This window comes from Cetorhinus maximus, chromosome 6 (genome assembly GCF_964194155.1).
Source record: "Cetorhinus maximus chromosome 6, sCetMax3.hap1.1, whole genome shotgun sequence".
NCBI classification, from domain to species: Eukaryota; Metazoa; Chordata; class Chondrichthyes; order Lamniformes; family Cetorhinidae; genus Cetorhinus; species Cetorhinus maximus.
Genome location: NC_135884.1, coordinates 2,501 through 265,184, shown reverse-complemented (window position 1 = coordinate 265,184; position 262,684 = coordinate 2,501). Strand labels below are relative to the sequence as shown.

The 262,684-nt window shown below is 44.8% G+C and overlaps 3 protein-coding genes and 1 non-coding gene across 9 annotated transcripts; 2 read left to right on the top strand and 2 right to left on the bottom strand.

Moving 5' to 3' along the window:
- The first annotated feature begins 6 nt into the window (after nucleotides 1-6).
- rft1 (RFT1 homolog) lies at nucleotides 7-67,141 on the top strand. The gene is made up of 12 exons (XM_078543060.1): nucleotides 7-84; nucleotides 9,187-9,303; nucleotides 15,299-15,488; nucleotides 18,328-18,429; nucleotides 28,654-28,788; nucleotides 34,454-34,532; nucleotides 38,832-38,882; nucleotides 39,702-39,832; nucleotides 43,114-43,258; nucleotides 60,919-61,024; nucleotides 61,837-62,086; nucleotides 66,843-67,141. Exons 2-12 carry the CDS (start codon nucleotides 9,191-9,193, stop codon nucleotides 66,999-67,001), a joined length of 1,461 nt encoding a protein of 486 aa, XP_078399186.1. The 5' UTR covers nucleotides 7-84; nucleotides 9,187-9,190; the 3' UTR covers nucleotides 67,002-67,141.
- Nucleotides 67,142-74,279: 7,138 nt separating this feature from the next.
- On the top strand, nucleotides 74,280-74,382 carry LOC144682365 (U6 spliceosomal RNA). Its single transcript, XR_013577013.1, has one exon. It is a non-coding gene; the product is annotated as a U6 spliceosomal RNA (small nuclear RNA).
- Nucleotides 74,383-74,594: 212 nt separating this feature from the next.
- Nucleotides 74,595-79,492, bottom strand: mustn1b (musculoskeletal, embryonic nuclear protein 1b). Its single transcript, XM_078543073.1, has 3 exons — nucleotides 79,356-79,492; nucleotides 79,139-79,262; nucleotides 74,595-74,983 (listed from the first exon to the last, which is right to left on the bottom strand). The coding sequence occupies exons 1-3, from the start codon at nucleotides 79,362-79,364 to the stop codon at nucleotides 74,874-74,876; spliced, it is 243 nt and encodes an 80-aa protein (XP_078399199.1). The 5' UTR covers nucleotides 79,365-79,492; the 3' UTR covers nucleotides 74,595-74,873.
- Nucleotides 79,493-93,346: 13,854 nt separating this feature from the next.
- Nucleotides 93,347-240,809, bottom strand: stimate (STIM activating enhance). Of its 6 annotated transcripts, none has more exons than XM_078543068.1 (9): nucleotides 240,546-240,809; nucleotides 220,747-220,795; nucleotides 212,534-212,629; nucleotides 211,132-211,253; nucleotides 184,550-184,662; nucleotides 164,250-164,327; nucleotides 152,403-152,552; nucleotides 108,943-109,223; nucleotides 93,347-93,529 (listed from the first exon to the last, which is right to left on the bottom strand). In XM_078543068.1, exons 1-8 carry the CDS (start codon nucleotides 240,748-240,750, stop codon nucleotides 109,107-109,109), a joined length of 930 nt encoding a protein of 309 aa, XP_078399194.1. In that variant the 5' UTR covers nucleotides 240,751-240,809; the 3' UTR covers nucleotides 93,347-93,529; nucleotides 108,943-109,106. The 6 variants fall into 6 exon arrangements, with proteins under 6 accessions (XP_078399194.1, XP_078399193.1, XP_078399195.1 ...); XM_078543069.1 differs by lacking the exon at nucleotides 93,347-93,529 and adding an exon at nucleotides 100,025-101,524; XM_078543067.1 differs by lacking the exon at nucleotides 108,943-109,223.
- Nucleotides 240,810-262,684: the final 21,875 nt, after the last annotated feature.

Here is a 262,684-nt window from a genome sequence, read left to right as displayed (position 1 = left end):
GCTGTTTCGGTTGCTGACCTTTCTTTTGAATGCATACACCCTTCGCTATGTATCAAAAGAGATCATTGGTGTTGTCAATGTGAGGTAAGAGCTAGGCATTTCATTCTGATTCCACTTTAATTTCTCTTGAACCTCACCACCACCTTCTCAAGGGCGATTAGGGATGGGCAATAAATGCTGGGCCCAGCCAGCGAAGCCCACATCCCATGAAAGAATAATTAACAAAACCTTGTTTTTCTAGGATGTAAAATTCTGTTGATTGACACAAACACAAATGAGTTTATTAGCAGAAAGTTGTGAGAAAGGACTATTAGGTCAGTGCTCACCCTATCCCACTACGTCCTAACTCCATGTACCATCCTCCCCAGTCCCAATAAATGATGAGGACTCCAGGATAACAAATGTTATATCCCAGTTTCAAAAACAGGAGAGGGACAAATCCAGCAACTATCGACCAGTTCTTAAATACAATTGACTTGGGCCAGAATCGTCCCAGATTTGCACAAAGTGCAGTAGCTGTTGGTGAAAAGGACGTTTTACCCACTGGCAATGGTGGGTTTTTGAGCCCTGTCCTGGTGCATCCTTAATAATGCGTTCCCGGGAAGCATGCCAGATCACTGGTGGGGTGGCCTCAGATTCGCCAGCCCTGCCATCACCGTGGGCTTTCAGTCATCCGGGCACCATATTTAAAACAAAAACAGAAATACCTGGAAAAACTCAGCAGGTCTGGCAGCATCGGCGGAGAAGAGCAAAGTTGACGTTTCAAGTCCTCATGACCCTTCAACAGAACTAAGTAAAAATAGGAAAGGGATGAAATATAAACTGGTTTAAGGGGGGTTGGGGGGCGGTGGGGGGGTGGTTGGGGGGGCGGTGGGGAGTTTGGGGGGGGGTGGGTGGGGGGGGAGGTGGGTGGGGGGGGAGGGGGGAGGGTGTGGGGGGTGGGGGGGGTTGGGGGGGGTGGGGGGGGGGTGGGGGGGTTGGGGGGGTGGGGGGGGGGTGGGGGGGTTGGGGGGGTGGGGGGGGTGGGGGGGGGGGTGGGAGGGGGGGGTGGGTGGGGGGGGGAGGGGGGGGGGTGGGTGGGGGGGGAGGGGGGAGGGTGTGGGGGGGTGGGGGGGGGGGTGGGGGGGGGTGGGTGGGAGGGTGGGGGGGGGCGGTGGGGGGGGGGTGGGGGGGGGTGGGTGGGTGGGGGGGTGGGTGGGAGGGTGGGGGGGGCGGTGGAGGGTGGGGGGGGGCGGTGGGAGGGTGGGGGAGTGGTGGGGGGGTGGGGGGGGGGAGGGGTGGGGGGGGCGGGGCGGTGGTGGGCGGGGTGGGGGGGCAGTGTTGTTGGGACAAGCAAACAGTGATAGGAGGAGACAACCAAAAGATGTCACAGACAAAAGAACAAAGAGGTGTTGAAGGTGGTGATATTATCTAAAAGAATGTGCTAATTAAGATTGGAGAGCAGGACAAGCAAGGTAGCTCTAGTGGGGGTGGGGTGAAATAAACCATGGGTGGAACATTTAAAAATAATGGAAATAGGTGGGAAAAGAAGAATCTATATAAATTATTGGAAAAAACAAAAAGAAGGGGGAAGAAACGGAAAGGGGGTGGGGATGGAGGAGAGAGTTCAAGATCTAAAATTGTTGAACTCAATATTCAGTCCGGAAGGCTGTAAAGTGCCTAGTCGGAAGATGAGGTGCTGTTCCTCCAGTTTGCATTGAGCTTCACTGGAACAATGCAGCAAGCCAAGGACAGACATGTGGGCAAGAGAGCAGGGTGGAGTGTTAAAATGGCAAGCGACAGGGAGGTCTGGGTAATGCTTGCGGACAGACCAAAGATGTTCTGCAAAGCAGTCACCCAGTCTGCGTTTGGTCTCTCCAATGTAGAGGAGACCGCATTGGGAGCAACGAATGCAGTAGACTAAGTTGGGGGAAGTGCAAGTGAAATGCTGCTTCACTTGAAAGGAGTGTTTGGGCCCTTGGACGGTGAGGAGAGAGGAAGTGAAGGGGCAGGTGTTGCATATTCTTCGTTCGCATGGGGAGGTGCCGTAGGAGGGGGTTGAGGAGTAGGGGGTGATGGAGGAGTGGACCAGGGTGTCTCGGAGGGAACGATCCCTACGGAATGCCGCCAGGGAAGATGTGTTTGGTGGTGGCATCATGCTGGAGTTGGCGGAAATGGCGGAGGATGATCCTTTGAATGCGGAGGCTGGTGGGGTGATAAGTGAGGACAAGGGGGAACCCTTATCATGTTTCTGGGAGGGAGGAGAAGGCGTGAGGGCGGATGAGCGGGAGATGGGCCGGACCACGGTTGAGGGCCCTGTCAACGACCGTGGGTGGAAAACCTCGGTTAAGGAAGAAGGAGGACATGTCAGAGGAACTGTTTTTGAAGGTAGCATCATCAGAACAGATGCGACGGAGGCGAAGGAACTAAGAGAATGGGATGGAGTCCTTACAGGAAGCGCGGTGTGAGGAGCTGTAGTCGAGGTAGCTGTGGGAGTCGGTAGGCTTGTAATGGATATTGGTGGACAGTCTATCACCAGAAATTGAGACAGAGGTCAAGGAAGGGAAGGGAAGTGTCAACTTCGGTGCTGCTTCATGCTCTCGTCGGGACCTGGAAAAATTTATTAATTTTGCTTCCGATCTCCACCCCTCCATCATTTTCACATGGTCCATCTCTGACACTTCCCTTCCCTTCCTTGACCTCTCTGTCTCAATTTCTGGTGATAGACTGTCCACCAATATCCATTACAAGCCTACCGACTCCCACAGCTACCTCGACTACAGCTCCTCACACCCCGCTTCCTGTAAGGACTCCATCCCATTCTCTCAGTTCCTTCGCCTCCGTCGCATCTGTTCTGATGTTGCTACCTTCAAAAACAGTTCCTCTGACATGTCCTCCTTCTTCCTTAACCGAGGTTTTCCACCCACGATGGTTGACAGGGCCCTCAACCGTGTCCGGCCCATATCCCGTGCATCCACCTTCACGCCTTCTCCTCCCTCCCAGAACCATGATAGGGTCCCCTTTGTCCTCACTTATCACCCCACCAGCCTCCGCATTCAAAGGATCATCCTCCGCCAACTCCAGCATGATGCTACCACCAAACACATCTTCCCTTCAACCCCCTGGCGGCATTCCGTAGGGATCGTTCCCTCCGTGACACCGTGGTCCACTCCTCCATCACCCCCTACTCCTCAACCCCCACCTATGGCACCTCCCCATGCAAACGCAGAATATGCAACACCTGCCCCTTCACTTCCTCTCTCCTCACCGTCCAAGGGCCCAAACACTCCTTTCAAGTGAAGCACTTGCACTCCCCCCAACTTAGTCTACTGCATTCGTTGCTCCCAATGCAGTTTCCTCTACATTGGGGAGACCAAACACAGACTAGGTGACCGCTTAAACCAGCTTATATTTCACCCCTTTCCTATTTTTACTTAGTTCTGTTGAAGGGTCATGAGGACTCGAAACGTCAACTTTGCTCTTCTTCGCCGATGCTGCCAGGCCTGCTGATTTTTTCCAGGTATTTCTGTTTTTGTTTTGGATTTCCAGCATCTGCAGTTTTTTGTTTTTATCACAATATTTAAAGGCCACCCCTGCACCGAGCTAGTACTCTCAAAGGGAGGTGATGGTGTAGTGGTATTGTCGTTGGACTGGTAACCCAGGGTAATGCTCTGGGGACCCGGTTCGAATCCCACCACAGCAGATGGTGGAATTTGAATTCAATAAAAATCTGGAATTAAAAGTCCAATAATGACCATGAAACCATTGTCGATTGTTGTAAAAACCCATCTGGTTCACTAATGTCCTTTAGGGAAGATAATCTGCCGTCCTTACCTGGTCTGGCTGCATGTGACTCCAGACCCACAGCTTTGTGGTTGACTCTAAAATGCCCTAGCAAGCCACTCAGAAGTATCAAAACAGTACAAAGTCTCAAAAAAGGAATGAAACCGGACAGACCGCCCGGCATTGACCTAAGCACCAGAAACGGCAACAGGAAACTCAGCCCTGTCTACCCTGCAAAGTCCTCCTTACTGACATCTGGGGGCTAGTGCCAAAATTGGGAGAGCTGTCTCACAGACTAGTCAAGCAACAGCCTGACATAGTCATCCTCATGGAATCATATCTTACAGATAATGTCCCAGGCTCCACCATCACCATCCCTGGGAATGTCCTGTGCCACCGGCAGGACAGACCCAGCAGAGGTGGCGGCACAGTGGTATACAGTCAGGAGGGAGCTGCCCTGGGAGTCCTCAACATCAACTCCTGACCCCATGAAGTCTCATGGCATCAGGTCAACATGGGCAAGAAAACCTCCTGCTGATTACCACGTACCGTTCCCCCCTCAGCTGATGAATCAGTGCTCCTTCATGTTGAACACCACTTGGAGGAAACACTGAGGGTGGCAAAGGCGCAGAATGTACTCTGGGTGGAGGACTTCAATGTCCATCACCAAGAGTGGCTCAGTAACACCACTACTGACTGAGCTGACCGAGTCCTAAAGGACATAGCTGCTAGACTGGGTCTGCGGCAGGTGGTGAGGGAACCAACAAGAGGGAAAAACATACTTGACTCATCCTCACCAATCTGCCTGCCACAGATGCGTCTGTCCATGACAGTATCGGTAGGAGTGACCACCGCACAGTCGTTGTGGAGACAAAGTCCCTTCACATTGAGGATACCCTCCATCGTGTTGTGTGGCACTACCACCATGCTAAATGGGATAGACTTCGAACATATCTAGTAACTCAAGACTGGGCATCTATGAGGTGCTGTGGGCCATCAGCAGCAGCAGAAATGTACTCGAACACAATCTGTAACCTCATGGCCTGGCATATCCCCCACTCAACCATTACCATCAAGCCAGGGGATCAGCCCTGGATCAATGAAGAGTGCAGGAGGGCATGCCAGGAGCAGCATCAGGGATGTCTAAAAATGAGGTGTCAATCTGGTGAAGCTACAACACAGGACTACTTGCGTGTTAAACAGCATAAGCAGCAAGTGATAGACAGAGCTAAGTGACCCCAGAACCAACAGATCAGATCTAAGCTCTGCAGTCCTGCCACAAACAGCCGTGAATGGTGGTGGACAATTAAACAACTAAGTGGAGGAGGCTCCACAAATATCCCCATCCTCAATGATGGGGGAGCCCAGCACATCAGTGCAAAAGATAAGGCTGAAGCATTTGCTACAATCTTCAGCCAGAAGTGCCGAGTGGATGATCCATCTTGGCCTCCTCCGGAGGTCCCCAGCATCACAAGTAAGGCAGATGAACCGAGGGTGTTGATTAACAGATGGGAATATGATATTGTTGCAGTCACAGAGACATGGTTGAGGGAAGGTCTGGCAGCTCAATATTCTAGGGCATAGAATCTTCAGGCGTATCCGGGGGTGGGGGGCATTGCATTATTGATCCAGAAGTCAATAACTTGAGGGATGTTATCTTAGGTTCCTCAAATGAGGCCATATGGGTAGAACTTAAAAACAAAAAGGGGGCAATCACTTTGCTGGGAGTGTACTATAGGCCTCCAAACAGTCAGGGGATGTTAGAGGAGCAGATATGTAGGCAAATCTCAGTGAAGTGTAAAAATAATAGGGTAATAATAGTAGGGGATTTCAACTTCCCCAATCTTAACTGGGATAGTCTTAGTGTGAAAGGCTTAAAGGGGGCAGAATTCTTAAAGTGCATCCAGGAGAGCTTTGTGAGCTGGTATGTAGAATGTCCTACAAGAGAAGGGGCGGCACTGGACCTAATCTTAGGGAATGAAGCCAGGCCAGTGGTAGAAGTGTCAGTGGGGGAGCATTTCGGGGATAGTGACCATAACTCTAAGATTTAAGGTAGTTATGGAAAAGGACAAAGATGGACCGGAAATAAATGTCCTGAATTGGGGGAAGACCGATTTCAATATGATAAGACAGGATCTGGCCAAAGTGGACTGGGGGCAGCTACTTGTAGGAAAGTCAACATCAGACTAGTGGGAGTCATTTAAAAAGGAAATAGTGAGTGTTCAGGACCAACATGTTCCCGTGAAGGTGAAGGGTGAGATCAACAAGTCCAGGGAACCCTGGGTGTCAAGTGATATAGAGGATTGGATAAAGGAAAAAAAGGAGGCTTATGGCGGATACAGAGGGCTGAAAACAGCAGAAGCCCTAGAGGAGTACAGAAAGCGTAGGGGGATACTTAAAAAAGTAATTAGGAGAGCAAAGAAGGGGCACGAAGAAACACTGGCGGGCAAGATAAAGGAAAATCCTAAGGCATTTTATAAGTATATTAGGGGCAAGAGGATAACCAGGGAAAGAGTAGGGCCCATTAGGGACCAAAGTGGCAATCTGTGAGGAGCCGGAGGACGTAGGTGAGGTTTTAAATGATTACTTCTCATCTGTGTTCACTATGGAGAAGGATGATGTAGGTGTAGAAATCAGGGAGGGGGACTGTGATATACTTATCATTGAAAGGGAGGAGGTATTAGCGGTTTTATTGGGCTTAAAAGTGGATAAATCCCCAGGTCCAAATGAAATGTATCCCAGGCTGCTACATGAGGCAAGGGAGGAGATTGCAGGGACTCTGACACTAATTTTCAAATCCTCTTTGGCCACAGGAGAGGTGCCAGAGGACTGGAGGACAGCAAATGTGGTACCATTATTCAAGAAATTAGTAGGGATAAACCAGGTAATTACAGGCCAATGAGTCTAACATCAGTGGTAGGGAAACTATTGGAAAAAATTCTGAGGGACAGAATTAATCTCCATTTGGAGAGGCAGGGATTAATCAGGGATAGTCAGCATGGCTTTGTCAGGGGGAGATCATGTCTAACAAATTGATTGCATTTTTTGAGGCAGTGACTAGTTGTGTAGGTGAAGGTAGCGCAGTTGATGTAGTCTACGTGGACTTCAGTGAGGCTTTTGACAAGGCTGGAGTATAAAAGCAAGGAAGTCTTGTTAAACTGTACAGGGCATACAGTTTTCGTCCCCTTATTTAAGGAGGGATACACAGTAGTGGAGGCAGTCTAAAAAAGGTTCACTAGGTCGTGTCAATGTCTTGTCAATTACATTGTTAGGTTTGTTATTGTCAGTTACATTGTTAAAGGAAACAGGTAATGGGTATTTGAACACATATAAATAGGGGATAGCTGGGACACTGGGTGTGGGTGAGGAGTGTTCACACTGGACAAAGCCAATAAACTGTCTCAGTATGGAAAGCCTCTGTGTCTTAGTGTTGACTTCATCAACTGGTTTGAGTCCTGGTAAACAAATTGATTCCTGGGGTGAAAGTGTTGTCTTATGAGGCAGGTTGGGCCTATACTTTAGAAGAATGAGTAGTGATCCTGTTGAAACGTATAAGATTCTGAGAGGGCTTGATAGGTTAGATAGGATATTTTCCTTGGTTGGTGAGTCTAGGACCAGAGGACACAGTCTCAGAATAAGTGGCAGGCCATTTAGGACTGAGATGAGGAGCAATTTCTTCACTCAAGAGAGTAGTAAATCTTTGGAATTCTCTACCCCAGGGTCCTGTGGAAGCTCCATCATGTTCAAGACTGAAATCAATAGATTTATGGATACTAATGACATCAAGGTATATGGGGACAGTGCAGGAAAATGGTGTTGAGGTAGATGATCAGCCATGAACTAGTTGAATGGCAGAGCAGGCTCAATGGGCCGCATGTTCCTCCTTTTTTCCGATGATCGATGCTGAGAGGATGTTTCCCTTGGGTGAATCTAGAACTAGGGGGCGCGGGTTCAAAGTAAAGGTCTCCGATTTAAAACAGAGGAGAAATTTCTTCTCTGAAGGTTGTTAGTCTTCTGAATTCTCTTTCTTTCTTAGTCTTTCCTGGGGATTTGGGTGCCACTGGCTGGGCCAGTAATTATTGCCCATCCTTAATTGCCCTTGAGTAGGTGGTGGTGAGCCACCTATTGAATTGCTACAGTCCATTTAGAGCAGTGGAGGCTGGATCACTGAATGCATTCAAGGCTGAGTTAGGCAGATTTTTTATTGACAAAAGTTATGGGGGACAGGCAGCAAAATGGAGTTAAGGCCATAATCAGTTCAGTCATGATATTGTTGACTGGTGGCGCAGTGTCGAGGGGCCAAGTGGCCTACACCTGCTCCTGCTCCTACTTCTTATGTCATTATGGACTTGTGAGAAAAATTGGAGCTCATGGGATTAAAGGTGCAATGTCTGCAAAGAACAGGGCCCTGTGTATTAATATATGTAGCTTCTAGCACGTGCCACATTTCAAGCCTGACTGATAATCTTGAGTTGGTTGTCAGCGTAATTCTTAGCACATCCAGGATTGTTTAGCAAATGGGATCTTTGCAGATAGTAAGAACATTTACACACACTGCGCCTTTTTTAGCTAAACAAAATAGGCGACAGCCATTCTCTGATTCATTCCCCAGGGCAATGCCATGACCAATCAGAGTCAACTTGCCTGGTTTGAATTCAAACAAAGCTTGGCAGTTAACTGCCAGTCATCAGTTAACTGGTGCATTCTCAATGGCAACACCTCTACTAATCAGAATTACCTGGAAAAACTCAGCAGCATCGGCGGAGAAGAAAAGAGTTGACATTTCGAGTCCTCATGACCCTTCAGCTGAAGGCAGAGTTCTGCTGAAGGGTCATGAGGACTCGAAACGTCAACTCATTTCTTCTCCGCCGATGCTGCCAGACCTGCTGAGTTTTTCCAGGTAGTTCTGTTCTTGTATTGGATTTCCAGCATCCGCAGTAGTTTTTTGTTTTTACCTCTACTAATCAGTCCACTTGCCAACTAATCAGCACTCTCTTCTCATAAAGTATAAATTATTGTTCCATTTATGTTTGGTATTCTTGCAAATTGCAAGAAAAAAACTTCAACAACATGTCTTTTCAGCAACAAACAAAAAAGCACTATCTGAAAGTAGATTCATGTTAACTTTCAAAAGGGAATCGGGCAAATTTTTGAAGGGAACAAATAATTATAGGGCTGTGTGGCAAAATACAGTGAAACAGGGTTAATTGAGTAAGTCTTTCAAAGAGCTGGCACAGGCATGATGAGCTGAATGGTCTTCTTCCGTGTTGCATCATTCAATGATTCTATGAGTCCAGGTACCATTCTCTCCAATCCTGATAGAATAAAATTCAAGGTGTATGCATGTTGTACTTTTCCAGAACTTTACATTTGGCTGTAAGTCAACCTTGTAATTGGGTAACTGCTGCTGGTCTCTCCATCCAGGCTCATGCTGCTGTATTCTACGGTTGTTTTCCTCTCACGAGAAGCTTTTCGGAAAGCCTGCTTGAATGTTGGTGCAGAACAGAAATGGGCCCAGTTTATAAACCTGCTCTGGTTGACGTGAGTATCCAGCGGGTCTCAGTGATACCGGGGTGTGTCCTTTACTGTTAGTGATCAATTATCCCCTCAACATACATACATACGAATTAGGAGCAGGAGTAGGCTCTTTGAGCCTGCTCCACCATTCAATGAGATCATGCCTGATCTGATTGTAACCTCAACTTCACATTCCTGCCTATTCCCGATAATCTTTGACCCCCTTGCTTACCACTACCTCTGCTTTGAAATATTCAAAGACTCTGCCTCCATTGCCTTTTGAGAAATAGAGTTCCAAAGACAACCCCCCGATAGAAAAAATGTCTCCTCTTTATTCTAAATGGGCATCCACTTATTTTTAAACAGTGATCCCTGGTACTAGATTCTCCCACAAGAGGTAACACCCTCTCCACATCCACCTTGTCAAGACCCCTCAGGATCTTAAATGTTTTGATCAAGTCACTTTGATCTCTTCTAAACTCTAGGGGATACAAGCCTAGCCTGTCCAACCTTTCCTCATAAGACAACCCACCCATTCCAGGTATTAGCCTGGTAAACCTTCTCATCTTTCCTTAAGTAAATCCTTAAACAATACTGTACTGTACAGTTCTCCAGATATGATCTCAACAATGTCCTGTATACCTGAAGCGTAACCTCCCTACTTTTGTATTCAGTTCCCCTTGCAATAAATAGCATTCTATTAGCTTGCCTAATTACTTACTGTACCTGCATACTAGCCTTTTATGATTCATGCACTAGGACCCGTAGATCCCTCTGCAGACCCACAGCAACATGGTTGACTCTTAAATGCCCTCTGAACAAGGGCATTTAGGGATGGGCAATTAATGCTGGCCTAGCCAGCGATGCCCACATCCCATGAACGAATTTTTAAAAAACTGATCTCTGTAATCTCTCACCATTTAGATAATCTTCTTTTTATTTTTCCTGCCAAAATGGACAACTTCACACTTTTCTGCATTATACAGCATTTGCCAGGTCTTTGCCCACTCACTTATCTTATCTATATTCCTTTGTAGCCTCCTTATGTCCTCTTCACATCTTACTATCCTACCTATCTTTGTGTCATCAGCATCTGTGGAGAGAGAAAAACAGAGTTAATGTTTTGAGTTCCTATGACCCTTCTTCAGAGCTGAAGAGAAGTGGGAATGTGATGAAATCTATACTTTTTAAGGGGGGTGGGGCAGGTCGAACTGGATAGGAGATAAAAGGGGATAAAACTGGGGATAAATGAATAAAAATATAACAAGTGGGTAAAAAATAAAAATGAATGTAGAAGAAAGGGAATAAAAATGAATGAATATTGGTGGACAGTCTATCACCAGAAATTGAGACAGAGAGGTCAAGGAAGGGAAGGAAAGTGTCAGAGATGGACCATGTGAAGGTGATGGAGGGGTGGAAATTGGAAGCAAAATTGATACATTTTTTGAGGTCCGGATGAGAGCATGAAGCGGCATGGAAACAGTCATTGATGTACTGGAGAAAGAGTTGTGGGAGAGGGCCTGAGTAGGACTGGAACAAGGAATGTTCCACATACCCCATAAAGTGACCGGCATAGCTGGGACCCATGTGGGTACCCATAGCCACACCTTTTATTTGGAGGAAGTGAGACAAGTTTAGGGAGAAATTGTTCAGTGAAAGAACAAGTTCAGCCAGGTGGAGGAGAGTGATGGTGGATGGTGATTATTTGGACCTTTGTTCAAGGAAGAAGCGGAGAGCCCTCAGATCATCGTGGTGGGGGATAGAGGTGTAGAGGGATTGGACGTCCATGGTGAAGAGGAGGTGGTTGGGGCCAGGGAACTGGAAAATGTTGATATGACATAGGGCATCAGAGGAATCGTGGATGGACATGGGAAGAGACTGGACAAGGGGAGAGAGAACGGAGTCAAGATAGAAAGAAATGAGTTGCATGGGGCAGGAACAGGCTGACACAATTGGTCTACCGGGACAATCCTGTTTGTGAAGTTTGGGAAGGATGTAGAAGTGGGCTGTCTGGAGATTGGAGACTATGAGGTTGGAAGCTGTGGAGGGAAGATCTCCAGAGGAGATGAGGCCGGTTACAGTCCCGGAAACAATGGTTTGATGTTCGGTGGTGGGGTCATGGTCCGGGGGAGGTAGGAAGAAGTGTCCCGAAAAATCACCATCCACCATCACTCTCCTCCGTCTGGCTGAACATGTTCTCTCAGTGAACAATTTCTCCCTAAACTTGTCTAACTTCCTCCAAATAAAAGATGTGGCTATGGGTACCCACATGGGTCCCAGTTATCCCTGTCGTTTTATGGGATATGTGGAACATTCCTTGTTCCAGTCCTGCTCAGGCCCCCTCCCACAACTCTGTTTTCGGTACATTGATGACTGTTTTGGTGCTGCTTCATGCTCTCGTCTGGATCTGGCAAAAATTTATCAATTTTGCTTCCAATTTCCACCCTCTATCGCCTTCACATGGTCCATCTCCGACACTTCCCTTCCCTTCCTTGACCTCTTTGTCTCCATTTCTGGTGATAGACTGTCCACCAATATTCATTACAAGCCCACCGACTCCCACAGTTACCTCGACTGCAGCTCCTCACACCCCGTTTCCTGTAAGGACTCCATCCCATTCTCTCAGTTCCTTCGCCTCCGTCGCATCTGTTCGATGATGCCACTTTCCAAAACGGCGCTTCTGGCATGTCTTCCTTCCTTAACCGAGGTTTCCCCCCACTGCGGTTGACAGGGCCCTCAGCCATGTCCGACCCATCTCTCGCGCCTCTGCCCTCACAACTTCCACTCCCTCCCAAAACCATAATAGGGTCTCCCTTGTCTTCACTTTTCACCCCACCAGCCTCCGCATTCAATGGATCATCCTCCGCCATTTCCACCAACTCCAGCATGATGCCACCACCAAACACATCTTCCCTTCACCCCCCCCGGTGGCATTCCGCAGGGATCGTTCCCTCTGGGACACCCTGGTCCACTCCTCCATCACCCCCAACACCTCATCTCCCTCCCATGGCACCTTCCCATACAATCGCAGAAGGTGCAACACCTGCCCCTTTACCTCCTCCCTCCTCACTGACCAAGGCCCCAAACACTCCTTTCAGGTGAAGCTGTGCTTCACTTGCACCTGCTTCAATTTGGCCTACTGCATCCACTGCTCCCAATGTGGTCTCCTCTACATCGGGGACACCAAACGCAGACTGGATGACCACTTGCAGTGCACCTCCGGTCTGTCCGCAAGCATGACCCAGACCTTCCTGTCGCTTGCCATTTCAACACTCCACCCTGCTCTCATGCCCACATGTCCGTCCTTGGCCTGCTGCAATGTTCCAGTGAAGCTCAACGCAAACTGGAGGAACAGCACCTCATCTTCCGACTAGGCACTTTACAGCCTTCCGGACTGAATATTGAGTTCAGCAACTTCAGACCATGAACTCTCTCCTCCATCCTCACCCCTTTTTATCTCCTTTCTTCTACATTCATTTTTATTTTTTGTCCACTTGTTTTATTCTTATTTTTATTCATTTATCCCCAGTTTTATCCCCTTATCCTATTTTCTACCCTTTCTCCCCCCCACCACTGCTGCCGCCGCCACCGCCCCTCTCCCTACTGGGTCACCTGCCACTTGTTCCATGTGGTTCTTTCACACAATGCTACCCTTGTTCTGCTATAATCACATTCTGCTTCCTTACCTTTACGCTACCATTAGCACCTTTTTTAGCACTAATCATGACCATTAACAATCCCTTTGTCCTTTCATTCACGACATCTTTGTCAATCCCTCCTTTGCCCCCACCTATCGCTGGCCTTCTATCCAGCTCCACCTGCCCCATCCTCCTTAAACAGTATAAATTCCATCACATTTCCACTTCTCTTCAGCTCCAAAAGAAGGGTCATACGGACACAAAACTTTAATTTGTTCTTCTCTCTCCGCAGATGCTGTCAGGCCTGCTGAGTTTTGCCAGCTGTTGCAGACAGTGTTGTTGGGTGTTTAATGTTCATTCAAAACCTATGTCAGTGGTGAAAAGAAATCTGTTCCTTCCATCACCTGCTGCAAATACACAAAACCCACTTGTTGTGAGTTCAAACTTTGCAGGTGTAAGGCAAGTTAAAAGATGGCACGGGTTGGGGGAAGGATGAATGTAAAAAGCAGGGGTGAGGGTGAAGATGAGTGGATAGGGCGAGGGTTGACTGTTTGGGATGGGAAGAGGGTGTGTGGGTAGAGGATGGTGGTTGGGTGTCTGTGTCATAGAGCCATAGGGTAATGTGGGGAGAGGGGGATATGGGAATGAGGAAGTGTGAGGATGAGAGTGGGAATGAGGGTATAGGGGAGCTGTCTGCTGTAACTCTATAATTCTCTATTTCTGTGCCAGGCTTTAGCAGGTTCCACTTGCTGTTGAAATCAGGCTCCACATTTGCTTTGGCACTGAAACACTGCAATTCACTGGGACTGAAACCTTGTACTGTAACTCATTCTGTGTAGAGTTAGAACAGCAAGATATCAGAAATCCAAAACTCTGCTGTGTTCAGAGACTTTATACTCCAGAAAGTGTTGAGTATGACCTCTGACCATAGTTGCCCTGCCATTGCCCCAATTACTTGCCCCAGTGTTGCATAGTTCAGTGTGTATGTGTTGCAGTAATGGCCAATAAAACCAAATTAAGACCAAACAACAAGACCAATAAAATGCCAAATGCTAAGCAATTTTTGTCTACTGGACACATTGCATAAGGAATGCGAAGAGTTCTCAAGTTAATTTGGAGTGTAAAATTAAAGCACATGGGATTGGGGGTAGTGTATTGAGATGGATAGAAAACTGGTTGGCAGACAGGAAACAAAGAGTTGGAATAATCGGGTCTTTTTCCGAATGACAGACCGTGACTAGTGGGGCACCGCAGGGATCGGTGCTGGGACCCCAGTTATTCACAATATATATTAATGATTTAGATGAAGGAATTAAACATAATATTTCCAAATTTGCGGATGACACAAAGCTGGGTGGGAGGGTGAACTGTGAGGAGGATGCAGAGATGCTTCAGTTTGATTTGGACAAGCTGAGTGAGTGGGCAAATGCATGGCAGATACAGTATAATGTGGATAAATGTGAGGTTATCCATTTTGGTAGCAAAAACAGGAAGGCAGGTTATTATCTGAATGGCTATAAATTGAGAGAGGGGAATGTACAATAAGACCTGGGTGTCCTTGTACACCAGCCGCTGAAGGTAAGCATGCTGGTGCAGCGGGCGGTAAAGAAGGCAAGTGGTATGTTGGTCTTCATAGCCAGAGGATTCGAGTACAGGAACAGGAATGTCTCGCTGCAATTGTACAGGGCCTTGATGAGACCACACCTGGAATATTGTGTGCAGTTTTGGTCTCCTTATCTGAGGAAGGATGTACTTGCTATAGAGGGAGTGCAGCGAAGGTTTACCAGACTGATTCCTGGGATGGCGGGACTGACATATGAGGAGAGATTGAGTCGATTAGGATTATATTCGCTGGAGTTCAGAAGAATGAGGGGGGATCTCATAGAAACCTATAAAATTCTAACAGGACTAGACAGGGTAGATGCAGGAAGGATGTTCCCGATGGTGGGGGAGCCAGAACCAGGGGTCACAGTCTGAGGATACGGGGTAGACCATTTAGGACTGAGATGAGGAGAAACTTCTTCACCCAGCGAGTGGTGAGCCTGTGGAATTCGTTACCACAGAAAGAGTTGAGACCAAAACATTGTATGCTTTCAAGATGGAGCTCTTGGGGTGAAAGGGATCAAAGGGTATGGGGAGATAGCAGGAACAGACTATGAGTTGGATGGTCAGCCATGATCATCATGAATGGCGGAACAAGCTCGAAGGGCCGAATGGCCTACTCCTGCTCCTAGTTTCTATGTTTCTATTTCACAACCTGAAATCATACAACACCTCAGACTGGGGTGGGAATGAGTATCAGTGTTCTAACCCACTGCACCACCCAGTCCCAATGCATTTGTAGTTTATAGTAATGATTCTTTGCAAGCTCTTTATTTCAGTGTTCCTTTGGGGGTGCTCTGGACCTCGCTTTTGGGCTGGATCTGGCTTCAGTTGGTGACGGTTCCAGACCCAGCTCTTATACCTCATTATGAGGTTGGAGTGGTGGCATTTGGTCTCTCTGCTGTAGTGGAACTCCTCTCGGAGCCACTGTGGATCCTGGCGCAGGTGCATATGTTGGTGAGGCTAAAGGTGAGTGATGTGTAAAAGGCGACTGACTTGTTGATCTTAAAACCTTTTGTTTGCATCACTCTTTTTCCCAGGATTCTCCTGAAGTTGCTGACATTTATCGGGGTCTAGATCCTGAGGCACTGACATCTTCACTGCTCTGCCCATATGGTTGCTGGTCTTGTGTGATGCTAGACAATGAACATTGGCAGCCTATTCTACCCTGGGTGGCATCACAGCTAAGCCTAATCCTGCCTGACAGAATATCCACACCTAAAGGGGTTATTAGACAGTGATCAGGAGCAGGAAGCTTTGCTGATCTTCCCTCTCTCTGACCCAGGGATCACTGGACAGCGATAAAGAGCCAGAAACCGTGGCTGATTTATTCACTTTGCTAATGTAATGGTCCTGAGACAAACTTGAGAACACTTCCACAACTGCACAGACCTTAGATGGTCTATGAGAACCATTGGCCAGTTGATCAGGAAATCATTGACTCACCATCTTTGGAGTTGGTTCTATTCCCCTTTGCATCAAATGCATTTCATTTGCATTCTCTAGTTTTTGATTGCTTCAGTTACCTCCCCAGGAGGCAGACCGACCGTACGGTAAATCGGGAGGTATTCCTGGGAATATTTCCCTTGTGTTGTATTATCAAACCCTAGTTGTGTTAAGATTGATCTCCAGTCTGGGTTGGTTGGGGAGGTGGGGTGGTGGTGAGTTCTTTGACTTCTGGTCTGGATTGGGGGTGGCGGGTGGGAGCGGGGGTGGGGTTAGTTCCCTGACCTCGGATCTGAGTTGGGTAGGGCGTCAGTTCCCTGAGCTCACCAACTTTTACAAGTATGCAAAAAGAAAGAGTAGCCAAAGTAAATTTTAGTCCCTTAGTAGCAAAGACAGAAGAAATTATCATGGGGAATGAGGAAATGGCACAGACATTGAACAAAAGGCAGGATTTTCCAGCCCCACCTGCTGCCGGGATTGTCCAGTCCCACCGGAGGTCAATGGACTTTTGGATGGTCGCCGAATCTACCCCGCTGGTCACGCCTCCACGGGGCCAGAAAATCCCGGCCAAATATTTTTATGTTTTCACAGTGGAAGACACAAGTTACATATCAGGAATAAAGATTAAACTAAGGGCTAATAAGAGTAAGGAAATTAGGGTAATTAACATCAGCAGAGAAAAAATACTGGAGAAATTCAAGTGACTAAAATCTAACATATCCTTGGATCTAAAGGCCTATCCCCTAGTGTTCTAAAAGAGATAGCTGCAGAGATAGTGGATGCGCAGGCTCTGATTTTCCAAAATTTCCTAGGTTCTGGAATGTTCCCAGCAGTTTAGAATTTAGCAAATGTAACACCGCTATTCAACAAAGGAGGGAGAGAGAAAACATGTAAATACAGGTCAGTTAGCCTGACATCAGTAATTGGGAAAGTGCTGGAATCTATTATTAAGGAAGCCTTAACAATGCACTTAGAAAAGCGTAGTACGATTAGGGACAGGGGTCAGTCTCAGTGCTCTGTGGTTCCTCGGGTCTGGGACAGGGGTCAGTCTGAGTGGTTTGTGGTTCCGCGGGTCTGGGACAGGGGTCAGTCTGAGTGGTTTGTGGTTCCGCGGGTCTGGGACAGGGGTCAGTCTGAGTGGTTTGTGGTTCCGCAGGTCTGGGACAGGGTTCAGTCTCGGTGGTTTGTGGTTCCGCGGGTCTGGGACAGGGGTCAGTCTGAGTGGTTTGTGGTTCCGCGGGTCTGGGACAGGGGTCAGTCTGAGTGGTTTGTGGTTCCGCGGGTCTGGGACAGGGGTCAGTCTGAGTGGTTTGTGGTTCCGCGGGTCTGGGACAGGGGTCAGTCTCAGTGGTTTGTGGTTCCGCGGGTCTGGGACAGGGGTCAGTCTGAGTGGTTTGTGGTTCCGCGGGTCTGGGACAGGGGTCAGTCTCAGTGGTTTGTGGTTCCGCGGGTCTGGGACAGGGGTCAGTCTGAGTGGTTTGTGGTTCCGCGGATTTGGGACAGGGGTCGGTCTCAGTGGTTTGTGGTTCCGCGGGTCTGGGACAGGGGTCAGTCTGAGTGGTTTGTGGTTCCGCGGGTCTGGGACAGGGGTCAGTCTCAGTGGTTTGTGGTTCCGCGGGTCTGGGACAGGGGTCAATCTGAGTGGTTTGTGGTTCCGCGGGTCTGGGACAGGGGTCAGTCTCAGTGGTTTGTGGTTCCGCGGGTCTGGGACAGGGGTCAGTCTGAGTGGTTTGTGGTTCCGCGGATTTGGGACAGGGGTCGGTCTCAGTGGTTTGTGGTTCCGCGGGTCTGGGACAGGGGTCAGTCTGAGTGGTTTGTGGTTCCGCGGGTCTGGGACAGGGGTCAGTCTCAGTGGTTTGTGGTTCCGCGGGTCTGGGACAGGGGTCAGTCTGAGTGGTTTGTGGTTCCGTGGGTCTGGGACAGGGGTCAGTCTGAGTGGTTTGTGGCTCCGCGGGTCTGGGACAGGGGTCAGTCTGAGTGGTTTGTGGTTCCGCGGGTCTGGGACAGGGGTCAGTCTGAGTGGTTTGTAGTTCCACGGGTCTGGGATAGGGGTCAGTCTGAGTGGTTTGTGGTTCCGCGGGTCTGGGACAGGGGTCAGTCTGAGTGGTTTGTGGTTCCGTGGGTCAGGGACAGAGGTCAGTCTCAGTGGTTTGTGGTTCCGTGGGTCAGGGACAGGGGTCAGTCTCAGTGGTTTGTGGTTCCGCGGGTCTGGGATAGGGGTCAGTCTGAGTGGTTTGTGGTTCCGCGGGTCTGGGATAGGGGTCAGTCTGAGTGGTTTGTGGTTCCGCGGGTCTGGGATAGGGGTCAATCTCAGTGGTTTCTTGGGTTTCATGCCTCGTCTGCACTTTTGTTTACATTGCAGGTGATTGCTGAAAGTCTGGCCATGGTTGCAAAGTGTGTGCTGACTGTTGTGTGCGTCACAATCGTACCACACTGGGGTCTCTACATATTCTCTCTGGCCCAGGTGGGTTGCCTTTATTTTGACTGACTTGATATCCTGAGCCCTGAGTTCAAAATTTATTAAAGGATAGCTGTCTACCCAAGACAAGTTTGTCGATCACATTTGGACAGACTGTCGCTTTTTCATGAGAGAATGATAATCATACCCAGTCTCGCCCTCCCCAGTGTTAAAGGGTTTGTCACTCTGGCGATGTTTTGATGAACAGAAACCCATGAGTGTGGTATTGCTGCAGGCTATGACCCATAATTAATCCCACTCCCCCCTGCTCTTTCCCAAAGCCCAGCGAATGTTCCAATTTCCTTTTGCAAGTTCCCATTGACTCTGCTTCCACCGTTTTTTCAGGCAACGTGTTCCAGATCACAACAACTTGCTGTGTAAAAAAAAAATCTCCTCATGTCACCTGGTTCTTTTGCCGAATCACCTTTAATCTATGTCCCTCTGATTCTTGACCCTTCCGCCACTGGAAACAGTTTCTCCTTATTTTCTCAATCAATACTCTTTAAGATTTTAAAGATTATCAAATCTCCCTTTAACTCTAAAATAAAGGCAAAATACTGTGGATGCTGGAAATCTGAAATGAAAACATAAAATGCTGGAAAAACTCAGCAGGTCTGACAGCATCTGTGAAGAAAGATACAGAGATAACTTTCCGGGTCCATATGACTCTTCTTCAGGTCTAAAGGGAGGTAGAGATGTGGTGAGATATATACTGATTAAGGGGGGTGGGACAGGTGAAGCTGGATAGAAGGCCAGTGATAGGTGGAGGCAAAGGAGAGATGGCAAAAGATGTCATAAACAAAAGGTCAAAGAGTTGTTAATGATGGTTGTACTGGCTAAAGGAGGTGCTAATGGTGACATTAAGGAAGCAAGATATGATAATGACCGGACCAGGGTAAGCATTCTGGAAAGTGACAGATGACCCTAATGAGGGTGGGGTGGGGGGAGAAACATCGAAAATAGGCTAAAAGCTGGGGATAAAACAATGAATGAAAATGGAAATAAATGTAAAAGCTAATAATAATGAAAATAAGTGGGAAAAGAAAAAAAATTAATGAAAATTTAAAAAAGATTAAAATAAAATAAAAATGAATATGGAGAAAAGGGGGATGAAAAAGGCGAATTTGTGGCCTGAAGTTGTTGAACTCAATTTTCAGTCCGGAAGGCTGTAATGTGCCTAGTCGGAAGATGAGGTGCTGTTCCTCCAGTTTGCATTGAGCTTCACTGGAACATTGCAGCAGGCCAAAGACGGACATGTGGGCATGAGAGCAGGGTGGAGTGTTGAAATGGCAAGAGACAGGAAGGTCTGGGTCATGCTCGCGGACAGACTGAAGGTGTTCCGAATAGCGGTCACCCAGTGTGCGTTTGGTCTCTCCAATGTAGAGGCGACTGCATTGGGAGCAGTGACTGCAGGAGACCAAATTGAGGGAAGTGCAAGTGAAATGCTGCTTCTCTTGAAAGGAGTGTTTGGGCCCGTGGATGGTGAGGAGAGGGGAAGTAAAGGGACAGGTGTTGCACCTTCTGCGGTTGTATGGGAAGATTCCTTCCTCTCCCTCCCAGAACCATGATAGGGTCCCCCTTGTCCTCACTTTTCACCCCACCAGCCTCCGCATTCAAAGGATCATCCTCTGCCATTTCCGCCAACTCCAGCATGATGCCACCGCCAAACACATCTTCCCTTCACCGCCTCCTCTGTGTGTTTTTCCGGGCTGGGTGTATTTGGGTGTTTTTCCGGGCTGGGTGTTTTTCCGGGCCGAGTGTACGTCAGTGTTTTTCCGGGCCGGGTGTGTTTGGGTGTTTTTCCGGGTCGGGTGTATTTCAGTGTTTTCCCGGGCCGGGTGTGTTTGGGTGTTTTTCCGGGCCGGGTGTATTTGGGTGTTTTTCCGGGCCGGGTGTATTTGGGTGTTTTTCCGGGCCGGGTGTATTTGGGTGTTTTTCCGGGCCGGGTGTATTCGGGTGTTTTTCCGAGCCGGGTGTGTTTGGGTGTTTTTCCGGGCCGGGTGTATTTCAGTGTTTTTCCGGGCCGGGTGTGTTCGGGTGTTTTTCCGGGCCGGGTGTATTCGGGTGTTTTTCCGGTCCGGGTGTATTCGGGTGTTTTTCCGGGTCGGGTGTATTTCAGTGTTTTTCCGGGTCGGGTGTATTTCGGTGTTTTTCCGGGCCGGGTGTATTCGGGTGTTTTTCCGGGCCAGGTGTATTTCAGTGTTTTTCCGGGCCGGGTGTATTCGGGTGTTTTTCCGGGTCGGGTGTATTCGGGTGTTTTTCCGGGCCGGGTGTATTCGGGTGTTTTTCCGGGCCGGGTGTATTTCAGTGTTTTTCCGGGCCGGGTGTGTTTGGGTGTTTTTCCGGGCCGGGTGTATTCGGGTGTTTTTCCGGGCCGGGTGTATTCGGGTGTTTTTCCGGGCCGGGTGTATTTCAGTGTTTTCCCGGGCCGGGTGTGTTTGGGTGTTTTCCCGGGCCGGGTGTGTTTGGGTGTTTTTCCGGGCCGGGTGTATTTGGATGTTTTTCCGGGCCGGGTGTATTTGGATGTTTTTCCGGGCCGGGTGTATTTGGATGTTTTTCCGGGCCGGGTGTATTTGGATGTTTATCCAGGCTGGGTGTATTTGGGTGTTTTTCCGGGCCGGGTGTATTTGGGTGTTTTTCCGGGCCGGGTGTGTTTGGGTGTTTTTCCGGGCCGGGTGTGTTTGGGTGTTTTTCTGGGCCGGGTGTATTTCGATGTTTTTCCGGGCCGGGTGTATTCAGGTGTTTTTCTGGGTCGGGTGTATTTCGGTGTTTTTCCGGGCCGGGCGTATTCGGGTGTTTTTCCGGGTCGGGTGTATTTCGGTGTTTTTCCGGGCCGCGTGTTTGCGGGTGTTTTTCCGGGCCGGGTGAGTTTGGGTGTTTTTCCGGGCCGGGTGTATTTGGATGTTTATCCACGATGGGTGTGTTTGGATGTTTTTCCGGGCCGGGTGTATTTGGGTGTTTTTCCGGGTCGGGTGTACCTTTACAAAATACATGTGGTGTAGGTACACCCACAGTGCTGTTACGAAGGGAGTTCCAGGGTTTTGACCCAGTGACTGTGAAGGAATGGCGATATATTTCTAAGTCAGGATTGTAATTCACTTGGAGGGGAACTTCCAGGTGGCTGTGTTCCCATCAGTCTGCTGCCCTTGTCCTTCTAGATGGTAGTGGTCGTAGGTTTGGAAGGTGCTATCTAAGGAGCCTTGGTGAATTCCTGCAGTGCACCTTGTAGATGGTACACACTGCTGCTACTGTGCTTTGGTGGTGGAGGGAGTGAATGGCTACAAATTACTACTATCATAACTTTTTAACAAATTCCCAAATTAATCTTCATTAAGGCACCAATAGACTTTAAGCAGACACCAGGCAAAGCATTTTCACCTTACAAATTCAAAATGACGTTCCTTTGAGTTAGGTTCCTTTGCAGACAGTTGTAGGCTTACAGCTGCTTTGATGTTACATGCCTCTGCTTTGCACACACACACACACCCCTCAGGTTATACCCAGCACTTCTCTTTGAATGCAAATTCTCATTGTATCACCAGGCCCTTTGAACTCCACCTCTTCTAACAATAAAACCCCTTTCATAGTACCAAATTTATTAGTAATATAAACATATTGCTTGGTGTCTCCTAGCTAGGTGCAAGATTTCACTCCCCTTCCTGAATGCTCTATTCAACAAAATGCCAATGTACTCTTGACCTCTGTGTTTATATCTCAAAGCTATGACACATCAAAGCACCCAGACTAGCTGGCTTTAATCCAATTAACACACACAGACTAAACCTCTATTTAAAAAAAATTACAATAATATTATATACATTAATAGCTTCATGACATCTCTCTTCCTATCGAAAAATGAACCGTCATAATTATAAAAGACAGCTTCAGTTTTAATAACCCATCTCACACTATCTCCTATACTTATTGCACTATTACCTTACCAGATGCATGTATCAACTTAATATATATACTCAAGTCCTTGGTATCAAGAGAAATCACTCCAGTTCAATGTCCAGGGTTTTAAAAATGTCCAATTTTCCTTTAAGCTTCAAACTCTTGATAACGCATCTGCGAACAGATTTTCTCTTCTGGCAATATGTATAATCCATAGATTAAACGGTTGTAATAATAGACTTCATCTGAAAAGTCTCGTATTTTTGTCCAGAAACTTTAAAGGATTATGGTCTGTACAAACAATTGTTTCTGATGACTGTGTGACCGCATCGCTTTTCCAAATCACTTTGACACTTGCTTGCAAGGTACCTCAATATTTTATTTAAATTTTAAAGCACTCCCTCATTATCCAATTTGATTAGAAGAAAATCAATTTCAGAACCCTGCACTTCTACCTTTATCTCATCATCCACCATCACTAACACCTCTTTCTGTTCCTTTTCCCTGTCAAAGTACTTTTTAAGCATACTTACATGGCACACCCTCTGCTTCTTTCTTCGATCTTGAATATTTATTAAATAATTTACTTCACTCAACTTCTTTTTAATCCTGTGAGGCCTACGAAATCTTGCATTTAATGAATCACCTAGTACTGGTAACAAAACTAGTACTTTCACTCCAGAAACAAAACTGTGAGTTTTAGCTTTCTTATCTGCCTTTGCTTTCATCACTTGCTGTGATGTCTTTAAATGTTCCCTAGCCAACTCACATGGTCTGTTCAATCTTTACCTGAAATTCGATATGTAATCCAGAAGAATAGTTTCTGAATTTTGACCCACCAATTTCTCATGAATCAATTTCAGTGGTCCCCTTACCTCATGACCATAAACTAGCTCAAACGAGCTAAAACCAGTTGATTGCATTAGGACCATCTCTAATAGCAAATAACAAAAATGGAATTTGACTCCTGATCTCATTGAATTTCCTAGGTAAACCTCCACAATCTTCTTTATTGTAATATTTCTTAAAGGTATCACTTCAGAAAACCTGGTAGACACATCCATTACTGTCAGTAAATACTGATTTCCACTTTTAGCCTTAGGGAGGGGTCAAACACAACCAATCATGACCCTGGCAAAAAGTTCTTCAAATGCTGGTATTGGGATTAAAGGCGCCGGCTTAATCGTTGCTTGCGATTTTCATGTTATTTGACATATATGACAGGTTCTACAGAATTTGACTACATCCCTAACAATCCTGGCCAAATAAAACCTCTGTATCTTTTCCTGTGTTTTCCTAATTCCTAAATGTACCCCCATTGGAATTTCATGAGCAATCCTCAGAAGCTCATTTCTATACCCTAATGGGATAACAATCTGATGCACCTCCCTCTAGCTTTCATTTGCTGAGATATGATCCGACCTCCACTTTTTCATTAAAATATCTCCCTGAAGGTAATAACATACTGGAATACATTTTGCTTCTGTTTCTGAATAAGCTTTCTGACAGAGATGTTTTAATTACAAATCATTTTTCTGTAACTCCACTAACAGAATCACAGAATATCTCAGTTCAGAAGAGGCCCATCGAGTCTGCACCGACATGTGAGAAACACTTGACCTACCTAGCTAATCCCATTTACCAGCACTTGGCCTCATAGCCTTGAATGTTATGATGTGCCAAGTGCTCATCCAGGTACTTTTTAAAAGGATGTGAGGCAACCCGCCTCCACCACCCTCCCAGACAGCGCATTCCAGACCGTCACCGCCCTCTAGGTAGAAAAAGTTTTCCCCCCACATCCCCCCCCACTAAACCTCCTGTCCTCACCTTGAACTCCCCCTCGCGACTGACCCATAAGACATAGGAGCAGAAATTAGGCCATTCGGCCCATCGAGTCTGCTCCGCCATTCAATCATGGCTGATAAGTTTCTCAACCCCATTCTCCAGCCTTCTCCCCATAACCTTTGATCCCCTTACCAATCAAGAACCTACCTACCTCGGTCTTAAATACACTCAATGACCTGGCCTCCACAGCCCTCTGTGGCAATGAATTCCATAGATTCACCACTCTCTGGCTAAAGAAGTTTCTCCTCATCAAAGTCTTACCTTTACTCTGAGGCTGTGCCCTCGGGTCTAGTCTCTCCTACTAATGGAAACATCTTCTCCACGTCCACTCTATCCAGGCCTTTCAGTATTCTGTAAGTTTCAATCAGATCCCCTCTCATCCTTCTAAACTCCATCGAGTATAGACCCAGATTCCTCAAACGTTGCTCATATGTTAAGCCTTTCATTCCTGGGATCGTTCTTGTGAACCTCCTCTGGACCCTCTCCAGGGCCAGCACATCCTTCCTGAGATACGGGCCTCAAAATTGCTCACGATATTCTAAATAACCTCCTTGAGTTAAACACTTCAGCTGAAATGTCCTGTATCCGTTCCTCCTGAACAATGTTATCAAACACAGTGTCAGCTAATTGGATTTTGACACCTTCTTCTTGACTTTGAACTGCCTGCCTTTCTCGTTTTTCTTGTTCTTTCCTATGAACCATTGATCTCATTACAACACAATCAGGAAACAATCCAGGATGTTCCTACTGTAACACTTCTGTTAAAACACTTCTACAGGCTGCTCAACTACCATGGGCATCACCCAAATTTTCGATCCAGCTACATCATTACACAGAATAAATTGAACCCCTGAATTGGGCATTTTTTCCACCACTTCAATTATAACTTCACCTGGCTTCTATTTGCTCTTTAAATTTACCTTCCACAATGGAATAGATTTAGCACCTCCATGAACCCCACTTATTATTACCTGCTCCTGCAACACTCCCTTTGAACAACAAATATCACTATCCCACAACATTAAGGATTGACTAGTCTCTGTGTCTCTTAATATTTTAACATCTTTACCTACTCCACCTGGTACACATGGAAAGACTTTCCCTTCACACACAAAATCTTTAAACATTTCTGCAACCTGCTCCTCAGAATTCTCTTGAGTAAACTATGAACACATTCCCACTTCTTCACCCATCACTGATTCTCCCTGTTTCACCTGTACACAAACCACAGGTTTCTCCTGTGCCTGAACCTCAGAACCCACAGTACTTTTACTTCCAGAGCTTTTCTGTACCCCAATAATTTGAACAGATGTTTCCTGCAATCTCCAACACACTGACTTCGTGTGCCCCACTTGAAAACACCTCAATTTTCGAATGTAATTTCTACCTTCAACACCTTCCTTTTTATTCTGAGAAAAAACTTCCTGGCAACTTCCAACTACTCTTTGCCTTCCCTGCCTGCCTGCCTTCCTTTCACCTTCCCACTTTTTATCCTTTTCCAATTTGAAAGGGTGATGAAAAAAAAGGTTTAGCTCTATGAACTAACTCAATCATCAGTTATCTCTGTGGCTTGTCTTACAGAATCAACCCTCTGTTCCTCTACATGAGTTGTCACTACCAAAGGGACTGAATCTTTAAATTCTTCCAAGAGAATGACTTCCCTTAGAGCTGCATATGTTGTCTCTATTTTTAACGCCCGTATCCACCAGTAAAAATTACTTTGTTTTACTCTTTCAAGCTCAATATAAGTTTGCCCAGGCCGTTTTCTCACATTCCTAAATTTCTGCCTGTATGCTTCAGGAACCAACTCATATGCACTCAAAATAGCCTTTTTCACCACATCATAATTCACCAACATTTCTTCTGATAGCGAAGCATTTACCTCAAGCCCCCTACCAAACAACTTAGATTGTAATAATAATGTCCAGTTTTCCTGTGGCCATTGATTTGTTTAGCTAGCTTCTCAAATGAGATAAAGAATGCTTCAATATCTTTTTCCTCAAACTTGGAAGAGTTTGTACAAATGTAAACATCTCTCCACTGGGTTCTACTCTGGAGATACGCCCTTCCTCACCTACTGGCATCTCCTTTTTAACTGCCAACATTTTCAGTTGGAACTCTCTTTTTCTCTTTCCTCCTTCGCTATCTTCACAATTTCTAATTCCCATTCTGGCTTTCTTTCGCTCTCCTGCCTTTCTACATGTTCCCTTTTAAAAGCCATTTCTCAGCTTCAGGCGTTTTTCTGTGTCAGGTGTATTTGGGTGTTTTTTCAGTTTGGGTGTTTTTCTGTGTCAGGTGTATTTGGGTGTTTTTCCCGTTTGGGTGTTTTTCTGTGTCAGGTGTATTTGGGTGTTTTTCCAGTTTGGGTGTTTTTCTGTGTCAGGTGTATTTGGGTGTTTTTTCAGTTCAGTTGTTTTTCTGTGTCAGGTGTATTTGGGTGTTTTTCCAGTTTGGGTGTTTTTCTGTGTCAGGTGTATTTGGGTGTTTTTCCCGTTTGGGTGTTTATCTGTGTCAGGTGTATTTGGGTGTTTTTCCAGTTTGGGTGTTTTTCTGTGTCAGGTGTATTTGGGTGTTTTTCCAGTTTGGGTGTTTTTCTGTGTCAGGTGTATTTGGGTGTTTTTCCAGTTTGGGTGTTTTTCTGTGTCAGGTGTATTTGGGTGTTTTTCTGTGTCAGGCATATTCGGGTGTTTTTCTATGTCAGATGTATTTGGGTATTTTTCCGTGTGGTGTATTTGGGTGTTTTTTCTGTGTCAGCTGTAGTTGGGTGTTTTTCCAGTTTGGGTGTTTTTCTGTGTCAGGTGTATTCGGGTGTTTTTCTGTGTCAGGTGTATTTGGGTGTTTTTCTGTGTCAGGTGTATTCGGGTGTTTTTCTGTGTCAGGTGTATTCGGGTGTTTTTCTGTGTCAGGTGTATTTGGGTGTTTTTCCAGTTTGGGTGTTTTTCTGTGTCAGGTGTATTTGGGTGTTTTTCCCATTTGGGTGTTTATCTGTGTCAGGTGTATTTGGGTGTTTTTCCAGTTTGGGTGTTTTTCTGTGTCAGGCGTGTTTGGGTATTTTTCTGTGTCAGGCGTGTTTGGGTGTTTTTCTATGTCAGGCGTGTTTGCATGTTTTTCTGTGTCAGGCATGTTTGGGTGTTTTTCTGTGTCAGGCGTGTTTGGGTGTTTTTCTGTGTCAGGCGTGTTTGCATGTTTTTCTGTGTCAGGCGTGTTTGGGTGTTTTTCTGTGTCAGGCGTGTTCGGGTGTTTTTCTGTCAGGCGTGTTTGGGTGTTTTTCTGTCAGGCGTGTTCGGGTGTTTTTCTGTCAGGTGTGTTCGGGTGTTTTTCTGTGTCAGGCGTGTTCGGGTGTTTTTCTGTGTCAGGCGTGTTCGGGTGTTTTTCTGTGCCAGGCGTGTTCAGGTGTTTTTCTGTCAGGTGTGTTCGGGTATTTTTCTTTGTCAGGTGTGTTCAGGTGTTTTTCTGTTTCAGGCGTGTTTGGATCTTTTTCTGTGTCATGCGTGTTTGGATCTTTTTCTGTGTCATGCGTGTTTGGGTGTTTTTCTGTGTCAGGCGTGTTTGGGTGTTTTTCTGTGTCAGGCGTGTTTGGGTGTTTTTCTGTGTCAGGCGTGTTCGGGTGTTTTTCTGTGTCAGGCGTGTTTGGGTGTTTTTCTGTGTCAGGCGTGTTTGGGTGTTTTTCTGTGTCAGGCGTGTTCGGGTGTTTTTCTGTGTCAGGCGTGTTCGGGTGTTTTTCTGTGTCAGGTGTGTTTGGGTATTTTTCTATGTCAGGCGTGTTTGGGTGTTTTTCTGTCAGGCGTGTTTGGGTGTTTTTCTGTCAGGCGTGTTTGCGTGTTTTTCTGTCAGGCGTGTTTGGGTGTTTTTCTGTCAGGCGTGTTCGGGTGTTTTTCTGTCAGATGTTTTTGCTCTGGATTCTGGCTCCCTCTAGTGGTGCAGCTGTTTTACTCACTTGGCACTTCCAAGCATGAGGGTAGTTTGCCAATAAAATATTAGGTTATTTCTCCAGATCGTATAATATTTCAATACATTTTGAATCACACAGATTGTCCTAAAATAAGGATGATTTATGATTGTTTAATCTTGGCATGTGGGCATTTATAGGTCCCCATGTTTGATGCAACTGAATATCTCGTTAGAATTGCCGATGATCATACTGGGTTCTGCCAGGACTGCTTGGCTCCTGTCCTCATTACAGCTTTACAACAAAGGCAGACCCTGCAACATTGGCCTCCTGTAACACTGGCAATTATTTTGGCCATTACCCTGTCCCTGGACACTGGATGGGGACACTGGGCAGGTAGGGTGGACCCAATGCTGGGTTGGAGGGCGATGCTGGGCTGAGTGTGGTCCACCTGTCGGGGGAGATAGCTGGTTGTGGGGAGGCTGATGGCTATAGGAAATGCCCCGACAAGGCAGCTCCTTTCCCTATGATTTGTTTGCAGTCATTGGCTGCCATGATCTCTGTAAACCGAGGTTAACCTGACCATTTTCTTTCTCTGACAGCTGCTGTACTCGAGCTGCATCCTCGCTTATTATGTGCTGTATTTTGTAAAATTTATTGGTTCACTGGAAGCACAAAGAAAATCTTTCCCCCTCTCCAAAGTGAGCGACCTAATGCCTAAATATCTCCATCACCAGGTAAGTGATGTGATCCGCAATCGCCATTCAGCAGCAACACCCCGCCTCCCCTCCCCAGTCACTCTTCATTTCTCCCCCACTCACCGTTCACTCCCCCCACTCGCCGTTCACTCCCCCCCCACTCGCCGTTCACTCCCTCCCACTCGCCGTTCACTCCCTCCCACTCGCCATTCACTCCCTCCCCCACTCGCCGTTCACTCCCCCCACTCGCCATTCACTCCCTCCCACTCGCCATTCACTCCCCCCAACTCGCCGTTCACTCCCCCCCCACTCGCCGTTCACTCCCTCCCCCACTCGCCATTCACTCCCTCCCACTCGCCATTCACTCCCTCCCCCACTCGCCGTTCACTCCCCCCACTCGCCATTCACTCCCTCCCACTCGCCATTCACTCCCCCCCACTCGCCATTCACTCCCCCCCACCCCCCCACTTGCCGTTCACTCTCCCCCACTCACCGTTCACTCCCCCCCACTTGCCATTCACTCCCGCCCCCGCCCCCCCACTCGCCGTTCACACCCCCCCACTCACCGTTCACTCCCCCCCACTTGCCATTCACTCCCCCCCCCCCTCCACTCGCCGTTCACACCCCCCCACTCACCGTTCACTCTCACCCCCCACTTGCCATTCACTCCCCCCCACTCGCCGTTCACTCCCCCCCACTCGCCATTCACTCCCCCCCACTCGCCGTTCACTCCCCCCCCACTCACCGTTCACCCCCCCCCACTCGCCGTTCACTCCCCCCCACTCACCGTTCACTCTCCCCCCCACTCGCCGTTCACTCCCCCCCACTCGCCGTTCACTCCCCCCTACTCACCGTTCACTCTCCCCCCCCACTCGCCGTTCACTCCCCCCCACTCGCCGTTCACACTCACCCCCCACTCACCATTCATTCCACCCCCACTCACCATTCATTCCACCCCCACTCACCATTCATTCCACCCCCACTCACCATTCATTCCACCCCCACTCACCGTTCATTCCACTCCCCCCACTCGATGTTCAATCCCCCCTCCCGCCAAACATGTCGGCAAATTTCTGAGAGCATAAACAATAGGGAAGCACCAGTTGGAGACTTCAGCTACCCTAATATCAACTGGGATACGAACAGTGTGAAAGGCATAGAAGACACAAAATTCTGGAACTACATTCAAGAGAATATTTTTAGTCAGCACGTAACAAACCCAACAAGACGGGGCGCAATTCTAGATTTAGTCTTAGGAAATGAAGCTAGGCAAGTGGATGAAGTAGCAGTGGGGACTGTTTTGGAGATAGTGGCCATAATACAGTTAGATTTAGCATCATTCTGGAAAAGGACAAAGATAGAACAGGAGTTAAAAGTTCTAAATTGGGGGAAGACAAATTTGACAAAGCTGAGGGGTGAACTGGCGAGAGTGGACTGGATACTGGATACACTGTCAAATCAGTGGGAGGTATTCAAAAGCGAGATTCTACGGACACAGTGTAGACATGTCCCCACAAAGAACAAGGACGGCACTGCCAAATCTAGAGCCCCCTGGTTATCCAGAAGCATACAGGGTAAGGTAAAGCAGCAAAAGAAAGCTTATGATGGTAACAAAAGACTTGATATTGTAGAAAACCTAGAGGAGTATAGAAAGTTCAAGGGCAAAGTAAAAAATGGAAATTCAGAAAGCAAACTAACTATAGGAAAAAATATTGGCAGGTAAAATCAAAGAAAACCCATAGATGTTTTACCAGTACATTAAAAGCAGAAGAATAACTAAGGAAAGGGTCGGGCCTGTCAGAGATGTACATGGTAACTTGTGTGTTAATGCTGAAGAAGTGGGCAGGGTTCTCAGTGTGTACTTTGTCTCTGTCTTCGCTAAGGAGAGGGATGATGCAGACATTCTAGTTAAAGAGGAGCAGTGTGAAATATTAGATACAATAAGCATAATGAGAGAGGAAATACTGGAGGAACTGACATCCTTGCAGGTGGATACGTCATCAGGGCCAGATGGATTGTATCCCAAGTTGTTAAAGAAAGCCAGGAGCAAATAGCAGATGCTCTGAGGATCATTTTCCAATCCTCACTAGATACAGAGGATTGTACCAGAGAATTGGAGGTCTGTGAATGTTGTACCATTATTTAAAAAGGGTGCGAGGGATAGGCCAGAAAATTAAGGCCAGTCAGCCTGACTTCAGTGGTGGCAAATTATTGGAATCAATTCGGAGAGACAGGATAAACTGTCACTCAGTAAGGCACAGATTGATCAGGGACAGTCAACATGGTTTTGTTAGGGGAAGATCGTGGCTTACTAACTTAATAGAATTTTTTGATGAACTAACAAGGAGGATTGATGAGGGTAGTACAGTGGATGTTGTCTACATGGATTTTAGGAAAGCATTTGACAAGGTCCTACATGGCAGACTGGTCAAAAAAGTGAAATCCCATGGGATACAGTTAGATTCAAAATTGGCTCAATGATAGGAAACAAAGGGTAATGGTCGATGGATGTTCTTGCGAATGTAAAACAGTTTCCAGTGGTGCTCCACAGGGCTCAGTGTTGAGGCCCTTGCTGTTTGTTGTATATATTAACGATTTGGACATAAATGTGGGAGGCACGATTAGGAAATTTGCAGATGACACAAAAATTGGCCGTATAGTTGATAGTGAAGAGCATAGCTGTCGACTTCAGAATGATATCAATGGTTTAGTTGAGTGGGGGGAAAAGTGCAAATGGAATTCAACCCAGAGAAGTGTGAGGTAATGCATTTGGGGAGGGCAAACAAAGCAGGGGAATACTCAATAAACAGAAGGATATTGAGAGGGGTTGAGGAAGTGAAAGACCTTGGAATGCATGTCCACAGGTCCCTGAAGGACCTGGTGGACAAGGTGGCAAAGGAAGCATATGGAATGCTTTCCTTTATTGGACGAGGTATTGAATATAAAAGCAGGGATGTAATGCTGGAACTGTATAAAATGCTGGTTAGGCCACAGCTGGAATTTTGTGTACAGTTCTGGTCACCACGTTACATGAAGGACATAATTGCTCTGGCGAGAGTGCAGAGGAGATTTACAAGAATGTTGCCAGGGCTTGAAAATTGCAGCAATGAGGAGAGATTGGATAGGCTGGGGTTGTTTTCCTTAGAACAGAGGAGGCTGAGGGGTGACCTGATTGAGGTGCACAGGATAATGAGGGAGCTAGATAGGAAAGACCTGTTTCCCCAAGCTGAGGGCATAGATTTAAGGTGATTGGTAGAAGGATTAGAGGGGACATGAGGAAAAACTTTTGCACCCAGAGGGTGGTGGGTGTCTGGAATTCACTGCCTGAATTGATGGTTGAGGCTGAAACGCTCAACACATTTAAAAGGTACCTGGATCTGCATCTGAAGCGCTGTAACCTGCAAGGCTACGGACCAGGGGCTGGGAAGTGGGATTAAAATCAGCGGCTAGTTTCTTTTTTTTTCTCTTTTGTGGTTGGCATAGACACAATGGGCTGAATGGCCTCTCTGTTTGCTGTAACTTTTTGATTGTTCTATCTGTCCTGATGAGCCCAAGACATAAAGCTTTGACAGCATGTCTTTTTTTCAGAAATACTCAAGTTCTGTACCACCGAGCAACTATTAATAATAGAGTTCAAATAGTCATTTGGTAGTTTGATTTGAAAAAGGTGGGATGTGTGCACATGCTCTTTCTGTCTGCAAAGGACAGGGCCCTGTGTATTAATATATGTAGCTTCTAGAAATGATAGATTGGGAAATGTTGATGTACAAAGGGACCTGGGTGTCCTTGTACACCAATCACTGAAAGCAAGCATGCAGGTGCAGCAAGCAGTTAAGAAGGCAAATGGTATGTTGGCCTTCATTGCGAGAAGACTTAAGTACAGGAGTAAGGATGTCTTACTGCAGCTGTACAGGGCCTTGGTGAGACCACACCTGGAGTATTGTGTGCAGCCTTGGTCTCCTTACCTAAGAAAGGATATACTTAGAAACATATGAAACATAGAAAATAGAAGCAGGGATAGATCATTCAACCCTTCAAGCCTGCTCCGCCATTCAATATGATCATGGCTGATCCTGTATCTGAATGCCACAGTCCTTCTTTCTCTCCTTACCCCTTGATGCTTTTAGAGTCCAGAAATCTATCTATTTCCTTAAATATATTCAGTGACTTGGCCTCCACAGCCTCTGTGGTAGAGAATTCCACAGGTTCACCACCCTCTGAGTGAAGAAGTTTTTCCTCACCTCAGTCCTAAATGACCTGCTCTGTATCCTGAGACTGTGACCCCTTGTTCTAGACTCCCCCCCCCCCCGCCCACAGCCAGAGGAAACATCATCTCCGCATCCAGTCTGTCCAGCCCTGTCAGAATTTTATACATTTCCATGCGATCCCCTCTCGTTCTTCTAAAACTCCAGTGAATACAGGCCCAGTCGACCCAATCTCTCCTCATGTGACAATTCTGCCATCCCAGGAATCAGTTTGGTGAACCTTCGCTGCATTCCTCCTTCACTCATGCATGCTAAAAGCTACATATAATAATAGATAAGTCCCTGTCCTTTGCAGACAGAGAGAACATGTACACACATTGTGCCTTTTTCAACTAAACAAAATAGGCAACTGCCATTCTCCGGTTCATTCCCCAGGGCAATGTCTTGCCCAATCAGAATCAGCCTGCTTGGTTTGAATTTAAACAAAGCTTGGCAGTTAACTGTCAGTTATCAGTTAGCTGGTGCATTCTCCATGGCAACACCTCTACCAATCAGAGTCCACTTGCCAACCAGTCAACACTCTCTTCTCATGCAGCATAAATTGTTCTAAAAACAGAAATTGCTGGAAAAACCCAGCAGGTCTGGCAGCATCTGTGGGGAGAGAAGCAGAGTTAATGTTTTGAGTCTATGTGCCTTCCTCAGAGCCATATGGACTCGAAACGTTATCTCTGTTTCTCTCTCCACAGATGCTGCCAGATCTGCTGAGTTTTTCTAGCATTTCCTGTTTTTATTTCAGATTTCCAGCATCTGTAATATTTTGCTTTTATTTCACTACAAATTGTTGTACCCTTAATAATTTGATATTCTTGTGAATTGTCTGGAAGACGAAAAGCTTTGACAACGAAAACTCAAATAATGGAGTTATTGACTAATTACAGTAATCAATTTCTATCAATGAGTCTACAACACCTAGACATGAGGTATGGAAAACCCCCAGTGATGAAGAGCATAGGGAACCATAGCCCCAATGTCACCTGTTCCTCCCAAGCTCACTCCACTCACCACATATAGTAGGTCCCAAAATGTTAATTTCTGAGGGAAATTTCTCTAATTTGCATTTGATGAATGAACAATGATGGAGTGACAAGAGGAACTGGTTTAATTACTACAGCGGTGTCAGAGCAAGGAATGCAAAGCTGTCTTGAAATGATCTGTGTGCCCGTTTCCTGCCGATATTTAATTAATTATAACAGCCACAGTTTAGAGGTGGTAAAAGGACTAGCTGAGCTGTGCTTCTCTGTTGTCCTCAACTTAGACATAATAGTAACAGTGATAAACAGTTTGATTTGTAGCCATACAAGTTGGAATCTCGCTTGGTGAAATCGCTAAACACGTGACATAAAATGTCCGGGCTTAACTTCAGATTTGTTTGGAAGCAGTTTTAATTTCTTGTGTGTTTTTATATAAATATATTCCTGCTAACTGATTTTACATTTCAGCCTGTTATTGATCCAAGACTGGCCATCCTGACTTGGACTTTCTACAAACAATCCTTCCTCAAACAAGTCCTGACAGAAGGTATGAATCGCTTGTGGGCAAGGGTCACATGACTTTAAACTGTTCATCTCCTGTAATAAAGCCGTAGATTTATTCTGTACATGTCTCTCTGTATTTACACCATCTCTAAAGATGCAGAAGCATGTCTGTGTATCAGAATGACAATATCTTCAGACGTTGAATGATATTTTGTGTCTGTCTTCACAGTAGAAGACACAAATTACATTCTAGAAATTGAGGTACCCAAGGGGTTGATAAGAGTAAGAAACTTAAAGTGCTTAATATCAGCAGAGAAAAAATATTAGAGAAACTTAGAGTCATAGGATTATTTATGGCAAAGAAAGAGACCATTCAGCCCATCGAGTCCATGCTGGCCCCCTGCGGAGCAATCCAGTCAGTTCTACGTTGCAGTGGCACTGCAAGTCTATTTTGTTCAAGTGTCCATCCAGTTTCCTTTTGAGATCATTGATTGTTTCCATTTCCACTAGCCTCGTGAGTTTGAGGTCATTGCTAATCTCTGCTTAAATCAAAATGTTCATCCTCACATTACCCATATATCTCTTTCCCAACAGATCTTGCACAAGCAGGAAATGGAAAGAGTTTATCTAAGCCTGTCATAATCTTGTACACCTCGATGAAATCTCCCCTCAATCTCTTTTGCTCCAAGGATAATAAGCCCAGCCTTTCCAATCTAACCTTTTAACAAAAGACACACACCCCATCTCTGGAACTGTTCCGTAAATCTCTTCTGCACTCTCTCAAGGATCTTCACATTTTTCCTCAAGTGTGGAGACTTGCTATAACACTGCTCCCTCTCCGACTCACTCTCGCACTGCTCCCCTTCACACTCACTCTCGCACTGCTCCCTCTCAGACTCACTCTCACACGGCTCCCTCTCCGACTCACTCTCACACTGCTCGCTCTCAGACTCACTCTCGCACTGCTCCCTCTCCGACTCACTCTCGCACTGCTCCCCTTCACACTCACTCTCGCACTGCTCCCTCTCAGACTCACCCTCACACTGCTCCCTCTCCGACTCACTCTCGCACTGCTCCCTCTCAGACTCACTCTCGCACTGCTCCCTCTCAGATTCACTCACACACTGCTCCCTCTCAGACTCACTCACACACTGCTCCCTCTCAGACTCACTCACACACTGCTCCCTCTCAGACTCACTCTCGCACTGCTCCCTCTCAGACTCACTCTCGCACTGCTCCCTCTCCGACTCACTCTCGCACTGCTCCCTCTCAGACTCACTCACACTGCTCCCTCTCCCACACAGAAGGTGATGGTAATGCCATTGGACGATGGTTGGATTCTCCCTTGTTGGAGATGGTCATTGCCTGACACTTGTGTGATGCGAATGTTACTTGACGGCCCAAGCCTGGATATTGTTGAGGTCTTGCTGCATTTGGACATGGACTGCTTCAGTATCTGAGGAGTCGCGAATGGTGCTGTACGTTGTGCAATCATCAGCAAACATCCCCACTTATGATGGAAGGAAGGTCATTGATGAAGCAGCTGAAGATGGCTGGGCTGAGGACACTACCTTTAAGCAGTCCGTGTCCAAATGCAGCATTATCTTGGCTTGGGCTGACAAGTGGCAAGTAACATTCGTGCCACACAAGTGCTAGGCAATGACCATCTCCAACAAGAAAGAATCTAACTACCGCCATGATGTTCAATGGCATTACCATCATTGAATCCCCCACTATCAACATCCTGGGGGTTACCATTGACCAGAAACTGAACTGGACTAGCCATATAAATACTGTGGCTACAAGAGCAGGTCAGAGGCTAGGAATCCTGTGATGAGTAACTCACCTCCTGACCCCCCAACCCCTGTCCACCATCTACAAGGCACAAGTCAGGAGTGTGATGGAATACTTCCCACTTGCCTGGATGAGTGCAGCTCCCCCAACACTCAAGAAGCTTGACACCATCCAGGACAATGCAGCCCGCTTGATTGGCACCCCATCCACAAACATTCACTGCCTCCACCACCGACGTACAGTAGCAGCAGTGTGTACCATCTACAAGATGAACTGCAGGGATTCACCAATGTTCCTTCGACAACACCTTCCAAACCCACGACCACTACCATCAAGAGGGACAAGGGCAGCAGATACATGGGAACACCACCTCCTGAAAGTTCCCCTCCAAGTCACTCGCCATCCTGACTTGGAAATATATCGGCCATTCCTTCACTGTCACTCAGTCAAAATCCTGCAACTCCCTCCCTAACAGCACTGTGGGTGTACCTACACCACATGGACTGCAGCGGCTCAAGAAGGCAGCTCACCACCACCCTCTCAAGGGGAATTAGGGATGGACAATAAATGCTTGTCCAGCAAGTGAAGCCCACATCCCCTGAATGAATAATAAAAAAAAGGAAAAAAGTTAAAACCAACAAATCCGCAGGAACTGATGCCCTATTAGGTTCCTAAAAGATGTAGCTGCAGAGATAGTTAATGCAATGGCGATGATTTTCCAAAATTCCCTCGATTCTAGAACCATCCCAGTGGAATGTAAGGCAGCAAATCTAACACTTCTATTCAAGAAAGGAGGGAGAGAGAAAACAGGGAATTACATGCTTGTTAGTCTCTGGGAGATAATAATAAATAATATCTATTATGAAAGAAGTCTTAACAAAACACTAAGGAACTCATAGCATGACCATACAAAGGCAACATGGTTTCATGAAAGAGTAGTCATATTTGGCAAATTGATTGAGAACTTTTTGAGTAACTAGTAGGGTAGATAAGAGGGAACAGTAGATGTCATTGCTTGGATTTCTAAAAGACATTCGATAAGGTATCAGATCAAAGGTTAAACAGACAGGAAGCAAGAAGTAGGCATAAACGGGACAATTTCAAGTTGGCAGGCTATAACTGGTGGAGTGCCATGATGATCAGTGCTTGAGCCTCAGCTATTTACAATTTATTAATGACTTAGACGAAGAAACCGAGTAATGCATCCAAGTTTACTGACAATACAAATGGTGGGAATGTGAGTGGTGAGGTGGACACTAAAACATAGAAACATAGAAAATGTCATTTGGTCATTTGACCTTTTGAGCCTGCTCTGCCATTCAATTTGATCATGGCTGATCCTCTATCTCAACGCCGTATTCCCGCTCTCTCCCCATACCCCTTGACGCCTTTAAAAGTCCAGAAATCTATCTATTTCCTTCTTAAATATATTCAGTGACTTGGCCTCCACAGCCTCCTGTGGTAGATAATTCCACAGGTTCACCACCCTCGGAGTGAAGAAGCTTCTCCTTATCTCAGTTCTAAATGGCCTGCCCCTTATCCTGAGACTTTGACCCCTTGTTCTAGATCCCCCAGCCAGAGGAAATATCATCCTTGCATCCAGTCAGTCCAGCCCTGTCAGAATTTTATGCATTTTAATGAGACCCCCTCTCATTCTTCTAAACTCCAGTGAATATAGGCCTAGCCGACCCAATCTCATACAACAATCCCACCATCCCAAGAATCAGTCTGGTGAACCTTCGCTGCATTCCCTCTATGGCAAGTATATCCTTTCTTAGGTAAGGAGGCCAAAACTGCACACACTACTCCAGGTGTGGTCTCACCAGGGCCTTGTATAACTGCAGTGAGATATCCTTGCTCCTGTACTCAAGTCCTCTCACAATGGAGGCCAACATACCATTTGCCTTCCGAACTGCTTGCTGCACCTACATGCTTGCTTTCAGTGATTGGTGTACAAGGACACCCAGGTCCCTTTGTGCATCAACATTTCCCAATCTATCACCACTTAAATATTACTTTGCCATTCTGTTTTTCCTACCGAAGTGGATAACTTCACACTTATCCAAGTTATACTGCATCTGCCATGTATTTGCCACTCACTCAGCCTGTCTAAATCGCCTTGAAGCCTCTTAACATCTTCCTCATCGCTCACATTCCCACCAAGTTTTGTGTCATCAGCAAAAGGCTGCAAAGTGATATAGACAGCTTAAGTAAGTGGGCAACAAGATGGCAGATGGAGTACAATGTGGGGAAGTGTGGGAGGTTGTTCACTTTGGTTGTAAGATTGGAAAAGCAGAATATATTTTACAAGGCATGAACTTTAATGTTCAGAGGGATTTGGGTGTACTCATGCAAGGAGCACAAAGTAAACAGGCAGGTACATCAAGCAATTAGGAAGGCAAATGGCATGTTGGTCTTCATTGCAAGAGGATTGGGGTACAGCAATAAAGAAGTCTTACTACAATTGAATATATTCACTATAAAACCACAAAACTCTGGGGCTTGTGACAAGTTTTTATAATTCTCTTATATTGTGTTTGTATTGCAGGTGAACGATACATCATGACTTTTCTAAATGTATTAAATTTTGGAGATCAAGGTGTGTTCATTATTTTCTTGATACAATTTGTCTAATTGAATTTTACATGTTATTACAAAGCTGGGCAGTGGTCTTGTAATGATATTCCTCTGTTTTACTGAGGCTGTCGCAATATGGAAGCAGTATTCCCAATGGATCATAAAAGCAAAATACTGCGGATGCTGGAAATCTGAAACAAAACATTTGTTTCTCTCTCCACAGATGCTGCTAGACCTGCTGAGTTTTTCCAGCATTTTCTGTTTTTGTTCCCAATGTACCAGCTTGGCTCACTGGTAGCTGGTGGGACTGTCAGCTTGTGAGTCCAAGATGGTAGGAACTAAGCACATAATTTCAGCCAAGACCCCAGTGCCATGCAGAGGAAGCGCAGGCACCTCAGTGTCATGTGCAATTCAGGGTCATTAAGTCACACTCTGGGTCAGAATGGGGAGAGTGGGCCCCTCTCAGTCGAGGATCAGGTTGCTGACCAATACCTGAAAGGAATAATGTGTGAACCTTGTAGGAACTGTGAATCTCACTTGTTGAGACTGGCCAGAGGCCTGGTTTTGTGCTGTGATTTTTTAGACTGTTCACTGGTGTAATTGGTGACTGCATACAGCTGAAATGATTACTGTTTTCATGAAGCAGTGGAGGTGGGGAGAGAGAAACATGTAATTGAATCTCAAACCCCAGCCAATGTCTGTGTACCCCGCAGTTCATGTTGTCCCTGTTGCTGTTTCACAGACTGTTCCTAGAGCTGAGCCCAGTCTTCAGCGGACTGCAGACAATACACCGTCTTTTCAATTTGGTTGGTTGGCTGTTAATTGGTGCTCTTTGGTGCAGGTGTATATGACATTGTGAATAATCTGGGGTCGCTGGTGGCCAGGTTTGTCTTCCTTCCCATTGAGGAGAGCTTCTACATTTTCTTTGCCAAAGTGCTTGAGCGAGGGAAGGACATTGGACACCAGAAACAGGTAATGTATTGCTGCTACTAGCATTGTGTTGTGGTGTCTCAGGGTCCAGTTACTGTACTACTGTTAATAAGTTGCATCTCTCTTCAATAAAGAAGACAATTTTTAAAAATTTATTAGTTCATGGGATGTGGGCGTTGCATTTATTGCCCATCCCTAATTGCCCTTGAGAAGGTGATGGTGATGGCCTTCTTGAACCGCTACAGTCCATATGCCAATGTTGCAGTAGAGGAGGAGGCAGTAGCTATATTGGATAAGATAAATAGATAAACGGGAGTATTTAAAAGGTTACCAAAGTAGAAAAGGCACCCGATCTGGATGGGATGGGATGCATGCTGAAAGAGTGGAAACACTGGAGGCTCTGGCCACAGTTTTTCAATTCTCCTTGGGTTTGAGTGGTGCCAGAAGACAGGAGGATTGCAAATATTACATTCGTGTTTAAAAAGGGGAGAAGGATAAACCCAGTAACAACATGTTGGTCAGCCTAACAACAGTGGTGGGAAAACTTTTAGAGACATTAATCCAGTACAAAATTAATTGATATTTGGAAAAGTATGAGTGAATAAATAAAAGTCAGCATGAGTTTATCAAAGGCAGATTGAGTTCTTTCATAGAGTAATGGAGAGGGTTGATGAGGGTAATGTAGTTGATGTCGCATATTGGGACTTTGGAAAGGCATTTGACAAAATGTCATCTACCTGATGCGTTATCAAAATTGAAGCCAGTGGGATTAAAGGGACAGTGACTGTGCGACTAATGAAGGGACTGAAAGCAGAGAGTGACCGTGAATGCTGGTTTTTCAGACTGGAGGGAAGTATATTGTGAGATTTCCCAGGGTCGGTATTGGGACCATTGTCTTTTTGATATATATTAATAATTTAGACTTGGGTATTCAGAGCATAATTTTAAAGTTTGCAGATGACTTACAACTGGGAACTGTAGTAAACAGTGAGGAGTATAGTAACAGACTTCAGGAGGACATGGACAAACTGGTGAAATGGGCAGACACATGGCAGACGAAATTTAACGTAGAGAAGTGTCAAGTGATACCTTGTGGTAGGAAGAAGGAGGAGAGAGAACATACACTAAATGGTACAGTTATAATGGGGGTGCAAGGGTAGGAGACTTGCAGATGTATGTACACAAATCTTTGAAAGTGGCAGGATAAAAAGTCTTTTAAAAAAGCAGTTGGGATCTTGGATCTCTAAACTGATCCATAGAGTACAAAAACAAGGAAGTCATGCTAAACCTTTATAGAATAACGATGAGGGCCCAGTTGAGGTATTGTATTAATTCTTGGTACCGCATTCTTGGAAGGTCTTGGGGAGAATGCAGAGGAGACATACCAGGGATGAGGGACTTCAGTAACATGGAGTGACTGGAGAAACTCGGATTGTGCTGAGTCGAAGATATTAATGTGGGGATTTAATTGAGATAGAGCCATAGAACCATAGAACACTGCAGCACAGAAAACAGGCCATTCGGCCCTTCTAGTCTGTGCCGAAATATTATTCCGCTAGTCCCATTGACCTGCACCTAGTCCATAACCCTCCAGACCTCTCCCATCCATGTATCTATCTAATTTATTCTTAAAACTTAAGAGTGAGCCCGCATTTACCACATCAGATGGTAGCTCGTTCCACACTCTCACCACTCTGAGTGAAGTTCCCCCTAATGTTCCCCCTAAACCTTTCCCCTTTCACCCTAAAGCCATGTCCTCTCGTGTTTATTTCTCCTAATCTAAGTGGAAAGAGCCTACTCGCATTTACTCGGTCTATACTCCTCACAATTTTGTAAACTTCTATCAAATCTCCCCTCATTCTTCTACGCTCCAAGGAATAAATTCCTAACTTGTTTAATCTTTCCCTGTAACTCAACTCCTTAAGACCCGGCAACATCCTAGTAAATCTTCTCTGCACTCTCTCAATCTTACTGATATCCTTCCTGTAGTTAGGCGACCAGAACTGCACACAATACTCCAAAGTTGGCCTCACCAATGTCTTATACAACCTCACTATAACATCCCAACTCCTATACTCAATACTTCGATTTATGAAGGCCAGTATGCCAAAAGCTTTCTTTACAACCTTGTCTACCTGTGACGCCACTTTCAGGGATGTTTAAAATCATTAAGCATTTTGATAGAGTAAATAAGGAGAAGTTTTTCCTATTGACAGGATAGTAACCAGAGGGACAGAGATTTAAGGTAATTGGGAAAAGAACCAAAGGGGAGATGGGAATCTTCTCACACAGTGAGTTGTTATGATCTGGAATACGGTGCTTGAAAGGACAGTGGAAGCAGATCCAATACTGTAGCAAATTCCAAAAGGGAATTGGATAAATATGTGAAGGGCAGAAAGTTGCAGGGCTAAGGGAAAAGTGCAGAAGATTGTAGCCAATTAGATAACTCATCAAAAGAAGGCGCAGTGGGTCAAGTATCACCTTCCGTACTTTAAGATTCTATAACCTCTCTCAGAATAGGTTTTTGTACCGATTGTTGCCGATTTATGAAGAATGAAATTGAGAGAGGGGAATGTGTAACGAGACCTGGGTGTCCTTGTACACCAGTCGCTGAAGGTAAGCATGCAGGTGCAGCAGGCGGTAAAGAAGGCAAATGGTATGTTGGCCTTCATAGCCAGAGGATTTGAGTACAGGAACAGGAATGTCTTGCTGCAATTGTACAGGGCCTTGGTGAGACCACACCTGGAATATTGTGTGCAGTTTTGGTCTCCTTATCTGAGGAAGGATGTTCTTGCTATAGAGGGAGTGCAGCGAAGGTTTACCCGACTGATTCCTGGGATGACGGGACTGACATATGAGGAGAGATTGAGTCGATTAGGATTATATTCGCTGGAGTTCAGAAGAATGAGGGGGAATCTCATGGAAACCTATAAAATTCTAACAGGACTAGACAGGGTAGATGCAGGAAGGATATTCCCGATGGTGCGGGAGTCCAGAACCAGGAGTCACAGTCTGAGGATATGGGGTAGACCATTTAGGACTGAGATGAGGAGAAATTTCTTCTCCCAGAGAGTGGTGAGCCTGTCCACAGGAAGTAGTTGAGACCAAAACATAGTATGTTTTCAAGGAGGAGTTAGACATAGCTCTTGGGGTGAAAGGGATCAAAGGATATGGGGAGAAAGCGGGAGCAGGCTATTGAGTTGGATGATCAGCCATGATCATAATGAATGGTGGAACAGGCTCAAAGGGCCGAATGGCCTACTCCTGCTCCTAGTTTCTATGTTTCTATGAAATATTCACTAAACTTTGTATTTGGTTACCAGGAGGATGTTTCTATGGCAGCCACTGTTCTGGAGATGCTTGTGAAGCTGGTGCTGTTGATTGGACTGACCATCACTGTGTTTGGATACTCATATTCTCAACTGGCACTGGATATCTATGGTGGATCGGTGCTCAGCTCTGGCCCAGGTATTGCTCTCTGTGTGCAAGGTGCTTTATTTCAACTCGCGTTTTTATGTCACCCCAAGAGATGGAATTTGAGCAACTTCATGAGAACTGCATCAGTAACTTTTGTTTAATTTACTTAACACTGACAGATCCTAAACAGGTCAACCACAGCGATTCAGAAGTAATTTTTAAAAATTCATTCTTGGGATGTGGGCTTTGCTGGCTGGGCCCTAGTTGCCCTTGAGAAGGTGGTGGTGAGCTGCCTTCTTGAACCGCTGCAGTCCATGTGGTGTAGGTACACCCACAGTGCTGTTAGGGAGGGAGTTCCAGGATTTTGATCCAGAAGGAATGGTGATTTGGTTCCAGATTAGGATAGTGTGGGCTTGGAGGTAATGGTGATCGCACAACAATACTGTTTTATCCTTCTGTGTGGGGAAGGGAGCTGCTGTTGAAGTAAGTTCATTTGTGAAATGTTCTGTAATGTTTGCTGCAAGTGATGTTGGCTTGAAAGAAATCTTCAACCCACATTCAGCAAGCGATTGACTGACAACATTGAAATTGATGAACTCCAGAGTGTGGCTAGTGGCTAGAGGATAGAGTGTGTGGGGGCTGGTGAGATATGGAAGGATGTGGGTGTGAGGTGTGGAGGCACAGGGAATGCAGTGTTATGGATGGGGATGGGGGTTATAGTGGAGGGTGCTAAAGTTCTAGCTCAAAGTGCTGTTTTAAATAATTTACATTTTGGAGTCTACATTATGTGTGTTTTTAACTCCAAAATGCATTTAAAATGCAATGTTGGGCCATTAAATGTTCTCACTTGGTACTAGCATGAGAATTTGTGTTAACTTTTTTTTTGTCCGTGTATTAATTCTGGCCTCTTGAGCATCCCTGATTTTAATCACTCCACCATTGGCAGCCTGCCTTCAAGTGCCAGGGCCCTAAGCTCTGGAATTCCCTCCCTGAACCCCTCTAACTTTATGTCCTCCTTTATGAAGCCTCTTCAAACCTGCAGTTAGGGGGCTAAGACTTCTCACACTATATTTTTTATATATATCCTCATGACTAACTTCTAAAATTTTAAAAGCTGGGCAAAGACCCTTTTTAACATGGCTGAAGCTATGTCTGTCAAACAATAGGAGCTAATATAGCAGTTTATCAGAAACTTGCACTTCATTACCTCTGAAGAGAACCTAATGAACCTGTGGGCTGCAGAGACCAAATTTAAAGGGAACCATACAAAGTCCATCTACATTTCATAAGCCAGGCCTGGCTAACCAGAGCCGATTTGTCTGCTAGAACAAAACCCCACAACCTCCCATTCAAGACTTAATGGTTGGAACATTAACAATCTCAGGGACCCAGACAAAGTGATACACATCCTTTGTCAAAGCCAGAGTGGAGAGGTGGGAGTCATGTGACATGAACCTCCAGTAATATTGTGTTGTACTAAGAAACCTCAGTCGGCTATTTTTACATCTACCTAGCAGCTGCACAGAAAGGCTGCCTGAGTACCTGGCCCCATCTATACAGTTTCGACTGGAATTTCTATACCATCGCCTACAAGACTGATTCATCTCTGCATGCCTACCTCATTGTGGAAGGCAGCTGTACTGGAAAAGTAAATTATCCAGCATCAGTTCAGCCTGCTGATCTCTGTGAAGGAATACATCATTGAACTTTGATTCAGGACTCTGGACACACATGAAACAATGATTCTTTTCTCTCTGGTCTTTTCCCTATAAATCTTTCTTTCTCTATCCCTCTTTTATTGTATGAGTGTACAGGGGGCTACATAGCGATCTCCTTCCTGTGTTTTGAGTGTGTGCAAATTAAGTAACCCTTGAAGTTCAAAATTCATGCTATCTTGAGTTTGCTGTGGGGTTAGTCATAGAAATTGCACCACACCAAAACTGAGGGGTTGGGAAATACACCACCGCTTGTAAAAGGGGAAGCAAATCAAAACACCTTCCTGTTTACAGATGAGTGGTGAGAGGAGAAATCAGGGCTGTTAAAATTAACCCCCCTCCTGTCCATAACAGAAATTGGAAGCTCAAGAATCAATTGGAAACCAAAAGGTGAAAACTCGGTGGCTGGAACAAATTTTAAGACACAATAGCTTAACACAGCAAATCCCTTTTTCCTATCACTCAGAAAATGGCAACTTTTGATGCCCAGATGTGGGCCAAACAAAGGAATTTGAATGATGAAACTCTAGCGGTCCTTTAGAGCAACTGAACGCTCCAGCTGGGGAGGTACAGTTAAAGTTGCCAGTAAAGTGAAGGGAAGTGATCTTATCCAGTTATCCAGCTGTTGGTAGAGCATTTGGATCTCATGTTACCAGTAGAGCTCAACCATGACTCTGAACCCCCTCCCCCACCCCAATTCGAGATTGAAAAACTCAGAATGTAGCTAGAATTTAAGGAGGGAAAAAGAGAGAAGGAGAAGCACTGGAGAGAGAAGAATTCCTGCTCCAAAAATTGGAAATGGAACTAGCAGCTCAAATGGAGACAAGACAATTGGAAGCTGCCAGGGAAAATCTCTCCCTACCCAGTAACGACCCCTGTATCCCTACCCAAGAACCACTCTTGATGCCCTCAAGTATGCGAGATTCATTCCCAAATTTGAAGGGAGTGATTATAGAGTCATTTTTTTGTTACTTTTGAGAAAATAACAGGACAGCTAAAATGGCCATCAGATATCTGGACCTCTTTAATTCAGGGGCAGCTATCAGGGAGAGTGCAAGAGGTCTACTCCATGCTGACTTCTGATGGGTCCATGAATTATGAACAGACCAAGGCTGCCATCCTAAGTGCCTATGAGTCAGTCCCGGAGGCATATCGCCAGCAATTCCAGAATGCTTGTAGAAGCCCACACAAACCTGTATCAAGTTCAAATGGCTGAAGCAAACTTCATTCGACCCATGGGTAAGATCCCTAAGAACCCCACGCACCTACGAGGGGCTGCATGAGTTGGTATTGTTGGAGGAATTCAAAAATTGCTCAGCCTCCAACCTACCGAATTCACTTAGAGGAGCAGAGAATCCTCACAGCCAGGGATGCAGCAGTCACAGCAGACAGCTACGATCTCACCCATAGGCCTGGAAACTCAGGCAGACCCTTTCCAAACCATTTCCATGAACATTGGAAAGATAAGCAGGGTGATCTAGATATGAAAGGCACCCCACCCTGGATTGTTGTACCAGGAGGCAGTCACATGGTCTTCTGATTTGGTCAGTGGTCAGGGGCAGGAGAGTGTGACTGCAAGTGAGGCAGGGAAGGGGACCCAGAGGGCCGGAGTGTGAGCCTCTGTAATTGTCCAACAATTGTCCAATTGTTACCTCAGTTTGTTTGGATGAGAGTGGGGGTTGCAGGGTGGGTGAGCAAACTGACCATGGCACCGTGTACAGGGAGCCAATCAAGTGGGGGGGGAGCAAAAAGGAATGTAGTGGTAGTAGGGAACAGTATAGTCAGAGGGATTGACACTGTTCTCTGCAGCAAAGAGTGTGAGTCCAGACGGCTGTGTTGCCTGTCCAGTGCCAGGGTGTGGGACATATCCTTGGGGCTGGAGAGGAACTTGCAGTGGGTAAGGGAGGACCTAGTCATCGTGGTCCATGTAGGTACCAGTGACATGACAAAAAAGGAGGTTCTGTATAGTCAGTGTGAGGACCCAGGCACCAAATTAAGAAGCAGAACCTCAAAGGCCATAATCTCTGGATTCTTACCTGAACCACGTGCAAATTGGCATAGGATAAATTAGATTAGGGAGATAAATGTGTGGCTCAAAGATTGGTGTGGAGTTCCGGTTTGTGGGACATTGGCACTAATATTGGGGAAAGTGGGATCAGTACCTATGGGATGGTGTACAACAAAAAACCGTGCTGGGACCAGTGTTCTTGCGAGCCGCATAACTAGGGAAGTAGAGAGGGTTTTAAACTGAATAGTGGGGATAATAATAGTGGGGAGATGTCGTAAACCAAAGAGTAGTCAGGGCAAAAGAGAAAGGTATTATTATGGGAAATGAAAAACAGACCATGACAGGAAGGGATAGAAAGTACAAATCTAACAGTAAATCAGCTGATGAAACTAGTGGTTATAAAAAGAATAAAAGGATAAAACTAAAAGCTCTGTATCTGAATGCACGTAGCATTTGAAACAAAACAGATGAACTGAGAGCATACATAGAAATAAATAATTATGATTTAATAGCCATTACGGAGACAGGGCTGCAGGAGGACATGGATTGGGACCTGAATGTTAAAGGGTATTTAGGGGGACAGGAAGCAAGGAAAAGGTGGAGGGGCGGCTCTGTTAGTTAATGATGGCATTAGCACAATAGAGGGGAATGACCTAAGTGGAAACGCTTTGGGTAGAGATGAGAAATGGTAAAGACAAGCAGTCACTTGTGGGAGTTGTGTACAGGCCCCTAACAGTAACCACAGGGTAGGGTGAAGCATAAACGAAGAAATAATTGGAGCTTGTCAGAAAAGCACAGCGATAATTATGGGCGATTTTAATCTACATATAGACTGGAAAAATCAGATGGACAAAGATAGCCTAGATGAGGAGCATATTGAATGTTTTTGGGTTAGTTTCTTAGGACAGCATGTTCTGGAGCCAACCAGAGAGCAGGCTATACTAGACCTGGTATTATGCAATGAGATCGGAGTAAATAATGATCTCATACTGAAGGTGCCCCTAGGTAGCTGCGACCATAATATGGTTGAATTTTATATTCATTTTGAGGGAGAGAGGAGTGGGTCTGAGACTAAGATTTTAAATTTACATAAGGACAATTATGAGGGTCATGAAAGCTGAGCTAGTGAAAGTGAAATGGCAAATTAGGTTAAGGGATAGGTCAATAGAGATGCAGTGGCTAATATTTAAGGGGATATTTCAGGATGCACAGAATAGATACATTCCAACGAGTAAGAAAAAGTCCAAGAGACGGACACACCATCCGTGGTTAACTAGAAAGGTTAAGGATAGTATCAAACTTAGAGAAAAAGCATATAATTGTGCAAAGACAGGTAGAAGGCCAGCAGATTAGACAGAATACAAAGAACAGCAAAGAATGACCAAAGTACTAATAAGGAGGAAAAATTTAGAGCATGAGAGAAAGCTAGACAGAAATATAAAAACAGATGGTAAGAGTTTGTATAAATATTTTTAAAAGAGAAGAGTTAACAAAGTAATTGTTGCTGCTATAGAAGGTGAGTCTGGAGAATTGAAAATGGAAAACAAGGAGATGGCAGATGAATTGAACAGGTATTTTGCATCAGTTTTCACTATAGAGGATATAAGTAACATCCCAGAAGCAGCTATAAATCAGGAAATGGAATTGGGAAGGAAGTCAGGAAAATTACAGTCACCAGGGAAGTGGCACTGAGTATATTGTTGGAGCTGTGGGCTGACAAGAGCCCAGGTCCTGATGGACTCCATCCTAGGGTCTTAAAAGAAGTGTCTAGTGAGATAGTTGATACATTGGTTTTCATTTTCTGAAACTCCCTAGATTCAGGGAAGGTCCCATTAGATTGGAAAATAGCAAATGTAACTCCATTATTCAAAAAGAGAGGGAGACAGAAAGCAGGAAACCACAGGCCAGTTAGCTTAACATCTGCCATAGGAAAAATGTTAGAAGCTATTATTAAAGAAATTGTAGCAGAGTACTCGAATAATCTCAAGGCCATTAGGCAGAGTCAACATGGTTTTGTGAAAGGGAAATCATGTTTAACCAATTTATTGGAGTTCTTTGAGGAAGTAACATGTGCAGTGGATAAAGGGGAACCAGTGGATGTACTGTACTTATTTCCAGAAGGCATTTGATAAGGTGCCACATCAAAGATTATTGCGGAAAATAAAAGCTCATGGTGTAGGGGGTAACATATTGACATGGAGAGAAGATTGGCTGGCTAACAGGAAGCAGAGAGTAGGCAAAAATGGATCTTCTTCAGGTTGGCAAGATGTAATGAGTGATGTGCCACAGGGATCAGTTCTTGGACCTCAACTGTTTACAATTTATATAAATGACTTGGATGAAGGGATGGTCGCCAAATTTACTGATGATACAAAGCTAGATAGGAAAGTAAGTTGTGAAGAGGACATAAGGAGGCTACAAACAGATTTAATAGATTAAGTGAGTGGGCAAAGATCTGGCAGATGGAGTATAATATGGGAAAATGTGAAAATGTGCATTTTGGCAGGAAGAATAAAAGAGAAGCATATTATCTAAATGGTGAGAGATTGCAGAGCACTGAGGTGCAGAGGGATCTGGGTGTTCTAGTGCATGAATCACAAAAGGCTAGTATGCAAGTACAGCAATAATTAAGAAAGCTAATAGAATGTTATTGTTTATTATGAGGGGAATTGAATATAAAAGAGGGGAGGTTATGTTTCAGTTGTACAGGGCATTGGTGAGACCACATTTGGAGTACTGGGTACAGTATTGGCCACCTTATTTAAGGAAGGATGTAAATGCGTTGAAAGCAGTTCAGAGAAGGTTTACTAGGCTAATACCTGGAATGGGCAGGTTGCCTTATGAGGAAAGGTTGGACAGACTAGGTTTGTATCTGCTGAAGTTCAGAAGCATAAGAGGCAACTTGATTGAAACATATAAGATCCTGAGGGGTCTTGACAAAGGTGGATGTGGGGAGGATGTTTCCTCTTGTGGGAGAATCTAGAACTAGGGGTCACTGTTTAAAAATAAGGCACCTCCTTCCCAAATGACTAGCAGGGGGAGCCAACCAGATTTTCCTTTTATTCATTTGTGGAATGTGGGCTTCGCTGGCTGGGCCAGCATTTATTGCCCATCCCTAATTGCCCTTGAGAAGGTGGTGGTGAGCTGCCTTCTTGAACCGCTGCAGTCCATGTGGTGTAGGTACACCCACAGTGCTGTTAGGGAGGGAGTTGCAGGATTTTGATCCAGTGACAGTGAAGGAACAGCGATATATTTCCAAGGAACCTCCAGGTGGTGATGTTCCCATGTGTCTGCTGCCCTTGTCTTTCTAGATGATAGTGGTCATGAGTTTGGATCCCATACTCACAAACCTTAATGCAGAGTCACGTGGCAACCTGACAGGGTTGCCCTCTGCATTTAAAATGATCTATAACAACCCACCAGGCTACAGCACTGTAGCCTTACCTGGTATGGATGCAGGAGAGGCTTCCAAAAGACCATCTTCCTATCATCCCAGCCCAGAAAAGCTGGCCCAAGTTCAGGAGCAGATTGCCCGTCTTTTGCCGTGCCAACCCAAAGCACCTAGCAACAGAAGCTGGAACACCCCAGTTGTGCTAGCGCACAGGCCAGGAAGCAGGGAACTGCCATTGCCTCTGCTAGCTTCATGTCTGACATGCCAGTGTGAATGAGAGAATGAATGCATACTTCTTTACTTCCTATTCTTCCTTCATAAGACCAGAAAAAAAGAAAATAGAATTATTTTTTCTCTCTGAGACAAAGACGCTTTTTAACATGGCTGAAGCTATGTCTGTCTGTGACCCTCGAACAATAGGAGCTAATATGGCAGTTTTGCAGAAATTGACACTTCTTCATTATCTCTGAAGGGACCCCAATGATTCCTGTGGGCGGCAGAGACCAAATTCAAACAAACTATACAAAGGCCATGGAGAGCATGTTTCAGAACGTGCAAGGAAGTGCAAGCAGAGAGGGAATGAGTGACCGCCAATCAGAAGAAGGGGAGCAGGCAGGTAGTGAAGGAACCCCCTGGGTGCATCTCGCTTGCAAACCGTTGGAAAACAGTGAGAGTGACGGTTCCTCTGTAGAGGCCAACCAGAGCAAAGGCCATGGCTGTGTGGGTGGTCCAGCTGCTCAGGCAGCGGAGGAAGAAGTGTGGAAGGGCAATACTGTTAGTGATGGGAGTAGACAGGCGTTTCTGCGGCCGTAGACGTGACTCCAGGATGGTATGTTGCCTCCCAGGTGCCAGGGTCAAGGACGTCATGGAACGGCTGCAGGACATTCTGAAGGGGGAGGGTGAACAGCCAGAGGTCATGGTCCATGTTGGGAAGAAAAAGAAATGAGTTAGGGAGTTAGGTAGGAAATTGAAAAGCAGGACTTCAATGGTAGTAAACTCCAGATTACTTCCGGTGCCACACTGTAGTGAGTATAGGAACAGAAAGATAGTGCAGATGAATGCGCAGCTGGAGAGATGATGCAGGAGGGAGGGCTTTAGATTCCTGGGGCATTGGGACCATTTCTGGGGGAGGTGGGACCTGTACAAGTTGGACGGGTTACATCTGAACAGGAACGGGACCAACATCCTCGTGGGGAGGTTTGCCAATGCTGCTGGGGTGGATTTAAACTAAATTGACGGGGGGATGGGAACCTGAAAAGTAGTTCAGAGAAAAGAAGCTGAGATGGGATTAGAAGTTAAAACACTAGTGAGTGAGTCTGGAAGGCAGAGAAAACATAAGCTAAATAAGAAGTGAGTTTAGCAAGGCTGAATGGAATATATTTTAATGTAAGGAGCCTGAGGAATAAGACAGATGAGCTGAGGGCACAGATAAGCATGTGGGAGTATTATATCATAGCGATGACCGAGACTTGGCTAAAAGAAGGGCAGGATTGGCAGCTCAACATTCCTGGTTATAGGGTATTCAGACGAGATAGAGAGCGGAATAGAAGAGAAGGGGGTGTTGCAATATTGATCAAGGAATCAATTATAGCAGTGAGAAGGGATGGTATCTTGGAAGGATTGTCAAATGAAGCCATATGGGTAGAACTAAAGAACACAAAATGGGCAAACACGCTGTTGGGTGTGTACTATAGGCCCCCAAAGAGTCAGGGAGAGATGGAGGATCAAATATATAATCAAATTTCAGGGAAGTGTAAGAATAATAAGGCAGGAATAGGGAATTTTAACTACCCAAATATTAACTGGGATAGCTTTAGTGTGCAAGGTAGGGAGGGAGCAAAATTCTTAAATTGCATCGAAGAGAACGTACGTTTCAGTATATAGAGAGCCCAACAAGGGAGGGGACAATTCTGGACCTAATATTCGGAAATGAGCCCGGGCAGGTGGAAGGCGTATCTGTCTGGGAGCATTTTGGAGATAGTGACCATAACTCAGTTAGATTTAGGATAGTTATGGAAAAGGATAAGCTTGGGCAGGGAATAAAAGTTCTAAACTGGGGAAAGGCTAATTTTACTAAGATGATATACGATTTGACCCAAGTGGACTGGGAGCAGCTACTTGCAGATAAAACTGTGTCAGAGCAATGGGAGGTATTCAAGGAGGAAATAGCGAGAACACAGGGCAAATATGTTCCCGTAAAGACATGGGGAGGGGACCAAGTCTGGAGAAACCTGGATATCAAGCGACATAAAAGTTAGGATTAAGAAAAAAAGAGAAGCTTATGTCAGATACCAAGGGCTCAATATGGCAGAGTCATAGAGGTCTACAGCACAGAAAAAGGCCCTTCAGCCCATCGAGTCTGCGCCAGTCAAACAAGTACCTAACTATTCTAATCCCATTTTCCAGCACTAGGCCCATAGCCTTGTATGCCATGGCATATCCAAATACTTCTTAAATGTTATGAAGGTCTCTGCTCTACCACCCTTTCAGGCAGTGAGTTCCAGATTCCCACCACCCTCTGGGTGAAATAATTCTTCCTCACATCCCCTCTAAACCTCCTGCCCCTTACCATAAATCTATGGCCCCTGGTTATTGATCCCTCCACTAAGGGGAAAAGTTCCTTCCTGTCTACCCTATCTATGCCCCTCAATCATGTCACCCCTCAATCTCCTCTGCTCCAGGGAAAATAACCCCAGTTTAACCAATCTCTCCTCATAATTAAAACTCTCCAGCCCAGGCAACATCCTGGTAAATCTCCTCTGCACACACTACTGCAATCACATCCTTCCTATAATGCGGATTCCAGAACTGCACACAATACTCTAGCTGCGGCCTAACCAGCGTTTTATACAGTTCCAGCATAATCTCCCTGCTCTTATATTCTGTGCCTTAGCTAATAAAGGCAAATATTCCATATGCCTTCTTAACCACCTTATCTACCTGTCCCGCTACTTTAAGGGACCGGTGGACAGGCGCACCAAGGTCCCTCTGATCCTCGGTACTTCCCAGGGTCCTATCATTCATCGTGTATTCATGTGCCTTGTTTGTCCTGCCCCAGTGCATCACCTCAAACTTATCCAGATTAAATTTCATTTGCCACTGATCAGCCCATCTGACCAGTCCGTCTATATCCTCCTGTAATCTAAGGCTATCCTCCTCACTATTTACCACTCCACCAATTTCCGTGTCATCCGCAAACTTACTGATCAACCCTCCTACATTCAAGTCTAAATCGTTTATATATAACACAAACAGCAAGGGACCCAACACCGATCCCTGTGGAACCCCACTGGACACAGGCATCCAATCACAATCACAACCCCTTGACCCTTGGTGGAGGGATCAATAACCAGGGGGGATAGATTTATGGTAAGGGGCAGGAGGTTTAGAGGGGATGTGAGGAAGATTTATTTCACCCAGAGGGTGGTGGGAATCTGGAACTCAGAAAGGGTGGTAGAGGCAGAGACCCTCATAACATTTGGTTCCTGCCACTCAGCCAATTCTGGATCCAATTTGCCAAATTGCCTTGGATACCATGGGCTCTTACCTTCATTATCAATCTCCCATGCAGGACCTTATCAAAAGCCTTACTGAAGTCCAAGTAGACTACAAATGCATTGCTCTCATCTACATACCTGGTCACCTCTTCAAAAAAATTCAATCAAATTGGTCAGACACGACCTCCCCTTAACAAAACCATGCCGACTGTCCTTGATTAATCCCAGCCTCTCCAAGTGTAGATTAATTCTGTCCCTCAGAATTGCTTCCAATAGTTTCCCCACCGCTGAGGTTAGACTGACTGGCCTGTAGTTCCCTGGTTTATCCCTTCCTCCCTTCTTGAATAATGGTACCACATTGGCTGTCCTCCAGTCCTCTCGCACCTCTCCTGTGGCCAGAGAGGTATTGAAAATTATTGCCAGTGCCCCTGCTATCTCCTCCCTTGCCTCACTCAACAGCCTGGGATACATTTTATCCGGGCCTGGAGATTTATCTACTTTAAGCCTGCCAGACCACTTAGAGCCTCTTCACTTTCTATGCTAATTTCTTTAATTATATCACAGTCCTTCTGCCTGATTTCCATACCCACGTCGTCCCTCTCACTTGTGAACACCGACACAAAGTATTCATTTAAAATCCTACCTATGTCTTCCGGCTCCACACACAAATTACCACTATGGTCCTTAATGGGCCCTACTCTTTCCCTAGTTATCCTCTTACTCTTGATGTACTTGTAAAATAACTTTGGATTTTCCTTTATTTTACCTGCCAATGTTTTTTTCACGCCCCCTTTTTGCTCTCCTAATTTCCTTTTTAAGTTCCCCCCTACACATTCTATACTCCTCCAGGGCTTCCGCTGTTTTGAGCCCTTGGTATCTGCCATAAGCCTCCCTTTTTCTCTTTATCTAATCCTGTTTATCCCTCGACATCCAGGGTTCCCTGAATTTGTTGGTCCCAGCCTTTGTCTTTACTGGAATATGTTGGCCCTGTATTCTCCCTATTTCCTTCTTGAATGAGTCCCACTGCTCTGACGCAGATTTACCTAAAAGTAGCTGCTCCCAGTCCACTCTGGCCAAATCATATCTGATCTTATTAAAATCGGCCTTCCCCCAATTTAGAACTCTGATTTCTGGCCCATCCTTGTCCTTTTCCATAACAACCTTGAATCTAACGGAGTTATGATCACTATCTGCAAAATGCTCCCCCACTGATACCTCTATCACCTGCCCGGCTTCATTCCCTAAAATTAAGTCCAGGACCGCCCCCCCCCTCTTGTCAGACCTTCTACATACTGGCTTAAAAAGCTCTCCTGGATGCATTTTAAGAATTCCGCTCTCTCTAAACCTATCACATTATGACTAACTCAGTTAATGTTGGGGAAGTTGAAATCCCGACTATTACTACCCTATTATTTTTACACTTCTCTGAAAGTTGCCTACATATCTGCCCTTCTATTTCTCTCTGACTGTTTGGGGGCCTATAGTACACTCCCAGCAATGTGATTGCTCCTTTTTTGTTTTTCAGTTCTACCCATATGGCTTCATTTGAGGAACCTTCTAAGATGTCATCCCTCCTTATTGCTGTAATTGATTCCTTGATCAATATTGCGATACCCCCTCCTCTTTTACCTCTTTTGCTGTCTCGTCTGAAGACCTTATACCCTGGAATATTGAGCTGCCAATCCTGCCCCTCTCTCAACCATGTCTCTGTGACAGCAGTGACATCATACTTCCATGTGTTAATTTGTGCCCTCAACTTATCTGCCTTATTCATCAGACTCCTTGCATTAAAATAAATGCCATCCAGCATTGCCAAACTCCCTTGTGCCTTAACTGGCCTATAATTTCTATGCCTTCCAGACTCACTTGCTCTCTCTTCTAATTTTGGCTGTGCATCTCCCTGTGCTGAACCTTCTCTCAGGATTCCATCCCCCTTCCAAATTAGTTTAAACCCTCCCCAACAGCACTAGCAAACCTCCCCGCAAGGATGTTGGTCCCATTCCAGTTCAGGTGCAACCCGTCCTCCTTGTATAGGTTCCACCACCCCCAGAAACAGTCCCAATGTCCCAGAAATCTAAAGCCCTCCCTCCTGCACCATCTCTCCAACCACCCATTGATCTGGACTAACCTCCTATTTCTATACTCACTAGCGCGTGGCACCGTGAGTAATCCAGAGATTACTAACTTTGAGGTCCTGTTTTTTAATCTGTTTCCTAGCTCCTAAATTCTGCTTGCAGGACCTCATCCCTCTTTCTGCCTATGTTGTTGGTGCCACGATCTCTGTCTGTTTGCCCTCCCCCTTTAGAATGCCCTGCAGCCATTCAGTAACATCCTTGATCCTGGCACCAGGGAGACAACATACCATCCTGGAGTCACGTCTACAGCCACAGAAACGCCTGTCTGTTCCCTGTACTATCGAGTCTCCTACCACTATTGCTCTTCCCCTCTTTTTCCTCCCCCCCTGTGCAGCTGAGTCACTCCCAGTGCCACGAGCGTGGCTGCACTCCCCAGAGGAACCGTCACTCTCACCGTTTTCCAACACAGAAAAACGGTTCTCGAGCGAGATGCACCCTGGGGATTTCCTGACCACCTGCCTGACACCTTTCTTCTGACTGATGGTCACCCATTCCCTCTCTGTCTGCACTTCCAGAAGCTGTGGGGTGACCACGTCTAAAAGCGTGCTATCCACGAAACTCTCAGTGCCTCCAGCTGCCGTTCAAGCTCTGAAACTCAGAGCTGAAGTAGCTGCAGTTGGTGGCACTTCCTGCACACGTGGTCGGTCAGAGAGCAAGGAACGTCTAGGACTTCCCACTTGTTGCAGGCGGCGCATAACACGGGACTGAGCTGCCCTGCCATGCCTCGAGTTGAAAAAAAACCCCTTTAAGTTAAATACAGCAAAAAAAAGCTAAATTATTTATGTACTTTAAATAAAAACTAGAACCCCTCCCTTTCTTTAGCTTAATCTATTTTAAACTGGAGAAAAACACTTACCCACTACTCACCAATCAGCTCTCACCTTTGTGCTGACGTCACTTTTCGAAGCTTCCCCGCACTCGCACTGGTTTCTGATCTCTCCGCCGCGCTCTTGTGCTGTCTTGTGATGTCACTCTTGTTTTTTTTTGGAAAATATACTTTATTCATAAAACATCTGAAAGAACATTACAAAACATTTCTAAATGGCCATCACAAAAAATGCAATCAGATTCAACTTTTACAGATGTCACTCTTGTTATTTTCAACGAGAACTGACCGCAGGACACTCTTCCCAGACTGCTTCACCACGATACTGACTGCAGGACACTCCTCCCAGACTACTTCACCGTGATGCTGATTGCAGGACACTCTTCCCAGACTGCTTCACCACGACGCTGACTGCAGGACACTCTTCCCAGCCCCGAGAGGAGTATACAAAGTGCAGAGAGGAACTTAAAAAGGAAATTAAGAAAGCTAAAAGAGCGCATGAGAAAGCATTGGTGAGTAGAATAAAGGAAAACCCAATGTTTTTTAAATATGTAAAGAGCAAGAGAATAACTAGGAAAAGAATAGAGCCAATTAGAGACCGTAGGGGTAATTTGTGTGTGAACCCGGAAGACGTGGGTGTAGTCCTCAATGAATACTTTGCGTCAGTCTTCACAATGGAAAAGGACGATGCAGGTATAGACATCAGGGTGGAGGACTGTGAAATATTAGAGGAAATTAACATAGAGAGAGAGGAGGTACTAGCGGGTTTAGCGGCCTTAAAAGTGGATAAATCTGCAGGCCCGGATGAGATGTAACCCAGGCTGTTGAGGGAGGCAAGGGAAGCGATATCAGGGGCCCTGGCAGTAATTTTCAAATCCTCTCTGGCCACAGGTGAGGTGCCAAGGGACTGGAGGATTGCTAATGTTGTCACATTATTAAAAAAGGGAGGAATGGATAGTCCAGGAAATTACAGGCCAGTCAGTCTAACCTCAGCAGGGTGGGGAAGTTACTAGAAAGAATCCTGAGGGACAGAATATATCTGCACTTGGAGAGACACAGACTGATCAGGGATAGTCAGGATGGATTTGTTGACTAAGGGAAGACCGTGTTTGACAAATTCGATTGAATTTTTTGAGGAGATAACTAGGAGTGTTGATGTGAGTAATGCATTTGATGTGGGCTACATGGACTTTAGCAAGGCTTCTGATAAGGTCTGTCATGGCAGACTAGTCAAGAAAGTAAGAGCCCATGGGATCCAAGGCAAAGTGGCACATTGGATCTAAAATTGACTGAGAGGCAGGAAGCAGAGGGTGATGGTAGAGGGATGTTTCAGTGACTGGAAGTCTGTTTCCAGTGGGGTTCTGCAGGGCTCAGTGCTGAGGCCCTTGCTGTTTGCGATGTATATAAATGATTTGGACTTAAATGTAGGGGGTATGATCGAGAAGTTCGCGGATGACACAAAAATTGGTAGGGTGGTAAATAGTGAGGAGGATAGCTGTAAACTGCAGGAGGATATCAATGGACTGGTCAGGTGGGCAGAGCCGTGGCAAATGGAATTCAACCCGGAAAAGTGTGAGGTAATGCACTTGGGGAGGGCTAACAAGGCAAGGGATTACGCTATGAATGGTAGGACCCTGGGAAGTACTGAAGATCAGAGGTACCTTGGTGTGCATATCCACAGATCCCTGAAGGTAGCAGGGCAGATAGATAAAGTGGTTAAGAAGGCATTTGGGATTTTTGCCTTTATTAGCTGAGGCATAGAATACAAGAGCAGGGAGGTTATGCTGGAACTATATAAAACGCTGGTTAGGCCACAACTGGAGTACTGTGTGCAGTTCTGGGCACCACATTATCGGAAGGATGTGATTGCATTGGAGAGAATGCAGAGGAGATTTACCAGGATGCTGCCTGGGCTGGAGGGTCTGAGCTATGAGGAAAGATTGGATAGGCTGGGGTTGTTTTCCTTGGAACAGCGAAGGTTGAGAGGGGACCTGATAGAGGTGTATAAGATTATGAGGGGCATAGATAGGGTGGATAGGAAGGCGCTTTTTCTATTAGTAGAGGGGTCAATAACCAGGGGGCATAGATTTAAGGTAAGAGGTAGAAGGCTAAGAGGGGAGTTGAGGAGAAATGTTTTCACCCAGAGGGTGGTGGGAGACTGGAACTCACTGCCTGAAAGGGTGGTTGAGTCAGAAACTCTCGTGACATATAAGAAGTATTTAGATATTCACTTGCATTGCCATAGCCTCCAGGACTATGGACCTAGCACTGGAAAATGGGATTAGTGGAGTCAGATCTTTGTTGACCGGCGTGGACACGATGGGCCAAATGGCCTCCTTCTGTGCAGTAGATGTCTATGAGTCTATGAGCCATCTACATTTCACAAGCCAGGCCTCGACAACCGGAGCTGATCCATCTTAGGAAAAAGGACCCCGCAACCTCCCATTCAAGACTTAATGGTTCGAACATTAACAATCTCAGGGACCCAGACAAAGTGATACACACTCGTCAAAGCCAGTGTGGAGAGGTGAGAGTCATGTGACATGAGCCCCTAGCTGGTGGAACCAGTAATATTGTGTTGTGGCACTAAGAAACCTCAGTCGGCTATTTTTCCATCTACCTAGCAGCAGCACGGAAAGGCTGTCTGTCCAGGCTGAGTACCTGGCCCCATCTATACAGCTTCGACTGGAATTTCTATACCATCGCCTACAAAACCAATTAATCTCTGTGTGCCTATCTCATTGTGGAAGTCAACTCTACTGGAAAAGTGAATTACCCAGCATCAGTTTTCAACCTGCTGACCTCTGTTCTATAAGGGCGACCCCTAATTTTAAAACAGTGCCCCTGTGTTCTGGACTCACCAATAAGGGGTAACATCTTTAAACGTCCACCTTGTCGAGACCGTTCAGGATCTTGTATACTTCAATTAAGTCCTCTCACTCTTCTGAATTCCAGTTGAAACAAGCTCAGTCTGTCCAACCTTTCCTCATGAGAGAACCCACTCATTTCAGGTATCAATCTAGTAAACCTCCTCTGAACCACCTCCAATGCATTTACATCCTTCCTTAAGGAGACCTCCTCCTTGTAAGGAGACCAAAACTGCCCACAGTATTCGAGATGTGGCCTCACCAATGCTCTGTATAACTAAGCATAACATCCTTACATTTATAACAAAAACAGAAAATGCTGGAAAAGCGTAGTGGGTCTGGCCGTATCTGTAGAGAGAGAAACAGAGTTAATGTTTGGAGTCCGTATGATTCTTCTTCAGATACGGACTCGAACTGTTAACTCTGTTTCTGTCTCCACAGATGCTGCCAGACATGCTGAGTTTTTCCAGCATTTTCTGTCTTTGTTTCAGGTTTCCAGCCTTTGTAATATTTTGCTTTTATCCTTTTGAGTTCAATTCCTCTCGTAATAAAGGATAGCACCCCATTAGCCTTCTGCTGTACCTGCATACTAACTTTTTGTGACTCATGTACTAGAACACCTAGATCCCTCTGCACCTCGAAAATCTGTAGTCATTCTCTGTTTCAGTAATACTCTGCTTTTTTATTCTTCCTGCTCGAGTTTGCTGTGGGGTTATTAATAGAAAATTGAATTACACCAAAATGAGGGTTGGGAAACACGCCACCACTTATAAAGGGGGAAGCAAAACGCCTGTTTACGGCCGGATAGTGGGAAGAGAAATCAGGGCTGTTTAAATTAACCCCCCTCCTGTCCGTAACAGCTACCTTTGACCAAGATTTTGGTCACCTGTCTTAGTATCACCTTATGTGGTTCAGTATAAAATTCCCTTTGATAACATTCCTATGAAGAACTTTGAGATGTCTTGCTATGCTAAAAGTGCTATATAAGCGCAAGTTGTTATTATTTACAACAACTCTTCTGCTTTTTAACCTCCTAACTAAACACAATCAGTGAAATGAATTGTGCACCCGTACAAATTCCTTCCCCTAGGCTCAGGACGAGATCAGGTTCAGCTCTGATGCCCACTGCAGTCAAATAACTCATTGCCTTGAGTTCATGTGAAGAACAGTTACTTCGGGAAGCAACATAGGGTAACCTTTGCCCCTTTCCAGCATGGGTGTATACCATTGAGGAAAGAAGGTGAGATGTAATAGTTTTCTGTTTCTCTGTAGGTCCAACCCTTTTGCGTTGTTACTGTGTCTATGTACTGCTCCTGGCTGTAAATGGGGTGACTGAATGTTTCACGTTTGCTGCAATGAGTAAGGAGGAAGTTGACAGGTGAGTGGTTCAGGTTTAACTGTAATGTTAGATCTATTCCTCAAAATCAATAATCTCTTGAAATATTGAGGTCAGATGTTTATAGATTTATTGCACATAGAATTTACAAACACATCTGATGGTTAGTGACTCAAATGCATTGGAGTCCCGAGCTCAGTTTTCAGGCTGGCCTCTCGAAATCCAATTCCTCATTACTGCACTTCATGTTTCCTGATATTCCAACTCCAATTGCAAGAATTCTGAGTTCTCAGTCATCGATTTTCTGCAGTATCCAGCACATGTGTAGCAGTGAATATCCCCGTGAGAAATTGTGTGGGGTAGACGATGGCACCATGGTTATGTCACTGGAATAGTAATCTAGGGACCCAGGCTAATGCTCTGGGGACATGGGTTCAGATCCCACCACAACAGCTGGTGGAGTTTAGATTCAGTTAATAAAGTCTGGAATTAAAAGCTAACCTCAGTAATGGTGACCATGAAATTATCATCGATTGTCATTAAAACCCGTGTGATTCACTAATGTCCTTACATTATGGAAATCTGCCGTCCTTACCTGGTCTGGCCTACACATGACTCCAGACCCACAGCAATGTGGTTGATTCTTAACTGTCCCTCTGAAATAGCCTAAAAGCCACTCAGTTCAAGGGCAATCAGGGATGGGAAACAAATACTGGCCTTGCCAGTGACACCCACATCCTAAGAAAGAATTTTTAAAAATGTTTCCAACATTATAACAGCACATACACTTCATTGATATTTACTATATGGTCATTACTTGATATTTAGCTTAATATTTGATTGTTTTATTGAAGGTATAACTCTATGATGCTGGCTCTGTCACTTACATTCCTTGGCCTCTCCTATTGCTTGACCTGGTGGCAAGGAGGTGTTGGGTTTATTTTGGCAAACTGCCTGAACATGGGACTCCGGATTGCTCACAGCCTCCAGTACATCAGCCATTATTTTAAGCTCAGCAAGAATTGGCCACTTGTAGGCCTCCAGCTCCCAGGACCGTTGCTGCTGGTCTACCTTGGCAGTGCAATAGTGACAGCATTTTCACAGGTAGGTACCAGGGAAGGGCTGAAAAACTATAGGTGGTCAACGCCCCAAAGTACCTAAAGGAAAGTAACCCCTGACCCCGTGGCACATGGATGCTGACCCCTGAACCCCCATGACAAATGGACGCTGACCCATGACCCCGTGACACATGGGCAGTGGCCCATGACCTCCCCCCCCCCCATGATACATGGACACTGAGCCCTGGCCTCTCGCGACACACAGACACTGACCCCATACCCCATGACATATGGACACTGACACCTGACGCCCCAGGACACACAGACACTGACCTTTCAGCTGCCCTCATTACACATAGACACCGACCCCTGGTCTCTCTTCCCCCCCCCCCCCCCCCCACCGACCCATGACAAATGGACACTGACCCCTGACCCCCTGTGACACACGGACACTGGCCTGTGACCCCTTGTGACACGTGACAGTGTAGCAAGTCAGCTCGGCCGAGTGGAATGATCATCCTGCGCGGTATGTGGGAAGTCATGGACATGCTATGTATGCTGGATGAACATATCTGCTGGAAGTATCACCGGCTGCAGAAGCTTGAGCTCTGGGCCTTGGAACTTGAGCAGTGGCTGGAGTCACTGTGGTGTACTCTCGTGATGCAGAGCACTAGGCGGGTAGCATGTTTAGGGAGGTGGTCACACCACAAGTTAGGAGCATGCAGGCAGAGAGGGAATGGGTGCCCACTAGCCAGTCTAAGGGATCTAGGCAGGTAGTGCAGGAGTCCCCTGAGTCTATCTTGCATGCTAATTGGTTTTCCATTTTGGATACTGGGAAGGGGCATGGTTCCTCAGGGGAGTGCAGCCAGAGCCAAGTCCATGGCATGGTGTCTCAACTGCACAGGAGGGGAGGAAGAAGAGTGGAAGAGCAATAGTGATAGGGGATTCGATAATCAGGGGATCAGACAGGCATTTCTGCAGCTGTAAACATCACTGCAGATGGTGCGTTACCTCCCTGGTGCCAAGGGTCAAGGATGTCATGGAGTGGCTGCAGGATATTCTTCTGGGGAAGGTGAACAGTCAGAGGTCATGGTCCACACTGGTACCAATGATATAGGTAGGAAGAGGGATGAGGTCCTGAAAGCAGATTTTAGAGAGTTAGGAAGTATAATTAAAAAGCAGGACCTCAGGAGCAGTAATCTCAGGATTACTCCCAGTGCCATGTGCTAGTGAGCATAAGAATAGGAAGATTGAGTGTTTGAACACGTGTCTAGAGAATTGGTGTAGCGGGGAGGGCATCAGATTCCTGAGGCATTGGGACCGGCTCTGGGGCAGGTGGGACCTGTACAAGATTTTCAGGTTACACCTTAACAGCACCAGGACTAATAATCTTGTAGGGAGTTTTGCTAATGCTGTTGGGGAGGGTTTAAACTAGCTTGTCACAGGGATGGGAACCTGAGAGGTGGCTCAAATGGGAAGGAAGTAAAGCTGGTAATGGGAAGTAGAAAAGTAGCAAGTGAAATTAGAAGGCGGGTGAAACGAAGGCGAGCATCATCTAGGCTTAGAATACAGAATAATGTCAAAAGGACAGTTAAAGGCACTCTACCTGAATGCACAGAGAATTCACAACAAAGTAGATGATTTAAAGGCACAAATAGAGGTAAATGGGTATAATGTAATCGTCGTTACGGGAACATGGCTACAGGGTGACCAAGACTAGGAACTGAATATTCAAAGACATGCGATATTTAGGAAGGAGAGGCAAAAAGGAAAAGGTGGTGTTGCACTGATAAGGGCTGGGATCAGTACATTACTTAAGGGAGGATCTCAGGTCAGAAGAACAAAATGTAGAATCTATTTGGATGGAGCTAAGAGACAGTAAGGAGAGCAAACAATGGTAGGATAAAAGCAAAAAACTGCGGATGCTGGAAATCGAAAACAAAAACAAAAATACCTGGAAAAACTCAGCAGGTCTGGCAGCATCTGTGGAGAGGAACACAGTTAACGTTTCGAGTCCGTATGACTCTTCAACAGAACTAAGGAAAAATAGAAAAGAGGTGAAATATAAGTTGGTTTAAGTGGGGGTTGGGACAAGAGAGCTGGATAGAGGGCCAGTGATAGGTGGAGATAACCAAAAGATGTCACAGACAAAAGTACAAAGAGGTGTTGAAGGTGGTGATATTATCTAAAGGAATGTGCTAATTAAGGGTAGAAAGCAGGACAAGCAAGGTACAGATAGCCCTAGTGGGGGTGGAGTGGGGGGAAGGGATCGAAAAAGGCTAAAAGGTAGAGATAAAACAATGGACGGAAATACATTTAAAATTAATGGAAATAGGTGGGGGAAAAAAAATCTATATAAATTATTGGAAAAAACAAAAAGCAGGGGGAAAAATCAGAAAGTGGGTGGGGATGGAGGAGAGAGCTCGTGATCTATAATTGTTGAACTCAATATTCAGTCCGAAAGGCTGTAAAGTGCCTAATCGGAAGATGAGGTGCTGTTCCTCCAGTTTGCGTTGAGCTTCACTGGAACAATGCAGCAAGCCAAGGACGGACATGTGGGCATGAGAGCAGGGTGGAGTGTTGAAATGGCAAGCGACAGGGAGGTCTGGGTAATGCTTGCAGACAGAACGAAGGTGTTCTGCAAAGCGGTCACCCAGTCTGCGTTTGGTCTCTCCAATGTAGAGGAAACCGCATTAGGAGCAGCGAATGCAGTAGACTAAATTGAGGGAAGTGCAAGGTTTATGCTAAACTGAAACTGGTATCAGAAACTGATAAAGGGAGAATAGAATATGCATGTAAATTAGCAAAAAACATAAAAATGAACTGTAAAAGTTTCTATAGGTATGGAAAAAGGAAATGCTTAGCTAAGACAAATGTGGGCCCATTATAGACAAAGTCAGGAGAATTTATAATGGGAATAGAGAAATGGCCGAGAAGCTGAATGATTACTTTGTGTCTGTCTTCACTGGGGAAAATGCAAGAAATCTCCCAGAATTAGAGATCCAAGGGACTAGGGTGAATGGGGAATTGAAGGAAATTAGTATTAGTAAGAAGGGTGTATTGGAGAAATTAATGGGACTGAAGGCTGATAAGTCCCCAGGACCTGATGATCTACATCCCAAAGTGTTGAAAGAGGTGGCTATGGAGACAGTGGATGCATTGGTGATCATCTTCCAAAATTCCATAGATTCTGGAGTGGTTCCTGCAGATTGGAAGTTGGCAAATGTCACTCCATTATTTAAGAAGGGAGGGAGAGAGAAAGCAGGGAACTACAGACCTGTTAGCCTTACATCAGTAGTAGGGAAAATGCCAGAATCTATTATAAAGGATGTGACAAATGGACACTTGGATAACAATGATCTGATTGGGCAGAGTCAACATGGATTAATGAATGGGAAATCATGTTTGATGAATCTGTTGGAGTTTTTTGAGGATGTTACTAACAGAATTGATAAAAGGGAGTTGGTGAATGTGGTATACTTGGATTTTCAGAAGGCTTTTGATGCCTCCCCCATAGGAGGTTAGTCAGCAAAATTAAAGCACATGGGATAGGAAGCAATATACTGACATGGATTAAGGATTGGTCAACAGACAGAAAACAGAGTAGGAATAAAAGGGTCATTCTCTCATTGGCAGACTGTGACTAGTGGGGTACGGCAAGGATCAGTACTTGGGCACCAGCTGTTCACAATATATCTGAATGATTTGGATGTGGGGACCAAATGTAATATTTCCAGGTTCACGGATGATACACAGCTAGGTGGGAATATGTGTTGTGGGGAAGATGCAAAGTGGCCTCAAGAGGATTTGAACAGAATTAGTGAGTGAGCAAGAACATGGCAGATGGAATATAATGTGGAAAAATGTGAGGTTATTCACTTTGGTAGGAGGAACAGATGTGCAGAGTATTTCTTAAATGGTGAGAGATTAGAAAGTGTCGATGAACAAAGGGACCTGGCTGTCCTCATCAATAAGTCACTGAAAGCTAATATGAAGGTGCAGCAGGTTATTAGGAAGGCTAATGGTATGTTAGTCTTTATTGCAAGGGGATTTGAGTACAGGAGTAGTGAAGTCTTGCTTCAATTGTATAGTACCTTGGATAGACCTGGAGTTCTGTATGCAGTTTTGGCCCCCTTACCTTAGGAAGGATATTATTGCATGGTTGGAGTGCAATGAATGTTCACCAGACTGGTTCCCGGGATGGTGGGACTGTCCTATGCAGAGAGATTGGGGAAACGGCCTGTATTCTCTAGAGTTTTGAAGAATGAAAGGTGATCCCATTGAAACCTACAAAACACTTAAAAGGAATAGACAGGGTAGATGCAGGTAAGATGTTTCCCCTGGTTGGGGAGTCTAGAACTAGGGGGGTCAATTTCAAAATAAGGCAGAAGCCACTTAGGACCGAAATGAGGAGAATTTTTTTTCACTGAGGGTTGTGAATCTTTGGAATTCTCTACCCCAGTGTTGTGGAAGATCAGTCATTGACTATGTTTAAAGTAGAGATTGACAGATTTCTAAATGCCAGTGAAAGAAAGGGATATGGGGATAGTGTGGGGGAAAAAGGCATAAAGTGGATGATCAGCCACGATCAGATTGCATGATGGAGCAGACTTGATGGACTGAATAGCCTACTGCTCCCTATGTTCCTATGATACACGAACACGTACCCCTGACTGCTCATGATACGCAGACAATGACACACCTCTATGATACATAGACATTGGCTCCTGACCCCTATCATACTGACATACAGTCTCTTTCATGCTATCTTGTTGCTTTGAGCTGTTTTATTTTATTCCCAGGCCGCTCTGAGTGAGCAAGGGTTAATGGCCCTGTTGGTTCATGTTCTGCTTGGGGCTGTGTGTTTAATCATCGTCCTCGTCACAATCTTCTTCACTGAGCCTAAACTTGTTCAGTTCGTTAGAACTCAATTCCTTTCCCAGGACAAGAAAGAAACATAGAATTGGGAATGAAACCAGTGGAGTGGCGATTACAGAGAGAGACTAACACCAGCAGCCCTAGAGGGGCAATGGACCGAAATCTCACATTTCAATCGTTATAAAATCACTGAAACTAAAAGCAGACATTGTGGAAATCTCCAGCCTTTGTATGTGTGAATCCAGTGATGAGTGCGTTTTACTAGAGTTTGGCAATGTTTGCTTGTCAATCGGAATATTTTATTGGAGGTGAGGTTTGATACGAGGGGAAAACGTCAACCTGATTCACCCAGGTGGAATTGATAGCAGCAATTCATGGATTCCATTCACAGATCCCAGGCTTCCAAGCCTGCTGCCAGGTGTTTATTGAATTCTGACTATTAACATCCTCCTGTTCATACTTCATGCCTGTATAGTACAAATGTGTAGGATACAGGGGAGATAGATATTAATGGTGAGGATTCCCAGTGTTCTGTTTGTTGAGAGGAAAGTATAATTGACAAATGTAGTTCAATACAGATAAAAATGAGGTAATACACGGTGGTGGGAAGAAAAGGGAGGTCACCCATTACTTGGAAGTTCCAAGTCCAAAGGGATTTTGGAGTACAAATACACCAACCACCAAAGGTTGTGCCAAAGCAAGACCATAAAAAAACACTAGACTCTATTTCTAGAGGCCTAGAATTGAAAAGTAAGGAAGTTGTGCTAAACCCATATCAAACCTTGGTTAGACCACACTTGCCAGTGCTATGTGCAGTTCTGGTCACCATAATATAAAAAGGATATAGAGGCACTGGAGAGGGTGCAGAGAAAATTGATAAGGATGATCCCAGAAATGTGTGTGTTTACAGATCAGGAAAGGATTGACAAACAGGTTCTCTTCTCTCATGAGAAAAGAAGGCTGAGGGGTGACCTAATAGAGATCTTTAAAATGATGAAAGGTTTTGATAGTGGATACAGAGAGAATGTTTCCTGTTGTGGGCAGAGTGGTTATCAATGTAAGAAAACCAAGAAATCCAATTAGGGAATTCAGAAGAAATCTCTTTACCCAAAGTATGATGAGAATGTAGAACCCCTTACTGAAGGGGGTGATTGAAATGAATAGTATAGAATCATAAAATGGTTACATCACTGAAGGCCATTCAGCCTCTCATGTCAGTGCTGGCTCTCCTGCTTTCAGAGAATAATCCAATTCCCTTTTGAAAACCATAATTGACCCTGTCTCCACCACACTCTCAGGCAGCGCATTCCAGACCCTAACCACTCGATTGACCCTGTCTCCACCACACTCTCAGACAGTGCATTCCAGATCCTAACCACTCGATTGACCCTGTCTCCACCACACTCTCAGACAGTGCGTTCCAGATCCTAACCACTCGATTGACCCTGTCTCCCCCACACTCTCAGACAGTCCGTTCCAGATCCTAACCACTCGATTGACCCTGTCTCCCCCACACTCTCAGACAGTGCATTCCAGATATAACCACTCGATTGACCCTGTCTCCCCCACACTCTCAGACAGTGCGTTCCAGATCCTAACCACTCGATTGACCCTGTCTCCCCCACACTCTCAGACAGTGCATTCCAGACCCTAACCACTCGATTGACCCTGTCTTCCCCCACACTCTCAGACAGTGCGTTCCAGACCCTAACCACTCGATTGACCCTGTCTCCGCCACACTCTCAGACAGTGCATTCCAGATCCTAACCACTCGATTGACCCTGTCTCCGCCACACTCTCAGACAGTGCGTTCCAGATCCTAACCACTCGATTGACCCTGTCTCCGCCACACTCTCAGACAGTGCGTTCCAGATCCTAACCACTCGATTGACCCTGTCTCCCCCACACTCTCAGACAGTGCGTTCCAGATCCTAACCACTCGATTGACCCTGTCTCCCCCACACTCTCAGACAGTGCATTCCAGATCCTAACCACTCGATTGACCCTGTCTCCACCACGCTCTCAAACAGTGCATTCCAGATCCTAACCACTCGATTGACCCTGTCTCCCCCACACTCTCAGACAGTGCGTTCCAGATCCTAACCACTCGATTGACCCTGTCTCCGCCACACTCTCAGACAGTGCGTTCCAGATCCTAACCACTCGATTGACCCTGTCTCCCCCACACTCTCAGACAGTGCGTTCCAGATCCTAACCACTCGATTGACCCTGTCTCCACCACACTCTCAGACAGTGCATTCCAGATCCTAACCACTCGATTGACCCTGTCTCCACCACGCTCTCAGACAGTGCATTCCAGATCCTAACCACTCGATTGACCCTGTCTCCCCCACACTCTCAGACAGTGCGTTCCAGATCCTAACCACTCGATTGACCCTGTCTCCCCCACACTCTCAGACAGTGCGTTCCAGATCCTAACCACTCGCTGCGTGAAAAAGTTTTACCTCGAACTGCCATTGTTTCTATTGTCAATTACCATAAATCTGTGCCCTTTGGTTTATGGAGCAGTTTTTCCCTATCTACTGTCCAGACCTCTCATGATTTTCAACACCTCCATCAAATCTCCTCTCAACCTTCTCTTCTCCGAGGAAATAGTCTCAACTTCTCCAATTTATCTACTTAACAGAAGATTCTCATCCCAAGAATCATTCTTGTAAATATTTTCTACACTCTCTTATTCCCTCACATCCTTCCTAAAGTGTGGTGCCAAGAACTGGATGAAATACTCCAGTTGAAAGCAAACCAGTGTGTTATAAGCAAAAGCGATATGAGAAAAAACTTTTTTTTATATATGTTCGGGTCTGGAATGCACTGCCTGAAAGTGTGGTGGAGGCAGGTTCAATCGAGGCGTTAGGGTCTGGAATGCACTGCCTGAGAGTGTGGTGGAGGCAGGTTCAATCGAGGCGTTAGGGTCTGGAATGCACTGCCTGAGAGTGTGGTGGAGGCAGGTTCAATCGAGGCATTAGGGTCTGGAATGCACTGCCTGAGAGTGTGGTGGAGACAGGTTCAATCGAGGCGTTCAAGAGAACTAGCTGATTATTTGAAAGGAAACAATGTGCAGGGTTATGGGGAGAAGGCAGGAGATTGGCACTCAACAAAATTTTCATTTGGAGAGCTGGTGCAGATACGATGGGCCGAATGGCTTCCTGTAACGATTCTGTGATTTATACAAGTTTAACATAACTTCCTTGCTCTTGTACTCTATGTCCCTATTGATAAAGCCTAGGATACTGTATGTTTCATTAACTGCACACTCAACCTGTCTTGCCACCTTCAATGATTTATGCAAATATACACCCAGGTCCCTCTGCTCCTGCACCCCTTTAAATTATACCCTTGATATTGTTTCTCTTCATTCTTCCCACCAAAATGAATCACTTCACAATTCTCTGCACTAAATTTTGTCTGCCACTTGTCCGCCCATTCCACCGAACCTGTCTATATTCTTTTGAAGTTTTATACTATCCTCCTCATGGTTCATAATGCTTCCAAGTTTTGTATCATCTGCAAATTTTGAAAATTTGCCCTGTATAACAAGGGTTCATTAATATATATCAGGAAGATCAAGGGTCTCAACACCAATCGCTAGGGAACTCCACTGTAAACCTTACTCTCGTCTGAAAAACAACTGTTAATCACTACTGTTTCCTGTCACTCAACGAATTTAAGTTCCATGTTGCTACTGTCCCTTTTTAAAAGCTTTGCCACCACTGAAGTTAAACTGACTGACCTGTAGTTGCTGGGCTTATCTTTACATCCACTTTTTGAACAAGGATGTAATGTTTACAACTCTCCAGTCCTCAGGTACCATCCCTGAATCTAAGGAAGATTGAAAAATTATGATCAGTGCCCCACAATTTCTACTCTCACTTCCCTCAATATCCTTGGATGCATCTCATCCAGTCCTGGTGTCTTATTAACACTTAAGTATAGACAGCCTATTCAATACCACCTCCTTATCAATTTTAAACCCTTTAAGGGTCTGACTACGTCCATGACTTGCACAGCATATTCTTCCTTGGTAAAGACAGATGCAAAACATTTAATACCTCAATCATTTCCCCTGCATTAAGACTGTAGAAGATAAAGTTGGACCTGGAGTAGGATGCATGGCCCCTCAAACCCAGGCATAAATCCCCTTCTCGGTCCCTAATCAGCCCCACTCCTCCTTTTACCACCCTTATACTACTTTTATGCCTATGGAATACTTTTGGATTCACTTTTATGCTAGCTGACAGTCTCTTTGCTTCTCTTACTGGCTTTTTCAGTTCCTTTCTGAACCTTCTATACTCTGCCTGGTTCTCAATTGTATTACCCACCTGACATCTGTCATAAGCACATGTTTTCTTCTTCATCTTATTCTTACTCTGGATTTCTCCTTGTCCTTTTTCATAGCCAACCTAAATCTTATGATACAATGATCCATAGAACTACAGAAAAGTTATGGTGCAGAAAGAGGCCATTCAGCCCATTGTGTCTGCACCAGCCAAAAAGAGAAAAAGAAACTAGTCGCTGATTTTAATCCCACTTCCCAGCACCTGGTCTGTAGCCTTGCAGGTTACAGAGCTTCAGATGCAGATCCAGGTACCTTTTAAATGAGTTGAGCGTTTCAGCCTCAACCATCAATTTAAGCAGTGAATTCCAGACACCCACTGCCCCTGGAAAAAGATTTTCCTCATGTCCCCTCTAATCCTTCTACCAATCACCAAAGTCAATGTCTCCGAAGTTCCTTCTTTTATACAGTTGCACCCAGCATTGGGAACGTTCTTAATCACATACTCATGTGAGTTGTGGTCATCCATTTACTTAGTGATCATTGTAAAACAGGTTACATCTGTTACATTGTTCCTTGTGATTAAGTTAGTTTCTCATTTGTGTTAAACAAAAACAGAAACAGAAATACCTGGAAAAACTCAGCAGGTCTGGCAGCATCGGCGGAGAAGAGTACAGTTGACGTTTTGAGTCCTCATGACCCTTCATCTGTTGAAGGGTCATGAGGACTCGAAATGTCAACTGTTTTCTTCTCCGCCGATGCTGCCAGACCTGCTGAGTTTTTCCAGGTATTTCTGTTTCTGTTTTTGTTTTGGATTTCCAGCATCCGCAGTTTTTTGTTTTTATTCTCATTTGTGTTGATTCATCCAGTGGAGGGGTGGGGGGTACCTTTTGTTACCTGCAATCAACCGCCCCTTCCCTTTATGCTGATAGTGCACATTCCATTCCTGTGCACTGCTTCTATGTTGACATCCTTTACCATCATGCTTCATGAATGTTGCAGCTTGCTTAGCCTTCCCGGCTACAGTACAAAATCATGAGGGGCCTAGATAGGGTCGACAGGAAAGACTGTATAAAAGAAGGAACTTCGGAGACATCGACAGTGAAGACCTGCAGGAACAACTCTCGCAAAGTGGACCCTGAGTCAGGGACTCCACCAAGATCTACTGCCAAGCCAGAGACTGATCACCTCTCCTTGAACGGATAGTATCATTACATTCCAAACTGTGTAAGCTTTTAGAGTTATTTTGGTAAAGCGCTTTTAAGTAAATCTGTGTGATATAATAAAGTCGACTTAAAACGAACTACCAGTAGTAAGACTTGCTTGTCTGTACGTCAGTTGCACTCAAAGACAGAGTCAACAGTACATCTGAATTAGGTCACCCCTCAGCCTCCTCTGTTCTAAGGAAAACAACCCCAGCCTATCCAATCTCTCCTCATTGCTGCAATTTTCAAGCCCTGGCAACATTCTTGTAAATGTCCTCTGCACTCTCTCCAGAGCAATTATGTCCTTCCTGTAACGTGGTGACCAGAACTGTACACAAAATTCCAGCTGTGCTAACCAGCATCTTATACAGTTCCAGCATTACATCCCTGCTTTTATATTCAATACCTCGTCCAATAAAGGAAAGCATTCCATATGCTTCCTTTACCACCTTGTCCACCTGTCCTGCCCTTCAGGGACCTGTGGACATGTACTCCAAGGTTTCACTTCCTCAACCCCTCTCAATAACCTCCCGTTTATTGAGTATTCCCTTGCTTTGTTTGCCCTCCCCAAATGCATTACCTCACTTTTCCGGATTGAATTTCGTTTGCCACTTTTCCGCCCACTTAACCAAACCATTGATATCATTCTGGAGTCAACAGCTATTCTCTTCACTATCAACTACACGGCCAATTTTTATGTCATCTGCACATTTCCCAATTATGCCTCCCACATTTAAGTCTAAATAATTAATATCTATAACAAACAGCAAGGGTCCCACCACTGAGCCCTAAGGAATGCCACTGGAAACCGTTTTCCATTTGCAAAAACATCCATCGGCCATTACCCTTTATTTTCTGTTGCTGAGCCAATTTTGTACCCAACTTGCCACCTTCCCCTATATCCCATGGGATCTCACTTTTCTGACCAGTCTGCCATGTGGGACCTTGTCAAATGCCTCACTAAAATCCATGTAGACAACATCCACTGCACTACCCTCATCAATCCTCCTTGTTAGTTCCTCAAAAAATTCTATTAAGTTAGTAAGCCACGATCTTCCCCTAACAAAACCATGTTGACTGTCCCTGATCAATCTGTGCCTTACTGAGTGATAGTTTATCCTGTCTCTCAGAATTGATTCCAATAATTTGCCCACCACTGAAGTCAGACTGACCGGCCTATAATTTTCAGAATTATACTTCGTGCCCTTTTTAAATAATGGTACAACGTTCACAGACCTCCAATTCTCTGGTACAATCCTCTGTATCTAGTGAGGATAGGAAAATGATCCTCAGAGTATCTGCTATTTCCTCCCTCGCTTCCTTGTCTGCCTGTCTGCTAAATAACCCCCAACTGACACTTGATCTATTTGGCCTACTTCATTCCTAATACCAGATCCAACTGTGTCTTTCTCATTGGACTGGAAACGTACTGCTGTGGAAAATTTTCCTGAACACACTCGTGGAACTCTTTTGCCTTTCTTGCCCTTTACACGATTACAATCCCAGTCTATATTGGGATAGTTAAAGTCCCCATTATAACTATTCTATAGTAATTGTACTTCTCTGATTTCCTTGTAGATTTGTTCCTCTACTTCTTTCTGACTAGTTGATGGCCTATAAACTACACCAAGCAATGTAGTTGCATCTTTTTCGTTCCATAGCTCGAGCCAAATAGATTCTGTCTGTGACCCCTCTAGAAATCCTCTCTCTCTCCAGCACTGCAATGTTCTCCTTAAACAATTCCATCACTTCTCCTCCTTTTGCTTCCTTTCCTACTTTTCCTGAACATCTTGTTTCCAGGAATATTTAATACCCAGGCCAGCCCTTGTTTGTACCAGGTCTGTCTATTGTCCACCAATTTAGGGTCTGTGCTGTCCCACTGGTCTGATTGAAAACCAAGTGCAACATAAAGCATGGCCCCTGCGCAAGGATGACACGCAAATTCGTGAAGCGTTCCATATTTTTGTGAGGTGTCAGCTGTGGCTCAGTCCATAGCACCCTCGCCTTTGAATCAGAGGGTTGTGGGTTCATGTCCCACTCCCAGAAAAACCAAGAACTGTGATTGTACTCGAAAGAGTTGCAATCTGTGACTGTTGATAACTCGAAAGAGTTTGAGCATAATACTATAAAGCAGATACAATATGACAGATAAACAAATGAGCAGTTCTCAGCATTGATTAAAGTCACAAACTTTAAATGGTTCGTTTATTTGAAGAGTTTTGACATTACAATCTTGTTTTCTAATCAGGTGCTTTTCTGATCCAAACACTTTATACCTTTATAAATCAAATCCACTTGGCCCATGGGATGTGAAATCAGGAAGTGACTTTAATTTTTTTAATCATATAAAAATAAACAGGATTTCTTCACTTCAGGCAAGAGCATTGAGGTTTCATAAAATTAGTTTACAGGTATTCTCATTTTAGGATCAAATATCATTGGATGCAGAACTTTTCTCATTTACTGAAGACGCTCTTTGGCTGATCTTCGGCTCCCTTTGTGAACACCGTCTCTTGTCCTGTTCTCACTTTGCTGAAGACAGAAGGAGCAACAGCACCTTCCTGCTCTGTTAGTATAAAAAAAAATTGTAAACTTGAGAAGCACTCACACAACCACAGAACTGTCCCATCAACCCTGGCAACCAAACATAAGATTGTAGCAGAACATGGTCACACCCAGAGCAACACCACCCCACACCCAGAGCAACACCGCCCCACACCCAGAGCAACACCGCCCCACACCCAGAGCAACAATAGACTACAGCAACCACATTCCATACCCAGAGCGACACAAGAAGTAGGAGCAGACGTAGACCATATGGCCTGTCATGCCTGCTCCACCGTTTAATTCCCTGAAAGACCAAAGATCTGTTTATCCCAGCCTTAAATATATTCAATACTGGAGCATCCAGAGCCCTCTTGTGGGGTAGAGAATTGAAAATATTCACATCTCTTTGAGTGAAGAAATTTTACCTCATCTCAGTCCTGAATGATCGGCCCCTTATCCTGAGACTGTGCCCCCGTGTTTTAGATTCCCTGACCAGTGGAAACAATCTCTCAGCATCCACCCTGTCAAACCCCTTCAAAATTTTGTAGGTTTCAACAAGATCGCCTCTCATTCTTCTAAACTCCAGAGAATAAAAGCCCAATTTACTCAGCCTCTCATCACAGGACAACCCCCTCATCCCAGGGACCAATCTAGTGAACCTTCTCTGTACCGTCTCCAGTGCAAGTATATCCCTTCTTAAATATGGGGACCAAAACTGCACACACTATTCTAGATGTGGTCTCACCAAAACCCTGTACAACTGTAGCAAGACATCTTTATTCCTGTACTCCAATCCCCTTGCAATAAAGGCCAACATGCCATTTGCCTTCCTAATTGGTTGCTGCACCTGCATTTCTGCATCTCTGCGTTCCTTGAACAATCGCACCCAAGTCTCTTTGAACATCAACACTATTCTGCTTTTCTAGTATGACAAAAGTGAATAACCTCACACTTCCCCACATTATACTCATCTGTTATCTCGTTGCCCACTCATTTAACCTGACTATATCTCTTTGCAGCCACATCCCACACCCAGAGCAACCCAATCCACACCCAGAACAACCACATGCTATCAAAATCAGAGGCAATCGAGAGCAGAGTAGCAGATTTAAACAATGTGGGAGAGAGAGCCTTTTTACACACCGAGTAGTGATGACTCGCTAACTGGATTGTTCTGCGGGTGCTGGCGTGGACCCAATGGACCGTCTGTGCCGCGGATGACTCTGGAAGCCAACTGCAGCGGTTCAGGAAGGCAGCTCACCACAACCAAGGGCAGCTCACCACCACCAAGGGCAGCTCATCACAACATGCTCAAGGGCAACTAGGGATGGGCAATAAATGCTGGTCCAGCCAGTGAAGCCCACATCCCATGAATGAAAAAAAAATCAGCAAAACTTACTGGGAGGTGAGCTGCAAGTCCAGATAAACAGGGAAAAACAAAAAAAACGACATCATAATACAGAGTGTGGAGTGGAACAGGCAAGTTACAGATCAGCATTAGGTTTATTGGTTAGTGTTTTCTTTGTTGGAGTTCACTAAACAGCTAAAATCCTAAAAAAAAGACTAAGTGGTAAGGGAGCACAAGTGTCGGTGGTGGGGATGGTGGGGGAGAGGCTAAAAAAAACTATGACACGAGCAGAAGGGAAATAGTTTAATTGGTTTGTAACTGGTGGGTTTTTTTCAAATCCAGATCAAGCATGAGTCTGAAGTTTATTTCTGTTAAGTTTAGATAGCAATCTAATAGATACAGGCATGGCAGGACACCTCGAAATTGCATCCTGTTCCACGTGGGAACTCCAAGAAACTTGTGTCCAGGACAACCATGTATGCAGGAAGCGCCATGGGCTAGAAGAGCTGAAGTTCTAGGTTTTGGTTCTTGAACATCTGTTGACATCACTGTGGTGCTTTGGGAAAGCTGAGAGCTACCTGGATAGCATGTTTCAGAAGTTGGTTGCTCTGCAATTAGAATGTGCAGGCAAAGAAGGGATTAGGTGACTGTTAGGGGGAAGGAAGTAAGTAAGAATTTATGGTAAGGGAGAATTTATTGAAAAGGAATGAATTACTTAAAATCTCCAGGCGACCAGGGCTACCAAGCACATTGGCAGCTAAAGGTTACCAGATGAACCTTGCACAGCCTTAAGGGCCTGCAAACAACAGAAAGGCCTTGGGAGCTGGACTGCAGTCAGAGCATTGGCAATAACAACTAAGATTAAGTGTGCTCTTCAACATATAGGGGAAGAACAGATGGTCCCAGAGGGAAGGTCTCTGCTTACGAGATGTCTGTTTAATGTAAACCTATATGTTGACGAGATCAGAATCTGGAAACTGTTCTTGTATGTGAACAATAATGTATAAATATGTTGAACATTTGTAATTTAGCAGAGTGCTATCTCAAGCTGCATTGAGATGGTTCTCCCCTTGCAATTGCTCAAATAAATGATCGTGACCTGTACCTGAGACTCCTGTGGTCCATTTGTCAAAGTGACCACAACAGTGACTGACAGACAGATGAGGAAGACCTGGCAGGTAGTGCAGGAATCACCTGAATACATCTCACTCTTCAAACAGTAGTCAGTTCTGAATACTGATGAGGGTGATGATTCCTCTTGTGAGTGCAGCCAGAGCCAATTCTAGAGCACCACAAATTTCTCAGCTATACAGTGGAGGTGAAGTATGGTTAGAAAAGTAATAGTGATCGAAGATTCAGTAGGAAATCAGACAGGTGTTATTGCAGCTGCAAAAGTGACTCCAGGATAGTATATTGCCTCCATGGTGCCAGGCTGAAGGAAATCACAGAGCAGCTGTGGACCATTCTGAGGGGGAGGGTTGTGGTCCATATCGATACCAATGACAAAGGTAGAAAAAGGGATGAAACCCTGATTGTAAACCTGTGTTCTCTCACTGCCAATTCTGCTATTGGAAACAACTTATTTATTCTATGAAATCCTTCATGTTTTAGAACAACTCTACTGAATCTTCCTTTAACTTTCTCTAGTGTAAGGAGAAAAACCTCAGCTTCTCTACTTTTCTCACAGAACTGAAGTCTCTCACTCCTCTAGTAAATCTCCTTGACACCCTCTCCAAGACATTGACGTCCTTCCTAAACTGTGGTGCCCAGAATTGACCACAATACTCCAGCTGGTGCTGTAGAAAGAATAATGTAATAGTGATCATTGGTATCTGATAACCACAGCCATCTTCCTTTCAGGTAGGACTCTAGTCAGATTTTCCCTTTGAGCTCCAATAAGCTCAGTTTTTCTAGAGTTCCTTAACACCTCATTTCCAGGCATGCAGCTCCCAGCATGCTTTCTACATATTGTTGGTCCATGATTGGTTACTTGATTCACTGCTGTTGGAGAAGACTTATGCCTGACCATGCCCTTACTGATTGTGGTGGGGAGAAGGCAGGAGAATGGGGTTGAGAAACTTATCAGCCATGATTGAATGGTGGAGCAGACTCGATGGGCCGAATGGCCTAATTTCTGCTCCTATATCTTATGGTCTTATGGCTTGTGATGGTCCACAATGCCTCATGGATGATGAATGTCCTCTGTTCACAGGGAATTTACAAGGTAACTCACGATTCATCCCAGCAGAGAAAGTGTTTTCTGTTATTATTGCTAGGGTTCACTAATATTTACTCGGTAATGGTACAAAGGTGCACTCCAGATCGTAGGGCTACAAGATTATTTTATATGAGTACCTATTAATGCTGAACCCAAAGAATATCCAATAAAACCACCCAAAGCGGAAGTTTGATCCACGTCTGGATAAAGGACTTTGTTGCCTCCCCACATGGTGAATCTGTCCTGAGTTTGCTCCTGGTTTTAAGGAATAGAGGTGGAGAAGAAGTATTTGGACAAATGAGAGCACAGAGTCATTTTTATGGGTTGGTTTCAGTTATGTTTCGAGATACCGATGAGAGAAAATCCACTTCCAGATTCAGGCATAAAAACTAAATTTCAAGAACTGCGCAAATTGACATCTCACTTTTAAAAATAACAAATTGATTTGTTCAATTCTGTGTCGGTGAGTTTCAAACTTTGGTCTTAAGCAAAACAAAAATCGATGGACAAAACGCGAGAAGACATTGGAGAGCCCGTTAAACATTCGAGCCCTTGTTGCTATTTTAACTTCTCCCTTTCCGAGAACCGGCTTTATTTGCAGGACTCACCGCATTGCTGGAGAACCTGGTAGGTTTTGGAGTGGATTTTCTTTTCAGTCCCCAGTTTATTCCGAGCCCCTTTAATATCTTCCACCTTCACCGGTGGTCGTTTCTTCTTAACAACGTGGGCTTCCTAAACGGCACATTTTACAAGAACAGTTTGAAAAAAATATATAAACTTAGCTCAATAAAGATGCGGAATTAACTGGAATGGATAAATTCTTACCTGCGACATGATTTTACAGTTTGCTCAAAGTTAATCCTCTTCCAGACGCTCTCGGTTGGAATCCGAGGCGCAGCTCAGTTGGCTCTGAGTTTTGTTGCTGGTAACTTTCTAATTCTGGAGCAGAGGAATGAGCTCCGAGTCCGTCAGCAGCCGCTTATTATTAACTATGATTCTTCTTTGTAGAATTTACTGAACCTGTTTGATGTTTCCAAGCAGCTGCATAGACTCACTGGGAGCAAAGTTGCAGTTTTATTGAACAGAATTACATCGAGTTTACAGCACAGAAACTGGGTTCACCAGTTGTGGGTCCAACCCCCTGGACTATTTCATTTGTTGATAAAAGCAAAATACTGCGGATGCTGGAAATCTGAAACAAAAACAGAAAATGCTGAAGACACTCGCCAGGTCTAACAGCATCTGTGGAGAGAAAAAAACAGAGTTGGTGTTTTGATGCTCCATTAAAACTCCCAGCCACATCATGAGGAGCTTTAGTCCCTGAAATCTGGTGTTACATTTTCTTTCTGTGAAGAAAAAGTCGGGGGTGGGGGGTTGGTGAAGGGTTGAGCTCTGGGTTTATTGGGGGAACTGATTGTACATTTCAGTTGAAAACTGATAGTCATGCAGCCGCTTCTCAAACTGCACTTTAACAAGCAAAGGAGGGACAGAGATCATTCATTGAGAGCATCCAGCTGGACAATCCCAGGTCCAGCTGCTGCTCCTGACTCAGCCCCTATCTATGGCTCTGACATTTAGACAATCTTTCCAGTGTTTGTATCTTATTTAATTTCATGATCAAAATACTCAGCATGCTTTCAGTTGACAGCATTTCGTCATCTTCTTCACTTGGATTTGGGGATGATAAACATTCCCTGAGACAAGAATCATAACCCAGGTTTGAAGAATACCACATCCAACCATCTTAGGTCACTTGCCCAGAAGAGGAGATCAAGAACACGGTGATACAGACTCCCAGCAACACTCTCAAACAACACCATTGGGATATTCAGCAGGTCTGGCAGCATCTGTGGAGACAGAAACAGAAATAAGATTTCGGGCCCAATGTGACTCTTCTGCGGAACTCTTGAGTTCCAGACAAGAGTCATATTGGACCCAAAATATTGAGTTTCTCTTTCCACAGATGCTGTCAGGCCTGCTGAGATTTTCCAGCAATTTCTGTTTTTATTTCAGATCTCCAGCATTCACAGTATTTTGCTTTTATACTGTTGGAATATTCCTCCATTAATGGGTTCACCAGTTGTGGGTCCAACCCCCTAGGGTAATTTCACTTTCTGACCCCCACCCCATCCATATAACAGTTCTATCTGATCTCCCCATTTTGCTGAGAAGTTGCTGTTTTGAATCTTGTCCAATTCTCAAATTAGTAAAAACCGAGTGAAACCAATTCAGTAGAAAATTCAAGTTGACTTAAGTCAAACTGGGCTGGCCTCTGTGCCTAACACAGAGAGAGAGAGAGAGAGAGACTGTAGAGGAAGAAAAGTCCTGAATGTTGAAATATAGGGTAAATTATCCATTAAAACTAGGTAAAAGCGCAAGTGCCTTAGTCACGTGACACTACATCAATCCTTCCGTTCTGTCCTTGTGTAACCCCTCCTGCTTCATTCACCAGCTTCAGAGCCTTCCTTCCTCAGCCCAACTCTTGAACATTTTCCCCAATCCCCTCCCCTTGGTGCTGCTTCCAATCTTTAAAGCCTCCTCATCTTTGCTTTCATTTATCTCCTTTAATTCTTCTATTGCTACTGTTTTCTGAGATATTAACAATATTACATTAAAGATTTAATATAATTGCAAGTTGTGTTGAATCCAGCTAGAATGATAAAATTATCGCTGCAAAGGGATAAATTCATGGAAATTTCCCCAAAACACTTGGGAGTGGTAAGGCAGTTAGGTGTTAGAATTAACCTGAATGTTGGTTCTCTCCTGAGGGTTGCTTGACTTGGGATTGATTGAGAGAATGAATGCCTTTGATTGAGGTAGTTGTGTCACAGACCGGACTGAATTTTTTGAAAAGGTAACTTAAGTACTGGGCAGGGGAATATCCATGAATATTATCCATATGAACTTCCAGGAGGCATTTGATAAAGTCTCTCATCAGAGACTCTTAGTTAAAGTTGAAACTCATGGAATTGAAGGCAAATGATTGATCTGATCAAGAAAATGACTGAGTGGCAGGAGACAGAGAGTAGTGATAATGTATAGGTAGGTACTGTAGTTGACAGGATGTGACTGGTCTGTTCTGCAAGAATCTATGTTGTGGCCGCAACTATTCCAATATTTATTTAGACAATGGGACAGAAAGCCACATATTCAAATCTGCTGATGACAAAGATAGGCAGTAATTGTAAACAATGTAGATGGAAGCATAAAATGACAAAAGAGACATTGATACATTAAGTAAATAGGTAAGACTATGGCCACTTTGTAGCTTTGATATATTTGCCCACATCATCCACCTCCAATACCTCTCTTCTGTGTTCAAGTGACTGCCTCACTTGGTTCTATTGCTACAAATCTGATCATAGAGATTATCTCCAGCAATAGCTTCACTTCCCTTCCCTGTAACAGTAAGTCAAGAATGCCCAAAGTTCTTGGCTTTCTCGTCTTCCTCATTTACATGCTGCTGGTGACATCCCCCAAACACGAGGCCAAGTTCCTCATGGATGGTAATTCAAGGCTGATGTGAGTGAGGGTTGGGCGATGTTGAGGGTGGAGGAAGATGGGCAGCATCTTGCCCATCTTCCCCATTCTCAACGTTGCCCAATTCTCACTTGCATAGGCCTTGAACTATCATCCATAAACTCAAGCCAATACCATGCTGGAATGTGTGGAAGGGCAACTAGGATGCCTACAGCAGATACTTAGAAACCACCATTAACCAGATCTCAACCCTCTCCGAAAATTACAACCGCTTTACTTGACTTCTCAAACCGGCAGCCACTAAATTTGTTCCCTGGGGCTTCAGAAAAACTTTCATCCCTTGCTGGACCCAAGAAAATGAATGGCTCCTGAAAGAATACAGGAAATACAGGGGTGAAATCTTGAAGGGGATGCAGGAGCAGAAAGACCTGGGTGTATATGTGCATAGATCATTGAAGGTGGCAGGACAGGTGGAGAGAGCAGTTAATAAAGCATATAGTATCCTGGGCTTTATTAATAGGGGCATAGAGTACAAGAGCAGGGAGGTTATGCTGAATTTATATTTAAAAATTCATTAGACCTCAGCTGAAGTATTATGTATGGGTCTGGCCACATTATAGGAAGGATGTGAACACATTGGAGAAAGTGTAGAAGAGGTTTACAAGAATAGTTCCAGGGATGAGAAACTTCAGCTAAGAGGATAGATTGGAGAGATTGGGACTGTTCTCCTTGGAGAGGAGAAGGCTGAGAGGAGATTTTATAGAGATGTTCAAAATCATGAGGGGGCTGGACAGAGTAGACAGGGGGAAGTGTTCCCGCTCATAGAAGAATCAAGAACAAGAGGGCACAGGTTTAAAGTGATTTGCAAAAGAAACAAATGTGACATAAGAAATTTTTTTTTTCAACACAATGAGTGGTTCGGGTCTGGAATGCACTGCCTGGAAGTGTGGTGGAGGCAGGTTCAATCAAGGCTTTCAAGAGGGAATTAGCTGATTATTTAAATAGAAACAATGTGCAGGGGTTCGGGGAAGAGGCAGGGCAATGGCACTAAGTCCTGATGTTCATTTGGAGAGCTGCTGCAGACACAATGGCCTGAATGGCCTCCTTCTGTGCTGTTAAAATCCTGTGATTCTGTGAAAGTGAAGATCCCAGTAAGGCAACAGTATCCTCAAGTCCCCTGATGAAGGATGCCCTAAAGGCAGCACAGCCCAGGCACCATTCCAAACATCTGGCTACAATCCAAAATAGTGGCATTGCCAAGTCAGGGAAACCACTCAATGACCCACTCAGGTGCTGCCCCATTACCTTGCTCTCAAGACATAAAGTCCTGGAATGCCTCCTGCTAAACAGACTGGGTCTCACCCTGGAAGCAGCTTCTGCCCTGAGAGGGGGCATCACGGCCATTCACATTGCGTCATCTGAAGCCATTGAATGGATTGTTAACCTTGACATCAAATTATAACTGTTTCCCCAGTCATACAAATTTTTAAAAATTCACATGTAAACTGACAGCTCAACTCTACCTCTTCACATCTCCTTTCCAGGCCCTGTGTTGTCAAAGTGCTTGTTTGACATCCAGCCTTACAGCTGAGCCACAATTTCTTCTGCTGAAAACCTCATCCAGGCCTGTCACCTCCAGATTTGACTATTCCACAAATCCCCTGATTGGCCTCACATTCCCTCTGAACTTATCAAAATTTCAGCTGCCCCTATCCAAGCCGGTACTTATTTGCCACTGACCTAAACGTGATTCTGGGCCTCCAACACCTCCAATATTTTTATTTTCTTCATTATTTCATTGGATGTGGGCATCACTGGGAAGACCAGCATTTGTAACCCTTCTCCAATTGCCCTTGAACAGAGTGGCTTGCTAGGTCATTTTAAGAGGCAACCACATTGTTGTGGGTCTAGAGTCACATGTAAGACAGACCAGGTGGTAAGGACGGCAGATTTCCTTCCCTAAAGAACACTAGTGAACATGATGGGTTTTTACAACAATCGATGATAGTTTCATGGTCACCATTACTGAGTTTAGCTTTCAATTCCAGATTTATTAATGAAATTTAAATTCCACCAGCTGTCATGGTGGGAGTTGAACCCATGTCCCGAAGCATCAGTCAGGGCCTCTGGATTATTAGTCCCGTGACATTACCACTATGTCACCATCTTCCCATAAAAATATTACCCTTGTATTCAAACCACTTAGCTCCCCCGCCCCGCAATCCCATCATCTATAACCATCACCAACTCCACAATCTATCATGGTGGGATTTGAACCCAGGTCCCAGAGCATTACCCTGGGGCTTTGGAATACCAGTCTAGTGATAATACCACTATGCCATCACCTCCCCAATTGGATGTTGAACCAAAGCTTCCTCCAGTTTAATGTTGATAAAACTCATCCCCTACTCAGGTCCAGATGTGCAGGATCACTGCATGTTGCTTGACTGAGATCATTGTTCACTCACGGGCCCAGTGCATCAACAAAACGTTATTCACATACACATTGTCCACGTCAGCTCTTGCCTTTTTTTTCTGTGCCGAGGAAACTAAAATCTTTGCCGTTTTTATTTGCTTCTGGGATGTGGGCATGGTGGCAATAGAGAGGAAGACAGAGTGGAAAACAGATTTGAGGTCCAGTCTTGAAATAGAGCAGCTGCATGTATCCTATGTCTTATTTATTGTCTTTTTATTCATTCACGAGATGTGGGTTTCACTGGCTGGGCCAGCATTTATTGCCCACCCCTAATTGCCCTTGAGAAGGTGGTGGTGAGCTGCCTTCTTGAACCGCTGCAGTCCATGTGGTGTAGGTACACCCACAGTGCTGTTAGGGAGGGAGTTCCAGGATTTTGACCCAGCGACAGTGAAGGAACGGTGATATATTTCCAAGTCAGGATGGTGAGTGGCTTGGAGGGGAACTTCCAGGTGGTGATGTTCCCATGTATCTGCTGCCCTTGTCCTTCTAGATGGTAGTGGTCGTGGGTTTGAATGGTGTTGTCTAAGGAGCCTTGGTGAATTCCTGCAGTGCATCTTGTAGATGGTACACACTGCTGCTACTGTGCATCAGTGGTGGAGGGAGTGAATGTTTGTAGATGTCAGTCAAGCGGGCTGCTTTGTCCTGGACGGTGTCAAGCTTCTTGAGTGTTGTGGGAGCTGCACTTATACAGGCAAGTGGGGAGTATTCCATCACACTCCTGACATGTGCCTTATGGATGGTGGACAGGCTTTGGGGAGTCAAGAGATGAGGTATTTGGTGCAGTATTTGAACATACAAACAAGGGGCAGGAGTAGGCCATTCAGCCCATCAAGCATGCTCTGCCACTTAATAAGATCATGGCTGATCTGATAGTAACCTCATATATGCATCCCGCCTACCACCGATAACCCATCACCCCCTTGCTTAACAAGAATCTATCCACCTCTGCCTTAAAAATATTCAAAGACTCTGCTTCCACTGCCTTTTCAGGAAGAGAGTTCCAAAGACTCACAACCCTCTGAGAGAAAAAATTTCACCTCATCTGTTTTAAATGGACGACCCCTTATTTTTAAACAGTGACCCCTAATTCTAGATATTCCCACAAGGGAAACATCCTCTCTACATCCACCCTGTCAAGTATCCTCAGGATCTTATAATTTCAATCAAGTCGCCTCTTACTCTTCTAAACTCGAGGATTAAAGCCTAACCTGCTCATCCTTTCCTCATAAGGCAGCCTGCCCAATCTAGGTATTAGTCTGGTAAACGTTCTCTGAACTACTTCCAATGCATTAACATCCTTCCTTAAATAAGGTGACCAATACTGTAGAGTACTCCAGATGTGACTCACTAGTGCCCTGTGTAACCGAAGCATAACCTCCCTACTTTTATATTCAATTCCCCTCGCAATAAATGATAACATTCTATTAGCTTTCCTAATTACTTGCTGTACTTGCATTCTAGTCTTTTGCGATTCATGCATTAAGACACCCAGATCCCTCTGCATCTCAGAGCTAGCCTCTGACCTGCTCTTGTAGCCACTGTAGTTATACGGCTAGTCCAATTTGGTTTCTGATCAATGGTAATGCCCAGGATGTTGATAGTGGGGGATTCAGCAATGGTAATGCCATTGAATGTCAAGGGTTAGATTCTCTCTTGTTGGAGATGGTCATTGCCAGGCACTTGTGTGGCACGAATGTTACTTGCCACTTATCAGCCCAAGTCTGGATATTGTCCAGGTCTTGCTGCATTTGGACATGGACTGCTTCAGCATCTGAGGAGTCGCGAATGGTGCTGAACATTGTGCAATCATCAGCGAACATCCCCACTTCTGAACTTATGATGGAAGGAAGGTGTTGGATCCAGTGCCCTTATGTTTGTTGGGCTAAAGGATCCGGGTTGCACACTTAAATCAGGGTGACCAAGTTGGTACAGAGACAGAGAACGTTGGGAGATCGTTGTTAGAATAAACACATGCTGTTTATTTATAAACGAAACTCAGCAACTATACTTGTGTGCTCCCAACTCAAAACTCTGTCTTCACTCATCAGTGACTAACTCAAGACTCTCCCACAGAGAGGTCGCCCATGCTACTCTGCTATTGGGTATGAAGATCATGTGACCTTACATCACAATACTTGTCTTAGAGGTATATTACTGGAAAAGACATTTTACATTTTTTTGATATATCAAGTTATATATACAGATCAATTATTTACAAAGTCAGTCTGGGGGTTTCCTTATGCGCGTAGAACATTTCAGCTCTACAGCTTCTGAAATTTGTTTTGGAGTCTTCCTTACTGAAGTCGTCTAAGTTTCAGGTTCTACAGCAGGTGCCTATAATTTTGTTTCTTCGACTCTTTCAGGTACAGTCGGTCCTTCAAATACATTTGTACTTAGCTGAGTTCTTTCAACAGGAATGTTGATTCAGTTTTGAACACTGGTGGAATCACTTCTGGATATTTGGTTTCTCCTCTTCATAATTGATCCACATGTCTCTTTATTTGATCTTTGACTTTCGCAGGGTAGGAAAGAGGTCTCGTTACAGCATTTATTTCACCAAACAACCATGCTGGTCCTTATCTAACATTTTTCATTAATGCCTTCTCTCCTACATTAAATGTTCTGTCCCGACTGTGACAATCATGTCCCATTTTCTGATTTTCCTGTCTTCCTTCTATCTTCCCTGCCTCCCAGGTTTGGCATGATTAGGCTTAGTATTGACCGGAGACTGTGCTTCATCAAGAATTCTGCAGTTGTGATGCCTATTGTTGAATGAGGAGTGGTCCTATAATGGAAAAGAAAACGTGCCAATTTAGTCGCTATTGAATCTCCAGATAATTTTTTCATACCAGCTTTGAACGTCTGAACTGCTCTCTCAGCAAGTCCGTTTGAAGAAGGGTGGTATGTAGATGTTTTCACATGAACAATATCTTTGAGGCTTGTAAATTGGTTAAATTCAGCACTTGTGAATACTGTTCCATTATCTGATACTAGCACTTCAGCTAATCCATTTATAGCAAAGCTTTGTCATAGCTTGTCTATTGCCGCAGAAAATGTGGGTGACTTCACTTCGTATATGTCCATCCATTTTGAATGGGCATCTATGTTAAGTAGGAATATTGTTCCCATAAAAGGTCCCACATAGTGGATGTGGACTTGTACCCATGGCCTTCCTGGCCACTCCCAGGGCTATAACCGGGCTGTTGCAGGTAATTTTTGCACTTGCTGACAACTTTGCACTAAGTTTTCTATTTCTCCGTCCATTCCTGGCCACCACATATAGCTCTGTGCTATTGCTTTCATTTTGGAAATTCCGGATGTGCACCGTGAAGTTCATATAACAATGGCTTCTGTCCCGTTGGAGGAACAATCACCCAAGCTCCCCACAATAAAATACCGTCTTGGTTGGTTAACACGTTTCTTCTCTGGAAATACGGTTTCATTTCATCAGACTCTTGTGTTTCTGACCAACCATGAAGAACTTGATTCCTCACTTTGGATAAGACTGGGTCTCGGTTCTTTAATTTGTTTAGCACATTTCGGTGATGAGTCCAGGAAGTTCAACAACAAAACAAATTCCTGAGGAATTGGAACATCCTCATCTGTCACTTCCAAAGGTAAACGAGTGAGTGCATCTACATCTGCAATTTGACTTCCAGGTCTATGAATAAAAGTATACTCATACACTGCTAAGATCAATGCCCATCTTTGTACTCTAGCTGAAGCTATAGGAGGTGAGCTTATATTTCACCCCTTTCCTATTTTTACTTGGTTCTGTTGAAGGGTCATGAAGACTCGAAACGTCAACTGTACTCTTCTCCGCCGATGCTGCCAGACCTGCTGTTTTTCCAGGTATTTCTGTTTCTGTTTCCAGCATCTGCAGTTTTTTGTTTTTATCTATAGGAGGTATAGCCTAGTCTTCACTGACTAGTCCTAATAATGGCCTGTGATCTGTAATGATAGTAAAATGATGACCTTGTACAAATTGATTAAACTTTTTAACACCGAAAATGATTGCCAGGCCTTCTTTTTCAATTTGGGAATACTTTTTCTCTGCTGTATTGAGTATTCTCGACACATACTCTATAGGTCATTCTGATCCATCATCCATTCGATGGGAAAGCACTGCTCCCACTCCATAAGGTGATGCATCGCACATTAATGTCAACTCTTTCTTTGGGTCAAAGTGTACTAGCAATATAGAAGATTGTAGCAACTTTTCACTTTTGTGAAAGCTCCTTCTTGTGGTGTTTGCCAAGACCATCTCTAGTTTTTCCTGAGCAAGAAATACAGTGGTGCCAGTTCTGTTGGCAAATTAGGCAGAAAGCATCCACAGTAATTGATCATCCCCAAGAATGATTTCAGTTCGGATGTATTCTTTGGTACTGGGGCTTCTTTAATGGCTTTCACTTTTTCTTTCTTCAACCGGATGTAGGCCTTGTGAATCTACCTTGTGACCTAGATAAGTTACCTCTTTTGCCTGGAATGTGCACTTTTCCTTTTTCAATCTCACTTCAACCTGCAAAAAATGTTTCAGAACTTCTTCCAAGTTCTTCAAATGTTCCTCTTCAGTGAGTCCACTCACAAGAACATCATTCAGATAAACTACAACGTGGGGAAACCCCAGTAATAAATTTTCCATGGTTCTTTGAAATATGGCACAAGCAGAAGATACACCAAATGGTAAACGGTTGTATCGATACAATCCTTTGAATGTACTTATGATGACAAACCTCCGGGATGCCTTCTCCAATTCCAATTGTTGGTAGGCATGACTCATATCTAACTTTGTGTAGGCCTCTCCACCTGCCAGTTTAGCATATAAATCTTCTGTCTTAGGTATGGGTTGTCTATCCAATTTTGCCACTTTATTAACTGTTAATTTGTAGTCCCCACATATTCGAATGCTTCGGTCAGGTTTGAGAACAGGTACAATTGGTGCTGCCCACTTTGAAAATTGTACTGGTTGTATCACTCCAAATTTTTCTAATCTGTCCAGTTCAGTGTCTACCTTATCCCGCATTGCATAAGGTACTGGTCTGGCCTTCATGAATCTTGGCGTTGCCTCTGAATCTACATGAATTTTTGCTTGTAGCCTCTCAATTTTTCCAAGTTCTTCCTTGAAAACTGAGGCATATTTTTGTAATAGCTGTGATAACCCATTAGTTCTCAGTTGCAAGATTTCAGTCCGTTCCAAATTAATTTATTTTAGCCAGTTTCATCCTAGGAGACTAAGTCCCTCACCTGCTACTACCATCAAGGGTAATCTCTCTGTTTGACTTCCATAATGTACTGTGACTTTACATACACCCTTGACTTGTTTGTCTTCTCATGGGTAGGTTTTTAATTTTTCATCAGTTTCTTCTAAATTCAGTTTGTGTTCTGCATGATTTGCATATTTGAAAGTCTGCTCACCAATCACCACCTGCATTCTGATAGGCTTCTCATTCACACTCATGGTTACGTAGAAAGGCTCTGTTCTTCCTACCTTTTAAATTATATAGCAAACAGATGTCAGCATCTATTACATCAGGCTTTTCAAAACTGTTGATCTCATGGAGCTTTTGCTTTTGTCTGGAAGTCTGCCTAATTCTGTCTTTACAATGTCTCAAATGGTGTCCATTACGATGACAGAAGAAACATTCGATCTTCTTAAACTAGGATTCAGTCCAGGGTTGTCTGTTTCTACCTCTGTCACTATTATGCTATGTTTTTGCTGCTAAGTTATCCCTTTTAATTTGTCTGCTAGCAGTGGCTGCTTCCCGTTTCATAACAAAGCTCTTCAATTTCACGCTCTTTTTGGTTGAGACTCCACGCCCAACATGGAGGACGGCACCAATTTATGCTCCTTGTCTGGCTTCTGAGCCTTGCACTGCACCTTCCATTGCCAGAGCCATTTCCAATGCCTTCTGAAAATCTAGATTTGTTTCAGCCACTAATCTCTTCTTAATTGCATTTTTGTTTATGCCGCACATCAAATGATATCTAAACATATCATTGATAGATGTACCAAACTTGCAATAGTCAGTTAATTGCTTCAGACTTGCAAGATAACATGCAACTGTCTCCCCCACAGCTCTTATTTCTTTAGTTAAATTTAAACCGTTGCATCGACACTGACAGCTTGGGCTGATCTTGATTCTTTACGAGGTTCACTAAATCATCAAAACCTTTCGAGTCTGGGGCACTGAGCGTCATCAGATTCCGAATTAGTCCGTATGCCTTACTCCCACATGTGGACAGAAGGATCGAGCGTCTCTCCTCCTCCCCCGCAATGTCATTCACCTGGTAGAAGAACGCGAGGCATTCAACATAATGAGACCAAACGTCCGAGGTTGGATCGAAAGGCTCCACTCTTCCAAATTTCAGCATGCTCTGAGGGGATCACTTCGGCGCTCAGAAGGAAATTTTCTTTTACTTATGACTACCGTGCAAGGTACGGCCTGATTTCGGCTCTTCTGGAGTCCTTCATTCTTTCGTGCTTTTTACCTCATTTTTTTATGATTCTTTGTGCTTTTACTCTCGTTGCCAGTTCGTTGGATCCAGTGCCCTTAGGTTTGTTGGGCTAAAGGGTCCGGGTTGCATGCTTAAATCAGGGTGGAGAACATCAGGAGATCGTTGTTAGAATAAACACATGCTGTTTATTTACAAACTAAACTCAGCAGCTACACTTGTGTGCTCACAACTCAAAACTCTGTTTTCACTCATCAGTGACTAACTCAAGAATCTCTCACAGAGAGGTAGCCCATGCTACTCTGCTATTGGGTATTAAGATCATGTGACCTTACATTACAATATTTGTCTTAACTGTATATTACATACCAGATTACTCCAGAAGGTCATTGATGAAGTAGCTGAAGATGGTTGGGCTGAAGACACTACCCTGAGGAACTCCTGCAGTGATGTCCTGGAACTGAGATGATTGACCTCCAACAACCACAACCATCTTCCTTTGTGCTCGGTATGACTCCTACCAACAGAGAGTTTTCCTCTTGTTTCCCATTAACTGCAGTTATGCTAGACTTCCGTGATGCCACACTTGGTCAAATGCTGCTTTGCTGCCTGGGCAGTCACCCTCACTTCACCTCAGGAGTTCAGCTCTTTTGTCCATGTTTGAACCAAAGCTTTAATGAGGTCAGGAGTTGAGTGGCCCTGGTGGAACCCAAACTGAGCATCAGTGAGCAGGTTATTGCCAAGCAAGATGTGGATGATTCTTTCATCATGTGAGTTAATTGCTTTAACTCAGGTGGTGGTGTGCCACCTTTTTGAACCACTGCAGTCAATATAGTAAAGTTCCAAGTAAGGATCGTATATGACTTGGAAAGGAGCTTGCAGGTGATGGTATTCCCATGCATCTGCTATCCTGTCCTTTTAGGTGGTAGAGGGTGCTGGTTTGGAAGGTACTTTCAAAGGAGACCTGTGTGCCAGTGGAGTAGGGAGTGATGTTTAAGATGTGAATGGGTGCTGATCAAGTGGGCTGCTTTGTGCCAGATAGTGTTGAGCTTCTTGAGTGCTGTTGGAGCTGCACTTATCCAAGCAAGCGGAGAGTATTCCATCACACTCCTGACTTGTGCCTTGTAAATGGTAGACAGATTCTGGGGAGTCAGGAGAGTTACTGCCGAGTTCCCAGTCTTTGACATGCTCTTGTAGTCACTGTATTTATAATGGCTGGTCAAGTTATGTTACTGGTAAATGGTAACCCCCCAGCATGCTGATGGTGGGGATTAAACAATGGCAATACCATTGAACAGGAGACAATTAGAATAGTTAAATACGGAAGTAACAAATGCATAAATGAGTGCTTCAGCAGCAGTTGAGCTGAGGCAGGGGAGGACAGTTAGTTCTATGGAGTGGGAAGGTGGCAGTCATTGCAGTGATGGAGGTGGGGGCAAGCTATAGGAAGTTGATCTCGGAGTCAAATACAACAGCAAGGTTGCAACCAAGTCTGGTTCACCCTGAGAGTCATTGTAGAGTGGGAAGAATCAGAGGCAAGAGAACAAAGTTTTGGTTTCCCCAGTGTTCAGCTGGAGGAAATTCTGTCTCATTCATGAACAGGGGAAGCAGTGATGTAGTGGTATTGTCACTGGACTGGTAATCCAAAAACGCAGGGTAAGGCTCTGGGGACCCAGGTTTGAATCCTGCCACGGCAGATAGTGGAATTTGAATTTGATGAATATCTGGAATTAAAAGTCTAACGATGACCATGAAACCATTGTTAATTGTTGTAAAAACCCATCTGGTTCACTAATGTCCTTTATGGAAGGAAATCTGCTGTCCTTACCTGGTCTGACCTACATGTGACTCCAGGCCCACAACAATGTGGTTGACTCTTTTTGAAAAAAAATGCCTCTGAACAAGGGCAATTAGGGATGGACAATAAATGCTAGCCTAGCCAGCGACACACATCCCATGAACAATAAATAAAAAAGACGCCAGGAAAACATTCCAAGATATAGGGTAAAGCTCCCTCTACACTGTCCCCATCAGAAAACTGGGTTAGCTACAGAGCAAAGCTCCATTTGCATCATCCCATTAAAACATCAAATGCCACCTCAATTGAGTATCCCGTGTGACGGAGTAAGAATATTCCATTTCTCACAGCTGCCATTCAGTGTTTGAGTGTGATTGCTAATTTAACAATTGCAGCAATTCCAAACTGGATTGGAATGGCCCAAACCTTATGCTTTACAGTGAACATCAGGAAAATTTGGTCTGGACTCAAAACCATGTTTGATGTGAGACACAAGCATCGATCTGACTGATCCCAGTCTGTGCAATTTACAGGCAGATACTCTCTTTCAACAGGTTTAAACTCTTCCTATAATTTAGAGCATTAAAAATAGACATCACAAAAATAGGCTTAGTTTTGAATTTTACAATACTTTAATATAAAGTGATATACAAAGTATATACATCATATACTCATTGCTGTACACATTGCAACATGATGGACTTGACCCAGCTCCAGAGCAGCGTCTGTGAATCTGCACAAGTCTTCCGCTGATTTGGTTGATGCAGCAGTTACTGTAACATTTAAACTACACTAAAAGGAATAACAGAAGTAAAGACCGATTTCAATACATTGTTATCTATCGAGACATTGTTAAAACACCCATAGTCACACTGTCCTTTATAGCCTCTGCAATAATTTGAAGTTAATAATTAGGCTGACTTTTTTCAAATATCTTGTGTTATACCTTTTCACAGGCAACTCTCACTTACAAAATGCAGCTTAAACTTGAGGATATTTGATCAGAAAGTACATTTATGATATTCTTTTACTTGTTGATTTCCTTTACCAAGTGACAAGGGGGAAAGTGAAACAGAATTTAGTGATCAGAAAGTTATTTCACTATTAAAATTCACCACTGTAATCAGTAGCCAATATGAAGTGACTATTTGGCTGTGAAAGGGCCCTAAATGTTTTCACGTCACATTTCTCCACAATCTAATCCACGGAAAATAAACAATGGTGAAGACATGAAGACACCGGTAACAGTCAGTCAGAAATGACTGAACCAAGCATTCAATCTCCCAGGCTATACAATCACACCATTGCACTTAATTGATGTGTAATGAGGGGTGTTCCCCAGCACTGGGATCGCTTCAGTGCAGGAACATCTAATTCTATGCCTATTCACTATGACCATGCATGCTCCTATCTTTCTCAGATTCATACACAAAACACGAGAGACTGAATACCAGACCCCACACAAATTTTAAATTTAGGTTCCGTGTCATGGCTGAGTGCCCCAAGATGTTGATATTAACACAAGGTGATATACTGATCTAGGATATATCCACCAATCAGGCAATTGTTTACAACTGTTCCTAAACCATGAGGCCCACAGAATACAAAGAGGAGAAATGTCTCAAAAACAATATCAGAACAAATGGAACTTGGTGTTCTAGCTCAGAATTTGCGTCATTAAGGATTAGAGAGAAACGGCAATTTCAAAAAAGTCATCCAGGGGGCAGTGACACTGCGCAACGCCAGCTCGGTCCCAGTGTCCAGGGGGCAGTGACACTGCACAATGCCAGCTCGATCCCAGTGTCCAGGGCAGTGACACTGCGCAACGCCAGCTCAGTCCGAGTGTCCAGGGGGCAGTGACACTGCACAATGCCAGCTCGATCCCAGTGTCCAGGGCAGTGACACTGCGCAATGCCAGCTCAGTCTGAGTGTCCAGGGGGCAGTGACACTGCACAATGCCAGCTCGATCCCAGTGTCCAGGGCAGTGACACTGCGCAACGCCAGCTCAGTCCGAGTGTCCAGGGGGCAGTGACACTGCACAATGCCAGCTCGATCCCAGTGTCCAGGGCAGTGACACTGCGCAACGCCAGCTCAGTCCGAGTGTCCAGGGGGCAGTGACACTGCACAATGCCAGCTCGGTCCCAGTGTCCAGGGGGCAGTGACACTGCGCAACGCCAGCTCAGTCCGAGTGTCCAGGGGGCAGTGACACTGCACAACGCCAGCTCAGTCCGAGTGTCCAGGGGGCAGTGACACTGCACAATGCCAGCTCGGTCCCAGTGTCCAGGGGGCAGTGACACTGCACAACGCCAGCTCGGTCCCAGTGTCCAGGGGGCAGTGACACTCCACAACGCCAGCTTGGTCCCAGTGTCCGGGGCTGTGACACTGCACAATGCCAGCTTGGTCCCAGTGTCCGGGGCTGTGACACTGCACAACGCCAGCTTGGTCCCAGTATCCAGGGGGCTGTGACACTGCACAACGCCAGCTCGGTCCCAGTGTCCACAGCAGTGACACTGTACAATGCCAGCTCGGTCCCAGTATCCAGGGGGCAGTGATACTGCACAACACCAGCTCGGTCCCAGTGTCCAGGGGGCAGTGACACTGCACAATGCCAGCTCGGTCCCAGTGTCCGGGGCAGTGACACTGCACAACGCCAGCTCGGTCCCAGTGTCCAGGGGGCAGTGACACTGCACAATGCCAGCTCGGTCCCAGTGTCCAGGGCAGTGACACTGCACAATGCCAGCTCGGTCCCAGTGTCCAGGGGGCAGTGACACTGCACAATGCCAGCTCGGTCCGAGTGTCCAGGGGGCAGTGACACTGCACAATGCCAGCTCGGTCCCAGTGTCCAGGGGGCAGTGACACTGCACAACGCCAGCTCGGTCCCAGTGTCCAGGGGGCAGTGACACTCCACAACGCCAGCTTGGTCCCAGTGTCCGGGGCTGTGACACTGCACAATGCCAGCTTGGTCCCAGTGTCCGGGGCTGTGACACTGCACAACGCCAGCTTGGTCCCAGTATCCAGGGGGCTGTGACACTGCACAACGCCAGCTCGGTCCCAGTGTCCACAGCAGTGACACTGTACAATGCCAGCTCGGTCCCAGTATCCAGGGGGCAGTGATACTGCACAACACCAGCTCGGTCCCAGTGTCCAGGGCTGTGACACTGCGCAACGCCAGCTCGGTCCCAGTGTCCAGGGGGCAGTGACACTGCACAATGCCAGCTCGGTCCCAGTGTCCGGGGCAGTGACACTGCACAATGCCAGCTCGGTCCCAGTGTCCGGGGCAGTGACACTGCACAACGCCAGCTCGGTCCCAGTGTCCAGGGCAGTGACACTGCACAATGCCAGCTCGGTCCCAGTATCCAGGGCAGTGACACTGCACAATGCCAGCTCGGTCCCAGTGTCCGGGGCAGTGACACTGCACAATGCAAGCTTGGTCCCAGTGTCCAGGGGGCAGTGACACTGCACAATGCCAGCTCGGTCCCAGTGTCCAGGGGGCAGTGACACTGCACAATGTCAGCTCGGTCCCAGTGTCCACAGCAGTGACGCTGCACAATGCCAGCTCGGTCCCAGTGTCCAGGGGGCAGTGACACTGCACAATGTCAGCTCGGTCCCAGTGTCCACAGCAGTGACACTGCACAACACCAGCTCGGTCCCAGTGTCCAGGGCAGTGACACTGCACACCAGCTCTGCCCCAGTGTCCAGGGCAGTGACACTGCACAACAACAACTGCCATGGGTGGCCCCACAGCTCACCTGTAACCAATATGTCACTGTCATCAGCGCTTATGTCCCCACGCTTGACTTCGACGATCATGTTAAGGAAAAGTTCTATTCTGACCTTGTTGATGTCCTCACTGCCATTCCAAAAGAAAAAAAGATCATCTGCCTGGGGGACTTTAATGCCAGGGTTGGCTGTGACTCCGGTATCTGGAGCAGGGCCATTGGGAAAAAATGGGTGGGAAAAGCCAATACAAATATGGTGTCCTCTAATTGACAAAGTTTTCTCAGCATTAAGGACAAGTACAAAACCACACGGAGGAATCCTAGATCAAAGTATTGGCACTTCCTGGATTATGTCATTTTTTAGGTCAAAGATTTAAGTGATGTGTCTGCATTTTTTTCTTTATTCTTTCATGGGATGTGGGTGTTGTTGCTAAAGCCAGCAGTTTATTACCTTTCCCTAATTGCCCTTGAACTGAGTGGCTTGCTAGACCATTTCAGAGGGCAGTTAAGAATCAACCACATTGCTGTGGATCTGGAGTCATGTGTAGGTCAGACCAGATCAAGGGTGGCAGATTTCCTTCCCTAAAGGGCATCTGTGAACCAGATGAGTTTTTATGACAATCGATGATAGTCACCATTATTGAAACTAGCTTTCAATTCCAGATTTTATTAATTGAATTTAAATTCCAGCAGCTGCCTTAGTGGAATTTGAAACTGTGTCCCCTGGGCATTAGCTTGGGCTTCTGGATTACTAGTCAAGTGACATTACCACGAGGCCACCATCTCCCCTTATGTATCACTCAGTCCTGGTGGGGGCCTACGAAACAGATCATCAACTTATTCAATCAGTGATGAACATCCACCTAGCATTAAGACATCGCAAAACCCAAAAGTCCAAGAGGAAGATGATCAATGTGTCAGCCCTCAAATAGCTCAAAGAGAGGAATTCCAAGTGCTCAAGGCCAATCTGGAAAACCCTCACACATCAAGGAGCCCTAGCAAACCTGGAGTCAATGGGAATCAGGGGGAAAACTCTGCGCTGGTTGGAGTCATACCCAGCACAAAGGAAGATGGTTGTGGTTGTTGGAGGTCAATCATCTCAGCTCCAGGACATCACTGCAGGAGTTCCTCAGGGTGGTGTCCTCGGCCCAACCACCTTCAGCTGCTTCAAAAATGACCTTCCATCCATCATAAGGTCAGAAGTGGGGATGTTCGCTGATGATTGCACAATGTTCAGCACCATTCGCAACTCCTCAGATACTGAAACAGTCCATGTCCAAATGCAGCAAGACCTGGACAATATCTAGGCTCGGGCTGACAATTGGCAAGTGACATTTGAACTACACAAGTGACTGGCAATGACCATCTCCAACAAGAGAGAATCTAACCCTTGACATAAACTCATAGACGTCTACAACACAGAAGGAGGCCATTCAGCCCAATGTGTCTACGCCAGTCAACAAAGATCTGACTATGCTAATCCCATTTTCCAGCGCTTGGCCCATAGCTCTGGAGGCTATGGCAACGCGAGTGAATATCTAAATACTTCTTAAATGTTATGAGAGTTTCTGACTCAACCACCTTCTCAGGCAGTGAGTTCCAGACTCCCACCACCCTCTGGGTGAAAACATTTCTCCTCAACTCCCCTCTTAGCCTTCTACCTCTTACCCTAAATCTATGCCCCCTGGTTATTGACCCCTCTACTATTGGAAAAAGTGCCTTCCTATCTATGCTCTTCATAATCTTACATACACTCTATCAGGTCCCCTCTCAACCTTCGCTGCTCCAAGGAAAACAACTCCAGCAGATCCAATCTTTCCTCATAGCTCAGACCCTCCAGCCCAGACAGCATCCTGGTAAATCTTCTCTGCACCCTCTCCAGTGCAATCACATCCTTCCTATAATGTGGTGAACTGCAGTACTCCAGTTGTGGCCTAACCAGCATTTTATACAGTTCCAGCATAACCTCCTTGTTCTTGTATTCTATGCCTAGGCTAATAAAGGCAAGTATCCCATATGCCTTCTTAACCGCCTTATCTACCTGCCCTGCTACCTTGAGGGCTCTATGGATATGCACATCAAGGTCCCTCTGATCTTCAGTACTTTCCAGGGTCCTACCATTCATAGTGTAATCCCTTGCCTTGTTAGCCCTCCCCAAGTGCATTACCTCACACTTTTCCGGGTTGCATTCCATTTGCCACTGCTCTACCCGCCTGACCAGTCCATTGATATCCTCCTGCAGTTTACGGCGATCCTCCTCGCTATTTACCACTCTACCAATTTTTGTGTCATCAGTGAACTTCTTGATCATTCCCCCTACATTTAAGTCCAAACAGCAAGGGCCCCAGCACTGAGCCCTGCAGAACCCTACTGGAAACAGACTTCCAGTCACTGAAACATCCCTCTACCCTTTGCTTCCTGCCTCTCAGCCAATTTTGGATCCAACGTGCCACTTTGCCTTGGATCCCATGGGCAATTACTTTCTTGACCAGTCTGCCATGAAGGATCTTATCAAAAGCCTTGCTAAAGTCCAATTAGGCCACATCAAATGCATTACCCTCATCACCACTCCTGGTTACCTCCTCAAAAAATTCAATCAAATTTGTCAAACACGACCTTCTCTTAACAAATCCATGCTGACTATCCCTGATTAATTTGTGTCTCTCTCAAAGTGCAGATATATTTTGAAGGGGATGCAGGAGCAGAAAGACCTGGGTGTATATGTGCATAGATCATTGAAGGTGGCAGGACAGGTGGAGAGAGCAGTTAATAAAGCATATAATATCCTGGGCTTTATTAATAGGGGCATAGAGTACAAGAGCAGGGAGGTTATGCTGAATTTATATTAAAAAATTCATTAAACCTCAGCTGGAATATTGTGTACAGTTCTGGCCACATTATAGGAAGGATGTGAACACATTAGAGAGAGTGCAGAAGAGCTTTACAAGAACGGTTCCAGGGATGAGAAACTTCAGCTATGAGGGTAGATCGGAGAGGCTGGGGCTGTTCTCCTTGGAGGGGAGAAGGCTGAGAGGAGATTTGATAGAGATGTTCAAAATCATGAGGGGGCTGGATAGAGTAGATAGGGATCCTGCTCGTAAAAGAATCAAGAACTGAGAGGGCACAGATTTAAAGTGATTTGCAAAAGAAACAAGTGTGATGTGAGAAAAAACTTTTTCACACAGTGAGTGGTTCAGGTCTGGAATGCACTGTCTGAAAGTATGGTGGAGGCAGGTTCAATCGAGACATTCAAGAGGATATTGGATGATTATTTGACCAGAAACAATGTGCAAGGGTACGAGGAAAAGGCAGGGCAATGGCAATAGGTCATAATGTTCATTTGGCGAGCCAGTGCAGACACGATGGCTGAATGGCCTCCTTCTATGCCATCAAAACTCTGTGATGTTGTGGGAGAGATCATCTGAGAGATCCAACAATATGCTGACCATCATGACATGCAAAGCTTTCCTGAAGTCACCAGGGCCATCTATAGACCAAGGTCAAACAGACAAAACCCCCTTCGCTCTTCTTAGGGATGACAAAGCCGGATGCTTTGCTGGATTCAATGCTGGAAAGAACATTTTCAACAACTGCTTAAACTTGAATCCACAATGGCAGCTGATACTCTCCAGGCTATCCTCCAGCACACCGTGGGAGAATGGTGAACCACCATTGATGGGGAGCTGCAACAAGCAATTAAACGGATCAAAAATTAAAGCCTGTGGCTTCATTGGTATTCCAGCTGAGGTTTTCAAAGTGGGCGGACCTTTGCTCACCTTAAGACTATATGCACTCACTGGGAAAATTAACTCCACCACCAACCCCCCGCCAAACCCTCACCCCAACTTCAGGAATACGAAAATTGTAATTATCTTCAAGAGGGGAGATAAATCATGCTGTGGAAACTATTGAGATATTTCACTCTTGTCCATACCAGGGAAATACCTGACACCCAATCTCCTGAATCACCCGCGTCCTGTGGCTGAGGAAGTCCTCCCAGAAACAGTGTGGCTTTAGACCTTCCAGAGGAACCTCCACATGGCCTTTGTTGCCAGACAAATCCAAGAAAAATGTCGAGAATACCACCTGGAACTCTTCATTGCATTTATCGACTTGACCAAAGCATTTTACTCAGCAAATCATGAGGCTCTGTGGATTGTGCTCCAAAGATTCTGATGTCCAAGGAACTTCATCATGATCCTGCAATTGTTTCATGAAACTGTATTGAGTGGGAGATCTGAAACAAGTGCCTTCAAAATCCAGACTGGTGTCAAGCAAAGCTGTGTGATAGCCTCCATACTATTTACAATCTAACTGACAACGGCCATTCACCTCAATGATCAACTCTCCTCTGGTGTCAAATATCATCTAGATGGAAAGCTCTTTAACCTCAGTCACCCTGTGCCAAAACTAATCTGATCATCACAGATATACATGATCTACAGTTTGCATGTGACTGCAGTGTCGCTGCCCACTCTGCACCAGATTTGCAAGCCACTCTTGACCTCTTCAACACTGCACACAAGAAACTCAACCTGTCCTTGAATGTTGCCAAAACAAAACTCCTATCAGCCCACACCAGGTCATTCAAATACTCCACCTTCCATATATGCTGAAGGAGAGATTCTGGAATTTGTTGAGCACTTCACATACTTTGGCAGCCACCTCTCTCAAAAGGCTACCATTGACGAGGAAATCCAACACCAGATCAGCAGCACCAGGTCAGCCTTCTACAAACTACTGCAACGAGTGTTTGACAACAAAGACCTCTGCAAGTCAATTAAAGTCCTAGTGTACAGAGTAGTTGTTGTTACTACACTACTGCATTGCAGCGAGACCTGGACTGTGCATCATTGACACGTAAGAACACAAGAGAAATTCCACTAGCAATACCTCCGCTGCATTCTCCGTATTTTGCGGGAGGACTATCAAACAAACTCTAATGTCCTTCTTGAAGCCAGCTCCATAAGCATTCAAGCAAAACTCCTGCAAAATCAGCTTCAATGGACTGGATACCGTTTATGATCAACTGGATAGTCTTCCCCATTTTCCTGAAATAGCCAACTTCCTGGGGAGTGAAAAGAAAACATTTCAACGACACTCCTTGAAGCACGGCAGCATTGACCTTGGTGATTGGGCAGAGCTTGCTACCAATCATTCAGAATGGTGACAACTTGTCCATCAAGCTGTATTATGCTTTGAGTCACAATATCTTAATGATGATGCAGAGTGGTGGCAGAGAAGGAAAGAAAAGGAAGTAAATCCTGCACTCCAGATCCCACTACCTCATGGGACATCTTGCCCCATGTGCCCAAAGATCGGCAGGTCAAGAATCGAGTCAGTCACATGAAGACCCATGGTAGAAACTGGCGACCCTGAGTAGACATCATCCTCGAATTGAGGGACAGCCGCTGCTGACGCCAACACCAACTCTATCCCAGTGTCCAGAAGAGTGACACTAAAACACCAGCTCTATCCCAGTGTCCCAGACAGAGACATTGCACAATGCCAGCTCTATCCCAATGGCAAGAGGAGAGAGACACTGTACAACATCTACTGTTTTCCCACTCCTTTATCTGTATGATTTTAGAACAAATTCCAATCACCATTTTCAGATCTGATAGTTTGAGAGTTTGTACAGCTTTAAATAATCAGAACACACACTTGCAGTGGAGCACTCACATGTAGAAATTTCCCCATTCTGAATTTTTATCAGATTAAAAAAATGTTACATATCTCAAATTCACTTAAAAAAGAGTTCCGATTTAAATATTACTTTCTCAGAAAATTAGACTGGATTGGTAAAAGAGGCACTTTATCTGAAGCAGTGACTTGCACTCAAATGAGAAAAATTTACTGTAAGCTAAAAATTCAGTTAAATAATTGGTGTACTTCTGAAAAAAGAAACATTTTTGTTCAATCTTTTTGTCTTGCATTCATCAGGACAATTCACAAGAAAATGCTAATATCAGAGGAACCAACAAATTTATACTGCATGAGTAGACAGTGCTGATTGGTTGGCAAGTGGACTCTGATTGGTAGATGCATTTCCATGAAGAATGCACCAGTTAATGATGACTGACAGTTACCTGCCAAGCATTCCAGTACATGCAAATGCACCACACTGTGAGCCTGACTGACAATCTTAAATTGGTTGTCAGTGTAATTCTTGGAACACTGATGACTATTTAACAAATATTGTCCAATCGCAGAAGCAAATCTAATGTTGGACGTTGTGTTTTGAGTTTTGCACAGTTTTACACTGGCAACCAATTTAAGATTATCAGTCTGGTTTGCAGTGTGGCTCACTTATGTGTGCTAGAAGATGCATATATTAATATACAGGGCCCCGTTCTTTGCAGATAGAAAGAACATGTAGACACATTGCGCCTGTTTCGGCTAAACAAAATAAGTGACAGCCATTCGCTGGTTCATTCCTCGGGGCAATATTGAGTGAAGCTGCCTGATTTAAATTTCAAACAATGCTTAGCAGTTAACTGTCAGTCATCATCAACTGGTGCATTCTCTATGGCAATGCCTCTACCAATCAGAGTTCACTTGCCAACCAATCAGCACTGTCTTATCATACAGTATAAGTTTGTTGTTTCCTCTGATATTGGCATTTTCTTGTGAATTGTCCTGCTTAGTACAAGATGAAAAGTTTCAATATATAATGCCTTTTTTTCCAGCAATACACAAGTTTTGTACTACCAAACGACTATTTAAATCATTTGCATTAGCCCCACAAAAATGTAGGTCAATATGCTACAAACTATATACAAACATTTTTACATGTATGGACTGTGAATAGGTATCTAAAAATTAGTGTTTCAAATGCCCTATTCACCAAAGGATTAAATTCAACAGTGAAGTATCGGGGTGAACACCAGCTACAGGTGTAAACTGTGTTTCTATTAAATGCATTTGATTAAATGTGCTGCTTATTCAAAGTTTTTTTAATAATATTTAAAAATTGTGTATACATACCAGCAGCAGTTTGAGTCTCTAGCAAATTTGCTATTAAAATGTAGCCTCTGACACAGGTTTAGTGATGTGGGATAAATATCAAGTTTTAAACGGGTTAAAAACAAAAAAAAAATCAAGATTGGAAAACAGATCAACTGAAAATTAGAAAACAAATCAGTAGCACTCCTAGCAACCAAATGTTGACACTGGCTGTATTTCACCAATACAAGAATCTGAACAAAAGCTGAAATGCCTGTGAAATAACTCAAAAATCACATTTTAACAGCACTCACCTTCCATGCCAGCAGTTTCCCACCTTAAGAACACCTTTAGTTTTAACTTCCTTTTCAACCAGTTTGTTTTACTCTAAGAAAGCCAGACCTACTCTTACAATTCATTCTACAACTTTACAGAAACATAGAACATTGAAACTTAGAAACAGGAGTAGGTCATTCGGTTCTTTGAGCCTGCTTCACCATTCAACATGATCATAGCTGATCCTCTATCTCAATGCAATACTCCCGCGCTCCCCCCCATACCCCTTGACGCCTTTTCCTTCATAAACATATTCAGTGACTTGGCCTCCACAGCCCTCTGCAGTAGAGAATTCCACAGGTTCATTACCCTCATCTTCTCCTCATCTCAGTCCTAAATGGTCTACCCCATATCCTGAGATTGTGACCCCTTGTTCAGGACCCCTCAGCCAGAGGAAACATCATCCCTGCATCCAGTCTGTCCAGCCCAGTCAGGATTTTATACATTTCAATGAGATCCCCTCTCATTCTTCTATTCTTCTAAACTCCAGTGAATGCAGGCCTATTTGGCCGAATTTCTCTTCATACGACAATCCTGTCATCCCAGGAATCAGTCTGGTGAACCTTCGCTGCACTCCCTCTATGGCAAGTATATTCTTTCTTAGAGAAGGAGACCAAAACTGCACACAATACTCCAGGTGTGGTCTCACCAGGGCCCTGTACAGCTGCAGTAAGACATCCTTGCTCCTGTACTCAAGTTCTCTTGCAATGAAAGCCAACATGTAATTTGCTTTCTTACTGCTTGCTGCATCTGCATGATTGCTTTCAGTGATTGGTGTAGAAGGACACCCAGGTCCCTTCGTACATCAACATTTCCCAATTTATCACCATTTACATTATAGTCTGCCATTCTGTTTTTCCTACCAAAGTGGATAACTTCACACTAATCCATGTTATACTGCATCTGCCATGTATTTGCCCACTCACTCGACTTGTCTAAATCGCCTTGAAGTGCCTTCTCCTCCTCAGCACTCTCAGTCCCACCTAGTTTTGTGTCGTCAGCAAACTTGAAAATATTGCATTTGGTTCCCTCATCCAATTCATTGATATATATTATGAATAACTGGGGCCCAAGCACTGATCCCTGCAGTACCCCACTAGTCACTGCCTGCTATTCTGAAAAAGACCCCATTTATTCCTACTCTGTCTCCTAACCAATTCTCAGTCCATTACAATATATTACCCCCAATCCAATGTGTTTTAATCTTGCACACTAGCCTCTTATGAGGGGCTTTATCAAAAGCTTTTTGAAAATCCAAATACATCACATCCATTGGTCTCCCTTACTTATTCTGCTACTTATGTCCTCAAAATACTATAGTAGGTTTGTCAAACGTGATTTCCCTTTCATAAATCCATGTTGACTTTGTCTAATCCTGTTGATATTTTCGAAGTGTCCTGTTATCACATCCTTTATAATAGACTCTAGCATTTTCCCTACCACTGATGTTAGGTTATCTCCATATTGAAATCCGAAAAGGCTGTGTGTTAAGGATTAATTTTTCATTAGAAGTGTTTAAAAAATGTTTAGCTTTTAAGGTTAAATATTTCAAGGCAGTAGTTGTTTAGGTTATCTTAGAATTTTCTTTACATCAACTGCAAGAGCATTCACATGGATCCACTAACTGATGGTGCAGTTTTGCAACCATATAATCAAATTTACTGTTATTAATTTTGACAGGATTTCTTTTTAAACTCCTCTAATATATAAACAATGACTCATTTGCCCCAGCCAAGTCTTATAGAATTGACAAGTTGATCATTTAAGTTTATAAATAGATTAATATCACATTTCAGGGGAAAGTTCCCTCTACACTGTCCCCATCAAACACTCCCAGGACAGGTACAGCACAGGGTTAGATACAGAGTAAAGCTCCCTCTACACTGTCCCCATCAAACACTCCCAGGACAGGTACAGCACGGGGTTAGATACAGAGTAAAGTTCCCTCTACACTGTCCCCATCAAACACTCCCAGGGCAGGTACAGCACGGGGTTAGATACAGAGTAAAGCTCCCTCTACACTGTCCCATTAAACACTCCCAGGGCAGGTACAGCACGGGGTTAGATACAGAGTAAAGCTCCCTCTACACCGTCCCCATCAAACACTCCCAGGACAGGTACAGCATGGGTTCAGATTGAGTACAGCTTTGTTCTAACAATGTGCCTCAAGTCCAACCTCAGAAGTTTTAATGCAGTCAGGTAATGCCCACAGCAGCCCATGCCAAATTTTAATAGGATTACTGAAATGAAAACAGAAAATACTGGAAAAAAATCAGCAGGTCTGACAGCATCTGTGGAGAGAGAAACAGAGTTAACATTTCCAGTCCGTTCAGGGCTAAAGAGAAGTAAAAGTACGATGAAATTTATACTGTTTAAGGGGTCGGAGGGGGTGGGGGGGCGGGGTGGAACAGGTGAAGCTGGATAGAAGGCCGGCAATAGGTGGGGGCTAAGGAGAGATTGACAAAGCTGCCATGGACACAAGACAAAGGGAGTGTTAATGGTAGTGGTCTAACCCCTCCCCCTCCCTCCCAGGACCATGATAGGGTCCTACTTGTCCTCACTTTTCACACGACCAGCCTCCGCATTCAAAGGATCATCCTCCATCATTTCCGCCAACTCCAGCATGATGCCAGCACCAAACACATCTTCCCTTCACCCCCCTGTCAGCATTCCATACGGGCCATTCCTCTCCTCCATCACCTCCAACTCCCCTTCCCACGGCACCTTCCCATGCAATCGCAGAAGGTGTAACGCCTCCTGCCCCTTTACCTCCTCCCTCCTCAATGTCTAAGGGTCCAAACACTCCTTTCAGGTGAAGCAGTGCTTCACTTGCACCTCCCTCAATTTGGACTACTGCATTCGTTGCTCCCAACACCTTCGGTCTGTCCGCAAGCATGACCCAGACCTTCCTGTCTCTTGCCATTTTAACACTCCACCCTGCTCTCATGCCCACATGTCCGTCCTTGGCCTGCTGCAATGTTCCAGTGAAGCCCAACGCAAACTGGAGGAACAGCACCTCATCTTCCTACTAGGCACTTTACAGCCTTCCGGATTGAATATTGAGTTCAACAACTTCAGACCATGAACTCTCTCCTCCACCTTCACCTTTATTATTTTTAAAAATTTATTTTTATATTTTATTTTTTATTTGCTTATTTTTGTATTTATCTATATTTTATTCATTTTTTAACCCTTTTTAAAAATCCCTTTTCTATCCCTCTTTTCTATCCTTTTTCCCCAACCACCACCCCCCCAAAACAAACAGGGCCATCTATCACTTGTTCAATCTGTGCTTTCAGAGCACTGACCCTTGTTCTGCCATTAACACATTCTGCTTTTTCACCTTAATACCACTATCAGCACCTTCTTTACTCTTCTCTACTACCATTAACACTCCCTTTGTCTTGTGTCCATGACATCTTTGTCAATCTCTCCTTAGCCCCCACCTATCCCTGACCTTCTATCCTGCTTTACCTGCTCCACACCCCCTCTAACAGTGTAAATTCCACCACTTTCTACTTCTCTTTAGCTTTGAAGAGTCATGCGGATAAGAAACATTAACTCTGTTTCTCTCTCCACAGATGCTGTCAGACCTGCTGAGTTTTTCCAACATTTTCTGTTTACATTTCAGATTTCCAGCATCTGCAGTATTTTGCTTTTTCTTAGTGATTAATAGGATACTGTTGCCAAAACCTTTTCAAATAGGATGATTATAGTCAGAATACGTTAAGCATAAAGGTTCAATAAATATTAACGTCACCAATCAATTAATATTTGTTCTGGCAAAGCAGGCATGGGTTGAACCAGGGGCACCATCATGAAATAATCTTGAATGGTTGAATGCTTTTGGACAGAACAGAGGAGCAACATATACCTTTAATGCTCTATTCGTGAACTTTACAAAGGAAAGCCTGAGTACAAGATGATCTGGATTAGAAATTGAATGCCTTGTTGCTGAATTGGAACTTTGGCCATCACAGCTCATTGAGAAACTATGGCCAGGATATTTAGGTTGGCGAGCAGAGGGTGGGACCCGCTTGCCGACATGGGATGACACCAGGCGGAACTGCCAACATCGCCCCGCATCATTTCAATTTTCAGGTCGACAGGGGCGCAACCTGTCAACGGCCTATTGAGGCCATTTAAAAACTAATTCAAATAATTAATGGACCTGCCCAACCAACCTTAACATTGGCGGGCAGGCCGGGAGCCCTGGCGGGCTTCAGAAAAAGCATGAAACCTCACCCACGGGCGGGATGAGATTTCATGAGGGTTTTTAAAAATTTAATAAAAGTTTGATTAAAAGTGATGGACATGTCCCAACTCATATGACAGTGTCACATGAGGGGACATGTCAGGAAAATTTTATTTTTGTACATTTACCATTTTTGAATTTGGCACCGATCTCCCTGAGGCAACATTTAGCCTCAGGGAGATGAGTACGCTCTGAGTGCACTCTCGGCTGAGGGAATCCCCCTTATCCCAGGGAGCGCATTGCGCTTCCTGGCAGACGTCACGCTGGGCGGGCCTTAATTGGCCCACCCACGTAATATGGCAGGGCGCCCCGAATGGAGGTGCCGATTGGAGGCGCGTCTGCACGCGCCCGCTCCTGCACTTCCCCCCCCGACAGGGGGAAAATTTTTCCCTATGTTGCAAAACTGTGCCGTCACCTTTAATCAGTTATCAAACCCACCTATCATTAGGGTCCAACTGATCCAGGTAATATAAATGAAGCGATTCTTTTTGACTGGTATCATGGCACGATCAGAGGGGACAGGGGAAAAGGAGACAGGGTCAGAGAAGATGGAGAGAGACAGGGTCAGAAAAGGATGGAACTAACCCACAGTAGTCCCTTGCCCTTTTACCATTGTGGATTATTCAGCTGTTGCAGCATTTTCACTTTGGTAATTGCTGAGGTCTTACATACTCACCTGATCTCCAACCTGTAACCATGTTGTGCAATAATTACAGCTGCTGGCTATTATCTTTGAAAGTTGAGGATTCACAGTTCTTGGGCAATATATAAAACATATAAACAAACTGAGTGACAGATTTAATAACTTAAAACAAAAACCTGATTGGTGCAAAAAAATGTTCTGCAGCACCCAATGGTCCTGTATATTTTACGTTTGCCAACAACAGACAACTTTGATCAGGGAATGCTTGGTATCAGTGCAAAGAGGAAAGCTGAGATCATAAACTCACAATCATCGCAATCTCATCTTTTTAAAAAATCTTTCAGATCCTTGTGCCACTCCACCATTTTATGCAGCCCATTTTCACATTGCAGTTTGGAGCAGGAAAAGGTGGCATCCTGTGACGGCGTGACCTTCCCCTCTGACTCTGAAGGACAAGAACATGGCCCTGTGTCATACTGGGAGGCCCCCAAATCGCAGCTTCTTTTTAACAGGCTTTAAACTCATCAGTCTCCTAAGGTCCTCGTCACCTTCAGATTCGTCCACCTCATCATCTGCTGAAATGAGAATCTGTAAACCACATTTAATAGTGAGAACTGGAAATTACACCAATATCTGCAGATAGCACATATTACCAGAAATCATAATCTAATTCAATCTTTCAGCTTCCTACATATTCTACTTGTATTGCTCAGAGTTTGATAAAGATTATTTGCAATAGCTTAAGAATTTAAAGTAGGACCAGGAGTAGGCCACACGGTCCCTCGAACCTGCTCTGCCATTCAATAGGTTTATAACTGATCTTGACCTCACCACCACTTTTCCACCCAATCCCAATAATCCTCTTCCGATTAGGCACTTAACAGCCTTCTGGACTTAACATTGAGTTTAACAACTTCAGACCATGAACTGTCTCGTCCACCTTTACCCCTTTATCAATTCAATTTTTTTTTTGTTTTTTATTGTAATTTTATTTATTTATTCATTTTTTAGCCTTTTTCCCCAACCACCCTCCTCCCGACCATCTGTCACTGGTTTTGTTGTACTGCTTTCACAGAGTGCTGACCCTTGTTCTGTTATTAACACATTCTGCTCCTACCTTCATGTCACTATCAGCACCTTCTTGAGTCTTTACCACTGCCATTAACACTCCCTTTGTCTTGTATCCATGACATCTTTGTCAACCTCTCTTTAACTCCCACTTATCCCTGGTCTTTTATCCTGCTCCACCAGCTCCACCGCCTCTTAAACAGTGTAAAGTTCATCACATTTCTACTTCTCTTTAGCTCTGAAGAGTCATATGAAATCGAAACTTTAACTCTGTTTCTCCCTCCACAGATGCTGCCAGACCTGCTGAGCTTTTCCAGCGCTTTCTGCTTTTATTTCAGATTTCCAGCATCCGCAGTTTTTTGCTTTTAACCCAATAATCCTCAATTCCCTTAAGAGTCCAGAAATCTACTTGATCTTGCCCTTGAATACACTCAAACCCCGAACACCCACAGCTTTCTGCGGTAGAGAATTCCAAAGATTTACAACTCGATGAGGGACAAAATTTCTCATTTCAATGAAATGGACAACCCCTTATCCTGAGACTGTGCCTCCTAGTTTCAGATTCTCCAGACATGGGAAACATCCTCTTAGTGTCTACCCTCGTAGAATCTTGTAGTCTCAATGAGATCACCTCTCATTCTTCTAAATTCCAGAGCATGTGGGCTCATTCTACTCAATCTCTCATCATAACAAAATTGCACCATCTCTGGAATCAATCAGGGGAATCTCGATTGCACCCCTTTGAGGGCAGGGTGGTGCAGGAGCTGGGCAGGGTGGTGCAGGAGCTGGGCAGGGTGGTGCAGGAGCTGGGCAGGGTGGTGCAGGAGCTGGGCAGGGTGGCATGAAGCCAACCAGGAGCAGAGTGGAGTAGCACAGAGTGGGTCCGGCGGGGGGCAAACTTGGAGTGAAGTGGGCCTGGATCCAGGTAGGGAGGCGTCAGGCAGGAGCAGAGCAGAGCAAAGCAAAGCAGGCCGGAAGGGAGCCGGCTGTGACTGGGGAGCCTGGACTGAATGGGAGTGGGAGGAGAAAAAAATCATAAAGTGACATCAGAGGACAAGGAGCTGAGTGTACTGCTAAGCTTTTAATTTAATCTAAATTAACCAACTTAAGGTAAGACTTGATCGATTTATTACTATAATTAAAAACTAAAGTCAATTTCATAATTTATCAAACAATTAATCAGTTCTAGGGGATAAAGTTGAAATTAAATAAGACATGGTAAATTAAAGAGTTCTGAATTTTCCAGCAAACTGAAATCTAAGGTATTTAGAAAATAGGAATTAAGTAGAAACATTTCAGTTAACCTCCCTATGAAATAAAGTGACATCAACAAAGAGCAGCAGCTGATGAGTGTTTATTTAAGTTGGATGTTCACATCCACAAGGCTGAGAGTTTTATGAATTTATAAGTTTATAAGATGTGGTGACCCCACAGGCTTAAGGATGTGCAGGCACAGGGGGAAATGGGTGACCACATTACAATCGAGGAACACCAGACAGAGTCCCCAAGTCTATCTCACTCTCCAACCAGTTCTGAACACTGGTGAGGGTGATGGCAGCCTTCGAGCTGAAGTATTAGATGGGGTTAGAGTGAGAGGAAATGCAATAAGGTCTGAATTAGGCTTACTGTGCAAGTACGTGAATGCACGGAGTGTGGTAAATAAGGTGGGGAGCTGCAGATGGGAGGGGGTGCAGCCAAAGTCAAGACCATGGCACCATGGCTGCCTCAGGTATAATGGGGGGCAGGAGGAAGACTTGGAAAGCAGTAGTGATAGGGAATTCTAGTTATGGGAAGAGACAAGCTTCTCTGTGGCCACAGATGTCAATCCAAGATGGTATGTTGCCTCTCTGGGGCCAGGGTCAATGATATCACTCAGCAGCTGCAGAACACTCTGACAACATTCATCAATGTGTGACTGCAGAGATGGTAGAGCAGAGAGGGCTTCAGGTTCCTGGGACATTCAGACCTGTTCTGGGGGAGTTGGGACTTATGCAGGCTGCAGAGATTGGTCCTGGCTTTGTTCGGGAGCAAAGTCTTAATGGGGTGATTTGCTTGTGCTTGGGGAAGGGTTTAAACCAACTTGGCATAGGTATAGGAACCAGGAGGTAATATTACAGAGGAAAAACAAGTTGCACAAAGAATTGGGAGAGACAGGTAGCACTAAAGGAGGAAATATTGAAGTATTAGATGGGGTTAGAGTGAGAGGAAATGCAATAAGGTCTGAATTAGGCTTACTGTGCAAGTACGTGAATGCACGGAGTGTGGTAAATAAGGTGGGGAGCTGCAGATGCCAATAATTACATGGAAATATGATGTTGTGGCGATAACAGAGACCTGGCTCAGACATGCACACAACTGGTTACTAAATATTCCTGGATACAAGGTGTTCAGGAGCAGGGGAAGAGAATCCGGAGGCAGTAACTGGAGTAACTATCCAATCTATTTAATCTGCAGCTCCAGAGCACAGCGGCCATGTTCTGAGAGAAATCAAAGTGTGACATCATAGGAAAACAGATAAGTGATTAGTTGGTGAATATTTTGCACATTTATCTTCAAAATGTATGTAATTTATTGGTAATTGTAAGGGTTTATTAGTTGTAGTAAGGTTTACTAGCAGTAGTAAAGCTTATTGGGAGTAGCAGTGTTTATTAACTATAAATTAATTAAGAATAAATGAACATATAATAAAGATGGCATGGCAGGTGATGTGTTGTGACAGTAGGATGTGGGTGCTCCTGGAGACCAGGGTGATCCAGGGCAAACACATCTGCAATTAAGTGTCTGCGGCTTGAGGAGCTTCGGCTCAGAGTCATTGAGCTGGAGGCTGAGCTGCAGACACTGCGATGAATCAGAGAGGGAGAAAGTTACAGGGACACTTTGTACCAGGAGGCAGTCACACCCCTTAGGATAGGGTCTTCTGATTTGGTCAGTGGTCAGGGACAGGAGCGTGTGACTGCAAATAGGGACCCAGAAGGTATAAGTGAAGGAGCCTCAGCCTTTGCAATTGTCCAACAGGTTCCAGGTTCTTGCAGCTTGTATGGATGAAAGTGGTGGTTGCAGGGTGAATGAGCAAATTGACCATGGCAATATGGTAAAGGAAGCCATTCAAGTAGGGGGGTTAATAGGGATGTAGTGGTGGCTGGGGGCAGTATATTCAGGGGGATAGACAGAGTGCTCTGCAGCCGAGGGCATTTAGTCTAGACAGCTGTGTTGCCTGCCTGGTGCCAGGGTTCGGGACATCTGCTCTGAGCTGGAGAGGAACTTTGCAGTGAGAAGGGGAAGATCCAGTTGGTCCAAGTAGGTACCAATGACAAAAGTAGAACTAGGAAAGAGGTTCTGCTGAGGGGTATGAGCAGCTAGGGGCTAAAGTAAAAAGCAGAACCTCAAAGATAATAATCTCTGAATTACAACCTGAGCCACGAGCAAATTGCAGTAGGGTAAATCAGAGAGTTAAATGCGTGGCTCGAAGATTGGTGTAGGAGAAATGGGTTTTGATTCAAGGGGTTGAACTGGCACGAGTACTTGGAAATGAAGGAGCTGTACAGTCGGGATGGTCTTCACCTGAACTGTGCTGGGACAAGTGTTCTGCTGAGTCGCATAACCAGGCAGCAAAGAGGGCCTTAAACTAAATAGTGGGGGCAAAGAATCATGTTTGGGAAGATGTGATAAATTAAGCAGAGAAGACAAGGCAAAAGAGCAAATTAGGAATAAGGGAAATGACGATCAGAGTGTGGCAGGAAGGCACAGTGTACAAACCTAAGAGTGCACCAGCAGATGAGGTTAGAGGTTGCAAAAAAAAAAAGTAAAAAGGCGGAACTAAAGACTCTGTACTTGAATGCACGTAGCATTCGTAATAAAACAAATGAATTGACAGCACAAATATTCCCTGCAGCAGAGTCCCAAAGGCTGTGTTGCCTACCTGGTGCCAAGGTTAAGGACTTCTCTTCTGGTCTGGAGAGGAACTTGGAATGGGAGGGGAAGGATCCAGTTGTTGTAGTCCATGTAGGTACCAACGCCATAGGTAGGACTAGGAAAGAGGTTCTGCTGAGGGACTATGAGCAGCTTGGGGCTAAATTAAAAAGAACCACAAAGGTAATAACCTCCGGATTACTACCTGAGCCACGTGCAAATTGGGGAGAGTAAATAAGATTAGAGAGGTAAATGCGTAGCTCAAAGATTGGCGTGGGAGAAATGGGTTCTGATTCATGGGGCACTGGCACCAGTACTGGGAAGAGAGCTATTCCGTTGGGACAAGCTTCATTTGAACCATGCTGGGACCAGTGTCCTGGCGAATCATATAACTAGGGCTGTAGACAGGACTTTAAACTAATTAGTGGGGTGGGTGGGGGATTCAACTGAAGAGAAGTTTAAAAAAATCAGAAAGAAACGAGAGAGCAGAGGTGCAGGGTAGTGAAGAGGTGAACGATAATCAAAGTGTGACAGGAAGGTGCAGAAAATATAAGCAGAAGAGTGCAGCAGAAATTAAAACCAGGATGAGTAATAATGATAAAAAGTTAAAGCTTAAGGCTCTTTATCTGAATGCATGCAACATTTGTCACAAGATAGATGAGTTGATGGCACAAATAGAAATAAATGAATATGACTTGATAGCTATTACAGAGACATGGTTGCAGGGTGGCCAAGGCTGGGAACTCAATATTCAAGGGTATTCGATATTCCGGAAAATAGGCAAAAAGGAAAAGGAGGTGGGGTAGCTTTGTTAATAAAGGAAGGTATCAGTGCGGTGGTGAGTAATAAGATAGGTGCAACAGGTCGTAACGTGGAATCAGTTTGGTTGGAAATAAGGAATAGCAAGGGGAAGAAGTCACGGGTGGGAGTCGTCTATAGGTCCCCAAAGAGTTGCCTCAATGTAGGACAAAGTATAAATTGGGAAATAATGGAGGCATGTAAGAAGGGCACTACAATTGTCATGGGTGATTTTAATCTGCATTTTGACTGGACAAATCAGATTGGCAGCGGTAACATGGAAGATTAATTTTAATTTGCATCTGGGATTGTTTCTTAGTGCAATACATCACTGAACCTACCCAGGAACAGGCTATTTTAGATATAGTAATGTGTAATGAGGTGGGATTAGTAAGAGATATCGTAGTTAAGGATCCTCTAGGAGGTAGCGATCACAACATGGTAGAATTTCAAATTCAGTTTGAGGGCGAGCAACACGGGTCTCTACTCCCACTCTGGGTAAAGACCAGGAGGCAAGGTGGCAAATACAGCATGGGAGGCAGTGGCAGTGGAGGTCAGCACCAATACCCTTGATTTCAGGCATTCCTCCATCAGTCTGTAACCTCTTCCTTTTGTTCTGTGTCAGCTTGTCCTGCATGAAGACAGATGGAGAGTGTGTAAGCAGGATGCCTGCCAGGCCAGATGGGAAGAATGCCTGGTATGTGTGGGTGGTGAGGGGTGCCATGGACAGGATGAGGACACTATGCACAGGGCAGATGAAGGTGTGTGAGAGAGAGTGAATGGTAATGTCCATTGAAATGCCAGTGAGTGAGATCCCTGTGGATGTGTGATGGATTTGTGAGTATTTGAGTTGAGAAAGATGAGAAGAATGACTTACCCTGGCGGAACAGAGGAGATCATTCATCCTCTTGAGGCACTGGGTGGCTGTGTCCTCAACTTAAATAAGGGCAATTACAGAGGTATGAAGAAAGAGTTGTCTAAAGCAGGCTGGGAAATAGACTAAGGGAAAGGTCAGTGGATGAGCAGTGGCAGACATTTAAGCAGATATTTCATAATGCTCATCAAAAAATTATTCCGGTCAAAAAGAAGATGAGAAGGGTGAACCACCCGTGGTTAACAAAGGTGGTCAGGGAGAGCATCCAATCAAAAACTAAGGCATACAAAGCAGCGAAAACTAGTGGTAGGCCAGAGGATTGGGAATTTTTTATGAACCAGCAGTGGATGACTAAAAAGCAAACAAAGAGGGAGAAGATTGATTATGAAAGTAAATTGGCAAGAAATATAAAACATAAACAGCAAAAGCTTCCATGGGTATATAAAACGAGAGTGACTAAAGTGAGCGTGGGACCTTGGAGGATGCGACTAGAGAATTGATAACGGGGAACAGGGAAACGGCAGATAATTTAAACCAATATTTTGCATCAGTTGATGCCCTGCATCCAAGGGGTTTTAAAGGAAGTGGCTGCAGAGATAGTGGAGGCATTGGTCAAAATATTCCAGAACTCACTGGATTTGGGGAGGGTCCCAGCGAATTGGAAAACTGCTAATGTGATGCCCCTGTTCAAGAAGGGAGGGAGACAAAAAGCAGGAAACTGTAGGCCTGTCTTTTTTTTGTATTTGTTTATGGGATGTGGGCATTGTTGGCTATGACAGCATTTATTGCCCATCCCTAATGCTGTTGTTCAGAGGGCATTTTAAGAGTCAACCACATTGCTGTAAGTCTGGTGTCACATGTAGGCCAGACCACGTAAGGACAGCAGATTTCCTTCCCTAAAGGACATCAGTGAACCAGATGGGTTAGGGTTATGACAATTGTTTCATGGTCATCATTAGACTTTTAATTGCAAATTTTTTTTTCTCAAATTCCACTATCTGCCACGGCGGGATTTGAACCCTGGTCCCCAAAGCGTTACTCTGGGTCTCTGGATTACCAATCCAGTGACAATGCCACTACGCCACCACGTCCCCCCAGTCAGCCTAACATCTGTCGTTGGGAAAATGCTAGAGTCCATTATTAAGGAAGAAATCTCAGGATATTTAGAAACGTTTAGCGCAATCAGAGTCAACATGGTTTGGTAAAAGGAAAATCATGTTTGATCTGATTGAAACGTACAAGATTCTCAGGAGGCTTGACAGGGTAGATGTTGAGAAGATGTTTCCACTAGTGGGGGAATCACAAACTAGGGGACAGAGTTACAAAATAAGGGGACAATCATTTATAACTGAGATGCGAAGGAATTTCTTCTCTCAGAGGGTAATGAATGTCTGGAATTCTCTACCCCAAAGAGTTGTGGAGGCTAGATCACTGAAAGTATTTAAAGAGGAGGTAGATAGATTTTTGAAATATCGTGGAGCTGAGGGTTATGAGGAGCTGGCACGAAAGAGGAGTTGAGGCCTGGGGAAGATCAGCCATGATCTTTCTGCCTCCTGCCCTGCAGCTCAGACCCTGGGGGAGGAATCGAGCTGAATAGGAGTTGGCAACTGTTTCTGGGATGTTGGTGAGCGTGTGGACTTTATTTAAAGCAGAGAGTGGGCTAGTGTGTGGACTTTATTTAAATCTGAAGGGGCACTTCATTTAAAAAGAGTGTGGAAAGCAGATGATTGGTGAGTTGGATTGGTGAATATCTCTAGTCTTTGGATTAAAATTAAGGTCTACAGTTAGTGTTTAGATCTCTAGTTTTCATTTTCTTTCTTAAAAATAGCTTTTTGAGTATAAGATCAATGCTGGTGTAAATAATTAATTTCAATAAAGTGTAAAGAACTGGAATACTAGAGTAATTAATTAATTAAATTAAATACGATAGCAATGGCAGGTTGGGTGATGTGTTGCTGCTGCGGCATGTGGGAGCTGCTGGACACCAAGCTGATCTGGAGCAAACACATCTGTAGTAAGTGTTTGCAGCTCGAGGGACTTCAGATCCGAGCTAAAGAGCTGGAGTCTGAGCTGCAGACATTGCGCCACATCAGAGAGGAGCAAAGTTACCCGGACACTTTGCTCCAGGAGGTGGCCAAACCCCACAGGTTAGATAATTCAAATTTGGTCTGTGATCAGGGACAGGAGGGTGTGACTACAGATGAGGCAGGTATGGGGACCCAGGAGGTAGCGTTCAAGGAGCCTCAGATCCTGAAATTGTCCAACAGCTACGAGGTTCTTGCAAGCTGTGTGGACGAGAGGAGGGGCTGCATGGAGGATGAGCGAACTGACCACAACACCGTGGTACAGGGGGCCATTCAAGTGTGGGGAGGAAATAGGAAAATAGGAATGTGGTACTGGTAGGGGAAGAGTATAATTAGGGGGATAGATACTGTTCTCTGCAGCTGTGAGCGTGAGTCCCGAAGGCTGTGCTACCTGCCCGGTGCCAGGATTAAGGACATCTCCTCAGGGCTGGAGAGAAAATTAGAGTGGGAGGGGAGGGATCCAGTTGTCATCATCCCCGTTGGTACCAAAGATGTTGATAGGACTAGAAAGGAGGTTCTGCTGAAAGAATTTGAATAGTTAGGAGCTAAATTAAAAAGTAGAACCTCCAAGGTAATAATCTCAGGGTTACTACCTGAACCACAGGCAAACTGGCATAGGGTAAATAAAGCCAAGGAGTTAAATGCGTGGCTCAAACATTGGTGTGGGAGGAATGGGTTTCAGTTCATGGGGCACTGGCATCAGTGCTGGGGTAGAAGGGAGGTGTTCCGGTAGGATGGGCTTCACTTGAACCATGCTGGGACCGGTGACCTGGTGAATCGAATAACTGGGGCTGTAGAGAGGGCTTTAAACTAAATAGAGGGGGGAGGGTTCTAGAGAGGGGATAAGTAAGTCTACAAAGCAAGAGGGTATGGCGACATTGCAGGGCAGTTACTTTAGGTAATGATACCCAGAGTGTGACAGGAAGGGACAGAGTGTACAAACATGAAAAAAAAAGCACCAAATAGGATCAAAGGGGGGAAAATGGTAAAAAGGCACAATTAATGGCTCTGTTTTTAAATGCACATAGTATTTGGAACAAAATAAATTAATTAACGGCACAAATAAAGATTAATGGGTATGATCTTTTATCCATTATGGAGCCATGGTTACAAGGAGATCAAAGCTAGGAATTAAATATTCAAGGGTATGTGACTTTTTGAAAGGACAGACAGGAAGGAAAGGGTGGTGGGGTAGCTTTGTTAGCATGAGATAGAATAAGTACGATAGCAAGAAATGATCGTGGATCAGAAGATGTGGAATCCATATGGGTGGAGGTAAGAAATAACAAGGGGAAGACAACGCTGGTGGGAGTAGCCTATAGCCCCCCTGACAGTAGCTATGCTGTCGGACAGAGAATAAATCAGGAAATAATGAAGGCATGTAAAAAAGGCAGTATATTAATCATGGGTGACTTTAATCTCCATGTAGATTGGAAAAATCAAATTGGCAGAGGTAGCCACGAGCAAGAATTCATTGAGTGTATTTGGGACAGTTTCCTAGAACAATAAGTTGTGGATCCAACCAGGGTTCAGGCTATTTTGGGTCTGGTAATGTGTAATGAGGCAAGTTTAATAAATTAACTCAGAGTAAAGATCCCCTCGGAAACAATGACCATAACATGATGGAATTTAGCATTCAGTTTGAGAGAGAAACTTAGTTCAGAAACATCTGTGCTAAACTTAAATAAGGGTAATTACAATGAAATGAGGGCAGATTTGGCTGGAGTTGACTGGGAAAGGAGTTTAGCAGAAAAGACGGTTGATGAACAATGGCAGACATTTAAAAAAATAACTCATGACTCACAACAAAGATTTATTCCAGTGAGGAAGGATTGTAGGATGGGATAAACCAACCATGGTTAACCAAGGAAGTTAAGGATTGTATCAAAGTGAAAGAAAAAACATACAATGTGGCAAAGATCAGTGGTAAGCCAGAGGATTGGGGAAGTTTTAAAAATCAACAAAAGATGACCAGAAAAATAATAAAGAGGGAGAAAATAAACTTTGACGGTAAACTAGCAAGAAATATAAAAACAGACAGTAAGAGCTTCTTTAAATATATAAAAAGAGAGAGGCCAAAGTCAATATAGGCTCTTTAGAGAATGAGGCTGGGGAAATAATAATGGGGAACCAGGAAATCGCAGAGGAGTTGAATGAATACTTTGCATCAGTCTTCACGGTAGAAGACAGTAATAGCATTCCAAAAATACTAAATAATCATGGGGCAAAAGGTGGGAGGAAATAAATATAATAACTATCACTAGAGAAAAAGCACTGGGGAAACTAATGGGGCTAAAGGCCAATAAGTCACCTGGACCTGATGGGTTGCATCCGAGGATATTAAAGGAAATAGCTGCTGAGATAGTGGATGCACTGGTAGGAATCTTCCAATCCTTAGATTCTGGAAAAGTCCCAGAGGATTCGAAAACTGCCAATGTAACACCCTTATTCAAAAAGGGAGGGAGACAAAAAACAGGTAACTATAGGCCAGTTAGCTTAACATTTGTCATTGGGAAAATGTTGGAGTCTACTATAAAGGATGTAATAGCAGAGCATTTAGAAATGCATAATCTAATCAAGCAGAATCAGCATGGCTTCATGGAAATCATGCCTGACAAATTTATTAGAATTCTACTGAGGAGGTAACAAGCAGGATAGATAAAGGGAACCAGTAGATGTAATATATTTGGATTTCCAAAAGACGTCCGATAAGGTACCACACATAGGCTACTTAATAAGATAGGAGCCCATGGTGCTGGGGGTAGTATATTATCATGGATAGAGGACTGGTTAACCAATAGAAGACAGAGAGTTGGGATACGGGGGGGAGGCGGGGGAAGAGGGTGGGGCGGGGGGTGCATTTTCAGGATGGTATTCTGTAACTAGTGGAGTGCCACAGGGATCAGTGCTGGGGCCACAATTACTTACAATATATATTAATGACTTGGATGAGGGAAATGAATGTACTATCGCCAAGTATGCAGATGACACAAAAATAGGTGGGAAGGCAATTGGTGAGGATGACACAATATAGACAGGTTAAATGAGTGGGCAAAAACGTGGCAGTGGGAAAATGTGAGGTTATGCACTTCGGCAGGAAGAATAGAGGAGCTGAATATTTTTAAATGGAGGAAGACTGAAGAAAGTTGCAGCACAGAGGGATTTGGGGGTCCCTGTGCATGAAACCCAAAAGAGTTAGCATACAAGTTCAGCAGGTAAGAGGTAAGACAAATGGAATGTCGGCCTTTATTTCAAAGGGAATGGAGTATAAAAATAGGGAAAGCTATACAAGGCACTAGTTAGACCACACCTAGAATACGGTGAACAGTTTTGGTCCCCTTATCTAAGGAAAGATATACTGGCATTGGAGGCAGTCCAGAGAAGGTTCATTAGGTTGATCCTGGGGATGGAGGGATTTTCTTATGAGGAGAGGTTGAGTCAGTTGGGCCTGTACTCATTGGAGTTCAGAAGAATGAGAGGCGACCTTATTGAAACATATAAGATTCTTAGGGGGCCTGACAGTGTAGATGCTGAGAGGTTGTTTCCCCTTGTGGGAGAATCTAGGACCAGAGGACATAATCTCAGAGTAAAGGGGTGCCCACTTAAAGAGATGAGGAGGAATTTCTTCTCTCAGAGGGTGGTCAATCTGTGGAATTCTTTACTGGAGAGGGCTGTAGAAGCTGGGTCGTTAAGTATATTCAAGGCTGAGATAGACAGATTTTTAATCAGTAACGGAATCAAGGGTTATGGGGGGAAGGCAGGAAAGTGGAGTTGAGGATTATCAGATCAGTCATGATCTCATTGAATGGTGGAGCAGACTGGCCTAGTTCTGCTCCTGCATCTTATGGTCTCATCTTATTGAATGGTGGGGCTGGATTGAGGGCTGAATGGCCTACTCCAGCTCCTATTTCTTATGTTCTTAAATGGAAATAAATATATATGATTTGATAGCCATTACAGAGACACAGCTGCAGGATGATAAAGTCTGGGACGTGAATATTAATCGGTACATGATATTTCGGAAGGACTAGAAGACAGGAAAATATGGAGGGATAGCTGTTAATTAGGAGTGACCTTGGTACAATAGAGAGAAAGATGATCTTAGTTCTGGAGCTCAAGATGCAGAATCAGTTTGGGTAGAGATGAGAAATAGTAAAGGTAAGAAGTCACTTCTGGGAGTGGTTTATAGGCCCCCTAACAGTAACCACACTGTAGTATGGGGTATACAGGAAGAAATAATGGGGGCTTGTGAGAAAGGTATGGCAATTATCATGGGTAATTTTAATCTACATATAGATTGGACAAATCAGATTGATAAAGGTAGCCTGGATGATGAGTTCAAGAAGTGCTTTCGAGACAGTTTCTTCGAGTGACATGTTTTAGCACCAACCAGAGGGCAGGCTATACTGGATCTGGTAATGTGCAACAAGACAGGATTAATTAATGCCCTCATAGTGTAGGTGTCCCTAGGTGGTGATCATAATATGATCGAATTTCACATTCAGTTTGCGGGACAGAGGAGTGGATTTAGGACTAGTGTTTTAAACTTAAATAAGGGCAATTATGAGGGCATGAAGACAGAACTGACTAAAGTGATCTGGAAAATTAGGTTAAAGGATAGATCAGTAGCGATGCAGTGGCAGACATCTAAGGAGATATTTCACAATACACAGAAAAGATAAATTCCAGTGAGAAAGGAAGATTCTTAGGGAAGGACACACCATCGTGGAGAGCGAAAGAAGTTAAAGATCGTATCACATTGAAAGTAAAAGCATATAATTCTGCAAAGATGAGTGACAGGTGAGAAAATTGGACAGAATATAAAGAAAAACAAAGAATGACTAAAAGATTAATAAGGAGGAAGAAATTAGAGTACAAGGGAAAGCTAGCTATAAGTATAAAAACAAATAGTAAGAGTTTCTACAGGAATTTAAAAAGGAAAAAAGTAAAGTGAGCGTTGGTCTTCTAGAGAGTTCGCATGGGAAATTAATAATGGAAATTAAGGAAACGATGGATGAAATGAACGGATATTTTGCCTCTGTCTTCACTGTAATTGATATAAATTGTAAATAGTTCAGGCAGCACTGATTCCTGTGGCACTCCATTCATCACACCTTGCCAACCTGAAAAAGACCTATTTATCCCTACGATAAAAGCAAAAAACTGCGGATGCTGGAAATCCAAAAGTCATACGGACTCGAAACGTTAACTGTGTTCCTCTCCGCAGATGCTGCCAGACCCGTTGAGTTTTTCCAGGTATTTTTATTTTTATTTCTATTTATCCCTATTCTTTGCTTCCTGTTAACTAACCAATCCTCTGTCCATGCTAATATATTATCCTCTACACCATGAGCTCTTATTTTGCGTAGTGACCTGTGTTCACTGTGAAGGGTATAAATAAAATACCAGAAATAATTATGAATCAGGAGGTGAAAGGGAGGAAGGAACTTAAAACAGTGACCAGGGAAAAGGTATTGAGAAAATTATTAAAACTAAAGCTGACAAGTCCCCAGGTCCTGATGGACTTCATCTTAGGGTCTTAAAAGAAGTGGCTGCTGAGATAGTAGACGCATTGGATTTAATTTTCCAAAATTCCCTAGATTGGAAAGGTCCCATCAGATTGAAAAGTAGCAAGTGTGACTCCTCTAATCAAGAAAGGAAGGAGACAGGAAACTACAGGTCAGTTAGTTTAATATGTCATAGGGAAATTGCTCGAATCCATTACTAAGGGGGTTATAGCAGGGCACTTCGAAAATCTCAATGCAATCAGGCAGAGTCAACATGGTTTTGTGAAAAGGAAATCATGTTTGGTTAGTTTATTGGAGTTCTTTGAGGAAATAACAAGTGACGTGGATAAAGGGGAACCTGTGGATGTGCTGTACTTAGATTTCCAAAAGGCATTTGACAAAGTGCCACATTGAAGATTACAACGCAAAATAAGAGCACATGGTGTAGGGGCTAACATATTAGCATGGACAGAGGATTGGTTAGCTAACAGGGAGCAATGAGTAGGGATAAATAGGTATTTTTCAGGTTGGCAAGATGTGACAAATGGAGTGTCACAGGGATCAGTGCTGCCTGAGCTATTTACAATTTATATCAATTACTTGGATGAAGGGACCAAATGTATGGTTGCTAAATTTGCTGCTGACACAAAGATAGGTAGAAAAGTAAGTTGTGAAGAGGACGTAAGGAGTCTGCAAAGGGACATAGATGGGTTCAGTGAGTGGGCAAACATTTGGCAGATGGGGGTATAATGTGGGAAAATGTGAACTTGTTCACTCTTGCAGGAAGAATAGAAAAGCAGCATATTATCTAAATGGAGAGAAATTGCAGAACTCTGAGGAACAGAGGGATGAGGGTGTCCTAGTACAATCTTTTTAATTCATTTATGGGATGTGGACATCGCTGGCTGGGCCAGCATTTATTGCCCACCCCTAACTGCCCTTGAGAAGGTGGTGGTGAACTGTCTTCTTGAACCGCTGCAGTCCATGTGGTGTAGGTACACCCACGGTGCTGTTAGGGAAGGAGTTGCAGGATTTTAACCCAGCGACAGTGAAGGAACAGCAATATATTTCCAAGTTTTGATGGCGAGTGGCTTGAAACGGAATTTCCAGGTGGTGGCGTTCCCATGTCTCTGCTGCCCTTGTCCTTCTAGATGGTAGTGGTCGTGGGTTTGTAATGTGCTGTCTGAAGAATCTTGGTGAGTTCCTGCAGTGCATCTTGTAGATGGTACACACTGCTGCTACTGTGCGTTGGTGCTGGAGGGAGTGAATGTTTGTGGATGTGGAGCCAATCAAGTGAGCTGCTTTGTCCTGGATGGAATCAAGTTTCTTGAGTGCTGTTGCAGCTGTACTCATCCAGGCAAGTAGAGAGCAGTTCATCGCATTCCTGACCTGTGCCTCGTAGGTGGTGGACGTGAATCCGGAAAAGTTAACATGCATGTACAGTGATTAGGAAAGCAAATGGGATGTTGTCGTTTATTGCAAGAGGAATGGAATCTAAAAGTAGGGTTAAAAACAGAAAATGCTGGAAAAACCCAGCAGGTCTGGCAGCATCCGTGGAGAGAAAAGCAGAGTTAACATTTCAAGCTGATATGTCTCTTCTTCAGAGTCATGCAGACTCGAAACGTTAACTCTGCTTCTCTCTCCACAGATGATGCCAGACCTGCTGAGTTTTTCCAGCATATTCTGTTTTCATTTCAGATTTCCAGCATCTGCAGTATTTTGCTTTTATCTAAAGGTAGGGATGTTTTGTATAGGATGTTGGTGAGACCACATCTAGAGTATTGTGTACAGTTTTGGTCTCTTTATTTAAGAAAGTATATAAACGTATTAGAAGCAGTTCAGAGAAGGTTCACTCGACTGTTAGGAAGTTATTTTACCAGGCAAGGGTGGACAGGCTGGTCCTGTATCCACTGGAGTTTAGAAGGTTGAGAGGTGATCTTATTGAAACATTGAGGCAGGGTGGATGCCGAAAGGATGTTTCCCCTTGTGGGAGAGACTTTTCCATTTAAGACGGAAAAGAAATTTTTTCTCTCAGAGGGTCATGAATCTTTCGAACTCTCTTCCCCAAAGAGTGGTGGAGGCAGGATCATTGAATATTTTTAAGGCAGAGGTAGATAGATTTTTGACTAACCAGTATTTTCTGTTTTTATGTCAGTTGAAACATTTGCGTGGGCTAGAATTGATAATGTTGAGATATTAGATCTGGCTGTACTTAAAAGTTGATAAGTTGTTACAATTGAGGTTTAAAAGATTATATTTTGGGAGTGTAACTTTAAATTTAGGGCAAATTAAGTGAGTCATGTGACCAGTTCTGAAGTCTGCCAGTTTTCTGTTTTGGATGCTGGTGAGGGCAATGGTTCCTCGGAGGAGTGCAGTCAGAGCCAAGTTCATGGCACCATGGATGGCTCTGCTGTATGGTAGGGAAGGAAGAAGAGGGGAAGAGCAGTACTAATAGGGGATGTTTTTTAGTTAGAGGAACAGACAGGTGTTTTTGTGGCCACAGGATGACTACAGGATGGCACGTTGCCTCCCTGGTGTCAGGGTCAAGGATGTCATGGAGCGGCTACAGGATATTCTTCTTGCGAAGGGTGAACATCCAGAGGTCATGGTCCACACCGGTAACAATGACTTAGGTAGGAAAGGGGATGAGGTCCTGAAAGCAGATTTCGGGGGACTAGGAAGAAGATTGAAAAACAGGGCCTCTAAAGCAGTAATCTCAGGATTACTTCCAGTCCCATGTGCTAGTGAGCATTGAAATAGGAGAATTGGGAGACTGAACATGTGGCTGGAGAACTGGTGTAGGAGGGAGGGCATCAGATTTCTGAGGCATTAGGACTGGTTCTAGGGCAGGTGAGACCTGTACAAAATGGAGGGGCTGCATCTTAGCAGGACCGGGACTAACATCCTTGCAGGGAGATTCGCTAGTGATGCTGGGGAGGGTTTAAGCTAGATTGGCAGGTGGACAGGAACTTGAGAGGGAGCTCAAATTCGAGGGAAGCAAAACTGATAAAAGGAAGTAGAAAGGTAGAAAGCAAAAATAGAAGCCAGAAGAAGCATTGGCAAGCATCAAATAGGATCAGAATAGAGAATAAAGTTAAAAAAGGCAGAGTTAAAGGCACTCTATCTGAATGTATGTAGCATTTGCAAAAGGGTTGATGATTTGAATGCACAAATTGAAGTAAATGGGTATGATTTCATTGCCATTACAGAGATGTAGCTACAGGGTGACCAAGATTGCTAATTGAATATCCAAGGATATTTGGCATTTAGAAGGCATAGGCAAAAAGGGAAAGGAGGTGGAGTAGCAGTGTTAAAAAGGGACGAAATCAGTACATTGGTAAGACAGGATCTTAGATCGAAGAATAGAGGTGTAGAATTGGGTGGAGCTAAGAAACAGCAAGGGACAGCAAACATTGGTGGGAGTTGTTTTAGGCCACCAAAGTGGTAACGTTGGGGACAGTATAAATCACGAATTAGAGATGCATGCAATGTGGGTAATACAGTATTAATGGGTGATTTAAATTTACACAAAGACTGGGTTAACCAAATCAACACTAATGCTGTAAAGGATGAATTCCTGGAATGTATACAACTTGGGTTTCTGGAGCATTACATTGAGGAGCCAACTAGGGATTGGGCTATTTTGGATTTAGTGTTGTGTAACAAGAAAGGGCTAATTAATAACCTTACTGTAAAGGAGCCTTTGGGAAATAATGACCATAATAATTTTGCATTAAGTTTGAATGCGATATAGTTCATTCTGAAACTAGGGTCCAAATCTGAAGAAAGGAAATTGTGAGGGTATGAGGGGCAAGTTGGCTATGGGAAAATACACTAAAAGATTTGATAGTAGACAAGCAATGGCTAGTATTTGAAGAAATACTATATGGCCTACTGCAGATATAGATTCCTCTAAGGCACAAACATCCAGAGGGAAAGGCAAATCAACCATGGTTAATGAAAGGAAGTAAGGATTGAATTAAATCAAGGGAAGTGGCTTATGAGGATGCCAGAAGAAGTGGTAAACCTGAGGATTGGGAGCAATTTAGAACCCAGCAAAGGAGGACCAAGAAACTGATTAAGAAAGGGAAAAGAGGATATGAATGCAAACTGGTGAGGAACATAAAGGTGGACTGTAAAAGCTTATTGAGGTAGGTGAAAAGGAAAAGATTAGCTAGGATAAATGTGGGTCCATTACAGGTGGGGCCAGGAGAATTTATAATGGAGAACAGGGAAATGGCAGAGAAACTAAACAGTTACTTTGCATCTGTCTTCACGGAAGAAGATACAGAAAATCTCCCAGAAATACTAGGCAACCAAGGGACTTGTAAAACTGAGGAACTAAAAGAAATTGGCATTAGTAAAGAAGTAGTACTTGAAAAGTTAACAGGATTGAAGGTTGATAAATCCCCTGGACCGGTCGAGCTTAATCCCAGAGGGTTGAAGTAGGTGGCTAAAGAGACAGTAGATGCATTGGTGGTTATCTTTCAAAATTCTATAGATTCTGGAAAAGTTCCTGCGGACTGGAAAGTAGCAAATGTATCACAGAATCACAGTGCTGAAGAGGCCCTTTGGCCCATCGATTCTGCACTGACACGTGAGAAACACCTGACCTACCTACCTAATCCCATTTACCAGCACTTGGCCCATAGCCTTGAATGTTATGACGTGCCAAGTGCTCATCCAGGTACTTTTTAAAGGACGTGAGGCAACTCACCTCCACCACCCTCCCAGGCAGCGCATTCCAGACCGTCACCACCCTCTGGGTAAATAAGTTTTTCCGCACATCCCCCCTAAACCTCCTGCCCCTCACATTGAACTTATGCCCCCTTGTGACAGACCCTTCAACTAAGGGGAACAGCTGCTCCCTATCCACCCTGTCCATGCCCCTCATAATCTTGTACAGCTCAATCAGGTCGCCCCTCAGTCTTCTCTGCTCCAGCGAAAACAACCCAAGTCTATCCAACCTCTCTTCATAATTTAAATGTTTCATCTCAGGCAACATCCTGGTGAATCTCCTCTGCACCCCCTCCAGTACAATCACATCCTTCCTATAATGTGACGACCAGAACTGCACACAGTACTCCAGCTGTGGCCTCACCAAGGTTCTATACAACTCCAACATGACCTCCCTACTTTTAATCTATGCCTCGATTGATAAAGGCAAGTGTCCCATATGCCTTTTTCACCACCCCACTAACATGCCCCTCCGCCTTCAGAGATCTTTGGACACACACGCCAAGGTCCCTTTGTTCCTCAGAACTTCCTACTGCCATGTCGTTCATTGAATACTTCCTTGTCAAATTACTCCTTCCAAAGTGTATCACCTCACACTTTTCAGGGTTAAATTCCATCTGCCACTTATCTGCCCATTTGACCATCCCGTCTATATCTTCCTGTAGCCCAAGACACTCAACCTCACTGTTAACCACCCGGCCAATCTTTGTGTCATCCGCAAACTTACTAATCCTACCCCCCACATAGTCATCTATGTCATTTATATAAATGACAAATAATAGGGGACCGAGCACAGATCCCTGTGGTACGCCACTGGACACTGGCTTCCAGTCACTAAAGCATCCTTCTGTCATCACCCTCTGCCTCCTACAATTGAGCCAATTTTGAATCCACCTTATCAAATTACCCTGTATCCCATGTGCCTTTGCCTTATAATTCTACTCTTTAAGAAGGGAGGAAGAGGGAGAATGGAGAACTATAGACCTGTAAGTCTGAAGTGAGTAGTAGGGAAAATGTTAGAATCTATTATAAAGGATATAATAAGTGAACATTTAGAAAAGAATGGTAAAAATTGGGCAGAGTCAACATGGATTTATTAAAGGGAAATCGTGTTTGCCTAACTTGGGAGTTTTTTTTTTTGAGGATGTTACTTGCAGCATAGATAAAGGAGAACCAGTGGATGTGGTATATTTGGATTTTCAGAAGGCTTTTGATAAGGTCCCACACAAACCAGTGGTTTGTGTACAGGTAAAACAGGGAAAATCAGTGATAGGTAAAGAAGTGGGAACGTGTTCACAATTTACCCAAGAGAATGTGAAGGAGCAGTTGCAGAAACAGCCTGTAGAAGTGTTTTCAACAGAAGTATTGCAGAGAGAGCATCCTGGATTATTTCAGGATAATCCTGAAAGATTAGGATTATTTGATAATGAGGTCACAGGCTCATAGGTTAAAACAAAAAGAAGAGGAAGTTCAAATGCAGGGAGAAGGTGTGGAAATCCAATTGGCTAACACTGTTCAATAAAGTTGTTCAGGAAGAAAAACTGGAAGACAATTCAGCTGAAATGTTTAACTCAAGGAGGTTAGTGGAGTTACAGAAAAAGGATTTGCAAATAAAACATTTATATCAGACAGCTTACTCAAAAACAGAGGCAAAACTATTACAGAAAGTTATTACCTTGAGGATAATGTTTTAATGAGAAAGTAGAGGCCTTATCATGTTTCAACAAATGAAAGCTGGAGAGAGATGCATCAGATTGAATTACCATTTGGATGTAGAAATGTGATTCTGAAGATAGCTCATAAAATTCCAATGGGGGGACATTTAGGAATTAGAAAGGCACAGGCGAAGATACAAAAACATTTTTTTTTTGGTCTGGATTGCAAAGAGCTGTAGTCAAAATTTGTAGAACATGTCACACATGTCAGGTGATAGGTAAACCACAAGCAGTGATTAAGCCAGCACCTTTAATTCCAATTCCAGCATTTGAAGAACCTTTTACTAGGGCCATGATTGATTGTGTAGGAACCTGCCCTAAGACAAAAAGTGGAAATCAGTACTTACTGACAATAATGTATATCTACACCAGGTTTCCTGAAGCAATGCCTTTGAGATACATTACAACAAAGAGAATTGTGGGAAAATTAACTAAATTTTTTTTCAAGATATGGTATACCTAAGGAAATACAATCAGATCAGGGTTCAAATTTCATGTCACAGCTGTTTAATGAAGTAATGAATAGTTTGAGAATAAAACAGTTGAAGTCAACAGTTTATCATCCTGAGTCACAAGGGGTTTTGGAAAGATGGCATCAAACTCTTAAAAACTATGATGAGTGTATAGTCAGGCTTATCCACAGGATTGGGACTGGGGAATTCCATTCTTGTTATTTGCTATTAGGGACGCTCTTAATGCATCGACTGGTTTTACTCCTTTTGAACTAGTTTATGGTCCTGAGGTAAGGGGACCAATGAAATTGATTCATGAGAAATTTGTGGGTCAAAATTCAGGAACTACTCTCCTGGATTACGTATCAAATTTCAGAGAGAGATTGGACAGAGCATGTGCGCTGGTTAGGGAACATTTAAAGATATCACAGCAAGTGATGAAAATGAAAGCAGACAGGAAAGCCAAAGCTCATAGCTTTGTTGCTGGGGAGAAAGTACTAGTTCTGTTACCAGTACAGGGTGACTGGGTGAAGATTTAGTGGGCCTTACAGGATTGAAAAGAAGCTGAGTGAAGTGAATTAGTTAATAAATACTCCAGATAGAAGAAAGAAGCAGAGGGTGTGCCATGTAAATATGCTCAAAAAGTACTTTGACAGGGAAGAGGACTAAAAAGAGGTGTTAGTATTGGTAGATAATGAGAAAGAAGTAGAAATGCAGGATTCTGAAATTGATTTTCCTCCAGTCAAATTGGATAATGAGGGGGTACATGAAAATTTACATATAATAAGAGTTACCTTCCAGACAAATGTTAAAGTGATTTAGGAAAGCTATTGCAGTCACACAAAGATATTTATAGAAATAAGCTGGGAAGGACGAATTCAGCTATACATGATGTATGTGTAGAAGTTTCATCTTCACTAAGGCAACATCCTTATTGATTAAACCCGGCAAAGTTATCATAAGTGCAGAAAGAAATCGAATTCATGCTTCAAAACGATATCGAGTCCAGTTGCAGTAACTGGAGCCTATTGCACTGGTACCGAAACCAGTTGGAACACAAAGTCTATCAAAAGGTGAATGCGGTGACAAAAGCGGATTTGTTTCCTATACCACAATTGGAAGGTTGTATTGAGAAAGTGGGACAATCAAAATTTATCACAAAGATTGACTTGCTGAAAGGATATTGGCAAGTACCATTATTGGAAAGAACAAAGGAGATATTGGCTTTTGTGATGCCAGATGGACTATATCAGTTTAAAGTCATGCCGTTTGGTATGAAAAATGCATCTGCAACATTTCAAAGACTGACAAAGTAATTGCAGGTTTGAACAATTGTGCTGTTTATATTGACTACTTCATAGTTTTCAGTCAGACGTGGGAGAAGCATTTACAACATTTGGAAGAATTATTTACTCGATTACAAGAAGCTAATTTGGTGATGAACTTGGCTCACCGTGAATTTGCAAAAGTACAAGTTACGTATCTAGGCCATAACATTGGACATGGTAAGGTGGCTGCGAGAGATGTGAAAGTCAAGGCTATCGTGGATTTCCTCATGCCTACAACAAAACGAGAAGTTTTGAGATTTCTGCGCATGAGTGGGTTTTATTGGAAATTTGTACCAGATTGTAGCAGTGTGGCTGCTCCACTGACTGAACTATTAAAAAAGAACAAGAAGTTTCAATGGACATAGGAGAATCAGAAGGCATTTGACAATTTGAAAACTGTATTAACTATGACACCAATTTTGGCAATTTAAGTTGGCCGTTGACGCAAGTGATATAGGCATTGGGGCCACATTGTTACAAGATGATGACACTGGAATTGAAAAACCGAAAGGGTATTTTTCACGGAAGTTGAAAATACAACAGAGAAGATATTCAATGATCGAAAAGGAGACTTTAGGTCTGGTGTTAGCATTGCAGCATTTTGAGATTTATGTTGCAAACAATTCGTCAGAAACAATTGTTTATACAGACCACAAATCCTTTAAAGTTTCTGGACAAATTTCCAACAAATTTTAAGACAGAAGTGCAAGGCTATTCAGATGGAGTTTATTACTGCAACCATTTAATCTACAGTTTATATATGTAGCGGGATGAGAAAACCTGATTGCAGATACATTTTCAAGAGTTGAAGCTTAAAGGGAAAATTGGACATTTAAAACCTGGACACTGAACTGAAATGATTTCTGTTGATATGAGGGATTTGTATACATATGTTGTTATGTTAGTGCATGCAACTGGTAATGTAATAATGTAAGTATAGGAGATAGTATAAGATGGGTTAATAAAAATGAAGCTGTCTTTTTAAATTATGACGGTTCATTTTTCAATAAGGAGGGGGGTGCCAGGAAGATATAATAATTCTCAATGTTATTGGAATTTATTGTAAAATAGTGGTATCTGTGTCTATGTGTGTGGGCGTGAGACTCAATTGGATTGAAGGCAGCTGGTCTGAGGGCTTTGATGTAAACATGGTAAACATGGGGGAAGTTTAGAATGTAAGGTGTAAAAGGGCATTTGCATTTTTCAATAAACCAGACTGGATTGTTTTCAAAGGAGGAGTGAAATGTGTCACCTAGCCAGGTGAAGTTTAGAAACAGTGTGTTTATTTTTCCCAAAGATTACTGGTAAAACTTAGTGCTATGAGAGTTTTTTGTTCTTAGAAGGGTAAAGTCCAAAGACATAGTGAAACAATGGAAGTTTGCATTCAAAGGGGAAAATATGTATAACTGAGTGAAGGCTTCGTGCCAGGTCCTGGCCATAATTTTTCAATCCTCCTTACACACAGTGGGTATGCCAGATGACTGAAAATTGTAAATCTTACATTATTGTTCAAAAACGGGTATAAGGATAAGCCCAGCAATTTACAAGCTAGTCAAATTAACCTCAGTGGTGGGAAAGTTTTTAGAAGAGATAATTCTTGATAAAACTAAGAGTCACTTTGATAAATATGGATTAATTAAGGAAAGCCAGCACGGATTTGTAAAGGACAATTGAGTTTCACTAACTTAAATAAATTTCTTGATAAGGTAACAGAGCGGGTTGATGAGGGCAATGTGGTGCACATGGACTTCCAGTAGGCATTTGATAAAATGCCACATAGCAGCTTGTCAGCAAAATTAAAGGCCTTGGAATAAAAGGGACAGTGGCAGCATGGATATGAATTTGGCTAAGTGACAGGAAACAGAATAGTGGTGAATGGTTGCTTTCATATTGGCAGAAGGTATCCACATGGGATTTCCCAGGGGTCAATAATAGGATCATTGATTTTCTTGATTGAAATGAATGACCTTGACTTAGGTATGCATAGCAATTTCAAAAATTGCGGATGACACAAAACTTGGAAGTATAGTTAACTCAGAGGTGAATAGTGATAAACTTCAAGAGGAAGTATACAGGCTGGCAGATGAAGTTCAATGCAGGGAAGTGTGAAGTGATTCATTTTGATAGGAAAAACAAGGAGGCAATATAAAATAAAATATACAATTCTAAAAGGGGTGCAGGAGCACAGAGCCTTGGGGACATATGTGCACAAATCATTGAAGATGACAGGACAGGTTGTGAAAGGGGTCAAAGCACTGGGGATCCTGGGCTTTATAAAAAGGGGCATGAGTAAAAAAGCAAGGAAGTTATGATGAATCCTCACTGGTTTGGCCTCATTCTCATTTCTAGGCACCACACTTTAGGGTGGCTGTAAAGGCATTGGAGGGGGTGCAGAAAAAATTTGCAAGAATGATTCCAGGATGAAGAGCTTCAGTTATGTGTTTAGATTGGTGAAGCTGGGGCTGTTTTCCTTAGAGAAGATTAAAGGGAGATTTGATAAAGGTGTTCAAAATCATGATGGGTCTGGACAGAGGAGATAGCAAAAAAACTGTTCTTGTTGGCAGAAAGGTTAAGAACCAGAGGACACCGAATTAAGGTGATTGGCAAAAGAAGCAACAGCAACACGAGGAAAAATTTTTTTATGCAGTGAGTGATTTGGAACTGGAATGGACAGCCTGAGTGTGGTGGAAGCAGATTCAATTGACGCTTTCAAAACAGAACTAGATCGCTGTCTGAAGAGAAACAACTTGCACAGCTTTGGGGAAAAGGTAGGGGAGTGGGACTAAGTGAGTTGTTCTTGCAGAGATCCAGCACAAACATGATGGATGGTCTCCTTCTGTACAGTAACCATTCTATGATTAGGGCTACCCTACCTCCTTTGCCATTCTGCCTTTCTTTTCAAAGGTCAAGTACACTGAATATGTATTTCCTAACCTTAGTCACCATGCAGCCATGTCTCTATTAGATCAAACCCATTTAACTCTCCTTGGGGTATTAATTTGTCTGTCCTGTTAAAAATTCCTCAGATAAAAGTACCTTCAATTTCAACTGTTTTACTATTTCCCTCCCCATTTTGAACATATTCGTTGATGCACTATTATTGTTATACTTTTAGTCTCTGTCACACACGACTTATCTTTCTCTAAATCACCACACAGCTCTGTGGCCTTGATTTTTCCTTCTAGATTTAGAAATTTCCCCTCACTTGAACCTTGCAATTTAATTTAAAGCCCCATCTACAACCCTAGTTACTCGATTTGCCAGTACACTGGTCCCCACCCGGTTTAAGCAGAGTCTGTCCCAATGGAACAACTCTGTCTCTCCTTAGTATTGGTGCCAGTGCCCCATAAGTCAAAACCTCTACCTTCTTTCAATCATATATTCAACTCTCTCACTCTGTTTCAATTTGGTACGGTTGTAATCCAGAGATTTTATTACTTTAAAGTTCTGCTTATTCATTTGAACTCTAGCTCCTCAAATTCTCTTAGCAGAACACCATACCTACATAGAGCATGACAACTGGATCCTCCCCCTCCAAGTTGCCCTCCAACTTGGTGATGATGTCATTAACCCTGGCACCAGGCAGATAACACAATCCTCAGAACTCCCAGTTGTGGCCATAGAGAACAGTGTCTATCCCCCAACTATACTATCCCTTATCAAGACCGTATTCCTTTTCACTACCCCCGACTTGAAGGGCCTCATATACCACCTTATAGGAACACTGGACTTAGGAGCAGAAGCAGGTCAATCGGCCCTTCGAGCCTGCTCCGCCATTCAACGAGATCATGGCTGAGTTGTTTGTGGTCTCAACTCCACTTTCCTGGCTGTCCCCTATAACCCTCAACTCCCTTATAATTCAAAAACCTGTTTAACTCTGCCTCGAATAAATTCAATGATGTCGTCTCCACTGCTTTCTGGAGAAGAGAATGCCGCAGACCAACAACCCTCAGAAAAAAATTCTCATCTCAGTCTTAAAAGGGAGACCTCATTCTTAAACTGTGTCCCCTAGCTCTAGTGCTGCCTCATGTACCAAAGCGCCATGGACAGTTTGCTCAGTCACCCTGCAGACTTTGCCTTCATCCACACAGGCAGCTGGATAACGGCAAAGGCGGAGGCTTCTCCGATACTGCACCTGCCTGATGTCCAGTCACATTCTCAAGTTCTTGTTCACTAAACCATACCACTTCCCAACCTAAGGGGTGTGAATGCCCCCTGGATAAAAATGCCAAGGTAACTCTCCCCTTCCCCGATGCCTCAATAACTGAGCCGAATTTCCTCAAGTTGCAGACACTTACTGGAGATATGGTTGTCTGGGATTGCAATGCTCTTTGCAAACACTCTCATGCTGCAGTTACAGTACGTCATCTGCACTGCCACCTCCATATAAACTTTTTTAATGTAGATAGTCCAATGTATTTAATCAACTTAGATTAAAATTTGTAGTCTTTTAGCTAATTACTTGATCTAGTTTAAATTATAGGTAGATTAAATTAAATATCTACTTGTAAGACCATAAGTATTGGAAGCAAAAAGCAGCACCTCCTTTCCCTCTGCATCAGATCTCTAACTTTTACATTCTGTTTGCAATACACTCTATTTACGACCATTCCACTTCAGTGAGATATTGGAGATTAGTGATGGGAGGTGTCAAAATGGAAGCGCACTGTCTCCTTAAAAAGGTTTTAACAATCAACCCACCTCCTGAGAGTTTACTGGTCGTTTTTGTGGATTAAAATTACTCCCTGGGACCCATATAGCTAAGAGTACTTCTGCTTAATGGTGGAGTGAAGGGATGGGGCACACAGGTGGAAATGCTCAAGAGGCTAAAACCAGAGAAAGCTTGTGTTAGGGGAGCAACACAGGGGTAGAGAAGTTGCAAAGACAGAATGGCATAAGGCCATGGAGGGACTTGAAGATGAGAATGAGGGCTTTAAACAGGAAGGATGGAGAGCCAAAGCAAGTCAGTGGAGACAGGGCTGATGGGTGAGTGGGCACTTAAATATGGCACAGTATGCAGGCAGTATATTTTTGACTAAGCCGCAATTCATGGAGAGTGGAAGATGGGAAGCCAGTGACAAGTGTGTTGGGATGAAGTCTGGAGGGGATAAAGGAATGTCTAAGGATTTCAGAGGTTGAGGTGGATGGTGTTGGTGAAGGGTGGGGAGGGGGTGCGTATCATGAAGCTGGGGATGTTCTAGAGGTGGAAGAAAGTGTTATTTGTGATGGAGAGGTTATGGAGTCTGAAACACAGCTCAGGACTGAGCAGGAGATGTGAACAGTCTGATTCAAAAAGTGCAATCAGGAAGAGCACTGGAATGGGAAGCAGAGGAACACAATTTGTGCAGCCACTGAACATGATGGCTTCAGTCTTTTTTTTAAGGTGAACAGAAAAAATTAAGAGTCATGCAAACTCAAGACTAAAAAAAGTAAAACTCAAGTTATTTGAGTAAGTAAGTAAAGATTTTTTTTTACTGGTTAACAAATAAAACAGGTTAATTTTATATTAATTAATAAATAACAGGTTGCAGTGTCACTTAAATTCACAGAAACAACAAAAGGAAGGGACGGAGTCTTGGTGCTCTGCTTGCAAGACAATTTCAGGCTAAAATAGTGTCTGAAGCACGAGCAAACATTTAGTTCCACCACCTTCTCAGAGCACCTAGGGATAGCCAATAACCGCTGGCCTCGCCGGTGTCCATGTCCTGTGAATGAATAAAAACATTTCCAGCTACTGATTGCCTCCAACCATTAGAGATGCCCTGAATTTAAAACACAGCAAACTGCTTGCTCACCTTATGGCTGTTCATAGAATGACACTGCACAGGGGGATGCCATTTGGCCCATAATGCCTGTGCCAGCTCTTTCAAAGTTCCACTCCCCTGCTCCTTCCCCACATCTCTGTTCTCAATTATTTAACAGGTGGTAGTATTACACAACATTATGGGGGTGTCCTTTGTCTCCACAAGGACTGGGCAGTGGCCACTCCTACCAGTACTGTCGTGCACAGGTATATCTGTGACAGGTAGATTGGTGAGGACAAGGTCAAGTAGGATCAATTCCCTCAGTTTTTCAACACCTAAGAAGTCCAGTCTGGCACCTATGTCCTTCAGGACCTGACCAATTCAGTTAATAGTGGTAATATTCAGCTACCCAGATACATTATGCACCCTTGCTATCCTTAGTACTTCTTCCATGGAGGAATATGGATTCATCAGCCAAGGAAGGGCAGTATATGGTAATCAGCAGGAGGTTTCCTTGCCAATGTTTGACCTGATGCCATGAGACATCATGGGGTCCAGTGTCAATGCTTAGGACTTCCAAGATCACTGCCTCCTGACTGTATTCCACTACTGCCAGCCGGTGGGAAAGGATATACTCAAGGATGGTGATAGTGGTGTCTGGGATATTAAATGTAAGGCATGATTCAGTGAGTATGACTATGTCAGGCTATTGCTTGACTAGTCTGTTGAACTGCCACCAGTTGTTAGTGAGGAGGACTGGGCATGATTGACTAAGCTGGTTGTGCCTTTCAGTCTTAGGTTGATGCTGGTGGTCCATTTGGTTTTCTTATTATACTTTTATAGCAGTTTGATACAACTGAGTGGCTTGCTAGGTCATTTCAGAGGGTAGTTAAGAGTCAACCGCTTTGCTGTGGGTCTGGAGGCATGGGTCAGCCAGATTGTAAAAGGACAGCAGATTTCCCTTGCTAAAGAACCTTAGTGAACCAGATGTATCATTACGACAATTCTTAAGTTACATGATTACATGTTACATACATGATTCATTCATTAAGGATACTAATTTTCTATTCAAGATTTATTTAATTAAATTTAAGCTGTGTCTCTGGCTTACTAGTCCATTAACATAACCACAATTAAGAGGGGATCCATGAACACCTCCATCCTCAATGGTGGCAGAGCTCACAAATGTAAATTTGAGCCATCTTTAGCCAGGTGTGCCATCTCAGCCTCCTTCTAAGGCCCCTAGTATCAGATGCCAGTTCTCAGCAATTTCAATGCACTACACCTGATATCAAGAAATGGCTGAGTGCATGGGATACCACGGGCCCCAACAACATTCGGCTGTAGCGCTGAACGTGTTCTAGAACTAGTTGCGCTTGCAGCCAAGGTGTTCTCATACAGCTACGATACGGTCATCTACCTGACAAAATTAAAAATTGCTCAGGCATGCCCTGTCCACAAAAATCAGGACAAATCCAATCCAATCAATTTCCACCCTATATGTCCACTCTCAGTCACAAGCAAAGTGATGGAAGGTGTCATCGATAGTGCTATCAAGCAGCACTTACACACTGATGCTCTGTTGAGTTCCGCCAGGACCACTTGGCCCCAGAGCTCATGACTGCTTTGGTCCAAAGATGACAAAAGAGCCAAAATCCAGAGGCGAGGCGAGTGACTGCCCTTGACATCAAGGCAATACTTGACTGAGTGTGGCATCAAGGAGCCCTAGCAAAATTGTACTCAATGGGAATCGGTGGAAAATTCCCCACTGGTTGGACTCATACTTAGCATAAAGGAAGATCATTGCGGTTGTTGGAGGACAATCATCTCAGCCCGAGGACATTGCTGCAGATGTTCCTTGGGGCTGTGTCCTAGGCTCAACCATCTTCAGCTAATTCATCAATGACTCTTCTCTTCATCACAATATCAGAAGTGGGAATGTTCACCGAGGATTGCGTAGTGTTCAGATCCAGTCACAGCTCCACACATACTGAAGCAGTTCATGCCCACATACAGAAAGACCTGGACAACATTCAGGTTTGGGCAGGTAAATTTCGCACCACACAACAGTCAGGCAATGACCATCTCCATCTCTGTCATCGTGAGTCCCACATGGTGTGTCGCCTCTCTGGTACCAGGATAAAGGACATTATGGAGAGGGTCAGAATATTCCGCAAAGGAAGGGAGTGAGCCAGAATTTATGGTGCATGTTGGTACCAATGACATAGAAAGAGCAGATATTAAGGTCCTAAGATCAGGTTTACAGGAACTAGGGAAGAAGTTTAAAAAGAAAGACATTGAAGGTAGTGAACTCTGGATGCACCCAGTGCCGTGCGCTAGCCAGAGTAGAAATAGGAAGATAGGGAGGATCAATATGTAACTTGAAACATGATGTAGGAGGGAGGGCTTCAGATTCTTGGGGCATTGGGACCAGTTCTGGGACAAAGGCACCCATTTAAAAAGGACAGGTTGCAACTCAACAGGACTGGAACCAATGCCGTTGCAGGGTGGTTCACTAGGGTGGTAGGGGATGGTTTAAACTCAATTGGCAGGGGGATTGGCACCAGCATATAGAAGTAAGAAAGAGGAATGAGGTGTATAAAATATAAGTGTCAGACAGTGCTAAAGAAGGAAGTAGGATGTTTTTGTGACTGGAAGGCTGTTTCCAGTGGGGTTCCGCAGGGCTCAGTGCTAGGTTCCCTGCTTTTTGTGGTATATATTAATGATTTGGATGTAAATGTAGAGGGAATGATCAAGAAGTTTACAGACAACACAAAAATTGTCCGTGCTGTTAATAGCGAGAAGGATTGCTGTAGACTGCAGGAAGATGTCAATGGATTGGTCAGGTGGGCAAAAAAGTGGCAAATGGAATTCAACCCAGAGAAGTGTGAGGTGATGTATTTGGAGAGGTTAAACAAAGCAAAGCATTACACAAAAAATGGAAAGATACTGAGAGATGTAGAGGAAGTGAGGGATCTTGGGGTGAATGTCCACAAGTGCTTAAGAAGGTACACAGAACCCTTTCATTTATTAGCCGATATAAGATAATATAAGAGCAGGGAGGTTATGCTGGAACTATATAAAACATTAGGTAGGTCACAACAACAGTACTGTGTGCAGTTCTGGTCACTTCAATACGGAAAGGATATAATTGCATTAGAGAGGGTACAGAGGAGATTTACGAGGATGTTGCCAGGACTGGAAAATTGCAGCTATGAGGAAAGATTGGAGAGGCTGGGGTTGCTCTCCTTGGAACAGAGGTTGAGGGGAAATTTGATTGAGATGTACAAAAATGTGAGGGGCGTGGATAGAGCGGATTTACTTTAGCAGAAAGGTCAGTGACTGGGGGCATAGATTTAAAGTAATTGGTAGAAGGATTAGAGCGGAGCTGAGGAATTTCTTTTTCACCTGAGGGTTGTGAGGATATGGAACTCTTCCTGAAAGGGTAATAGAGGCAGAAACTCTCAACTCATTTAAAAGGTGTCTAGATATGCACTTCAAGTGCTGTAACCTACAGGGCTATGGACCAAATGCAGGAGAGTGGGATTAGGTTGGGCAGCTCATTTTTTGACTGGCGCAGACACATTGGGGCAAGTGACCTCTTTCTGTGCTGTAAGCTTTCTATTATTCTATGAGTACCATATTAGATAGGCGTGGACTAACAACTAAAAGGAATGCAGACAGGACTACAATGCATGTAGGTTAACACGCAAAATGCAGTAAATAAGGCTGGTGACCTACAAGCACAAAGATCAGTGTGGGAATATGATGTAGTGGCAATAAGCACAATGAGAATAGAATGGCAGTCAACATAAAAGGGAACCCAAAAATCTTCAGTGTTTAAATAGTAAGCAGGTAGCAAGAGGTGAGTGGGTCCTATTAGGGATAAAGAGAGTGATCACTGAATCACAGTGCAGAAGAGGCCCTTCAGCCCATCGAGTCTGCACCGACATGTGAGAAACACCTGACCCACCTACCTAATCCCATTTACCAGCACTTGGCCCATAGCCTTGAATGTTATGACGTGCCAAGTGCTCATCGAGGTACTTTTTAAAGGATGTGAGGCAACCCACCTCCACCACCCTCAGAGGCAGTGCATTCCAGACCGTCACCACCCTCTGGGTAAAAAGGTTTTTCCTCACATCCCCCCTAAACCTCCTGCCCCTCACATTGAACTTATGCCCACTTGTGACTGATCCTTCAACTAAGGGGAACAGCTGCTCCCTATCCACCCTGTCCATGCCCCTCATAATCTTGTACACCTCGATCAGGTTGCCCCTCAGTCTTCTCTGCTCCAACGGAAACAACCCAAGTCTATCCAACCTCTCTTCATAACTTAAATGTTTCATCCCAGGCAACATCCTGGTGAATCTCCTCTGCACCCCTTCCAGTGCTATCACATCCTTCCTATAATGTGGCAACCAGAACTGCACACAGTACTCCAGCTGTGGCCTCACCAAGGTTCTATACAACTCCAACATGACCTCCCTACTTTTGTAATCTATGCCTCGATTGATAAAGGCAAGTGTCCCATATGCCTTTTTCACCACCCCACTAACATGCCCCTCCGCCTTCAGAGATCTACGGACACACACGTCAAGGTTCCTCAGAACTTCCTAGTGCCATGTCGTTCATTGAATACTTCCTTGTCAAATTACTCCTTCCAAAGTGTATCACCTCACACTTTTCAGGGTTAAATTCCATCTGCCACTTATCTGCCCATTTGACCACCCCGACTATATCTCCCGGTAGCCCAACAAACTCAACCTCACTGTTAACCACCCGGCCAATCTTTGTGTCATCCGCAAACTTACTAATCTTACCCCCCACATAGTCATCTATGTCACTTATATAAATGACAAATAATAGGGGACCGAGCACAGATCCCTGTGGTATGCCACTGGTCACTGGCTTCCAGACACTAAAGCATCCTTCTGTCATCACCCTCTGCCTCCTATAATGCCAATTTTGAATACACCTTACCAAATTACCTTGTATCCCATGTGCCTTTGCCTTCTTTATAAGTCTCCCATGTGGGACCTTGTCAAAGGCTTTGCTGAAATCCATATAAACTACATGAACTGCACTACCCTCATCTACACACCTAGTCACCTCCTCAGAAAATTCAATCCAATTTGTAAGACCATAAGACATAGGAGCAGAAATTAGGTCATTCGGCCCATCGAGTCTGCTCCGCCATTCAATCATGGCTGATAAGTTTCTCAACCCCATTCTCCCGCCTTCTCCCCGTAACCTTTGATTCCCTTACCAATCAAGAACCTATTTATCTCGGTCTTAAATACACTCAATGACCTGGCCTCCACAGCCTTCTGTGGCAATGAATTCCATAGATTCACCACTCTCTGGCTAAAGAAGTTTCTCCTCATCACTGTTCTAAAAGGTCTTCCCTTTACTCTAAGGCTGTGCCCTTCGGTCCTAGTCTCTCCTACTAATGGAAACATCTTCCCCACATCCACTCTATCCAGGCCTTTCAGTATTCTGTAAGTTTCAAACAGATCCCCCCATATCCTACTAAACTCCATCGAGTATAGACCCAGAGTCCTCAAACGTTCCTCATATGTTAAGCCTTTCATTCCTGGGATCGTTCTCGTGAACCTCCTCTGGACCCTCTCCAGGGCCAGAACATCCTTCCTGAGATACGGGGCCCAAAATTGCTCACAATATTCTAAATGTGGTCTGACCAGAGCCTTATAAAGCCTCAGCAGCAATCCCTGCTTTTATATTCTAGTCCCCTTGAAATAAATGCCAACATTGCATTTACCTTCCTAACTACCAACTCAACCTGCAAGTTAACCTTAAGAGAATCCTGGACTAGGACTCCCAAGTCCCTTTGTACTCCAGATTTCTGAATTCTCTCCCCATTTAGAAAATAGTCTATGCCTCTATTCTTCCTACCAAAGTGCATGATTTCACACTTCCCCACGTTGTATTCCATCTGCCACTTCTTTGCCCATTCTCCTAACCTGTCCAAATCCTTCTGCAGCCTCCCCGCCTCCTCAATACTACCTGTCCCTCCACCTATCTTTGTAACATCTGCAAACTTAGCCAGGATGCCCTCAGTTCCTTCATCTAGATCATTAATGTATAAAGTGAAAAGTTGTGGTCCCAACACTGACCCCTGCGGAACTCCACTAGTCATCGGCCACCATCCTGAGAAGGACCCCCTTATCCCCACTCTCTGCCTCCTGCCAGACAGCCAATCTTCTATCCATGCTAGTACCTTGCCTCTAACACCGTGGGCTCTTATCTTACTGAGCAGCCTCCTGTGCGGCACCTTGTCAAAGGCCTTCTGGAAGTCCAAGTAGATAACATCCATTGGCTCTCCTTTGTCTAACCTACTCGTTACCTCCTCAAAGAATTCTAATAGATTTGTCAGGCATGACCTCCCCTTGATGAAACCATGCTGACTTTGCCCTATTTTATCATACACTTCCAAGTATTCTGAAATCTCATCCTTAATAATGGACTCTAAAATCTTACCAACGACCGAGGTCAGGCTAATTGGCCTGTAATTTCCTGTCTTTTGCCTCACTCCCTTCTTAAACAGGGTCCTCTGGGACCCTCCCTGACTCCAGTGATTCCTGAAAGATCACCACTAAAGCCTCCACTATCTCTTCAGCTATCTCCTTCAGAACTCTGGGGTGTAATTCATCTGGCCCAGGTGATTTATCCACCTTCAGACCTTTCAGTTTTCCTAGCACCTTCTCCTTGGAATGGTCACCATACTCACCTCTGCCCCCCAACTCTCTTGAACTTTGGGGATGTTACTCGTGTCTTCCACCGGGAAGACTGACGCAAAGTACCTATTTAGTTCCTCCGCCATTTCTTTGTTCCCCACTACTACTTCTCCAGCATCATTTTCCAGCAGCCCAATGTCCACTTTTGCCTCTCTCTTACCCTTCATATATCTAAAAAAACTCTTGCAATCTTCTTTTATATTACTGGCTAGTTTACCCTCATATTTAATCTTCTCCCTCCTTATTTCTTTTTTAGTTGTCCTCTGTTGGTTTTTGTAGGCTTCCCAATCTCCTGGTTTCCCACTGCTCTTCACTGCACTGTATGCTTTCTCTTTAGCTTCTATGCTGTCCCTGACTTCCCTTGTCAGCCATGGTTGCCTCATCCTCTCTTTAGTATGCTTCTTCTTCCTAGGGATGAATTTTTGCTGCGTCTCCCAAATTACGCCCAGAAACTCCTGCCATTGCTGTTCCACTGTCTTTCCTGCTAGGCATGATTAGGCATAATATTAGATGTTAGGCATGACCTCCCTCTGACAAAGCCATGCTGACTATCCCTGATCAAACTTTGCCTCTCCAAGTGGAGATAGATTCTCTCCTTCAGAAATTTCTCCAATAGTTTCCCTACCACTGACGTGAGACTCACTGGCCTGTAGTTCCCTGGCTTATCTCTACAACATTAGCTGTTCTCCAGTCCTCTGGCACCCCCCCCCCCGTGGCCAGAGAGGGATTAAAAATTTGGGTCAGAGCCCCTGCGATCTCCTCCCTTGCCTCCCTCAGCAGTCTGGGACACAAATCATCCGGACCTGGAGATTTGTCCACTTTTAAGCCTGCCAACGCCTCCAATACCTTGTCACTCCCTGTATCAATTTGCTCAAGAACCTCGCAGTCTCGCTCCCCGAGTTCGATATCTTCATCCTCATTCTCTTGGGTGAAGACGGACGTGAAGTATTCATTCAACACTCTAGCGATGTCCTCTGGCTCCACCCATAGATTGCCCCCTTGGTCCCTTATGGGCCCTACTCTTTGCCTGGTTATCCTCTTCCCATGGATATACTTATAGAATATCTTGGAATTTTCCCTGCTTTTACCAGCCAGAGCTTTCTCATATCCCCTCTTTGCTCTCCTAATTGCTTTCTTAAGCTCCACCCTGCACTCTCTGTACTCCACTAATGCCTCCACTGATTTGCTTCCCTTGTACCTGCTAAAAGCCTCTCTTTTCCTTCTCATTGTAACCTGAATATCTCTGGTCATCCATGGTTCTCGGGGCTTGTTACTCCTTTCCAACACCCTAGAGGGAACAAATTGAGCCTGTACCCTCCCCATTTCCTTTTTGAACACCCCCCACCGTTCCTCTGTATATTTTCCCACAAGTAACTGTTCCCAGTCTACCTTGTCCAGATCTTGCCTTATTTTACTAAAATCCACTCTCCCCCAATCCAAAACATCTTTTTGCAAGTTGTCGATTTCTTTGTCCATAGCAAACTTAAACTGTACCATGTTGTGTTCGCTATCACTAAAATGCTCGCCCACCACCACCTCAACCACCTGTCCGGCTTCATTCCCCAGAATTAGGTCCAGCAATGCACCATCCCTTGTTGGACCCTCTACATATTGACCTAAAGAGTTTCCCTGTACACATTTCAAGAAATCCACTCCATCCAAGCCCTTAACACTTCGTCTATCCCAATTAATGTTGGGAAAGTTGAAATCACCTAATATTGTTATTGTTTTTATACAGCTCTACAAATTGTGCACATATTTGCTCCTCAATTTCCTGCTGACTATCTGGGGGTCTATAATATGTATGCTAGAGGCACAGGGCAAGACTAAAATAATTAATAAGTTCTTTGTATTGGTGTTTACTAAGGAAGATGAATCTGGCAAGCGTATAAGTAGAAGCAGAAATAGAAGAGGTAATGGATCGTGTGAAAATTGAAAGGAAGGTGGTGCTGGAAAGGCTGACTATGCTGAGAGTGGATAAATCACCTGGTCTGCATGGCTTGCATCTCAGGTTGCTAAAGGAAGTGTGGGTGGAAATAGTGGAAGAGTTTGCATAATCTTCCCTAGGTATGAGGGAGGTGCCAGAAAATTGGAGAGTGGCAAATTTGACACTCTTTCTCAAGAAAGGTTGCAAGGACAGTCTGAACTACTACAGGTCAGTTATCTAACATCAGTGGTGGGTAAGGTTTCAGAATCCTTAATCAGGGAAGGAATCCGCAGGCACTTGGAGAGCTTTGAGATAATTAAGGAGAGCCATTTGTAAAAGGCAGATCGTGCCCGACTAATCTAATTAACTTTTTGATGAAGTAACAGAGAAGGCTGATGAAGGGAATGTAATGAATGGTGTCTATATGGGTTTTAAGAAAGCCTTTGACAAAGTACCACGTCAAAGGCTGGCTAACAGAGTTGATGCTTATGGAAACTACTGCCAGTGTGCAATTGGATAAAAAACTGGCTTAAGGACAGAAAGCAGCGAGTCATGGTAGATGGTTATTTTTCAGATTGGGGGGGTGGTAGACAGTGGCATTGCCCAAAGGTCAATGCTAGGACAACTGCTTTTTTTTTTGCTATATGTAAGTAACTTGGATCTTGGAATGTGGAGTAAGATTTCAAAATTTGCCAATGATACTGAACTTGGACGAGTGGCAAACAGTGAGGATGGTATGAATTGCCTTTTTTTATATACGTTCATGGAATGTGGGCATCGCAGGCTAGGCCAGCATGTGTAGCCCATCCCTAATTGCTCTTGAGGTGGTAGTGTGCTGACTTCTTGAACCACTGCAGTCCATGTGTTGTAGGAACACCTGCAGTGCTGTTAGGAAGGGAACAAGACAGATAGGCTAGAAGAATGGACAGATAAGTGGCAGATGACATTTAATGCAGAGAAGTAGGAGGTGATGCATTTTGGCAGAAGGGATGGGGAGAGGCAATATATACTTAATGGCTTAAACTTAATAAACAGTTGTAAAGTGTGTGCAGGAACAGAGGGACCTGGAGGTACTTGTGCATCAATCTTTCAAGGTGGCAGGACATATGGAGAGCGTGGTTAGAAAAGCTTATGGGATCTTTGGCTCGATAAATAGAGGCACTGAGTACAAAAGCAGGGAGGTTATGCTGAAGCTATGTAAAAATTCTGGATAGATCCCAACTACAGTATTGCATCCAGTTCTTTTGCTTTTACTCTTTCATGGGATGTGGGCCTCATTGGCTAGGGCAGCATTTGTTGTCCATCCCTAAATGCCCTTGAGAAGGTGGTGGTGAGTTGCTTTCTTGAACCGCTGCAGTCTATGTGCTGCAGGTACACCCACAGTGCTGTTGGGAAGGGAGTTCCAGGATTTTGACCCAGTGACAGTGAAGGAACACTGATATAGTTCCAAGCCAGGATGCTGTGTGGCGGAAGGGGAACTTGAAGGTGGTGGTTTTTCTATGTGTAAGGGTTAAACAGGGACTTCTACTGGTAAAAAAACAAGGTCAACAGAATTCTCCAGGCGAACCTTGTACACCATAGAGCCAACATTAGCAGAACTCTCCAGGAAGACCTTGGAGATCATAAGGGAGTAACTAGACAGTAGAGATAAAGGAGGGAATGAGGATAAACAGATAAGGTAAAGACAAACAGTACCAGGTTAGAACGAGATAAGGAGGCCTTGCTTGGCTAAGGAAAAGATACATACCTGGAACTGGGAACAACTGTTTATTATGTGATTATGTATTGACAAGATTGGAATTTGAATAACGCAATGTGTGCGTGACTAACTGTATAAAAAAGATGGTTTTATTTTAGCTAGCCTAGTCTAAGGCAGACTGTCCCTGCATTCGCTTGAATAAAACGATCGTTAACCTGTATCTTTGTCTCCTGTGGTCGATTCTGAGAAGGCACCACATCAGGTGCATCTGCTGCCCTCGTCCTCCTAGGCGGTAGGCATCACTGGTTTCAATAATTTATATAGATTCTTCTTTCCCCACCTATTTCCATTATTTTTAAATCTAAAACTAAAACCTCGTTAGTCTTTCCACCCCACCCCCACTAGAGCTGTACTTTGAATATCCTGTCTTCCATTCTTAATTAGCACTTTTCTTAGACAAATATCACCAACTTCAACACCTCTTTGACCCTTTTGTCTGTGACATCTTTTGATTATCTGCTCATCTCCACAATCACCACACCCTCAATGTCTCTCTCCCCCCTCCCCCCCAACCTTAAACCAGTTTATATATCTCCCTTCTTCTAACTATGCTTCAGTTCTGCCGAAGGGCCATGAAGGCTCGAAACGTTAACTGATTTCTTCTCCGCCGATGCTGCCAGACTTGCTGAGTTTTTCCAGGTAATTCTGTTTTTGTTTTGGATTTCCAGCATCCGCAGTAGCTTTTAGCTTTTTGTTTTTATCACTGGTTTGGAAGGTGCTGTCGAAGGAGCCTTGGTGAGTTACTGCTGTGCATCTTGTATATGGTACAAACTGCTGCCACTGTGAATTGGCGATGGAGAATGAAATGTTTAAGGTGGCGGATGGAGTGCTGATCAAGCGGACTGCTTTGTCCTGATTGGTACTGAGTTTCTTGAGTATTGTTGGAACTGCACGCATTCAGGCAATTGGAGTGTATTCCATCACACTTGTGACTTGTACCTTGTAGATGGTGAATAGGTTTTGGGGAGTCTGGAGCTACTTGTCGCAGAATTCCCAACCACTAGCCTGCTTATACTTCCACAGTATATGACTGACCCAGTTCAGTTTCTGGTCAATGGTAGCCTTCAGGATGTCGACAGTGGGGGATTCTGAAGGTGTTCCGTAAAGCGGTCACCCAGTCAGCGTTTGGTCTCTCCAGACTGAGTGACCGCTTTGCGGAACACCTTCGGTCTGTCCGCAAGCATGACCCAGGCCTTCCTGTCGCTTGCCATTTTAACACCCCATCCTGCTCTCATGCCCACATGTCCGTCCTTGGCCTGCTGCAATGTTCTAGTGAAGCCCAACGCAAACTGGAGGAACAACACCTCATCTTCCGATTAGGCATTTTACAGCCTTCCGGACTTAACGCTGAGTTCAACAACTTCAGGCCATGAACTCTCTCCTCCATCCTCGCCCCTTTTTTTACCCTCCTTTCTCCAATATTAATTTAAAAAAAAATTTTTTTTTATCCACTTATTTTTATTTATTTTCATTTTTATTCATTAATTCATTGTTTTATCACCACCTCTTATCCTATTTTCGATCTTTTCTCCTCACCACCGTCCCCTCCCCCCACCCCCACAAGGGCCATCTGTCACTTGTCCATGTTCTTTTCAGAGTGCTTACCCTTGTCCTACTATCATCACATCCTGTTTTCTTACCTTTACGCCACTATCTGCACTTCTTTTAGCCCTTACCACTACCATTAACACCCTCTTTACCCTTTTGTTCATGACATCTTTGTCAATCTCTCCTTTGCCCCCACCTATCATTGGCCTTCGATCCAGCTTCACCTGCACCAGCCCCTTAAACAGTATAAATTTCATCACATTTTTACTTCTCTTTAGCTCTGAAGAAGAGTCATACGGACTCGAAACATTAACTCTGTTTTTCTCTCCACAGATGCTGTTAGGTCTGCTGAGTTTTTCCAGCATTTTCTGTTTTTGTTTCAGGTTTCCAGCATCTGCAGTATTTTGCTTTTAACAATCACAGTCATCTTTCTTTGTGCTAGATAAAAGATTTCATGGCATTATTTCAAAGAAGAATGGGGGGTTATCCTGGTGTTCTGGCCAATATATATCATAGGTTGCAGCACAGAAGCACATGAGTTTTGGTTCAACTACAGACAATTGCCAGGGAGAGGGATGGAGTTAGTGGCTAGAAGGTAGTGTTTGTGGCAAGCACTGAAGAAAATGGCTTTGGTCTTTCCAGTACTGGATGTTGGACAAGCAGTCTCACAATTTGGAGTCCGTGGAGGAGTCAAGAGAGGTGGCGATTAAGTAGTCTCAAGTGTCATCAGCATCCATGTGAACCTGATGTGTTTTGGAATGACCTTGCTGGGGGCAGCATATAGATGAGAAATAGCATGAGACAAAGCACAAATCCTAGGGAGACACCAGAGAAATGCAGGAAACACCTAATAGAGGCATTCAGAATTGAGGGGTTTTATTATGAGGATAGATTAAGTAGGGAAAAATTATTTCCTCTTTCAAGTGGGTTGAAAACCAGAGGTCACAGGTCTAAAATAATTGGCATAATAAATAGAGAGGGGAAATGAGATATTTTTTCCCACACAGAAGGCTTTTGGGATCCGGAATGCACTGCCTGGAGGTATGGTGGAAACAAATTTCATAGGAAAAGACAACTGGACATTTACTTGAAGAGGATTAATTTAGTCATCTGGATAATCATGAGATGTGGGCCTAAATTTCACAACTCTTTCAGAGAGTTGACACAGGCATTATGAGTCAAATGGCCTCCTACTGTGCTGTACGATTCTATGGTTCTATGAGAGTTTTCCCCTGATTCCCCTTGACTCCAGTTTTGCTAGGGCTCTGATGCCACACTAGTCACATGCTGCCTTTTGTGCTAGTGTGCTGGACTCCCCCATCATTGAGAATGGGGATATTTGTGGAGCCTTCTCCTCTAGTTAGTTGCTTAATTGTCCTCCATCATTCATGACTGGATGTGGCAGGGCTGCAGAGCTTTGATCTGATCCATTGGTTATGGGATTGCTTAGCTCTGTCTATCGCATGTTGCTTCCGCTTTCGGCATGCAAGCAGTCCTGCAATGTAGCTTCACCAGGTTGACATCTCATTTTTAGATGCGCTTGGTGCTGCTCCTGGCATGCCCTCTTCATTGATCTAGGGTTGGTCCCCTGACTTACTGGTAATGGTAGAGTGGGAATTACGCCAGGCCACAGGGTTACAGATTGTGGTTGAATACAATTCTGTTGCTGCTGATGGCCCACAGCGCCTCATGGATGCCCAGTTTTGAGTTGCTAGAGCTGTTCTGAATCCATCCTATTTAATATGGTGGTAGTTCCACACAACCTGATGGAAGGTATCCTCAATATGAAGATGGGACATCGTTTCCACAAAGACTATGCGGTGGTCACTCCTACCAATACTGTCATAGACAGATGCATCTGCAACAGGTAGACTGATGAGGACAAAGTCAAGTAGGTTTTTCCCTTTTGCTGGTTCCCTCACCACCTGCCACAGGTCCAGTCTAGCAGCTATGTCTTTCAGGACTCGGCCAATTCTGTCAGTAGTGGTACAACCGAGCCACTCTTGGAGATTGACATTGAAGTCTCCATCCAGAGTACATTCTGTGCCCTTGTCACTCTCTGCTTCTTCCAACTGGTGTTCAATATGGAGGAGTACTGATTCATCAGCTGAGGGAGGGGCAGTAGGTGATACTCAGTAGGTCTCCTTGCCCATGTTTGACCCGATGCCTTGAGATTTCATGAAGTACGGAGTCAATGTTGAGGACTCTCAGGACTCCCGACGTATGCCACTGTGCTGCCAACTCTGATGGGTCTGTCCTGCTAATGGGACAGAGCATACCCAGGGATAGTGATGGTGGTATATGGGACATTGTGAGGAATGATTAAGTCAGGCTGTTACTTGACTAGTCCATGAGGCAGCTCTCCCAATTTTGGCACAAGCCTCCAGATGTTAATAAGGGAGACTTTGCAGAGTCGAAACAGCTGGGTGTGCCATTATTGTTACTGGTGCCTAGGTCGGTGCCAGGTGGTCCATCTAGTTTCATACCTCCTTGACTTTGTAGCGGTTTGGTACAACTGATAGGGTGCAGAAGAGATTTACCAGAGTGGTTCCAGGCAAGGGGTTTTTAGTTACAAGATTAGGTAGGAAAGGCTGGAGTTGTTCTTCTTGGAGCAAAAGATTTGATAGAAGTATGCAAGAATGCGACAGGCTTAGATAAGCCAGACAAGGAAAAACTGTTCCCATTAGCTCATGGTACAATGACTGAGGGACACAGATTTAACAATTTGGACAAGAGAAGCTGGGGGAATGCGAGGAAGATTTTTTTTATGCAGTAAGTAGTAATGACCTGGAACTTGCTGCCCACAAGGGTGGTGGATGCAGAAACAATCAATCATTTCAAAAGGAAATTGGATGGACATTTGAAGGAAATAAACTTTATAGGGCTACAGGATAGTAGGACTGACTGGATTGCTCTGCAGGGAGCCAACATGGACTTGCTGGGTCAAATGGCCACTTTCTGTTGTAAATGACTCCATGGCTCTAATCACCACTATATCATATTTTCCCACAGCTACCTGTGCCTGCAGCTCACCAACCTTATTAGCCACACAGTGTGTTGACACGCCTGAGTTCCAAATTTAACTCAGGCCTTTTTATATTTACTATGATTCCACCAAATTTTGCATTATTCCTAACACTGTACCTTCCAGTCTTGTGTAGCTTGTGTCTACTTTTTAAATATTACATCTTAGTGCCCACAAGGAGGTATTACGATCTGGAACGCACTGCCTGAAAGGGTGGTGGAAGCAGATTTAACAGTAACTTTTTTCAAAAGGAGATTTGATAAATAATTGAAAACGAAAAAAAAATCAGGGCTTTGGGGAAAGTGTGGGACTAACAGGAAAAGCACCTTCAAAGAGCTGGCACATGCACAATGTGTCAACTAGCTTCCTTCTGTGCAGTATCATTCCATGACTCTAACCATTTACTTGCTTGTTCCCCCTGAGTGTGAGAGGTTTGGCGGGGGTGTGGGAGGGAAAAAAAACATTTGCCATGGAACCTACAAATCCCACAGTCATGCAGAGAGATCCAGGGTGTGACATGAGACCAGTGCTTACCTCAGACTCAGACTCCTCATGTGATGCTGCTCTTCTGTATCTGACCTTGTTGCTGCTTCTAGAGTCGTCTTCCCCAGCTTCTCCTTCCAGTTTAGCTTTAGTTTTACCTTTTCTCATTAGAAAATTATCTACCACCCAAAACATTAATGCCTGCAAGGAATGAGAAAGCAAAACATGTAGCAGAGTTAAGGATTAACATAGGAACATGTATATAAAGAGAGTAGCTGAGGAAACTGAGTGCAAACCTGAGAGTTTGACTAGTGGGGAGCTTGGTGAAGAGGGGAAGGAGGTGTTTGTTTCCTTTTGTTTTTTTAACTTTCTCCTTTGGTTCTTATATACTACAGGGAAAGGAGCTAGCTGTTGGGGAGTTTCCGGTAAGGGGTTAAGGTCTATTCTATTCCTAAGGTTTAAAATTGGTGGTAAATTTTTTTTTTACTCGTTTACATGATGTGGGCGTCACTGGCTAGGTCAACATTTATTGTCCATCCCTAATTACCCTTGAGAAGGTAGTGGTGAGCTCCTTTCTTGAGTCGCTGCAGTCCCTGTGTTGTAGGTGTCAGTAGTATGTGTCATCTACAAGATGCGCTTCAGAAACTCACCAAGGCTCCTTAGGCAGCATCTTCCAAACCCACGACCGCTACCATCTAGAAGGACAAGGGCAGCAGGTGCATGGGAACACCACTGCCTGCAAGTTTCCCTCCAAACCACACACCATCCTGACTTTGAACTATATCGCTGTTCCTTCACTGTCGCTGGGTCAAAATCCTGGAACTTCCTTCCTAACAGCAGTGTGAGTGTACCAACGCCACATGAACTACAGTGGTTCAAGAAGGCAGCTCACCGCCACCATCTCAAGGGCAATTAGGTCTGGGCAATAAATGTTGGCTTTGCTATCAACGCCCACATCCCTTAAAAGAATAAAAATTCCTTCCAAGGCCAATTTATCTTTCCTAAGATGTGATGCCCAGAGCTATTCACAGCACTCCAGGTGTTGTTTAATCAGTGTTTAGTATAGCTGTAGCATAACTTGTGTTCTAGTCCTCTAAATATAAAGGCCCGCATTCCGTTAGCCTTTTTGATAGATTTCTGTATCTGTTCATGACATTTTAATTATCATGCCTTCCCACCACCGCCCCCCCCAACATTCTCCCTACCACCCCCAAGTCTTTTGGACCTTAGTACAGAAGCAAAATATTATAGATGTTGGAAATACTCAGCAAGTCAGGCAGCATCCATGGAGAGAGAACAACAGTAACTCTTATGCCCTCAGCACAACGAACTGAGCTCAGCACAACTCAGCTCTTCTTCCATCGCCTTCACCTCTATGCCCACTTCTTTGGCCAAGAGTCCTTCCCCCTGCAGTGGGCCCTTTTATCAATCTCCAGTATTCTCCCTCCACCTGGACACCTCTCTCTGGCCTCTTACCTTCTGTTTATGGCAGGAAAATCAAGTTTGACAAATTTATTTGAATTTTTTGAGGATGTAACTTGTAGGGTAAATAAAGGGGAACCAATAGATATAGTATACTTGGATTTCCAAATGGCATTTGATAAGGTGTCACACAAAATGTGGCATTCACCACCACCTTCTCAAGGGCAATTAGAGATGGGCAATAAATGCTGGCCCAGCCAGCGATGCCCACATCCTGTGAACAAATAAAAAGATACACAATATAAGGGGCGGGATCTTCTGGTCGACGAATGCTCACCGACACGTAAAATGACGCGGGATGACGTCGGGTGGAACCCCCGGCATCACCCCATGTCATTTCCATTTTCAGGTTGGCGGGGGCGCAGCCAAGTCAGCTGTACTCCCGCCGACCTGTCAACGGCCTATTGAGGCCATTGAGAAACTAGTTGAAATCAATAATGGGCCTGCCCATCCAAACTTAAGGTTGGCGGGTAGGCCGGGAGCTCTGGCGGGCTTCAGAAAAAGCATGAAACCTCATCCACTGGCGGGGGGGGGCATGAGGTTTCATGAGGGTATTTAAATTTTTAATGAAGGTTTCAGTTAAAGTTATGGACATGTCCCAACTCATGTGACAGTGTCACATGAGGGGACGTGTCAGGGAAATTCTTCTATCATTTTTATTGCAAATTTTAATTCGGAGCCGATCTCCCTGAGGCAGCACTTAGCCTCAGGGAGATCAGTGCGCTCTTTCATGCGCATGTGCGAAAGAGAGCACTCCCGGCTGAGGGAATCACCCCCCACCCCCCTGCCGACACAGGGAGCGCTCAGCGCTTCCTGGCGGGCGTCACACTGGGCGGGCCTTAATTGGAATTGAAAAAAATTTTTTCCCAAGGGCTTATTGAGTTCAGGGTAATATATTAGCATGGATAGAGAACTGGCTAACTGACAGGGAAGAAAACAGTAGTGGTGAGCAGGGAATTTTCAAGTTTGAGGTTATTCACTTTGTAAGAATAGAAAAGCAGATTTTTTTTTTTAAAAAGACATGAAATTTGTTAACAAAATGTTTTTCAACTCCCCTAGGCCGGCTGAGTTTTCCAACACTTTCTGTTTTTGTTTCAGATTTCCAGCATCCACAGTATTTTGCCTTTATCTTTCTAAGTGTTGATGTTCAGAAGGTCTTCGATATACTTGTAGAGGAATAATGGGGGAAATGGTGGTGTAGTGGTAATGTCACTGGACTAGTAATCCAGAAGCCCAAGCTAATCCTCTGGGGAACAGATTCAAATCCCACCGCAGTAGCTGGTGAAAGTTAATTTCAATTAATAAGTCTTGAATATGAAAGTTAGTCTCAGTAACGGTGACCATGTAACTATCCTTGATTATTGTAAAAAGTCATCTGGTTCACTAATGTTCTTTAGGGAAGGAAATCTGCCATTCTTACCTGGTCTGGCCTACATGTGACTCCAGACCCACAGCAATGTGGCTGACTCTTAACTGCCCTCTGGAATGGCCTAGCAAGCTACTCAAAGTTTAAGGGAAAATAGGGATGAGCAACAAATGTTGGCTTAGCCAGCGACACCCACATTCCATGAAAGAATATAAAAAAGCAGAAAGTTAGCATGCAGGTACAGCAAGCAATTAGGAAGGCAAATGGCATGTTGACCTTTATTGCAAGAAGATTGCGGTATAGAATATGGAAGTCTTGCTACAATTGTACAGGGCTTTGTGAGGTCACATCTGGAATACTGTATGCAATTTTGGTCTCCATTTCTAAGGAAGGATATGTCTGCACTGGAAGCGATACGGTGAAGGTTCACTACATTGGTTCCTGTGCTGAGAGGGCTGTCCTATGATGAGAGGCTGAGTAAATTGGGCCGATACTCTCTGGAGTTTAGAAGAATGAGGGGTGATCTCATTGAAACATCCAAGATTCTGAAGAGGTTTGATGGGGCAGATACTGAGATAAAGGCAAAATACTGCAGATGCTGAAAATCTAAAACAAAAACAGAAAATGTTGGAAAAGCTCAGCAGGTCAGACAGCATTTGTGGAGAGAAAGACAGAGTTAACGTTTTGAGTCAGTATGACTCTTCTTCAGAGCTAAAGAGAAGTAGAAATGTGGTTAAATATATACTGTTTAAGGTGGGCAGAACAGGTGAAGCTGGATAGAAGGCCAGCGATAGGTGGAGGCAAAGGAGAGATTGCGAAAGGTGTCATAAACAAAAGGTCAAAGGATTGTTAATAATGGTAGTACTGGCTAAAGGAGGTGCTAATGGTGACATTAAGAGTGGAAAGCAGAATGTGATGTCAGGACCAGGGTAAGCACTCTGGAAAGTGACAGATGGGGTGGGATGGGGGGAGGGAACAGTGGCAGGAAAAAATACCAAAAAGGGTAAAAGCTGGGGCTAAAACAATGAATAAAAATGGAAATAAATTTTTTAAATAATAATAATGAAAATGAGTGGGAAAATAAATAAATAAAATAAATAAAAGAATGAATAAAAAATAAAAATGAATGAGAAAAAAGAGGGGGGTCAAAAAGTGGTGGGGACGGAGGAGAGAGTTCATGGTCTGAAGTTGTTGAACTCAATGTTGAGTTCGGAAGGCTGTAAAGTGCCTAGTCGGAAGATGAGGTGCTGTTCCTCCAGTTTGCGTTGAGCTTCACGGGAATGTTGCAGCAGGCCAAGGACGGACATGTGGGCATGAGAGCATGTGGGCATGGTGTTGAAATGGCAAGCGACAGGAAGGTCTGGGTAATGCTTGCGGACAGACCTAAGGTCTTCCGCAAAGCGGTCACCCAGTCTGCATTTGGTCTCTCCAATGTAGAGGAGACCACATTGGGAGCAGCGAATGCAGGAGACCAAATTGAAGGAGGTGCAAGTGAAATGCTGGTTCACCTGAAAGGAGCGTTTGGGCCCTTGGATGGTGAGGAGGGGGGAAGTAAAGGGGCAGGTGTTGCACCTTCTGCGATTGCATGAGAAGGTGCCGTGGGAGGGGGTTGAGGTGTTGGGGGTGATGGAGGAGTGGACCAGGGTGTCCCGGAGGGAACAATCCCTATGGAATGCTGACGGGGGCGGGTTAAGGGAAGGTTTGTTTAGTGGTGGCATTATGCTGGAGTTGGCGGAAATGGCGGAGGATTATCCTTTGAATGCGGAGGCTGGTGGGGTGAAAAGTGAGGACAAGGGGGGCCCTATCATGGTTCTGGGAGAGCAGAGGCGCGGGAGATGGGTCAGACACGGTTGAGGGCCCTGTCAACCACCGTGGGTGGAAAGCCTCGGTTAAGGAAGAAGGAAGACATGTCAGAAGCACTGTTTTGGAAAGTGGCATCATCGGAACAGATGTGACGGAGGCGAAGGAACTGAGAGAATGGGATGGAGTCCTTATATGAAGCAGGGTGTGAGGAGCTGTAGTCGAGGTAGCTGTGGGAGTCAATGGACTTGTAATGAATATTGGTGGACATTTATCACCAGAAATTGAGACAGAGAGGTCAAGGAAGGGAAGGGAAGTGTCGGAGATGGACCATATGAAAGTGATGGAGGGGTAGAAATTGGAAGCAAAATTGATAAATTTTTCCAGATCCAGACGAGAGCATGAAGCAGTACCAAAACAGTCATCGACGTACCGAAAAAAGAGTTGTGAGAGGGGGCCTGAGTAGGACTGGAACAAGGAATGTTCCACATACCCCATAAAGAGACAGGCATAACTGGGGCCCATGCAGGTACCCATAGCCACACCTTTTATTTGGAGGAATCTCCTTTGCCTCCACCTAGATACTGAGAGGCTGAGGAATCTAGAGCACAGGGGCACAGTCCCGGGATAAGGTGCCAATTATTTGGGATTGGGATGAGGACAAATTACTTCGCTTACTAGATTGTGAATCTTTGGAATTCTCTACTCCGAGGATTGTTGATGCTCCATAGTTGAAAATATTTGAAGCTGAGATGGACAGATTTTTGATCTCTCAAGGAATCAAGAGATTTTGGGAGCGGGCTGGAAAGTAGACTTGAAGTTGAAAATCAACCATGAACTAGGGAATGGCTGGGCAGGCTTGACAAGCAGTATGGTGTATTCCTGTTCTTATTTCTTATGTTCTTGCATTCTTATGTTGATCTTCTCTTGATAACTGCTGGCATGACATCAGCCATTTGAATTTCTCTGCTTCCAGGACTCACAACTTGACTCCTTCTGAACTTGCTGCATTCCATTCTCTAAGGTCCACCCCTGTCATTGTCATCAAACGTGTTGACAAGAGCGATTCTGTTGTTATTGTCTGGTCAGCTGTCTTCTACTGAGCAGAAGCCAAACACCGACTCTTTCACATTTCCTCCTACGTTCCCTCAACTATGACTTCACCACCGTCAACAGCAACTTATATATTATTCAGCCCCTTTAAACGTGGAAGTCCCTTCAGAATCTTGTATGCTTCAATGAGATTGCCTCTAATTCTTCTAATCCCCAGAGAATATAGGCCCAATTTACTCACCTTATCACAGGACAACCCTCTCAACTCAGGGACCAATTGAGTGAACCTTTGCTGTACTACCTCCAAGACAATTGTATCCTTCCTTAGAAATGGAGACCAAAACTGCACATGGTACTCTAGGTGTGATCTCACTGAAGTGCTTGACATGAGCATTATATTTTTTAAACATTACAATGAGCTGCAAAAGGAAATATTAAGTCAGATGACCAAAAGCTTGGTCAAAGAGGTAGGTTTTAAGGAGTGCCTTAAAGGTGGTAAAGCGAAGAAGAGTTTTCTTCGATTCATCATGGGATGCGGGCATTGCTGGCTAGGCCAACATTTACTGTCCATCCCTAGTTGCCCTTGAGAAGGTGGTGGTGAGCTGCCTTCTTGAACCGCTGCAGTCCATGTGGTGTAGGTACACCCACAGTGCCATTAGGGAGGGAGTTGCAGGATTTTCACCCAGCGACACTGAAGGAATGGCGAGATATTTCCAAGTCAGGATGGTGAGTGACTTGGAGGGGAACTTCCAGGTGGTGGTGTTCCCATGTGTCTGCTGCCCTTGTCCTTCTAGATGATGGCGGTCGTGGGTTTGGATGGTGTCTAAGGAGTCTTCGTGAGTTCCTGCAGTGCATCTTGTAGATGGTACACACTGCTACTACTGTGCGTCAGTGGTGGAGGAAGTGAATGTTTGTGGATGGGGTGCCAATCAAGCAGGGCTGCTTTATCCTGGATGGTGTCAAGCTTCTCGAGTGTTGTTGGAGCTTCACTCATCCGGGCAAGAGGGGGGTATTCCATCAGACCCCTGACTTGTGCCTTGTAGATGGTGGACATTGCTTTGGGGAGTCAGGCAGATTTCCTTCCCTAAAGGGCACTAGTGAACCAGATGGGTTTTCATGACTATGGCTTCATGGTCCTCATTAGACTTTTAATTCCAGGTTTTATTGAATTCAAATTCCACCATCTGTCATGGTGGGATTCGAACCTGGGTCGCCAAAGCATTGCCTTGGATCTCTGGATTACTAGTCTAGTGACAATATCACTACATCACTGCTTCTCTTATTGTCTTAGTTGGACAGTTGCAGGCAGGGTAATCCAGAGCGTAGAGACTAGGCCCTAACATTCATGGCACACAAGTGCCAGGCAATGACCATCTCCAACAAGAGAGAATCTAACCATCTCCCTTGACATTCAATGGTATGACCATCACTGAATTCCCCACTATGAACATTCCTGGGGGTTACCATTGTCTGAAATTGAACTAGACAAGCATTTCCTTTTTCTTATTTAAATTATTCCTTCCTTTGGGCCAAGTGCTGGTAAATGGGATTAGGTAGGTAGGTCAGGTGTTTCTCACGTGTTGGTGCAGACTCGATGGGCCGAAGGGCCTCTTCTGCACTGTGTGATTCTGTGATTCACGGGATGGGGGCATTTCTGGCTAGGCCAACATTTATTGCCCATCCCTAACTGCCCTTGAGAAGTTGGTGGTGAGCTGCTGCAGCAGTCCATGTGGTGTAGGTAGACCCGAAGTGCTGTTAGGAAGGGAGTTCCAGGATTTTGACTCAGTGACAGTGAAGGAATGGCAATGTATTTCCAAGTCAGGATGGTGTGTGGCTTGGAGGGGAACTTACAAGAGGTAGTGTTCCCATGCATCTGCTGCCCTTGTCCTTCTAGGTGTTAGAGGTTGTGGGTTTGGAAGGTGTTGTCGAAGGAGTCTTGGTGAGTTGCTGCAGTGCATCTTGTAGATGGCACACATTGCTGCCATTGTGAGTAGGTGGTGAAGAGAGTGAATGCTGAAGGTGGGGTGCCAATCAAGTGGGCAGCTTTGTCCTGGATAGTGTCGAGCTTCCCAAGTGTTGTTGGAGTTGTACTCATCCAGCACTGCTTTGAACTATATTGCCGATCCTTCACTGTCATTGGGTGAGAAACTTGGAACTCCTCTCCTATTAACACTACATGGACTACAGCAGTTCAAGGCAGCAGCTCACCACCACTTTCTCAAGGGCAAATACGGACAGACAACTAATGCTGGCCTTTCCAACAATGCCCACATCCCATGAAGGAGTAATTTAAAAAAAAGGTAACTGAAGGTGTGGAGCGATTACAATCAGGGATGCTCAAGAGACCAGAATTAGAAGAGCACAGGTATTTTGGCATGTTGTGGGGCTGCAGAAATCTATAGAAGGGGAAGGGCGAGGCAATGAAAGAATTGGAAAAACAAGCCATTGTTCCCAGCACTCTCACTCGCAATCATCCCTCCTTGTAGTTCCCCAAACCCGAACAGCCTGCTCTACCTCCTTCCCAAGATCCACAAAAGGACTGCCCTGGTAGACCTATCATCTCAGCCTGCCCCTATCCCATCGATTTGATTTCTTCTCGACTATTTTTTCTCCCTTTGTCCAGTCTTTTCCCATTTACATCCGTGACTCTGACACCATTTGTCACTTTAACAGTTTCCAGTTTTCTGGCCTTGTCTCCTCTTCACCAGGGATGTCCAGTCTCTCCAACTCCATCCCCCACCAGCATGGTCTGAAGGATTACTGCTTCTTCCTTGAACAGAGGTTCAATCAGTTTCCATCCACCATCCTCCTCCACCTGCCTGAACTTGAACTCAGATTGAACAGCTTCTCACTTCCTACAAATGAAAAATGCTGCTAAGGGTATCTACTTGGGTTCTAGCTATGCCTGCCTCTTTGTAGGGTATGTGGAACATTACTTCCTTTGGGCCACCTGCCTCACCTCATTTTCCAGTACACTGATGATTGCAGTGTTCACCCTGAACTGGAGAACTTAATCAACTTTGCTTCCAATTTCCAACTTTCTCTCAACTTCACCTGGTCCATTTCTGACACTTCCCTTCCTTGACTTCTGTGTTTCCACTTCTGAGGATAGGCTATCAACAAATATTCACCATAAGTCCACTAACTCCCACAGCTACCTCGGCTACACTTCCTCACATTATGCTTCCTGTAAGGACTCCATTCCATTCTTCCAGTTTCTCCATTTCTGCCACATCCATTCTGATGATGCAACCTTCCACACCAGTGCTTCTGATAGGCTATTTTTCTCAACTAAGGTTTCCTCCTACACATGGTTGACAGGGCTCTCGACTATGTCCATCCCATTTCCAGCACTTCTGCTCTCATTCCTTCCATTCCCTCTCAAGGCAAGTTCCCTTGCCTACATCTTCCAATTCACCAGCCTCCAACAAACCATTCAACACCACTTCTGTCACCTCCAGCATGATGCCAACCCCAAACACACCTTCCCTTCCCCTTTCAGCATTCAAAAGTAATCATTGCTTCTGTGACACCCTGGTCCTCTCCTCATTTTCCCCCAGCACCTCCACACATCCCATGGTACCTTTCCATGCAAGCACTGGAGATGCAACACCTGCCCATTTCCCTCTTTCTCTTCACTGTCCAAGATCTCAAACACTCCTTCCAAGTGAAATGCAATTTAAGTGTATTTTTTTCAACTTATTACACTGCATTGCTGTACACTGGGGAGACCATAGGCAGATTGGGTGACCGCTTTGCACACCACCTCCATTCAATCTCCAAGCATGACCCCAAGCTTCCAGTTGCCTGTCATTTTAATTCTCTACCTTGCTCTCACGCTGACCTCTGTCTTCAGCCTACCAAGGTGTTCCAATGAAGCTCAACACAAGCTTGAAGAACAGCATCTCATCTTCTAATTAGGCACTTCACATCCTTCTAGACTCAACACTGATTTCAACAATTTCAGACTGTAGTCTGTGAGCCATTTTGTTTCCATTTTCTTTGCATGCTGTGATCTCTTATTTTTGCTTTTGGATGGCAGCTGTTCATCATTCTACCATCCGCACCTCCTCTATACACATCTTTTGTTTCCTTACTTGCTCCATTATCACTCCCTTTAGCCCTACACCACTAACTCTTGTCATTAATCTTTTCTGTCTTACACATCACAGACTTTCTCTTTTGTTCTTTTTTCACCCTTCCCCATTTCACTTGCTTAAAACCTGTTACATTTCTAACTTTTCCCAGCGCTGATCAAAGGTTATCCACCTAAAACGTTAACACTATTTCTCTCTCCACAGATGCTGCATCAACAGATTATTTAATCATTTGCTATTTTTATTTCTTTTTGAACCTCCACCGTTTTTAGATTTTCACTATTTGGAACATACACTGTTCTTAGATCCAAAGTGGATGATCTCGTATCGTCCACGTGAAATCCATTTGCCACAGTTTTGCCCATTTACTTAATCTATGCATATCTCTAATTTTAAGCTTCCATCCACAATACTGCCTATCTTTGTGTTATCAGCAAACATGGATACGTGGCTTTCTATCTCATCTTCCAAGTTGTTAATGAATATGGTGAACAGTTAACTCCAACCCAACTCAGATCCTTGCGAGACACCACTAGGTGCATTAATACCTGTCTATTGCCCTACTCTACTTTGTGTCTCCTGCCAGTCATCAAATTTCAAAACTAGGTCAATAAATTACTGTCAGTTCCATAAGCTTCAAATTTTGCTAACACTCTCTTACGAAGGACTTCACCAAATGCATTCTGAAGTTCACATAAATAACATCCATAGACATTCCCCTGTCCACTACATTAATGAATTTTTTGAAAAGATAAATCAGGTTCATCAGGCATGACCGACTCTTTACAAATTCATGCTCTGCCTGATCAGCTGAAAATTTAAGTCATTCAGTCACCCTATGCTTAATTATGGACTCTCAGTTTCCCAATAACACATGTTAGGCTACCTGGTCTATAACTCCCTGGTTGCCCCCTCTCAGCTTTCTTAAATCGTGGAGACACATGCACAATTTTCCAACTGAAGGAACAGTTCCCAAATCGAGGGAACTTTCAGAATAGTTAGGGCATCCACAATGTTCCCGCCCACTTCCATTGAATGCTGGAAAGGAAACTATCTGGTTCTATCATTTTAAGCTATTAATGAATGTGAAAGTTTAAAAGACATTTGGTGTTCAAAAAGGTTAATCTGCTCTGTTTGTGGATTTGATAGTTTTTATCACTATTAATTTCTCTATAACTACTAACATGTTTCTGTTAATTTTATTGATTCCCTGTTCCTGATTCTTGATGGGTGAAAGGGGAAAGGTTTAGGGGGAACATTAGGGGGAACTTCTTCACTCAGAGAGTGGTGAGAGTGTGGAACGAGCTACCATCTGACGTGGTAAATGCGGGCTCACTCTTAAGTTTTAAGAATAAATTAGATAGATACATGGATGGGAGATGTCTGGAGGGTTATGGACTAGGTGCAGGTCAATGGGACTAGCAGAATAATATTTCAGCACAGACTAGAAGGGCCGAATGGCCTGTTTTCTGTAGTGTTCTATGGTTCTATTCAATAATAGTTTCCTTGTGATGTCTAGCAAGCTGACCTCTTCTACTGTAAATAGAAAATAATTATACACATCCATTATTTCTTTATTTTATTGCCAACATCACCATTATCAGTTTAAGGGAACCACGTTATTCCGGACCACCCTCTTTTTTCTAATGCAATTGCAAAAATGCTTTGCATTGATGTTAATATCCCTTCTAAGTTTCTTTTCACATTCCATTTTTGCAGCTCTTATTATCTGCTTTATTACCCTAAATTGAGTAGCCATATACTACATGGCATACATTGTTTTGGTTGAACAGAGTCATGTCTGAATACAAACAATTAAGGTTACCACTGTTCAAGCATTTCTACACCTTGTCAACCATTTATACTCAACGATGAACACTCAAAGTTGGTTTGAGTTCATGCTATTAAATATAAAATGAGCAGAGTAGTTTCCAGAAGCCAAATGTTTCAACTTTCAAAATGTATGGATCTTTCCCATATTATACCAAGCTCATTGTCATCAACCCATTCTCTACATCAGAACAGTCAATGCCAGAAACAGTAATTCACTCAAGTGGCTCAGTTCAGGGTCAAACCTTTCAGTTTGAAAGGACTACTTACATTGACAAAAAAAGGAACTATAAGCATCACAATCGCTAGCTCCAACTGTGGGTTCTGGATTGGATTGAGTAGAGCCACCTGTAAGCAATCAGAAAAAATGCACAAATGATAAAAAGTTTATTTAACCAAGCAAGGTTACCCCTGTAATCTCCTTCCACAGCACTATACAATTTCCTTCGACTGCTGACGCCACCAACCACCCCACCTGCAATCTCCTTCCACGGCCCACATCACCAACCACCACACCCGCAATCTCCTTCCACGGCCCACATCACCGACCACCACACCCGCAATCTCCTTCCACGGCCCACATCACCGACCACCACACCCGCAATCTCCTTCCACGGCCCACATCACCGACCACCACACCCGCAATCTCCTTCCACGGCCCACATCACCGGCTACCACACCCGCAATCTCCTTCCACGGCCCACATCACCGGCTACCACACCCGCAATCTCCTTCCACGGCCCACATCACCGACCACCACACCCGCAATCTCCTTCCACGGCCCACATCACCGACCACCACACCCGCAATCTCCTTCCACGGCCCACATCACCGACCACCACACCCGCAATCTCCTTCCACGGCCCACATCACCGGCTACCACACCCGCAATCTCCTTCCACGGCCCACATCACCGGCTACCACACCTGCAATCTCCTTCCACGGCCCACATCACCGGCTACCACACCCGCAATCTCCTTCCACGGCCCACATCACCGGCTACCACACCCGCAATCTCCTTCCACGGCCCACATCACCAACCACCACACCCGCAATCTCCTTCCACGGCCCACATCACCGACCACCACATCCGCAACCTCCTTCCACGGCCCACATCACCGGCTACCACACCCGCAATCTCCTTACATGGCCCACATCACCAACCACCACACCCGCTATCTCCTTCCACAGCCCACATCACCGACCACCACATCCGCAACCTCCTTCCACAGCCCACATCACCGGCTACCACACCCGCAATCTCCTTCCACGGCCCACATCACCGGCTACCACACCCGCAATCTCCTTCCACGGCCCACATCACCGGCTACCACACCCGCAATTTCCTTCCACGGCCCACATCACCAACCACCACACCCGCAATCTCCTTCCAAGGCCCACATCACCGGCTACCACACCCGCAATCTCCTTCTACAGCCCACATCACCGGCTACCACACCCGCAACCTCCTTCCACGGCCAACATCACCGGCTACCACACCCGCAATCTCCTTCCACGGCCCACATCACCGGCTACACCACCCGCAACCTCCTTCCATGGCCCACATCACCGGCTACACCACCCGCAACCTCCTTCCACGGCCCACATCACCGGCTACACCACCCACAACCTCCTTCCACGGCCCACATCACCGGCTACCACACCCGCAATCTCCTTTCATGGCCCACATCACCGGCCACCCCACCTGCAATATCCTTCCATGGCCCACATCACCGGCCACCCCACCAACAATCTCCTTCGAAAGCAGATGTCACCGACCACCCCACCCGCAATCGCCTTCATGGCCTGTGTCGCTGACCACCACACCCACAATCACCTTCCACAGTCCGCATCACCCCACCCGCAATACCCTTTGAATGCCAACTTCACTGACCACCCCATCTGCAAGCTTCTTCCATGCCAGATGTACAATTCAATGCAAATTGCAAAACTGAAATACAAAGAAAATCCGCAGCTTCTATTCTCCACTACAAACCATCTTCGTAAACCTTTCTTCCCTGCCCCCTCCAACCTCAACAAGTATGAGGAGCTCATGGACTTTGTCACTGAGATTGAGAACATCTACCTAGCTGCCTCTGCCACTTCCCTGGCTTCCTCTAGTCCAACAGGCCAAACCACCCAAGATCCCCCTTGCCCTGGTCCTGATATCTAATTATTTCAGTCTGCATGCACCCCAGTAACCCAATCTCAAATATTTATGCAACTGCTTTCTGCAACAATTCATCGTTCCACTGTCAGCAACAAGGCTTGGGAGAATCAGTGGTAAAATCTAGGAGCAATGGTTCATTCTCTTGGGGGCTTCAACTTCTCAAGGAGATGTCTACAATAGGACCATATAAATGGATAATGCATAACAGGCTGAAGGATTTCATAATGGTGATCACAGCCAGGGCTTACTAACCAGGTACTATAAAGGTGAGACTGGAGAGTCCTGATAGGATGACAGTAGATTGGGTTGAAGGTCTGTCTTCAGCCAAACCCACTGTGTGATAGGATTGGTTCAGGTGTAATGCTTTCTGTAGGTGAAAAACCTACTGATATTCATCAACTCCTCAGATACCTAATCAGTCCATGTCCGCCAGCAGCAAGACCTGGAAAACATTCAGGCTTTAACTAATAAGTGGCAAGTAACACTCGGGTCACACAAGTGGCAGGCAATGACAATCTCCAACAAGATGTTCAGTAGCATTGCCATCACCGACACCTCCACCATCAACATCCTGGTGGGTGGGTGGGGGGATGACAGGGGTCACCATTGGCCAGAAACTTAACAGGACCAGCCTTATAAACACTATGGCTACAAGAACAGGTCAGAGGCTGAGAACTGCTTGATTAACTCAGCTCCTGACTCCCCAAAGCCTGTCTACCAGCTACAAGTCTCAAATCAGGAGTGTGATGGAATACTCTCCACTTGCCTGGATGAGTGCAGCTCTCACAACACTCAAGAAGCTCGACGTGATCCAGGACAAAGTAGTCTGCCTGGTCGGGACCCTATCTTAAACCTTCCCTCCCTCCGTCACCGATGCACAGTGACTGCAGTACGTATCATTTACAAGATGCACTGCAGCACCTCATCAAGCCTCCTTCAACAGCACCTACCAAACCTGCATCTGACGTTTGGCCTTCGAGGCAAAGATGACTATGTCCATCATCTGGTGTGTTTGATAGCGTCCTGGTGGCCCACAGGTGACCGTTAAGGCAAATCTGTGCCTGGAAGGTTTTGCTTAGCAGAACAGGATAGCAAAGACAATAGAGTTTTGGACGAGCTGCTTGGGATTTTCTCTTCTTGTGTTTTTTCCTCTGCTTGTGATAGGTGCTTGCTTTCGATAAAGGCCTCATACGTTTTTATATAGTCCAATGGTCCTGGGCAAGCTTCCCCTCAGGGCTCGAGGTTAATAATTTCTCTTTTAATTTTTGTAAATTCAGTAATCTAGTTAAAAGGTTGGTAAGGTGGTTGACTCAGCTGACTGTATGACAGTTAACTGTCAATCACCTGAAGCCTGACTGGGGACTGAATAGGTGTTGATTACTATTTGAAGCTTAACTAGTGTGAGTCATCTCAGCTCAATTTAAGAAAGGGACTATTTAGAAGCACACTACAGTGTGCTTGTACACGAACAGGGGAGAGATTTCATTGTGAGTGAGACACAGCCAGAGTGAGTGTGGACATTGGCAATTTGGTGCAGAGTGGGAATTTGGTGCAGAGGGGAAGAGGTGCTCTTTGCATTTTTTCTTTGCTATCCCACTTCTTAAATCTTCAGAGAGTGGTCTTGCCCTGCTGCAGCAGTAGAGGCTACAAGGGAGAGAAATGACTGGTAAGTAGTGGGTCAGGTCGGGTAATTATTTACTACTTTTATCGCTTATAGTTTAAGGTCTTTTTCTGGTTTATAGTTTGTATATTCTGTAATAACGAGGATCAGGAAAGAAGAGCCCTAGAGTAATTGATTTAAAAGGTATAATTTAAAGTGATAACTCATGGCTGGGGAGCTCAAAGCCGTGGCGTGCTGCTCGTACTCCATGTGGGAAGCCGGGAACATTTCCAGTGCCCGGGACCAGCATGTGTGCAGGAAGTGTGTCCAGCTGCAGCTCCTGGAATCTCGGGTTTCAGAGCTGGAATGGCGGCTGGGGACACTGTAGAGCATCCGCGAGTCTGAGAGCATCATGGAAAGCACGTTGAGAGGTGGTCACACCGCAGCTGAAGGGACTTCAGGAAGGAAGGGAATGGGTGACCACCAGGCCATCCAAGAGAAACAGGCAGGTAGTTCAGGGGTCCCGCTCGCAAATCGGTATTCCATTTTGGAGGCTAATGAGGGTGCTGGTTCCTCCAGGGAGTGCAGACAGAGCCAAGCTTCTGGCACCACACGCAGCTTGTCTGTACAGGAGGGGAGGAAGAGGAATAGTAATAGGGGATTCTATAGTCAGGGGAACAGACAGGTGCTACTTGTGGGGAAATCTACAGAGGAACAGTGGGGGGTGTTCAAAAAGGAAATGGGGCGGGTACAGGCTCAACATGTTCCCTCTAGGGTGAAAGGAAGGAGTAACAAGCCCAGAGTACCATGGATGACCAGAGATATTCAGGTTATGATGAAGAGGAAAAGAGAGGCTTTTAGCAGGTACAAGGGAAGCAAATCAGTGGAGGCATTAGTGGAGTACCGAAAGTGCAGGGTGGAGCTTAAGAAAGCAATTAGGAGAGCAAAGAGGGGATATGAGAAAGCTCTGGCTGGTAAAAGAAGGGAAAATCCCAAGATATTCAAAGCATATCAATGGGAAGAGGATAACCAGGGAAAGAGTAGGGCCCATTTGAGACCAAGGGGGCAATCTATGGGTGGAGCCAGAGGACATCGCTAGAGTGTTGAACGAATATTTCACATCCATCTTCACCCAAGAGAGTGAGGATGAAGGTATCGAACTCGGGGAGAAAAACTGTGAGGTTCTTGAACAAATTGATATAGGGAGTGACAAGGTATTGGGGGTGTTGGCAGGCTTAAAAGTGGACAGATCTCCAGGTCCAGATGATTTGGGTCCCAGACTACTGGGGGAGGCAAGGGAGGAGATCGCAGAGCCTCTGACCCAAATTTTTAATTCCTCTCTAGCCACGGGGACGGTGCCAGAGGACTGGAGAACAGCTAATGTGGTTCCACTATTTAACAAGAGTTGTAGAGATAAGCCAGGGAACTACAGGCCAGTGAGTCTCACGTCAGTGGTAGGGAAACTATTGGAGAAAATTCTGAAGGAGAGAATCTATCTCCACTTGGAGAGGCAAAGTTTGATCAGGGATAGTCAGCATAGCTTTGTCAGAGGGAGGTCATGCCTAACAAATTGGATTGAATTTTTTGAGGAGGTGACCAGGTATGTAGATGAGGGTAGTGCAGTTTATATGGATTTCAGCAAAGCCTTTGACAAGGTCCCACATGGGAGACTTATAAAGAAGGCAAATGCACATGGGATACAGGGTCATTTGATAAGGTGGATTCAAAATTGGCTTAGTTGTAGGAGGCAGAGGATGATGACAGAAGGATGCTTTAGTGACTGGAAGCCAGTGTCCAGTGGCCTATCACAGGGATCTGTGCTGGGTCCCCTATTATTCGCTATTTATATAAACGACATAGATGACTATGTCGGGGTAGGATTAGGAAGTTTGTGGATGACACAAAGATTGGCCGGGTGGTTAACAGTGAGGTTCAGTGTCTTGGGTTACAGGAAGATTATAGACGGGATGGTCAAATGGGCAGATAAGTGGCAGGTGGAATTTAACCCTGAAAAGTGTGAGGTGATACACTTTGGAAGGAGTAATTTGACAAGGAAGTATTCAATGAACGGCATGACACAGGGAAGTTCTGAGGAACAAAAGGACCTTGGCGTGTGTGTCCATAGACCTCTGAAGGTGGAGGGGCATGTTAGTGGGGTGGTGGAAAAGGCATATGGGACACTTGCCTTTATCAATCGAGGCATAGATTACGAAAGTAGGGAGATCATGTTGGAGTTGTATAGAACCTTGGTGAGGCCACAGCTGGAATATTGTGTGCAGTTCTGGTTGCCACATTATAAGAAGGATGTGATTGCACTGGAGGGGGTGCAGAGGAGATTCACCAGGATGTTGCCTGGGATGAAACATTTAAATTATGAACTGAGGTTGGATAGACTTGGGTTGTTTTCGTTGGAGCAGAGAAGACTGAGGGGCGACCTGATCGAGATGTACAAGATTATGAAGGGCATGGACAGGGTGGATAGGGAGCAGCTGTTCCCCTTAGTTGAAGGGTCAGTCACAAGGGGGCATAAGTTCAAGGAGAGGGGCAGGAGGTTTAGGGGGGATGTGAGGAAAAACTTTTTTACCCAGAGGGTGGTGAGGGTGTGGAATGCGCTGCCTGGGAGGGTGGTGGAGGCGGGTTGCCTCACATCCTTTAAAAAGCACCTGGATGAGCACTTGGCACGTCATAACATTCAAGGCTATGGGCCAAGTGCTGGTAAATGGGATTAGGTAGGTAGGTCAGGTGTTTCTCACGTGTCGGTGCAGACTCGATGGGCCGAAGGGCCTCTTCTGCACTGTGTGATTCTGTGACTCTGTGATATCAAAACTCCTCAGTGAAGCCTTCAGAATGTTCTTCCTTTGACCGCCATGACAACGTACCACAGACTCAAGCTCTCCATTTGGTAAGTGAGTGTCAAACATTCCAGCTACATTACCAGCCCAATGTGACTGCCTTAGTATAGTGTGAATGCTTGGTATTAGGGGAAAATTAAAAATGCTAAAAAGCACACAGTAAGAAATTACTGAACATACTTAAAATCTCCAAGCAGCCATGGATACTAAACCTATTGACAGCTGAGGGTAAGCAGATGGACCTTGCACACAAAGGGGCTTTGAGTTTTGTGTGATTTATGCAGTTTCAAGAGATGAGCTAATGTCCAGGCACAGGCAGAACCATTCAAGTGGTGCAATGGTGCGTTGAAGCCTTGAGAGCTGGACTGGAAATAAAACAAAGTTGGATTAGGTATACTCCTCTTTCAGATAGGGACGAGGCGGATGGTTTAGCTTAGATATGGGAGGACATACAAAGACAAGAGAGAGCTTTGATGAAACACGAACAGTTCTGAGTTATGAGAATCAAGGTCCTTGTGTACGTGTTTTAATTTTGATTGGATAATATAATTATGTATACATCCTTTAGAATAATTGGTTAGCAGAATCACACGTTTATGTACTCTAGGATAGTTTTAACATGGTACCTGTATGTCGGTTAACAATTGGATATATTCAAATGTACTCAAAAGTACTGTGATAAGAAAAAGTATAAAAGTAGTGAAATGTAATCAATCTGGGAGCTGGGTCATTTTCAGGAATGATTGTGGCTCCCTTGCATATGCTTGAATAAACCGGTGAAAGGAAGCCTGAGTCTCTGTGGTCGCTGTGTGATCGGGGATTGTAGTTTCTCCTCTGGCCTATGTGGTAGTTGCTGGATAGGAGGAAATACCCTCTTCACTTGGCATGCCAACTCAGGTGAGCACCTCGCTGTCTGGTATTTTGTCCTAACATTTGAACTTCAGAAGCTTCAAAAGGCAGATCAAGTGAAAGTGGTTGAGCTTCTTGGTATGACGCTAATACACAGTCCAAGTCTTGCATACACATTGGGCAGAACTATTGTGTTATAAAGTGCATGGTATTATATGATTATGTTTTGGAGTGTCCCTTTAATTCAAGGTAAAATGATGCAATGAAAAGGGGCATGTGACCTGCTGCAGCAAGTTGATGTGACCTAGTTACCATGGGGACAGGAAGCTCAGGTCAGATGTTATTGAAATCCACGTGCCAGATTTAACACCTGGTATTGGTATATAGGGTAGACCTAAAGACTCTGAGGCACTGTTCTTGCTTTTGTGTAGACTTAAGCTGAGGGAGGGATGGAGAGCAGGAGAAGCAGCAGCAGCCATTGGGACCAGAAGGGAAAAGCTCCTCTGCTAGTTACAAGGCAGAATGTTATTGAAAGCTTGCCCTCGTGATAAAGAGAAGGAACCTGCAGAGATTTAAGGTCACTAGAAGATTTGGGAATTCTCAGAACGTTGAGGGACAGGACCTTTGACAGACTCTGGATGTTATGACTGAGTGAAACAGGGTGAAGTGAACTGATCTGGCAGCTTGTGCACATTCACCAGGAAACAGAAAATCGTAAAGTACCTTGGTCCTTCACCCAAGTAATCAACCGAGTGAACATTTTCTGAGTTAGAACAAAACTGTATGCAGTATTCTAGGTGTGGTTTCACCAATGTCCTTACAGTTGTAGCAAGGCTTCCCAACTTTTACACTCCATCCCCCTTGAAATAATGATCAACATTCCACTTGCCTCCCTATTTACTTGCTGTACCTGCAAGCTAACTGACTTAGCATTCCTTCACTGTCGAATCAAAATCCTGGAACGAATCCCCTATCAGAGCTGTGGGTACTTCAAGTCCGGTCAGTGGTCAGGGTCAGCAGGGTGTGACTTCAAGTGAGGCAGGTAGAGGGATCCTGTGTTCAGGAACAGAGGAGCCTCAGCTCTTGACCTTGTCCAACAGGTACGAGGTACTTACTTGCTGTGTGGATGAGGAAGAGGGCTGTAGGGAGGATGAGCCAGCTGACCACGGCACCGTGGCACAGGAGGCCATTCAAGAGGGGGGAGCAAAAAGACAAGTGGTAGTTGTAGGGGATTCTATAATTAGGGGAATTGATAGCTTCCTTTGTAAGCAGGATCGAGAGTCCCGCATGGTATGTTGCCTGACCGGTGACAGGGTGAGGGACATCTCTGACCGGCTTGAAAGGATATTGGAGAGGGAGGGGGAGGATCCAGTTGTTGTGGTCCACGTCGGGACAAATAACATAGATAAGACTAGGAAAGAAGACCTGTTTGGGGATTATCAGGAACCAGGAATTAAAGAACAGGTCCTCAAGGGTTATAATCTCCGGATTATTACCCGAGCCACGTGCAAATTGGCATAGCGACGCGAGAATAAGGGAAGTAAACACGTGGTTAAAGGAGTGGTGCGGGAAAGAGGGGTTCCATTTCGTGGGGCACTGGCATCAGTATTGGAACAGGAGGGATCTGTACCGTTGGGACGGTCTCCACCTGAACCGATCTGGGATCAATGTTCTAGCGAAAAGGGTAAATAGGGTGGTCAACAGGACTTTAAATTGGAAAGTGGGGGGGGGAGGGAAGGGTAAAACTCCAAGAAGTATGACTAATGGGAAACAAAGCAGCAGGTTAGCGTGTGGGGGGTTGGATTCAACTTCATGGAAAATTATGAAAAAACTGAAAAGGAGAGCCCAGGAGAGGCTATTAAAGTCCCCAGAACACAAAATAGGACAGAGTGTTTGGAAAGGGCTAGGAATCTAACTTCAAGCACATCAGATAAAGGGACGACAATGAGAAAGGGGACGGGAAATACAGGACTGAAGGTGTTGTATCTGAATGCACGCAGTATACGAAATAAGGTAAATGAGCTTGTGGCGCAGATTGAAATTGGCAGGTATGATGTGGTGGGCATTACGGAGACATGGCTGCAAGAGGATCAGGACTGGGAGCTAAATATCCAAGGATATACATCCTATCGAAAAGACAGGCAGGTTGGCAGAGGGGGTGGGGTTGCTTTGTTAGTAAGAAATGAAATTAAATCGATAGCAAGAAATGATGTAGGGTCAGATGATGTAGAATCTTTGTGGGTAGAGTTGAGGAACCGCAAAGGTAAAAAAACCATAATGGGTGTTGTGTACAGGCCTCCGAACAGAAGTCAGGATGTGGGGCACAAGATACACCAGGAGATAGAAAAGGCGTATAAGAAAGGCAAGGTTACAGTGATCATGGGGGATTTCAATATGCAGGTAGACTGGGAAAATCAGGTTGGTAGTGGATCCCAAGAAAAGGAATTTGTGGAATGTCTACGAGATGGCTTTTTGGAGCAGCTTGTGGTGGAGCCCACTGGGGAACAGGTAATTCTAGATTTAGTGATGTGTAATGAGGCAGATTTGATAAGGGAGCTTAAGGTGAAGGAACCCTTAGGAGGAAGTGACCATAATATGGTAGAATTTACCCTACAATTTGAGAGGAAAAAGCTGGAATCAGATGTAATGGTATTACAGTTGAATAAAGGCAACTACAGAGGCATGAGGGAGGAGCTGGCCAGAATTGACTGGGAGATGAGCCTAGCAGGAAAGACAGTGGAACAGCAATGGCAGGAGGGTTTCTGGGAGTAATTTGGGAGACACAGCAAAAGTTCATCCCTAGGAAGAAGAAGCATACTAAAGGGAGGACGAGGCAACCATGGCTGACAAGGGAAGTCAGGGACAGCATAAAAGCTAAAGAGAAAGCATACAATGCGGTGAAGAGCAGTGGGAAACCAGGGGATTGGGAAGCCTACAAAGACCAACAGAGGACAACTAAAAAAGAAATAAGGAAGGAGAAGATTAAATATGAGGGTAAACTAGCCAGTAATATAAAAGAAGATTGCAAGAGTTTTTTTAGATATATAAAGGGTAAGAGAGGGGCAAAAGTGGACATTGGGCCGCTGGAAAATGACGCTGGAGAAGTAGTAGTGGGGAACAAAGAAATGGCGGAGAAACTGAATTGGTACTTTGCGTCAGTCTTCACGGTGGAAGACACGAGTGACATCCCCAAAGGATTCTCTTAAGGTTAACTTGCAGGTTGACACGGTAGTTAGGAAGGCAAATGCAATGTTGGCATTTATTTCGAGGGGACTAGAATATAAAAGCAGGGATGTGCTGCTGAGGCTTTATAAGGCTCTGGTCAGATCACATTTAGAATATTGTGAGCAATTTTGGGCCCCATATCTCAGGAAGGATGTGCTGGCCCTGGAGAGGGTCCAGAGGAGGTTCACGAGAATGATCCCAGTAATCTAATTTCTGATCCTATGTCTTATGGTGCACCTATACCACAAGACAATATAGATAAGTGAGTGGGCAAAACTGTGGCAAATGGGGTATAACGTGAAAAAATTTGAACTTGCCCACTTTAGCAGGAAGAATAGAAAAGCAGCACATTATTTAACTGGAGAGAGATTGCAGAACTCTGTGGTACTGAGGGATCTGGGTGTCCTGGTACATAAATCACCAAAAGCTAGCATCCAGCGACAGCAAGTGATTAGAAAGGCAAACAAAATGTTGTCATTTATTGCAAGGGAATGGAATATAAAAGTAGGGAAGTTTGCTTCAGCGGTATAGTGCATTGGTGAGACCACATCTGGAGTACTGTGTATAGGTTTGTTCGTTACTTGAGAAAGGATATAATTGCAGGAGAAGCAGTTCAGAGAAGGTTCACTTGACTGATAGCTGGGATGGAGGGATTATTTTATGAAAGGTTGGACAGGCTGTGCCTGTATCCTTTGCAGTTTAGAAGATTATGGGGTGATCTAGAACAAGGAGATATGGTTTAAAAATAAAGGTCTCTCATTTAAGATGGAGGTGAGGAGAAATTTTTGCTCTCAGAGGGTTGAGAGCGGTGGAGGCAGGGGTATAGAGGTCGTGCATTTGGAAGGTGCTGTAGAAAGAGCCTTGGTGAATTGCAGCAGTGCATCTTGTAAATCGTACACACTGCTGCTACTGTGTTTTGGTGGTGGAGGGGATGAATGTTTATTGGAGTTGATAGGTTGCCAATCAAGTGAGCTGCTCTGTCCTGGATGGTGTCAAGCTTCTTGAGTGTTGTTGGAGCTGCACTCATCCAAGCAAGTGGAAAGTATTCCATCACACTCCTGACTTGTGCCTCGTAGATGGCAGACAGGCTTCGGGGAGTCAAGAGGTGAGTTACTCACCACAGGATTCCTAGCCTCTGACCTGCTCTTGTATCCATCTTTATTTATGTGACTGGCCCAGTTCAGTTCTGGTTGATACTGATGGGTGAGAGGGGTGAAGAGACAGGGGTGTGGGGGAAGAGATAAGGGCAAAGTATCCCTTTGGAGCAGTGGTATTTTGCTCAGCATTCTTAACAGTTGAAGCTGTGCAAGCGGGTTGCTGCTGGAGTGCAGACTCAGTAATCCAGGTGAATTTAGTCTCAGAAGACGAGGATGAAACCCTGAGCAGCGAGTAGGTGCTGAGGCAGTCCAAGTTGGAACGAAGTTTGAAGGGAATTCTAAGGCTAGGTCTTCAAATAGAAATAGTGACATCTTAAAAGCCCTGATCAGGGAAACTAAATTTTTTTTCATAGCATTGTGCAACTCGGTGAATACTGATATCTGGGTGGGCTGCTGAGAAATTCATGGAATCTGTCTTGGATGCCATGCGGATTAGATTTTCGATATTTGATGTCATATCTATGAGCACTCAACATCAATGCCCAACACTGCATCCTGCTTGCAGCTAAAGAAGGGATGCTTATGTGTGGACCGAATATTGAGGCGCATGGTCGATGATCAGTCAGCAGCAAGATTTTCCGTCCAAATAGGTACTGTGAAATTTTCGGATTCTGAAAATGATTCCCAGGGTTTCGTGTTCAATTTGAGCATATTGGCTCACTGCTTTGCTTAAAGCCTGTGAAGTGAACGCTATGGGCCTCTCTGAGGGTAGTGTGCGTGAAATAACGGCCCCAACTCCATAAGGCAATGCATCACATACACCTTGTAGAGGTAAGGAGTCAAAGTGCATCAGTACCTCAGAATCTGTCAGCGCTGCTTTAGCCTTCTTGAATGCAGCATCACAGGCTTCTGTCCATTTCCAGGCTTTGTTCTGACACAGCTCATGCAGGGGTTTCAGCAGGGTTGCCAGGCGTGAAATAAATCTCCCGTAATAATTCAGCAGTCTTAAGGACGAGCGAAGCTGGCTGATATTCTGAGGAGCTGGAGCATCCACAAGAGCCTTGACCTTGGAGGGAGCTTTGTGAAGCCCAGCAGCATCAATGACATGCCCCAAATACTCCACAGAGGGCTGAAAAAGCTCATTTGTCTTTGCAAACCCATCAGCCATAGTCCCCTAGCCTTTGTAGGGTGGTATCCAAGTTCTTGAGATGATCCTCATCAGTCTTGCCCGTTATCAAGGTGTCATCAAGGTAGCACTGAGCTCCAGACAAGCCACTCAGGATCTAGTCCATGGCCCTCAAACAAGGCTCGAACTGATGTTATTCAAACAGGCAAATGGCAATATCTGCACAGACATTGTGTGTTGTGATGGTAAGATGTTCTTGTGACTTCTCATCAATGTGCATTTATAAGTAGATAAAAGCAAAATACTGTGGATGCTGGAAACCTGAAACAAAAACAGAAAATGCTAGGAAAACTCAGGTCTAACAGCATCTGCAGAGGGAGAAAAAAAAAAACAATTAACATTTCAAGTCCATATGACTCTTCTTCAGAGCTAAAGAGAAGTAAAAATGTAATGAAATTTATACTGTTTAAGGGGGGTGGAGCAGGTGAAGCTGGATAGAAGGCCAGTGATGGGTGGAGGCAAAGGAGAGATTACCAGAGAGACAGCCTCTCACTGAACAATTTCTCCTTTAACTTGTCTCACTTCCTCCAAATAAAAGCTGTGGTTATGGGTACCCACATGAGCCCTAGTTATGCCTGTCTCTTTATGGGGTGTGTGGAACATTCCTTGTTCCAGTCCTACTCAGGCCCCCTCCCACTCTTTCTTCGGTACATCAATGACTGTTTCAGTGCCGCTTCATGCTCTCGTCTGGACCTAGAAAAATGTATCAATTTTGCTTCCAATTTCCACCCCTCCATCACCTTCATATGGTCCATCTCTGACACTTCCCTTCCCTTCCTTGACCTCTGTCTCAATTTCTGGTAACCAACTCCCACAGCTATCTCAACTACAGCTCCTCACACCCTGCTTCCTGTAAGGACTCCATCCCATTCTCTCAGTCCCTTCACCTCCGTCGCATCTGTTCCGATGATGCCACTTTCCAAAACGGCACTTCTGACACGTTCCTTCTTCCTTAACCGAGGTTTCCCACCCACTGTGGTTGACAGGGCCCTCAACCATGTCCGACCCATCTTCCCTGCCTCTGCCCTCACGCCTTCCTCTCCCTCCCAGAGCCAGGATAGGGTCCTCCTTGTCCTCACTTTTCACACCACCAGTCTCAGCATTTGAAGGATCATCCTCTGCCATATCTGTCAACTCCATCATGATGCCACCACCAAACACATCTTCCCTTCACCACCCCCCCCTTTGGCATTCCGTCGGGACCGTTCCCTCTGGTACACCATGGTCCACTCCTCCATCACCTATCTCCCTCCCACGGCACCTTCCCATGCAATCGCAGAAAGTGCAACACCTGCCCCTTTACCTCCTCCCTCCTCACCGTCTAAGGGCCTAAACACTTCTTTCAAGTGAAGCAGCGCTTTCACTTGCACCTCCTTCAATTTGGTCTACTGCATTCACTGTTCCCAATGAGGTTTCCTCTACATTGGAGAGACCAAACGCAGACTGGGTGACCACTTTGTGGAACACCTTCGGTCTGTCCGCAAGCATGACCCAGACCTTCCTGTCACTTGCCATTTCAACACACCATCCTGCTCTCATGCCCACATGTCCGTCCTTGGCCTGCTGCATTGTTCCAGTGAAGCCCAACGCAAACTGGAGGAACAGCACCTCATCTTCCGATTAGGCACTTTACAGCCTTCCAGACTTAACATTGAGTTCAACAATGTCAGACCATGAACTCTCTCCTCCATCCTCACCCCTTTTTTCAATATTCATTCCCGTTTCTTAACTTTTATTTTTTCCTTTTTTTAATTTTTATTTTTTATCCACTTTCTTTTTATTTTCATTTTTATCCATTGTTTTATCCCTACCTTTTATCCTATTTTCAATCTTTTTTCCCCACCACCGTCCCCTCCGCCACCCCCACAAGGACCATCTGTCACTTGTTTATGTTGTTCTTTCCAGAGTGCTTACCCTTGGCCTGCCATCACATTCTGCTTGCTAATCTTAATGCCACCATCAGCACCTCCTTTAGCCAGTATCGCTATCATCAACACCGCTTTGTCCTTTTGTCCACAACATCTCTGGCAATCTCTCCTTTGCCTCCACCTATCACTGACCTTCTATTCAGCTTCACCTGCTCCACACCCCCTTAAACAGTATAAATTTCATTACATTTTTATTTCTCTTCAGCTCTGAAGAGTCATAAGGACTCGAAGCGTTAACTCTGTTTTTTTCTCTCCAGAGATGCTGTTAGACCTGAGTTTTTACAGCATTTTTTGCTTTTATTGCATTTATAAGTAGGCCTGGTACAGATCTATTTTGCTGAATTTCTGTCCATCAGCCAGGCTAGCAAAAAAGGTCCTCAATATGGAGAAGTGGAATTTGTTCAGCGCACACCACGGGATTAACAGTAACCTTGAAATCTCCACAGATACGTATGGAGCTGTCTTTCTTAAGCACTGGAATGATGGGTGTTGCCCATTCGCTATGGGAGACAGGTACCAAGACTCCTATCTTGACCAGATGTTCCAGGTCAGCTTCGACTTTTGATCATATGGTATAAGGCATGGTTCTGGCCTTCAGAAATTTTGGTTGAGAATCAGCTTTGATATTCAATTTTATGGTCATTCCCTTCATGCTTCCCAAATCTCTTTTTTTTCATATAAAGTCAGACCAGTTTCTCCTTTTGCAATGCTGTGTAATTTTGCCGAGTTTAACTGGATCTTCTCAAGCCATGACCAACCAACTAAAGCTGGGCAGTTGCCTTTCACCACAAGCAGTGGTAGCTTAGCAGTCTGTCCATTTTGTTCCACTTTAACTTCCATTCTGCCCATCATAGGTACAGATTCTCCTGTAGGTTTCCTACAGGAGAATGATTTTTGTAGGCTTCAAGGGAAGATGTTTAAGCTTCTCCTTATACACAGCATCTGGGAACCAGAAACTGCTGCCCCTGTATCCAGTTCTGTACGTATTGGTTGGCTCTCCAGCAGCAGTGTTACCCAGTAGCCCTGTGAACCACCTGCCACAAGATGGTGAAGTGTGATGGGAGCTAAAGCCTTTGGCTTATTAAGAAGCCTGGTACAGCCTGACAAACCTGGAACAAAATCATGAGGACAATTTCAGACTCAATGGCACTCTGGTCCTCCCGTTCCTGCTGTATGACATGCAGATTTTTTTTCTTCTTACGCCAGACTGCAGCTTTCCTCTGGTTTGATTTTCTGATTCACTGCTACTTTTTTGTTTTTACAGGCATGTTCAATGTGTCCCTTCTTGCCACACTGACAGCATTCAAGGTCTCTTAACCAACATTCAGATGGATGGTGATCAGGCTTTCCACAACATAACATTCTTGGTTGCGTGTTATCTTTTGTGCATGCTCAGCTGTCACGTTATACACTCTAGTTGATGCATTTAGCTGCTGTGCTTCTCTTGCAGCCAGCTCCATGGAGACTGCAATCTCTTTGACTTTCTGCAAAGTGAGGTTAGCTTTTGTTAGGAGGCATTTCTGGATTGCTTCATTACGAAGGCCACAGGCTAACCTGTCACAGAGGGTATCATTCAGTATTTCATTGAATTCAAAATATTCAGTGGGCTTTTTAAGTACTGCAATATACTGCGCAATTGTTTCCCTCTCTTGGTTGCTTTTGTGAAGCCTAAATCTTTCTGCTATGACAAGTGGCTAAGGAGGGAAATGCATCTCCAGGACTTTTATAATGTCCTCATATGATTTTGTGCCAAGTTTGTCAGGCTGCACCAAGCTTCTTAATAAGCCAAAGATTTTAGCTCCCATCACACTTAAGTTGGCATCTATCATTTTCAATTGCATTTGCAAGGATACAAAATTCAAATCACACAGTGTAGGAGCTCCACTGTTCAACAGTCTCATCAAAATGTCCCATAGGTCTGGTAAGTATAGTCATTTACCACCTTAAATGTAATGCCACTTTAAGAGCAGTAACTTTTTTACTTCAGGCTTGCCTGCAGCTGTCAGCTTGAGTTTCCTGTGGTTTTCTGGTCGTGGTGGGCTCCTAGCAAGCGTGGTCTTTTTCTAAACTTTTCAAGAATCACTATAGAAACCTCTTCGGCCTCAAGGAAATTTTTTTTGTTTTGTTTTTATTCTGCAGGTGTTGCTTTTTTACTGAACTTTAGGGGCTGTCTGCAGCCAGCCTGTCCTCTCCCAGTAAATTTGTCACAATTTGAGCTGCAGCAACACTTTTCTGGGCGATTCTTTTTTCTCTATTAACTATGCAGCGCCTTGTTGTTTATGAACTTTGCGCTTCGGGAGTATTACGCTTTTTTTTCACTAATTTTCTTTTACCAGCTTTTTCCATTTTAGTTTTGCTTTGGGTGCGATTACCGCAAAGGTCCATTCTCCTTGTCGCCAATTTGTTACGCTTTAATCCTATGACAAGTAACTCACTTCCTGACTCCCCAAAGCCTGTCCACCATCTACAAGACACAAGTCAGGAGTGTGATGGCATAGTCTCCACTTGCCTGGATGAGTGCAGCTCTCACAACAAAGCAACCTGCTTGATTGGCACCACATCCATAAACATTCACTCTTTCCACCACCGACGCACAGTAGCAGCAGTGTGTGTACCATCTACAAGATGCAATGTAGGAATTCACCAAGGCTCCTTAGACAGCACCTTCCAAACCCATGACCACTATCATCTAAAGGACAAGGGCAGCAGATGTATGGGAACAACAGTACCTGCAAGTTCCCCTCCAAGCCACTCACCATCCGGACTTGGAAATACATTGCATTTCTTCACTGTCACTGGGTCAAAATCCCAACCCCCTTCCTAACTGCACTGTGGGTGTATCTACACCACATGGATTGCAGCAGTTCAAGAAAGCAGCTGACCACCACCTTCTCAAGGGCAACTAGGGATGGGCAATAAATGCTAGTCCAGCCAGCAAAGCCCACATCTATGAATGAATAAAAAAAGTACTGGTGCTGCCACTAACTTTTCAAAGATTAATCAATACACACGTAGACGCGGAGATGATCGAACATTTAAGCTTCAGTTTTATTTTACTTCAGCAACCGAAATGACAAAATGGATTCGGTGATCCCATAATGCACTGACTTGCAATGTATGGCAAGCTAAACAAGACATACAGTACATAACACATGGGAACACCGCCAATGGAAGTTCCCCTCTAAGCCACTCACCATCCTCACTTGGAAATATATCACTGTTCCTTCACTGTCACTGGGTCAAAATCCTGGAACTCCTTTCCTAACAGCGCTGTGGGTGTGCCTACACCACATGGACTCCAGTGGTTCAAAAGGCATTCATGAGGTGTGGGTGTTGCTGGCTAGGCCAGCAGTTATTGCCCATCCCTGATTGCCCTCGAGATGGTGCTGGTGGTGAATGGAGGGGAGCTTCCAGGTGGTGGTGTTCCCATATGTCTGCTGTCCTTGTCCTTCTAGATGGTAGTGGTTGTGGGTTTAGAAGGTGCTGTCTAAGGAGGCTTAGTGAGTTAATGCAGTGCATCTTGTAGATGGTACACACCGCTGTTACTGTGCATCAGTGGTGGAGGGAGTGAATGTTTGTGGATGTGGTGCCAGTTAAGCGGGCTGCTTTGTCCTGGATAATGTCAAGCTTCTCAAGTATTGCCGGAGCTGCACTCATCCAGGCAAATGGGGAGTATTCTATCACAGTCCTGACTTGTGCCTTGTAGATGGTGTACAGGATTTGGGGAGTCAGGTGGTGAGTTACTCACCGCAGGATCCACATCTTCTGAACTGCTCTTGTAACCACAGTATGTATATGGCTAGTCCAGTTCAGTTTCTGGTCAATGGCAACCCCCCAGGATATTGATGTGGGATTCAGAAATGGTAATGCCATTGAATGTCATGGGGTGATAGTTAGACTCTCTCTTGTTGGAGATAGCCATTGCCTGGCACTTGTGAGACGTGAACGTTACTTTCCACTTGTCAGCCCAAGCCTGGATATTGCCCAGGTCTTGTTGCATTTAGACAAGGACTGCTTCAGTACCTGATGGTGAACAATGTGTAATCATCAGCGAACATCCCCACTTCTGACCTTATGATGGAAGGGAGATCATTGATGAAGCAGCTGAAGATGGCCAAGCTGCGACACCCTCATCTCATGAATAAGACTCTTAACTGCTCTCTGAAATGGCCTAGCAAACCACTCATTTCTAGTGCAATTAAGGATGGGCAACAAAAGACCTCCACACCCCATGAAAGAACAGAAAAAACGGATTGCTGAATTAAAATGTCATGCCAAGAAAGCTTTTCATTTTGCACACATCAGGGTAGCTTGCAAGGCTTCTCCAATCAAATCAGGTAAAAAAATGATTTACACTGCATGAGAAGAGTGCTGATTGGTTGGCAAGTGGACTCTGATTGGTGGAGGCGTTGCCCTGGGGAATGAACCACAGAATGACTGTTCCCTAAGCTTTTGTTTAGTTGAAAAGGGCACAACATGTGGACATGCTCCTTTTGTCTGCAAAGGACAGGGCCCCACGTGTTGTTTCTAGAACACGTAAGTGAGCCACACAGCAAGTCCGACTGAATCTTAAATTAGTTTTCAATGCCACTCTTAGCACAAATAGGATTGCTTAGCAGGTGCTGTCCAATCACGGAATCACATCTAATGTTGGTCACTGTGTTTTGAGTTTTGCAAGCAAGGACTGGTTAGATACGGTCAATATTTTGCCTGTTGCAACCAGTCAAAGGGACATGCTGTTTGATACGATCGTTGGGACGTAAGGCCTATGTACCTGGCACCACACCTACACTGAAATTCATATAACGCATCACTCATTTGTGTGGTAGGCTTTGGCTTGATGGCAGCATCCCATTAGTGGAGAATACCACTCATGTTGCCACTGCATAGTAACAGCGTGCAATGGCTAATTTCACCTGCTGCTCAAATTTTTGAGCCACCTTCCGTGGTAATCTGAGGGTGACTGGGCATTTTTCAGGATCGCAACTGGCAGCCTTAGGCTCATTCATGAGTTTGCACGATACACAACAAGCAATGATCTGATCAGGGTAGCCATTATCCCACAGGATGGCTTTGATGCGTGGTATATGAATTTCAGTGCGGGTGTGATGCCAGGCATATCACAGAATCACAGTGCAGAAGAGGCCCTTCGGCCCATCGAGTCTGCACCGACACGTGAGAAACACCTGACCTACCTACCTAATCCCATTTACCAGCATTTGGCCCATAGCCTTGAATGTTATGATGTGCCAAGTGCTCATCCAGGTACTTTTTAAAGGATGTGAGGCAACTCACCTCCACCACCCTCCCAGGCAGCACATTCCAGACCGTCACCACCCTCTGGGTAAAAAAGTTTTTCCTCACATTCCCCCTAAACTTCCTGCCCCTCACCTTGAACTTATGCCCCCTTCTGACGACCCTTCAACTAAGGGGAACTATAGGTCGTACATCCGAACAATTGGCGGACCGTATCAACCAGCCCATTCGCAATAGGCAAGTACTGACCGCACCCAACTGGCCCGCAATCTGTGCACTTCAATGAGCACATTAGTCACAATTTTGTGTGACAATTGAAATATAGAACAAAAATAAATGAAGAGTTCAGAAACACACATTGTAAGTTTGAGTCAAGACTGGAGAGGAAGAGGACAAAGAATACAAACCTTCTTCCACTGAGGTAACAGCAGCACTACAATCACCACAGTCTTCTCCAACATCATAATTAGCAGGTAAAGTGCACACTGTCCAACCCAGGCACTGCACTCCACTGGGTCCCCTGCAATTAAAGTTCAGTACATGGAGTTAGTGCTGTATGCAACCAGTTAACAGCTGGACTATTTCATTCTAAGTTCAATAAATAATTGCAGCAAGAACTGGACAACATTCAGGCTTGGACTATGACAAGTAATAGTCATGCCACACAAGTGGCAGGAAGACCAACTTCAACAACAGAGTCCAATCACCACCCTACCCCCTTGACATTCAATAGCATTACCATCACTGAGTTCCCACTAACATCACCATGGGTGTTACCACTGGCCAGAAACTGAACTGGACCAGCCACATAAGTACTGTGCTACAAGAGCAGGTCAGATGCTGGGAATTCCTTAACAAAAAATAAAAAATACCTGGAAAAACTCAGCAGGTCTGCTGAGTTTTTCCAGGTATTTTTTATTTTTTGTTTTGGATTTCCAGCATCCACAGTTTTTTGTTTTTACCGCTGGGAATTCTTTGGCAAGTAATTCACCTCCTGACTCCCCAAAGCCTGTCCACCATTTAGAAGGCACAAGTCAGCAGTGTGATGGAATACCTGCCATTCACCTGGATGAGCTCCCACAACACTCAAGAAGCTCGACACCATCCAAGACGAAACAGCCCACTTGATCTGCACCCCACCCACCACCTTCATTCCCTCCCTCCACCAGCAGTGCACAGTGACAGCAGTGTGTACCATCCAACCACCAGACTAATACCTGGAATGGGTGGGTTGGACAGACTAGGCTTGTATCCACTTGAGTTTAGAAGAGTAAGAGACGGCCTGATTGAAACATACAAGATCCTGAGGAGTCTTGACAGGGTGAATGTGAAAAGGATGTTTCCTCTTGTGGTAGAATCTAGAACTAGGGGTCACTGTTTAAACACAAGGGGTTGCCAATTTAAAACAGAGATGAGGCAAAATTTTTTCACTCAGAGGATTGAGTCTTTAGAATTCTCTTCCTGAAAAGGCAGTGGAAGCAGAGTCTTTGAATATTTTTAAGGCAGAGGTGGATAGATTCTTGGTAAGCAAGGGAGTGATCGGAGGTAGGTGGGATGCGGATTTCAGGTTATCAGATCAGCCGTGACCTTATTAAATGGTGGAGCAGGCTTGAGCGGCTGAATGGCCTACTCCTGATCCTTGCTCATTTGTATCTACAAGATGCAGTGCAGCAACTCACCAAGGCTCCTTTGACAGCACCTTCTAAACCCATAACACCCACCATCTAGAAAGACAAGGGCAACAGATGCATGGGAACACTACCATCAGCAAGTTCCCTGAGCCACACACCACCCTGATATGGAACTATATTGTTGTTTCATCACTGTTGCTGGGTCAGAATCCTGGAATTATCTTCATAACAGCCCCATGTTCCAAATGAATTTTTAAAAAATTACACAACCTAAGGACGTATAACTTTAATAAAAATCAAAAACCAGATATGGTTAGTAAATTGATATATTTTGCAGCCTCGTGCAATGATCTTACAGCATCCCTTAGAAAGATTCAGGTCCTGACCTATTCCCCTAAGCAATTACACTATTTATTTTTTTTAAATTGTGCTTGATTAAAGGCGACACCCGGGAAAGGAAAGTTATGTTTCCACATTTGAACTATCCTGGAGAGGCTGTCATTCCCTTGTCTGCACTACATCATAACTGCAATTTCCCCAAGGTCTCCCTGCCTAGCCCTGGATCCATCTTGCTCTAGGTTTTTCTCTCATCTTATCAATGAGGTCCATTTCCTTCTCTCTTGACCTTAGTCCCACTAAATTACAGACCATCCAACCTCCTCCTGGTTCTCATGCTAGCTTATATTGTAAATTGTTTCCACTTCAGGTCCTGCTCCATCCCCTTCAAATCTGCCATTATCATCCTCCCATCAAACTCTCGACCTCTCTGTCCTTACAAACAACTGCCCCATCTGCAACTTCCTTTACACTCCCTTTGAATGCGTTGTTACTTTCCAATTTGATAGCCATCTTTCCCGCAACTCCATGTTTGAATTCCTCCAATCAGGTTTCTGCCTCTTACCACACTACTGATCCTGTCCTCATCACAGGTAACAGATGTTAGTCTTGGTAAATGTGACTATGGTGAATTATCCATCCTCATCCTTCTCAATGCAACTGCAGCTTTTGAATAGGCTGACCACTCCATCCTCCTCAAATACCTCTTTTCTGTGATCAAGCTGGGTGGGACTGCACCCTTACCTTGTTCCATGCTATTTATCCATTCACAGCCAAAGTATCATTTTCAAAGGCTACACTTCCTGCTCCTTCATGTTACTTGTGTGCCCCGAGAATCTATCCTTGGCCCCCTCCTATTTCTCAACTGTACACAACTTCATCATCCAAAAATATTACGGTAGGTTCCATAAGCAAACCGGTTACACTCAACTCTACTTCACCACCACTTCTTTTGGCCCCATCGCTGTCACTAAATTGCCACACTGCCTGTCCTACTACCAGTCATAAATGAGCTTCAGTTTCCTCCAGTTATAAACATTGGGAAGACAGAAGCCATCAAGTTCAGTCTCCACAACAAATTTCATGCACTCACCTTCCATTCTAACCATCTCCTCAGCTGACTCAGGTTGAAGCCAATAAAATGCTGAGGTTGCTGACAATGTAACGCTGTTTGAATTTCCAACTCCACATCTGCTCCATCGCATAGATCACTTACTTTCACCTGCGTAACACTGACTGTTACGACCTCTGCCTCAGCTCATATGCTGCTGAAACCCTCATTCATGTCTGTTACCTCCAGACTAGACCATTCCAGGTCAGACACTCATCCTCTGCACTCCATAAATTCACCTCACTCAAAACTCTGTTACCCATATCTTATCTCCTGCTAAGTCCCACTCCTTCAGAGTCACAGGATCTTTACAGTGCAGGAGGAGGCCATTCGGCCCCATCGAATCTGCACTGGCTCTCTGAAAGAGCGTTCTACCTAGTCCAACTCCCCTGTCTCATCGCTGTTATTTTGCACATTCTCTCAGTAAGTTCGTTCCAGGCTCCAATTACCCGCTGGGTGAAAAAGTTTTTCCTTACGTCATTTTTACTCCTTTTGCCAATTATTTTGAATCCGTGCCCTCTAGTTCTTGATGTTCTCTTGAGTGGGAACGGTTTCTCACTATTTACCCTGTTCACACCCCTCAGAGGTCGTAACCCTCAGGATAGAATACCCCTATGAAGTTCCCTCTTAGGCTTCTACTCTTCAAGGAAAACAATCCCAACCTCTCAATCTATCCTCATAGCTACAGCTCTTTATCCCTGGAATCATTCTTGTGAAAATCCTCTGTACGCTCTCCAATGCCTTCACATCCTTCAAGTATGGCGCCCAGAACTGGACGCAGTTTTCCAGATGAGGCCTAACTAGTATCTTGTACAAGTTCAACATAACCTCCTTACTCTTAAACTTTATTAATAAGGGCATTGAGTACAAGATATTATATGTTTTATTACATGCCCTGCCATCTTCAATGGCTTATGTACATATACGCCTCTGTTCCTGCACCTCGTTTAGAGATTCTCCCTTTACTTTATGCTGTCTCTCCATATTCTTCCTGCCAAAATAATCACCTCACACTTCTCTGCATTGAACTTCATCTGCCACTTGTCAGCCCAATCCATCAACATGTCTACATCCTTTTGAAATTCAAGACTATCCTCATCACAGTTGACCAAGTTTCCAACCTTCATATCATCCGCAAATTTTTAAACCATGCCCTGAACACCACAGACTTGGTCATTCATATATACCAGGAAGAGCAAGGGTCCCAATACTGACCCCTGGGAACTCCACTACAAACCTCTGCACAGACCAAATTCAAAGAGAGCTATACAAAGGCCATCTGCATTTCATAATCCAGGCTGGCTGACCGGAGTCTACTTGTCTGCTAGGACAAAGGGCCCTGCAACCTTCCTTTCAATTTTAATAGCGGAGGTATTTAACAATCTTGGGGACCCAGATGCGGATATATGTCCTTTGTCAAAGACAGTATGAAGCAGTGGCGGTCATTTGACAAAGACCTCTAGCTTCTGGAAACAGTAAGATTGCCTTGTGGAACTGCAAAATCAGTTTTCCATTTTACCATCTAACTAGCAGCATCACAGGCGAGGAGCTCTGGCCCAGATTGGACAGTTGGCCCCATCTACACTGCTTCTACCAGAAATTCTGTACCATCACCTACAAGACTAATTCATCTCTGCGTGCCTATCTCATTGTGTGAAGTCAACACCACCAGAAAAGTAAATTAACCGGCATCAGTTTTCAGTTCACAAACCTCCAAGAAGGAATACCTCATTGGGCTTTGATTCTGGAATCCACGTGAAACAATATTTCTTTTCTCTGTGCTCTTTTTTTCTCCATCACTCTTTTACTGTATAAATACACAAAAGGCAATGTTGCAATCCTTCTCCTGCGTTTTGAGTGTGTGCAAACAATCTAACCCTTTGAATTCATCCTATCTCGTGTTTGCTGTGGGGTTATACATAGAAATTCAATCACACAAAAACAGAGGGGTTGGGAAACACATCACTGCCTATAAAGGGGGAAGCAAATCGAAAACAACTTTCTGTTTACTGTTACGGCTGGGATGGGAGGGGTGCACTATTGATCTAGCCCTACTACTCCACAGGTCATACCATTAGTTTAAAAGATTAATTTACTCATCAAAATGGTCAATTGTTTACCTTCATTACTGAAAACCAGAATAAAAGAGGCTTTAACCAGGTTTCCTTCAATAAACAACAGGCCTACTCCCACTCCTAGTTTGTGTGTCTAACAAACTTCTTAGTTTATTATACGACTAGTCTTGTCAAATAGAAAGGCAAAGTTTATGAACGTACAGTGTGAAACATGAAGTTATACTAATTACCCTTGCGAGATAGAAATGGAGAAATTCTGCCAAAGGTTAAAAGTCCATGTTTCAAAGGCAAAGGGTAGATGGTGAAGTCCTTGAAATGGCATCTTGGCTATTTGGTTAGTCTCTCAGCACTGATCAGCAAAACAACCAATGACTCTGGCACTGCTTTTCAGGCAGCCTGGAGAAACACTCACAGGTACTCTATTCAAGCACGTAGCAACTTGGGAGCAGCTTGTATTCACTTCAGGCTGTGGACTGGCTCTGTCCATGCCACTCATAATTTTGTAAACTTCTATCAAGTCGCCCCTCAATCTCCGTCGCTCTAGTGAGAACAATCCGAGTTTCTCCAACCTCTCCTCATAGCTAATAACCTCCAGACCAGGCAGCATCCTGGTAAACCTCCTCTGCACCCTCTCCAACGCCTCCATATCCTTCTGGTAATGTGGTGACCAGAATTGCACGCAATATTCCAAGTGTGGCCTAACCAAGGTTCTATACAGCTGCAGCATGACTTCCCAGGTTTTATACTCAATACCCCTGCCAATAAAGGCAAGCATGCCATATGCCTTCCTGACTACCTTATCCACCTGCGTTGCCACTTTCAGTGACCTGTGGACCTGTACACCCAGATCCCTCTGCCCGTCGATGCACTTAAGGGTTCTGCCATTTACTGTATAATTCCTGCCTGCATTAGACCTTCCAAAATGCATTACCTCGCATTTGTCCGGATTAAACTCCATCTGCCATTTCTCCGCCCAAGTCTCCAACCGATCTATATCCTGTTGTATCCTTTGACAATCCTCTTCACTGTCTGCAACTCCTCCAACCTTAGTGTCGTCTGCAAACTTACTAATTAGCCCAGTTACATTTTCCTCCAAATCATTTACATATACTACAAACAGCAAAGGTCCCAGCACTGATCCCTGCGGAACAACACTAGTCACAGCTCTCCATTCAGAAAAGCACCCTTCCACTGCTACCCTCTGTCTTCTATGACCAAGCCAATTCTGTATCCATCTTGCCAGCTCACCTCTGATCCCATGCGAGTTTACCTTCTGTACCAGTCTCCTGTGAGGGACCTTGTCAAAGGCCTTACTGAAATCCATGTAGATAACATCCACTGCCCTTCCATCGTCGATCATCTTTGTCACTTCCTCGAAAAACTCGATCAAGTTAGTGAGACACGACCTCCCCTTCACAAAACCATGCTTAGACAAAGTCAGCATGAAAGGGAAATCATGCTTAACTAATCTACTGGAGTTTTTTGAGGATGTAACTAGTAGAATAGATAAGAGAACAGTGGATGCGGGAATAAATGGGTCTTTTTCCAGATGGCAGGCAGTGACTAGTGGTGTACCGCAGAGATCAGTACTTGGGCCCCAGCTAACTTGGATGAGGAAACCAAAGGCAATATTTCCAAGTTTGCTGACAACACAGAACTGGGCGGGGGTGAGAGTTGTGAGGGGGATGCAAGGAGGTTTCAGGGTGATTTAGACAAGCTGTGTTTGTGGGCAAACACATGACAGAAGCAGTATCACATGGATAAATGTGAAGTTATACGCTTCGGTGTGAAAGGCAGAATGGCAGAGTATTATTTAAATGGTGATATATTGGGAAATGTGGATGTACAAAGGCATCTGGGTGTCCTTGTACACCAGTCAGTGAAAGTAAATAGGCAGGTGCAGCAAGCAATTAGGAAGGCAAATGGTATGTTGGCCTTCATTGCAAGAGGATTTGAGTTCAGGAGGAGGGATGCCTTACTGCAGTTATACAAGGCCTTGGTGAGACTGCACCTGGAGTATTGTGTGCAGTTTTGGTCTTATCTAGGAAAGGATATACTCACTATAGAGGGAGAGCAGTGAAGGTTCATTAAGCTGATACTGTGGGTGACAGGACTGTAGTATGAGGAGAGATTGGACCTGTATTCACTAGAGTGATTGAAACGTATAAAATTCTAACAGGGCTAGACAGACTAGATGCAGGGAGGATGCTTCCCCTGGTTGGGGAGTCTAGAACCAGGGGTCAGTGTCTCAGGATATGGGGCAGGCCATTTAGGACTGAGGTGAGGAAAAATTTCTTCACTCAGAGGGTGGTAAACCTGTGGAATTCTCTACCACAGAAGCTGTGGAGGCCGGGTCACTGAGTATATTCAAGAAAGAAATTGATAATTTTTTGGATAATAAAGGGCATCTTGGGGTATGGAGAGAAAGCAGGAATATGGCATCAAGATAGAGGATCAGCCATGATCATATTGAATGGCAGACCAGGCTTGAAGGGCCGAATGGCCTACTCCTGCTCCTAGTTTCTATCTAAGTCCTGCATTAACCCTTTAAGGGACAGTGTATTTTAAAACACAAATCCTTCCAAAATGTCCTTAGTCCTTGAAGATGAACCATTTTCTGTGAGTAAAACGTTCATGACATTATGGACAGGTGGTGAGAGGAGAAATTAGTGCTGTTTAAATTAACCCCACTCCTATCCATAGCAGAAATTGGGAGCTCAAATCCAGGTTCACCCATTTGAATTTGACCAGAGCCCAAGTTAAGACACGAGCCAATTCTGATTTAAAAGACTCAATTGGAAGCCAAAAGGAAAGAGAAAAAAAAAAATCGGTGGCTGGTACATATTTTAAAACAATAGCTTACCACACATAGCTTACCTTTTCCCTAACACTAAGAAAATGGCAACTTTTGATGCCCAAATGTGGATCCAGCAAGCAAATTTAGCTGCCTTTAGGACACAGCAACTGAAAGCTGAGCAAGGAAGGTACAGTTAAAATTACCCAGTAAAAAGAAGCAAACTGATCCAGTTATCGGTAGAACATTTGGATCTCTCATTACCAATGCATCAGTTTGATGTAGAGCTCAACCATGACTCCAAATCCCACCACCCCAAGCCAAATTCAAGCTGGAAAACCTCAGGCTGCAGCTAGAATTTCAGGAGGGAAAGAGAGACAGAACAAAGGGAGAGAGAAGAATTCCAGCTCTGAAAATTGTAAATGGGTCTAGCATCTCAAAGAAGAGAACAGGCAGCTGGAAGCTGAGGGAAAATCTCTCTCTACCCAGCAGCACCCCTTATCTCTCGAACCCAGAATTGCTCTCCGAGGCCCTCAAGTATACTAGATTCATTTCAAAATTCGAAGAGAGTGATGAAGACTTATTTTCTGCCACTTTTGAGAAAGTATCAGGACCGCTAAAATGGCCATCAGATATTTGGACATTTTTAATTCAAGGGCAGCTGTCAGGGAGAGCACGAGAGGTCTACTCCATACTGACTCCTGATGTGTCCACGAATTATGAGCAGACCAAGGCTGCCTATGAGTTAGTCTTGGAGGCATATCACCAGCAATTCCAGAACGCTCATAAGAAGTCCACACAAACCTGCATCGAGTTTGAACGGCTGAATCAAATCCCATTCGACCGATGATAAAGTCCCTAAGAATCCCATGCACCTGAGGGGTTTGCCCAAGTTGGTACTGTTGGAGGAACTCTAATTGCCTAGCCTCCAACCTGCAGACGTACTTGGGGATGCAGCAGTCACAGCAGACAGCTACAATCTCACCCATAAGCCTGGAAACTCAGGCAGGCACTTTCTAAACCATTCCCATTAGTATTGGGCAGATAAGTAGGATGACCTAGGAGAAGCCCCCCGCCCAGAAAAGAAAGCATCAAGGAGGGTGCGAGAAGCCCTCCTGCAGCTGCCAAGGAGAGCCCCCTGAAGACCGGTGTGTTCTCATTGCAATAAAATAGGCCATTCCAGACCTGAGTATTGGAGATTGTGAGGGAAGCCTGTAGGTCTAACAGAGTTCCATTGCACTAGTTCCCCAAAGGACGCCCCAATGGATAGTGCAGCAGAGCAGGCAGAGACTCTCGCTCCCAAAACCTACCCTTTAGAAGTCATGGCACTATGTGTGTCTGAGCTGGACAAGCTCCCAGAGTGCTTCTGGAGTTTTGTCCTTTCAGGAACAGTGCCCCCTCCACCCATCCCAAAATGTGACCAAGTCCGTCGTACTGCTCTGGGACACAGGGGCCACTCAGTCCTTTATGTTGGAGGGAAAACTAAACCTACCCCACTACCCCCAACCCAGAGTCCTCCCTGAAGGTCAAAGCCCTGATCAGTGAAGTGGGAGGGGGGATCTGTGTTTGCACCCCTCCATAAGGTCCACCAAGAGTATGATCTTGTTTCAGCCTCTGTCACAGTAGGAATTTCCCCTGAACTACCAGTAGCAGGAATCAATTTCCTCCTTGGATACGCTTTGGCTGGCAGCGAGGTGTTAGCCAGCGAAAGAAGAGGACCACATCAGCCAGCAGAAATCTGCAGGAGTGCAGAAAACTGGGAAAGGAAAGGCCCAAAAGGGTGAAATTGCACCCATAAACATTGAATGAGGGCTGCTCGAATGTAGCAAGGCCTGTTAAATTAAAAGAGGAAACAGCCTCTCAGAATGTCCCCAAATTAAACAAGGAACAGAAATGTCCAAGAGGAGGGAAAGAGATAGTGAGGGAGATGACCCATGTAGTAAAAGCCTGAAGGAAGGCAAGCTATTAAAACCAGGAAGGATAAAGGTTAAGGAATTGCCATAAGTATGGCTGGCAGAAACCTTCTTTCCGATATTAAATAGAGACATAGAAACTAGGAGCAGGAGTAGGCCATTCAGCCCTTCGAGCCTGCTCTGCCATTCATTATGATCATGGCTGATCATCCAACTCAATAGCCTGCTCCCGCTTTCTCCCCATATCCTTTGATCCCTTTCACCCCAAGGGCTATATCCAACTCTTCCTTGAAAACATACAATGTTTTGGCCTCAACTACTTTGTGGTAGCGAATTCCACAGGCTCACCACTCTCTGGGTGACAAAATTTCTCCTCATCTCACTCCTAAATGGTCTACCCCATATCCTCAGACTGTGACACCTGGTTCTGGACTATCCCACCGTCGGGAACATCCTTCCTGCATCTACCCTGTCTAGTCCCGATAGAATTTTATAGGTTTCTATGAGATCCCCCTCATTCTTCTGAATTCCAGCAAGTATAATCCTAATCAACTCAATCTCTCCTCATATGTCAGTCCCGCCATCCCAGGAATTAGTCTGGTAAACCTTCGCTGCACTCCCTCTATAGCAAGAACATCCTTCCTCAGATAAGGAGGCCAAAACTGCACACAATATTCCAGGTATGGTCTCACCAAGGTCCTGTATAATTGCAGCAAGACATCCTTGCTCCATTACTCGAATCCTCTGGCTATGAAGGTCAACATACCATTTGCCTTCTTTACTGCCTGCTGCACCTGCATGCTTACCTTCAGCGGCTGGTGTACGAGGACACCCAGGTTATCGTTGTACATTCCCCTCTCTCAATTTATAGCCATTCAGATAATAATCTGCCTTCCTGTTTTTGCTACCAAAGTGGATAACCTCACATTTATACATTATACTGCATTTGCCCACTCACTCAGCTTGTCAAGATCACACAGAAGCATCTGCATCCTCCTCACAGCTCACCCTCCCACCCAGCTTTGTGTCATCTGCAAATCTGGAGATATTACATTTAGTTCCCTCATCTAAATCATTAATATACATTGTGAATAGCTGGGGTCCCAGCACCACCCCACTAGTCACTGCCTGCCATTCAGAAAAAGTCCCGTTTATTCCTGCTCTTTGTTTCCTGTCTGCCAACCAGTTTTCTATCCATCTCAATCTCTTCTGAGGGACTTTGTCGAAAGCCTTCTGAACGTCCAAATAAACCACATCCACTGGCTCCCCCTCATCAACTCAACTAGTTACATCCTCGAAAAATTCCAATAGATTTGTCAAGCATGATTTCCCTTTCCTAAATCCACGCTGACTCTGTCCGATTCTGCCACTGTTTTCCAAGTACTCAGCTATTAAATCTTTTATAATGGACTCTAGAATTTTCCCCACTACCAATGTCAGGCTGACTGGTCTATAATTCCGTTTTCTCTCTACCTCCCTTTTTAAATAGTGGGGTTACATTAGCTTCCCTCCAATTTGTAGGAACTGTTCCAGAGTCTATAGAATCTCGGAAGATGACCACCAATGCATCCATTATTTCTAGGACCATTTCTCTAAGTACTCTGGGATGAAGATTATCAGGCCCTGGGGATTTATCGGCCTTCAATCCCATCAATTTCCCCAACACCATTTCTCTACTAATACTGATTTCCTTCAGTTCCTCCCTCTCACTAAACCCTGTGTTCCCCAACATTTCTGGTATGTTATTTGAGTCCTCCTTTGTGAAGACGGAACCAAAGTATATATTTAGTTGGTCAGCCATTTCTTTGTTCCCCATTATAAATTCCCCTGTTTCTGACTGTAAGGGACCTACATTTGTCTTCACCAATCTTTTTCTCTTCACATACCTATAGAAAGTTTTACAGTCAGTTTTTATGTTCCTTACTCTCATACTCTATTTTCCCCTTCTTAATCAATCCCTCGGTCCTCCTTTGCTGAATTCTAAACTGCTCCTAATCCTCAGGTCTGTTGTTTTTTTCTGGCCAATTTGTATGCCTCTTCCTTGCATCTAATACTATCTCTAATTTCCCTTATAAGCCATGGTTTGGCCACCTTTGCTGTTTTACTTTTGCACCAGACAAGGAATAAACAATTGTTGCAGTTCACCCATGCGCCCTTTGAACGTTGCCATTGCCTATCCACCGTCATCCCTTTAAGTAACGTTTCCCAATCCATCGTAGCCAAATCACACCTCATACCATCGAAGTTTCCTTTATTAAGATTCAGGACCCTAGTCTCAGAATCAACTACTTCACACTCCATCTTGATGAAGAATCCTATATAATGGTCGGTCATCCCCAAGGAGCCTCACACAACTAGATTTCCAATTATTCCTTTCTCATTACACAATACCCAGTCTAGGATGGCCTGTTCTCTCGTTGGTTCCTCAACGTATTGGTCCAGGAAACCATCCTGTATACACTCCAGGAATTCCTCCTCTACGGTATTGTTACTAATTTGATTTACCCAATCTATTTGCAGATTAAAGTCAACCATAATTACAGATGTTCTTTTATTGCATCCGTCTCTAATTTCTAATAGGGACAAAGACTTCCCAAACTGATGATCAGATAGGGAGTGATTTGTTCCCTGCGCTCACCCCACCCCACAAAAGTCAAAAAGCTATAATGGGGTGTAGCTGGAGCTGTACCTCCACTTGAGGGCAATGCTATTCCACAGGACATGTAACATGTCAGGAGTGTGCCCCCTCCCAATCCAAAGGCCCCAGCTAAGAAGCCAGTGATTGGTCTGGCTGGTAGCTTCATGGCAAATTTAAATGGGGACCTGGAAAGTGCCCAAATTGGCCAAAAGAATGGCGATGCCTCACTTAATTGAAAAGCCAACCATAACAACCGTTCCCCCTGCAAGCTACAGCACTGTAGCCTTACCTGGTATAGATGCAGGAAAGGTCCCTTCCAGGAGGCACTCTTCCTATCATCTGATCCCAGAAAAGCTGGCCCAAGTTCAGGAGCAGATTGCCCGCCTTTTGCCATGCCAACCCAAAGCACCTAGCAACAGAAGCTGGAACACCCCAGTTGTGCTAACGCACAGGCCAGACACTGAACCGGAATCCCTGAAAAAGACCAAAGTCCAGTGTAAAAACGCCCCAATCTCCTGACCATCAGCCTAACCATAGTCCCTGCATATGTGCAGCTAAACCCACAGGTTACCAAGGTGGACAGGAAGGAGCTAAGCTTGACAAGAGCTGCTCAGCCCTATGATCAAAAGACCTGGCACTCTCAGAATGAGACCCTCAGCATTACCCTGCAGATAGCCTGGAGCAGCATGCCAATTACTCACCAGAGTGCTAAACCACCCTACACAACCCCCAGACCTTTTAGAGGACGCCTAATCAGGAGTTGGACAAGAGTCGAGACCAATAGCTTATGCCCAAAGGGAATTCAGATCTCCAGCCCCAAAATAGACTTCCCCAAAAGGGCAAGTTTGAATCTTCCCAGGTCACCTAAACATTCCACACCCCGGGACAGGACAATGTCCTCACTGATGCACTAACCCAGGTGTAAACCTCAAAAAAGGACAAGGAAGCAGGGAACTGCCATTGCCTCTGCTAGCTTCATGTCTGACATGCCAGTGTGAATGAGAGAATGAATGCATACTTCTTTACTTCCTATTCTTCCTTCATAAGACCACATACATTTAAAAAAAATAGAATTCATTCCCCACCCCCACACCAAAGACTGCAAGGACAGGGAAGGGACTAAAGCCTCATCCTGTACTGGTTTTTTTGCTATCCCAAAAAAGTTAACACTAGACAAAGACCCATAAATAGCTGAATCTATGCCTGTGACCTTCAAACAAAGGAGCTAACTGGCAGTATCAGAGAAACTTGCATCTGAAGAGACACCAATGACCCTCCCTGTGGGCTACATAGACCAAATTCAAAGAGAGCTATATAAAGGCCATCTGCATTTCATAATCCAGGCTGGCCAACCAGAGTCTACTTGTCTGCTAGGACAAAGGGCCCTGCAACCTTCCTTTCAATTCTAATAGTCGAGATATTTAATAATCTCGGCGACTCAAATGAGGGATATACAACATTTGTCAAAGACAGTATGAAGCTGTGGGAATCATGTGACATAGACCTCTGGCTTATGGAACCAGCAATATTGCCTTATGGAACTGCAAAGTCAGTCTGCCACTTTACCATCTTACTAGCAGTGTCACAGACAAGGAGCTCTGGTCCAGGTTGGACACTTAGCCCCATCCACACTGCTTCTACCAGAAATTCTGTACCATCACCTACAAGACTAATTAATCTCTGCATGCCTATCTCATCGTGTGAAGCCAACACTACCAGAAAAGTGGATTAACAAGCATCTGTTTTCAGCTCATGGGCCTCCGTGAAGAAATACCTCACTGGACTTCAATTATAGACTCTGGAACCCACGTGAAACAATGTTTCTTTTCTTATGGTCTCTACACAATAAAACCTTCTTTTCTCTATCCCTCTTTTACTGTATGAATATACAGGAGGCAATGTTGCAACCCTCCTCCCACGTTTTGAGTGTGTGCAAATAAACTAATCCTTTGAATTAAACCTATCTTGGTTTACTGTGGGATTATTAAAAGAAATTGTATCACACCAAAACGGAGGCGTTGGGAAAAACACCGCTGCTTATAAAGGGGGAAGCAAATCAAAACACCTTTCTGTTAATGGACAGGTGGTGAGAAGAGAAATTAGTGCGTAATACTCATGTCCAAATTCCTCAATGGCTTCACCTTGTCCCTATCTGTAGCCTCCTCCAGGCCGACAACCCTCCACATGGGAACATCACTACCTGCAAGTTCCCCTCCAAGCCACACACCATTCTGATTTGGAATTATATCGACCATTCCTTCACTGTCGTGGGATCAAAATCCTGGAACTCTCTTCCTAGCAGCATTGTGAGTGTACCTGCACAAGATAAAGTGCAGAAGCTCACCACCACCTTTTCAAGGACAATTAGGGATGGGCAATAAATGCTGTCGATGCCCACATCCCATGGAAGAATCTTTAAAAATCTCGGCGCTCCTCCAATTCTGGTCTCTTGTACATTTCGGTCTATCACTAGTGACCATGTATTCAGCTGCCTTGGCCTTAAGCTTCTCCACCTCTCTTTACTCCTCTAAAACTCTCATTAAAGCCTACTTTGCTGATCAAACTTTTAGTCAGCCCTCCTAATGCCTCCTTTGGGGCTTGGTGACACTGCTTTGAAGCGTTAAAAGCCCTGCATAAATGAAGGGTGCTGCTGCTACTGCATAAATGAAACATTTGGAAGTTTTAATTATGTACAAAACTGTATGGTTGAGTTTATGTGAATAATCTTGCTGGATTCTGACATCGAGGGAAGCTCCAGGGGAATGTCAACAGAAAAACATTAAACAGCAGTCAAAGGTGAAGGGATGTGTGACATTGTAAACTGTATTGAATGCATAATCCTAAGTATTAACATTCAGCATGTACTTTGAGGCAGCCACCACTCCTGACAGGAATCTCAATTATGCCAGCTGCATGCTCAGTTTGTTAAAATTAGGAACACACAAGTTAATGCCTCCTTTACACCACGGCGCGCTGATCCCAGCTGCATAATGTGACAATAAAAAGGGCTTGAACCCTTTAAGGAAATTGAATTATTTGCATAGATTCAAGCATTTTACTAAAGCTACAACGAACAGACTTTCAGTATCCTTTGATCAGCTACAACAATAGAACATAATAACATTTTACCGAATGGCACTGTGAACCCTACTTTGTGAAGTATCACATTAATCATGCAGCAAATGCTGCATGAAAGCAGAATAATCAGGAATATTCTGCTCCACTCAACTCGCCTGTCTTTGCAGTCAGACTGGTTAACAGATACAACTTTCCACTTTTCAGAGATACTATTTCTGGTGGACCACACAAAGTAGATGCAGTGGACAGAAGAGTTTTATAGCGCAGTTTAGGCCCAACAGACACTGCAGCATTGTTGTCACAGAATATACACGATACAGAAAGATATCACACCTAATAGTCCAAATTCTTTTACAAGTTTGAAATTACCTCCCTGCTTTTATGCTTTGTACTCCTAGGTGCTAAGCCAAGGACTGTTTGATTTTTATGGCATTGTACTTCAAATCTGATCATTTAAGATGCATTTCCTATCCCTATTTTCAAAATGTAAACATTCATATTTTATATTTTCCAACTGTCACTCCACTATTTAAGAAAGGAAGGCAGTAAAAACCAGGAAAGTACAGTTCTGTTAGATTCCTACAGCTGATGTAGACAGAGCCACTGAGCACATGGACAATAATGGCTGAGTACAGAGTGAAACATGGACATATGAAGTTCCAGTTGTAAAAACATGAAACACAAGAACATTAGGAATAGGAGGAGTAGGCCATTCAGCTCTTTGCGTCAGCTCCGCCATTCAATGAGATCATGGCTGATCTTTTACTTCAACATTTTGCTGCACTATCCCTGTAACCTTTGATGTTTTTAAAATATAGAAATATATCAATCTCAGTCTTGAACATACTCAACAACTGAGCCTCCACAGCCCTCTGAAGCAGAGGATTCCAAAGATTCATGACCCTCTGAGTAGAGAAATTCCTCCTCCTCAGTTCTAAACAGCCTGTCCCTTATTCTGAGACTACAACCCCTGGTTCTAGACCCCTCATCCAAGGAAACATCCTTGCTGCATCTACCTGTCGAGCCCATAAGAATTTTGTATGTTCCCTCTCATTCTTCTAAACTCCAGAGAATAAAGACCCAGTCGATTTAATCCTTCCTCATAGGACAATCTCTCCATCCAAGGAATTAATTTAATGAACCTTCATTACACTCTCTCTATGGCAAATATATCTTTCCTTAGGTAAAGAGACCAAAACTATACACAATACTCCAGGTGTGTTCAGGCCAAGGCTCTATATAACTGCAGTAAGACATCTTTACTCCTCAAATCCTCTTATAATAAAGGCCAACATACCATTTGCCTTCTTAATTGCTTCCTGCATCCGCATGTTAGCTTTCAGTGACTCACGAACAAAGGCACCCAAGTCCCTTTGAAGTTCAACACTTTCCAGCCTTTCACCATTTAATACTCTATATTTCTGTTTTGTCTATCAAAGTGGATAACTTCATATTTCTCTACATTGTATTCCATCTGCCAAATTTTTGCCCACTCGCTTAGCCTCTCCAAATCTCCTTGAAGCACCTTTGCATCCTTCTCACAACTCTCACTTCCACCTAGTTTTGTGTCATCTGCAAATCTGGAAATATTATATTTGATCCCCATGTCCAAATCACTGATATGGATTGTGAATAGCTGGGACCCAAGCACTGATCCTTGTGGTACCCCACTAAGTCACAGCCGGCCAACCTGAAAATGACCCATTTACACCTACTCTCTGTTTTCTGTCCATTAACCAGTTCTCAATTCATGCCAGTAGATTCCCAACAATCCCAGGTACTCCAATTTTGTTTACTAATCTCTTGAATGAGACGTTACCAAAGTCTTCTGAAAATCTGAAGGGGAGGCGATGGCATAGCGGTATTGTCGCTGGACTAGAAATCCAGAGACCCAGGGTAATGCTCTGGGGACCTGGGTTTGAATCCCACCACAGCAGATGGTGGAATTTGAATTCATAAAATTCGGAATTAAAAGTCTAATGATGACCATGAAACCATTGCCGATTGTTGTAAAAACCCATCTGGTTTAGGAAAAGAAATCTATCATCCTACATGTGACTTCAGAGGGTGACTCTTAACTGCCCTCTGAAATGAAAAGCAAGCCACTCATTTGTATCAAACCACTACAAAGCCTCAAATAAAGGAACACAACCGAACGGACCACACGGCATTGGCCTGGGGACTGGAAACGACAGCGGCAAACTCAGCCCTGTCAACCCTGCAAAGTCCTCCTTACTAACATTTGACTAGTGACTAGTCAATGTTCAGACCTAGCAGAGGTGGCAGCACAGTCGGGAGGGAGTTGCCCTGGGAGTCCTCAGCTCCTCCATGTTGGACACATTTGGAGGAAGCACTGAGGGTGGCAAGGGCACAGAATCTACTCTGGGTGGGGGACTTCAATGCCCATCACAAAGAGTGGCTCGGCAGCACCACTACTGACTGAGCTGGCTGAGTCCTAAAGGACACAGCTGCTAGACTGGATCACAGAAACTAGGAGTAGGCCATTCGGCCTGCTCCACCATTCAATATGAATATGACTGATCCTCTATCTCAATGCCATTTTCCCACTTTCTCTCCATGCCCCTTGATGCTCCTAATATACAAAAAATTATTTCTTTCTTGAATATACTCAGTGACTCGGCCTCCACACCCTTCTGTGGCAGAGAATTCCACAGGTTAGCCACGCTGAGTGAAGACATTTTTCCTAATCTCAGCCCTAAATGGCCTGCCCCATATCCTGAGACTGTGGCCCCTGGTTCTAAACTCTCCAACCAGGAGAAACATCCCTGCATCCAATCTGTCTAGCCCTGTTAGAATTTTATACATTTCAATCAGATCCCCTCTCATTCTTCTAAACTCTAGTGAATACAGGCCCAGTTGAACCAATCTCTCCTTATACGACAGTCCTGCCGTCCCCGGTATCAGCCTAGTGAACCTTCGCTGCACTCCCACTATGTCAAGTACAGCCTTCCTTAGGCAGGGAGACCAAAACTGCACGCAATAGTCCAGGTGTGGTCTCACCAAGGCCTTGTATAACTGAAGTATGACACCCCTACTTCTGAACTCAAGTCCTCTTGCAATGAAGGCCAACATACCATCTGCCATCCTAATAGCTTGCTGCATCTGCCTATTTACTTTCATTGACTGGTGTACAAGAACACCCAGATCCCTTTGTACATCCATATTTCCCAATATGTCACCATTTAAATAATACTCTGCTTTTTTGTTTTTCACACCGAAGTGCAACTTCACATTTATCCACATTTATACTGCATCTGCCATATGTTTGCCCACGCACACAACTTGTCTAAATCACCCTGAAGCCTCCTTGCATCCTCCTCACAACTCCACCCAGTTCTGCGTTATCAGCAAACTTGGAAATATTGCATTTGGTTCCCTCATCCAAGTCATTTATATATATCGTGAATAGCTGGGGCCCAAGCACTGATCCCTGCGGTACACTGCTGGTCGCTGCCTGCCATAAGGAAAAAGATCCATTTATCCCCACTCTGTTTCCCGTCTGTCAACTAATTCTCAGTCCATGCCAGTATATTACCCCCAATCCCATGTGCTTTAATTTTGCCCACTAGCCTATTGTCATGAAGCTAGTAGTGTATATAGCGTTATTGGAAATTTTTTTTTTAAAATAGAGGTTTAGTCTGTGGGTGTGTCTTAATTGGATTAAAGCCAGCTAGCCTAGGTACTTTGATGTATAGTAGTTTTGAGATGTAAAAGAGGTAGCGTGCATTTGCATTTTGTTGAATAGAGCATTCAAGAAAGGGAGTGAAAGCTGGCACCTAGCTAGTAGAGACCAAGCAATGTTCATATTACTAATCAAATTGGTACTATGAAAGGGGTTTTATTGTTAGAAGAGGTAGAGTTCAAAGGGGCTGGTGATACAATGAGAATTTACATTCAATGAGATGTGTTGCGTATAACTGATAGCAGTCGTGTGCGTGCAGGGCAGGGGCAATGTAAGATCAAAGCCTGTAAGCCTACCACTGGGTCTGCAAAGGAACCAAAGTGAAAGGAATTTCATTTTGAATTTGTAAGGTGAAAATGTTTTTCTTGGTGTCTGCTTAAAGTCTATGGGTTGCTGTTGCCTTAGTGGAGATTACTTTGGGAATTTGTTAAAAGTTATGATAGTGGTAACTTGCAGCCATGTGTATATGTATAACTTGTGTAAATAAATAAATGTCTCATGTAATTTGATATAAAAGCCTCTCGAGAACTGGCGGTCTGATTCCTGAATTTAGAGCTGCATCTCAAACGCACCACTTAAAATATAGGTTGTTATGACAGTTGTTTAAAGTTTCCCTCTGGGATTTTTAAATAACTCAGTTTTACCAACTGCTGTATCATAACACCTCTTGTGTGGGACTTTATCAAAAGCTTTCTTGAAAGCCAAATTCACCACATCCACTGGTTCTCCCTTATCTATTCCACTAATTACATCCTCAAAAAACTCCAGTAGATTAGTTAGGCATGATTTACCTTTCATAAACCCATGCTGACTTTGTCTAATCCCGAAAATTCATTCCAAGTGTTCTGTTACCATGTCTTTTATAATAGACTCTAGCATTTTCCCCACTACTGATGTTAGGCTAACTGGTCTGTAATTCTCTGTTTTTTCTCTCCCTCCTTTTTTAAATAGTGGGGTTACATTTGCCACCCTCCAATCTGTAGGAACTGCTCCAGAGTCTATAGAATTTTGGAAGATGACCACCAATGCATCCAATATTTCCAGGGCCACTTCCTTTAGTACTCTGGGGTGTGGATTATCAAGCCCTGGGGATTTTTCAGTCTTTGACCCCATTAATTTCTCTAGCACGACTTTTTAACTAATACTGATTTTCTTCAATTCCTCCCTCTCACTAGACCCTAGGTTCCCTAACATTTCTGGGAAATTATTTCTGTCCTCTTTTGTGAAGGCAGAACCAAAATGTGTGTTCAATTCTTCTGCCACTTCTTTGTTCCTCATTATTAATTTCCCCCGTTTCTGACTTTTGTTTTTGCTAATCCTTCTCTTCACATATTTATAGAAGCTTTCTGTTAGTTTTTATATTCCCTGCAAGTTTACTCTCATACTCCATTTTCTTCTTCTTGATCAATTTTTCTGTCCACTTTTGCTGAATTCTAAACTGGTCCCAATCCTCGGGCTTGCTGCTTTTTCTGGCAATTTTATACGTCTCCCCTTTGGGTCTAATACTATCCTAATTTCTTTTGTAATCCATGGTTGAGCCACATTTCCTGTTCTATTTTTGAGCCAGACAGGAATGAATAATTATTGTAATTCATGCACGTGTTCCTTAAATATTAGCCGTTGCCTGTCCACCATCGACTCTTTTAGTAAGGATCCCCAATCCATCATTGCCAACTCACACCTCATACCCTCATAGTTCCCTTTATTTAGATTCAGGGCTCTAGTTTCAGATTCAACTTCTTCTCTCTCCATCTTAAATGAACAATGCTATCATTTTATGGTCGTTCTTCCCCAAGGGACCACGCACAACAAGATTGTTAATTAATCCCTTCTCATTGCACAATACCCAATCTCGCTTTGCCTGCTCTTCAATTGGTTCCTGAATGTGTTGGTCTAAAAAACCATCACGTACACACTCCAGGAAATTCTCCTCCACAGTATTATTTTTAGTTTGGTTTGTCCAATCTATATGTAGATTAAAGTGTATGTAATGATTACAGTTGTACCCTTATTGCATGCGTCTCTAATTTCTGTTTAATGCATTCCCTTACATCTCCATTATTGCTTAGGGGCCTAAAGACAACCCCCACCGACGTCTTCTGCCTCTTGGTGTTTCTTTTCTCCACCCAAATAGATTCCACATCATGATTTTCTGAACCAATATCCTTCCTCATTATTGCATTGATTTCCTCCTTTATTAACAGTGCTACCCTACCTCCTTTCCCTTTTTGTCTGTCCTTCCTAAATATTGAATATCCTTGGACGTTCAGTTCCCATCCTTGGTCACCATGCAGCCCTATCTCCGTAACTGCAACTGTATCATAACCGTTTATGTCTATTTACGCTGTTAATTCATCTACCTTATTGAGAAAGCTCTATGCTTTAAGATACAATGCCTTTAGACCTGTCTTTTTAACCTTGAGTCATCTTAGCATTATTTTGCACTATGACCCAATTTGCTTTTTGCCCTTGTTTTTCCTGCCTTCCACTTTTGCTTCTTACTTTTCTGTCTTTTGCTTCAATCCTCGTTTCCCCCTCCTCTGTCTCCCTGCTCAGGTTCCCACCCCCCTGCCATTCTAGTTTAAACCCTCCCCAACAGGTACCACATTCCCAAAAACCGGTCCCAATGACCCAGGAATCTGAATCCCCTCCCCTCTGCACCATTTCTGCAGCCATGTACTCATCGATATATCCTGTTATTTCTACTCTCGGTAGCACATGGCACTGGTAGTAATCCTGAGATTATTATCTTTGAGATCCTACTTTTTAATTTACGTCTTAACTCCCTATATTCAGCTTATAGGGCCTCATCTCTTCCTTTAACCTATGTTGTTGGTACCAATACGTACCAAGACCACTGTTCATCCTCCCCTTTAGAATGCCCTGCAGCCTCTCCAAGACATCCTTGACCCTGGCACCAGGGAGGCAACATACCATCCTGGACTCTCTTTTGCGGCTGCAGAAACATGTGTCTGTTCCCCTTACTATTAAATCCCCTATCACTATGGCCCTGCCACTCTTCTTCCTCCCATCTTGTGCAGCAGAGCCGCCCATGGTGCTATGGGCTTGGCTCCTGCTGCTTTCACTTGAGAAGTCGTCTCCCTCAACAGTATCCAAAACGGTGTATCTGTAGAGAAGGGGACTCTCTTGTACTACCTGCCTTCCTTTACTCTGCCTGGTGGTCAACCATCCCCTTTCTGCCTGTTCAGTCTTTACCTGCGTTGTGACCACCTCACTGAACGTGCTGTCCACAATAACCTCAGCATCACAGGCGCTCCACAGTGAATCCACCCACAACTCCAGCTCCGAAATGAGTTTAGCCAGTAGCTGCAGCTAGGCACACTTCCTGCACACATGGTCGCCAGGGACACTGGGAGTTCCATGACTTCCCACATAGCACAGGGGGAGCATATCACAGGTGCAGGTTCTGCTGCCATGACTTCCCTTTAGATTAAGCTCGTTGGTTACTCCCTTTAAAGAATACTAATTATGCTAGGTGCCTTATTCCACCCCAAACGCCCACTACAGGCCAAAGTCCTCACCTTTTGATTAAATTGCTGCAGTCTATTAGCTTAATTAGTAGAAAAAGTAGAAGTACTTGCCTGACCCTACTTACCAATCAACTGCCTGCGTCGTGTCACTTTTTGAATCACGACACCTTCACGCTGCTTTCAGCCCCGAGTCTAGCTCCCACTCTTTTTAAATCTCTGCTCTGACTCTCAGCTCCTGCTCTTTTTAAATCTTACCTAAGCCACCTATTCCTCTCGCACTGCCTTCCAGCTGAGGGACTACCAGCTGTTTTATCTGCTCCACCGCTCTCACGCTGCTTTTACCGCAGGTGGTGAGGGAATCATCAAGAGGGGAAAACATGCTTGACCTCATCCCCACCAGCCTGCCTGCCACAGATGCATCAGTCCATGACAGTATCCGTAGGAATGACCACCGTACAGTTATTCTGGAGACGAAGTCCCACCTTCACATTGAGCATACCCTCCATCATGTTGTGTGGCACTAACATGGTGCTAAATGGGATAGATTTCAAACAGTTCTAGCAACTCAAGACTGGACATCCATGAGGTGCTGTGGGCCATCAGCAGCAGAATTGTACTCGAACACAATCTGTAACCTTATGGCCCGGCATATATTCCACTCTACCATTACCATCAAGCCAGGAGATCAACACTCGTTCAATGAAGAGTGCAGGAGGGCATGCCAGGAGCAGCACCAGGCTTACCTAAAAATGAGATGTCAACCTGGTGAAGCTATTAACACAGGGCTACTTGCGTGTCAAACAGCATAAGCGGCATGTGATAGACAAAGCTAAGTGATCCCACAACCAACGGATCAGATCTAAGCTCTGCAGTCCTGCCACGTCCAGTCATGAATGGAGGAGGAAAATTAAACAACTCACTCGAGGCGGCGGCTCAACAAATCTCCCCATCTTCAATGATGGGGCAGCCCCGCACATCAGTGCAAAAGATAAGGCTGAAGCATTTGGCTGAAGATTGTAGCGAGTGGATGGTCCATCTCGGCCTCCTCCGGAGGTCCCCAGCATCACCAGTTTCGGCCAGCCAGTCTTCAGCCAATTTGATTCACTCCATGTGATATCAAGAAACAGCTAAAGGCACTGAATACTGCAAAGGCTATGGGCCCTGACAATATTCCGGCAATAGTACTGAAGGTTTGTGCTCCAGAGCCTTCGTGTCCCTCGCCAAGCTGTTCAAGTACAGCCACAACACTGGCATCTACCCGGCTATGTGGAAAATTGCCCAAGTATGTCCTGTACACAAAAAGCAGGACAAATCCAACCCAGCCATCAGTCTACTCTCCATCAGTAAAGTAATGGATGGGTTCATCAACAATGCTATCAAGAGGCACTTGTTTAGCAATAACCTGCTTACCGACACCATGTATGGGTTCCACCAGGGCCACTCAGTTCCTGATCCCATTACAGCCTTGGTTCAAACATGGACAAAAGAGCTAAACTCCCGAGGTGAGGTGAGAGTGACTGCCCTTGACATCAGGGCTGCATTTGACAGAGTGTGGCATCAAGGAGCCCTAACAAAACTGGAGTCAATGGGAATCAGGGGGAAAACTCTCCACTGGTTGGATTCATAAAAGGAAGTTGGTCGTGGTTGTTAGAGGTCAGTCATTTCAGTTCCAGCACATCACTGCAAGAGTTCCTCAGGGTCCTCAGCCCAACCATCTTCAGCTGCTTCATCAATGACCTTCCTTCCATCATAAGGTCAGAAGTGGGGACGTTCGCTGCTGATTGCACAATGTTCAGCACCATTCGCGACTCCTCAGATACTGAAGCAGTCCATGTCCAAATGCAGCAAGACCTGGACAATATCCAGGCTTGGGCTGACATGAGGTAAGTAAGATTCGTGCCACACAAGTGCCAGGCAATGACCATCTCCAACAAGAGAGAATCCAACCATCGTCCCTTGACGTTCAATGGCATTCCCATCACTGAATTCCCCACCACCAACATCCTGGGGGTTACCATTGACCAGAAACTGAACTGAATTAGCCATATAAATACTGTGTCTACAAGAATAGGTCTAAGGTTAAGAATCCTGTGACGAGTAACTCACCTCCTGACTCCCCAAGGCCTGTCCACCATCTGCAAGGCACAAGTCAGGATTGTGATGGAAACTCCCCACTTGCCTGGATGAGTGCACCTCCCACAACAATCTAGAAGCTTAACACCGTCCAGAACAAAGCAGCCAACTTGATTGGCACCACATGCACAAACATTCACTCCCTCCATCACCAATGCACAGTAGCCGCAGTGTGTACCATCTACAAGATGCACTGCAGGAATTCACTAAGGCTCCTTAGACAGCACCTTCCAACCACAACCACTACCATCTAGAAGGGCAAGGCCAGCAGATAGATAAGAACACCACCACATGGAAGCTCCCCTCCGTAGGGAGTCAAGTCACCATCCTGACTTGGAAATATATCACTGTTCCTGGTCAAATCCTGGAACTCCCTTCCTAACAGCACTGTGGGTGTACCTACACCACATGGACTGCAGTGGTTCAAGGAGGCAGATCATCACCACCTTTACAAGGCCAATTAGGGATGGGCAACAACATCCACATCCAGCAAATGGATAAAAAAGTTCTTAAATTCCCCTCTTTCATTTTAAATATATTCTCCACACCAGTCAATTTCTGATAATTAACATTTCCTGTTTTAACTTTTTGTTAAAAGATATCGCTCAAATTTATCAACAATTTTCATTCTCATTATCCTTGGTACTGCTTCATCACCAAAAATATACTCCCAGCAACATTACTGATCTCTTGCAATTCTTTACCTTAACCAAAGGGATTCTGTTTGCACCACTTTGATAGATATTAGCACTAGTGAATTTAACTATTAATATCACAACCAATCTTCCCATTCTTTCTTCCCTTAACCTCAAGATTTTATGCCCAAGTATATTGGAAATCTTGATCCAATCAATGAGTAGTTCCTTATTTGTCTTTCTTGTTCTCCAAGCATTAGCTTACCAGCTTTTTAGTTTGGTCACTCCCCACTCTTCACCTCACCAAATTCCATTTTTTTTAATATTCTGGCCTGATCCAAACATCTCCTTCCTCATACCCAAATCAGGGAGATTTCAAAGAGCACAAAAAAGCTTCACTTTACCTGGAATAGTGAACCTCCTTGTGAAGATATCAATCTCAGTTTGGTTTAAATGTCTGCTAGATTCAAAACATTGATGTCATCAAAGATTAAAAGAATGGCAATGTTGGAACAAGCAATTACCAATGGATTCTGGGGGATGATTCTACATCTGTCTCAAAATACTTCATTACACGAAAAGTGCTTCCACACACAGAAGTGCTAGTAAATATAAACTTTGCTTTCAAACAAAGATTCAGGAAGACAAAGCTCCCTGAACAATCTACTTCATCCACAAACTTGGTTCTGCTTTGTTATTAAATCTGTCACACACAAATTTCCATCCATTAGGGACTGTTATTTTCCAGCAACATCTCAACTGCTTTAAGTAGATTTGACTTTTGTCACCATATATGGATGCAACAGAATCCTCAGCACATCCATTTCAAGCCTTGCCTTCCACACAGCTGGCAAGGAATGATTCAATTCAAAGCAAAAAACAAGTTGCAACATGTAATAAATGATATCCACCCACCACAGGATGCAATATTTACCTGGCCCAGCAACACAATATTCCCCAGGAATGTGCACGGTGTACAGTGGAAGGCATGGATGTTTCAAGCGGTTGATAGGCTGCCAAATGCTTTATCTGGGATAGTATTGAGCTTAGTGTTTTTCAGCTGCACCTTTCCAATCAAAAATTCCATCTCACTGCTGGCTGAGTCAGTCCCTTCGTATTGCAGCACATAGCTGTGCTTTGAAATTAGGCAGAATTTGTTTAGCACTTTACTCCAAGCTCCATCACAAAGTCTAGTAGATATTCTCATCAATCATATTTGGACCAATGATATTTCAGTGTGTGATGCTTCTAACACACACCACTGAGCCATCACACTCTGCACCAAGTAACTTACCTTCAACCAAGAGGCAAAATAGCAGCTGCTTCCTATTCTGTTGCCTCACACACACAGCCAAAGGTACAAAAAATCCCAAACTCTGTGCCTTCAACATGGGGAATAAAAAGCTTAAGAGGCAGAAAAATAAGAACACAAGGAATTAATGTTTTCTCACCATACTCGCCAAAACGAAGAGACTCCCAGTGTCGCCATTCCACAAGGACACCCACTATTCGCACACCAGCGTAGATCAAAAGCATTCCCAGAGTGGCATCCAGTAGAAAATTAATCAGATACCTGAAACAGGAACAGAAAAATGTCAACTGCCAAATGCAAGGCCAAATACAAGGACTCAATTCAACCGACGCATAGTGGCAGTAGTGGGTACTATCTACAAGATGCACTGTGACAACTCACAAGCTTCCTTCAACAGCACCTTCCAAATCCACAACCTCTACCCATCAATAAGAACAAGAGGAGCAAACACATGGGAACACTGCCACCTGCAAGTTCCCTTCCAAGCCACACACCATCCTGACTTGGAAATATATCGCCATTCCTTCATTGTCACTGGGTCAAAATCCTGGAACTCCCTTCCTAACATCACTGTGGGTGTACCTACAGCGCATGGACTGCAGCAGTTCAAGAAGACAGCTCACCACCGCCTTCTCAAGGGCAGTTAGGGATGGGTAATAAATGCTGGTCTTGCCAGCAACGCCCACATCCCATAAAAGAATAAAAAAGGTTGGGGGAGCTTGGTTTGTTCTCCTTGGAGTGAAGGAGATTGAAGGGAGATTTGATAGAGGTGTACAAAATGATTACAGGTTTAGACAGGGTAGACAAAGCTATGCCATCCCCATTAGCTGATGGTGCAAGGTCCACAGAAAATAGATTTAAGGTTTTGGCTTAAGTTTTGGCAGGGGGAGGAAGAGCTGTTTTTAATGTAGCGAATGGTAATGACCTGAAACCCACTGCCTACAAGAGTGGTGGAAGTGGAGATGATCAATGATTTCAAAAGGAAATTAAATAAATTAACTAACTTGAGAAAAATAAGCTTACAGGGCTACAGGGATTGAGCAGGGGAAATTGGGCTAACCTGATTGCTCTACAGAAAGCATGGACTCCATGGGCTAAGTGGCCTCCTTCTGTACAGTAATGGCTCTACTTCTTTGAGCTTTTCTCATACGAAGTGTTCATATTTTGTTTGATTTACACCCATCGAGCACCTTGGGATATTTGGTGTTATGTGTGATATAAATATGACCATAAATGACAATGGCAATCAGTGAATGACTAAGTGAAAATGAACAATGGGCAGTGGTGACAGGTGAGCTGCACTGAGCAGCAGCAAACGGTAATGAGCAGTGAGCGACAGGTAGTGAACAGCAGTCCCGTTCCTACTCTAAATAAATAGCACCGCTTGCACTCGTGAATTTTAAGAATCATGGTAGATTACAGTGAGCAAGGCCTGTGAGCTCATCTGAATCATTAACGCGGAAAATTGAGATTTAAGGCTTTTGGAAAATTGTAACACTTCAAAAGTGACAGATAAGTGGTGTGCAAATGACATCACTCACAGTGAACACGGGTCCTCTTCAGTCAGGTCAGACAAATAGACATTGGCAAAGTGGATAAAGAGCATCCCAATAGCCTGCTTCGAAGTATCCAAGAACCTGCAAAAGCAACAAGCTCAACTATTATTTATGAAATATTGATTAGTGATTAGAAAATAGACTGTGAGGATCATTGTAATTAAAAACATTGCAGTGGAATCACTAGTATACCAAGGATCCGAAGCCTGTATGTATAGTGACCCCAGGACTTCAGTAACTGCAATAGTTAGGAATTCTCGCTGCAGTGTCCAGCAGCAATTCTGTTCATTTGGTACAGCAGGTGGAATGGCAGAGATAGAAAAGCAGAAATGGAGTGACCCTGGAGGGTGGGTGTCAGGGCTGCTTTACTGTCTGAACGAAGGTGGGGAGAGCTGTGTGGATAGGGTGATAGAGAAAGAAAATGTGTGCGCACGACCGTGCAGCAGGACAAAGTGCTTAAATGTGGTAAGTGAGGGAGGAGGTGCCATTCTGGCTTTTTACAAAAAAAAGAGAGGTCCAAGAGAAGAAGCCAAAGGCAGCAAGGCCTGAGCGCTGAAAACTGGAGGCATTAACTAGGTGAGCAGGTAGGTAACTGGTGAGTTTTAAGGTTTTCTCCTCCTCTAAACAAGGGCAGTTGTTTAAACCAGTACTGGAAAGCTAAAGTATTATATTAAATTTATAGCGTAACAAATTAAACTCCATAACATATCACGGATAATTGTCAAGTGATGATCAACACGTGAAACCTAATTGGTTAAATAAAAACAAAATAAAAGGTATTAGGGCAGGTGATATGTTGCAACTGCAGGTATTGTTGGATACCTGTGTGATCAACAGCAACACCATCTGCAGTAAGTGTCTGCAGCTCAAGGAACTTCACCTAAGAGTTGATGAGCTGGAATCTAAGCTTCAGAAACTACGATGCATTAAGGAGGGGAAAAGTTACCTGGACACTTTGTTCCAGGAGGCAATCACATCCCTTAGACTAGGTACTTCACATTTGATCCAGGGTCAGGAACAGGTGGGTGTGAATGTAGGAGACGGGTTATGGGGATCTGGAAGGTAGCAATGGGGGAACCTCAGCCCTTGCAATTGTCCAGCAGGTTCTAGGTTCTTGCAAGCTGTGTGAACAAGAGCAGTGACTTCAGGTAAGTTGAGCAAACTGACCACAGCGCCTTGGTGAAGGTCATTCAAGTGGAGGGAACAAAAGGAATGTAATTGTAGTAGGGGCTAGTATAGTTAGGGGTATAGACACTTCTCGGCAGCTGTTAGCATGAGTTCCAAAGGCTATTATTACTGCTCAGTGCCAAAGTTAAGCAGATCTACTCAGGGCTGGAGAGGAACTTGAGTGGGAAGGGGTAGGATTGAGTTGTTGTGGTCCACATAGGTACCAACAACATAGGTAGGATTAAGAAAGAGTCTCTGCTGAGGGAGTGAGACATGAATCTAGGATGATGTGTTGCCTCCCTGGTGCCAGGGTCAAGGACATACACAGAAAGAGGGACGTGGTCCTGCAGTCAGAATTTAGGGAGCTATGTAGGAAATTAACAAACTGGACTTCAAATGTGGTAATCTCCGGATTACTCCCAGTACATAGGAACACAGGACTTAGGGGGAGGAATAGGCCATTCAGCCCTTTGAGCTGTTCTGCCATTCAATAAGATCATGGCTGATTTGGTGGTGGTCTCAACTTCATTTTGCCATCTGCCATCCCCCATTACCCTTGATTCCCTTGCCTATCAAAAACCTGTCTAATTACGCCTTGAACAAATTCAATGACCCAGCTTCCACTGCTTTCTGGGGAAGTGAATTCCACATACTAACGACCCTTTGAGAGAAAAAAAATTCTCATCTCCATCTTAAATGATCGACCTCTTAGTCTGTGTCCCCTGGTTCTAGTCTCTCCCACAAGTGGAAACATCATTCTGATATCCACCCTATCAAATCCCCTCAGGATCTTATATGCTTCAATAAGACTAGTAACATGCAAGTGAGTATAGAAATAGGAGGATAAAGCAGATGAATGTGTGTGGCTGGAAAGTTGGCGCAGGAGGGAGGGTTTTAGATTCTTGGGACATTGGAAGCAGCCCTGGAGAGCTACAGGCTGGAGAGGTTGCACCTAAACAGGGGCTGAGTTCCTTGCAGGACGATTTGCTAGTGCTATTGGGGAGGGTTTAAACTAACTTGGTATGGGAACCAGGTGGTAATACCAGAGAGGTATACCATGGTGCATAGAATGCTGGGACAGGTAGATAGCACTAGAATAGGGAATAGTAAGTTAATAGGGGAGTTCAGAGAAAGGGAGAAAGTAATAAAATCTAAATCAGGGTTACTTGCATGTATGTGAATGCATGGAGTGTAATAAACGGGAGGATATTGAGAGGATTGAGGAAGCGAGACCTTGGAGTGCATGTCCACAGGTCCCTGAAGGTGGCAGGACAGGTGGATAGGGTGGTAAAGAAAGCATATGGAATGCTTTCTTTTATTGGAAGATGCATTGAATACAAGAGCAGGGATGGAACTGTATAAACACAGGTTAAGTCACAGCTGGAATTGTGTACACAGTGCTGGTCACCACATTACATGAAGGACATAATTTCTCAGGAGACAGTATGGAGGAGATTTACAAGAATGTCACCAGGGCTGGAAAACTGCAGATATGAGGGAAGATTGGATAGGCTAGGGTTGTTTTCCTTAGAACAGAGGAGGCTGAAGGGATGGCCTAATTGTGGTGTACAAAATTATGAGGGACCTTGATAAGGTAGACAGAGAAGACTTGTTTCTCTTAGCTGAGAAGTCAATTACCAGGGGATATTGATTTAAGGTGATTGGTAGAAGGATCAGAGGGGACATGAGGAAAACGTTTTTCACCCAGAGGGTGGTAGTCATCTGGAATTCACTGCCAAAATTGATGGCTGAGGCTGAATCATTTAACTCATTTAAAAAGTATCTGGATCTTGAAACCTGTAAGGCTACGGACCAGGTGCTGGAAAGTTGGATTTAAATATTCCTGGATACAAGGTGTTCAGGAAAGATAGGAAAAAAGAAAAGGGAGAGGGTTTGCAGTATTAATTAAGGAGAGCATTGCAGTGCTGGAGAAAGATAATGTCCCAGTGGGGTCAAAGGCAGAATCTATTTGACGAGAGCAAAGGATCAAAAAAAGGTGCGAACGTTTTTCTTAATGTACTTTATAGGCCAACAACTATGAGAAGAGTATAGAGAAACAAATTTGCAAGGAAATTACAGAGAGTTGCAAAAATTAAAAAGTTAAAATGGAGAGCCAATTAACTGAATATAGATTGGGATTGTAGTAGTGTAAAGGGAAGAGAGGGCAAGAGTTCCTAAAGCGTGTTCTAGAAAATTTTCTACAGCAGTAAGTTTCCAGTCCAACAAGTAAGGAGACCCTAAACAAAAACAGAATTACCTGGAAAAACTCAGCAGGTCTGGCAGCATCGGTGGAGAAGAAATCAGTTAACGTTTCGAGCCTTCACGGCCCTTCGGCAGAACTGAAGCATAGTTAGGAGAGAGGTGAAATATAAGCTGGTTTAAGGTGGAGGGGGTGGTGGGGGGGGTGGAGAGAGAAGTTGAGGGTGTGGTGATTGTGGTGATAAGCAGTGATAGGAGCAGATAATCAAAAGATGTCACAGACAAAACGATCAAAGTGGTGTTGAAGGTGGTGATATTTGTCTAAGAAAAGTGCTAATTAAGAATGGAAGACAGGACACTCAAAGTACAGCTCTAGTGGGGTGGGGTGGAAAAGACTAACAAGGTTTTAGTTTTAGATTTAAAAATAATGGAAATAGGTGGGGAAAGAAGAATCTATATAAATTATTGAAAAAAAGGGGGGGGGGGGGTGGGGGGAGAGAAACGGGGTGGGGATGGGGGGAGGGGGAGTTTAAGATCTAAAGTTGTTGAATTCAATATTCAGCCCGGAAGGCTGTAAAGTGCCTAGTCGGAAGATGAGGTGCTGTTCCTCCAGTTTGCGTTGGGCTTCACTGGAACAATGCGGCAAGCCAAGGACAGACATGTGGGCAAGAGAGCAGGGTGGAGTGTTAAAATGGCAAGCGACAGGGAGGTTTGGGTCTTTCTTGCGGACAGACCGCAGGTGTTCCGCAAAGCGGTCGCCCAGTTTGCGTTTGGTCTCTCCAATGTAGAGGAGACCGCATTGGGAGCAACGAATGCAGTAGACTAAGTTAGGGGAAATGCAAGTGAAATGCTGCTTCACTTGAAAGGAGTGTTTGGGCCCTTGGACGGTGAGGAGAGAGGAAGTGAAGGGGCAGGTGTTGCATCTTTTGCGTGGGCATGGGGAGGTGCCATAGGTGGGGGTTGAGGAGTAGGGGGTGATGGAGGAGTGGACCAGGGTGTCCCGGAGGGAACGATCCCTACGAAATGCCGTCAGGGGGGGTGAAGGGAAGATGTGTTTGGTGGTGGCATCATGCTGGAGTTGGCGGAGGATGATCCTTTGAATGCGGAGGCTGGTGGGGTGATAAGTGAGGACAAGGGGGACCCTATCATGTTTCTGGGAAGGAGGAGAAGGCGTGAGGGAGGATGCGCGGGATATGGGCCGGACATGGTTGAGGGCCCTGTCAACGACCGTGGATGGAAAACCTCGGTTAAGGAAGAAGGAGGACATGTCAGAGGAGCTGTTTTTGAAGGTAGCGTCATCAGAACAGATGCGACGGAGGCGAAGGAACTGAGAGAATGGGATGGAGTCTTTACAGGAAGCGGGGTGCGAGGAGCTGTAGTCGAGATAGCTGTGGGAGTCGGTAGGCTTGTAATGGATATTGGTGGACAGTCTATCATCAGAAATTGAGACAGAGAAGTCAAGGAAGGGAAGGGAAGTGTCAGAGATGGGCCATGTGAAAATGATGGAGGGGTGGAGATTGGAAGCAAAATTAATAAATTTTTCCAGGTCCCGATGAGAGCATGAAGCAGCACCGAAGTAATCATCGATGTACCGGAGAAAGAGTTGTGGGAGGGGGCCGGAGTAGGACTGGAACAAGGAATGTTCCACATACCCCATAAAGAGACAGGCATAGCTGGGGCCCATGCGGGTACCCATAGCCACACCTTTTATTTGGAGGAAGTGAGAGGAGTTAAAGGAGAAATTGTTCAGTGTGAGAACAAGTTCAGCCAGACGGAGGAGAGTAGTGGTGGATGGGGATTGTTGGGGCCTCTGTTCAAGGAAGAAGCTAAGGGCCCTCAGACCATCCTGGTGGGGGATGGAGGTGTAGAGGGATTGGACATCCATGGTGAAGAGGAAGCGGTTGGGGCCAGGGAACTGGAAATTGTTGATGTGACGTAAGGTGTCAGAGGAATCACGGATGTAGGTGGGAAGGGACTGGACAAGGGGAGAGAGAAGGGAGTCAAGATAACGAGAAATGAGTTCCGTGGGGCAGGAACAGGCTGACACGATCAGTCTGCCAGGACAGTTCTGTTTGTGGATTTTGGGTAGGAGGTAGGAGCGGGCCGTCCGAGGTTGGGCGACTATCAAGTTGGAAGCTGTGGGAGGAAGATCTCCAGAGGAGATGAGGTCAGTGACAGTCCTGGAAACAATGGCTTGATGTTCTGTGGTGGGGTCATGGTCCAGGGAGAGGTAGGAGGCGCATTGACCTCTACCTCGCGGAGGCTGAGCGTCAACTCGCAGACACTTCCTCCCACCTGGAAGTGTCTGCGAGTTGACGCTCAGCCTCCGCGAGGTAGAGGTCAATGCGCCTCCTACCTCTCCCTGGACCATGACCCCACCACAGAACATCAAGCCATTGTTTCCAGGACTGTCACTGACCTCATCTCCTCTGGAGATCTTCCTCCCACAGCTTCCAACTTGATAGTCGCCCAACCTCGGACGGCCCGCTTCTACCTCCTACCCAAAATCCACAAACAGAACTGTCCTGGCAGACCGATCGTGTCAGCCTGTTCCTGCCCCACGGAACTCATTTCTCGTTATCTTGACTCCCTTCTCTCTCCCCTTGTCCAGTCCCTTCCCACCTACATCCGTGATTCCTCTGACACCTTACGTCACATCAACAATTTCCAGTTCCCTGGCCCCAACCGCTTCCTCTTCACCATGGATGTCCAATCCCTCTACACCTCCATCCCCCACCAGGATGGTCTGAGGGCCCTTAGCTTCTTCCTTGAACAGAGGCCCCAACAATCCCCATCCACCACTACTCTCCTCCGTCTGGCTGAACTTGTTCTCACATTGAACAATTTCTCCTTTAACTCCTCTCGCTTCCTCCAAATAAAAGGTGTGGCTATGGGTACCCGCATGGGCCCCAGCTATGCCTGTCTCTTTATGGGGTATGTGGAACATTCCTTGTTCCAGTCCTACTCCGGCCCCCTCCCACAACTCTTTCTCCGGTACATCGATGATTACTTCGGTGCTGCTTCATGCTCTCATCGGGACCTGGAAAAATTTATTAATTTTGCTTCCAATCTCCACCCCTCCATCATTTTCACATGGCCCACCTCTGACACTTCTCTTCCCTTCCTTGACCTCTCTGTCTCAATTTCTGATGATAGACTGTCCACCAATATCCATTACAAGCCTACCGACTCCCACAGCTACCTCGACTACAGCTCCTCACATCCCGCTTCCTGTAAAGACTCCATCCCATTCTCTCAGTTCCTTCGCCTCCGTCGCATCTGTTCTGATGACGCTACCTTCAAAAACAGCTCCTCTGACATGTCCTCCTTCTTCCTTAACCGAGGTTTTCCATCCACGGTCGTTGACAGGGCCCTCAACCATGTCCGGCCCATATCCCGCGCATCCTCCCTCACGCCTTCTCCTCCTTCCCAGAAACATGATAGGGTCCCCCTTGTCCTCACTTATCACCCCACCAGCCTCCGCATTCAAAGGATCATCCTCCGCCATTTCCGCCAACTCCAGCATGATGCCACCACCAAACACATCTTCCCTTCACCCCCCCTGACGGCATTTCGTAGGGATCGTTCCCTCCGGGACACCCTGGTCCACTCCTCCATCACCCCCTACTCCTCAACCCCCACCTATGGCACCTCCCCATGCCCACGCAAAAGATGCAACACCTGCCCCTTCACTTCCTCTCTCCTCACCGTCCAAGGGCCCAAACACTCCTTTCAAGTGAAGCAGCATTTCACTTGCATTTCCCCTAACTTAGTCTACTGCATTCGTTGCTCCCAATGCGGTCTCCTCTACATTGGAGAGACCAAACGCAAACTGGGCGACCGCTTTGCGGAACACCTGCGGTCTGTCCGCAAGAAAGACCCAAACCTCCCTGTCGCTTGCCATTTTAACACTCCACCCTGCTCTCTTGCCCACATGTCTGTCCTTGGCTTGCCGCATTGTTCCAGTGAAGCCCAACGCAAACTGGAGGAACAGCACCTCATCTTCCGACTAGGCACTTTACAGCCTTCCGGGCTGAATATTGAATTCAACAACTTTAGATCTTAAACTCCCCCTCCCCCCATCCCCACCCCGTTTCTCTCCCCCCCCTCCTTTTTTTTCAATAATTTATATAGATTCTTCTTTCCCCACCTATTTCCATTATTTTTAAATCTAAAACTAAAACCTTGTTAGTCTTTTCCACCCCACTCCACTAGAGCTGTACTTTGAGTGTCCTGTCTTCCATTCTTAATTAGCACTTTTCTTAGACAAATATCACCACCTTCAACACCTCTTTGATCGTTTTGTCTGTGACATCTTTTGATTATCTGCTCCTATCACTGCTTATCTCCACAATCACCACACCCTCAACTTCTCTCTCCACGCCCCCACCCCCCCCCCCACCCCCACCCTCCACCTTAAACCAGCTTATATTTCACCCCTCTCCTAACTATGCTTCAGTTCTGCCGAAGGGCCGTGAAGGCTCGAAACGTTAACTGATTTCTTCTCCACTGATGCAGCCAGACCTGCTGAGTTTTTCCAGGTAATTCTGTTTTTGTTTTGGATTTCCAGCATCCGCAGTAGCTTTTAGCTTTTTGTTTTTATCTTTAGTAAGGAGACCCTGCTGGTTATTGGGAATGAGTTGGGCTAAGTGGATCAAAAGGCAATAGGGGAACATTTAAGAGACAGTGATCATTGTATCTAAAGGTTTAGGCTGGCTATGGAAAAGGACAAAGAACAATCCAGAGTAAGAATAATTAACTGGAGGAAAGATAACTTAAATAGGGTAAGAACAGATCAATAGGGACGATTATCTTAACCGATCAATACTCGCCATATCTTCCACGGTCGCCTCTCATACTTTGGTTCTCGGAAACGTTTCACTGCAAGAAACAAAGCAACATATCAATTTAAAGTTCCTCTATTTAACTCAACAAATGCTGATTGTTTTGCAGGTGAAAATTTAAATCACATTTACATAGAATTAAAAGATATTTCGCATAGAAACAGGCCATTCAATCCAACCAGTCCATGCTGGCATGTATGCTCCACTTGAGCCTCCTCTTATCCTTCCTTATCTAAATATACCATCGTAACACTCTATTCCCTTCTCCCCCATATGCTTGTCTAACTTCTCCTTAACTGCATCTATACTATTCACTTCCTGTGGTAGCAAGTTACACATTCTTACCATTCTTTAGGCGAGGAAGTTTCTTCTGAATTCCCTACTGGATTTTTTGGTGACGATCTTTTATTAATGGTCTCTGGTCATGCTCTTTCCCACAAGGGAAAACATTTTCTCTGTATCCACTCCACCAAAGCCTTTCATCAATTTTAATATCTCCATTAGATTCCTCCTCAGCCTTTCTTCAAGAAAAGAAAGATAGAAACATAGAAACTAGGAATAGACAATTCGGCCCAACAAGCCTGCTCCACCATTCAATATGATCATGGCTAATCCTCTATTTCAACGCCATACTCCCGCTTTCTCTCCATGCCCCATGATGCCCCGATATCCAAAAAATTATCAATTTCTTTCTTGAATATACTCAGTGACTCGGCCTCCACACCCTTCTGTGGCAGAGAATTCCACAGGTTAACCACCCTGAGTGAGGAAATTTTTCCTCATCTCAGTCCTAAATAGCCTGCCCTGAATCCTGAGACTGTGACCCCTGGTTCTAGACTCTCCAAACAGGGGAAACATCCTCCCTGCATCCAGCCCGTCTAGCCCCGTTAGAATTTTATACGTTTCAATCAGATCCCCTCTCATTCTTCTAAACTCAGGCCCAGTCGAACCAATCTCTCTTCATACGACAGTCCTGCTATCCCCAGTATCAGCCTAGTGAACCTTCACTGCACTTCCTCTACAGCAAGTATATCCTTTCTTAGGTAGAGAGACCAAAACTGCACACAATACTCCAGGTGTGGTCTCACCAAGGCCTTGTATAACTGCAGAAAGATATCCCTACTTCTGAACTCAAATCCTCTTGCAATGAAGGCCAAAATACCATTTGCCTTCCTAATTGCTTGCTGCACCTGCCTGTTTACTTTCACTGACTGGTGTACATGGACATCCAGATTACATTTGTACATCCACATTTCCCAATATATCACCATTTAAACAATACTCTGCCTTCCTGTTTTTCACACTGAAGCATGTAACTTGACATTTATCCATGTTATACTGCATCTACCGTGTTTACCCACACACGCAACTTGTCTAAATCACCCTGAAGCCTCCCTGCATCCTCCTCATAACCCCGCTCAGTTTTGTCATCAGCAAACTTGGAAATATTGCATTTGGTTTCCTCATCCAAGTCATTTATATAGATCATGAATAGCTGGGGCCCAAGCACTGATCCCTGCGGTACACCACTAGTCACCACCTGCCATGCAGAAAAAGACCCATTTATTCCCACTCTCTATTGGTCTGTCAACCAATTCTCAATCCATGCCAGTATATTACCCTTGATCCCATGTGCTTTAATTTTTCCCACTAGCCTCTTATGTGGGACCCTATCAAAAGCCTTCTTGAAATCCAAATATGCCACATCCATTGGTTCTCCCTTATCTATTCTACTAGTTACATCCTCAAAAAAACTCCTGTAGATCAGTTAAGCATGATTTCCCCTTCATAAACCCATGCTGACTTTGTCTAATCCTTTTAATGCTTTCCAAGTCTTCTGATACTACATCTTTTATAATAGACTCTAGCATTTTCCCCACTACGGATGTTAGACTGACTGGTCAGTAATTCTGTTTTTTTTCTCCCTCCCTTTTTTAAATAGTGGGGTTACATTTGCCACCCTCCAATCTGTAGGAACTGCTCCAGAGTCTATAGAATTTTGGAAGATGACCACCAATGCATCCGATATTTCCAGAGCCACTTCCTTTAGTACTCTGGGATGTAGATTATCAGGCCCTGGGGAATTTCAGCCTTTAGCCCCATTAATTTCTCTAGCACCATTTTTTAACTAATACTGATTTTCTTCAATTCCTCCCTCTCACTAGATCCTTGGTTCCCTAAAATTTCTTGGGTATTATTTGTCCTTTGTTGTGAAGGCAGAACCAAAATGCGTGTTCAATTCTTCTGCCATTTCTTTGTTTCCCATTATAATTTCCCCCATTTCTGACTTTTGTCTTTGCTAATTTTTTTTTCTTCACATATTTATGGAAGCTTTTAGTCAGTTTTTATATTCCCTGCAAGTTTACTCTCATTCTCCATTTTCCCCTTCTTGATCAATTTTTCTGTCCACTTTTGCTGAATTCTAAACTGGTCCCAATCCTCAGGCTTGCTGCTTTTTCTGACAATTTTATATGTCTCTTCTTTGGATCTAATACTATCCTCAATTTCATTTATAATTCATGGCTGAGCCACCTTTCCTGTTTTATTTTTGCGCAGACAGGAATGAATAATTGTTGTAATTCATGCATACATTCCTCAAATATTAGCCATTGCCTATCCACTGTCAACCCTTTTAGTAAGGTTCCCCAATCCATCATCAACTCACACCTCATACCCTTGTACTTCCCTTTATTTAGATTCGGGGCCCTAGTTTCAGATTCAACTTCTTCGCTCCCCATCCTAATGAACAATTCTATCATTTTATGATTGCTCTTCCCCAAGGGACCCTGCACAACAAGATTGTTAATTAATCCTTTCTCATTGCACAATACCCAGTCTAGAATAGCCTGCTCTCTAGTTAGTTCCTCAACATATTGGTCTAAAAAACCATCACGTACACATTCCAGGGAATCCTCTTCCACAGTATTATTGCTAGTTTGGTTTATCCAATGTATATGTAGATTAAAATTACCCATGATAACAGCTGTGCCCTCATTGCATGCGTCTGATTTCCTGTTTAATGCCTTCCCTTACATCTTCATTACTGTTTGGGGGCCTCTAGACAACTCCCAACGTTTTCTGCCCTTTGGTGTTTATCTCCATCCAAATAGATTCCACATCACGATTTTCTGAGCCAATATCCTTCCTCACTATTGCATTGATTTCCTCAATTACCATCAGTGCTACCCCATCTCCTTTCCCTATTTGTCTGTCCTTCCCAAATATTGAACACCCCTGGATGATCCAGCCTGTCAATCCTTTCTTAGTACGGATACCCACACATTTCTTGTATCACCCTTGTAAAATCTTCTCTGCACCTCTCCAGTGCCTCTATGTCCTTTCTCTAATATGGCAACCAGTACTGTATACATTACTTGCAAGTGTGGTCTAACCAAGGCTTGATATAGGTTTAGCATAACTTATATTTTTCAATTCTAGAGGGGAGTGTGAGGAGGACTCCGAGCTTGGCAGTCAGCAGCACCTAGGGGAGAGTCTGAGAGGCGGACCCTGGGACAGGCAGTCAGCAGCACCTAGGAGGAGAGTGCGAGAGGGGGACCTGTTTCTACCTTTCAGAGGTGAAGTGTGACGTCAAAGGGAAACAGATAGGTGATTGGTGGGTTTCTCTTCCGTGTCTCTTTTGATTGGCCAAGTGGTTTAAATAAGGAGACGTTATTACAGCTGAACTGTACAATTAGGAAATTCATGTTTAAAATATTTAACACCCAAATTAATTAATTAAATAGAATAGAGATGGCTGGGCAGGTGATGTGTTGCAGCTGTAGAATGTGGGCTCTGGTGGACGCCAGTGTGATCCACAGTGAACACATCTGCAGCAAGCATTGGCTGCTTGAGGAACTTTGGCTCAGAGTTGATGAGCTGGAGTCAGAGCTGTGGACACTGCGACACATCAGGGAGGGGGAGAGTTACCTGGACACTGTTTCAGGAGACAGTCACATCCCTTAGATTAATTACATCAAATTTGGACTGTGGCCAGGGACAGGAGGGTGTGACTGTGAGGTGAGGCATGTATGGGGATCCAAAATTTAGCTTTGGAGGAGCCTCAGCCAGTGCCCTTGTCCAATAGGTACGAGGTTCTTGCTCCCAGTGTGGACAAGGGCACAGACTGCCGGGAGGATGAGCGAACTGACCACAGCACTGTGGTACAGAGCACAATTCAAGAGGGGGGAGAAAAGAGAAATGTAGTAATAATAGGGGTTGCATAGTTAGGGGAATAGATACTGTCCTGTGCAGCAAAGACAGGGTCCCGAAGGTGGTGTTGGCTACCTGTTGCCCGGGTTAAGGGCATCTCTTCTGGGCTGGAGAGGAACTTGGAGTCGGAGGGAAAGGATCCAGTTGTCGTGGTCCACATAGGTACCAAGGACATAAGTAGGACTAGGAAAGAGGTTCTGCTGAGGGACTACAAGCAGCTCGGTGCTAAATTAAAAAGCAGAACCACAAAGCTAATAATCTCCGGATTAGTACCTGAGCCATGTGCAAATTGGCATAGGGTAAATAAGATTAGAGAGGTAAGTGCGTGCCTCAAAGATTGGGGTGCGAGAAATGGGTTCTGACTCATAGGGCACAGGCACCACTACTGGGGAAGGAGAGAGCTGTTCCGTTGGGACAGGCTTCATCTGAACCATGCTGGGACCAGTGTCCTGGTGAATCATATAACTAGGGCTGTAGACAAGACTTTAAACTAATTAGTGCAGGGCAGGAGAGAGGGTTCAATGAAGGGAAGTTTATAAAATCAAAAAGAAACAAGACAGCAGAGGTGCAGTGTAGTGAAGAGGCGAAAGATAATCAAAGTGTGACAAGAAGCAGAAAATACAAGCAAAAAAGTGCAGCAGAAATCAAAGCCAGAATGAGTAATAATGGTAAAAAGTCAAAGCTTAAGGTTCTTGATCTAAATGCACGCTGCATTAGAAATAAATGATTATGACTTGATAGCTATTACAGAGACACGGTTGCAGGGTGACCAAGACTGGAACTCAATATTCAAGGGTATTCGACGTTCCGGAAAAATAGGCAAAAAGGAAAAAGAGATGGGTAGCTTTGTTAATAAAGGAAGGTATTAGTGCAGCGGTGAGTAATAGGTGCAATAGATCATAATGTGGAATCAGTTTGGGTGGAAATAAGGAATAGCAAGGGGAAGAAGTCATGGGTGGGAGACGCCTGTAGGCCCCCAAAGAGTTGCCTCAATGTAGGGCAAAGTATAAATCAGGAAATTATGGAGGCGTGTAAGAAGGGTGCTACAATTGTCATGGGTGATTTTAATCTGCATATTGACTGGACAAATCAGATTGGCAGGGGTAACATGGAAGACAAATTTGAAGAGTGTATCAGGGATTGTTTCTTAGAGCAATACGTCACTGAACCTACCCGGGAACAGACTATTTTAGATCTAGTAATGTGTAATGAGGTGGGATTAATAAGAGATATCATAGTTAAGGATCCTCTAGGGGGTAGCGAGCACAACATGGTAGAATTTCAAATTCAGTTCGAGGGCGAACAACTCAGGTCTCAAACCAGTGTCCTCAACTTAAATAAGAGCAATTACAGAGGTACGAAGAAAGAGTTGTCTAAAGCGGGCTGGGAAAATAGACTAAGGGGAAGGTCAGTGGATGAGCAGTAGCAGACATTTAAGCAGATATTTCATAACGCTCAGTGAAAAATTTATCCTGGTCAAAAAGGACTCGATGAGAAGGATGAACCACCCATGGTTCACAAAGGGTAGTCAAGGAGAGCATCCAATCAATAACCAAGGCATACAAAGTGGCGAAAGCTAGTGGTGGGCCAGAGGATTGGGAATTTTTTGAGGAACCAGCAGGGATGATTAAAAAGCAAATAAAGAGGGAGAAAATTGATTATCAAAGTAAATTGGCAAGAAATAGTCATACGAGTCAGCTGATGAACTTTTAAAAAAGAATACAACATTTATTTAACAAGAAAAAAGAGGAACTATATTACAATACTCCTTCACCCGCAACTATACCTTTATAGATATATACAGATTCTTAAGGATAGCACATGTTTAAACAGCTATCTTATACTCTCATGTTCAGAATAAGAACACAGTCCATGTAAACCAACAGGCGATCTGTGGTCAGGCACACTACACCTGAAACCAAAGTGACAGACACCATCCCAAACAGATGTTATAAATCTCTCATCAACCCCACCCCCCCTCCGCCCCCAGACGCTTATCACATCGTGAGCCAACCGGTCTCACTGAACTCAGTCTTTCACATGAGGGTTCCCAATCTCCACTCGCAAAGAACTCACTTTGGAATCTTCTCCCAAATGACGCTTTCTCTCGGATGCCTTTCACAAGGGTCCACCTCCAGGGTTTCGATATTCTGATATTCCTCTCCTCTGGATCACCATGTGCATTCAAGCTTTGCCTTCCACGCACTCTCTCAGATACTCAGCCATGCCATCAGAACGACACTACTTCACAAGCCCACAGTAAGGAGTCACCAACCTTTGGGCTGTCTCCTCGAATTTTCTGGCTTCTCGCAAGCCTAACTGGCTTTAAGTCTAAGTCATTCAGCTTTCTCCCTTTAAGTTGGGGCCTTGCTCTTCTCCTCACTCTTATCTTCACTTAACAGGACCTTTTCCAGATTCCTGTTTTTTTCCATTGACTTGAAGATCTTCTTGGGACCCCTCCTTTCTGTCCCACTCCTTGGCTTTGGGACCTTTTGGTTCTTTTGGGAAATCTGCTCTCTCTGCAGTTCCCTGTGCTGTATCCAGCTTCTCCTGGCTCCAACTGAACTGAAACTACTTTTCTGTTTTTTTTTCTGTCTGAGTCTCTTGTTGCTAGGCAACATCACAATTTTTTCCTACCACGTTTGTTTTAACTTCCCTTCCAGTTGTAGAACCTCATTAAAATGCAGGCATCTTTTAAAGTGAAATCAAAACTCAAGTTCCCCCTTTCTTAACACACCAATGCGGAAACACAAATTAAATTTAAACTTAAAGCTAAAACTCAATCTTAACATCTAAAAATATAACTATCTTAAACCATCTCTAAGTCCTAACAGTCCATTATGTGATACCGCGTCAAACACTTTTTGAAAGTCCATATACAGGGCAACAATCACATGACCCTCATCAACCCTCTCCATTGCTTCAAAAGGCCTCAATCAAGTTAGTCAAACATAAATTGTCTCTAATAAATCTATACTGGCTTTCATTTGTGAGCTCATATTTTTCCAAATGTCAATTCATTTCATTTTGTCCTGGATTAGTCTCAAAGTTGCCCCACCAGGTGACATTGAGCTGACTGGCCTGTGGTTGCCAGATTTATCCCTCTCCCCTTTTTCAACAAGGGTGGAACATTTACAATACTCCAGTACTTGGCACCCCTCATATAATCAAAAGAAGGCTGTGGGTAAGAGCCTCCACAATTTCTATTCAAAATTCAATAACCAAAATAACCTTTTAAGTACTTCTTTTATTTTTATTCTACCTAATTTCTCTAATACCTTCTCCATTACTATGGCAATGATAGCATCCTCTTTAATGACAGATGCAAAGTACTCATTTAATACGTCAGCCATGCTCTCTGTCGAAGATCTCTCTTATTGTGCCTATTCAACCCTGTCCTTCTTTTGACTGCTCTTTTATTCTTTGTCTGTTTATAAAAGATTTCAAGCATTCCCTTTTATTTTACCTGCTCATTTAATCTATTGTCATGTATTCTCTTGGCCCCTCTTAATTCCTTCTACAGTTCTCCTCTGTACTTTCCTTATTCTGCTTGGATCCCTACTGTAGCATGAACCCAACTTTTATCAAAAGCCCCCCCACCTCTTCTGTTCCATTTTAATCTCAACAGCTTCACTCATCCTGGAAGCTTTAACTTAGCAATTCATTTCCATTTCCCTTGTGAGAATGTGTCCAGTCTTTTTTTCTTGTCCTTTTCCATAACTACTCAAAGCTTACTGATATTGTGTTCACTGTTTCCCAAGTATTCCCTGCTTCATTCCCCAGCACCAAATCCAGTATTACTTCCTTTTTCGTTGGATTGATCAGCTCCTGGCCATCCCCTCCCTCTTAACACCCCTCCTCCTTCTTGCCTCCCGGATATGTAATTACCAACAGCAGCCACCAGAGTGGCCAGGAGCTTTCCTCACCCAGGTCACTAATGTATACGGTCCTCACCACTGGGCAGATCTGCTGGCTACAGTGGTATGGGAGCAGCCTAGTCAAGGTTGACTTGCAGTAAACCATCTCCAGTTGGCTTCTTTTAAATCCATGCCACTTATAGCAACAGCTGGGAGCCAAATGACCATTTGTTTTGCTGTTGTTTGCTGCAACAAGCATGTGATGTTATTTCCAAGTTGTTAATAAGCACGTTCCTTTGTGGTAGCCCTGATGTACATCGTTTCCTTAATAAACTTTCTAAAAGTACATGACATCTCGCACCACTTTGAAACATTTGGAGCAGAGCTCTCCAGTCCCATTCTTTGCCTTTAACTGATCTCGCGTCCTCTTCATAATTCACCAACTCCTGGCTGGAGAGTGTGTACGTGCACGCAGCATTGAATTCCCAAGACAGAATGGGACTCATGGTAGAGATCCATCCAGAGGCCTCAGTTTCCAATGGATTGGCTGACTGACAACTGCCTAATATTGTGCTCCTCCACTGTCACTAAATCATCAGACTACTTGTCTGATATCCAGTATTAGACAAGCAGAAATTTCCTCCAATTAAATATTGTAAGACCAGAGCCACTGTCCATCATCGTCTAAATGACATATTATTTATGAAATTAAGATCAGCGCCTCAGTCAGTGCCAGATGTCAGAAGCCGCACACTGACGGACTGTTCTCAAATGGAGTCCCAGCTCAGCTGAAGGCCGATGAAATCAATGTCTGCACCTTTTACCTGCATTCCAAAGCCTGCAACCACTGTCCACCGTCACAATGCACCGGCCCACCCCCAGCAGTCGGGGATGGAAGCGAGAGCCAGAGTGGGGAAGAAGCAATCCTCTTTGGCTACAAGCCTGGTGCTGAGGTCTGGAAATGTCATAACCATTGTTTAAACAAGAGAGGAGGGGATACTTCAAGTAGTTTCAAACCTTGGCAGTGGGAAATTATTGGAAAAAATTGAGGTACAGTATAATGGCTTAGAAGGCATGGATTATCCAAGGACAGTCAGCATGGATTCATTAAGGGGAAGTCACCTTAGAGTCATCACAGCATAGAAGGCGGCCATTCAGCCTGTCTAGGCCATGTCAGCTCTAGTCAGTCCCATTCCCCAAGTAAATCCCTGTAGCCTTGAAATCATTGTCAATTGTCATAAAAACCCATCTGGTTCACTAATGTCCTTGAGAGGGGGAAATCTGCCACCCTTACCTGGTCTAATAGAAACTAGGAGCAGGAGTAGGCCATTCGGCCCTTCGAGTCTGCTCCGCCATTCAATATGATCATGGCTGATCCTCTACCTCAACACCATATTCCCGCTTTCTCTCTATGCCTATGATGCCCCTGTTATCAAAAAATTTATCAATTTCTTTCTTGAATTTATTAAGTGACCTGGCGTCCACAGACTTCTGTGGTACAGAATTCCACAGGTTGACCACCCTCTGAGTGAAGAAATTTTTCCTCATCTCAGTCCTAAATGGCCTACCCTGTATCCTCCTGAGACTGTGGCCCCTGGTTCTAGACTCCCCAACCAGGGGAAACATCCTCCCTGCATCTAGTCTGTCTAGTCTTGTCAGAATTTTATACGTTTCAATCAGATCCCCTCTCATTCTTCTAAACTGTTCATACAACAGTCCTGCCATCCCCAGTATCAGCCTAATGAACATTCGCTGCACTCCCTCTATGGCAAGTATAGCCTTTCTTAGGGAGGGAGACCAAAATTGCACATAACACTCCAGGTGTGGTCTCACCAAGGCCCTGTAAAACTGCAGTAATACATCCTTACTTCTGAACTCAAATCCTCTTGCAATGAAATACCATTTGCCTTCCTAAGTGCTTGCTGCACCTGCCTGTTTACTTTAAGATAAAGGCAAAATACTGCGGATGCTGGAAATCTGAAACAAATACAAAAAATTCTGGAACAACTCAGTAGGTCTGACAGCATCTGTAGAAAGACAGTTGTCTTTCTCTCCACAGATGCTGTCAGACCTGAGTTTTTCCAGCATTTTTTGTTTTTGTTGCCTATTTACTTTCATTGACTGGTGTACAAGGACACCCAGATCCCTTTGTACATCCACATTTCAAATTATGTCACCACTTAAATAATACTCTGCCTTTCTGTTCTTCACACCAAAGCGTATAACTTCACATTTATTCACGTTATACTGCATCTGCCATGTGTTTGCCCACACACACAACTGGCCTGCATGTGACTCCAGATCTACAACGATGTGGTTGAATCTTAACTGCCCTCTGAAATGGCCTACCAAGCTGCTCAACTTTATCAAATCACTACAAAGTCGAAAGGAATGGAACCGATGAACCGCCTAGCATCAACCTCAATAACAGAAACAACAATGACAGACCCATCAGCCCTGAAAAGTTCTTCTTACTAATATTGGCAGGGCTTGTGCCAAAATTGGGAAAGCTGTTCCACGATCAGTTAAGCATAATCATTGTCATAATCACCAAATCATACATAACAGGATGTCCCAGACACCACCATTCCTGGGTATGTCCTGTCCTACCAGCAGGACAGACCCACCAGAGGTGGCGGTGGCACATGGTATACAGCCGAGAGGAGCAGTTTGGGAGTCCTCAACATTCACTCCAGCTGCCATGAAGCCTCATGGTATCAAGTTAAAAATGGGCATGGAAACCTTGACCTGTGACCCCACCTCAGCTGATGAATCAGTACTGCTCCATGTTGAACACCACTTAGAAGAAGCACTGAGGGTGGCCAGGGCGCAGAACGTACTCTGGGTGGGTGACTGCAATGTCCATGACCAAGAGTGGCTCGGTAGCACCACTACTGACTTGAGCTAAAGCTGCTAGGCTGGGTCTGTGGCAGGTGAGGGAGCCAACAAGAGGGAAAAAATCTACTCTACCTCATCCGTACCAATCTGTCGCAGATGCATCTGTCCATGGCAATATTGGTAGGAACGACCACTGTGCAGTCCTTGTGGTGACAAAGTCCTGCCTTCACAGTCCTTCCATCATATTGTGTGGCACTACCACAAAAGGCTAGTATTCAAGCGCAGCAAGTAATTAGGAAAGCTAATAGAATACAATTTACTGCGAGGGGAATAAAATACAAAAGTAGGGAGGTTATGCTCAAGTTGCACAGGGCATTCATGAGACAGGTTGGACAGACTAGGTTTGTATCCGCCGGAGTTTAGAAGAGTAAGAAGCGACTTGATTTGGAGAGGGTGTTTCCTCTTGTGGAAGAATCCAGAACTAGGGGTCACTGTATAAAAATGAGGGGTCGCCCATTTAAAACAGATGTTATGGTGAAATATTTTCACTCGGAGGATCTTGATTCTTTGGAGCTCTCTTCCTGAATAGGCGGTGGAAGCAGAGTCTTTAAATATTTTTAGGGCAGAGGTGGATAGATTCTTGGTAAGCAAGGGGGTGATAGGTTATCAGGAGTAGGTGGGATGCAGATTTGAGGTTACTATCAGATCAGCCATGATCTTATTAAATGGCGGAGCAGGCTCGAGGGGCTGAATAGCCTACTCCTGCTCCTTGTTCGTTTGTGTTAAATGGGATAGATTACGAACAGGCCTAGCAACTCATAATTGGCATCTGTGAGGCACTGTGGGCCATCAGCAGCTGCATTGCATTCAACCACAATCTGTAACCTTGTGCCCCGCCACATCCCCCACTCTATCATTACCATTAAGTCGGAGGGCCAACCCTGGTTCAATGAAAAGTGCAGGAGGGCATGCCAGGAGCAACAACAGGCATACTTAAAAATGAGGCATCAACATGGTGAAGCTACAACACAGGACTACTTGCATGCCAAACAGCGGAAGCAGCATACGATATATAGAGTTTGCAATCCCACAATCAATGGATCAGGTCAAAGCTTCTCAGTGCTGCCACATCCAGTCGGTGGACAATTAAATACCTGGAAGAGAAGGCTCCACAAATATTCCCATCCTCAGACAGGGGAGCCCAGCACATCAGTGCAAAAGACAAGGCCTGAAGCATTTGCAGCAATCTTCAGCCAAAAGAGCCAAGAGGATGATCCACTCCTGAGGTCCCCTACATCACACATGCCAGTCTTCAACCAATTCAGTTCACTCGCATGATGTCAAGAAACAGCCGAAGGCATTGCATACTGCAAAGATGATGGGCCCTGACAATATTCCTGCAATAGTGCTGAACAGCTGCACTTCAGAACTTGCTACACCCCTAGCCAAACTGTTCCAATACAGCTACAACACTGGCATCTATCCAGCCATCTGGAAAATTTTGTCCTATCCACAAAAAGCAACACAAATCCAACCAGGCCAATCACCACCCTGACAGACTCTCAATCACCAGCAAAGTGATGGAAGGGGTTGTCAATAGTTCTATTAAGGGGTACTTATTCATCAATAACCTGCTCACTGATGCTCAGTTTGGGTTCTGCCAGGTCCACTCAGCTCCTAACCCCATTACAGGTCCAACGTAGACAAAAGAGCTGAATTCAAGTGGTGAGGTGGGAGTGACTGCCCCTGACATCAAAGCAGCATTTGACCAAGTGTGGCATCAAGGAGCCCTAGCAAAACCAAAGTCAATGGGAATCAGGGGGGAAACTGTCCATTGGTTGGGGGTCATACATAGCACAAAGGAAGATGGTTGTGATTGTTGGAGGTCAATCATTTTATCCCCCAGGGCACCAATGCAGGAGTTCCTCAGGATAGTATCCTCAGCCCACCTATCTTTAGCTGCTTCATCAATGATCTTCCCTTCATCATAAGGTCAGAAATGGGGATGTTCGCTGATGATTGCACAATGTTCAGCGCCATTCACAACTCTTCACATACTGAAGCAGTCCTTGTCTATGTGCAGCAAGAGCTGGACAAAATCCAGGCTTGGGCTGATAAGTGGCATATGAGCATTCACGCCACATAAGTGTCAGGCAATGACCATCTCCAACCATCACCCCTTGACATTCAAAAGCATTACCATCGCGGATTCCCACAGTATCAACATCCTGGGGGTTACCATTGATTAGAAACAGAACTAGCTAAATAAATACTGTGGTACAAGAGCAGGTTAGAAGCTGGGAATTCTGCAGCGAGTAACTTCATCTCTTTACTCCCCAAAGCCTGCCCACAATCTACAAGGCACAAGTCAGGAGTGTGGTGGAATACCCTCCACTTGCCTGGATGAATGAGTGCAGCTCCAACAATATTCAAGAAATTTTACACCATCCAGGACAAAGCAGGCTGCTTTGTTCGGCACCCCATCTGCCGTCTTCAACATCCACTCCCTCCACACCGACACACAGTAACAGCAGTGTGTACCATCTACAAGGTACACTGCAACTCACCAAGGCTCTTTCAACAGCACCTTTCAAACCCATGCCCTCTCCCACCAGAAGGACAAGGGCAGCAGGAACATGGGAACACCATCACCTGCAAGTCCCCCTCCCAGCCACACACCATCCTAACTTGGAAATATTTTGCCATTCCTTCACTGTCACTGATCAAAATCCTGGAACTCCTTTCCTAACAACACTGTGGGTGTACCTAAGCCACATGGACTGGAGCCTTTCAAGAACATGGCTCACCACCACCTTCTCAAGGGCAATAAATGCTGGCCTAGCTAGTGATGTCCACAGCCCCTGAACAAATAACACCCTTTCAAATTCCTTTGAAAATCATCAATCTTCTCTGTTTGCACCACCCTTATAAACAGCAAGTTCCAGGTGTTATGACACAGCAGTTGGTAAATGCCAAGTTGTTTAAATCCCAAAGGGAAACTTGAACAACTGTCATGACCTATATTTTCCAATTGGTATGTTTGAGATGCAGCTTTGAATTCAGGAATAAGACCACCGAGCCTCAAGAGGTTTTTTATATAAAACTAAATTAAACATTTATTAATTTAACAAATTAAACACATAAACATGTCTACAAATTACAACCATAATAACTTTTAAACAAATCCCCAAATTAATCACTCCCGGGTAAATCTTCATCAAGGCCACAGTAACCCCTAGACTTTAAACAGACACCAGGCAAAGCACATTTGTCCATACAAATTCAAAATGAGGTTCCTTGCAATTTGGTTCCTTTGCAAACACAGATTTAGGCTTACAGGCTGGTTAGATCTTAAATGCCTCTACCTTACACACACAAATCCCTTTCTGTTTATACCTAGCTTTTCCTTTGAATGTAAATTTTCCATGGTATCCTAGGGTTTTAACATCATATCTAACAATAACATTTTCATCGCACTAATTTTATTAGTAATATAAACACATTGCTTGGCGTCTCCCAGCTGGGTGCAAGATTTTACTCCCATCCTTGAATGCTCTATTCAACAAATGCAAATTTACACTTTAGCTTCTATCCTCCTTACTATTGACCCAATTATCATCTCAAATTACTATACATCAAACACCCAGATGAGCAGGCTTTAATCCAATTAAGGCACACATAGACACGGACTCATCTACAGTTCCAATTTAAAAATAATTTCCAATAACATTATAGACATTAATATCTCATGACAGAGGTCATTACTCATTGGAACGTCCCCCATCTTCCTCTCTTACCCAAAATCTTAAATCTGTGTACCCAAGTCTTTGCACCTTCAGCTAATGGGAACAGTTTTTCTTTGTCTATCTTATCTAAACTTCCCATAATCTAGCACACCTATATCAAATCTCCCATCAATATCCTTTGTACCAAGGAGAACAACATCAGCTTTTCCAACCTAACCCCAATCCCTGGAATCATTCCAGTAAATCTCCTCTGCACCTTCTCAAGGACGCTCCCATTCTTCCTAAAATGTGGTGTGCTTCACCATTCATTGAAATCCTAACTGATCTGATTGCGACCTCAACTCCACATTCCCACCTACCCCAATAGCCTTTCACCCCCTTGGCTATCAAGAATCTATCTACGTCTGCCTTAAAAATTTTCAAAGACTCTGCTTCCACCACCTTTTGAGGAAGGAAGTTCCAAAGACTCACGACCCTCAAAAAAATTTCTCCTCATCTGTGTCTTACATGGGTGACGCCTTATTTTTAAACAGTGACTCCCTAGTTATAGATTTTCCCACAAGAGGGATCATCCTTTTCACTTCCACCTTGTCAAGACCCCCCAAGGTCTTATATGCTTCAATCAAGTCGCCTCTTATTCTTCTGAACACAGAAGATACAAGCCTAACCTGTCCAACCTTTCCTCATAAGACAACCCACCTGTTCCAGGTATTAGTCTAGTAAAAGCAAAAAACTGCGGATGCTAGAAATCCAAAACAAAAATAAAAATACCTGGAAAAACTCAGCAGGTCTGACAGCATCACAGATGCTGTCAGACCTGCTGAGATTTTCCAAGTATTTTTATTAGTCTAGTAAACCTTCGTTGAACTGCTTCCAATGCATTTACATCCATTCTTAAATAAGGAGACCAATACTGTACACAGCACTCCAGGTGCGGTCTCACCAATGTCCTGTATAACTGAAGCATAACCTCCCTACTTTTGTATTCAATTCCCCTCACAATAAATGAAAACATTCTATTAGCTTTCCTAATTACTTGTTGTACCTGCATACTAACCTTTTGTGATTCATGCACTAGGACACCCAGATCCCTCTGAATCTCTCACCATTGAGATAAGAAGCTTCTTTTTTATCCTTTGTGCCCAAATGGACAATTTCACATTTTCCCACATTATACTCCATTTGCCAGATCTTTATCCACTCACTTAACCTATCTATATCCCCTTTGTGGCCTATGTCCTCATCACAACTTACTTTCCTACCTATCTTTGTGTCATCAGCAGATTTAGCAACCGCACCTTGGTCCCTTCATCCAAACAATTATATAAATTGTAAAAAGTTGAGGTCCCAGCACTGATCCCTGTGGCATACCACTCATTACATCTTGCCAACCAGAAAAAGACCCATTTATGCCCACCCTCTGTTTCCTGTTAGCCAGCCAATCTTCTCTCCACGCCAATATGTTACCCCCTACACCATGAGCTTTTATTTTCCGCAATAACCTTTGATGTGGCATCATATCAAATTCCTTCTGGAAATCCAAGAACAGTACATCCATCAGCTCTCTATTCACAACACTTCAAAGAACTCCAAAAAATTGGTTAAACATGATTTCCCTCTCACAAAGCCATGTTAACTCCGCCTGATTACCTTGCATTTATCTAAATGCCTGGCTATAATGTCTTTAATGATAGCTTCTAACATTTCCCTATGACAGATGTTAAACTAATTGGTATGGAGTTTTCTGCTTTCTGTCTCCCTCCCTTCTTGAACTAAGGAGTTATATTCGTTATTTTCCAATCTAAAGGAGCCTTCCCTAAACCTGGAGAATTTTGGAGAATTAAAACCAATGCACCGAATACCTCACTAGCCATTTCTTTTAAGACCCTAGGATGAAGTCCATCAGGACCCAGGGATTTGTCAGCCCACAGCTTCAACAATTCGCTCTTTATCACTTCCTTGGTGATTGTAATTTTTTTTTAGTTCCTCCTTCCCATTTCCTGATTTACAGCTATTTCTGCAATGTTACCTGTGTCCTCTATAGTGAAGACATATGCAAAATATTTTCCATTATTAATTCCCCAGACTCACTTTCTATAGGACCAACGCTCAGGTCAGGGCTCTTTTCTTTTTTAAATATCTGTAGAAACTCTTACTATCTGCCTTTATATTTTTAGCTAGCTAGAAATGCGGATGTCTTCTTTTCTTCACCAAGACATAGAAAATAAAAAATTTGCAACACCACCACTTTCTAAATGGCAATAAATGCTGGGTTTGCCAGTGACACTCACCTCCCACAAACAAACAATCCTTTAGCAAACAGATCAATAGCCAGGAGGAATAGATTTAAAGTAACTGGTAGAAGTAAAAGGTGGTGAGAATTTTTTTCATCCAAAGTGTGGTGAGGGTTTGAAAGTCACCACCTGAAAGGGTGGTAGATGCAAAAGCCTTCACTACATTTAAAGAAACATTTGGCCATCACATTAAATCTTCTGATAAAAGCAAAAAACTGCAGATGCTGGAAATCCAAAACAAAAAAAATACCTGGAAAAACTCAGCAGGTCTGGCAGCATCTGCGGAGAGGGACACAGTTAACGTTTCGAGTCCAAATGACCCTTCAACAGAACTAAGTAAAAATAGAAAATAGGTGAAATATAAGCTGGTTTAAGGGGGGGGTGGGACAAGTAGTGCTGGATAAAGGGTCAGTGATAGGTGGAGATAACCAAAAGATGTCACAGACAAAAGGTCAAAGAGGTGTTGAAGGTGGTGATATTATCTAAAGGAATGTGCTAATTAAGGGTAGAAAGCAGGACAAGCAAGGTGCGGATAGCCCTAGTGGGGGTGGGGTGGGGGGAAGGAATCGAAAAAGGCTAAAAGATAGAGATAAAACAATGGATGGAAATACATTTAAAAATAATGGAAATAGGTGGGAAAAGAAAAATCTATATAAAATTATTGGGAAAAAAGGGGGAGAAATCGGAAAGTGGGTGGGGATGGAGGAGAGAGTTCATGATCTAAAATTGTTGAACTCAATATTCAGACGGAAGGCTGTAAAGTGCCTAGTCGGAAGATGAGGTGCTGTTCCTCCAGTTTGCGTTGAGCTTCACTGGAACAATGCAGCAGGCCAAGGACGGACATGTGGGCATGAGAGCAGGGTGGAGTGTTGAAATGGCAAGCGACAGGGAAGTCTGGATAATGATTGCGGACAGACCGAAGGTGTTCTGCAAAGCGGTCACCCAGTCTGCGTTTGGTCTCTCCAATGTAGAGGAAACCGCATTGGGAGCAACGAATGTAGTAGACTAAATTGAGGGAAGTGCAAGTGAAATGCTGCTTCACTTGAAAGGAGTGTTTGGGCCCTTGGACGGTGAGGAGATGGGAAGTGAAGGGGCAGGTGTTACACCTTCTGCGGTTGCATGGGAAGGTGCCGTGGGAGGGGGTTGAGGTGTAGGGGGTGATGGAGGAGTGGACCAGGGTGTCCCGGAGGGAACGATCCCTGCGGAATGCCGCCGGGGGGGGTGAAGGGAAGATATGTTTGGTGGTGGCATCATGCTGGAGTTGGCAGAAATGGCAGAGAATGATCCATTGAATGCAGAGGCTGATGGGTTGATAAGTGAGGACAAGGGGGACCCTATCATGTTCCTGGGAGGGAGAGGGTGTGAGGGCGGATGCGCAGGAGATGGGCCGGACATGGTTGAGGGCCCTGTCAACCATCGTGGGTGGAAAACCTCGGTTAAGGAAGAAGGAAGACACGTCAGAGGAACTGTTTTTGAAAGTGGCATCATCAGAACAGATGCGACGGAGGCGAAGGAACTGAGAGAATGGGGCATGAACCAGAGCAGGAAAGTAGGAATAGGTTGGATATCTCTTTATTTCAGCCAGCACAGAAACATTTGGCTAAATGGTCTCCTTCTGTGACAAAAATTTCTAGCAATACAGTCAGAGTCCTGTTGTGATTTTGCATTCCGTTTCAGATTATCTTGGAGGGTTTGAGGTTGGAGGAGAATACAGAGATAGGGAGGGGCAAGGCAATGGAGGAATTTGAAAACAAGGATGAGAATATTAAAATCATGAAGTAGCTTGACTGGGAGACAATGTAGGTCAGTAAGTACAGGGATGACAAGTGACTGGCATCTGGCGTGAGCTAAGGCACGGGCAGCAGAGTTTTGGATGACAAGTTTACAAAGAGTAGAATGCGGGATACCAGCCTGGAGTAATGTTCAAATAAACTGAAAGTTCCTTCAAAATATTCCTAAGATGCAAATGAAGCAGTTCAATCCAGTAAGAGCAAGAAACTCAAATAAAGTTTAACAGAAGTAAAATATTTACACAGCCCTCTGACCTGGGTGCAGACCACACCTCCATTGGCAATCTCATGCTACATTACCACTCTTATGCTACATTATCACTTCTCATGTACTATCTGCTAGTGACCATCCCTCGGTCTTCACGATGCATTGGTCAAACATCCTCTGGAGTACTGAGTAATTCTGGTCACTGCACTGAAAAGACTAGAAATGCATTGGCAAAGGGAACAAGATTGATCCATGTGTAGAGGCGACAAACTACGAAAACGTTTAGACTGAAGCTCGACAGGCCATAGGCAATGGAGACAAGAAACTCATCCAGGTTCACGAAATATGACACGTTACGTAAAAGCCCAAAACATTATTGAAAAGTAAACGGTTATAATTGAAACTCCATAAATTTCAGCTCATCCAAAGTTGGTGGCAAAGTATGTTCACTCATCACCCCGGTGCTCAATGAGCTCCACTGGCTCCCGGGCTGCTCCCCCTTTGTCGATGTGATATATCCACCGGCCCCTCCCAGCTGTACAAACCCAATGTGAGGAATCAACCTGAGAGAATAAGACACTCGGCATCAACACTCACTCCCCCCACTCTCCGCCCCCCCAACTCCCCCCCCCGCCCCCAACACTCACTCCCCCCCCGCCCCCAACACTCACTCCCCCCATCCCCCCCCCACCCCGCCTGACTGAGGATCCCAAAAACCCCAATTACCAACCCGCCCGCTTCTCGAGAAATACTGAACTGGCGGCTGCACTGAGGGGGCATCACTGACCCCGGATTCCCCCGGATCCCCCCGGCGCGGAGCGGCGCAGCGCGGCGCCGGTACTCACGCATCAAGAGGCTGAAGGCCACGACCCCGAGCAGGCCCTGGATGAACATCCCAAAGTTTCCCATCAAGGCGCCGTTCTCGCAGCCTCGGGATCCGGGGCCTGGGCGGCCGGCTGTGCCGACAGGGATACTCATGTTGGAAGCGGCGTTGGTGCCGCGGAACAGCCGCTGGACAGCGTCCGGCGGCCGAAGCTCGCTGGCGGCCATGGGTTTGGCTCGGGCTTGAGGCCTGAGCCCAGCCGCGGCCTCAGTTACCGAAACCCCGCCCGCAGCGCATTCTGGGGACTGTAGTTCCGGCCGCGGTGTATTGTGAAACCGCTGCTTCCTGTTCTTTCTGCGCAGCCGCACTTTCCAAAACTACAACCCCCAGAATGCCGCGCGGCCTCTTCCAGCTTCCCTTAAATGGCAAGAAAGGTACAAATGGCTCCGTTTAAAACCCAATCAATGTGGCAGCAGCTCACAACAGTAACTTGTATTTATATATCGCCTTTAACATAATAAAATATCCCAAAGCACTTCACAAAACATTTCAAATAAAATTTTAAGGCGGATTGTACACTGAGGCTCGCTATATTCATGTGAGTTAACCAGTTTATCCTCCACCTCTGGGACAAGAGGACATCCCCCGAGACCTCAAGAACCATCATTACTCTACACAAGGGGTCAAATCTGATTGTGAAAACTAAGGGGGATTTCCCTCCTGTCAGTTGTGGGTAAGACCCTGGCCTGCATCCTCCTGGACCGCCTTCATCCGGTTGCTGAGGAGCTCCTCTGGAAAACTCAGTGCAGCTTCCGATCACCCTGGGTACTGCACACATGGCCTTTGTGACTAAACAGATCCAGGAAAAATTTCGGGAGCAAAATCAAGAATTGTTCCTCGTCTTCATCAACTTGACCAAGAACATAAGAACATAAGAACTAGGAGCAGGAGTAGGCAATTCAGCCCCTCGAGCCTGCCCCGCCATTCCAGCCCCTCGAGCCTGCCCCGCCATTCATTACGATCATGGCTGATCTCATTTCGGCCTCAACTCCAATTTCCCGCCCTCTCCCCAGAACCTTTCAATCCATTACTAATTAAAAATCGGTTTATCTCCTCCTTAAATTTATTCAGCGTCCCAGCATCTACTGCACTCTGAGGTAGTGAATTCCACAGATTCACGACCCTTTGAGAAAAGTAATCCTTCCTCGTCTCTGATTTTAATCTACAACCTCTTAGCCTAAAACTAGCCTCTCATTCTAGAATGCCCCACAAGGGGAAACATCCGCTCCATGTCTACTTTGTCTATCCCCTTTAGCATCTTATATACCTCAATTAGATCTCCTCTCATCTTTCTAAACTCTAGCGAGTATAGGCCTAAACTGCTCAATCGCTCCTCATAAGACAAGCCCTGCATCTCTGGAATCAATCTAATGAACCTCCTATGAACCGCCTCCAATGCTACTACATCCTCAAGTAAGGGGACCAAAACTGTACACAGCACTCCAGGTGCGGTCTCACCAATGCCTTGTACAGTTGCAACAACACTTCCCTATTTTTATACTCTATTCCTTTAGCAATAAATGCCAAAATTCCATTTGCCTTCCTTATTACCTGCTGTACCTGCATACTAGTTTTCAGCGATTCATGCACGAGGACACCCAGATCCCTCTACACTGAAGCATTCTGAAGTTTCTCTCCATTTAAATAATAAGTTGCCTTCTTATTCTTCCAACCAAAATGGATAACCTCACACTTATCCACGTTAAACTCCATCTGCCAAATTTTGGCCCATTCACCTAACCTGTCCATATCCATTTGTAAATTTCTTAGTTCTTCATTGCAACTTACTTTCCCACCTACTTTGGTGTCATCTGCAAATTTAGCAATAGCACCTTCTACCCCTGAATCCAAATCATTAATATAGATTGTAAATAGTTGGGGCCCAAGGACCGAACCCTGTGGCACTCCACTAGTTACAGCTTGCCACCCAGAAAAAGACCCATTTATCCCAACTCTCTGCTTTCTGTTGGTTAGCCAATCCTCTATCCAAGCTAATATTTTACCCCTGACTCCGTGTGTTTGATTCTTTAAATCGTGAAGCTCTGTGGATCTTCCTCGAACACTTTGGTTGCCCGTTGAAGTTTGTCACCATCCTGAGACTCCCGCATGACAACATGACCACCACCGACCTGAGTGGAGGATCTGAAACTGACACCTTTCACATGTGGACTAGAGTCAAACAAGGTTGTGTGATCACCCCCACCTTGTTCACCATTTACCTGACCGTCATCGCCCGCCTCATCCGAGATGACCTGCCACCTGGTGTCAGCATTCAGAATCATCTGAACAGGAAACTCTTCAACCTTGGTCGGTTCAGAGTAAAATCAAAACTCACCACCAAAGATATCGACGACTGTCAGTTTGCGGATGACTGTTGCGTGGTGGCTCACTCTGTACAGGACATGCAATGGACACTTGACCTCTTCAACACCACACTTAAGAGGCTTGGCCTGTCCTTAAACATTGCTAAGACAAAAGTCCTTCACCAACCTTCCCCAGCCAGTTGAGCATTCCGCACACCATCCATGCAGATGAGGTGGCTCTGGAGTATGTGCAGCACTTCTCTTATCTTGGCAGCCACCTCTCCCAGAGGCCTACCACCGATGAGGAAGTCCAAAACTGAGTCAACTGTGCCAACGCTACCTTCTTCAAGCTGTACCAACGTGTTTTTGACAACAGGGACCTTTGGAAGTCAACAAAGATTCTGGTTTACAAGGCAGGTGTGTTGACCATCTCCTCTACTGCAACAAAACATGGACTGTCTACCGATGCCACATTAAGACCCTCGAGAGCTTCCATCAGTGGTGCTTGTGTCGAATCCTGAGGATCAAATAGGAGGACAGCCAGGCTAACACGAGCGTCCTCCATGAAGCTGCATCTACAGCATTGAAACCCTGCTCCTGCAGAGTCAACTCTGATGGACAGGCCATTGCATCCGGATACCTGAAAACTGCCTCCCTCAGCAGGTTCTCTTCTCACAGCTCATGCTGGCCATTGCTCAAAGGGCGGTCAAAGTAAAAGGTGTAAGGATTCACCCGAGCTTGGCCTAAAACACAGAGGCATTAACACACTGACTGGGAGGAGAATGCTGCTGATCACTCGGCATAGCACCAGCTGGTTCATCAGGGCACAAGCCACTTCGAGGCTCAGTGACTCGACAGCAAGGCTGAACAGCGGCGGTAGAGGAAGGAGAAGGAAGTCAATCCAGGGCTGCGATTTTCACTCCGCTGCGCAAAAACGTGCCCCCACTGCAGGAGAACATGTGGATCCAGAATTGGCCTCCTCAGTCATCTGAAGTCTCACCAAGCCTGACGGACATCATCCTCAATTCTGAGGGGCTGTCGCCGATGATGACAATTCATGTGACTGCTGATATCATGATAATGTAAGTAAACATTTTTGGAACAGTAGCAATTGGACCAATGGAACATGATGTTAGGAGTGTTTAGTCAGGATTGAGTGGATTTTGAGAGCCACAAGAGAGCCAGATCTTATTTAAACATATAAGATCCTCAGGTAAAAGCAAAATACTGCGGATGCTGGAAATCTGAAATAAAAACAGAAAATGTTGGAAAAACTCAGCAGGTCTGGTAGCATCTGTGGAGAGAGAAACAGAGTTAACGTTTCGAGTCCATATGACTCTTCTTCAGAGCTGAAGAGAAGTACAAACGTGATGGACTTTATACTGGTTAAGACGGGATGGAGCAAGATAGAACGTCAGAGATAGGTGACTGTGCTAAAGAGAGACTGACAAAAATGTCATGGACACAAGACAAAGGGAGTGTTAATGTTAGTGATAAAGACTAAAGAAGGTGCTGATAGTGGCATAAAGATAAGATAGCAGAAAGTGTTAATAGCAAAACAAGGATCAGTGCTCTGTGGAAGCACAACATAGAAACAAGTGACAGATAGCGGTGGGGGGAGAGGGGGTTGGGGAAAAAGGATAAAAAAATGAATAAATAAATAAAAGAGTAAAATACATAAAAATTGGATTAAAAAGGGGGTCATGACGGAGGAGAGAGTTCATTATCTGAAGTTGTTGACCTCAATGTTAAATCCGGAAGGCACCTCTTTTACTTACCAGCACCTTCTTTCGTCTTTACCATTACCATTAACACTCCCTTTGTCTTGTCTTCATGACATCTTTGTCAATCTCTCCTTAGCGGTCACCCATCTCTGACATTCTATCCTGCTCCACCCCCTCTTAAACAGAATAAAATCCATCACATTTCTATTTCTCTGTAGCTCTGAAGAAGAGTCATATGGACTTGAAATGTTAACTCTATTTCTCTCTCCACAGATGCTGCCAGATCTGCTAAGAACCTGAGGTTACTTCACATTGAGGATACCTTCCATCATGTTGTGTGGCACTACCACCGTGCTAAATGGGATAGATTTCAAGCAGGTCTAGCAACTCAAGACTGGGTATCCATGAGGTGCTGTGGGCCATCAGCAGAAGCAGGATTATACTCGAACACAATCTGTAACCTCATGACCTGAAATATCCCCCACTCTACCATTACCATTAAGCAAGGGGATCAACCCTGGTTCAACGAAGAGTGCAGGAGGGCATGCCAGGAGCAGCACCAGGCATACCTAAAAATGAGGTGCCAACCTGGGTGAAGCTATAAAGCAGGACTACTTGTGTGTCAAACAGCATAAGCAGCAAATTATAAACGATCCCACAACCAACGGATCAGATCTATGCTCTGCAGTCCTGCCACTTCCAGTCGTGATTGGTGGAGGACAATTAAACAATTCACTGGAGGAGGAGGCTCCACAAATATCTCCATCCTCAATGATGGAGGAGCACAGCACATCAGTGCAAAAGATAAGGCTGAAGCATTTGCAACAATCTTCAGTCAGAAGTGCCAAGTGGAGGATCCATCTCAGCCTCCTCCAGAGGTCCACACATCACAGATGCCAGTCTTCAGCCGATTCATTCCACGTGATATCAAGAAATGGCTGAAGGCACTGGATACTGCAAAGGCTATGGGCCCTGACAACATTCCGACAATAGTACTGAAGACTTGTGCTCCAGAACTTGCCGTGCCCCCAGCCAAGCTGTTCCAGTACAGCTACAAAACTGCCATCGACCCGGCTATGTGGAAAATTACCCAGGTATGTCCTATCCACAGAAAGCAGGACAAATCCAACCCAGCCAATTCCCGCCCCATCAGTCTACTCTCCATCATCAGTAAAGTAATGGAAGGGGTCATCAACAGTGCTATCAAGTGGCACTTGCTTAGCAATAACCTGCTCACTGATGCCCAGTTTGGGTTCTGCCAGGGTCACTCAGCTCCTGACCTCATTACAGCCTTGGTTCAAACATGGACAAAAGAACTGAACTCCTGAGGTGAGGTGAGAGTAATAGCCCTTGACATCAAGGCAGCATTTGACTGAGTCTGGCATCAAGGAGCCCTAGCAAAACTGAATTGAATGGTAATCAGGGGGAAAACTCTCCACTGGTTGGAGTTGTACCTAACACAAAGGAAGATGGTTGTAGTTGTTGGAGGTCAGTCATCTCAGCTCCAGGACATCACTGCAGGAGTTCCTCAGGGTAGTGTCCTAGGCCCAACCATCTTCAGCTGCTTCATCAATGACCTTCCTTCCATCATAAGGTCAGAAGTGGGGATGTTTGCTGATGATTGGACAATGTTCAGCGCCGTTCACAGCTCCTCAGACACTAAAGCAGCCCATGTCCAAATGCAGCAAGACCTGGACAATATCCAGGCTTGGGCTGACAAGTGGCAAGTAACATTTGCGCCATACAAGTGTCAGGCAATAACCATCTCCAACAAGAGAGAATCCAACCATCACCCTTGATGTTCAGTGGCATTAGCATCACTGAATCCTCCACTATCAACATCCCGGGGGTTACCGTTGACCAGAAACTGAACTGGACTAGCCATATAAATACTGTAGCTACAGGAGCAGATCAGAGGCTGGGATTCTTGCGGAGAGTAACTCACCTCCTGACTCCCCAAAGCCTGTCCACCATCTACAAGTCAGGAATGTGATGGAATACTCCCCACTTGCCTGGATGAGTGCAGTTCCTACAACAATGAGGAAGCTGGACATCGTCCAGGCCAAAGCAGCCTGCTTGATTGGCACCACATCCACAAACATTCGCTCCCTCCACCACTGATGCACAGTAGGAGCAGCGTGTACCATCTACAAGATGCACTGCAGTAATTCACCAACGCTCCTTCCAAACCCACGACCACTACCACCTAGAAGGACAAGGGCAGCAGATAGATGGGAACACCACCACCTGGAAGTTCCCCTCCAAGTCACTCACCGTCCTGACTTGGAAATATATCGGCCATCCCTTCACTGTCACTGGGTCAAAATCCTGGAACTCCCTCCCTAACAGCACTGTGGGTGTACCTACACCACATGGACTGCAGCGGTTCAAGAAGGCAGCTCACCACCACCTTCTCAAGGGCAACTAAGGATGGGCAATAAATGCTGGCCCAGCCAGCAAAGCCCACATCCCATGAATGAATTTTTTAAAAAGTTACTTGCCACAGAATTCCCAGCCTCTGACCAGTTCTTTTAGCCATGGTATTTATGTGGCTGGTCCAGTTAAGTTTCTGGTCAACAGTAATTCCTGGAAGTTGATTAGTGGAGGATTCAGCAATGGCAATGGCATTGATTATCAACGGGAGATAGTTAGGTTCTCTCTCGTTAAAGATGGTCTTTGCCTGGTGCTTAAGCTTTTTTTTCTTTCACAGAATGTGGATGTTGCTGGCTAGGCCAGCATCATTGCCCATCCCTAATTGCCCTTGAGAAGGTGGTGGTGAGCTGCCTTCTTGAACCGCTGCAGACCCTGTGGTATAGGTACACCCACAGTGCTGTTAGGGAGGGAGTTCCAGGATTTTGACCCAGCGACAGTGAAGGAACGGCGATATATTTCCAAGTCAGGATGGTGAGTGACTTGGAGGGGAACTTCCAGGTGTAGTGTTCCCATGCACCTGCAAGTTTAACACATAGCACAAAGTAAGTTGGTTTTGGTTGATAAAGGTCATCTCAGTCCTTTGGCATCACTGCAGGAGTTCCTCTGCGTAGTGGCCCAGGCCCAACTTCAGCTGCTTCATCATTGACCTACCCTCTGTCATAAGGTCAGAAGTGGGGACGTTCGCTGATGATTGCACAATGTTCAGCACCATTCGCAACTCCTCAGATACTGAAGTAGTCCATGTCCAAATGCAGCACGACCTGGACAACATTAGGCTTGGCATCATAAGTGGCAAGTAAAATTCATGCCACACAAATGCCAGGCAATGTCTACCTCCAATAAGAGTCAATCTAACTAACTCCTCTTGACATTAAATGGCATTACCATCACTGAATATCCCAATATCAAAATCATGGGGGTTACCATTGACCAGAAACTGAACTGGACTAACCATATAAATACTGTGGCTGCAAGAGCAGGTGAGAGGCTGGGATTTCTGAGACAAGTAACTCACCTCCTGACTCCCTAAAGCCTGTCCACCATCTACATGGCACAAGTCAGAAGTGTGATGGTATACTTTGCATTTTCAGCTCCATCAACACTCAAGAAGTTGACACCATCCAGGACTGTAACTGACCTTTGCTCTTCTGGAGATCTTCTTTCCACAGCTTCCCACCTCATCGTCCCCCAACCCTGCACAACCCGCCACTACCTCCTTCCTGAAAACCCTTAAACAAAACTTCCCTTGTTGACCCATCATTTCAGCCTGTTCCTACCCCACTGAACTTATTTCTTCCTATCTTGACACTTTTCTTTCTCCCCTCACCCAGTATCTTTCCACCTACATCTCTGCCTCTTTCTATGTCTTCCATCATTTCGACAGTTTCCAATTCCCTATCCCTGTCTCCTCTTCACTACAAACATCCAACTCCTCTACACCTCCACCCCCTTCAGGTTAGTCTGAGAGCTCTCTGCTTCTTCCTGAACAGCAGCCCAACCACTCTCCATTCACCACCATCCTCTTCTGCCTTGCTGAACTTGTTCTCACATTGAACAACTTCTTTAAATCCACTCACTGAATTACATTTATATTAGTGGGATATTCTAACTATACACCGCCATGAAACTAATAATGTAAAGAAATGCAGATTGCTGGCTTCTGACATGCAATGGAGACCCAGCTAACTTAAATGTCAGTTGGACAGTTATAGCACTTTTACTTCTGAGTCACAAGGTTATGCATTCACTCACTGTGCACTGAAGTATTGGACTAGATTATGTCCTGAAGTGGGACTCAAACCGAGGATCTTCTGACTCAGGTGAGAGCAGCAGCCAAAAAAGACCCAGGTTCGTGGGCTGTTGACAAAAGCCAAGTTCATTCTCCCACCATGGACTCTCTCTACCCTCCATCAGATAGCACCCCACACTGCCCCCCTCCAGGCTCCTGTCCCCAACCCAGTCTCACCCTCAAACACCGAGTGTCCCCTGCCCCACAACCTGGATCCCTACCCCGTCTCCCACTCCCCCTCCATCTTCCTCCCTGGTAAAGATTTTCATTGAAGTAAATCGCTTTTTACATCACAAGCTGCCTTTCTGCAACACTACTACCCTCCTCTGCAGCCCACAAAGGGATAGTGTGCTACAGCTACATAATGACACATTTAATAACCTTGCTGATGACAAAAAAATTGGTGAGGAGGCTGTTAAGCGGTTTCTAGGTAATTTGGACAAGTTGTGAGTGGGCAAATACATGGCAGATGCAGTGTAACATGGATAAGTGTGAAGTTATCCACTTTGGTAGGAAAAGCAGAATGGCAGAGTATTATTTAAATGGTGATAGATTGGGAAATGTTGATGTACAAAGGGACCTGGGTGTCCTTGTACACCAATCACTGAAAGCAAGCATGTAGGTGCAGCAAGCAGTTAAGAAGGCAAATGGTATGTTGGCCTCCATTGCGAGAGGACTTGCTTACAGGAGCAAGGATGTCTTACTGCAGCTGTACAGGGCTTTGGTGAGACCACACCTAGAGTAGTGTGTGCAGTTTTGGTCTCTTTACCTAAGAAAGGGTATACTTGCCATAGAGGGAGTGCAGCGAAGGTTCACCAGACTGATTCCTGGGATGGCGGGGCTGTTATATGAGGAGAGATTGGGTCGACTGGGCCTGTATTCACTGGAGTTTAGAAGAATGAGGGGTGATCTCATTGAAACGTATAAATCTCTGACAGGGATGGACAGACTGGATGCAGGGATGATGTTTCCTCTGGCTGGGGAGTCTAGAACAAAGGGTCACAGTCTCAGGATACGGGGTAGACCATTTAGGACTGAGATGAGGAGAAACTTCTGCACTCAGAGGGTGGTGAACCTGTGGAATTCTCCACCACAGAGGGTTGTGGAGGCCAAGTCACTGAATATATGTAAGAAGGAAATAGATAGATTTCTAGACTCTAAAGGCATCAAGGGGTAAGGGGAGAGAGCCGGAGTACGACGTTGAGATAGAGGATCAGCCATGATCATATTGAATGGTTGAGCAGGCTCGAAGGGTTGAATGACCTATTCCTGCTCCTATTTTCTATGTTTCAGTGTAAGCATGTGATCTGTCTACCAAGGTAGTAAACTAGTTACAAATGCAATTGTTAATCAGTGAACTATTTAGAGTGGGGATATTAACCAGTTATATACTTGTAGATAAAAGCAAAAAACTGCGGATGCTGGAAATCCAAAACAAAAACAAAAATACCTGGAAAAACTCAGCAGGTCTGACAGCATCTGCGGAGAGGAACACAGTTAACGTTTCGAGTCCGTATGACTCTTCAACAGAACTAAGGAAAAATAGAAAAGAGGTGAAATATAAGCTGGTTTAAGGGGGTGTGGGACAGGTAGAGCTGGATAGAGGGCCAGTGATAGGTGGAGATTGCCAAAAGATGTCATAGACAAAAGGACAAAGAGGTGTTGAAGGTGGTGATATTATCTAAGGGATGTGCTAATGGTGGCATTAAGCGTAGAAAGCAGGACGAGCAAGGTACAGATAGCCCTAGTGGGGGTGGGGGGTGGGGGAAGGGATCGAAATAGGCTAAAAGGTAGAGATAAAACAATGGATGGAAATACATTTAAAAATAATGGAAATAGGTGGGAAAAGAAAAATCTATATAAATTATTAGAAAGAGGGGGATCGGAAAGAAGATGGGGATGGAGGAGAGAGTTCATGATCTAAAGTTGTTGAACTCAATATTCAGTCCGGAAGACTGTAAAGTGCCTAGTCAGAAGATGTGGTGCTGTTCCTCCAGTTTGCGTTGAGCTTCACTGGAACAATGCAGCAGGCCAAGGACAGAAATGTGGGCGTGAGAGCAGGGTGGAGTGTTGAAATGGCAAGCGACAGGGAGGTCTGGGTCATGCTTGCAGACAGACTAAAGGTGTTCCGCAAAGCGGTCACCCAGTCTGTGTTTGGTCTCTCCAATGTAGAGGAGACCACAATGGGAGCAGCGAATGCAGTAGACTGAATTGAGGGAAGTGCAAGTGAAATGCTGCTTCACTTGAAAGGAGCATATACTTGTTTGCTTTCAGCCAAAGCAGAACATACACTTCCTTTTTCGGAAAAGAGACTAGATTTTGGAAGGCTGATAGTGATTGGCCCATTCATGAGCAGAGTATAGTTATAATACACTCATACATCATTGCAATTCCTAATCATACAACAGTCAAACATCCAGTGTGAATAAAATTAAATATGGAGCAAGAGACATGAAAAATGTTCAGTAGCCGTCCTAATGTCTCTCTCTCTCCAGTTTTACATGAGACACAGGCACATTCTTTAGCTGACGGAGCAACGAAACAGATGGACCATATTCACTAGTGGAAAGACCTCCTTCTGAGCTGCATCATTTCATGATATTAATTGCTATATTGCATCACCCATCAGTTTAACATAAGCCAGAGGTGAAATGCATTGAGTTCTTCTTTATATGTCAGGCATTTTTCACTTTCCTGGTCTTCATGCTGTATTGTGCACATGTCCTTACTGAGGTATAGACACATGGCATGGATTCAATGGGCTTAATGGCCTCCTACTGTGCTGTAATGATGCTATGCTATTGATAGAGCCTGCCCCTTGATTTACTGAAAAAGTTACAGCAGAATATTAAGCCACATTCTCATAATGCCAAACTAATCTTCACCCTGACCCCAGTGAGAGAGATAGCTAAATGATGATGAAGATGGTCCTGAGCAAATTTATACAATAAACCTTTCACTAAAGTACACAATGGAGCCCTCAGGAATCAGAGCCAGGCACCACGATGACGGATTAGCGCTGATCAGTGGGTCACATTCAATGTACAAATAAAATCTCTTCTGTACAAGTATTTGAAATATGTTTTAATCTTATTAAGTTGATGACAGACTGACAGCTCTTGCATTAACCCATTGAAATGCTCCCACTGCTGTTTCCTGCAATGGAGTTTGAAATTTGCTCCTCTGCAGTCCACACACAGTCAAACTGCTGGGACAATACCCTCCACACACTAACCCTATACTTCTGCACCAGGCTAGAATGTCAGTGAATTGAATCAGATTTGCTACAAGCTCTCTGTAAACAGTTACTGTGTACTGCCACTCTAAATACAGAATATAAACATAATAAATAATTGTGCCTCTGCATCAGTCTATTTATTTTCCATATTCAGACTGAAAGAACACGCTACCTCCTTAGAGGTTCAGGAGCAGACATTGTCCAGTTTGTGCCAACTCCCTCTGTATACACTCTGCCTTATTGATGCTAAAGATATTTCAGAGAAACACAGACCACAGCTACCTGACCCCAGAAAAGCGGACCCCAGTTGTTTGGTCTGATGAGTCAGATCACTTTACCAATGCTCCACTGCAATGGGTTAGTTTCCAGACTCAGCTCCTTCATTTCCTGTTCAGAAAACATTTGGCGTCAAAAATCATCTGAACATATGTAATCTTTAAAATAACAGGCAAGGTCACTCACAGACTCAATCTGCCTCATCATGGACTCAAGAAATATAAAATCCTTACCCTTGTTTTCAAATTCCTCCATGTCCTCACCCTCACCTACCTCTGTAACTGCTTACAATCTAACAATCCTATGAAATATCTGTATTCCTCTAATTCTGGCCTCTTGAGTATCTCCAACTTTAATCGCTGGTGCCCATGGGCTCCACTTCCTAGACCCTAATCTCTGAAATACTCTCCCTAAAGTTCTCCATCTTTACTTCCCTCTTTAAGACATTTGTTACAGATGAATTTCCTTCTCTTACTATCAGTTACCAGTGTGGTTGTTTTGGAAAGGTAGATGTGTGCGTTTCTAAACCCCATGTAGTGTGTGGTCAATTTAAATAACCAGCAGCAGACTTTTGTGAGTTTAAAATGAAGATAGTTTATTCACACACTCAGCCCAAAAAGTCTAAATGCTGCGTCAATCACACACCACATACTTGAAGATAAATTTAAAGAACATAGTGCACGTCTATAAGTGTTAAACCAAAAGAATAGTTAACAGTTGAGAGGTCCCCTCTCAACCTTCGCTGCTCCAACGAAAACATTCCCAGCCTATCCAATCTTTCCTCATAGCTCAGACCTTCCAGCCCAGGCAGCATCCTGGTGAATCTCCTCTGCACCCTCTCCAGTGCAATCGCATCCTTCCGATAATGTGGTGGCCAGAACTGCACACAGTACTCCAGTTGTGGCCTAACCAGTGTTTTATACAGCTCCAGCATAACCTCCCTGCTCTCGTATTCTATGCCTCTGCTAATAAAGGCAAGTATCCCATATGCCTTCTTAACCACCTTATCTACCTGTCCCGCTACCTTCAGGGATCTATGGATATGCAAACCAAGGTCCCTCTGATCTTCAGTACTTCCCAGGGTCCTATCATTCATAGTGTAATCCTTTGCCTTGTTAGCCCTACCCAAATGCATTAGCTCACACTTTTCCGGGTTGAATTCCATTTGCCACTGCTCTGCCCATCTGGCCAATCCATTGATATCCTCCTGCAGTTTGTGGCTATCCTCCTCACTATTTACCACCCTACCAATTTTCATGTCACCGTGAATTTCTTCATCATACCCCCTACATTTAAGTCCAAATCATTTATATACACCGCAAACAGCAAGGGCCCCAGCACTGAGCCCTGCGGAACCCCACTGGAAGCAGATGTCCAGTCACAGAAACATCCCTCTACTATCACCCTCTGCTTCCTGCCTCTCAGCCAATTTTGGGCCCAACGTGCCACTTTGCCTTGGATCCCGTGGGCCCTTACTTTCTTGACCAGTCTGCCGTGAGGGACCTTATCAAAAGCCTTGCTAAAGTCCATTTAGACCACATCAAATGCATTACCCACATCAACACTCCTGGTTACCTCTTCAAAAAATTTCATCAAACATGACCTTCCCTTAACAAATCCATGCTGACTATCCCTGATCAGTCTGTGTCTCGCCAAGTGCAGATATATTCTGTCCCTCAGATTTCTTTCCAGTAACTTCCCCACCACCGAGGTTAGACTGACTGGCCTGTAATTTCCTGGTCTATCCCTTCCTCCCTTTTTTAATAATGGGACAACATTAGCAGTCCTCCAGTCCTCTGGCACCTCACCTGTGGCCAGACCAAATTTGAAAATTACTGCCAGGGCCCCTAATATCTCTTCCCTTACCTCACTCAATAGCCTGGTATCTACCCGGCTGTGTGGAAAATTGCGCAGTTATGTCCTGTACAAAAAAAGCAGGACAAATCCAACCCAGCCAATTACTGCCCATCAGTCCACCCTCCATCATCAGTAAAGTAATGGAAGGGGGCCTAAACAATGCTATCAAGCGGCACTTGCTTAGCAATAACTTGCTCACTGATGCCCAGTTTGGGTTCTGCCAAGGCCAGTCAGCTCCTGACCTTATTACAGCCTTGGTTCAAACATGGACAAAAGAGCTGAACACCCAAAGTGAGGTGAGAGTGACTGCCCTTGACGTCAAGACCGCATTTGACCGAGTGTGACATCAAGGAGCCCGAGCAAAACTGGAGTCAATGGGAATCAGGGGAAAATCTCTCCACTGGTTGGAGTCATACCCAGCACAAAGGAAGATGGTTGTGGTTGTTGGAGGTCAGTCATCTCAGCTCCAGGACGTCACTGCAGGAGTTCCTCAGGTTGTGTCCTCGTCTGAACCACTTTCAGCTGCTTCATCAATGACCTTCCTAACGTCATGAGTGGGGCTGTACGCTGATGATTGCACGATGTTCAGCACCATTCATGACTCCTCAGATACTGAAACAGTCCAGGTCCAAATGCAGCAAGACCTGGACAATATCCAAGTTTGGGCTGACAAGTGGCAAGTAACATTCATGCCACACAAGTGTCAGGTAATCACCATCTCCAACAAGAGGTAATCTAACCACCCATCCCTTGACGTTCAGTGGCATTACCATCACTGAATCCCCCAGTATCAACATCCTGGTGGTTTAACCAGTGACCAGAAACTGAACTGGACTAGCCATATAAATACTGTGGCTACTAGAGCAGGTCAGAGGCTAGGAATCCTGTGATGAGTAACTCACCTCCTGACTCTCCAAAGCCTGTCCACCATCTTCAAGGTACAAGTCAGGAGTGTGATGGAATACTCCCACTTGCCTGGGTGAGTGCAGCTCCCACAACACTCAAGAAGCTTGACAATGTCCAGGACAAAGCAGCCCGCTTGATTGGCCCCACATCCACAAACATTAGGGTTGGGTTTAGGGTTAGGGTTAGGGTTAGGTTTGGAGTTGGGGTTAGGGTTAGAGTTCGGGTTAGGGTTAGGGTTAGTTTTAGGGTTAGGGTTAGGGTTAGAGTTAGGGTTAGGGTTAGGGTTAGGGTTAGTGCAGGGGTTAGGGTTTGGGTTAGGGTTAGGGATAGGGCTGGGGTTAGGGTTGGGGTTAGGGTTAGGTTTAGCCTTAGGGTTAGGGTTTGGGTTAGGGTTAGGTTTGTGGTTAGGGTTGGGGTTAGGGTTAGGGTTGGTGTTAGGCTTTGGTTTAGGGTTAACGTTGGGTTTGGGGTTGGGGTTAGGGTTAGGGTTAGGGTTGTGGTTAGGGTTTGGGTTAGGGATGGGGTTAGGGTTAGACTTAGGGTTTGGGTTATGGTTGGGATGAGGGTTCGGGTTGGGTTTAGGGTTATGGTTGGGGTTAATGTTGGGGTTAGGGTTATGGTTAGTGTTGGGGTTAGGGTTGGGGTTAGGGATGGGGTTAGGGCTAGAGTTATGGTTAGGGTTGGGGTTGGGTTTAGGGTTAGGGTTAGGGTTAGGGTAGGGTTTAGGGTTAGAGTTAGGGTTAGGGTTATGGTTAGTTTTAGGGTTAGGATTAGGATTAGTGTTAGGATTAGTGTTGGGGTAGGGGTTGGGGATATGGTTATGGTTAGGGTTAGGGCTTGGGTTGAGGTTAGGGTTCGGGTTAGGGTTGGGGTAAGCATTGGGGTTAGGGTTGGTTTTAGGGATGTGGTTAGGGTTGGGGTTAGCGTTGGGGTTAGGGTTAGGGTTAGGGTTATTAGTAGGGTTAGGGTTAGAGTTAAGGTTAGGTTTAGGGTTAGGGTTAGTTTTTGGGTTAGGGTTAGGGTTAGTGTTAGGGTTACTGTTGGGGTTGGGGTTGGGGTTACGGTTATGGTTAGGGTTAGGGTTTGGTTTGGGATTAGGGTTGGGGTTAAGGTTGGGGTTAGGGTTTGGGTTAGGGTTAGGGTTGGGGTTTGTTTTTGGGATTATGGTTAGTGTTAGGGTTGGGGTTAGGATTGTGGTTAGGGTTAGTGTTAGGGTTGGGGTTAGTGTTGGGGTTGGTGTTAGCGTTAGGTTTGGCGTTAGGGTTAGGGTTAGGGTTGGATTTGGGTTTAGGTTTAGAGTTAGGGTTATGGGTAGTGTTACTTTTAGGGTTAGGGTTAGTGTTAGGGTTAGTGTTGGGGTTGTGGTTGGGTTCGTTTTAGTGTTAGCGTTAGGGTTAGGGTTAGGGTTGGGATTAGGGTTAGGGTTAGGGTGAGGGTTAGGGTTAGTGTTAGGGTTAAGGTTATGGTTAGGGTTGTGGTTAGTGTTGGGGTCAGGGTTGGGGTTAGGGTTGGGGTTAGGTTTCGGGTTAGGGTAGGGGTTGGTTCTGGGATTAGGGTTAGGGTTAGGGTTGGGGTTGGGGTTAGGGTTATGTTTAGGGTTAGGGTTAGGGTTAGGGTTAGTTTTAGGTTTAGGGTTAGGGTTATGTTTAGGGTTAGGGATAGGGTTAGTGTTAGGGTTAGGGTTAGTTTTTGGGTTAGGGTTAGCGTTAGTTTTAGGGTTTGTGTTGGGGTTGGGTTGGTGTTACAGTTATGGTTAGGGTTAGGGTTTATGTTGGGTTTAGGGTTGGGGTTAGGGTCGGGGTTAGGGTTGGGGTTAGGGTTGTGGTTTGTGTTGGGGTTAGCGTTGGGGTAAGGGTTGGGGTGAGGGTTGGGGTTAGGGTTAGGGTTAGGTTTCGTTTTGGGATTAGGGTTAGTGATAGGGTTGGGGTTAGGATTTGGGTTAGGGTTACTGTTAGGGTTCCGGTTAGTGTTCGGGTTAGTGTTAGGGTTAGGGTTAGGTTTGGCGTTCGGGTTAAGGTTGGGGGTTGGGTTGGATTTGGGGTTAGGTTTAGAGTTAGGATTAGGGTTTGGGTTAGATTTAGGGTTAATGCTGGGGTTGGGTTGGGGTTAGGGTTATGGTTAGGGTTAGGGTTTGGGTTGGGGTTAGGGTTGGTGTTAGCGTTAGTGTTAGGGTTGTGGTTAGTTTTGGGGTTAGTGTTGGGGTTAGGGTTGGGGTTAGGGTTAGGGTTAGGGTTGGGGTTGGTTCTGGGATTAGGGTTAGGGTTAGGGTTGGGGTTGGGGTTAGGGTTAGGGTTATGGTAAGGGTTCGGGTTAGGGTTAGGTTTTGGGTTAGGGTTAGGGTTACGGTTAGGGTTTGGGTTAGGGTTAGGGTTAGAAATTGGGTTAGGGTTGGGGTTAGGGATAGGTTTAGCCTTAGGGTTCATGTTTGGGTTATGGTTAGGTTTGGGGTTAGGGTTGGGGTTAGGGTTAGGGTTAGGTTTAGGGTTTGGGTTAGGGTTAGGGTTGGGGTTAGGCTTTGGGGTAGGGTTAACCTTGGGTTTGGGGTTGGGGTTAGGGTTAGGGTTATGGTTGGGTTCATGGTTAGGGTTAGGGTTGGCGTTAGGTTTAGGGTTAGGGTGGGGTTTGGGGTTAGTGTTAGATTGAGGGTTAGGGTTAGGGTTAGGGTTGGCGTTAGGGTTGGGGTTAGGGTTAGGGTTAGGGTTGGGTTTAGGGTTAGGGTTAGGGTTAGGGTTAGGGTTGGGTTAGGGGTTAGGCTTAGAGTTAAGGTTAGGGTTAGTTTCAGGGTTAGGGTTAGGGTTAGTGTGAGGGTGAGGGTTAGGGTTAGGATTGGGGTTAGGGTTTCGTTTAGCCTTAGGGTTAATGTTTGGGTTATGGTTAGGTTTGGGGTTATGGTTGGGGTTAGGGTTAGGGTTAGGGTTATGGTTAGTTTTAGGGATAGTGTTAGGGTTAGGGTTAGGGTTAGCGTTAGTGTTAGGGTTAGTGTTGGGGTTGGGGTTGGGTTGGGGTTAGGGTTAGGGTTAGGGTTAGGGTTAAGGTTAGGGTTAGGGGTTAGGGGTTAGGGGTTAGGGGTTAGGGGTTAGGGTTAGGGTTAGGGTTAGGGTTAGGGTAAGGGTTAGGGTTAAGGTTAGGGTTAGGGTTAGGGTTAGGGTTAGGGTTAGGGTTAGGGTTAGGGTTAGGGTTAGGGTTAGGGTTAGGGTTAGGGTTAGGGTTAGGGGTTAGGGTTAGGGGTTAGGGTTAGGGTTAGGGTTAGGGTTAGGGTTAGGGTTAGGGTTAGGGTTAGGGTTTGGGTTGGGGTTAGGGTTGGTGTTAGCGTTAGTGTTAGGGTTGTGGTTAGTTTTGGGGTTAGTGTTGGGGTTAGGGTTGGGGTTAGGGTTAGGGTTAGGGTTATTAGTAGGGTTAGGGTTAGAGTTAAGGTTAGGTTTAGGGTTAGGGTTAGTTTTTGGGTTAGGGTTAGGGTTAGTGTTAGGGTTACTGTTGGGGTTGGGGTTGGGGTTACGGTTATGGTTAGGGTTAGGGTTTGGTTTGGGATTAGGGTTGGGGTTAAGGTTGGGGTTAGGGTTTGGGTTAGGGTTAGGGTTGGGGTTTGTTTTTGGGATTATGGTTAGTGTTAGGGTTGGGGTTAGGATTGTGGTTAGGGTTAGTGTTAGGGTTGGGGTTAGTGTTGGGGTTGGTGTTAGCGTTAGGTTTGGCGTTAGGGTTAGGGTTAGGGTTGGATTTGGGTTTAGGTTTAGAGTTAGGGTTATGGGTAGTGTTACTTTTAGGGTTAGGGTTAGTGTTAGGGTTAGTGTTGGGGTTGTGGTTGGGTTCGTTTTAGTGTTAGCGTTAGGGTTAGGGTTAGGGTTGGGATTAGGGTTAGGGTTAGGGTGAGGGTTAGGGTTAGTGTTAGGGTTAAGGTTATGGTTAGGGTTGTGGTTAGTGTTGGGGTCAGGGTTGGGGTTAGGGTTGGGGTTAGGTTTCGGGTTAGGGTAGGGGTTGGTTCTGGGATTAGGGTTAGGGTTAGGGTTGGGGTTGGGGTTAGGGTTATGTTTAGGGTTAGGGTTAGGGTTAGGGTTAGTTTTAGGTTTAGGGTTAGGGTTATGTTTAGGGTTAGGGATAGGGTTAGTGTTAGGGTTAGGGTTAGTTTTTGGGTTAGGGTTAGCGTTAGTTTTAGGGTTTGTGTTGGGGTTGGGTTGGTGTTACAGTTATGGTTAGGGTTAGGGTTTATGTTGGGTTTAGGGTTGGGGTTAGGGTCGGGGTTAGGGTTGGGGTTAGGGTTGTGGTTTGTGTTGGGGTTAGCGTTGGGGTAAGGGTTGGGGTGAGGGTTGGGGTTAGGGTTAGGGTTAGGTTTCGTTTTGGGATTAGGGTTAGTGATAGGGTTGGGGTTAGGATTTGGGTTAGGGTTACTGTTAGGGTTCCGGTTAGTGTTCGGGTTAGTGTTAGGGTTAGGGTTAGGTTTGGCGTTCGGGTTAAGGTTGGGGGTTGGGTTGGATTTGGGGTTAGGTTTAGAGTTAGGATTAGGGTTTGGGTTAGATTTAGGGTTAATGCTGGGGTTGGGTTGGGGTTAGGGTTATGGTTAGGGTTAGGGTTTGGGTTGGGGTTAGGGTTGGTGTTAGCGTTAGTGTTAGGGTTGTGGTTAGTTTTGGGGTTAGTGTTGGGGTTAGGGTTGGGGTTAGGGTTAGGGTTAGGGTTGGGGTTGGTTCTGGGATTAGGGTTAGGGTTAGGGTTGGGGTTGGGGTTAGGGTTAGGGTTATGGTAAGGGTTCGGGTTAGGGTTAGGTTTTGGGTTAGGGTTAGGGTTACGGTTAGGGTTTGGGTTAGGGTTAGGGTTAGAAATTGGGTTAGGGTTGGGGTTAGGGATAGGTTTAGCCTTAGGGTTCATGTTTGGGTTATGGTTAGGTTTGGGGTTAGGGTTGGGGTTAGGGTTAGGGTTAGGTTTAGGGTTTGGGTTAGGGTTAGGGTTGGGGTTAGGCTTTGGGGTAGGGTTAACCTTGGGTTTGGGGTTGGGGTTAGGGTTAGGGTTATGGTTGGGTTCATGGTTAGGGTTAGGGTTGGCGTTAGGTTTAGGGTTAGGGTGGGGTTTGGGGTTAGTGTTAGATTGAGGGTTAGGGTTAGGGTTAGGGTTGGCGTTAGGGTTGGGGTTAGGGTTAGGGTTAGGGTTGGGTTTAGGGTTAGGGTTAGGGTTAGGGTTAGGGTTGGGTTAGGGGTTAGGCTTAGAGTTAAGGTTAGGGTTAGTTTCAGGGTTAGGGTTAGGGTTAGTGTGAGGGTGAGGGTTAGGGTTAGGATTGGGGTTAGGGTTTCGTTTAGCCTTAGGGTTAATGTTTGGGTTATGGTTAGGTTTGGGGTTATGGTTGGGGTTAGGGTTAGGGTTAGGGTTATGGTTAGTTTTAGGGATAGTGTTAGGGTTAGGGTTAGGGTTAGCGTTAGTGTTAGGGTTAGTGTTGGGGTTGGGGTTGGGTTGGGGTTAGGGTTAGGGTTAGGGTTAGGGTTAAGGTTAGGGTTAGGGGTTAGGGGTTAGGGGTTAGGGGTTAGGGGTTAGGGTTAGGGTTAGGGTTAGGGTTAGGGTAAGGGTTAGGGTTAAGGTTAGGGTTAGGGTTAGGGTTAGGGTTAGGGTTAGGGTTAGGGTTAGGGTTAGGGTTAGGGTTAGGGTTAGGGTTAGGGGTTAGGGTTAGGGGTTAGGGTTAGGGTTAGGGTTAGGGTTAGGGTTAGGGTTAGGGTTAGGGTTAGGGTTTGGGTTGGGGTTAGGGTTGGTGTTAGCGTTAGTGTTAGGGTTGTGGTTAGTTTTGGGGTTAGTGTTGGGGTTAGGGTTGGGGTTAGGGTTAGGGTTAGGGTTATTAGTAGGGTTAGGGTTAGAGTTAAGGTTAGGTTTAGGGTTAGGGTTAGTTTTTGGGTTAGGGTTAGGGTTAGTGTTAGGGTTACTGTTGGGGTTGGGGTTGGGGTTACGGTTATGGTTAGGGTTAGGGTTTGGTTTGGGATTAGGGTTGGGGTTAAGGTTGGGGTTAGGGTTTGGGTTAGGGTTAGGGTTGGGGTTTGTTTTTGGGATTATGGTTAGTGTTAGGGTTGGGGTTAGGATTGTGGTTAGGGTTAGTGTTAGGGTTGGGGTTAGTGTTGGGGTTGGTGTTAGCGTTAGGTTTGGCGTTAGGGTTAGGGTTAGGGTTGGATTTGGGTTTAGGTTTAGAGTTAGGGTTATGGGTAGTGTTACTTTTAGGGTTAGGGTTAGTGTTAGGGTTAGTGTTGGGGTTGTGGTTGGGTTCGTTTTAGTGTTAGCGTTAGGGTTAGGGTTAGGGTTGGGATTAGGGTTAGGGTTAGGGTGAGGGTTAGGGTTAGTGTTAGGGTTAAGGTTATGGTTAGGGTTGTGGTTAGTGTTGGGGTCAGGGTTGGGGTTAGGGTTGGGGTTAGGTTTCGGGTTAGGGTAGGGGTTGGTTCTGGGATTAGGGTTAGGGTTAGGGTTGGGGTTGGGGTTAGGGTTATGTTTAGGGTTAGGGTTAGGGTTAGGGTTAGTTTTAGGTTTAGGGTTAGGGTTATGTTTAGGGTTAGGGATAGGGTTAGTGTTAGGGTTAGGGTTAGTTTTTGGGTTAGGGTTAGCGTTAGTTTTAGGGTTTGTGTTGGGGTTGGGTTGGTGTTACAGTTATGGTTAGGGTTAGGGTTTATGTTGGGTTTAGGGTTGGGGTTAGGGTCGGGGTTAGGGTTGGGGTTAGGGTTGTGGTTTGTGTTGGGGTTAGCGTTGGGGTAAGGGTTGGGGTGAGGGTTGGGGTTAGGGTTAGGGTTAGGTTTCGTTTTGGGATTAGGGTTAGTGATAGGGTTGGGGTTAGGATTTGGGTTAGGGTTACTGTTAGGGTTCCGGTTAGTGTTCGGGTTAGTGTTAGGGTTAGGGTTAGGTTTGGCGTTCGGGTTAAGGTTGGGGGTTGGGTTGGATTTGGGGTTAGGTTTAGAGTTAGGATTAGGGTTTGGGTTAGATTTAGGGTTAATGCTGGGGTTGGGTTGGGGTTAGGGTTATGGTTAGGGTTAGGGTTTGGGTTGGGGTTAGGGTTGGTGTTAGCGTTAGTGTTAGGGTTGTGGTTAGTTTTGGGGTTAGTGTTGGGGTTAGGGTTGGGGTTAGGGTTAGGGTTAGGGTTGGGGTTGGTTCTGGGATTAGGGTTAGGGTTAGGGTTGGGGTTGGGGTTAGGGTTAGGGTTATGGTAAGGGTTCGGGTTAGGGTTAGGTTTTGGGTTAGGGTTAGGGTTACGGTTAGGGTTTGGGTTAGGGTTAGGGTTAGAAATTGGGTTAGGGTTGGGGTTAGGGATAGGTTTAGCCTTAGGGTTCATGTTTGGGTTATGGTTAGGTTTGGGGTTAGGGTTGGGGTTAGGGTTAGGGTTAGGTTTAGGGTTTGGGTTAGGGTTAGGGTTGGGGTTAGGCTTTGGGGTAGGGTTAACCTTGGGTTTGGGGTTGGGGTTAGGGTTAGGGTTATGGTTGGGTTCATGGTTAGGGTTAGGGTTGGCGTTAGGTTTAGGGTTAGGGTGGGGTTTGGGGTTAGTGTTAGATTGAGGGTTAGGGTTAGGGTTAGGGTTGGCGTTAGGGTTGGGGTTAGGGTTAGGGTTAGGGTTGGGTTTAGGGTTAGGGT

Excerpts from the sequence above, each read along its gene's own strand:
- rft1 (XM_078543060.1), top strand. The coding sequence starts at position 9,191 with ATGCTGCTGTATTCTACGGTTGTTTTCCTCTCACGAGAAGCTTTTCGG. Across the intron at positions 39,833-43,113 it reads ACATTGGACACCAGAAACAG|GAGGATGTTTCTATGGCAGC; the intron begins GTAATGTATTGC and ends TTTGGTTACCAG. Across the intron at positions 61,025-61,836 it reads AGTAAGGAGGAAGTTGACAG|GTATAACTCTATGATGCTGG; the intron begins GTGAGTGGTTCA and ends GTTTTATTGAAG.
- mustn1b (XM_078543073.1), bottom strand. Across the intron at positions 74,984-79,138 it reads CCAGGTTCTCCAGCAATGCG|AGCAGGAAGGTGCTGTTGCT; the intron begins GTGAGTCCTGCA and ends TTATACTAACAG.
- stimate (XM_078543066.1), bottom strand. The coding sequence starts at position 240,750 with ATGGCCGCCAGCGAGCTTCGGCCGCCGGACGCTGTCCAGCGGCTGTTC. Across the intron at positions 212,630-220,746 it reads AGGCGACCGTGGAAGATATG|GTTCTTGGATACTTCGAAGC; the intron begins GCGAGTATTGAT and ends TTGCTTTTGCAG. Across the intron at positions 211,254-212,533 it reads GAAGAGGACCCGTGTTCACT|GTATCTGATTAATTTTCTAC; the intron begins GTGAGTGATGTC and ends TTCCTGTTTCAG.